The following is a 221,675-nucleotide window of genomic DNA, read 5'->3' on the forward strand; positions in this document are numbered from 1 at the left end:
ATTGTTTGAGATACATCTGGTCGAATTTCCATATTTGATCTGTCTATGCCTATTATGAATTGTATGGGGCCTGTTAATTCCAGTAGAGAACCTACCGCACCAGTATATGTATGTGCCTATGAAAAGATGTGAATTGGTATTATTTAATAAGCATGTAATTAGAAGACTGAGGTGAATTGGTACCTATTTAATAAGAATTAGGAACTTGAGAAAGCTATATTGAAGTTTTATATGGAGAAAATATAAAGCTACATTCACATCTATAAACATCAGGGCATACAGTACCCTTTGTCATGTTCATAAAATTAACGGAAAATTGAGTAAAAAGTATGAATAATTCTTACAAAGCTAATTTAAATAATATGGGATGAAAAAATGTAAACAAGGACCACTGGTATCAGCAGACAACAAAACATCGAACATTACGACAGCTGTTTGTCGTTAGCCCAGTTTGTCATTGGAGTGAAATGTTTTCGACCCAGTTTGTCATTGACCCACTTGTGGGCATCCCCTCTCTACTACAACAACTTCCCCTTCATCCCCACCACTATCGAGAAAGGCTCTCATCACTACCTCCGTAAACAAAGCCGTAATGCATTCGTGTGACGTCAGCACAGGTAGGGCTCCTACACCAATAAAAATTCGTTGATTTCAGCTGATCTATATCAGCTAGAGTTCCTATTGGTCTAGGAGCCCTACCTGTGCTGACGTCACACGAACGCACTACGGCTTTGTTTACGGAGGTAGTGCTCTCATACACAAAGATAATGGAAAGCACTAGACATCAGTTTGTTTATAATGTTTGCAAGGGGGGATGCTTTAAAAGTGGGTCGACGACAAACTGGGTCAATACACATTTTACACTAACGACAAATGCGGTAGCGACAGAGTGGGTCATTTTTTATCGATTTATCAAAATGTTTAATTTTCACTTCTTCATATCAATTTTAAAATGTTCTTAAATTCGGTTTTAGGATTGGCAGCGCTGTTTCTGATCTTTCCCTTTTATCTTCCCATGTTATTTGTTGTGAATAGCTTGTCAAATTATAAGAAATGTTATTATTTTATAAAACAGGAGTTATTACAATGATTTTGTTTGCTAGTGAGCTAAATTCGATATTGGCTAATTTATCTATTGAAAAATTATCAATAATTTGTAATTATAAATGTGTAACATTATGTGCTTGTCAATTCAAATGTATCAAAAACGTATTCAACTTCAGTGAGAGTTTTTAAATCATGGGTTATGAATTGGGTAGGTTGTTTGAAACACCAAATTTATTAATAAACAATAAATATTTTTTGTACTCTATTGATTTCGATGAATCTAGCCTATAACCTTCATGTTTGCTTAACATTTTTGTACAAACATGATTGTATATTGTTCAGTAATAGAATAGGCTAGATTCTAGATAGAATGAAGTTTGGTACCTAATATTATTGACTCAAGGTTTTTGTTAATTTTAGCTTAGCCTACTATGTTGCATTAATTTATTTGTGATAGTCCATCTTTGCTATGTTTTTCTTGTTTTAGTTGCTTGAGCTAAATTTGTTAGGATTGACAATGAATTGCTTTCATAGCAATTTAAGCTTACCCACACTCACCTTATTATACCTACCTATATAGGTAATCAATTGACACCTTAATTCTATGAAATATTCAGTAACTCAGTATATTCAGTCCATGACCGGCAGTTGCCAGACAGACTTCATCAAAATATAAAACAATCAAAACACAAATAATGAGAGATGGCCGCAGATAGGTTGTTTCATGTGGCTCTGTAGATGTACTGCTATAGTAACTCATGAAACAATCTCAAACTGGTCTACAAGTCCACTGGTCTCATCATCTCTCAATGAGTAGAGAGGGTAGTTGATGAGTTTTTCACATACCAGCCTACAAAACTTCCCATACTCCAGCTCACGAACACAAATTGGCAGTCTGTTAAAAATGTTTAGCATCCATAAGGGGTAGCATTCGTGTGCTTTCGATAGTCTGGAGTAGGGCAGGTCAATGTTGCCCCGTCTCCTGGTATTGTGGTGGTGCAGCTGGCCCCTCTCCTGGTAGGCACTCTCTCACTCCTTAGGAGCCGTAGGGAGCTATACATATACTGACTGTACACTGTCAGTATTTTCAGGCATTTGAATATTGGCCGGCAGTGCTCCAGGTAATGCGATGACATGATGACACAAAGAACTTTCTTCTGTAGAAGGAGAATCCTTTCACAGCTACCTGCATGGCCCCATAGTACTATTCTGTAGCTTATATGACTGGAACAGCCCATGGTAGGCTGTAATTTATTAGTTGGCAGGCACATGTTGCTTCAGCTTCCGCATCAAAAATGTCACCCTGGCCAGTCAATTGCACAGCATGCCAATATGTCGATCCCATGATAGAGTGGGGTCCATCACAAAACCCAAGAGTTTGACCTCTGCCTCACCATGAGCCTGACCACGCCTTAAGGTGCACAACAGGTTCTATGTTTTCCCCTCATTGAGACACAGTTTGTTTGATTTAAACCACTGGCAAGCCTCTTTCACAAGAAGATTAGACTGGGCAACAGCAGTTTGGGGTCCTAATCCTGGGCCAGCAGGGTGGTATCATCAGCAAACAATAAGGCTCTTCCATGCACACTGAAGTCCTTGATGAATACAAGGAACAACAGAGGACCAAGAGTCGATCCCTGCGGCACCCCATAGATCACCTCCCTTGACCGTGATTCCGCACCATTCACTGATGTGACCTGCATTCTATTGGAGAGGTAATCCTCCATGGTTTTCGGGGGAACTCCACTTATCCCATACCTCTTCATTTTACCCAATTGTATGTCATGCAAGACACAGCCGAATGCCTTGGTCAAATCACATAAAGCAACAGAGACCGACTGCCTGCCCTCCATTGCCCCAAGAACCGACTCCACCAAATACTGCACAGCTCCCATGGTTGATCTCCCCTAAATCCATACTGGTGAGGTTGGAAGATGGAATTACTCTCAAAATACTGTGAAAGCTGAACATACATCACCGATTCCATGAGTTTGCCAAATACAGGAATTATCGAGACTGGCCTGAAATTCAACAATTCATCAGCTTCATCTTTCTTGAAGATTGATGTCTTCAGCTCCTTGGGAAAAACTCCAGAATCCAAGCAGTCATTGATCAAATCACACACTTGTTTTTGTATGTGGCCATCTGCCCATTATTTTATTAATATTAAATCTCATCTTGTTGACTCATTTTGTCTTTTTTTGGCGTACTCACCACACTTCAAGCTATCAGTTTTTTATGCACAGAATTCAGAGATTTATTTGTAGGTATTAATACCAACTATCATTCTCAGTCCACTGCCCTGACTTTGGATTCTGTCATAAAAATGGTCCTCCGGCCCGTGCATTTTTGATTCAGTAGTTACCTAGGATAAATTGTTAATTTTTATTACCCATTTTCTTGGTCCGTTGAACCTTAGGGTTTCAGTGACCGTTTGCCTAATAGTCTAGCTTGATGCCAATGATTAGGTCCCACACTAGAGTATATTTTATTCCATTGTATTTTTGTATGTTTGTATTGTTTAATATTAAGCATTCACACACTTGTTTCAATTTTCAGTACTGGCTGCAACTCAAAGCACGCTGCGACATGTATGCACCAGCTATCAGCTATCTTGTACCCTGAGAGACTGAACTGCACTGAAGTGGTCACAGATGGCTATTACACATTGAGAAAACAACACACGGCACACTACACCGCCTTGCGAGCTCGCTACTTGACTCGCCGCACAGCAAGCTTGACTCAACTTGCCTCAAACGCACAGGCGTGCCTCTCTGCGTACTGGACCAGCACCCAAAGTTGCTTATTGGCGCAGCAATCGCATTGCTACAGTGCAGTATCATCTCATTAACTCAGGTTTTGCTGTTAATTTTTAAGCATGTCTGATCATGAGGAAGATTCGCTTCCTGAGCCTTCTGCTCTTTTCAATGCAAGAGACAATTTAAACCAGGAAATAGATTGGTTCATAACCAGCTATAACGATTATGTTGTGGACACTTATTATCAATTGTTGACTGTCAAAAACGAACTAGGTTCACTCAGAATTAAGTATGATAAAATTCACGAACAGTTATGGAATGCAGAGCTGCAAGCACAAGACACTTCAACTCATTTTGAAATACTTACTAAATTTATTTCTATTACCTCTAAGGCAAACGCTGCATTAACTGCTTTTGAAAGCAGACAATGCAACAATGAGGCCACAGCTGGTGCTTCCCAGTGGCTAACATCTCAAAACTCGCATTTGGCAAATTTTCAGTTGCCTCAGATTCTGCTTCCACGTTTCAATTGGGAGCCTTCAAAATGGCAAGCATTCTCAAGTACTTTTACCAATATTATTGGTAATCAGGATAATATTAATGACTCATTCAAATTTTTCTATCTTCGTCAATCACTCAGTGGTGAAGCTCTTGCTAGAGTGGAACACATTGAAGCTGACGAAAATGGTTTTCAGCTTGCATGGAACCTCTTAAGGGAGAGGTATGACAATAAGAGATTAATTGCTGCCAGGCACGTCACGGCAATTGAATCTCCTCCTACCATAAAACGTAACTGTCTGCAATCATTATGGGCATTCATTGACTTTTGCAAGTCCCACATTACCGTGCTCGAAGTGCTTCAACTTGGAGTCCAAATCAAGGACTTATTGTACATGCACAAAATGTTGTTGCAGTTGGATACTGCTACTGTTTGAGAATGGGAAAAAGAGTGTTGGTATACACGACATTCCCACCATTGATAAATTTTGGAATTTTTTGGAATCACAATGCAAAATCATGGAAGCTGTTGCTTCAAGCTCAGCTAACCACCATCAAGGAAATGTACAGCAAGGTACATCTAACTCGGTTGGTGCTCATAGCAAGCCGAAGTTCAATCAAAATCAATCAAATGTTCAATCTAGAATGCAGGTTACTACCTCTTCTATGCCACCTTGTAGTTCTTGTAATTCTGTTGGTCATTTTCCAAATCGTTGTAATGAATTATTGAAGTTGCAGGTTACAGATCGTTGGAATGCTGTCCATGACAAAAGGTTATGTTATAATTGCACACACAATTATGTTATAAAAGCCTTCCACACACAATCATATTTGTTCCGACAAATCTTGTACACTTTGTGGCAAGAGTCACCACACTGTTCTCCATAGGTCATATCCTCAATCGCGAGACACTCAGCCTACTTCTAAGGATAAGGTAACTTCCAATGTTATTCATTCTCAATCTTTTGCTCCTTCCAAGGGTAGGAATGCTGTTTTGAATTCCGTCAGGGTTCAGAATGCAGAAACAACTAAACAAGCTGTTTCTCATGCAGAACAGCCTCAGAAGAACTCTCATGTCACAATGAGCTCCACCTCGTCACTGTGTTTGCAACAGCAATCAACTGTCACTTTGTTACCTACTGCCGAAGTTTTGGTTCAATCTTCTAGTGGGGAATTTATTAAAGCAACCACACTTTTAGATTCTTGTTCTGATTGTAATTTGATGTCAACTAGGTTGGCTGAAAAATTGTCACTTGTTACTTTGTAATTGGACACTTTGATTCATAGTGTAGGTGAGAATAAGACCAAATCATCTATTTCTCATTCAGTTTGCTTGTCTTCATCTGATCGTTTGTGGTCGGTTGAAGAAAATTGTATTGTAGTTGATAGCATATCATCTAATGTTCCTAGTGTGAATATCGATCTTTCTAAAATTTCAATTCCTGTTGAACTCAAATTAGCGAATCCATTGTTTGATCAACCTAAACCTGTAGATTTGTTACTTGGTGCTGGCATATTCGCATCTGTACTTCAGCCTGGTAAATTGTATCTGTTGGATAATGTTATGTAATGATCAAGCAGGCAGTGTGAGCTGATCTAGTGTGTGTATGTGTTCAATGTATTGTCGTTGTTATGAGTTGACATTAAAGGTGAAAACATTATTTTCAATATGCAACTTATTTTTTTATTTGTATTACCAGTGTAACTATAAGTTAATTATTATAAAACAAATAATACAACATGGTGCAGTCATTAACGAACCGTGCATTCATCTGCTTGTGGGCTGCACTTAAGTGAGTTCTGAGTTGGAGTTGAACAGTGAACTTTCGAGGTTAATTTTGGCAGTTGGTCGTAGGGCTAGCTAGAACCTGGAAGAATGGTGTTTAAACCACCATCAGCATTGGCGATAACGGACAATGTTGCAAATGATTGGGTAAAGGTTCGAACCCACTAGAACGTATCAGACACGGACCGTGTCAGACCATGCCAGGCACGTAAAATAACAACTATGCCCACTACACCGGATCAACAGCGGTCTATGCCAGTACATTACGCGTATGGTACGCGTATGATACGGGTATGATACGCGTATGATACGCGTATGATGCCCGGTCAGAAGTTGTTGGGAACGCGTCAGTTAGCAAGAGAATGTAGCGGTGAACTGGTTACCAACGCGGTGCATACGCGGTTACAACGGGGTTTGCAGGCGTCACGTGCCATGCAAGGACCGTTCCGTCACAGACAAAATATACTGGCCGACAAATGTTGACCTGGACGTGCATGGCACGCTCCGTGCTTGGCCGGTGACGGAACGGTCTAATGGGTGCATTACATATCAAATGATGCAAAGAATATTTTTTTGCATGTGTCGGTACGGGCATGGTCATGGTATGATACGTTCTAGTGGGTTCGGACCTTAAATTTCAAAGACAGATTCTCGTTATTTCTAACAGCGACCAAAACAGAAAATAAATCAGACCAGATTAAAGTGGCTCAGTTTCTCAATGTAATAGGAGAGGAGGCATATGACATCTTCAAGACCTTCAAGTTCGGACTGTTGGACTCTAAATATTCGGCAGTAATCAAAGCATTTGATGACTATTTTCTACCTAAAAGAAACATTGTGTACCAGTGATTTTTATTCTTCAAACGTTCACAGAAACCGGGTGAAACATTCTCGAACTTTTTGACGGATTTGAAGAAATTGGCGCACACTTGTGAATTCGGCGACCAAGAAGAAAGCCTTATTCGTGATCGGTTAGTGCTGTCCTCAAATGATGAATTGCTACAAGAACGCTTGCTTCGAATACCAGATCTAAAGTTGGAAGATGCTGTAAAACATTGCACATTGTGGGAAACAAGCAGTCTACAGTTCAAGGAGTTATAGGACACAAACAAGGTCAGGAAACAATAAAAGGGGAACATGTACATGCAGTAAGGTATGGAAATATGCTTAACTCTAAGATTAAGCCTAATACCATTGAAGTTCCAAGTACCAGTAATCAATCAAGTTTGTATCTTTGTAAAAAATGCAATAAAACGCACAGCAGGGGTAAATGTTTAGCTTACAATAAACAGTGCCACAATTGTGGTGGAATGAATCATTTTGCTGTAGGGTGTACTAAGCCAAGAAAAAATACAAAAGTAGTTCAAGAAGTAGTGTTAAGAATGAAGAATTAAACATTGATGGCATCAGACAATTCAAAATTGATAACATGAAAACTGCCTGTAATTCCGTAAAAACTTCATGGTTTCAACCAATCAAAGTAGGCCTAAATGGTGAAATAATAAATTTCAAAATAGATACTGGTGCAGAAATAAATTTGGTACCTTTGCACATTTTGAGAAGTTGTAATGTTGATGAGCTAGGCTTGAAAAAGTGTAATATTTTGCTTGAGTCATATGGTGGTTTCAAAATTGTTGCTATCGGTAAAGTAAATTTATATTGTAGTGTAAATAATGCTGAATTGATTGAAGAGTTTGTTGTCATAGATAATGAGAAGTGTATTCCTATTCTAGGTCTTAAGTCTTCGATTGATCTTGGTTTGATTCATAGAGTTCATAACATACAATTAGAGTCTAAGGAAAAGTTTCTTGAAACAAACAAAGATGTATTCACAGGAATAGGTTGTTTTCCAACTGAATATAAAATAAAATTGAAAGATGGAGCAACACCTGTAGTGAGGCCTCCACGAAGGGTTCCTTTATCACTTATGCCGAAATTGAAAGAAACTCTAATTGATTTAGAACAACAAGGAATTATTTCAAAAAATGAAAAGCCCAGTAGCTATGTAAGTAATCTTGTGATTGTTGAAAAACCTGACAAATCTTTAAGATTATGTCTTGACCCTCAAAGTTTAAACAAAGATTTAATGTCAGAGCCATACTTAATTCCAACGCTAGAGGAGATAAAAACGAAATTGGCTGGAAAAAGTTGCTACTCAGTATTAGACTGTAGTGCAGGGTTCTACCATGTAAAATTGGATAAAGAGTCAGCCGAGATTTGCACATTCAGTTCTCCTTTAGGACGTTATTCTTTTAATAGGCTGCCATTTGGAATCTCAATAGCTCCTCAGTTGTTTCATAAATTAAATTTTGACATTTTTTTCAGATATTGAATGTGTAACTGTATATTTTGATGACCTGTTAATAGCAGCACCCGATCAAGACAAACATGATGAAATTCTTTCCAAAGTACTGGACAAAGCTAGGTTAAATAATGTAAAGTTCAACCCTAAAAAGCTACAGCTGAATCTTGAAAAAGTACCTTCATGGGTCACCTATTCTGCAGTAGTGGAGTTTGCATTGATAACAAACATATTGAATGTATCACTAATCTACGGGATCCCACAAATAAGAAAGACCTTCAAAAAGTAATGGGTTTGTTTAATTATTTTCGTGAATTTATCCCGGATATGTCACAACTAATAAGTCCATTGCGAGAATTACTTAAAGAATCTCATATGTGGCATTGGTTGCCAATCCACTCAGAGTGTATCAAAAAACTAAAAGTAGCTGTAACAACAGCCCCAGTGCTAGCGACTTTTGATTGCAACAAATCAATTGAAGTACATGCAGATAGTAGTAAAGATGCTGTTGGGTTTTGTTTAATTCAATGTGGTAAGCCTGTAAGTTTTGGATCTCGAGCTCTGACTCATACTGAGTCACAGTATGCACAGGTTGAGAAGAAAATGCTAAGTATCTGTATTGCTGTCAAAAAATTTCATCATTTGTTGTATGGCAGAAAATTTGTGGTATACAATGACAGTAAGCCACTGTCATCAATTATGGATAAGTCTATTTGCAAAATAATGTCTCCAAGGCTTCAGCATTTGAAATTGTTGAAATATGATTTAGAAATTGAGTATAGACCCGGTAAAACTATGGTAGTTGCAGACTTCTTATCACGTATGGAGCAACCAAAAAATGACAATGTGACTAATGATAGCACATTGATACATGCTCTTGATGTTGTGGTTCCTAATGTATTGGCTATATCTGAAGAGAAGAAACAATTGTTTTGAAAAGAAACTAAGTTGGATCCAGCATTAAGTCTAATTTGTAATTTTTATGAAAATGGCTGGCCTGTAAGTAAGAAACAAATTCCTGAAATGATTTGTATTTATTACAATAAGAGAAATGATATATATGTAAATGAAGGACTTGTATTTTTAAATGATAAGATTATTGTTCCATTCAGTTTAAGATCAGATATGTTGAAACTTCTTCATGAAAGTCATTTTGGTATTGAGAAAACAAGGGCTAGGGCTTGAGAGGTAATGTATTGGCCTGGTTTATCTGTTGATATAGAAAACTTAGTTTCATCTTGTAGCCTTCGTAATAAATACATGAATGCCAATGTCAAAGAATATTTAAAGTCTCATGAAATTCCAGATATACCCTTTTATAAAGTAGGCATGGATATTGCTGAGTATGGAGATAAAGTGTATTTACTAATTGTTGATTATTACAGTAAATGGGCTGAGTGCCTACGTCTGAAGTCAAAGACAACCTCTGAAGTGATCAGTGAGTTTAAAAAAAATTGTTCAGTTCATGGGATTCCTGCAAAAGTCATTGCTGATAACAACCCATTTGGGTCTTATGAATTTAAGCAGTTTGCTTCCAACTGGGATTTTGAAATTATTAATAGTAGTCCAAACTATGCAAAATCGAATGGTCAGATTGAACGTACAGCTCAGACAGTTAAAAAGTTAATTAAAAATCCATTGAAGACAAAAAGGATTTGGAGATTGCTCTTCTAGAGCTGCGCAATACACCAGTAATAGGTGATTATTCACCTGCTCAGTTGCTCATGTCTCGTAGGCTACGCAGTAAGATCCCAATGTCAACTCAATTATTGATTCCTAATGTCTGTGACAGGGTTAAGGTTGGTAATTCGATCAATGCTACACAAGATAAGGCTGCTAGAGATTATAATAAAAATGCTCGCCCCAAGTCTATGTTTGATGTAAATGACAAAGTTTATGTTTACAATACACATAAGAAAATCTGGGAGTCAGGAGTAATAGTAGGGGAAACAAATTACCCAAGGTCCTATATGGTGAAACTGAGTAAAGGGAGTATACTCAGGAGGAATAGTACACATTTAAGGAAAAGATCAGGTGATGATTTGAAATTTAATGATACTACTACGGTTGATAGTGGGGTGACAGATAGTTCAAATGATAGGCCTGGTAGTGGGGAGACAGATGTTAGTGGGGTGAGAGATGATGGTTCAGATGTTAGTGATTTGACAGACGTTCCTGTTGATAGTGGGCTAGAAGAAAATGGGCAGAGAGGAGTAGTTGAGTTGAGAGGTCAAGTTACTAGACTTGGGAGGCAAATTCGTAAGCCACAGAAATTGAATTTATAATTTGTAATCTGTATGGTAACTCTTGATTTGTAATTGAAAATTGTATTTTCAATTTATAATTGACTTGTATTTTATAATTTTTGCAATTTATCTTAAATATGTTATTGCCTTAATTTGAAAAATTGGTTTTGGGTTGTTCCTCATTACTAAAAGGGGGAAGTGTTGGATAATATTATGTAATGATCAAGCAGGCAGTGTGAGCTGATCTAGTGTGTGTATGTGTTCAATGTATTGTCGTTGTTATGAGTTGACATTAAAGGTGAAAACATTATTTTCAATATGCAACTTATTGTTTTATTTGTATTACCAGTGTAACTATAAGTTAATTATTATAAAACAAATATTACAACAGTATCTAGCTCAAAACACTCCCATTCTTCAGAAAACCAGTCTAGCCCGGGTCATATTTGGTTCTTGTAAAACTATTTGTCCTATTGCAGCACCTCGTTTGTGCCTCCCTGCTTCACCTGTGACCGCTCCCCATAGGGTCATGTCGAATTTTCTAACTTCAAATGATGTCTCTCATCAGTTAGAGAAATTTTGGAAGTTGGAAGAAATCTCTCCTCTGCTTCCTCCCTCACCTGAGGTTTTGAAACTTGAAAAACATTACACAACCACTACCACGCATCTTGAAGACAGATGGTTTATGGTCACTCTTCCCAAAAAGGATAGTTTCCACTCATTGGGTCATTCCTGATTTCAAGCATTGAACCGATTTCATTCATTAGAAAAACGGTTATCATCAAATATTGAATTAAAAAATCAATACACAGCTTTCATGGAAGAATATCAACAGTTGAATCACATGTCACCAGTGCCTCCAGCACAGGATAATGAAAAAAGACGAATTCCTCCACCATTCAAAAAAAGACCCATTCCTCCGAGTGGTCCTCCGAGTTCAGAAAAAAGGCAAATGGTTGAACAATTGTGAAAATTTGAAGGTCAGTACAGTTGTCATCTTAAAGGATCCTGGTTCCGCGCAGTCCACTTGGAAACTGGTGCGCATTACTGAAGTTCATCCCGGTAAGGACGACAAGGTTCGAGTTGTCACTGTTCTCACTCCCTCCGGCACTTTTAAGAGAGCTATTTCGAGTTTAGCACCTCTTCCCATTGATGAGGATTCTAGTTGATCCCCTTTTTCTTATGGTTCATTTCATATTTTCAGGTTTCATTGTTTTTCCCCCTGGTTCTCACATGGAGCCCAGTTTTTAATTTCCAATTGCTTTGCCAGATTTGACATATTTTTTTACCTTTTCTTATTGTGCCATACCCCCGTATGACACAAGGGGCCCAGTTTATGTAAAATCTGACAAAGCATTTATTGGAACGGTTCCACTTTGATACTCGTTCCATTACTACTTAGACATCATTTTGTCCGTCTGCACTGTACGGTGACGTCACAGTCACGGTTACACCTCACTGTCATACTCAAGATTGCTTTCTAATATTATTTGTCGTATTATTCGTCGTTTCAATTTTAATATTTGTATTATTCAATTTTTTGGAATTTATTTCGTCTTTTAGGCATCTCAATTTCTTGATATTTGCTACTTTTTCATCAAATGTTTGCGAACGTTTGCTTACATGTCTGGCATTTCTGGCCTCTTCTTTGTTAGTAGAGGTCTAGTCTCTTGTCTTTCAATCGTTTCTCGTTGGTGAGTGCACACCGCTTCGGTGTACTTTCTCTTCATCCAAATTCATCTGGTTTACTGGACGTTTTTAAATGTGAATTATTCCTTCAAATTAATTCTTTAAATTTATTCATCAACTGTGATTCAATTATTCATCAAATTCTTCGTGTATTTACGTTGATAAACTTTGTCAAAGTTCCATAGTATTGTGTTAGCGTCTATCGCCATTTCAACATGTTTTCAACATTTGAAATTCAAACTTTCAATTTCATCATCTCTACCATTTGGAAATCGTTCTGAAAATTCCACAACTTGAAATTCGGATTATTTGTTTGGAATTCTACATGTTCCTGCTCACATTTCCATTGTTGGAATTGCCTACTGTGTTGGATGCTTCCATTCTCGTCATCACGTGGCCATCATATCATCGCTTGCTGATGTCCTGTTCCTTGGGGTACCATGGATTCCTTGCCTGTCTGCCTGGCTGCATCTCTTCCTCAAAATTTAATTCAGGTTACGTAAATCGTTTTATTCAATTTTCATTTTACTCATGTATTGCATAATTGTTCATGAAAATACTAACAGTGTGTCGAAACTGGACCACGTTGTTCTCTATTTCTAATTCGAACATTTTAATGTGCATTCATATGATTTTTGTAGCTATCATTCAACTTTTACGGCAATTAAAAACATTTAATTGTCCATACTTATGGCAATCGAGCCTATGTACATGAATTCAATATGTTACAGTGTAGGTCTCATTCAGAGCACTGTCCTACATTATTTCAAAGCTATAATATGTATTCATTGTATTTGATAGCTACCCTTGGCTTGCAAGTGTATTCTCATATTTGAGTTGTTCTATTGATGTCTAACTTGACATTCAATTCATTGAAGGCCTATGTTGCCTGTATTAATGTATTCAACATTAACAATTATTTCATTGTATTTGATAGCTACCCTTGGCTTGCAAGTGTATTCTCATATTTTAGTTGTTCTATTGATGTCTAACTTGACATTCAATTCATTGAAGGCCTATGTCGCCTGTATTAATGTATTCAACATTAACAATTATTTCATTGTATTTGATAGCTACCCTTGGCTTACAAGTGTATTAATGTCGACCGAGACATTCAATTTTGTTGATAGCTACCCTTGGCTTGCAAGCATATTCTCATATTTGAGTTGTTCTATTGATGTCTAACTTGACATTCAATTCATTGAAGGCCTATGTCGCCTGTATTAATGTATTCAACATTAACAATTATTTCATTGTATTTGATAGCTACCCTTGGCTTGCAAGCATATTCTCATATTTGAGTTGTTCTATTGATGTCTAACTCGACATTCAATTCATTGAAGGCCTATGTCGCCTGTATTAATGTATTCAACATTGACAATTATTTCATTGTATTTGATAGCAACCCTTGGCTTGCAAGCGTTTTCTCATATCTGAGTTGTTCTATTGATGTTTAACTTGTTATTCAATTCATTGAAGGCATATGTTGCCTGTATTAATGTATTCAACATTAACAATTATTTCATTGTATTTGATAGCTACCCTTGGCTTGCAAGTGTATTCTCATATTTTAGTTGTTCTATTGATGTCTAACTTGACATTCAATTCATTGAAGGCCTATGTCGCCTGTATTAATGTATTCAACATTAACAATTATTTCATTGTATTTGATAGCTACCCTTGGCTTACAAGTGTATTAATGTCGACCGAGACATTCAATTTTGTTGATAGCTACCCTTGGCTTGCAAGCATATTCTCATATTTGAGTTGTTCTATTGATGTCTAACTTGACATTCAATTCATTGAAGGCCTATGTCGCCTGTATTAATGTATTCAACATTAACAATTATTTCATTGTATTTGATAGCTACCCTTGGCTTGCAAGCATATTCTCATATTTGAGTTGTTCTATTGATGTCTAACTTGACATTCAATTCATTGAAGGCCTATGTCGCCTGTATTAATGTATTCAACATTGACAATTATTTCATTGTATTTGATAGCAACCCTTGGCTTGCAAGCGTTTTCTCATATCTGAGTTGTTCTATTGATGTTTAACTTGTTATTCAATTCATTGAAGGCATATGTCGCCTATATTAATGTACTCAATATTAACAATTATTTCATTGTATTTGACATCTACCCTTAGCTCACAAGCGTTATTTTAAGGGCACTGACGCCTATTTCAATGTGTATGACATTGATTTTGGAACCTGCTTATGTTAATGTCAGCCAAGACATTCTCATTCTTGAACTTATTTGTACTAGTGTCAATCAAAACATCTAACCATTTCAATATATAGAGCATTATCTACATCTCATTGTCATTTGTTATTATTCTTTTTAAAATCATTAAGATTGAATTTTTCAGCAGTAACTTTATTATTGTATCATTTAAAATTTTCTATTCTCACTTCAGGTATTATTGACAGTACCTTATCAATGGTTGTCAGTCTTCAAGGGTCATTAGTGTCATTGACCTAAATTCATTTAAATTTTGTTATCGCTTATTTTCTAACGGTTTTATTACATGTTGTAATAAAATTCATCTAAAGATTTTATTTGATTTAATCTACTTACACTTCTTTTTGTATGTGGCCATCTGCCTATTATTTTATTAATATTAAATCTCATCTTGTTGACTCATTTTGTCTTTTTTTGGCGTACTCACCACACTTCAAGCTATCAGTTTTTTATGCACAGAATTCAGAGATTTATTTGTAGGTATTAATACCAACTATCATTCACAGTCCACTGCCCTGACTTTGGATTCTGTCAATAATTTAACATTTAATTCTCATATGAATATATTTTAAAAATAACTTCTCCTTTATAATATTACTTGCACAATTAAATCTAAATCTAGCTTGATTTTTAAATTATACCCTCGATAAGCTAGCTTTCACAAAATTTATATCAATTCGTAGCACTGAGGATCCTCATAAATAGTTATCAACTCACATGTAGATTTTTCAAAAATTTTTGATGTTGGCCAGGACTTGTCTCGTGTGTCCTAAGCCTTCTCTGGTGGGCTGCTGTTGTCTTCTCCAATGGGGGCATTTAATTTAATAACTCACATCATACAGTGACATCACTGAGTTAAATGAATATAATTTTCAAAATACATTGATCAAACTTAAACTTTTACAAAAATTAATTAATGTACAATAAGGGATTCAGTCTAATGCTCTCATAGTTGGTGGGTGTTCCTGGTGACCTCTGTCAAGCAAGTGGGTAGTTGGTCTTTTCCTATTTTCTCTCGACGATTCTTCCAACTTTTTGATTTGCATAAAGTTTAAATATCTCCTCTCATTGGCGGATTTTTAATACTCCGCGATGACGTAATTTAGTACTGTCAAATAGTCCATAAAATAACAGCATATTACTATAAACCTAAACTCTTATTCTGTCTTAACTACATTGTTTTGTGCCTCCTACAACAACTTACAAATTTTTAAAATTTTAATAAAGACCATGTGGAGATTTTGAATTAAATCATTTTTAGCACCGAGCAAATACTGTAATTTGATTGGTACATCCCCAAAACTGTAGTAGGTACGCTCTATAAATGTGAATCCCATTTCCTTTATCTTTTTGTTTTGTTTTAATAATTTTTGTTCATGCTATATGATACAATAAATATTTTTGTGTTTTCTTAATCATTTTTTGTGACATTTATTTGACATGCTTAGTTGACAAACCCTCCTGTCCTAGTCTTAATGAATGCTACCTAGATGCAATTATTTTTCTAGTGAGTGTCTAAATAAATATATTGTAGATGTTCAGCTTGGTCGTTATTGATATTGCCGACAAGCTCTGTTTGTATAGAACATAACCTCAAATTCACACAATATATTATCATTTTATTTAATAATTGAGAAATAGATTTTCATTTCAAGTTGTTAGCCATAATCTCGGCTTTCCTAGTCATTATTGACTCATCTATATCTACCCCTGATAACACCATTGGTGACAGATACTTTTGCTATTCTGTCTGAGACCTAGTAGTTTATTTCAGTTTATGAAATTTCTATTGGTATCAAAATGTACCGTAAGAATAGTGACTGGACTATATCAATAAGTTTACTAGACCTCATGTAAAATTTTGTTTCTGTTAGTGCAGATTATCTGTAGGCCTACCAGAAAATAATTAGTCTTAGTCTTAATAATTCAAGTTTTTAGATATAGAATTATGGTATTAGCTTCAAGGTTTTAAAAATATCTGCCCCTTACATATGTGAAGTTATAAGTTTTATAACTTAAAACTTCCTGTGCAATTTTTCCTTGTGTTATGTACAGAGTGGCCCAAAAACCTCGTATTTTCAGCTCATTTTCCAGTTTTTAGCTATTTCAGCCAAATCTCGTAATTGGACAGAAAAATTTGCTCTTGCATTTTTTTAGATTATAAAATTATGAATAAAATGAGATCATTTGGAACTCTCATGTGGAAAATTGTCCCCCTTTACCCACTCCAATAAATGATAATCTAATGTTTAGAAAATGGTCTGCATGGGCAAAAAATGCCTGTGTGCAAACCAGAGTTGTATATTATAAGTTTGATAGAGAGAAAGGAAACACAAATTTTGCTGCATTCAGAATCCTATTTAATATAATTATTATGTACAGAGGATTATTGGATAGCTCAAAAAAAGGTTAATCAGTGTAATGGTGCATACAGATATCAAGAACAGTAGACAGGTTGTCACCACCAGCGAATTTATCAATTAAGGTAGGCATAATTTGTTGTGATGATGTTTTCCGCATTATGTCCACTCCCAGCTGTATTAAAAATTTATTCAATTTCAATTTAAATAAGGATTTTGAGACATCCTGAAATACTATGTGATTTGGGAAGTGACGAGCCAAGTTACGATACAGAACATGTGAAATATAGAAGGAATTGGTTCGTGTAAGGGATCTCTGGAGGGGTATGGCTGTGATACCAATGTTAATAGCATACCGCGTTTGATGCATATGTGTAATGGGCCCAAGAATATTCAAGTTGGGAAATAAATGTATTAAAATGTTTTTAATGAAGAGCTGTCTTACCGTCAGGACCGCACTTTCCTCAAAGAGAATGTTAGTTGAGAAACGCGGATTTTTTTAGAGCTCCAGTAGTAAAAAAAGGAGGACTCTGGCACACAAGTGTGCCAGAGTCCCCCTTCACCACAAGGTCACCCAAGTTGACCAAACCTAACCTCAAGGTCACCCAAGTTGACCAAACCTAACCTCAAGGTCACCCAAGTCGACCAAACCTAACCTCAAGGTCACCCAAGTCAATCAAACCGAACCTCAAGGTCATCCAAGTCAAAAAAAAAACAAAAATTAAAAAAAATTGAAAAAAAATAAAAAAAATTCAAAAATTTAAAAAAAAAATTGAAAAAAAATTGAAAAAATTTTTTTTTAAAAAATCAAGAAAAATTAAAAGAAAAATAAATAAATAAATAAAAAAAAATTGAAAACACAAAATCGGGAATAATAAATGGAAAATAAAAAAAAATAAAAAAATGAACTCGGGGCTCTGAACTCTGAACTCAGGGCTCTGAACTCTGAACTCGGGGCTCTGAACTCTGAACTTGGGGCTCTGATTTCTGAACTTGTGGCTCTGAACTCGGGGCTCTGGACTCAGGCTCTGACCTCTGGACTTCTGGACTCGGGGCTCTGAACTCTGAACTACTGGACTCTGGACCCTAAACTCTGAACTCAAATGTCCTGCATCATTGAAAATGTCTGTCAACGAGATAATACCATGATTATGTAGTTCCTCCTCCTCAAGCTCAATCACTGCATCCCGCAGACATAGCTCACTGTTTGACAACATGTTGCAGTAGACTGAATACCTCTCAGTGCTGACAAGCCGTCTTATACCAAACAGAGAAAAGTGGTGGTGGTGGTGGGGATAACCTTCCTTGTCAACAGGTCTATGACAATGCCACCCCATCATGACTCACTTCTCAATTCTTCGTTATCATTAGTATGAAGAAGTATCATATTCTATATAATTTAAGTCTTTAAACATAAATCCTCTATGGTGTAGTGGTTAGCAAGTCAGCTTCCCAAGTTGGAGGTTCTAGGTTTGAATCCAAGGCGGTAAAGGTAAGTATTAAAGGTCAGTATCAACAGAACCAGAGGATATATTTTTTTGTATGTAGTGGGTAGAGAAAAGAAAACCATATTTTTATTCTTCCCATATACATTTATTTTCCATTATAAAACAGAATATATATATTAGTCATTGAAAATCCTCTTCTATATTTTGTGGTCTCCTGATAGACCTCTGCTGACCTTTCCTCTTGTTCTGAAATGCTGCACACTCCATCAGTTTGTACAGTATCCCGAAAAGCAGCACTGTAGTTAGATATTAGTAGAGCAGGGTCTCCTGAACAGCCCTCTGGTCGCCCCACCACTGCCAGTCACTCCGCCGCTGGTCGTTCGGCCGCTGCCAGTCGCCCCACCACTACCAGTCACCCTGCCACCAGTCGTCCGGCCACCACCGGTCGCCCCACCACTGCCAGTCACCCGCCGCCGGTTGTCCGGCCGCCGCCAGTCACCCCACCACTGCCAGTCACCCTGCCGCCGGTCGTCCGGTCGCCCCACCACTGCCAGTCACCCCGCCGCCGGTCGTCCGGCCGCCGCCAGTCGCCCCACCACTGCCAGTCACCCCGCCGCCAGTCGTCCGGCCGCCACCGGTCGCCCCACCACTGCCAGTCACCCCGCCGCCGGTCGTCCGGCCGCCGCCGGTCGCCCCACCGCCGCCAGTCATCTTGCCACCACTGCTGGTCGCCCCACCACCTCCGGTCGCCCCACCACCACCGGTCGCCCCACCGACGGCTGCCATCCCGCCACCAACAGTCGACCCGCTGCGGCTGGCAATCGTCCCACTGGCTGAGGCCAGGATTGCTTCAATTTGGCAGTGGCCCTTCATATATAGGGGACTCTGGCTCGGGATGGTCATGCAGGACCTGTCACTCTGCATGGTCATGGATACCTCTATCACACCAGATTAATGTGTCCATGGTGGACATGCTGGATCGGGATGTCCATGGGAGGCTCCGAATCAGCATGGCCGTGCTGCTCTGGATCAGGGTGGCATTGAAGAAGGATATTTTCAGTGACTCCCACTTTGCCTCCTCCATGTTAGGACATTTAGCATGGGCATTCTCAATGACCCTATCTCCTCCTGTCACATGGACCATGCTCACCAGTGTTCAGTGTGTCTGTGGCGGGATGGCAGGGTCATCCACTCAGTGGTCAGTCAGTCAGTTCAATTACTGATCAGTCAGTCAGTTCAATTACTGATCAGTCACTGTTCAGTCACTGTTCAATTACTGTTCAGTCACTGTTCAATTACTGATCAGTCACTGTTCAGTCACTGTTCAATTACTGATCAGTCACTGTTCAGTCACTGTTCAATTACTGATCAGTCACTGTTCAGTCACTGTTTAACTGTTCAGTCACTGTTCAGTCACTGTTCAGTCACTGTTTAGTCAGTGGCACTCGGCTCTTGGTATGGGTCCAAAATACTTCAAACCTCTAGCTGAGCCACTAGTCAACCTAGTCGAAACTCTCCAACAGATGCCAGTTCAACAACCACAACTACCTCCATCAAGAGCATCCAAGAAGCATCCCAGGTATCTGAAGCCTAGAATAAAAATGCACTCCAGGCATGTGAAGGGTAGGCAGAGACAATCCAAGCCAGAGTTGCCATCATCAGAACATCATCCTTTCTCAGCAGCATCAACACACCACACATATCCTACTCCACCAACAACACCATTTGTTAAACATGCCACATATACAAGGCGTGGACTTACTGGTGCAAGTAAAGCAAAACATAAGCTCCAACTCTCCAGCATTGATGAAGAGTCACCAACATTTGAATCATATGGAACTGGAGAAGTTTCAAGTCCAATGGCAGGCACCTCAGGAGTTAGACGGCAACTATGGAAAGCAGGAAAGCAGGCATTTGAAGGGGATGAGGGTGAGGAGTATAATATGAGTAGAGGATATGATGATAGCAGTGATGAGGAGCTGTCTGGAGATGGACAGGATGATGATAAGAATGTTGAACAATTATTGAATGAAAGTCATGGTACAACAGTTCAGAATATCCTTGATCAAACTGATCTAGCTGGAAAACAGGTAGCTGATTACATTAGAGGATCATTGAGCAAGGACAATGACAATTTTGATGACACTTTTGGGCCAAGAGTGAGAGACAATGCTTACTACCTGGGCAATAAGTATTTAACTTTTGGAGAGAATGGTGATGAAATTGTGCTGACTGACCCTGTAGATCAGGAAGAAAAGACCTTCACAGCTACATTGGGACTTTGTGAGTTGATTTTCAAGAAGAATCCAAATCGTGCATTAGTTGAATCCGCTGACAGACAGGCTTATGGAGAAATATTGAACTGGACCAGTGTGCACAGACAGAACAATGATCCAAGAGGTGAGATTGTTAACTACAACAAAGCCAAGTATAAGAATACAATCAAACGCCTTTTGGATGATAGCAGAGATGGTGGTCAAAGACATTCCAAGAGACAAGTGACTGGGAGAGGATCTATTGCTCCAAGGCATGATTTTCGTAAGGAGAAAAGTCAGAAGATCTATAGAGGAAGAGGTGTTCTGTCAGCTATCAAGGGAGCTGCTGGTACAATAGTTAATAAGGCAATCAACATTCTACCAGTTGAACTTCATATCCCTGGCTATCAATACTGTGGACCAGGAACAAAACTTCAGAAGCGATTAGCACAAGGTGATCCAGGAATCAACAAACTTGATCAGGCTTGCAAGGAGCATGATATTGCCTATTCCAAGAGTGGTGATACAGCAAGCAGAGCAGTAGCAGACAGCATCTTGGCAGAGAGAGCCTGGGACAGAGTGAGATCTGAAGATGCAGGGGTGTTGGAAAAAGCTGCAGCACTAGCAGTCACCAACATCATGAAGGCTAAGGCAAAATTTGGGGGAGGTATGAAAAGATCACTGAAGGAAGTCAGCAGGGTGGCTGAGAAGGGGAAGAAACAAAAGATTCAACCATCAAAGAAAAAATCAGTGAAAGGAGGTCGAGGTCTTTACTTGAGACATCAGAAACCAAAGGTTGGTACAGGTCTTTACTTGAGACAGCAGAGATCAAAGGTCGGTAAAGGTCTTTACTTGAGAAAGCAGAGAACAGCAACACCTTAGACACTAGGTAATATATTGAGGTACAATCAAAATCATAATGCTGTACAAATATGGCTATATATTGGATATATAGCAGATTAGATTCATTGTGCTGGAATCATCTGTGGAGAACAGACATTTTGTGGATTAACTATGTATCTGGAACAATAGAGAAGATGGTTCTCCTATTCTCGAAGTGGGGTGACTATGGTGAGACAAATTCACCATCAATCTCCCCATTTGATCTGATAAAAGGATGAGGATCATGTAGAACATGAGGAAGAGGAAACTGATATGGAGGAGAACAATGAGGTAGAGGTGGAAGAGGAAGAGGATGAGGAGGAGGAGGAAGAGAAAGAGGAGGTGGAGGATGATGTAGTGGTGAGAAATACTACTACACCTATACTTTTGACTCGAAGGAGCATCAATTACCTGAAGGGAAGAGGTTGTGAGGTGATTCAACAACAATGACAGGGTATTGTCTCTATCTGAAACAGTGTTCCAGAGGTATCACTGAATATCATCCGAAGACTATCAGACATCAACATAGAGGACTTGCCAAGGACTAGTGCTGGAAAAGGAGTCTACTACCTGGGACATCACCTGCTTGACATGGACCAAGGAGAAACATCATGGATACATCACTTTTCTGCACACTCAATATGATAAACAACTTGGATTTTGGAACAAAGATATACCTGCTTGTAGTAAACTTTTCAATGAAATGGATGTTGAATTGATCAATAAAGAGCTAATTGTATTCCAAACTGTTTACTTATTACCTACCATCTCCTTAGATATAGTTTAACTATAAGTACATTCTGAGTGCCACTGACTGAACAGTGACTGAACAGTGACTGAACAGTTGAACAGTGACTGATCAGTAATTGAACAGTGACTGAACAGTGACTGATCAGTAATTGAACAGTGACTGAACAGTGACTAAACAGTAACTGAACAGTGACTGAACAGTGACTGATCAGTAATTGAACTGACTGACTGACCACTGAGTGGATGACCCTGCCGACCCACCACAGACATGCTGAACACTGGTGAGCATGGTCCATGTGACAGGAGGAGCTAGGGTCATTGAGAATGCCCATGCTAAATGTCCTAACATGGAGAAGGCGAAGTGGAAGTCACTGAAAATATCCATCTTCAATGCCACCCTGATCCAGAGCAGCACAGCCATGCTGATCCAGAGCCGCCCATGGACATCCCAATCCAGCATGTCCACCATGGACACATTAATCTGGTGTGATAGAGGTCTCCATGACCATGCAGAGTGACAGGTCCTGCATGACCATCCCGAGCCAGAGTCCCCTATATATTAAGGCCACTGGCAAATTGAAGCCATCCTGGCCTCAGCCGGCGGGACGATTGCCAGCCGCAGCGGGTCAACTGTTGGTGGCGGGATGGCAGCCGTCGGTGGGGCGACCGGTGGTAGTGGGGCGACCGGCAGTGGTGGCCAGATGACTGGCGGCAGTGTGGGGCGACCGGCGGCGGCCAGACGACCGGCGGTGGGGTGACTGGCAGTGGTGGGGCGACCAGTGGCAGCCGGACGACTGGCAGTGGGGTGACTGGCAGTGGTGGGGCGACTGGCGGCGGCTGGACGACCGGCGGCGGGGTGACTGGCAGTGGTGGGGCCTACAACCTACAACCTCCAACTTGGGAAGCTGACTTGCTAACCACTACACCATAGAGGATTTATGTTTAAAGACTTAAATTATATAGAATATGATACTTCTTCATACTAATGATAACGAAGAATTGAGAAGTGAGTCATGATGGGGTGGCATTGTCATAGACCTGTTGACAAGGAAGGTTATCCCCACCACCACCACCACTTTTCTCTGTTTGGTATAAGACGGCTTGTCAGCACTGAGAGGTATTCCGTCAACTGCGACATTTTGTCAAACAGGGAGCTATGTCTGCGGGATGCAGTGATTGAGCTTGAGGAGGAGGAACTACATAATCATGGTATTATCTCGTTGACAGACATTTTCAACGATGCGGGACATTTGAGTTCAGAGTTTAGGGTCCAGAGTCCAGAAGTCCAGAGTTCAGAGCCCCGAGTCCAGAGTCCAGAAGTCCAGAGTTCAGAGCCTGAATCCAGAGTTTAGAGCCCCGAGTTCAGAGCCCCAAGTTCAGAGTTCAGAGCCCCGAGTTCAGAGCCCTGAGTTCAGAGTTCAGAGCCCCGAGTTCAGAGTTCAGAGCCCCAAGTTCAGAGTTCAGAGCCCCAAGTTCAGAGTTCAGAGCCCTGAGTTCATTTTTTTTAATTTTTTTTTAATTTAATTTTTTTTTTTTTTTGACTTGGATGACCTTGAGGTTAGGTTTGGTTGACTTGGGTGACCTTGAGGTTAGGTTTTGTCAACTTGGGTGACCTTGAGGTTAGGTTTGGTCAACTTGGGTGACCTTGAGGTGAAGGGGGACTCTGGCACACTTGTGTGCCAGAGTCCTCCTTTTGTTACTACTAGCTCCTTTCAGAATGGCTTTCTGGACGATAAAGAGTGGCTGAAGTACCGTCTTGCAAGCACCACCCCATGCAACTATACCAAACTCCAAAAGGGACTGGACATATGCAAAGTATGCCATTCTAATCTCTCTCTTATCCAGTACATCGCTCATCATTCTAATGCATATATATATTCTCTAAGTATTTTTTTATGTATTCAATGTGAGCAGACCACCTCACCCTATGGTCGAAAAAACGCCCAAATACTTGTAGGAAGTGACCATTTCATGGTCATGGAAAACTCGATTACAGTTCAGCGATGTTGGCCAAGCAGGAGGAGTTGATAAAGAATTAGCAGAAAATCATTGAATCATTACAGGCTGAAAATGGGACACTCAGGAAGAGGTTAAGTGTTGTGACAATGAAGCTGGAAGATTTAGAGCAGTATGGACGTCGTAATACTGTGAGCTTCACGGTATTCCTTCGGCTCCTGACGAAGATATAATTGGACTGGTGGTGAAAACATGTGAAGCCGTCGGCATGCATGTTACAGCTGATGCGATCGACGCCTGTCACCGGCTGCCAGTGAGGGGACCACGCAAAGCGACGCCACCCATCATTGCCAAATTTGTGAGGCGTACTGACACGCATGCAATATTACAGGGTTAGAAAGTGGTAAAGGGTCTTTCTACAAGACATATTGGACTGCAAGGTGAGCAATGACAAATTTATATAAATCTATCATTAACTGCTCAACGTAGAAAGTGCTTTGCTGAAGCTAGGAATCTCCAGAGACAATTTCAATACAAGTATGTTTGGGTGGATAAATCCGGTTCAATAAAAATCAGAGTAGTACCTGATGGACGTATTTTTTCTATTAATTCAGAAGAGGACCTCAAAGCTGTACCTATCACTGCTCAATGCTAGATTATTCTTACTGTGGTTGTTTCTCTCAAAATTTGTATTCACTTAATTTCTTACTTCATACTGATAAATGTTTGTTATTTTTTGCTCTTCTCTCTCTTTCTCAAACCACCATCATTGGTGACGGTTACTTTTATTACAATTGTTTATTTACTGTTGAAGCTTAAAATACAGTGTGAGATTACTTTTATTATTCAATCTTACTCATTTTAGAGTGATCTTATTTTAGATTAATGTTTGGATTCTTAATTTTTCTCACGGAATTTCATTATTCATTTTTTATTCTGAATTACTTTTTATAGCTATATCTAGGTTTGTTTTTTTTTCACATTGAGCTATGTATTTATTGTATTGAGCTATGATTTGTTTTGTTACATATTTTATATAAAGGGATATGATTAATGAGTTGGGTTAAATGTTTCTCTCTCAAGTGGAATCTCATTATATTGTTATATTATTATCTCTATCAGTACTCTTTTTTTTCTCAATACAATAAAGGATGCATAGAAAACATATTGTTGCTGAATGAGGTACGGTATCATAATAAACTTTATAATCCACCGGATGTGTTATCGGAAATGTGTAGATTCTTAATTCTTTTCCTTCGCTTTTTATTTGAGTAAATTTAATTATTTATTTTTTAAAATTACTTTTTATAGTTTTATCAATATTTCTGTTTTTTTACATAATCAGCTTTGATCATTTTGTACCGTGCCAGATTTTATTTATAGGGATGTGATTAATGAGTTGTGTTTTTTCTCTCTCGAGTAAAATCTATCTATATTGTTATTTGGATTATTACACTTTTTTTCAATACGAATAAGGATGTATAGAAAACATATTTTTGCTAAATGAGATTTTATATAGGCCTACTATGCTTATATGAGTATATTTCACTTTCTGAATAATCAACTCTCAAATACTTTTCTGTTTGATATTCCTTCTATCTTATGAGTTAGTTGTACAAAATTATTGTTATAGAAATGTACCATATTCCGATATTCTTATCGGCAGATAAGCTGCCGGTTGGATTGGAAGTAGTAAATCTTTCGTTTTCTGTGAATAGATAGAATCATGTTTTTCAAGTTAAATTTAACTTACATCCACGAACAATCAAAGAGTTTTTCAAATGTATGTTTTATTTTCTATCTAATATAATTTTTGCGGCTGAGGATGGCTGTAATAATATCATACTTATATATTTATATTTCATTTTTATCTTAGTCTTTTTCTGGGGTATCAATACCCATTTATTTATTTTTATTTATCCTATGTCATGCATTTCTTGTTTGTCTGTGTACTACCAGAATGTCAGGGGACTTCGTACAAAGACCTTAAATCTTTATGAATCTCTTTTGATTGCTAATTATGATTTGATAGTTTTGACTGAGACCTGGCTGCATAGCGGCATAGTCAGTTGTGAAATTCTTGATGATTGCTACACTGTCTATCGGAGTGATAGGGGAGGGTGTGATGGTCGTCAGAGGGGAGGTGGAGTGCTAATTGCAGTGAGAAAATCATTGCAGTCTGAGCTTTGTAGTGAGCTTTGCGAGAATAATAGAAATTGTTTTGATTCAGTAGGAATTAAACTGAAATTGAACTCAACGTTTTATCATATATCAGCTGTTTATTTGCCACCATCTACAACATCAAATAGTTTTCTTACTTACTGTGACTATATTTAATCTCTTAACGGATTACTTAGTAGTAATTTAATGATAATTGGAGATTTTAATTTGCCTGAAATTATCTCTAATACTCATAATCTGTTTTCTGGATCAACTAAAGCAAAAATCCTTAATAGCTTCATGTCATTTTATGATTTAATATCTTATAATTCTGTGCAAAATGAGCTTGATAGAACTTTGGATATTGTGTTGAGTAATTTCCCAGTTAAAGTTATGAAAAGCGATGATCCACTTCTCCCTGAAGATGTTCACCATCCTGCGTTGTGTGTGGAAGCCTCATACTCAGTGATGACGTCAGAGCTCGACTCTAACCGATCACCCGAGTTTAGTTATGACTTTTGCAAGGGGGACTTTCTCGGCCTCTATTGTGGTCTCCGTGACTGCAGTTGGGACTCTGTTTTGAGTTGTGATGATGTTGACTCTGCAGTTAATAGGTTTTATGAAATACTTGACCATAATTTTGAAAAATTTATTCCAAGGAGGAAAATGAAATTTCCAAATAATAAGTATCCTCCTTAGTTTACTTCTGATATTATATCTGATTTGAAAATTAAAAATAAATGCTCAAGAAAGAGAAGAACTTCACCTTATCACGATGATCTATTTAAATCATTAAAAGCATCTCTAAAAAATAGAATTGCATTGTCTTATCAGGCGTACCTCAATAGAATTCAGAATAGCTTGCAATATGACGTAAAAAACTTCTGGAAATATGTTAATTCGAAAAGGAAAACTTCTTTTGTAGAGTCGACCATGACACTGGACGGTGAGTCCTACTGTGGGGCTGATATTGTAAATGGGTTTTCCAGGTATTTTCAATCCGTTTATGGGGCTGACGCGCCTGATGCACGGATGGAGTTTCCGGAGATGTCTGGGTGCTCATTTCTAGATGGGGGCGTTGGCATGGTTTCTTGTGATGATATCCTATCTGCCATCAATGGGCTGAGGTCTGGCTGCTCTGAGGGTCCTGATGCAATCCCCACTTATATTGTAAAAGGCTGTGCTGCAGTGCTGCTGAAGCCATTAGAATACATTTCCAATTTAGCTCTAAGGTTGTGTAAATTTCCATCGAAATGGAAAATTGCGAGGGTTACTCCTGTTTTTAAAAGTGGAAATGGAAATAATATAAAAAACTACAGACTTATATCAATCTTAAATTGCTTTTCGAAAGTTTTTGAAAAAATTCTTCATTCCATAATTTATGAACAGAGTAAGAAGATTATATCATCAGAACAGCATGGATTTTTGCCTGGTCGCTCCACTGTATCCAATCTCATGATCTTCAGTAATGAAGTGTCACAGACTTTGGATCATGGGGGGCGTACTGATGTTATCTACACAGACTTATCTAAGGCATTTGATACCATAAATCACAGACTTCTGATTAGAAAACTCGAAGTACTGGGATTCAGTAAAATTTTAGTTCATCTTATTCAGAGTTATCTTGAGGCGAGGATTCAATATGTAAAGATTCATCATTTCAATTCAAAATATTTTCAGTGCCCATCAGGCGTACCTCAAGGCTCTAATCTGGGACCACTCCTCTTTATTTTATCCATTAATGACCTTCCATCTTTTATCAACAGCTCTTCCTGTCTCATGTATGGAGATGATGTAAAGTTGTTTAAAGAAATTAAGGATCTAATTGATTACTACAATTTGCAGAGAGATATTGATCATATGTCCAGATGGTGTGATTCAAATGGGTTAAAAATTAATATAGATAAATGCAAATTCATGAGTCTCACCTGGCAATCAGTTCCTCATAATAATATATATTCTATAAGTGGTATCCCTTTGGAAAGGGTGGAATTGTTCAAGGACCTGGGGGTGGTATTTAGCTATGACCTCTCTTTCAACTCTGATACAGGCTATTATTAAGTATTTTTGGTTGAGATGAATTTATCAATAGCTCTATCACTGAATCGAGTAGGCCTATGTCTATCAAGCTGGAAAGTATGGATAAATTATTGCATTTGTGGAATAAAGTGTTTTCATTTCAATAAAACTTATATTTAATAAAATACAAAAAATGTCTTTAATCTGGAATTTAGATAGTATTCCATCCAATACAGAATCGATACGGTAACAAAATTTAGAGAACATACATTGATAAGCTAGTAGAAACTACTATGATCTAGGAAGAATCAATCTACATGTTATGACGTCATTAATTATAGCTGTGGGGCCTGAAGTAATAGTAGGTATTGGGCCAGCCCACAAATCTTCTCCCAAAAGGATTACATGTAAACTTTGAAGGACAGTAGGAAAGAGTCCTGAAGTCGGATTATAAATTTGATAAGCCATAAACCTGGTCCTGAACATAACGAACACAGCTAAAAAAAATCATCGAATTCGGTGCACATATAAAAAAGTTATTAAACGTCAAAATTTGAGACTCTATTTTCATTCATATTGATAATTCTATAGTATGATTTTTACTCTAATATTGGCGTATGAAGGAGGCTCCTTTTTCCTTTTATATTATACTTGAAATGCAAAATTTCCAAAAACCTTGTATATACGTCGACGCGCAATTTAAAATGGAACATACCTGTCAAATCTCATGGAAATCTATTACCGCGTTTCGCCGTAAATGCGCAACATTTAAACATTAAGAGAAATGCCAAACCGTCGACTTGAATCTTAGACCTCACTTCGCTCGGTCAATTAATACCTTGATGTTAATTAAGCAGAAAATCATGGGAAAGTAGACAATTGAAATAAATCTAAGTATCTTGCACTACTCCACATTCAGAAAATGAAAGGAAATGGAAAAACATATAAAAACAATATTTTATTAAATATTCAACCTTTATTTAGTTTAGGATTTTCATCTCAGCAGAAATAACATTAAAATTAACAGCATATGTCATACAGTGTATACTCATTTAACACAAAGGTACGGTAAGCAGAGTGTATTATTGATTTTCGATTACATTAACTGATTGTAGAATGTCCTTGTTTTGTTTTTTATTGACTAGTGTACGTGAAAGAAATTACATAGTATCCTATAGGATGATAGTGTACAGTACTCGACTTGAATTTTGTTCCTTTCAAAGGCGTTTGTTACCTGAAGCCTCTTAGTGCTTATATTGTATTTAATGCGAGACCTCTACATATATCCTATCTACAGAAATTTTCTAATGTATTACAAACAGCTGGCATATAAACATTTTGGTATGAATTATTCTATCATTCCTCTTGTTAGACATGCTTCCTTCATAATATAAAGCTTTTCATTGACATCACTTTTTCAACTATTCATTATTGATAAAACTAATCTTCAAATAATGTACAAAAGATATAATTACACTTGTGATAATACTGCAAATTAAATTTCGACTCTACGTAAAAGTAAAACAATATACTTACTAGAATGGCATGTTAAAATATTCACTTTAGAATAAATATATAATATATATATGTTGCGATTTGGTTTAAAACTCTTAAACTGAAACTTGAAAATGGGATAATAGCCTCTTTTCATAAAAGTTGAATTTCTCACATAAGAAATTTAGTATTAATAAGATAAGACATTTGAAGCTAGGTAAAAATACTCATAAATCATTTTAATATGGATATATCATGTCACAAAATACTACAAAGGAATCTTATCATTTCGATAAATGAATCATGATTGTTCAAGTCATTAATTTCTATTTCTTTAGTCAAGAGGAACTAACCATTTAATTTGAAGTCTACAGATGTGAAAAATGTCAATTTTAAATTAGCAAGAAATGAATATAATAATAATAATCAACGGTGCTAATTATTCTGCAACAGTTAAACATAAATGATTAGGTCTAATTACTGATTGAGGGACCCTAAAAATAGCTTTGGTTCTGTCTGATCAGTTTCAATTGAATTATTAGGATGTAATAATACTGAAGCTATAGGAATTGGTGACCCTCAACAAAACTTGCTATTATTACTATATTTACCAACATGGATAACAAAGTCTGGCTAAAATACATACAAGCATAATTTACAAAATATCTTTGGTATGTGACAACAGACTAATTGAAAAAACAGCTCAATGCAAAGGGTCTACATTCCAATATGACTTCCAATATGAAACTTTCAAAATAATTGAAAAAAGCAAGAAAGTGCAAAAATCAAATCAGTTGTACAGATTTAACTAGAGCCCAGATACAATAAAAAGCCTACTAGCTGGGAAGAACAAACAGATTAAATTGTAACGGAATGCTTTGAAAATTTCAAGGTCACCAATAAAAACTCAAAAGGCGATGAAGATGGAGGGAATTGTGAAATGACAATAACAATGCTATTTACAAAAGACATTTTCTTCTAAAAATTTAAATAATAATAGAATAATATTTATATAATATATATATACGGTATATATTATATTATCAATAATAAATTAGGAACCAAGTATTTTAACATATTTACTATACAATTATAACGAATGGACTGGAAAAGAACACTGTATCCTTTTTTAAAGAACAAAAATAATTATATAGAGACTGCACAGTTTGTTCATTACTTTCATACATAAAGAGACCTTTCAACTTTATTATTGAAATCCGATGGAAATGTTTCAACCATAATTAGGTTTCTCAACTTTTATTATATCTACAGATTATTTACAACAATTTTAACTTGATTATTTCGATGATGACAGCTTTATTCGATGATTGGCGATTACTTTATCTAGACACGAAATTATTGATAATGGAGTGATTACAAAATCCTCCAAAAGCATCACATTGTATAGAATTATTTACGACGCTTCAATTTCTAACGATTTCCAGATTCTAACACTTGTGTCATCAGTAAAGGATCAGTTATACTACAGTGATACAATATACAAACCAACAATTAAACATTTTTGGAATGTCAAACCTCAATTTATAGAAACTAAATAATTTTGTTCAATGAGAACTAAACATAACTCTATTATACATACAAATAACACTCTATAATATTTTTGTTTTCAACTAGATTAAGCGTTTAATTTCAGAAACGTTTCAAAATCAGATGTGAATGTAATTTTTTAAATTTATTCAGGTTTTTTACTACAATTCTGGATACCAAAACGAATAAAATGCGACGAATAAAACAAATCCATCTACTGAAAACTATTAATTAGGTCATTACGACTTTAATTTAATTCATTCTGATTACAAAGTTATTTTGCGACATGAAAGTTGATCAAATTGTTTAATAATATGTGTGACACAATGTTGTCGTTAAATGACTGGGTGAGTAAATGGGTGTCAGTTGTTGAATTTGGCTTGTCAGTGTTAGTTGAGTGTGTGTCCAACACCATCAGTCGTTGCTTAGTTGAGTGGCTTAGTATAGTAACCACTGACCACTAGGTGCCACCAGGCATCGTATGCTGCGCTGCGCTGCGCACAATTCACTAGCATACATTTATAACAGTTTCTTTTGAACAGTCACTAAAGTGTTTTTCAGTCAGATGAAGCATGCGTACTAGGGTGGAGCGGCAGGGTGGGGGATAGGTGGTTCCCCCCTCCCTTCCCCTACATGATGGTGCATGTAGAGCGATGTCGTGGCGCACTCTGACGACGATTCCTGAAAACAATTATTACAAATATCAGCATAAAATGTTTTCAGTTTATTGTCAACATACAACTTTATAAATTCCTTATCAACATAAAATTGACATTTTCATGATAAAAAAATTATTTTATAATTTACAAAATCTGTTTCCTCCTTCTATTTCGTAAAGTTTTAGAGGATTGCTGTAGATGGGGAGCCGAGAGTAATTTTGCATCACATTTTTCAAATGAAAACTTAAATTAATTTTATTTCCAAGGACTATGAAGGATTATTGGAAATTCATTGATTTTGGAGCTAAGTCAAGCGATGACATGTCCCTTGATTATTCGCAGCTGATAATTCCCTAATAAGCTTCCACTTTATAGATATTATCAAACTTCTATCGTGAATACTAAACCAAAGTTGTGAAAGCCCAAAAACGAACGCACAAAGCAGCAAGCAGACGTATGCAGACAGACGGAGGAAAAATCCCTGCACGGTCATCGAATGTTGCAACGCAAACAGAGTCCATCTGTCTGTTGCTGTGTGCATTCGCCTTAACACAAATTTGTAGTTCCTATTTAGGTCCAGGCAATGAATGCTCAAAAAAGGGTATAGAGGGAAAAGTTTGGAAGACAATTTTTGACCCCGCAGTTCTGTTTAGGGTAGTGAGGAGGTAACCATATCAAAAGTCCCCACCACTACACCCTGTGCTAAGGGGGTGGGGGTGGTTCAAAGTTACCATTTTTTGGTTTCTCGCATATAACTCGGAAACTATGCATTTTACAGACATTACTATTCTATAAGGAATTAAAGCTTACATAATTTCCTTCAATATTGATCTCACAACTTTTTCTATATCTCTTTCACTTTTCGAAATATCCGCTCTAAAAGATGTGACATTTTTGAAAAAACACATTTTCTTTCAATTTTTTGCTATTATAACTTTTCGAATATCGATGGGAAAAATCCATGCTGATCATGAGGTTATAGAGCAGTGGTCTCCAAACAGTCGATCGCGAGCTACCGGTAGCTCGTGGAGTAGTCTTTGGTAGCTCACAGGAACGCTCGTGCAAAAGAATGTAGTCCAGTTTGAATATATACACTCTCCCAGTCTGAAAAAAATTAATGACGAGAAAAATCCTCCACAGCACCGCAGCAATAACCAAGAATACGTTACAATTCTTTCAGACTGTTTGATCAGTTTAACAGTTTGATCACTTTAACCAACGATTTCAAGATTTCAAAAGCATATCAATTATGGTACAATTCAATTGGTACTCTCTTTTGTAGAGATCTATGCAGAAGATTTTGCAGCTTGTGTTGTAAAACATTTTGGTGGATATCAGGCTTCAGTTGAGATGGAATTTGTGGATTTTCAAAATGATCTGTCTCTCAGATCACTTTCCACAACTGGAAATATTTGGCCTCAAGTCCCCAAAGAAAAATATCCAAATATTATTCAAGTTGCATTGAGGTTATAGCTATGTTCAGCTCTACCTACTTGTGTGAAGCATCTTTTTCAAGTATGGAACAGACTGACTGATGAACAATTGGACAACTGCATCAGAATGGCGGCTACAACGTACACTCCAAACATCAAAAAAATACTTGATTACCAAAAAGAGTTCCACTGCTCTCATTGAAGTGTACATTTCAACTTTTGTTATACTTTTTGCCATGAGATGAGTAGATTTCAACACTAGACATGTATCTTTTTAGGCAATAAAAGTGTGAAAATCTCATTCCGGGTATCGTACATTCTTCAGTGTAATATTCCTTGGTAGCTCACTAGAAGATTTATAAATGCTATTCTAGCTCACAGGCTCATAAGTTTGGCGACCGTTGTTATGGAGCATCAAATTCTCTTCAATTTGATGATTGTATAATTTCACAAGTTTACGCACATCCCCACGACTGTTGCAGCAGCTTCAGTGTTGAGTGTGAGATCTTCAGTTATGCAAAAATAGACCAATTGAAAAGGAATTTGGAGAGAATGTTTTGAACACAATTTTTGACTTTGCAGCTTTGTTGAAACCAGCTAGGGGGTGAACATATCAAAAGTCCCCTTTCCTACCCCTTGTGCTAAAAGGATGACAGTGGTTAAAAATTTGAATTTTTCAATGTTTTGCTTACACGCTCGTATCTGGAGAAAAATTCGTTCAACCTACAAGACTAACTATTCAGAAATGAAGCTTGACAAATTTTCTACAATATTTTTTCTGTGGTGATTTGTGATATCTCCAACAGTTTTCGAGATATACGCTCTTAAAAGTGTAAAATTGTTAAAATAACAGCTTTTAATCCTATTTGTTGATATGTAGAGCTTTGTAGAGCTATGTAGAGCTCACCGTAGATATGTAGAGCTTTGTTTTCTCTTCAATTTGATGCATTATTTCAGTACTTAATGTTTTCCTTCTATTGTTATAGCTGATTCAATGTGGGGGGTGAAATTTTTAACTCTGCAACAAGTGTCAACTTAGCAGTTCCACACCTTCAATAGACGGGCTAGAGATGCGTATTTCGGCTATGTTTACCTCCCAACTAGTCATCGTTAAGCTACAAAGTCAAAAATTGTGTACCAGATGTCCAGACTCAAATTTCATTGTCAAGTGATCAATTGTTACAAAATTGAAATTTCACCCCCCATATTGAATCAGCTATAACAATAGAAGGAAAACATTAAGTACTGAAATAATGCATCAAATTGAAGAGAAAACAAAGCTCTACATATCTACGGTGAGCATTCATTTTTACGATACATCGTTGGAGAGTTGTAGGCCCTGAAACATCAACAAATAGGATTAAAAGCTGTTATTTTAACAATTTTACACATTTAAGAGCGTATATCTCGAAAACTGTTGGAGATATCACAAATCACCACAGAACAAATATTGTAGGAAATTTATCAAGCTTCATTTCTGAATAGTTAGTCATGTCGGTTGAACGCATTTTTCTCAATATATGAGCGTGTAAGCAAAACATTGAAGAATTCAAATTTTTAACTACCCTCATCCCTTTAGCACAAGGGGTAGGAAAGGGGACTTTTGATATGTTCACCCCCTAACTGGTCTCAACAAAGCTGCAAAGTCAAAAATTGTGTTCAAAACATTCTCTCCAAATTCCTTTTCAATTGGTCTATTTTTGCATAACTGAAGATCTCACACTCAACACTGAAGCTGCTGCAACAGTCGTGGGGATGTGCGTAAAATTGTGAAATTATACATCAAATTGAAAAGAATTTGATGCTCTATAACCTCATGATCAGCATGGATTTTTCCCATCGATATTCGAAAAGTTATATGAGCAAAAATAGCAAAAAATTGAAGGAAAATGTGTTTTTTCAAAAATGTCACATCTTTTAGAGCGGATATCTCGAAAAGTGGAAGAGATATAGAAAAAGTTGTGAGATGAATATTGTATGAAATTATGTGAGCTTTAATTTCTTATAGAATAATCATATCTGTAAAATGCATAGTTTTCGAGTTATATGCGAGAAACCAAAAAATAGTACCTTTGAACCACACCCACCCCCTTAGCACAGGGGGTAGGGGTAGGGACTTTTGATTTGTTTACCTCCTCACTACCCTAAACAGAACTGCGGGGTCAAAAATTGTCTTCCAAATTTTTCCCTCTATAACACTTCGTTGACTGGGCTAATTGTGTTCCATAAAAATTTTATACATTTTTCTGAGCAGTAGAATATTGTATTGTGAAGTTATCTAGTAAGTATTGTGAAGTTATGACTCCAGTATTTACATTTTTATAAAAAAATTAGACTTACCGTTGTGACCCTACTTAGAGGTAACGCCGTTGGCCTGGGCCTTGAGAACGGATCCCTCCTCTCCAGGTCACCTCCACCATCCACACAACTGAAACAATCATTATTCATTCAAAATAAACCATGTAAACTATATTAAATCGAACATACTTATGTCACAGCTATTTTACACAACTAGAATTGAATAACAGGGAAATATCTTTCAATTTGGACTTTCTTTTGGATATCTAATCCACACTCTATATCTAATCTAAATTCTTAAAAAAACTAAAGCTCAGTTTTATTTTTGTCGAATCGAAATTTATTGCATTAACTAACAGAACTGCAATATCGGGCTTGGAACCAACACATCTCCAGCTGTTCAGCTGTGCACAGAGATATGTTTGTTCGAAAAAATGTTAAGTTACAGAAGATGTGTGGCGGAGAAGCTTCACAACACAACATCAGTGCATAATCTATAAACTTAATCTGTTACAAAGCAAAGCTGAATAAACTAACGAAGCAGTTCAATGTATCAATATTTTCCTCAAACTATATGATGCAGCAAATACAGATCAAGCTTTCTCCCCATCATTCATCAATTCATCGATATTATCATTTTCTTTCACACAGTCTATACTGTGTAATCACAGTATTGAATTCACTGATATTGTATTACAATTATCTAAATGGAAGAATTTTGCAATCAGAACAGATCTTTCTTAATTTTTATCAATAACAATACTATCAATTCAAAGTATAAATATAATAAAAATATATTTTTAGGTGATAAATACTACAAGTAGGACAAACTTAAAATCTGCTGAAATTTAAGATTCTTCAAATAACATTTGATTTTCAATCAGTGCCGAAAGGGCTGTGTACTGACTAATTCACGATATTATGATACCGACTTTGATTTACTTCATTTAAGAAGCGCAAATAATTATTCTCTTATATTTTGAACCAAGACCTATACTAAAAACAAAACAGGTGCAGGCTAGATATAATTCAAAGCCTCTCAATGATAAATGTTTGTAATACAGTGATTGTAAAAGTGAGTTGAGCATTGCAAATCTAGTTTTGAATGTGAAATACCTTGATTTAATGATTGGTGAAACGTGTATTCAATCAATCAATTAATCTTTTATCGTCAAGGAACATAAAAATGTTACAAACAACGTTATTCTCTACAATAGCTTATACAAAGACCCACAGTACAATTAGTAACAGTAAGAATGATACAATATAATAATAGCAGACACTTAGACGCCCAACACAATTAACAATACATCACAGTTAGCTTTGGTCAAACAAAAAACTCCCTCACAGAATACAGGCACCTTTCTATTAGCAAATCTCTCTATAGTGAGTCTTGAATTGTGAAACGTTCATCGTTAGAACGTCCACATCAAGTTCATTGAATAGCTTTACCGACATGTATTTCCAATTTTTTTGAGAGCTTGTATATTAATTTCTCTCAATTCTAACATTAAGACTGCTTTTTGTGGGGTAACTATGGATATCACCATTTACTCTAAAATTACTCAGGTGCTTTTTAACATATAAACAACATGAAAACACATAAAGTAAAGGCAGAATCAATAACCTTAATCAACGGAATAGCGCTCTACATGAAGCTTGCGGTGGTTCATTACAGATAATTCTAACAGCCCTCTTCTACTGTCTGGAAAGTGTGATAATTGTGGAACGGTTTCCCCTCAATTGTATGCCATAAGCCAGGTGACTAATGGCATGAGCGCAATACACACATACACAATATTTCTCAGCCTGCGCAATACAAATAATAAACCTTTACTCACAGCTTCCCAGCTGTGTATGTTATATGGCTCTTCCTATTTAAATTTGTTCAGCATAAAACCCAAGAACTTTAGAGACCCTATGTCGGTGGACCTCGTGTTGAAGCTGAACTGAAGATCGTTGGTTTTTTGTAGGTTCAAGCTTAAACTGTTTGATGCACACCAATCTCTTATAGCCAATGTGCTTGTTTCAACTACTTTATCTACACGTTGTTTATCAGAAACATTCACTATTGAACCTAGATCGTCAGCAAAAATGTAGGGCTGGTTGTCGACGTGACAATTGCTCATGAAACAAGGTAAGTCATTTATGTAGATGATAAATAAGAGTGGCCCAAGTATAGATCCTTGTGGCACACCAAACTTAACGACTTGGCCACTTGAAAATTTACCATCTCTACAAACAAACTGCTAATTGGTCAGGTATGATCGGATGAGGTTTACTGCCGCATTTTTAAGGCCATAGTAGGAGAGTTTGTTTGCTAAGATACTATATTCTACCATAGAGAAACAATAGCGTAAGTTTATGGCCATAGTAGAAGAGTTTCTTCGCTAAGATACTATATTCAAAGTGTGGTAGATATACAAGAAGTGATGGAATATGTATGTTTGTGGATAGAAATATTGAATTTCATATATCAGAAGATATTATAGGTTACTCAACTTCAATGTTTATTGATTTCAAGGTAGACAGTAAGAATTATACTCTAATATCCATCTATCGTTCTCCTTCTTTAAACGTTTTTGATTTTATTAATAGTTTAGATGCAGCATTGACCAATTTTGATACGGATAGAAATGTAATTATTGTTGGAGATATGAATTTAAACATATTGGAGGTTGGAAATGTGTCAAGTGAATATCTTAGCGTTATGCATCTAAATGGATTTAAATCTTTTGTAAATAAGCCTACGAGAGAGTTGGGTGAGAGTAGTACTTGTATTGACCACATATTTTTCAAAAATTGTAACACAAATACTGGTGATATAATTGGTACAGTCTTGAAAACTTCTATTACCGATCACTATTGTACATCCATACACATAGGGCATAATAAATTAGAAATAACAATAATAATGCATTTAATAAAACAAAATCAATAATAAATTATACAAATCTTTCTTCTTCTCTTGAAAATGAGACTAGGAGCAACATTCTTCTATCTAACTGTAATGATGTGAATATCTTAGCTGAAAATTTTATAAAAACATTGAATGGTCACATTACAAATAACACAAAAAAATTGATATAAGTCATAGGAAAACGCATTTGAAATCATGGATGACTGATGGAATCTTGAATTGTATAAGGAAACGAGATAAGATGCACTGTAAACTAATAAAAGAACCTTTCAATAACAGACTGGAAGAATAATACAAGAATTATAGGAACAAGTTAAATAAATTAATCAAACAGACAAAAATAAATTACTTTGATGGCAAGTTTGAGGAGGCCAAGGGAAATAATAAAAAAACATGGCATTACATTAGAGAAATAATTGGTGTTAAAAACGAACGTAGGGAACCAAACTTAGAGCCAGAAGTACTGAATTCACATTTCGCTAATGTGGGTCGTAAATATGCAGATGAAATATTGAATGAAAATGGCCCAAATGCTGCTATAATCATCCCTCCTCCGCTATCAGAACCCCCAAGAAACAGTTTTTTCATTCATCCAACAAATATAATTGAAATAGAACAAATAATATCTACTCTTGGTAATAACTCTTCACCCGGATATGACGAAATAACAGGAACTTGTCTTAAAAAAATCTCCAACTTCATTGTACATCCTCTAGAATTCATATTTAACAAATGCTTTATTAATGGTGTATTCCCCGAAATTTTCAAAATTGCTGTGATTAAACCAATTCCCAAATCTGGTGATCTGTCAAAACCTGAGAACTACCGACCTATCAGTCTTCTTACTAATATTTCAACTAATTCTAACATATTTCTTCTTACTAAAAATGAGGCTTTTAAACTTTCTAAATAAAAATAATTTCGTAGAAAAATTTCAGTATGGATTCCAGGCGGGAAAATCAACAAAAAATGCAATTCTTCACTTAACCGGAATTATAAGCAGTAATTTCAATGATAATAAAAAACAATATCAGTGTTTTTGGATCTTGCAAAAGCATTCGATACCATTCCACACATAATATTGTTGAATAAATTAGAAAATTGTGGTGTTAGAGGTGCAGCAAAAAACCTTTTCGCTTCATACCTCGCGAACAGGAAGCAGATCCTCACCCTTAACAAAAAAACTGACAGTAGACACACCTCAGAATTTGGACTTCCACAAGGAACGGTACTTTCACCTCTATTATTCTTGATTTATGTAAATGATTTATATAAGCTAAATATACCAAATTGCAATATAGTATCATTTGCAGATGATACAGCATTAATTTTCACAGGGGAAACATGGAACGAAGCTTATGATAATGCAAATAGAGGGCTGTCAATCACGAACTACTGGTTACAAACTCACATTCTCACTTTGAATGTAGACCTTTGAATGTAGACAAAACAAAATTTATTGCATTCTCACCAAATAATAGTGGACAACCTCCCAATAGATTACAGCTAAAAATGAATAACCATAATGAAGTCTCTGTGGACTGCTCTTGCAAAGTTATAGAAAAAGTTAAATACTTAGGTATAATTATAGATCAAAACTTGAAATGGAATGCACATATACTTCACCTTTGCTCAAAATTAAAACATCTGACTTATATTTTCTACAAAATCAATAAAATTAAACATCCAAGTATTATTAGAAACATTTATTTTGCTTATGCACACTCTTTATTTCAATATAGCATTGAGGCATGGGGGGCAGCTCAGGATACTCACTTCAATAAACTTTTTGTTCTACAGAAACATATTATCAGAGCAGCTCTGGGAAGACCGAGAATGTACCCTAGTAGACTACTATTTAAAGAAATTGATTTACCAACATTGAGACAAACATACGTAACAAACGCAATTCTGTACATTAATAAAAACAAAGACAAATTCACTACTCGTAATACACCATATCTAATACGTCCAAATGTATACCTACAATAACCTATTCACTAGACTTACATCTTGCAAACACCAATTGCCCTTCTATTGCCATAGAATAATAAATTGTCTACCTGAGAAATTCATTCTAAATAGAATTACTAAGTGTTTAATTTATGAAATAAGAGAGTGGGTATGTAGGAAAGTTTAGAGCTCAAGCATTAGCTTTTCTGGGAGAGCTCATTATTTCAATATTGAAATAAAAGAAAACATTCGTTGAATATGTTTTTTAATTAGTATAGATTATAATTAGTTATAACATTATAAGAATGTTTTTGTTTCACTTGTTTGTAAAAAAAAGAATGGCAATAAAAATAAATTGAATTGAATTGATTCTACCATAGAGAAACAATAGCGTAAGTTTATGGCCATAGTGAGAGAGTTTGACACGTCTATTTTGCTTCAACTTTTCAATAGCATCCTGAACAAGCTTCAAAACCGTTTCACAAGTACTCAAATTCTTACGAAAACCATATTGGTTTTCTGAGAGTATATTGTTTTTTTCAAAATATCCTACCAATTGTTTGTGGAGCAGCATATCAAATAATTCAGAAATTATTTCTATTATACAGATAGGTCGGTAGTTCTCTATGTCAGACTTATCGCCCTTCTTGAATACAGGGATCATCTTCACCCTTTTCAGTTTGTCAGGAAAAATCCACACGTCCTGACACTGGTTGAATGTTTTGTTTTACTTGTATCATGTGTTAAGAGATCAATTATGGGATATTATCCTTCTGCTCTCATATTTATCTCAAATAAATAAATATGTGAGCTAGAACTTCTGATATTTCGGAAGCAGCCGTTTTCAGTATTGAAGAATTAAAGCCATTTACATCCAGATAGTTGCTGTTATTCATTCTGTGAATTGTAACAAAAACTTCTTCCACGGTGAAATGCTCAAAGATGAACTTTGTTTCTGGCTTTGGCATTTCTGATAAGTAATAACTGGAGTCGAAAGTACTCTTAGGAATGTTTTTGTTCTGGGCTTCTATTCTATATAAGAATGAACCTGTTTATTTCAACACCGGACTATTAATTGAAAAACTATTTCTACCAAGATGCCAATTAACTACTTTCCATGCAGCTTTATTTTTATTTTTACTCTCTTGAATACATTTACTATCGTAATCTAGTTTAGCTAGCCTAATTTCTGATCTGCATTGTCTTCTATCCGAACTTGAAATCACAATTTATCTATCTCCATTCATACGCTATTTAGGTTTTGGTGAAAGGCAAAGGACCGATGGTCGGCTGGAAAAATTCCGCTCCGTATTCTCCCAAAAGTTCCGGCAGCGGAAAAGCTTAGAAGGCAACCGTTCAATGAAGCTCTTTCCAACAAATCCAAGAATTATAATACTATTTTAAAGAGAGTTTTGCGCGTGGTAAGAGACTTATCAAAAAATAAATTTATTGACTGCACAGTACCTATTGAGAAAGCTTGGGAAACATAAATGAAGCAGACTCCATCAAACGTAAGAAAATTATATTTTCTGATAATATACAGGGTATTGATAAACAAATAATAAAATCAGACAAAAAGAGGGAGATGGCTGATGAATTCAATAAATATTTTACTCCAATTGGTACAGAGATTACAAATAGGAATCTGAATAACTTGAATCAATATAAAAAGAGTATATTCACGAAATTTTAACTCCTTTTTTCACACCAGTATCAGAAGAAGAAGTAATTAGGACTATTCTGAGTCTGAATTGTATATTTTATAAAAGAAAATGTTTTTTTTTTTAATTACGGTAGTACAAGACGAATCATTCCTCGACGCAGGCCTAGCCTAATGAGAAGTGTACTTAATATTTTTATTTTTGTTTGTTTCAATAAAATTGTAAAATGAAGTGAATAAAGAAGATGAATGAATAAGATATTCTGATTTTATTGAACCTCATGAGGAAAACACTTGTTCCAAACTAGGAAGTTTATTATTTTTATTTAAGAACACTATCCCGAATGGAATAAAAACAAATACAAATTAATTTAATGTTGGAAAAAATTTATAGATGGTGGCTACTAATTTCTTTTTGAGTTTTTTTATGTTTTTCTCGTCATATTGTATGTATGACTTACCTACTGTACTTCTTTAATCAACGATTTGTATTGTAAAACAAGATTTATTTTAGTTCATAAGGAACTGGACTAACACGAATGAAGGCAGTGGTCGGGTGGAGAGTCATGTCAATATTGTCCAACACGCGGCGGCGCGGCGCGGCGCGCTCCCTGTGTGCTCCGTTCTTCAACTGACAAGGCGGCGCGGCGCGTCTCCAATGTGCTACGAGCTAAGTCTGTTGAACTTTACCTTAATACTATCGGTTCTAAGTGTCCTAAATTTATGAAATAGCTGCTCAGATTTATATTTCAAATTTCTCAATTTAGGTGTGTACCATTTATTTTTGGCTGCCCTTAAACATATCCCCTTCTGTAACAATGATACGCTGTGTCCACAGCCCTCAAGAAAAGACTGTAGAGCTTGTCAACTTTCCCTTCAATGTCTTCCAATTCATGAACGGCTATCCAATTTAAACGTCGAATTGATGCTACAAATAACCTTTAATTGGTATTAATTACCTTGTGGCTCGACTGAGCTTTAACCGTCGTTGATATCGTATGTAGAGTGAAGCACAGACAATGACTACTAGGAAAACAGCTATTGTCGCTCCTGACGCTATACTCGCTACACGCTGTCTTGACGCTAAAACAAACAAAAAACACACTATTTAACCAAATATTATTAACTAACACTTAAATATAAATATCATGTATGGAAGCCTACACTCTTATAAAGTATATTTGACTAAAGTTGAAAATTTCTCAATCGCGAAAATGACAAAAAATATCTAATAATGAAAATTCCATTGACATTAACTTCAAACTGTGAATAGAAAGCATTGGTTTCATTAATAATTGATGAGGATACTGACAGTTGAATTTCACTGTAGATTATAATATATTGTGGTTGAGTGGGCAGTAGGCCTATAAGGGATGCTAACAATTTCAAGTGAATTTCACTAGAGGACCAACCATTAAATTGGCCAATAGTATAAGTTAATGTAATTTTAAAATGAAGCAAACTATCTTGAAATACTATGTCCTACGTATTGTAGTGTTTCTTCGATAATAGTTTCAACCTATCAACTAACTAATAGTCATGTTCTCCAGAGTTCCAGAGATCACTTAATAGGCCTATGCTTCGAAGCATGTTGAGTTTTTCATCAAGTTCAATAACTTTAGAGATAAGAAATGTTATCTTTCGGTGCAAGGGTTTAATTCGACTGTGCTGTAATATACACAGGACAGTCAAATTAAACCCAAAACATATTAAAAACTATATTTACATTATTGCCTACTGAACCTAAAATATTTTATCATTATTCTGTAGAACAAATTCATATTTCATCAATAATGAATTCTTTTTACTTTTTCACTATGATCGTGATAAAACAAATATCCTGCAGCACTAGCCAGAATACTCTGATAAATAGTAATTTATTTACTCAATACTTATTGTTTTTACCATTATCAATTAATATTATTCAATCACATTAATATTCTCATCAATCGTTATAATTTGATTATATATTTTGTACCAAAATACACCAAAACAATGTTTCTCAACGTTCTATATTTAGAGGAAGGGAAACTTCAATTATTATGGAACGAATATTGTTATAGAATATTAATTCGCAATATTGAACTTATAATCAACTGATGGAAGTAGGCTACTTACGTAGATAAGACCCTTCTAAGTCTTTGAACTCGCACCTTTGACCCATGTATCCATTCGCACATCTGAAATAAAAAATACAACTTGGTAATCATCAAAATTAAGAGGTCAGTCAGTTGAAACATAGTAGCCTAATCTTGGAACATAATCAATAATAATCATCACTGTAGTATACGTATGACATTAGTTTCCTCACAGTAGTAGGTACATTATATTTTGTATATATGTATATTATAAAAACACTTCATTCACATGGGCTACTTTTTACTTAAATAGTATTTTTTTGGGCTAAATAGTTAAACTATTTTGAAGTTTTCTAAGAAATAAAGGGTGCTTTAAGATTTTTTATATTGTTTTATGTATATTATAATACATATTTTGTATATTATGTATATTTTGACTTTTCAACGTCATATGTTGGCCACAATTAATGTTGTAAGAGTCATTAAGTTTTTCACAGAGATGAATAAAAAACTTATTACTTTTAAATAGCTATAGAATTACTTTTCAATAAATTAGATACATATGTATTGAGAATTGATTGTCGTATAAGAGATATGACTATTATTTTCTAATCATTATGCATTCTGTGTTATAATTAGTTTGCGCAGGATTGTGTTATAATCGTATTACTTTAGTACAGTTCAACGCAAAATTGAAAAACACTACAGATGAGACATAAATTTGCACTTTTGTGTGATAATTATTATAATAAATCATTAATTTTTGAACCTGTCAGATGACTGCAGCTATCAGTCAAGGACACAACACTTGTTCCTGATTGCTGACTATTTGCTCAGCTGATAAGAGAGAGTGTGTCTTTTTATTGATGGAAAAATATTTGAGATCAGAACAGAGAGAAGATAAGACACAAGTCGGTGTGAGTTTCAAAGCTTGGGCCTGACTGACTACACATGCACCTATGTAGGGCTATTCTGCTGCATAGATATCCCAGGTTTCAGACAATAAAGGGATTGGTTAACGGTGATAAGATAAGGCGGCTCAATTGCGACTTGAAAATGCTCTTTCAGACAAATCAACTGTTACAGAAAACGCTAGTACTTTTCAGAACCATTGCGAAAAATAAGTTCTGCTATCTCCTCATTTTACAGTATAGTGAGATTCACTTTAAACAGTTAGCTTTCCTTAAAAGTAATATATTAATGCTTCCTCTTCTGATGCTGACAGATTACATTAATTCTTACTATAGAAACATGGAAACATATTAAAACGCATTTTAAATCTGCATATTAAATTGTCCCATTTTTTCTTGCATTATGTAATTTTGAGGTATTATAATTTTGTTCCATATTGATCCTATTTAATATTATACATTTTTCATAAAGATGTTTATAAAATTACCTAGATTAGATATATTAAGGGCTTTGCTCAAATACGAACTATCAATTATAATATCTGAAAGTTGGAATAAACTCTTTCTGAATATATTAACCTACCAGTATCCACCTACCAGTAGTTCACAAAAATGTCAACAATAAAATTCACAATGATTAAATGAATTTTTATTTAAATAATAATTTCACAAATACAGATTCAAAATATAAGAGGATAATATATTGAAGCATATTGAATATGACAAAGATTATTATTAAAAGTATATGAAGAAAATCTTCATGAAATTCAAACCACTGGTTGCTACTATTGTGATTTATTGTTAACGGTAACGATCTTTTAACAAAACACAGTGCACTGGGTAGTTTTCAAAGACTCGAATTATTGATAAATATACAGATCAACTACAAAAGTCCAAAAATAAAATGAATTTCCGAAATTAATTTTTTCAACCAGGAATCAATTCAAGGGATAGGCCACGAATTTTATTTTAGACGACTTCGGGAATGGATATCGATACAGTTACAGGTTATAGGAGGAACCAAGGAAGACAAGGAACAACAGTTTTGTAAGGACCAAATTCCTGAACGTGTCCTTGCAATTCAACAGGAGATTTCAAGCCATCATTTTGCCACCATTGTAAATGGTGCAGGACCAAGGTGATTTCACTAGGGAGGGGGAGTTTTCACAATGCAGTTTTGCACATTCCTAGCTAGCTTTTTCACAGTTTAAATCTTGTTAACTAATATATTTTGTGCCTAGAAAGCTATGAAAATAACAATTTTCATTAATGAAAAAGAAAATTTATTCTTGTTATCCTATAGTGAGATTCACTTAAACCTTTATAAGGATGCTGACAGTTTGCACTGAATCTCAAATTACTACTCTTGCAACTTCCAACAATAATTATAAACCCATATTTATTATCTCATGCGAGAATCCCAAATCTTTCAACACAGTCAATACAGTTACGTGCATATTATTGACAAAAGATGACAGCTTGTCACTATTTTACATGTAGTGGCACATCACAATCACAATGGTAGATAATGGAGAAAAACTTGGCCCGTTACACTCACACATAACGGGTAAATAATACATTATATTTAACGGGGAATGTGGACCCGTGAGAATGTGAGAGTTAGTTTTGTCTCATTCTCAATTCTCATCTCAGGACAGGACGAAGACAATCACTCATAATGCCCTCTTATTCCGTTCAGCACATTGTTATTGTTTCATTATTCTATTTTGGTGCAGACGACTGTGAATTTATTGACAAGTTTTGTAAGTTGTTGGAATATTCGATGCGTGTTTATATGTGAACACCTTCAGAAGAACGGCTAGCTTATTATCTTTGGAATTGATCTGGGAACAAGTGACGATCAGTAGGACATTAACTATTAATGTCCAATATTATTCTATTTATTACTCTTATTCTATATATTTTCTTCATCATCATCATTCTTAATTCTTCATTACATTCTTTTACAGCTTTAATTCTTCCTGCGATATTCCCGTTTATATAATTTTATTTTTCGGTCTCTAATCACTCATGCTTCTTCTTCTACTTGTACTCTAGGTTTTCCTTTAGGTATTTTATCTTATTCTTTCGCTTCTCCTCAGATTACTTTTACTTCTCTGTCTATATTTGCTACTCTTTCTTGTCCCTCTTCTTTTTCTTCTTCATATGTGACTTACTCCTCATATTATCCTACAGTCTTCTTTTTCATTTATATTTCCTACTCTTCGTCACCATCTTGAATTGTAAGAAAATTACTTTTAATTTTATGAATTCTACTTTTGTAACCATTATTTTTGAAGTTTCGCTTTTTGTTGAGATTAATATATCGAGTATCACCCTATGATTTTGATTTAGTTTTGTTATATGAAACCTAAGAAGATAAGAATTTCCTTTGATGAAATGTAAAGGATTGTGTGGCAGAGAGAATCTTGAGTCCTAACGCCACCCTAAATTACTGCAATATTAATCAAACAACCAATCCTAACATTCTTCTACCCTTTCATCTTCTTTTGTAAACAGATCAGTATAAGGTATAAAGTATTGAATATAATTATTAAGCACTAAGATAAAGTATGAACTATTTCATCATTGTCTTCCTATCCCTCTCTATTCTTATCTATCTCAATTCATTTTCTTCTTTCTCTACATTATCATAATCATCTTCTTTATATATATTTTTTGTATCCTCTTCTAATATTCTTTTGCTCAATGCCATTTCAATCACGTCATGTTACTTCCTAATTTTAACGGTAAATATTACAAATAGAATACTATACCTATAGAAATCTATGCAACACTGAGGTTGATAAAGGAACCTGCATAGTTGGTATTTCGCTCTTTCTCGCACACTTCCTCACCTCTCTCGGTCTGACATATATGAGCCAATGGTATCAGAATAATATCAGCATGAATGCATTCATTGTCTGATCACCAAACATGATATATATTGTGTCCTCTATTAATAAACGAGGAATGTTTGTATGTATCCACTCAGCTGATTCTATAGAAACGAAATTAGGAGAATTCCACAGGTAGGCTAATACACCATCATTCAATACCAAGAATGGAATACACCTCATGAGAGCATTCACGGTGTCTCACATTCAGTACCGAAAATATACACATGATTCATGAAAGTGGGTGTGCTATTATTCGCTGATCAGGGTCTTCAATTTATATTCAAGATGTTCTGCTTCTTCATTATAAGCCTACTCAAATTGAACAGTCAAATGGACTGTGTTATTATTTCTCTGACTACAGCAATGAATCAAAACATTTATTGAATAATGCAATTTTTCCGTGCAATCATAATCTTGCCAATTTTAAACCAATTCAAACAATATTTGTGTGAATTATATTTTTTATGAAAATTGAGAATAAATGCAGTATTTTTGTAATGTTTTACGAGTGAAGCGATTGGTGGTGTGTTGAGTTGCCGCTAGGGCTTCGGCTGTTGCCCATTGATAGAGTCCGTCACCTGTCCTAATCCGACCACCCGTTCGTTCGGCACGTCCGCCGCTTGTATTTCAAGCTCGCTTTGTATTTCAACTGTTTTCTCTGCTACGTTCTCATTACAAAATTCCCAGAACCAACGTGATTCTGACATTTTTTCGCTTGCTTTTTGTCAACAATGGAAGACGTGGTGTGGAGAGGGCTTTGAAGGAGTCGAAATATATTGGAAATGAGAGTATTTTGAAGAAGTGACAATTATCCTTGTGAAAAGGTGGCTGGCTGGGCCCTTTGAGTGCTGCCGAAAGAAACACTGCAACTTGTCAGTGTCACAAACAAAAACTTGCATCATGAATGGCGGCCAATAATTCAATTTCAAACCGAAAAGCCAACGAAATTTAGTGAGAACCAGCTCAAACTTGAGCGAAACTTCTGGTTTTCATCCAAGAATGTTATTTCAAAAGGTTCCTAGCAGGTTGAAAAAGCCCACTACTATCCTACTGAATTGGAAAATACACTTATAAATTCCACAAAATGTCTTCAATAAACCCATTTTTTAACTGAATCAACCATTATTTTCACAACCGCATTCTTTCCAGATCCAAATTCATTCAGTAGAAATTGACTAGTAATTGAGTTCGGCACCAGTAATACCAGTAGCGTTTGTCAGAAAATGACGATAATATATCTCACAACTTACAACTCAGGACAATCTTTGATTACCTATTTCAACAAATCAAAAAGTAAGTTTAAAAGAATCATTCAAAGGATAATAATTATTATTGAACGAAAATCCCAATTAAATGCTGCAAATCACCCCGAAGACTTCTGCTACTGCCATTTTGTGAATTTCCATGTAGCTGTCAACCCTGTTGTCAATATTTGCAGTAGCAGAATTAGTCGGGCTGATTTGCAACATTTGATTACATAGTATTTTCGTTTAATAATATTCATCATTGATTAGCATTTGGACAAATGCAATTTCTAATTTATTTTCATCTGTAAACATTCAAAGAATTGAACTCGTATTAGGCTATTCCGGTAATCATTGGTGATGAGTTCAAGTGAATAGAGCGTGAGGTTTTCTAACTCAAAATTAGTAGTCATTCAAAGTTTAAACTGTTTCAATTATTTGGACCTACTAAATTTTAGGAATTCAAAATAATTTAACTTTTTTAAATTCAAATTGAGTAAGTATAGTTTAATAGTTTATAATTGAGTGATATATTTTAGTACGTAGACGAGAATGAGTGGATACTGACTCGCAGTTGTAGAGCAGCGATTCGGCGATTTTGACGGTGAAACAGGTGGCACCGTTGAGGCAGTACCAGGTGGCGTACGCGGGTGGACACGCGTACGTGTGGAATGTGACGTTGGGCCGTGCGGTCGGCGCCGGCGGTCGCGGCTTCGGCGTCGACCTGCTCGAACATGCATCTGAAACATTCAATCAACTAATTAATAAAGTACTGTAATAGTAAAAAAATTAACAGAGACCATGAAAAGGAACATTTATGTGAGAATATTTTCATTTTCGATGAAAGTGACTCGGAATAGTTACAACCATAAATTTAAACATTTTGAGATGCTTTCTAGTTTACTGTGACTTTACTAGAGATTTATAATGGTGTCAAACCAACCAAAACTAGTTTTTCGAAATGTTGTACTGAATCAGTGGTTGTGACAATTTAAAGTCGTTTTTATTCAATATTGATATCTACCAAAACTCACTACCAGTCCACTTCACATTACAACACTGAAAGATAAGTTAATTTCACTGCAAAATATACAAATAACTCAAATACTCAAAACAAATACATTGGAAATTTACTTCGCACCAAATGACTGGGTGTAATTGATAGGATTTCAATCTTACACTCAACATAATTTGAAAATTCTATATAACACAGAAATAACGGCAATCCAATTTGCTCAATTAATCCACCTTCTCACATGGGAACTTCCGTCACTCAGTTTGTTACTCGACAGCAGTGTATCGAATCGGCCTTTGAATGATGAGAAAACACCATTTTTTATCCCAACACCTACTGACAATTTACAGGAAAAATAAAAGCAAACCCACTGAGTGAAGGATACTTCCACAGCCGGCAGTACTCGACTGATCGCACCGTTGCACAAACTACTTTTTAAAAAACTGAAAGAAATTAACTTTTTACACGCTGCATAGCTTGCCGGCCAGTTTCCGCAATAGTTTTATATTAAATGAATAAAACAGTCCCAGACGGTAAGAGGTATGTTGTACGTGCAATTTATTTTTCCATTTTTTCAACATTATTAATAACAGTCAAGCGTGACGCGACGGACTATCTATCCTCTATCGCCTTCTTCTGGAGATCAACCATGACTTTTACCCCAACTGCTTCAAGTTACTGCTGCTGCTTTTCAAAGCTGTGAAAACTTTGCTAATTGATCGGTCTTTCGGAGTCCCACAGATCTGTCTTTACATTCTGAGTCTACAAGAATTTACAATACCAGTGTCTTCAAGTTGCTTAGCAGTAAGTTTGGATGGAAAAGACACAATCAAAAATACAATACAACATAGTTCCCAAAAACAACAGAATAACTATCAATTAATAAAATAGCTTAGGCCTATATCCTAGAATATTATGAAACTTGTGCAGTTGGAAAAACTCCTCCCCTGTTCAACAACGCTCAATTGATGGAATAGGAGACACAAGTTCCTACTCCTACTATAACTCTCACCTCAGTTAATGAATCACCAACTAATTACCAACAAATCACTCTCCTCTAAATAATCTAGAGTCATTTTCAATAATTTGAAGCCAGCAAAAACAACCGAAAAGGCGCAGGTGAACCTCAATTTCACAGTCTTCAAAGACAACATAAACATTAAAATTATCGCTAGTTTCTCTCTCACTCTGTCACTCTTGCACACAACCCCTCAACCTGACCGATGTTTGGCGTGGTGGCATACCATACGGCTTGCGGGTATAATATTATCGAAACCATAGAACTGAACACCGATGACCCGAGACAGAGTGCATGATGGTAAAACCCACACCAGCCTCAGTTCAACTTTGCCGCGTACCATATGGTAGGGCCGACAGTCTTCCCATTAAATTGTGGCTGCTTACAAGCGCCTTTTCTACACAACTGCCGACCAAAATTTTTTAGCGATTTCGCCAAAAAGACAAACAATCAGCCTTCAGCAAACAAATAATTTGAGGGTCATTGAAAAATGAGTGAAAAACATAGGACGAATAGAATAGATAGTTTACAATAAGCACTAGATTAGATGGCAATGTTACACAAATTTCGAATAAACTTTCCACGAGGTATACATGCATTGCTCTAATCTTGAATTGATTTTGAGTCGGAAACATTCGAAGAAACTTAATTTCCATCACTCTAAAATATAAGTTTTATTTTTCAAATTTTAATAGGTCTTCGGCTACAGAGATTTTCACAAGAATCGCTTTTCATCACCGATTGATATACAAGTAGACAGAACACTGGTCAAACATGAAATTTACATCTATCTGTTAGCATTTAGTGTAAAAAAGTTGTTTCCCATTGAAGCAATGCTGAAAGTTTGAGGTGAATCTCACGATACTAACTGGAAACACTCCAATAAATAATAAGCTGAAGGGAATATTCTTCACTAGTGAGGAATTTTGTTGCTGAATTTGATGTATTATGAGGGAGAAGTGGCGGACAGTCAATAAAATCCAACTCATCCCTGCTATTTGATACATTATATTTACTGTTTCTACCCTCTCTTTTTGAGGACTCTCTTTCCAGAACTCTATAATAGATATAGACTCTAGAGGCACCCTCGCCACTCTACATTATCAGTTCGACTTGACAATCAGAGGTGGAGAACTGAGAGAGAAGAAGAAAAGGAAATAATAAGTGAAGGTTAACAAAGAAAGATTGAGCAGGTTGCCTTTTCTCAACTAAATTACGCTTTTACGCTGTTATTTCCAGCATAATCTCACCATTTTGAGTTTGAGAGGCATTAATAAAGCCAACCAAGTCGTAATCAGACCTCCGTGGAGTGCAGATCGTAGCGAATAATAAAATTAGTGTAAAGTAGTATTAGTAGTGGAAGTGGAACAAGTTGTGTCAACACCAACAACCAGCAGTCTACTCAGCAGTTTTTCACAGTGAAAACTACTCAACGTTTTTTCTGAGTGAAAAGTGTGTCACCAAATTTTTCGTTTGAACATTGCTGTCTTTAAAAAAACAACGCGGAAATGTTTGGAAAAATTCACACTCTGGAGCAAAGTGTGAATAAACTAGCAAGTGAAGTTGCAAAAAGCCACAACAAGCCGATCTCATTTGCTGAGGCCGTGCAACTGCCAAAGAAGAGGACCGCACCTTCTACATCGAGTTCCGCCTCCACTGCTGCAGCCAGGGAGTCTCCGCCCCGGACCAAGAAGCTGTCGCCCAAGGAAAGTGTGATCATCCTGAACCCAGCAAAAATGAATGTAACGGAGAAGAAACAAAGCGGAAAAATTCGAGAAACAATCAAGAAGAACATCACCCGTGAACGAAATTTGAACATTGAAAAAGCCGTTGATGTCCGAGGTGGGGGTGTGCTGTTTGTTAGTGCTCCACCCAAGGGCCAATAAAGAAAATGTTTTGGGTGATAAGGTCCTGCAACATCCAAACATAAAGGTAAGCGAGCCACAATCCAAATTGCCAAGGATAATTGTGTATCACGTCGCTGCAGATATAACTGCTGCTGAATTGGCAAACGATGTGTTTGAGAGAAATCTCGAGAATCTCGAGAAATTTCTAGAAAAACTTCAGGCCGATTTTTAAAATAGGACCGAAAAACAAAAACACCGTGCATTGGGACTTAGTGGAGTGCACTGGTGAATTGAGAAAAGAATTTATTAACAAATCGCGGATTGGTATTGATTGGAGGGTGTGCCGAGTTGGAGACTATGTTGCCGTCTCTCGTTGCTTCAAGTGCCAAAAAATTGGACATATCAGTAAGCATTGCACTCAAGCACAAAACACCTGTGCTCACTGTTCCACTACAGGACATGATGTTAAAGAGTGCCCTAATAGAGACAAAAAGCCCTCATGTTTAAATTGCCGCAATGATAAAAAAGCTTTCGATCACAAAGTAGGTGACAGAGAGTGCCCTTCCTATCAAAAAGCGTTGCAACAAATAATTGATAGAACTGATTATGGAATCTGAAAGAAAAATATTTAATATACTGAGGATAGATAAAAATAATAGTGATAGTAAAATCAAGCATTCAACCCAACACAAAATGATTACTCTGAATTCCATCCTTAACAAAATTGATAGTTTCTACGCAACAACTAATACTGATAAAAGTAAGATAAGTCTGGTTTATAATTTTGGTAAGAGGGTTGATGTTATGATATCTTTTACAAAAATGGGAAATAGTATTAGAACATCCAAAGGTCTCTCTCTGCTTAGAAATAGAAAATATTTCTCTCTTGAAGAATGAAATCGCCTGAGCATGTTACGGGATTCTGATTGTATGAGAGTTTTGTATTCTGATAAAAACATTCCTATTTTCATATTAAATGATGTTCGAAATGGAGTACTTATTGATCTTTTGAATAGAATAAATGATTGGAGTAAATTCAGTTACCCTTTGATCATAGAAATTGATTCTTTCAACAATCTGAGTGAAACTTATTTTGATATTCCTGCCACTGAACTCTTGAGTACTGTCATAGAAGCTAGAGATTTGAAGTTTATTTTTATTATCGAGGTTATTGTGAAATTAATTTTCTTAATATAACTAAGCTATCTGATAGTCCGGGAGTTCAGTACCCTGTAGGATTCTTTGAAGGTAATTATAAACGTGGAGCATTCATAAACCCTATGATTGAATTACGGACCCTACTTCAAAACACTGATAACGAAAATGCTAAAATATATAAAAATATTCTTCTTAGGATCACGCATAGAAACATGTCAATATCAGGTGATGAACTAACAAGCGTCCTGAATAACAATATGAACATCTATGATAATAATTTGAAAAGATTCCTATTCAAAACAAACTTTAAATACCGAATGTGATATTGCTTGGAGCAGGGTGGAAGTTACGTAGAATTTCAAGAGGATACTTTAAAATTCTCTACTAAAGAAGGATATGTTTTAGTCACACGTAATACTACACTTATGCTGAATAGTGATTTTGAGGTCATGACAATACGTCAATTATACATAAAAACCGTAATTGAGTACTTAATGAAATATAGATCGAATTTTCCTCTCACATTAAACTCTACACTTGATTATTATAATCTGAGGGCCACTGCTAACAAATATGTAACCTATAACACTAATATTGAATGTATAAGGAGGCAGTTAATTTACTTAGGTACTAAAATAATAGTCCTCATTCCAAATCACTTTCTCATGGACAATAAGATCAGCGGAAAAATTAAACTGGATATAAAAAACTGGACATACAGTAATTTCTTCTTCCATTTAATAATATATGACTCGAGATTTCTGCTCGAGCATTGTTTTTTCATTAGTTTTTTTCATTTTTCAGTGGACTCGCTTACCTTTATTTTGCGTACCTATTCCTCTGTTTTCTTCCTTCCCCCCATTTCTCCCTTCCCTTTTCTCCTCATCACTTCTCTCTTCTCTTCTTTGCCTGCCTATTACATGGGAAACCATAGTTGACTAGGTATCTTCCTCTCTTTTTTCTCTTCTCCAACACACCCAACCACAAAGCCCATGGTTTTTTATATTTGTAACATTTCATTGTATTTTATTTGTTTTGTAATTCTTTGTTATTTTGTTTTGTCTTGTTTTGTCTGTTTTTAATAAGAATAAATAAAAAAAAGTTCATAAACCGTTCAGCTCTACTTGCCTAACTCAGCTTTACAGTAAAAACTTGGAAAAAATGGCTTCGAATAGCTCAGCTATGTATCGAGATTGAATAGATGACTATTCTATCAAATCTAAAATTTGTATCGATACGACAAACTATTTGTGCTAAGGTAGATATAGCTTTAATATTGCATTTCATTAAATTTCTATATGTAGGTGGATGATTGTAGTTTTAGCTTCATCTCAAGTGAATATGTATTTTTCTTCTCAGTGAATAATTATTAACTAGTAGTTTTGTCAACAGTAGACCTAGCGTAGTTATAAACCGCAGCCTCCTCTTATAATGTCCATCAGAGTAAATCCTGTCTATATGTCGTGTCGGCGAGATATCGGTGTGAAAACGGCTAATGGCTGTTGGGGTTGGTGTATCAAAAATGCTTACATCAAAAGCTAATCTCCTTCAAGACATACTGACAACAGGACATCCCAAGTTCAAAGCAGAGAAAGCTCGAGAGACAAAACTATGCTATTTTAGTTATTAATTGCATGCGTTATTACACGCAATCAATTCTTCATTTATTTATTTATTCACAATCAAGACAACGGGTTTCCCCAAATATGTCTCCTCTACAATAAAAATTATACAGATATAAATGAAAAAAGAAAAATAATGATAAAAATAATACGAACTTATGCAATAATAAATAATACAAACAACAAAAATACCACCTAATTCAAAAATGAAAAATACAAAGATTTCAAATACTCATGAAGAAAGTAAAAATAAAACAATTCCAAAACTTATAAAATTGAAGAATATAATAACAAATAATGAACAAAAATTTTATCAATAGAATAAATAACATTCATAACTGAGCGAGGTCCCAAACCATATGCACATTCACACTGATACACCAACTATTCATTTGATCAGATCATGCTTACACAAGATTTAATTATCATATAACGCTTTCTGGAAATTAGCGCGAGAAAACCAGAAGACATCTAGGCGCCCAGACAAGCTGTTATAAGTTCTTTGCATCCTATTTAATAGTGCATAAAAATTGCATTCAATTAGGCATGCAATTTATAGTCTACACAGCTGCTGATTTTTTACCAAGTTATATTGAGATATATAGTGAGATATTACTTCAAGAGATATTGAATTGCATGCGTCATGGAATGCGATTTATAATCCACTCGACAGCTGATTTATGATGAATAATGCTATAGTCTGACTTTTACTCTAATATTTATGTATGAAGGAGGCTCCTTTTTCCTTTTATACTAGTAGTTCTGTGAACAGTAGACCTCACGCAGTATTCTCATCCACAAGTACCTGATTGAAACTATAGACCTTATGGAAATACAGCAATCCACACATCTGTGTAATCACTTGTCAGCTGATTTATGATGAATAATTCTATAGTCTGATTTTTACTCTCATTTTGGCGTATGGAGGAGGCTCCTTTTTCCTTTTATCCTTGAAATGCACAATTTCCAAAAACCTTGTATATACGTCGACGCGCAATTAAAAGAGGAACATACCTGTCAAATTTCATAAAAATCTATTACCGCGTTTCGCCGTAAATGCGCAACATATAAACATATAAACATCAAGAGAAACGCCAAACCGTCGACTTGATGGTGTATGAAGGAGGCTCCTTTTTCCTTTTATATTATCCGTGAAATGCAAAATTTCCAAAAACCTTGTATATACGTCGACGCGCAATTTAAAAAGGAACATACCTGTCAAATTTCATGAAAATCGGTAATAGCGTTTCGCCTTCAATGGACAACATTTAAACATTAAGAGAAATGCCAAACCGTCGACTTGAATCTTAGACCTCACTTCGCTCGGTCAATTAAACTGCATTGAAACGTTGGTAGATTTATAGAATGTATGGTACTTGGTACTTCAATTCAAATTGAAAACAACTTTTTCTTTACAGTTGAAAATTATTAATTGAACTGCAACCATAACATAACCTTCTCTAATCCTGTAAAAAGTTTTAGTTGAAAAAACTAATTTACTTTTTTCATTCAATTATAGCAAGATAAAAGAAAGGATGTGTTTGGATACGAGCTCTCCTCTGCATCAGTTGGTTGTTAACTGATTCAATCACCTACTGTATTTCTTCACCAATTAATTCAGCTCCAAATAAATACTATTCCAGAAGACAGAGGCTTTTAAAATATCAAAAAAAATTATCAATTTCAAGCCCAGTTGATTCTGTCAGCTGTGCTAATAGTGAAGTTGTGTTTCTTTTCTGGCTCAAAATTTTGCAAAATTACTCAAAAATTTCCAATTTGTAGAGATTTGAGTGAAATATTTTTGTTTTTAATCAGTTTTTAAATATCAAAATTCAAATTTTTTAGTTTAGTCATTGGGTTTGAAGTGGAAATTGGACTTTTTGAAGTGAAAGTGAAATCATAACCTTACTCTTTTTTGAAAAGTTTGTTTGTAAAAATTTGGGAAAAGACAGTTTTGGGCTATGCCTGTTGTCTTTTCCCAATCATATTATATTTATTATAATTATGATTTGTAATTGTCATTGAAATAAATAAATATTTTATAATTAACTTTTCAAACTTGTATGTAAATTTACTTTTGTACTTGTATATTCTAATCGATTTGTCAAGAAAAATTCAAGTAGTTTTTCATTGGTGTTTGGTAGACTATATTTGGTATTGGTAGGTTGCATTCTCCTGGGAAACAAGAGAACATGACGTGTGAATGTATCAGTGTTAGCACATTGACAAGAGCAACAACGTTTGAAACAGAAATGTTGTTCTGTTTACACAGAATAGACAGCCTCGAACTACTCAACTCAACTGCACGTGCAAGTTTCATATAGACACGTGGGCATCGTTCAACATGCGTACTACACACACTTGCCACAAGCATGTGTACTAGAGGAGCTTCGATATTCATGTTTCACTGATTGATTGAACAATTTGTCTTGTCAAAAAACCATTTGTAGATACTTGATCCTTATCAAACTAACTATTAACAAGATAGTTAGGCCATTAGATAGGCCATTTTTTGTGTATTGGAATATGGGCTTAAGTACACTCAACAATAAATCTTCCACTTTTCGACCGAATTTGACTTATGATGCATGATTTTGGACCGCCTTGACGAGCCGAGAAGAATGAAGTGTAGCACGATAAAAACTGAGAATTGTGTCGAAAGTTATAAGTGTTTGAAATTTTGATCCTTGAGGAGTCCTTAAGCGCGCCTCTCCACTAGGAAATACTGAAATGAAGTGCATCTAAGGGGTGATTCTCATAGAACATTATCTTATGAACTCATGTCATTGTGCAAAATATCAATGTGGAGACTATGTAGTTGGTGATGATGTTTGAAGCTGAAAATTAGGTGTTTTTCACGAAACAAAGAACATTGTTGTCAGGTGTACCTAGAAATCTATGAGATAGAGCGCTCTACCTGATCTCAGATTGTAGAGCACAAAAATACGCTCAGAGGGATTTTGAATTATACATCTAAATGGTAACAATCGGAAAATATTGTTGATATTTTCAAAACTTGTTGATACAAAAACTAAAATTCATCAAAATTGATTTTTTTCTTCAAATTTCACTCATTTTTGAAAAATTATAACTCAGTACTCATTGGAGATAGAGAGCTCCGAATGATCTCATTTTATTCAGAATTTCATATTCTAGAAAAAAGGCGGGAGCAAATTTTCCGTGCGATTACGAGATTTGGCAGAAATAGCTGAAAACTGGAAAATGAGCCGGAAATACGAGGTTTTTGGGCCATCCTGTATCTAGCACAAGGAAATTTTGCATGAAGAAATTGGTTCTGGACTTCTGTTATGTACCCAAATAATATATTAAAAAATCAGAACTACAAAATAAATTGCATTAACCAATGTATATAGTGACTGGACTATATATTTTTCCAATGCAACAAATCACATCAGCCGGGGACCAAAACACGCAAGTAAAGCATTACGAGTAGGAGAGAAATTATCAAATCTACTGTCTCCTTCCTTCTCTCAGCAACTCTCTAATTCTCACTCTCACACACTCTCTCTCTCTCTCTCTTTCTTACACACCCTCACTCTCTCACACACACACTCTCTGTCTTTCCTTAGCAAACAGGAGATAATGAACGTTGCACGTGAAAAGTCGAAGACTTGAGTTTATAGTTTGGAATGATATGCAATCAGTAGTGCTGATGAAAATAATTCAAGTGATGCTATGCTCAAGGTCACCACCAAGCATTATACACCTGATCGAGTATTACGAGCCAACAGGAGAGAACCGATAGCGATAAAAAGTCAATGCCATCTATTTATGGATGATTATTAACACAACTACATTCCGACCACATTACAGAGAAAGTTTGCTGTAGTTTAGCTGGTGAAAAACCAGGAATATATTATTTGTAATTTCTCAATAGGAATAGGATATTGATATATCACCTGCCTAAATCGGTTTTTTATACCGTCGAATTCTCTTTGCCAAGGCAATCAGTTCATTTGTCACTCAAACTCTACAAGAACCGGGCATCCGGCAACATAAATTCCATCACACTCACTATTTTCATTGGAAAGAAAGCTAGTCAAGGAGAATATTGTTTCAGGGAAGTTAATTTACAATCAGAACGACTCATGGATAATGATAAAAGTAAAAATAGAAGGATAATTTTCAAAATACTGATTCAATATAATCTTGAATTAGGTATTCCTGCGAGGGCATGCTCAAAGTTATTACAAAAGAAAATTGAAAAAGAATTGACTACGTCGGAGTTTGAGAGAAAATATTAAAATGGTTTAGAAGGGGATTGTTTTTTATTTCAATCGTTTAATGTTCAATACGTACTGATTAATAATATGATGAATATAATGTTTATGATAATATTTAAATCCCTGAAATGTGTGAATATGGATTAATACATTTAGACAATTTCTACACAGAGATTTACTTCAATTTGTCAGCATTCCTTTCACATTATACATTATATTATGTGTATATATATATATATATATATATATATATATATATATCCATCAGTCTGTACCGCGTAATCTGTGGTCTCTACTGCTACAATTGACTCTCCGTGCTCTGTGGTCGTAACCGTTGGATTTCAAACTGTACCACTCTCTGCTCGGTTGAGAGAAGGGGACTCAGTTCCCGAAATTTTCCGTTTATAATGTTAGTTTTCAAGTGTTTTCAATCTATTTATGTCTTGTGTCTCCTGTTTTAATTTATATTACAAAATTTTAAGTGTTTTCTGTTATATGTCTTATATATATAGAAAACACTTCAAAGTTTGTAATATAAATCGAACCATGAGACTCAAGACATAAATAGATTGAAAACACTTAAAAACTTACATAATAAACGGAAATTTTCGGGAACTGAGTCCCCTTTCTCAACCGAGCAGAGAGTGGTACAGTTTGAAATCCAACGGTTACTACTACAGAGCACAGAGAGTCAATTGTAGCAGTAGAGACTACAGATTACGCGGTACAGACGGATGGAGAGAAAAGGGGTACAGATTCAGGGGATATTATGGGGGTATTTAGGGAGCGGTTACAAACGGGAGATTCAAAATTTGAGTGGGTTATGAATAAGGAAAAGTGTAGCTTATGAATTGATAGAAAAGAGGAGACTTAAAATTAGAAATAAAAAAAGAATTAGACTAGAGAAAGGAATTATTGTGGAATTGAACTTGAATGAAATTTATTTTTTATTTTTATTGAAAATTTAATATATATTTGATAGCTGTGAAATTTATTATGATATGATGATATGATATACTATATATATACACATATGTTTTCCATTCAACTAATGTTGACAGTTGAAGTGAATGTCAAAGAAGTATGATCACGCTCATTCTATGTTTCAAGTCAATCGGCGTTTGTCTGTTTGTTTGTACCGCAATTACAGGCAAAAGTCCGAGCTCAAAAGTGTAGAGGACCTTTATACTTTAGCGCTCCAAGGTGGTCTTATTTCATATATCACATGTTCAACATTTCAAAAAAATTAGAATTCGAGAATTTTTTCCAAGTACCAAATTTTAATTTCCAGATATTTTATCTCTTCAACCATGCATCCTAGCTCAAAAGTATAAAGAACTTCTATTTCTTAGTGTCCTTCACCGATCCTATTGCATATATCATCATACTCTAAATCCAATTTGTATATGTGTTTGTGTGTGAATAGGCGGGCGTGTGTGAGTATTGATGTTAGTGAGTGTAGCGAGTTCTACTGTTCTACTAGTAAACATTGGGCTCAGCTTGATGCTTAGTACACAGTTTTCAACAATGCTTATAATGCAAAATTATTTGATGACAGTACACGGAGTGTACTATCTAGAACTATTAGGTCATCCAGAAATGGTGTATTGAAGCTTTTGGGATTATTTTGATAGTGGAGAGCTAAAAAGTACGCCAACAGTAAATCGATAGTGCTATCTGTTTTATCAGTGGCCATCATCATGATCGACAGCAGTTGGAGAGGGCGAAGGGAGGCCATTTGAAAGTAAAGATAGGGAAGTGACCACTCGAGGGAATGGAGAGGGGGTGAGCCGAGGAGTATGCTATGATATTGGATAGTGCTCGTTGCGTTGAGTCACTGGATACGGATAGTGCCAGCTCAGCAGCAGAGCAGAGCAGAGCAGAGGATCGATTTACACGGAAGCGGGTCTTGGGTGGCCTGCCGTCTTTTTGCAAGTGCTCTCCTCTCTTCTCAAAATAAGAAAAAGGGGTTGATCGCAAATCGATAGCCGACACAAACACTATTAACAGTGGCTGCCATCTATATCTTTTGCATTCACTTCACAATATCAGCATTGATTGAATGCTAAGTATTGATGCGATTTATAAGGAATGCTGACTGAATTATATCTCAATATAAATTAGTATACATGCAAATTATGGATTACATCCTAATTTAGCATAAATTCATGATGAAAATGAAGAACCCATAATCTACTAAAATGGATATAGAATTTATTTATGTATATATATAAATATATTATAGATTCATTCATACCTCGGAAAAGTAGAAGATGAAGAGTATAGTAGTACCAAAAGTGGGAGAGAAAATGGTTAGAAGATGTTAAAGATGTCGAGAAAATTGAATGCGAAGTTTATTATTAATTTTTTACCACGATTGAATGCATTTATGCTTGCAAAACTTGAGAGCAAACAAAGTTGTAACTTCCTAATAGGCAAGGACTTGGGATCCAATAAGATAATGAACAGGATCTCATACATACAGCATTCATATACATATTGTTTTTTATACAACAGATAACGTAACTTATATGATAAGAGACTGCACGTAGATTGATTCCATTTTTATAAATTTATCTCAACTTCTAAAAAATATCCTGATGACTCTTGAAGGAGTTTAAAGGACATTAAACTGTTTATGGAGTACTTATATTGACAAAGAACTTCCTCTCTGTGATAAGAAACATTTACGATGTCCTCTTTAGTAAACAGAGAATAATAACAAAATCACAGCTTCAGACAAGAAATGCGTCAATCGTCACTTAATCAGCAACGGAAGAAGTTTCTCGACGTGTCTGACTTTTATATATAGTGCAAAGGAATTTGGTACCATAAAGAAGGCCACAAATCAAGCAGTATTATAATGAGATTCACTTGAAACTGGCAGCATTCCTTCTAAAGAACATCAATGCTTTCCATTCAATCAATGCTGACGATATGACCATAGAGGAAGAGGATAGCTACTTCACAGGCTGATTCACATACAATCCTGGATTACCGGACAAAAGACAATCTACTTCAATTAGAAAGGGATTAGTTAACTACTTCTCCAATATGAATCACCTTATTTACGAGAAAAATTAAGAAGGTTCACATGATTGCTCGAGTACCGGATGGAAAATAACGTTTCACCTGAAAGTTTAGTGGTTAAAATTGAGAACATGGACAAGTCATCCATTAAATATAAGAGTGGCCAATTGTGACTTGTTTTACAGCAAGAAGCCTACTTTGAAATTTTTATGTTCACATTTCTCATAGAATGATGAGTTGGTGAGGAAACAATGAAAAATTAATTTAATTCAATCAAGGAAATTGAAAAAATGTAATATTAGTTGAAAATGCATACTTGCTCTCCATAACTATTGATGTGAGAAGTGATTTTGATTGATTGATCTAAGATAATTAAAGAAATAATTTCGAATTTTCTCGAAACATCTTTCCCGTATCTGCTAGCTCAATTCACTTCTGTTTTCAAATAAATTTACCGAAAATTCGATTTCTAGTAGGACCATACTAACAGTTGGTTTTTGACATCCTATATCATTGAAAATACTAATTTGCCACATATTTGAAACAAATGTTGGGTAATTTTGTAGTGAATCGAGTGTTTTTCCAAATTGGAATTTGGTTGAATTGAGTGAGTCATAAAGCAAGGATATTACCAAATTTGATTAAGAAGGTGAAATGTTCAACAGTAGTTGGAAATAAGATAATGGTTGGGAAAGAACAGCATCCCTCTAATGACCATTGATGTTGAAGAGTGTTCCAATGCCTTGAGCGACAAGAAATAGAGAAAGATACGAGTGACTCATGAATACATCAGCTGACATCACCTGGTTGACATCATTTATTTGACAACAGAGAAACGAGTGACATTTTGTTGACAAATGAGTGGACAAAGGCAACCGCTACCTCAATAGCCATTTGTGGGGGAGTGGGGGAGCACCAGGCAGCTCTCCCATCTCCCAAGTTGTTCAACTCGATATACCTCTAATTAATATTGACAAACCCTAAATGTCATTCTCATCCAAGCACACACATGACCAGAATAACCTAATTTTAACGTATCCTTTGAATAATATAAACTAAATAAAAACAAATTCTTGCACAGTCGAAGCTGGAACTGAATTTAATCAGGTGGTGGCTTAAACTCGAAATGAACCACATATACAAACGATACTTGATATGGATTTAATCCAGTTTAGAATAACTTTCCGAAACAGGGCGTAGTCGTAGTCCACGTTTAAATTAAATTTTGAAAAACTAGAAAATTAAACACAAAATAATATAAAGAGAGAATAGAGTTGAGTTTCAACTATTTTTAATTATTTAGAAATGCTTCATTTCGTTGAAGAAAAACGTTTCCAATTATAGAAATGAGAAAATATAGATTATTTCGCTGCGACTATTTACTGCGACTACTTTTCTAGTTTTTTGAAATTTAATAACGTGGACTGCGACTACGCCCCGTTTCGGAAAGACAATTTTCGGACTCCAGCTGTTTAAAGTCTAGAACTTAGCTAAATTCCGAGTCGGAGACCGGCCTTGAGTTTAAACTGTCACTGTGCTTTTAAAGGCACTTTATAGTCTTTCAACTATGATCATAGAATGCTATTTAGGGTTGAATTGTTTTTACTTTCCTTGCCCTATTATCATAAAAAATGAAGGAACCCTAATTTCTAAATTTCTATAAGTTTCAAGGTCCCCTGAGTCCAAAAAAGTGGGTTTTGGGTATTGGTCTGTGTGTGTGTGTGTGTGTGTGTGTGTGTGTGTGTGTGTGTGTGTGTGTGTGTGTGTGTGTGTGTGTGTGTGTGTTGTGTGTGTGTGTGTGTGTGTGTGTGTGTGTGGTGTTGTGTGTGTGTGTGTGTTGTGTGTGTGTGTGTGTGTGTGTGTGTGTGTGTGTGTGTGTGTGTGTGTGTGTGTGGTGGTGTGTGTGTGTGTGTGTGGTGGTGTGTGTGTGTTGTGTGTGTGTGTGGTGTGTGTGTGTGTGTGTGTGTGTGTGTGTGTGTGGTGTGTGTGTGTGTGTGTGTGTGTGTGTGTGTGTGTGTGTGTGTGTGTGTGGTGGTGTGTGTGTGTGTGTGTGTGTGTGTGTGTGTGGTGGTGTGTGTGTGTGTATGAGTGTATGTGCGTCTGTGTACACGATATCTCATCTCCCAATTAACGGAATGACTTGAAATTTGGAACTTGAGGTCCTTACACTATAAGGATCCGACACGAACAATTTCGATCAAATGCAATTCAATATGGCGGCGAAAATGTTGTCAAAAACAGGGTTTTTCGTGATTTTCTCGAAAACGGCTCCAACGATTTTGATCAAATTTATACCTGAAATAGTCATTGATAAGCTTTATCAACTTCCACAAATCCCATATCTGTAAAAATTCCAGGAGCTCCGCCCCATCAATGCAAAGTTTTATTTTAGATTCCCAATTATCATGCTTCAGATACAATTTGAATAGAAAATTTCAAGTGGAAAAAATTGATCATGAAAATCTCTACAATTAATGTTTAGTGACATTTTCACCTTAAATTGAAAATAAGCTCGAAATTCGATAAAATGGGATTATTTCAATTTAAAAGTGTTGGCAACAGTTGATTCTATGAAATCATTCACTATGAAGAGATAGCGAAACATAACGAACATTGTAAGAATGATGATTGAAGCTTAAACCAAAAAAATCTCAAAGAATTGAATTTATCATGTGAATTTGTCTATTCATGAGGAATAGTGTTGTGTAGACCAGCCGAACTGCCGACCTGCCAGTAGTGAGACTAATCCATCTCTGTCATGACACAATTAATAAAGTTGCCTTCAACGTTCAAGTTTTAATAAATCAAGATGTCATCCGTAATGAATGGTCGGCGCCTTCTCAAAAGAGCACATCTTCAAATGGGAGATTTTTCAAATCTAAGAAAATGATACTACTCAACTCATTCATCTTTTGGGCCTACCATACTGTAGTGAATTCGATTATCCAATTAATTACTTTATCGTCAAATTAACAAATTATCAAGCACGAAATCATCTTATCTGATGGAGTATAACATGATTTGATACATTAAATGGATCCAAATAATGAATATCTTATTACTGAACAAAAGTCATGAATATTGAAAAACAATTCATTGCAAATATGTTTATCCCTCTTGAGCTAAGCTTGTGCTATGATCATGGGTAGATAGTTCTTCGGTTCTTCCATTCTCACTATCTTCTGCGTAATCTTGAAATTGACCTAAAGTAATATATTAATCTACCACTTATTTGCTGATAAACGAATAGTTGAAATTGATGGCTTATTCAATCCAATAATAGAAAATAAAATAAATGAAAGATGGGATCAATAATATTATAATTATTATATTATGATTTGTTGGTTCAATCAATTTCAATTGCGAAGAGAATAAATGAAACCAGGGAAAATGGATATACTGTTCGTTGTTGAACGTTAATGTTCTCATCAATTCAAATGCCAAACAAGTTAATCAAAGATGAAAACTACTAATATGCTATAATTGGAAAATGACTTATGAAATCTGAAAAACAGAAATTTGTTGTTTATAGAAGAAAAAAGTTTAAATGCTACCAATAAAATTAATTAATTGATAAATTAATCTAAGATACAAGTAAAAATTGGCATGCTATGTGCTACTTGTTATTTCTTGGATGGGAAAACCAATATACCTTGACTTTTCCTCATTCGATTACAAAGAAACTACATTGATTTAAATTTACTCGAACAAGGGACAAAACAGTTGATAATATTGCTGAATGACCAACAACCTATCTTATTACGATCTTATTATTGTACGATCCATGTACAACTTAAACAACTGGGAGGAGAGTGAGGGAGGGCGATATGTAATTTAAGCCTCATCCATCGACGAAGCTAAAAAGAAGCCGGCATACTTAGTAACGGATAGCCTGTTTGAGAGCACCACACATATTTGTGTAGCCGGGTGTTTAGAGGAAGCACGCCAAAGACAAAAGATCTGATCACCCTCAAGATGATTATTGGGAAGGACCTACCACAGATCACTGAGACCCACTTAAAGGAACCGTGCCCTGTGATCCAGAATCGGCACTCATTTTCGCAATCACTTTCCTGCAACATTGCAGCAACCTGGGAGGGGGACCCTGACAACAACCCTCCTCTTCGGGTTGGGAAAATCAACAACCGATTAGCGCACTGTCGACGCGTTTCAAGCCCCTGTAATCATCGTCAGTCGCCGACAATGACGTCACAGATTGGCCAATGCCGACAGAGAAGTCACCGGCTCAAGCCACGCCCACAGCCCGAGTTCATTTGTCAGGTTAACTCATTCACTACATGCCGCTATACCTGGAAACCTGGTTAGCCGAAATTAGCTCATTATGAGTGGTCTAGATTGAGTGACTTCTACTTACAGCATCCGAAGATTCCAGATTCCACAAGGAGAGGGAAAACTATTTTAGACAATAGACACAAGATGTTCATGTCGATAATTGGACAATCACGACTGGTATAATATAGTAATTTGAACAGAAGAAAGAATTGTATTTCGGAATCATAATTTGAAGAATTAATGTATCTCCACATGTTGTTAAGGGAAAGTTCAAAGTGAAAAAAATATATAAAGGTAAGAACAGACTTATTCGCCACGAACACCGCATTTCACTTTTCATCAGTTGATGTTATGCTTATTATGTCTGTATTTGTACAGAAGATTCAGATAATTATAATAAGGTTACATCAGCTGATGGATATTTAAATATGTGTGTTCACGTATGCACCTATGCCTCTATTGTCTACATTGTAGGTAATAAATCATTCTATTGTCTATATTGTAGGTAATAAATCAATAGCTTTGATCGTAATGGTTTATGTATTTTTTGTAATCTACATCTTAGTAGACAGATACTACATTTCATATTCTTGCAATTGTTTCAGATTTCGAGAACAGGTTGATTAAATTGTTATTTGAGTTATTTCTTCAAGTCAATGTAGAGTGGATCAGCTAGTGGTTTAAGTTCGGAATGTAACGAACTTGAATTTATATTAGTTTAGCTTCGATTGACATCAGATGACAAAATTTGTCTTCTTATTAGAAGGTGAAACTTCTATTAAATTCATGCCACACCTTAATCAACTTGAGTTACACTTGAATGAAGCACACAGGCATAGAGGATTTTGGAATCTATAGCCTAATCTGGAAAATGATGTGATAACTTGTTAAATTTATAAACATTGCCATAAAATTTTTATTGATTGGAAACTGTTTTGGACTTGAGCCTATTGTTTCAATCAGCAAGTGTTATGATTGTACTCAATGTGATAAATATATTATTAAAAATTAATAATTGATATGTAAAAACGAACCATCTCCATCAGCGCAGACTCGAGGAGGTAACGGGACTGGTCTGTCATCGATCCAAACTTCAGCCTCGATGATTCGAGTCATGATCGACGCCATATTGTTGCTGTAGATTGGGGCCATCAGCACTTGCTGAGTGGCATCAAGCACAACCACCATCACCACTGCCACCGCCACTAACATCTGCACGCCGTTCTCGATAATTCAACACAAAACTGCCAACTCTCGTCGGCTGTTGTTCGCAGTGCACAACTGTCTTATCACTAACAGAATGCACTATGTTATCTTCTGGGAAATTCCAAAATAATGCAAACGGTGACACTTCGGAAAACACACAGATCGTTCGACGAAATTTCTGTTTTCCTTTTCGGTTAAGCACGAGAGAAATCGATTGTTAATATACATAACAGTTACTGAGCTAAGCTCAACTTGATCTCAACTAGCCTGCGAAATTACAACAAATATATGTAGGCTACTGATAATTATAATTGAACACAAAATGGTACACGGGACCATAGAAACAAAGATCAGTAGATAATAATCAACGATACTGGTCAGTTCTTGGTGGTTCATGAACTCGAAAATTATTTTACGCAGATTGAGAAAATTCGTCAAACAAACGCGTGATTTCACGAGGTTACCTGGTTGAAAATACACATACATTCACCAAGCCAGTCTTTTTGAAGCCCAAGTAACTAACGCCGACTCCTTTATAAGGCTGACTGCACAGTGTAACTGATCGGCGGAGTTACGACACGTGGGTGTAGTCTGCAGACAGTCGACAGACGCATCCAGTGCAGCATGCACATAATCCCGGCAGACGCCCACACACGGACACAACCTAACCGTCGACCTCCGCGACTCCGACTGACGGTGACTAGCTGACTAGCACAGCAACAGTCGTCCTTGTATTGTTTGCCACCTATAATACATACTACTACATAGATATTCTAGTCAGCACGATAGCTAGACACCTTCAGATACACTAGTTAGCACTGCTTGCTTGTCCTCACTCACTGACCACTACTATCATACTTCTATCGATATACTTCTATATCGATATCGATTTACGGACTATATCGTCCGACGGACGGGGCGATTGTTGAACACCTATACTACTAATAGCATCCTCTGTGCCATACAACTGACCAACAGCAACACTCCGTTATTAATCGTGCAGTGTTCACACTCAGACTAGTTGAGTTGAACAGCTTGTATGGTCTAAACTACCTAGCCACCCCACCCCACCATCAAGTTGTTGTTATTCGTCTAACACTTTCCAATACTAGTTATCTAAATATATAACAATTGTCTCTGTGCTACAATTCTGACGACTACTTGAGACAAAGCGCCACACCTGGCTCCAACCTTAATCTAGCTCTTCAATTATTACATTGTTGATTACAGTGTAATAGTACTATTACTGATAATAGGTATTAACTGATAGGAGTATACGTAAACACAAGTACTTTCGTCAGATTTAACGATCATTTAATGAAAAGCCCTCTAAAAACAAGCTTTCAGTCATCATCTAATATCGCTCTCCAATAACACTACACTATTGAAGAATGTTCATAAAGTTTGCTGGTGCTTCTCATTGATGGAAAAATAGTTTTTTTTCTGATTATTGGAACTTGAACTTATCATCGCGATAGATCTACCAATTTATTAGCTGTCTAGTCAGGTGATAGTGAAAGGCACTCGAAAATGGAGATTTATCAATTTGAATGAGTAAGAATAATAATTGATGGTATTGATGTTAAACTAAGATTTCTAGATGACAATATTGGATGAAAAATACTGAAATAACTGATCTTCAAAATTGTATCATGAACGAAGAAATTCTGTTGAACAAACTCACTGGATTAGAAATGTGTTAATTTGAAGGTGTTTTGAAATTATAAAAACAGCAAAGTAGGTAACGAAGCATTGATTATGAAGAGGCACGTGTTTCCCAAATAAAAACGAGCAGGAAACCCATGAATACCAAAATAAATAAGGGACAGGTAATAAAATCAGACAAAAAATAAAAGAAAAATTGGAAGGAAGAGAATTTTAATACAGTGTAAGAGTTTGAGTGAAAGAAGATTTTTGAGACGTTAAATGGGCGAGAGGAAAATAGAGAAAAAGTCGAGTGGAAAATGTATAGGGATTGGTGGAGTAGGAGATAATAGACAAAGAGAGTAGCAGTGAAAGAAGAACAGAAAAATCAGTGAAAGCCAATATGTCAATCTGACTGGTGAGTGTTTTGACTGGGAGGTTCGACCACATAGACAGACAAGAGGAGCGGCAACTGAAAAGGGAGAAATTATAAATTATATTGTGGAGTTCAGTTGGCAGAAGGCAGGAGTGGGGAGAGAGAGAGAGATTTTATAGGGCAAAAAGACCTACAAACAGATAAGATGGACAGGATACCGCCCTATCATTATATCAACTTCGTCGTGAAGGAGATAATGATAATCATCGTCATTAAATGTGCGTGCGAGCGTCAGTCATCGAAAAGCTGTGTGTGTATGTGTGAGAGAGTGTGCTGTGGAGGTGATGGAGCGGATGAGAAAGGTTGGGTGTTGTGGGGATGACTGTCGCGAGAGAGAGAGAGAGTGTGTGTGTGTGTGTAAGGGGAAAAGGTGGCGATCGCGGGTGGCCTCACTGTTCCCACACTGTCTTGATTATTTGTCGCCTTGTCTTGTCAGTTATCCACAGAAACAGATCACGCACTCAGCTACATTCTACATTAGCGGCTGCATGGCATTCGTTTTCTCAAACAAAACTCATTACTTTTATTAACTAAGTTTGTCGTCAAGGAAAGGCATTCTTCAATTGAAAAATACAAAAATGTAAATATTGTACTACTGCATGAAATGTAGCATACTACAAGTACGGTAGCTTTCTTTGTCCAGCCTAAACAACAATGTAATGTTAAGAACACGACTCATCATTTGTTGTTACAGTTTAACCATCAAAGTTTGTCGACAAGCAATTATTGAAGTTTACAAAAATGAATCTACTATACTGCTTGAAATGTAGCAAGTTACGAGTGCGGTAGCATGATTCCTTTGCCAAATAATATATCTTATTATATTAAGCGAGCAATTTCTGTATATATTTGGTTATTTGAAAAACACTTCATTGACATGGGCTACTTTTTAAATTAATAAAACAATATAAAATCTTATAGCACCCTTTATTAAGAAAACATTAAAATAGTATAACAACTAGTTTCGGTGATATCACACCATCGTCATGTTATAAAAAAAACCAATAAGAGAGTTTTATTTCGATATTATGGCGGCAGCAATGGGAGGTGAGAGTGAAATAAACCAATCAATAGTGTTAACCAATCAGAAGGTCGGAACGTCAATATAGCAGCAATCGCGACAGTTTATTAAAAATAGAGCAATCATGAAATAGACCATAGTTGACGCATCGTCAAAACTAATAACAATTTCTAATCTTGCAATCAGAAGACCTTATAAAACACGGTCTAGGAGTGGAACATGTTCAAATCCTGGTACTGGCACAAAGTATAGTATTAACAAGCCTAACATTTTTCTAATTATTCAAACCAATTCCACTATGAGGTAAATAACTGTCTACAATAATGGGAATACCCACTCATGCTCAAAACAGGAGTTGAACTATAATAGTGGTCAAATCGTTTCTTTGTTAAAATATATGACCTTGACAGAGACCTGGTTAGATAGAGACAGCAACCGATTGGACCGAGACAGCAATAGTGAGAGAAGAAGGAAATTAATTGAGAGACCGGTCACTGCCGATTTGTATAATTCGCTTCAGAGCAGCAGGGGGTCCATGTTGGGAGGAGGGTGAAGGGGATGTCCAAACAAAATAGTAAGATAGAGTGAGAGAGAGAGAGAGAGAGAGAGAGAGAGAGAAGATGAGAGGCCCGCCCAAGTGGCCAAGGACCGCAGATACTGACGAAAATCACCACCAACTTGGGAAAGAGACAGATTGAGATGGGGGAGTGAGAGAAACCACAAGAAGAGCGGAAAATTCATTTGGCTGGAACCTTTGGCATGGCCATTAGATCAACAGGCAGAACAGCAAGCAGCGAGCAGCGGACTTACCTTTGTTGACGTGACAGCTAAATCACACGCTGGTGCTTCAATCGTCTTATTTTTCTTTCTTCAATCATTACAATTTCACTGGCAAAAGCTGATTTCGGGGGACAGAGGTTTGTATGCTGCCGCCGCCGTCAAAAGCTTACCTGGTAAGTCACACTACTCCCCCCCCACATCATCCATCACGTCCTTCTCCCACTTTTCTATCATCCTGATCCTCTTACCGGTGCCTCAGTAAGCGATTAATAACTTTGAAATGTCTGCCTTAAAGGCCTCCCGGACTGTAAATACGACAGCATCTGTTACACGCCTGTTTAGCACAATCGATATCTAAAGAGACTACCCTCGCCCAGTCATCTTCGACTGCTCAGGTTGGATTGGACGACAGCTGTTGTAGGGCAAAAATGATAGTATAAAAATTGAATCCATTCAATTTGAGAGGTTGAATCTATAATTATGGTGTGGTTGATTCTGCAGTTATATCAAACTGTAATGGGAGGAAAATCTTTATAAGCATTTTGAATCACAGTCATAGTCAATTCATGCTAGAGAGAAAAAATCATTGAATATGATTCAAAAATTATTTTAAAACATACGGGTAGGTAATTGCCTTGCGAGATAATTGATTATTGACTGTTTTGCCTTCAGCATACATGAACAAGAATCAACAGAGATAGGAATCCCCTTCAGTAATGCGACTAAATGGGATTAGGTAGATTGTTAGCTATGCCACTGATATACTACAGTACAGCACACAATGCCGGCACTACGAAAAGGATTACACGATTACACACTAGGTGCGCGACTACATAAGAAGACGCGTTTTGTTTGAATAGAATTAAACCGTGAAACCGAAAAGAGCCGTGGACTGTCACGTTCGGCCAACCACGCTGTTGGTCTACCATTAGCCTTGACAGCTACTGACAGATTCCCACTTACCCCCTCGCTTCATCAACCCCCCCCCCCCCCCTACCAACACCAATACCAAAAATGGAGGCATTCTGAGCCGACAAAGGTCGTCATTTGGGAGTTGAGCAGTTGGTTGGCGGTTGGTTTGAGGACAGTGACGGACAGCCGGGGGAAAATTACCAAATAACACAAAAATATGACGGTACATTATTCGGTTGAATGGATGTGACAGGTTCATAACGATTGTGACTGACTTGGAAACTTCAGGAAATTTAATGGTTCGGTTGGGTGAGATGAATGTTTGTTTAGGAAACCGAGTAGTGATGATTTATTTACTTTAATGGAGTATGACCTCTAGGCATCAAATCTGCACATTAGCAGAAATATAACAAAATAATTATTTCCACATCAGATTAGGACCAATAACTTTATTCTAATAGGTACCTAGTCCAAAATAGCTATATAAATGTATTAATGTCAGGTATGACTTTAGTAATAATAAGTACACAATGTGGAGAAATTAAGTTAGAAGCTTCTAATCTTGAAAAAAATTGTTAAAGAAAATGTTCTTGCTACTTATGAAGAAAACTTTTGTCTAATTCAAGGACCATCAAGTCATAAATGAATGAAGACACAAGTTACATAATAATTTCTCATTTTAAACAATAAGTATTTTATTGTTAAATGACATTCTTGTAATATACTATTCAATTACTACTGTATGTACATTCCAAAGTATGGTAATGAAAAAAGCTAGTGGTTTTCGTAATATTATTCTCTTTCATGAAGGCAGCTTATGGAATTTGTACAGACAGCAATTAAAAAAAAAAACAATTTGAAGAAAATTGTACTTTGAAGTAAAGTCCTGCTTTGGTAGCACTTGCTCAGGCTGGAAACGAAAAGCATCTTGAATGGTTTCTTTTCAATGAATTCCATTTTCCCCCAGACACGCACGAATGTGAACAGGAGACAATGGCATTTCCCCCCTCTCTCACACTCTCTCTCTCTCTCTCACTTAAAAATGGATAAAAACTACAGTAGAATGTTTGAACGTTGGAGCATTCCTATGCAAATGGTCACAACATAATCTTTCTGACGAGTACCACCACATAAGAATATGCAGATTAATTTTGCTCGATGTGATAATAACGGCCCAAGCTTTAGGCTCGGCAAATTTCCCTAGAGAACGTTAAATAAGTCAGAGTGAAAATCATAAGATGGAGGAATTTCGAGAGCCAGATGAAAAATTCGCTTGATAAAAGTTTGTATATATAGCCGGGGATTCGTTAGCATTGATGCCTTGTAGCGTGCGTGGACATTCCTCATTAATATGAATTATAATGAATTCACTTCACTCAGTTAATCATACTAAGAGGGCTACTGAAGTAATTGAATAAATCTCACAATTTGAAGTGCAGCTAAACTTCCCCTACTGTTTGTTTCCCAGAGTTCTGAAGCAGGCGATTCACTATCCAATTTGTTGTCCAAATTTCAATGTTGGATTCCACATTGTACAATGAGGTTGTTACATGTTGGGTTAGATGTTGAAAGTGTTGATGTTGATTGAGTTTTACCGTAGTTAGTCCAACACGAGAATCCAAAATCCGACTAGCCTTTGTTTTCCAAGCTGGAGAACAAGTAAGCCTACTATAAATTTGGGAATCAGTGCCGTATTTATGAACAATTCATGAAATTTGAATCAGCAATCAGTAAAAATTCGACGGCAATCAATCAGTATGATTCTGTACTTCGTAGGTTGGATACTGAGAAACAAAATCATGCTCAACTAAGTTTCAATATGAAAGTCGTTCGAAAATATGGTTATTACTCCAACTCAAGTCTATTGAATTTAACGGGGGTCAAGAGACGTCACCGAACCGAACCAAATCCACGAGATCAAATGTACAATACGTTAACGTCATTGGTTAATGAGGGTTTGATCCGATGACAACTGTCATCATCATATATTTTATTTTTAAATCGCTATCAACTTCTCCCATTCATAATTCATGTGACCGTACCCACTGATCTACCATTCAAAATAGCCCCCCCCCCAAAACACCTACGGAAATAATTACCAGAATAATGAGAACCCGGATCTTGATTGGGAGACAGTAGCAGCCGTACATTGCCCTACATAATTATTTCGATCTCGTTTTCAGACGTCTGCCTCTACTCTTTTTCTCAGCCCTATAAATAGTGTTCACCCTCCCCCACCCTCTTCGTCTAGGAATTTCATCTCGGCGCTCCATTCATCTGTTCCCTCCGTCATCCCCTCCAACCTATCACACACTTTACTATCCACTTCCAGCCCCTTATTCCCTTCATATGCATTCATTTTTTTCGGATCTGTTTTTAACCGGCAATTGAAAATAGCTCCGTTGCAGTGACGACGTCCGGGAAGGTCAGGATGACTCCCTGCAACTGCAACTCGCACTCTCTCACTTTCTCTCTCTCACTCTCTCTTTTTTGGTAACATGTACATCCAATGTGTTCAATTAATCCCAGATACACAGAAATAAGATTCAATTCAACTGTCAACATTCCTTATAAATAACATCTAAGCTTCACATTCATTCAATGGTAACAGTTTTAGGTGAATCGCTCAACAGTTGCTGTGAATTGAGGTATTCAACTGCAAGTCGTGCAAGACCACACGAAATAATGAAGATGACATCTCCAAGTAGAGAGTCACTGCTGGTTTAATGTAAACTCAGAATGTGCAGTATTGTTTTATATGGAGCCTTGATTTAACTCGGCAACAGGTTATATTCGACGACCCTTTGAGCAGTACAGAGCGAGTACACAATCTGCTAACTTAGCAATCAAAAAATACTCGAATTCTGCTAACTATCCTAGAACAGTATAGAACTGGTGAAGAATATTGTAACTTGGTTTAAGCCATCAACAGGTTAAAATCGGACTGTTTTAACGCACTTCAAACAGTATAATAGGTGTTAAACTAAATAAAAAAAAAGACTATTCTGAAGTGGGCCAACACAAGATGTTTACCGTGAATTAAGTGTATAAGAGAAACGACCCCGTAATTACTTTACCTATTATTGGGTGGAGGAAGTGGATATAAACTGTTAAGTGGATTAAGAAATCGACCAGGTAGGTTAAGTAAGTACTCTACCTGATGAGGGGAGGTTGAAAAAACCAGATAACTAGACAAAAAAGGAGAAATAACTAGACACAGCCATAAATCGTGGGGAATAAAGAGAAGATGAATGATATGACAATAATAGTGAGTACATAGCGGTGCAGGATCAACCAGGCGCAGAACCGGAAGTCTGCAGGATCCAAGCCGGAAGGTAGCCTGAAGGAAGTGTGAGCAGCTGATCACACACGCACACACACACATTAAACACGTTTCATTCATCTCCAATGCATGCATGTCTCTCTCTACTCCACAATGTTGGGGTCATTCACAGTGGAAGGGATGTCCTATCACCATGTTTAACACACTGCCCCAACAACACCAGTCAGGTGTTGTACTGTTCACGTTTAATTTACTGTGTCTTGTAAACAAATGATGTGAAACAGTGATGTATTGTGAAACAGTGTAGATAGTACTTGAAGTAAGGTCTTGTAGAAGTAAGACTGTATCCAGGTTTTATTTACTACACATTGTAAACTGTACGCAGGTTAACTGTATTGTAAAACGTTGTTAATGGCATTTGAATCCTTGTAAAATTATTGAATTTTACAAGAAATCACATGATACGTTTGTTTCAATGCTTACTGTTAGTGGAGTTAATTTATTAATTGATATCCAGTTTCTATTCTGATAAATGTATGAGAGAGCTTACTTACAGTTTCAACTTGAGGGAAACGTTCTAAGGAATAGCAGTCAGTGTGTAATTTACCTATAACAAAGAGATGATATTGGATAATTTCCAGATTCTGGAAGAAATATTAGCTGCACACTGCATCTTCACAAATGGGAAATAGTTTTGAGATACGAAGAAAAAATTGGATGTGAAGATGTATTATTGATCACAATGATCAGGACACAACAGGCAATAGAGCACAACATTTTTCATTATGAAAATACAGGAAAAATTGTTGTGAAATTCAGAAAAATTAAAATCCATCAGATATTTGTTGAATCAAACGATCATTCAATTGGATTCTGTTTTTTGTCTATTTCAAAGAAAAATAATTCGCAGATTATACTTCTAAATTATTCCATTAATGTAATATTGAACTATATACAATAAGATATTGATGTTACGAAGATAAGATATCATGTCATAAGTAACTCATGGAATTATAATTTTAATCTGAATCTTTCATTTATAGACTACTATAAAAGATTTCATTTTCCCGTTGTGGGGATCTCTGTTCGAAATCTGATTCAATTTCAATCTCTTCAGGTATTCTTGAATAGAATTTCATAGACAGTAAGTGTGTGGCTCTTGTATTATCGTCGCAGGATCCAACCAATCGAACAAAACGTTGCGTAAAGTGTGGGTAAACCATGGGCGTTAGTCAAATAATTTTATGATGACTCACAGACTGAATGGAAGGAGAACAATGGAGGACAGGATGGTTCAATCGGAAGAAAGGCATCACAAGAAGAACAGAGATAGAATAAGGTGAAGATTTCAAGATAAATAAAGATGGAAGAAGTGTAGGAGACAGAGATTTGACCACGTGTTTAAAAAAGATGACATCCATGACGCCATTGTTTTGCGGTGATTCCCACTCAGGTGTAGGCACAATACTGGATTGATGAGATTAGATCAGCCTCTCGAAAACGACACGCTTCTCAATTACCAAAATGCAAAACAGAAAAAAATTAGGAGAGCAAAACAAAGGTTGATTTTGAAAAATTTACTGTATCCAAGTAGGTGCGTTGAGGGATAATTTTATATTTCATTCTCAACTGAATCTATACTAGTAGCTCTGTGAACAGTAGACCTCGCGCTCAGGAAGTTACATTGACCTGTTGTTGTTTTTTTCAAAAATTAAAAGATAATTTATTAATTTGAAATTTCTAGAAAAAATCCTAAATAAACATAGAGCTTTTTGTCCTATCGTACAGTGACGTGTCGTCCCGGAATGTGAGTGTGAGCGCTGTTATCAGGTCTGGCTGCAGTCGATACGCCAATCCAATCAACCCATCAGAGAACATTCTGTGTTGTCGTGTTGGTGAAAAATCGGGGTGTTGAAATTAACAAAATAAACTACCATAATGCTGATTTCATACAAACTTAATTTCTCACTTTTCATTATTTTAGAAATGAATTTCTTTTCAATAGCCTGATATGAGTTATAAAATCGTTATATACTAAAATAATTTATTGCGTGAAACACACCATCTAATTGCAGAGTTTGGTTTTTACCACACTCCGCAACCGAACGTCACTCCAGCAGAGCGATTGATGATCGACCGGGGAGCAAGAGTGGAACGCGAGAAGAGCTAACATCTCCCGTAACGTTCATGATCGGTGCGAGTGAAGTGCGGGGGCGGAGCGATTGCGGTGCGATGGCGGAACGAGGGCGGAGCGTGCGCGGAGCGGGTTGGAGGCGCGTAGATCAGCTTTAGGTCCTTACACTATAAGTATCCGACACGAACCATTTCAATGAAATGCAATTCAAGATGGCGGCTAAAATTGCGGAGATGAACCGTCGATTTGAATCTTAGACCTCACTTCGCTCGGCCAAAAAATATATCATTTGTGTAATCATAAATGAGAGAAAAAAAGAGAAGAGGTTCATCAAAAGTTGATGCAAAATGATCCAGTACGCTATTGAGATATGTGTTCCTATAAAAAGTGTTATGTCTGTTATGAGAAGTCTTATAAAAAATATAAAAGTTAAAGGAGTACTGTTTTGTTTGAAAAAGTTAATACTGTAATTGCTTTCGAGGATTACATTTATTTGGGAAATCCATAGTTTGATACTAATTAGTCGACACTGGTAAATTTTATGATGGTCAAACAAATACAGATACATACTAGAAATCAGAATAGGGATTTATGAACACTATTTACACTTGTTTAATATGAATGATACAAGTTATTACAAAGATTTATAAATTGGCTTGAAAATTCATCCATTTGAATTCATATTTCCAATCATCAGTCGTAATTTTAAATAATTTATTACTGGTCTCCTCGTTCAGATTCACTATGGACTGTCAGCATTCCGTATCATGTGGGATCAATGTTTTCTATTGAACCAATGCTGACAGTTCACTGCAGTTCAATTATGGTGATAGTTATCAGTGGTAATTGGGATCATGATGATGATTATATGGTGATAATTTTCACTGTACATGGTAAATAAATGGTGGGTGATAATCGTGAACATTTTCACGCTAAACCAGCCTCTCACAGATTGATACAGAGCACATCACAACACAACTTTCCATTCTACTCGCCTGCCATCAATAATTCCCATATATATCTCAGAACACGCTGACAAAATTCACCTGTTGTGACCACAACAGTATTTTTGATTGGGACCGTGAAGGGCAGTTGACGCTTAGGAAAGATAGTGTTCCTATGTCCGATAGTCATCTCATCTGGCAGTGCTGGCCAATAAATTAGTATGGTGTGTGGGAGGTTAGGGTTAGGTAGGGGGGGATCTGAGGGGAGCATCCCCAACACGTCTGCAATGAGACTGAAACTGGCAGCATTACTTGAATGGGAAGCATTGATGTTATTTACGTGGAATTCTGACAATATAAAGTGAATCTGACCATAGGCGCCGCTACTAACGGCCCCTGCCTGCTTTATTGCCTATTAATTGGAATGGCCGTATTAATTCGGTGAGCAATTTTGGAATAGAATAGTTTTCGGCGAAGCCTGTTATTCTTTCTCAATCATATTTATATGATTTGTAATTGTTGTATCCAAAAAATGGATAAATTAATAAAATGGGTACATTATAATTCAAATTTACTGTAATACACTAAAAATTTAATTGTGAAGTATATGGGTAATGAGCCACCACTAGATTCAATCGATAATTGATTTAATAATAATTCAATATAATTCATAATTCAATATTACTTCAATACATAATAGATTAATTATATGGAGAGGTACAGAAGCAAAGATTATGTTTTTAGATGCATTTCTCCAGTTTTAAAGTTTCCCCTACAATCAATTATACTTTCCAGTATCACAATTGATCATCATTGCCAAGCCTGACACTAAAGCGGGTGACCAATCCAAATTTTCTCGCATTCCACCTAATCAAATAAACCAAATTCATATCAAACAAAACATGAGGATCATGCAGTGGCTTGTAATGAATGCAATGTGATATCCATGAAGAACCTTCAACTGAAACTGTATCAACTTCTTCAAACTGTAAGATATCTATTATTTCTCCATTGTTTTCAAATAAATTTCAGACATACTATCATAGTCATACTTGCACCTGCTTTATCATTCCAATACTGTAATATTCTTGACTTAATAAATGAATATAAATATTTGATTTTTTTTATTTTTCAAATATATGAGTGTTGTGGGGTTGCTTTATTTAAATGCCTCACACAGGTATAAAATCCTACACTGAACCCTCGGTGTGGTAATCTCAAATTTATGAGTATATGTATGAATTCTACTGAACACCAGACTGAGAAATTCAATATAAGGTTTAATTTAATAGTCCAAATCGCGGGAGGCACAAACTCCTGCACACCCTTGATCTGTTCAATGACCATCTCTATGAGAATAATATTCTTTGCAAGCATACGTCGTAGTGTAGCAATTGCTAGACACCAGATTCAGAGACCTTAAATTATTACCTGTATTGTGGACAATGCACAAAATCAAACAGGTCGAGCAAGGAACTTGGTGCATATAATTTGCTGGATTGCGCCACTAATAAATTCCGACGGTCTAGGCTGGGTATGATATACCAAATGCCGCTCGGAAGATACTTCGCGGACAGAATCTTTCCAAGTTTCAGGCTCTATTGTATGATTCTTTACGCTGTAACTGTTTCTGCTCTGTGGTAGGAACTTTTATTCCTAAGTCGATGAAGGGCACAGATAGAAGCTGAGATATTAGCAGGTAAGGACAGAGAACGTATGATCTCGATCTGACCCCATTTAATACCTCCACTTAGATATGTTCCTTGAACCAAATTTGGATCAATTATTCCAATGATCGTTTTTTGATCGGTGCTTAACAAGAGTACAAACGTGACAAACACAAAATCTGAAGGGCTAAAGAAATAATCGAACTCAGGAAATAAAGTATTAAATTTGAAATAATTATAATGAGCAGTAATAATAATTAATAAACAGTACAATTTCATGATTTGATAACAGGTTTTGAATAATTTTCTGCTGACAGGCTTATCTGAATTAGTGCTATGATGCTGGGCTATCATGCAATGATTATATTACACGAAAATATTACAATGTGAAATTTAATCAGGGTCGTGGTTCAGGCAGATAAGGACAGTTAAACGACCACAAAACTTACAATTATAATTCGGATCTTATAATTAAGCACTTAAGCTATTTGCGCTTTCGACGTGGCCATTAATAATTAGCGAAGAAAAATTTGCAGTAATTTCTGTACTTTTCGAAGCGAAGGGGGGCCCCAAAAAATAAAAAGAAAACTCACGTGATCCTTCTTGGTACTGTAGTTTCTGTACTTTTCGAAGCGAAGGGTGGGGCCCCAAAAAATAAAAAGAAAACTCACGTGATCCTTCTTGGTATGGTAGTTTCTTTGAATTAATTTCGATTCGGTGGTTCGTCCAAACTTCAATCTTCAGCTTATGGGAGATTTTCTTTATAAATTAATTATTTCCTTCACTAATACAAAATGAATAATAAAATTTAGATTCGTGGAGGTAATCAATTGATAGAATAATTCTACAAATATAACGAATAATATTGCCTCAGATCTAGGCTAACATTAAAATTACATAAATTTAACAAATAAGAATCTCACTAGAAAAATGATAACTTTTGAGAACAAGGTCTTTACAGTGAAGGCGTTGAAAGGGAAGTAGTGTCTCTCTTCTCGAAAAAACTCTTGCGGAGCAGTTCCGTCTTACTTAATTTGCATAGAATTTTGCTATTGGTGGAAATAGTATGACGTATACATCATGTCAGAGATGAGTAAGAGAATAGTTCTTGCTTTACAATAAATAAACTTAAATTTTCTGCCTTTTATTAGTGATTAAATTCTCTTCATATTTCTCCTTATTCAACATACAATGTGTTACTGCATATGATAAGGTCATTTCTAGTTGCTGATAACAAAAATAGAATATCATGTTTGAATATCATCCCTTTTTGGTGTAATTTTTCTGACCTATGATTGGCATACAGAGATTTTTACATCAGTCCATGCGGTTGATTCTATAATAATTACTATACAATATTAATATTTCATACGAGAGATTCTTATTACATTAATAAATAAAATAAAATGAATATTATAATTCTTATCAATGTTAATGCTTGTATCATTACCATGCTCGCTTTTATAATATCTAACATGTTGTATATTTCCATTAATAAATTATTTTAACAATAATAAATATATTTTTATTTTGAAACTCTTATCCTTATTACAATGATAATTATTGGTTTTTAGAAGTAATTATATCATCGGTTTGAAATGTAAGTTCAGCAGTACAAATAATTCATTTTGACTAATTTCTAGACTGCATTCAAAACAGCTGTTCACTAACATAAACAAAGTTGTAACCTCTAAATCTGATGGTTGACTACAAACAATTTACAAATTATTTGCAATGAATCATAATTTTCAATAAATGACTCTTCCAAAATATGCCGTATAGAACGGTGCTTTTTTCTCGGTCACAGCTGTTGATAAGTATAATCTTCATTGCTATCAGAGCGAAAAGCTCTGTCGGCCCACAGATGTTTTTTGATGTGAATACAAACTCTGCGGACGCTCAGATATCTGTGCTCTGTTGCTCTGCCACTCTGCAGATCAAAATAGTTAGGTGTGAATAAAGCTTTGCTAAAGCCATTTGAATGAAGAATTAAGCCATTTGCTAATCATTGTCAGGAATATCACTATAATAACGTAAAAAGATTCACACTGTAATGTCAGCATTCCTCCTCTTGAAACAATCTCAACAGAATAGACTGAATGAATCAATAATTCACTGATTTCTATTCAGCCAATGTTTATACTTTGAAGTGAGTCTGACTGTATCAACTATAAAAAAATAACTAGTACCCTTGTAATATTTTCAAATTTGAATTTTGAAATCAATTTAAAAATATTACAAAGGTGATAATAATAATAATATTCATATGGCTTTTATTGGTGGGGAATCCCTGACTACCCTTGTCAGGGTACTAGGGTACTAGTTATATTCTGTTATTGAACATTCAAGTAGCCCTATTGGATCGAATATTGTGAGTTGTCAGAGAATGATGCCCATAGTGAGTTGTTGGCCTGAGTCTCCTCTTGCCAATTACAATTAGGAGTCACTATCACCATTGTGGGACGTAAAAAGGATCCTACTGGACTGAAATAGGAAAGTCACAATCAATTCAATGGTCAATCTTTGATAGACAGATTGATTGATTGATTGATTGATTGACTATTTAATTCGTGTGCAAGGTCTGAAGAGACCCATTGCACAATAGAACAACGAAAATACAAAGCATGTTATACAATTGATAAAACAAGAACAAAATACAAAGCAAGATAAATATAAGTATTACTTCATTAGATATAGTTCGACACCTGAATTAATTGAACTTTCTTACAACTTTCACTAAGATTAACAATAAAAAATAAAACTGCAAAAACTGAAAGGAAAAAAATGAAGAATAGATATGTTACATGATAAAATATTAAGACAAAAACTTATAGGAAAAAACAAATTATAAAGAAGATGAAGATGAGAGAATGAAGAAAGACAGAAGAGGGTTGAAAGTGAAGAGAACTTGTCAAGTTTTCCAAAAGCACCAGACACACTGCAAATTATTATATACCTGAAAAGAGAGTAATATTGCCATGTTCTGCCCATGAGCTTGGAAAAAAGTGCACACCTGAACTTGAATTCCACAGCTCGCCAAACTAACAGTTTGCACGCATCATTGATAACTATTCAAATGGTCATAGAGTCTCCTTATAAAAATGGATAGAGATGGAGAGAACACAATTCTTTCTGGTAGCCCATTCCACAGCCTTGAAGCCGTTACAACGAATGAGTTGTTGAAGATGGCGGTACGGTGCAGCGGTATTTGAAGTGTGAAGCAATGAGACCTTGTACGGCGTCCAGGATTTACGTCATTCAACAATGTGAATGATTCAGAGAGATACACTGGACACTCCTTCATGATCAGGATTATGGAGACTAAGCACAGTAAGAAAAATTTCCTATGTTCCTTCAACTTAAGCCAACCTAGATCCATGAAAAGTGGTGTAATATGTGCATCTCGTCTGGCATCATATTATATGTAACGTACTGCATAGTTGAACGATCGCTGCAACACATCCAATTCGTTTGTGAGATCGTTGTAGACCACACAACAATAGAAGAGGAATGATACGACCAGAGAATTTACCAGAGTCACTCTGACAGATCTAGGGAGGAATCTCTTGATCCTTTTCAATTGATGCATCCCACCAAACACTCTGTTGCAAACATGAGTTGTTTGCTCACGCCAACTCGATGATGAATCAATAAGTACTCCCAATATCCTAACGCATTCAGAAAAAGGAACAATATTACCGCTGATTACAACATTTGAGCCAACCATATCCAACTGATTCATGAGTCTTGGGTAACCAATCAATATACTTTTTGTCTTTATAAGATTTAATGCTAACCCATGTGCTTCAGACCATGATGCAAGCTCAGCAATGTCCAAACTGGCATTTTCAACAGACAAGTGGAAGCGATCAATAGGGAGATGCATGTACATAATAAGATCATCAGCAAACATGTGATAAGATGAGAATGAGAAAATCATGGGTACATTATTTACGTAAATAGAAAGCAGGAGAGGTCCCAGAACGGATCCTTGAGGTACCCCTCGGGTTACTGAACACCAAGAAGACATATTGTTTGAATGACCCATTACAGCCTGGCAACGACCTTTGAGGTGGGATGAGAGCCAGCGCACAGCTGAATCAGAAAAATTACATTGGTGTTTTAGTTTGTGCAGGAGAATTGAATGATCAACGTTATTGAACGCCTTGCTATAATCGAATTGAACAAGCAATGTACCCTGCTTCCTATCCATTGCAGCTCTTATATCGTTTGTTATTTTGATAAGAGCTGTGCTTGGCCTATAATGTGGACGGAAGCATGATTGGAATTTAGTAGAAAAGTTGAAGCTGGACAAGTGGCCAACAACTTGCTTGTGAACAATTCGCTCAAAAGCTTTGGAGATTGAACATAATGAGTGAATGCCTCTGAAATCAGAAGGAATAGCTGGATTTTTCTTTTTAGGTATAGGGATCACTAAAGAGTGCTTCCATAATTCCAGATAAACACTGGTCTGTGAAGAAAAATTAAAAATGTGTGTTATACAAGGCAATATTATAAGTAACTTCTTACTCCTATAAAAAGTGATTGGAATATTGTCTACTCCCATGGAATTTTTAGTGATCGACAGGATGATGTCTGCGATTTCAGTTGGATATACATAGGAGAAGAAAAAGGCCTTGTCTGGTAATACATGTTGGAACTGGTTTATCAGCTGATTACTGTCAATATAATCATTTGTGGCAGGATTTTGAGAGTTTAGAAAATGATTATTGAGCTCATCTGGGGAGGAATTCAACACCAAGCTACGCTGCTTTTCATTACAGCCACCAAGCTTACGAACATTATTCCATGAGGAAGTAACAGATTTACTGCTATTGTACTGATCATGAAAATAGCGCAACTTGGCATTCCGACTCAATGACTTTACCCTGACTTTCTTCTGGCTCTGTCTCTTTCCTTCCTAGCACCAAGTATTTCGGCATTGATTCATGGCACAGACTTCCGTTGAGGTTGGGCTGTACAAATAGGTGCATGTTTATCGAAAATATCGAACAACATCTGGTTGAAGACAGCAACCTTATCATTTATATCGAAAATATTACTGATATGATACCAAGGGAGGTTGATTGCATCCTCTAGAGCGCTGTTTACATCAAAACGTTCCAAAACAGAGATAGATCATTGGAGATAATCGTATTCTATTGATAACTATAGTGAAGAAACTGCCAGTATTAGTTGAATTAAAAGCATTGATTTTATCTGTAAGGAAGACTGACGGTTCGATGTATGACTATTCAAAGATCAGCCCTCAGACAGTCATAAATCGGTTGAATTACAGTAGTATAATAATCTCAATACCAACTCAGACTTCAAACTGTCAGCATGGGTTGAATGAGGAGTATTTCTGTTATTTGTAAGGAATTTTGACAATTTGAAGCTTAATATACATATATGTCACCTAATGAGATTCACTTTAAATTGTGAACATTCATTACAAATCACAGTAACATCTTTCATTCAACCGATGCTGAAATACCAAAGTGAATGTGGATTGGAAATTTAGTTTCAACAAATTCACTTTAAACTGCAAGCATTCAATACAAATAAGAACAAACATTCAAAACAAATAACACATTTTCATTCAACGAATATGCTGGAAATTCAAAGTGACTAAGGATTGGAAATTTAATTTCAGCAAATTCTATTGATTGACTGCTTTATTCATGTAGACTACAATATATATATATATATATATATATATATATATATAATATATATATATATATATTTGCATAATTTAAACTGAAATAATAATCATTGAACTGTACATGATAGATATGAAAAGAAATGCGTGCAAGAAGTAACTAAGAATAACTGTAGATAATATTGTTTTGCATCAACATAAATAGGCGGAGCTTTGAACACATCAATGCTGTCCATTCTTTGAAAAGAATACTCAGAATATCCTTCCCTATCCTTCTCTCTACCAAAACGTTAATTTAATTTATTCAAAAGTACTGAAGATTTGATTAGGCAGTACTACAGAGTAGAATTGCAGGTTGGTTAGAGATGTGTATGAACAGAGACAAACGAGTATCAGTTTTCCGTTTATCTATGGTATGAATGAGAGATAAGTCGTGCAACGACCTAGCCTGGAGGCAGGCGATCGTGATTAGACGTCTGTGATGCGCTGACCGGGCGCTTCCTGGCGTCGCGACACTTATTTTGGGAGAGGCGAGACAAGGACGACGCTCCCTCAACCCGCCACACCATCTCACTGGGTCACCCCCTCCCCGCCACATTGTAGTCTGGTGACATTGGTTTCGCTCATTCAATTGCGTCTAGGTGGCTAGAGGACGACATGTGACTCTAGACATCTGATGCAATTCGGATTAGCAGGTAATTTTTTTAATAAATCACTACTACTGCACACCCGATTTTGTCTTTTCACATTTTTTATAATAATAAAACATACATTAAATTAGAATGGATTCACCTAATTATAATATTAGATTGTGGGACTTCTGGTCTGACATAGTGAGACTCACTATTGTGCATATACATCTATGCTTCCCATTCAACCAATACTGTTATTCCACACCGAGCACTGATCGGTAGAAATAGATGATTGATAGATTGTAGATGAAATTTTTAATACGAATAACTGCATGTAATCTAGAACACTAAATTTCTCAGAACTCATTCATTTGGATACCGTACAGTATTCAGCAAAGCCAAGGACGATGTAGAACGGTTAGAACTGGACCACGTTACAATCTTGAAATGTTTCAATCTCTACAATACCGGTACTTAATACTGTTTATTATATCAGAGTTTAAAATTTAAAAATTTATATTTAATTTAAAATTAAACTCTATATTAAATTCAATTTATACATTTAATGTATACGTACTTTGTAAAATGGATGATGACATAAATGATTTTGCAAGTTCCCAAGTAAATCTATTTATATAAAATCTGGTGTGGTGCACTCACACAACTTTCCTTGCCGTTATGAAAATTGATCAACTGACGCTAGTGTTCCCGCGCATCTCAAGTCTACTTTTCTAAGATCTGAGCCAGCTGGTGACAGGACAATAGCGCTGCAGACACACGAAGTCTGCTATCTCTTTATAGTGAATGATTTAATAGAATCAACAGTTGCCAACAGTTTGCAATTGAATAATCTTATTTTCTCGAATTTCGAGCTTATTTTCAATTTCAGGTGGCATGGACAAACATTTGTGCGACGAGCACATGTGAGTCAACTTAAAATGGGAAATAATCCTTAAGTAGACTTTTCTCATAATGAGATTTTTATTATAATACACATATGTGGTGGACGCACCCATATGTTTGTGGTAGTGTTACTCTTGTAACTATTCTATTTGTGTAAAATTTTGTTGTGTTCTTTGGAAACTTGTGATTCTGCACAATTATTGTGTCACTTGATTTCTTGTAACATGGTATGATGAAGAATGTACTGTATATTTAAGAATTGTAATTATTATTGCTTCGTAACTAAGTAAGTTACAGTGTATCAATTTAGTTGTATATGTTATTTTGATAATGTGTTATTTGCTCACTAAACTCATTGCTCAGTTTTCTCTCGGTAACTCATGCTAACTCTTGCTTTTCTCTTGGTAATTTGGATTTTTGAAGTTTTGTCCAATGCTTGTAGATTTTATTTTCTTCTTTGAGCCTTGTCGACCTGATCAATTGACAATGATCTCTCTTCTTTCCCTTTCTCTTCCCTCTACTTTTCATTTTCTTTGGGCGGCCGACCAATTACTCTCCTTTTCTATTTATTTAACTTCTATCTTGAATAAATTTCTGGTACAATTTGGTTCCTAAATTAAATACCCCCAGTTGTGGAGGTTTGTACCAAAATTTATTAATTACTTAATTTTATTTTATTTATTTTATTTTCTCCTTATTTGGACATAACTTTGAATATCCATTTATTAAATTTCTAGTTAATAATTTTGATTTGTTGGATTGGTACAACTGGACGAAGCCTTGTCGGTTGACCAGCCAGCGATTTCCTCTTCTTCTTGTTCTAAAAGGCCTAGCTGTGGCATCTCAAAATGTAGCATGTGATTTGAATTATGAAATATCTAAATTTTTACTACAAAATTTTTCTTTTAAATTATGCTAAAGTAGCATAAATGTAAATCTACAATGCCTGATTGAATTTTATATTTGAATAACCCCAGTTGGGTAAGTTATACTTGTAACTGTCTCTATGTTGTAGGTTATTCTGCTATTCTATCGAAAATCTCATATTTGCCTAGTTTTTTCATTATTAATTCTTTATCATCTATAAATTCAATATAAATTTGATTACATCCTATTTTGAAATTTATCAAATAACGTAAAGAAGCTGTTAGAATTTGAATCAACTTTATCCCTCCATGTGTTACTGATTTAAGCCTTCTGATATTTTATAATTTCCTTTTGTTATTTTATTCATCTGAACTATTTTGCTTACTAATTTTACCGTATTCCTCTGAGATTTATTATTATTAAATTATTTGAGATTTGTCATAATAATATTTTATTACCGCTGTTCTTACGGTACCATGTTTCTACAGAATGTATCCTGTAATTAACCTGTCCAACATTGCATGTTAACCACTCTGGTTAACATCAACATGATGCTTGTATCTATTAGATTTTATTCTATTTCTTTTGTTCCAAACAGGTTTTTTTTATTTTACCATTAATTTTGAATGACCGGACAAATATAATACCAGGATAAATACAGGATGAAGGAGACTAAACATTTTCCATAAACTCAAGCAAATTCAACCAAAGTACAGTATGAAAGTTAAATTTCCATTTACAATTCGAAGTGGGGTAAGCAGAACACTTGTTTTACAATTCGGCTTCTAATTCAACCAAGTCCATCGAATTTTATGAGTTTCAAACTTCGTTAATCGTCGCTTATCTACGATTCCACATCACACTCACTGAAGCTTCAGTTGTAGGCCTACCGGGTTACTAACATAGATTTAATAATCAAAACTTGTAAACTGAATATTTTGTAACTTCAGAAATGAAATTGATTTTTAATGTTGAAAATATAAGATTCAATCGGACTTGGCTTAAATTGTATTTCAACCAGGATTGCCAAAATATTCACTGGCCCTCATGACCAGCATTGCTTCCTACTTGTTAGGCAGTCTTATTTGAGATTACTCAAATAGGGTTGGTTACAAAATGCTACAAAACATTAATCGTAGAGATTTTTATTCTCAATCTTTTCCACTTGAATTTTTTTGTTTAAATTGTATCTGAAGCCTGATAATTGAGAATCTAAAATCAAACTTTGCATAGATGGTGCAGTGCTCCTGAAATTTATACAGATATGAGACTTGTGGTAGTTGATAGAGCTTATCAATGACTTTTCTAGGTATGATATTGATCAAAATCGTTGGAGCCGTTTCCGAGAAAATCGCGAAAAACCCTGTTTTTGACAACATTTTCTACATTTTAGCCGCCATCTTGAATTGCATTTGATCGTAAATGTTCGTGTCGGATCCTTATAGTGTAAGGACCTTGAGTTCCAAATTTCAAGTCATTCCGTTAATTGGGAGATGAGATATCGTTTACACAGACGCACATACACTCATACACACACACACACACACACACACACACACACACACACACACACACACACACACACACACACACACACACACACACACACACACACACACATACATACACATACACACATACAGACCAATACCCAAAAACCACTTTTTTGGACTCAAGAGACCTTGAACCGTATAGAAATTTAGAAATTGGGGAAACCTTCATTTTTTTCGGAAAGCAAATTAAATTTCGCAAAGCTATTACCTATGGTAATAGGGCAAGGAAAGTAAAAAGCGAAATGGTACTCACTCACTCACTGACTCACTGACTGACTCACTCACTCACTCACTCGCAGAACTAAAAATCTACCGGACCAAAAACGTTCAATTTTGGTAGGTATGTTCAGTTGGTCCTTTAGAGACGCACTAAGAAATCTTTTGACAATATTTTAACTCTAAGGGTTGTTTTTAAGGGTTTAAAGTTCGTCTTTTAGCATGTATATTCTTCTTCTCCCAATCTCTTAATTATAATTGAAATTACCATATCATATCTTACTATAGAACTATAATCTAGATAGAGTACCTCTTCGAAACAGTTGTTAACTGGCAACTAAATTAATAATTTTGTCAGGTTGGCATTAAGTTGAGTTGACTTTGTTAGGTTGGAACCAAGTTGAAGATTTAAATGCATTTATCGCGGAAAAATTGATTGGGCACTGCTACTTCAATCCTGGGAATTACTAGCCGTCAGGCTCGCACCCCCGACTGGATTGTCCTAACATATGATAAAAATGCACAAATGAAAAATACAGGCGAGCGAAGCGATCTCATTCTTGGACGATCCAGTCGGGGGTCCAGGGGGCGGAGCCCCCTGGCTAGACGGATATGGCGAGCGAAGCGAGCCTGACGGCTAGTTAATCATATAAGAACAAGAATAACAATCAATAATCATTTGAAGAACAAGAATACGATTAGTACCATCAATCATTCTATTAGTGCAGTGGTATCTTTCAGTTCAGCTATCAACATTGTGTTGTCAATATTCGCAGTCGAAGATGATTGATAGATTCACTCTAAAATGTCATCATCGATTCTTCCCATTCTGACAGTTTCAAGTAAATCTCAAGTAATAGGCATTTTCGTTCATTGCTTATTAAATTAATTTGAAAAGGGACAGTTTCAGACAGCAGCCTGTTGTGCCTTTTCATACAAGCATAATGATTGTACATGATTGAGTGAATAAATCGATTCTGTATTACATGATGTATAGAAGCTGTATATGCTGTATTACATCTGACAAATAACTAAACATTCATATCCAAGGTAGTCTTGTTTTAGTAATAGCCTATTATTACCATTCATCATCAATTATTAAAAACTGCGAAGAAAATATTGGTTTGCGTTTCACTGAAAATAAGTGATTAAATATTTTCAAAAGAAAATTCATAGGTATTGCATCTAAACTGATTTTTTTTATTTTGAAATTTTTGTTGAATACAGCTTGGGTTCATGAAAAAGGGATTAGATGAAAATAAATGACAAATTGCATTTGCTAGCCAGAGATTGTCAATTTGATGTGATTAAAGCATGTCTGACTAGCAATAAGGAGGTACTGGGTTCGATCCAGGGCTGGCAAATAATTTTTGGATAGTAGCTCTCATCGAATTTCCGTCTAGCTGTTCACCTTGTGGTCAGTATTTGCAGTAGCTGAAGTCTTCGGGGTGGTTTACCGCATTCAAACATGTAATTTTTGTTTGATAATAATTTAAACGGGAATACATTGTTTAAAATAAAAAATTATGACCAAATTTGTTTTTAGTTAATTACGAAAATGAAATAGCAAAAATTTCACCATTCCAGTACAACCCAGAATACATTAAGGCTACAATTTACCCGAGTTCACTTGACACGTTAGCACACGACTCTGACCACTGATACCTATCACATAGCAGATAGCACGGTACCTTATACGTATCGAATAGCAAGACAAATAAATCAGATGCTTTTATAATTAGAGGTTCACAGCCAGTAACTAGGCCCAGCAAGCACTTTCAACGCTCTCATTTGCTCTTGTAGCAGGTAAGCAAGCAGAATTTCAGCACCTCGTAAATTCAGCTGTAAAATTGCTACAAAATCCGCCTGCTTTATGTGTCCTGTTTGCCTGGCTCGGTACATCTCTATATACCGCTAATATGCAAACATAGCATGCCTTCTCATGCATGAACAAGATTAGGCCAACGCATGGCCAGCAGTGAATTATATGCTCAAGTTTAGTCCAACAACTTATTGTATGGTAACTTCGTGAAGCTTTCTCTCACACATTATTCAGTTTACTTTAAGCTCTGAAGATTTCCATAGAGTTTTCCCATCTTTAAAATAATCTTCGTTATTGAATAGAAAGGAACATGGAATTGGCATAAACATTGATTAATAGTGAGCTAACTGGAAATAATGATTTTAGATGTTGATAATGATGAAACAACCGTTTCTCTTTTTCTATCTAGTAATATAACCGTTTCTCCTTATTTTAATAATTATACGAATTTTAATTGAAATAAATCAAAAGTGATGTGATATTCAATAAAAACAAAAATAACTTGTAAAAATACTTGTATTACTAGTAAAACTTATAATATTCACATTAATAGTTAAATGTGCTTCAATCTTATTATTAAACTTGTAAATCACTTTGACGGCTACTACTCTACAGAAATAGAATTGTAGGCTTTTTTCTTTATTAATAGGCAGAGATATGAGTAGTGTCTTAGTTTTTCAGGAATATAGTATCATGAGTTGGTCAAACTACTTTATGCGTTGTAGTGCTCAAGGTGGGGCAGCATAATACTACATTAATAACATGAACCTCCACTAATCAGAATACCTGAATCGCATCAAAGAAGAAGAACAACAACAACAAAAAGAAAAAATTATTATTTGCCAAATAATATTTAGTGTTTGACCAGAGATCGATACTCACTGTGAATCGAAGTGGATTGAGCAATTATTTTTTTAATTCGATTTGAAATGTCAAATCATGTTTTAACTAACAAATTTCTTGAATTTATCAATGTGTGGCTGATGATATTCGAATGTGAGAACGTCCTTGACCGCCAGACAAGCATTTCCCGCGGACGTCCTCTCATCAGCCGCCAACCGAATACTAATAACACAGTTCAAAATCGAATTATGCACCCAAAGAACTGAACGCACATTAAAAATAAATCCAGCTTCCTTCTTTTGTAGGTGCAGTGACTTCCATACTATTTTTTATTCTCTTTTTTCACTCACTTAGTCGTCATCCAATGTCCCGTTCCGACGGAAACCACCACAACCTCCTCCTATTCTTCCTCCTCTCACGGCCACAACCCTCCTACTCCTACTCCTCCTCTTCAAACTCCAAATTACACCATCGTCACACCAGTGTCAAGCAGTGCCGTCACACCAATAGTACACTTCTATTGCCGATATTTTCCGGCTTTACCTTGAGCCACCAAGTCTTAGAAGCGTGGCACGTGTTCACAAATGATATGCAACAAACAACATTGAAAGAGGCCCCAATTCTACGATTTTTTACTGCCGCTACTAGAGAAGACACGTATGATCGTTATTGAAAATTAATTACGTATTCAAGATTCGCATTATTGATTCTCTTCCAATCATATCAAGGATAAATGTTTGTAAAAATGTAGAAATAAATATAATTATCAAATAAATGAATTACAACTGGAGACCCCCTGTGTTGAAAAACTCGATCATAAACTGTTGAATTGATCTTTGAGATCCGCAACGCAACCAGCAATTATACAGAGTTGGTGAGAACATTATTATGGATACAGCTGAACATATATTTTTTACAAGTATGATATTACTGTAGTAGGTTCCGTGGGAATCCTATTCCAATTGGAAATAAAAACTTTCTGTCGCTTCAAAACTTATGTCCACCATCTTGGATCCGTCATATGGATCCAACTTCATTTCGAATCCTGTTTCATTTTGAATCAAACTTCATTTTTTCGAATGAGAAGGTAGTCATGTAATACATGATTACGATACAGAATTTCAAAAGAAAATTAATGGCGAAACCCGCACATGAATATCTCAAACCGTTTCAATGATCTCAAAATTCAAAGATACTAATGATACAAAAATGAAATAAATGAGTACGTAAAATCAAGTGTGAAATCAAGTGTTATTGAACACTATAGTAGCCTCTACTCGAAAATTTAACAATTTGAACAGAAACTATTTTTCATAGCAAATCATTGCCAACGTCATAGCAACTGCTATCACAATAATAGTATTATTAATTACGTATAGGACCAATGTTAGACAGACAGGATGACAGACGTTAACGGAATCGAGTTAATATAGAACCTATAAATTAATGTTGTGTATTATTCAGCTGAAATCATGTGTTGGCGCATAAAGTCTGCCTGTCTGACAGTCTGTGAGACAACTGCCAAATAATAGCATCAGTTTCTTCAAATGTTTCTTAAAATGGAAAAATTACAGAAATTGCATGCAAATAATTCCAGATGACTGATAAATGACAAATCAAAACGCATTTTTTTCTTATGCACTTTCAATGCTATTTTTAAATCCTGAAGAAGGACGAAAGAATGAGTGAATTTTGTTGTCCAACGAACTTGACTTGTAAAAAGGGTCGAAGAATTCGTGTTCAAAATTTGAAGCTGATTAATCAATATCTCTAAAGTTCTTGTCGAACATACGAACAGACAGAAAACGACTTTGGGATCTAGTAAGTCGAAAGTGAGAACTTCGCTAACGCTCGTTCAATTAAAATGTATTTTCTACTGGCGCACTGTATCCGATATCGTGTGGGAAAGTTTTAAAAATTCGTCAATGAAATTGAGGTTTTACAAACGTGGGCCTATACTTACACAAGAACATTTTTATGGAAGCAGGCTCATTCCTTAGTTGACCGAGCGAAGTGAGGTCTAAGATTCAAGCCGACGGTTTGGCATTTCTCTTAATGTTTAAATGTTTATATATATATATGTTGCGCATTTACGGCGAAACGCGGTAATAGATTTTCATGAAATTTGACAGGTATGTTCCTTTTTAAATTGCGCGTCGACGTATATACAAGGTTTTTGAAAATTTTGCATTTCAAGGATAATATAGAAAAAGGAGCCTCCTTCATACGCCAATATTACCGTAAAAATCAGACTATAGAATTATTCATCATAAATCAGCTGTCTAGTGGACTATAATACTACCCGTCCAAAAACATCGAACATCTTGAAAATGTATCTTTCCATCAACGTTAGTAGACAGTTGACTATTATTATAATACTACCCGTTCAAAAACATCGAACATCTTGAAAATGTATCTTTCCATCAACGTTGTAGACAGTTGCAGCCAGACCTGATAACAGCGCTCACACTCACATTCCGGGACGACACGTCACGGTACGATAGGACAGAAAGCTCTAAATTTATTTAGGATTTTTTCTAGACATTTTAAATTGATAAATTATTTATTAATTTTTGATAAAACTACAGATAAAATAAGTCCTATAAAACATAACAACAGGTCAATGTAACTTACTGAGGTCTACTGTTCACAGAACTACTACTGATAATTAGGGTATCTGAAAAAATCGAGGTATCTATACATCTTTGGTGATTAGATGTATGTTCTAAATAATATCATTAAAATGATTTTTTCCTAGAATAAGATGTGATTCTTGAAAATACTCGTAATTACTCGTATAATGCTACTCATTTCTTATTTCGTCCATCCTTCTATCTAGCTCATACCTATATACGTCAGTTGCAAACCCTCACACACATTGGAAGCATCTCGATATCCTGAATTGGAGTGAGGAGTGAGGGTGTCCCGTGTCGAGTTGCTGCTCTTGTGGTTAGCAACCAGCCACTTGTGTGGTTTCCAGCATGGGGAGAGCCATCAACCAAAAGACCACTCTTCCAATCAAAATCAACCCAACAAATAATTACAGTAAGTTACCAATAATATTCACGATCATAAGAAATGTGTTCAAGAATCATCTATTGCTCTATGTATATAACGTGAAGAATATAATTCTTTAGGGTTCGATTAAAATAACCAGCCCTCATAAGAATTGAATCTACTTATTCTTATATAACACCGCATCAGGTTTATTGTTTTCTCCCCTCAATTCTAACGGATAATCCTCTTCTTTTATGTAACTATCATGACTTTGGTAAATTCTCCGAATACAATTATTTCACTTCTTCTTCTACCTTCGATTGTTTTCAACGATTCACTCGCTTGATGGTTGTTGCAACACACTATTTACAGTGTTGTTAAAATTGATAACACAGTATAATTCGAACAAAACAGTAAGATAATATTGACCACTAATTATAACCACTGAAATTAGTTATATACAGGCTATTTTCTCAAGTAAATTTCAGGGAATAGTTGTGCTTTCTTCCCTCAATATTGTTCTTGTATGCCTATGCAATTGAATATCTCCCAATTATTGCGTAGTGACAAGTATTCTGCAATCATAAACGAAAATGGATACGCATCTAGAGTCATATCTTCATGCACGGGAAAAATAAAAGTCCTTTATCTAGGAAAAACGCTCGCACACACTATTCATTTGAAATTATTAAAGCGCGCTATAGTTAGATGTACTGCAGAAGTAGTACTACTTCAACTATATAAAGGAAATTTATACAATCATGATCATCAGGGGTAATATAATAATTGAATACAATAAACTTTATTAAAGTAAACATTGCAATTCAAATTTAATTCACAATATACCTAATATTCTAATCAGAAGTTGAGATTCGCTATACGGTACAATAACGGATACGACTTATTATTAATGAATCATAGTGGGGACATTCGGCACAATGGAATGGGTTGATATTTAGTTAGAATGCACATCATGATTTCATACAGCTGGTTATGCTTATAGTGTTGAATGAGAGGAGGTGGGTGACTCGTGGAGGTCACCCTCTCACCCTCTTTCCTTACCACCACTCAAAAAAGTAGGGGGACAAGGGAGGCTTTCGGACAGGTGTATGCAGATGAATTGAGCAGCAGTAGCGGATGTCCGAACCGACACACGCCTAGGAATTTCGAGCCAGCGGCAGACCCATTTGATCCCCCCCCCCACCAACGACAACAATGATCATGGTCACCAACAGCCAAGTTCACTGCTGCACTAAACAACACCGGTCATTCGGAACATCTGGCCCACCACAATCGATAAATAGTGCGAGTTTCCAAAGGTGAGTGAGATTCAAGCACAAACAGAAAGGATTCCTGAAGCCTTCTGGGTTCAGTCGAAGTCTTTCTGATCATCCTATCAAACGTAAGTTGTCTGCGCTGAACCTCGGATTAACAAAGTTTTTTGCTGCAGTATAGTGATCGACAGTCTGCTCCAAAGGCATACCATTATTATACTACTCTATTCTTTACTATTTTACTACTGTTGAAATTAATGAGAGTATTGCTCACTACTACTATTCACTAGTCCACAATATATTACAGTACTGTAGACTATATTTTATAACAGCCTGGATTTTAGACAGTTTCAGACATTCGAAATACTGTAATTATTTTCTATTTACGATAAAAAGTCATACTGTTTCATTCAATCACTTGATCCATTGATGATGTAGGCACAATGTACAAATTGCTCTACACGTTCATTCAGAAAGGTTCCGGTTTTCACAATTTCCATCAAATGATGTATTCGCACACACGCATAGGCCTACGTGAGCTCCGTTCATTTCCGGCTTCCATTGATCGTTTTCGTTATGATAACTGTGATCATTTTGAGAGGCTGCCTCTACCTTAAGCGAACTACCTTAATGAGAACTTTTTTATACAATCTGTTGGAGGAATTTTTTATTTGAAGTTGGCTATCTATTTCTTCAACTTCTCAAGTAAAGGCGGTTAATCGTTCTTGTTCTTCTATTAAATTTTGGTCTCCTATAAAAACATTGCCATTTTGTGTAAACAGTAAATCGGTAATGTAACACTTTTTCATAAGTCTTTTCTCAAGCCTGTTATAAAGCATAGACCTGTTAAAGAAATGGAATATATGCTCTAAACTTAAATGTTAGATTATACCTAAGCCTTCTTTATTTATAACCAGGTTAATAGGTTATATTATATAAAAGCCTTATTTATTCACAACCAGGTTCGGTCACATAGTTAGTATAGTTCAATAAAAGATGTACAAATTAATCGTTTAATCGTTTCGGATGGACACGTTAAGCCGTCGGTCCCGGCTGCCTAAAAAGCAGTCGTTAGGTCATGTCAGAGGCCCTGAAATTGATCAGTTACGACCTGAAAACTCTGACACCAGACCTGAGCCAGCCAGGTCACTCGATATTATTATTATTATGATAAAAGATAATAGATCGCTCATTTTCTGTAAATGTCGAGTGTAATCGCTACAGCAGCAGAGCTGATCGGGAAATGAAGTTGGCAAAAGCAGGTTGACCGTCTGTGGGAAACATTGGCCAACCAAGTTGTTCGTCTATAGGCCGCTTTATAGTGAAGTGAAGGCTAATACCGCCGCGAACATGTCTCAGCATGTTCAAGGACCAAGGACTTGTTGAGTTCCTTCAACAGAGACTCCATCCGCTTATAGTGAGCTCCATCCGCTTCTTTTTTTCTCAACAACATCCAATCCAATCTAAAGTAGTGCGATTCGTTTTGAACTGTCAGCATTCTTTGTGAAAAACATCAATGCTACACATTCAACCAGTTTAAAATAAATTCGAGGAAGGAAATTCTGAATTTTCAGATTAGTTTTAGTTTAGATTAGTTATTTGATCAAAGTTTTCAGTATTAGTGATAACTAGCGATTGAGCAAAATTTTCAAAACGTTAAAATAGCTGGAAACAAATCTCATACAATATGAATGGGCACTACTGAAGATTATCTCTCTATTTTTATATTATAACAGTATCGCCTTTGCGAACACTATTGCAATTCATTAATGAAAATAAGTAACTTAATTAGTGAAAACTGTAATGCTCCAATATGAAAAAAATTGAGGTTGCAAATGTTTTAAAGGGCTGCGAAAAATAATTATAAGAAGGAAATTGACAATGCAGAAAAATATAAAAACGATTGCACTGGTAATAGTGTTAATGGGAGAATGGGCAAAGTAAATTGAGTGACGCTTGGGGCTCATAAACATGATATTCTATGTGACGTGTGGAAGGTGGAAGCCTCATCAAAGTCATATTATTGAATATGAACTATTAATTTCAATCTTGAATCATATCAATAATTCACGATAAACTACAACATACATTTTAAACGGTATCTCGCAATTTCGGTGACACCACTATGCTCTTCCCGATTTGGTGGTCTGGTACAGAAAGGATTGGATGTCAATGAGAAGTCGGTGGGGTCTCGATCTCAGTCCACAGTCTGCAAATTCCCAACAAAGCAGTGCTGCTCTGGTCTGGCCGACGGCCAAGCTAGGCGTCGAGACGCCTCCCCACCCCCCACCAGATATCATTCACCCCCCGAGAGTCTATGAACCCCCAAACCTGACATCTTTGTCGTCTGACCACTTCAAGGATGGAAAGAACCCATCAGGCAACTCACTCACTAAACTTCAACTTCAACTCACTGTAGACAGATTCATGCCCAGTTGCAGAGTCGACAAATAACGTCGCCCATAGTTAACAGCGCGGACTTAACTATTTAACAGGCCAATTTCGTTGCAGAGACGTTCTGTAAGCTATTGCTCTGCCGATAGGTAATAACGCGCCAACAAACAGGTTTTTCCGTTGCAGAGACGAAAACCCTACAGGCAGATGACGTCATTTGAGGTTACCAATAACTAAATGTGCTCTTAATTTAAATGCTCAAAATCGTGCTTATAAATCCACTATACATTCGCGCCAAGTGTATTTTAAGGTTATGTTGACTTGTTTGCATGTTAAAAGACAGACGAAAATGATCATACTTAATAGTTGATTACATTATAATAACGTTAACTATTTGAAACAGTAGATAGAGTGTAAATAAACAGATTGGAATATCATTGACTTTTTGAGTAGCTTGGACGAAGATGTAATACAATTTTCAATAAATTGTATAATTTAATCAATTATTATTGATTTTAATAATAAGCACCGTATGCAGAATCATTAGAAATGTATCTTGTAAACTGGCTGCTTTGCTTCCAAGATAAATAAAAATGCCAGAAGGCAATAAAAAAATTCTGGTAAATTTTTTTGTTTTTGTTAATATTATTTTGGTTTTTTTTTTGTTAATATTATACAATAATAGATACACCAGTCACTCATTTTACTTCTACCTCTAATCTTATTTTGCTTAATTCATTCATTTAGCTATCAAAAATTCAAACTAACTTAACTTAAAATAATATTACAAATTAGTCTGCAGTTTACGATTTCGATTCGTAACCTCCAAACATCAACAACACAATAAGCAGCGCAGACAGCAGTGTTGTAATAAACAAGCACCATGTTGTGACGTCATCCGACTGGTGGTTTGGAAGAACTGTTCACAGTGATTCCCTCCCCGTTACCAATACATTAGTTGGATAGAAGCATACCACGCAAAAAGTGGTATGAGCAGCAGTGTGACTTAATAAGTGCCTTAGTTAAAAAGGGTCTGGCAAACGACTCTGCAACGAACATCTATTTATGGGCGAGTTGTTAACTAATGGCTCTGTTAACTATGGGTTAACTATAGGTTTCCCTCCCTATAGCGAAAACACCATTCAAACAACTCTGACAGTTCGCAGTGAATCTCAAATCTCACTGTAGATGATACAGATGTAGATGATGTGTTCATGACGACGATACTACTTCAAATTGAATATTCGGTATATGGATGTAGCTGATATAACCTATATGGCTTATTTGTCTGGGACGGATCATTTATTAGACTAGTTATTAGGAAATAATTCAAGATTAAAGATTCAAGATATAGAATAGTTTTGCAAAGCTGATTTTTTTCTCAAACGTACTACACCAGGGATTAAATAAATGAGATTGGAATTGACTAAACTTTGACTCTCAAAAACAAGTCATTCATCTCACAGACTAAACAGACAGTATTCATATTACTCTAGTCCATCTTTAACGAATTCGGCTAACTTCATTGTTCCAAATCCAACAAGAATATTTTGTGGCTAGAACTACTGTGTAAATGTTAAAATAAAATTAATTCGTATGCTTGAGCCATTCTTTAAAAAAAAAAATCAACTGAACAACACCTATACATATTTATTGTTTAGATGAATAGATTTAATTTGAATATAATAACAGTTTGTTACCTGTAATAGTTAGAAGCGAAGATAAGACTAGGAAGGTTGCAGGTAGCAATTGGAGAGCAGCGGGCATTCTGCAGGGGTGCCACCTCCTTACCAAACGTCTTCGCCCTGTACAAAAACAACGCACAAATTTAGAAATTAGGTAACACACAATGGCAATACACACAGTCAACTTCACATGATTGAAGAATCATCTTGACTAAATCTTGTTCACTACCGTGCTTCTATGGTCTAAAATAAAGCATTTCCGTCTCTTCTATAAGTATAAAAGCGAATAGAGACGGTAGTATTTGAACCCTATATTATATTATTATGGTTATGAGCTATTATTACTATATTGCCATAGCATAAAAACTATAGAGGGTACCGCCTTCTGTTATAGAACAATGTACTGGAGGTATTTTTTCCATCAAGCTTGACATGTTGTGCATTCTATATTTCAGAATTATTCAGAATGACGACCCCTCTATTTCTTCCAGTTAATTACTGTGAGAAAACATAATCCACACAAAGAACAACGTCATTGCGCATATGCAGTCTGTGTTCTTTCTTTTATCATGAATTGTCCCATCCAAAGTCAAACTTTTGAACGATGTAGATTTTAGAGCATCATACTGGCGATTTATAATCGAATTGACAGTTTTTGGATTATTGGTTAACAAGCCTAAAAAATAGATTTCTATCAAGAAAATAAAGTGAAATTTATCGAAGGATATATAATATTGTAAGTCATGCCACAGAGTTGTGTTCCTCCATTATGAATTGTCTCATATATGTCGGATAATTCCTGAAAGATTCATTCTAGCGATTCGTAATACGATCTATGTGGTTTGTTCAGTCATGTGAAGAGATTGCTAAATTGGAAAAAATATATAAACGAAGAAGATGAAAATAGTATCTCATGTGAAATTGGGATTGTTTGAGATTTGAGTTATACGAAACAAATTATTTATGAAGAATATTAGAAAAGTATTCAGAAGATAAGAGAAGTATATGGGAGTATAGAGTAGATTGTTGAGAATTCTCAAAAACAACAATCTTCGAGGTTTGAGTTCACACTTTGAGAAGAACAGAGTATCATCATCATTGAGGACTTTATATACAACATGGTTTTATAGAACAATGTTTGGAAACAGTTTGGTAAAAGATGATGAGCGAGAAAAGGATTCAATGAGCGGGAACAGAAAAAACCTTTGAGTTTCTGGCAAACTTTGGACCAATATCTTGATTACGTCATCACATCACTGCTAAGAGGACAAATAATGGAGGGAACTCGTGGGAGAATTTATCGATGCCAAGTTCATTTATTCAAGTAATAGTAATTCGAGCAGTAACAGTCTGCCAAACTTTGAACTGAAATTAGGTTTTAATATACAACGTTGCACTGAGTAGTGATTGGGGCTTCGTCAAGTGCTATACTGACATTTAGCAAGACTATTAGAGACAATTTGGTTTCAGAGTCGCCTGTAAAGTATTAAAAGATAAACAAGGGCGTGTGGTCTCTTTTGGCGATAAACACACAAACTGCACGAACTTATAAAATTCTCCCATGGGATAACGTCTACTCCAAGTTACCCACTTGAAAAATCATTTTGATCAGTCAGTTTAGAACCTATATTCAGGGAAGATGGAAAATATTACGAAACTACGTAAAAATGATCGAAAGAGGAAGATCATCGAATATTATTGAGGAAAAAACTATTAAAGAAAAAGTAGGTTGATAAAAGTATCATCAGGGTGAAGGAAGACAATATTAAAAACGACGAGGAAGACAAGACACGAGAAATCCTGCTAATCGAAAAGACAGGAAACAAGAGGTGGAAAACCGAACGATTCAGATTGAGGTAGAGTTCTACGTGCAGAAAAGTTAGGAAGAGGAGAAAGAAAACAAAAGCAAAAAGCAATGAAAAAAAAGGGATAACGAGATTAAATAAAGTACGGTAAAGGAAAAGGGAGATATAGCATATATAAGAGGTGGAGAAAAGATAGATAAAAAATATTATGAAGAATAAGAAATAAAGCAGAATAAGTCAGTCTTAGCACAAGAAGGAGAAGACAACGTATAAGAATAGTGTTGTAGAAAAATAAAGTCAAGATCAAGAAGGCCAAGCAGAGAAAAGAAAGAGAAGCATAAATGGGAGAAGAAACATTAGCCGAGCTAGCAAGTGACAGGGGCCATGACCCTCAAGGCAGCAGGCCTAGTTAGATTCAATTCACACAGTCAGCATAGTTGTAATGTGATGCACTGGTGTTATTTCGAAGGAATGCTGACAGTTTGAAGTGATCAGAGCACCGTGCCGTACCGTTGCAGTGAACAGCGATTAGATTCAGTTGAGTCCGACTGACTCTCCGTCTCCGGCTACGAATAGAAGTAGAAGGCAGAACAGTGCAAAACGAACGAGTAGACAAAGAGGACTATCACATAGCGTCTTGGCGCCTTCAGTACCTCACAAAGATTCGCTTCAAACTCAGCAACTCTTGTCAATGCTTCTCATTCCACCGATACTGGCAGTTTGAAGTGAAACTCAGATTTAAGAACTGCAACAGTGAGATTTTTCATTTACGTATTGCAGATGATGCCCACATTAGCTGTTTGATAGTGCTTGAGTAATGGATAGTGCGTTGGTGAATATTGATGAGTTGATCAAACGTCCATGCCATCAGCGGGATTCGAATCCACAAACTAGGTGGTGCTAGCAGACTGAAAATACAAGAGTAAATTAATAAATATACTCTGTTGCATATTCATACTTTTTCACTCTTAAAATTAAACTTGAAAAAAAAACTTTTTTGAAGTGAGAATGCACTTACTTTGGTAGTGACGATCGTTTCGACCTGTTGTTGGTCATAATCAGACTTTGGGAATTTACTCAGATGTCAAGGTTATGTGTGATTTTTTACAAGGTTTTTTTTTATTACAATCAAGAGCTCAACACGATCAAATTCATTGCTCAACAAAATGGATACTCATCCACTCTAGTCGACAACCTACTCCACAATATAAGAACAAAGTCATCAACCAAGAATAATATGGAAAATAACCAAAAATTCATCACACTCACATACTACAACAAAAAACAAAGAAAGTAGCATCATCTTTTAAAAAACTCAAATACAAGATTGCCTTTAAAACAACAAATTCACTGAGAAAAGATATCAAAATTACCAAACAAACAAACAGAGATTTGAACAAACAGGCATCTACAAATTGAAATGTAATAATTTTAATAAACTGTATATTGGACAAACAGGACGTGACTTTCAAACAAGATATAAAGAGCACATCAGAGCCATTAATAAACAACATAGCCACTCAAACTTTGATGACCATATTATATAAACAGACCACACATACACTGACATAGCCACCAATCTTGAGATCCTCCATATCTCACAAAAAAGCAGAAAACTCAATGTATTGGAACAATACGAAATTTACAACCACACAAAACAGTTTCCCAACAGTCTCCTAAATGATCAAATTAATTTCTCTTCCCACACACTCTTTGACAAAATAGTCCACATTTCAAAATAACCGCCTCACTAAGTATCTACCAACCCCCACCACAACCTATTCCTCCACCTTCACCCCATACCACACATAACCTTGACATATGAGTAGATTCCCACAGTCTGATGATTACCAACAACAGGTCGAAACGATCGTCACTACCAAAGTAAGCGCATTTTCACTTCAAAAGTGTTTTTTTTTTTTAATTCAAGTTTAATAAATATATTTCCGATATACAGCGATATCTCCCCGACACGACATACAGACAGGATTTACTCTGATGAACAATATAAGAGGAGGCTTTGAATTATAACTGTGCAAGGTCTACTGTTCACAGAACTACTAGTAAATTAATGTTGTTTATTATTCAGCATAAATCATGTGTTGGCGCATAAAATCTGTTTGTCTGACAGTCTGTGTGATATGACATCAAAACATTTTTTTTCCTACAGATACCTTGAAAAGTGACCATTCCTGCACTGATAACAGAACGCAAAGAATCACTTTTCCGCACTAGTGCGCAAAGTGAATACTTTGCGTACTCCAGATTTGCAACAAGGCAACACAAAATAGTTGGTGTGTTGTATGGAGGATAAGTGCACGGAAGCCAAAATTGAGTTGGTAACAATGACTGTGGTTAGATTTAGATATCATTTCAATGGCTACCCTACATATATGATAAAATCCAAATCTAGAAAACCAAAACAAGAATAAAGATCATCTAAATCATAATTAAATAATCATCATTTACGAATTCTCATCATTTAATAATAAATAATAGTTCTTTTCTATTGATAATTATTATTTCAACTGCAAGCAATGAGAAAAGTACCAAATATACATTATAAAATTCGAATTTTGAGGTTAAATGAATACCATTCGATATCCATATAAATAAAAATAATAAAAAACATAAGAATACTACAATAAATATTCTCTGTTGTCTATGTTATTTTTAAAAATATTTCTCAGTTAACTTTGAGCATTTTTCTCGGTGATTTAAGCAAAAGTCTAAATTTCTGAATCCTGTTTCAGTACTTTTTAGCTGGATAAAACAAACTTAGGTACAATTCTTCCCACTAGGTCGGTTCAGTCAGTTCAGCCATCTTGCAGTCATCATAATCAGCTGTTGGCATGTATTTTGAATGCAAATTTTTTACTCTATCTGTATTTTTTCTGATTCTTGAATGAATAAAAATGAGAACTTTGGCTGAGAATTTTCAACTTTAATTGGATTATTAATTTTTGATTGAATTAAGGTTGTTATTAATAACAGCATCACACACACACAAACATTTGATGGATTTCAGCCATCATTTTACCGGTAATTACCCACTTTTCATATTGAATGATAACTGTAGGAAAAATTTAATGTGAAATATGTGCGCAAAGTTCCTCTGCTGCACTCAAGAAACCATTCTGCACTCGCCTATGGCTCGTTCGTAAACGTTTCTTTTGGTGCAGCAAACTGTCACTTTGCGCACTAGTTGCACAAATAACTATTTCTTATGCACTTTCAATGTTATTTCTATATCCTGAAGGAGTGAGTCAATTTTGTTGTCCAACGAACTTGATCTGTGAAAAGGTTTTATAGAAATCATGTTCAAAATTTGAAGCTGATAAATCAATTTTCTCTGAAGTTCCTGTCGAACATAAATACAGAGAAAACGCCTTCAGTAAGTCAAAAGTGAGAACTTCGCTAACGCTCGTTCAATTATCATAAATTACAAGTAAATGTGGAAACTTAAGTTTCCACAAGCTATATATACTCAGCCTGAATTTTGAAACCTTGTCAAACTCGAATCGTAGAGGTAAGAAGAAGACGCGCGTTATTTCAGTGGGCTCCTTCTTCGTACCTCACTGATTTACCCTTCTGACAGCTTGACAGAACTTACAATATTTTTTCTGAGGATGATGCCTATGTCTACATAAGCACTAGTCTGATACTTAGGTGATGGATGATGAAGATTTGACCGCCTGTTTTAGGTGGGTTCTGAACCATCAGATTCAATAAGTTTATTGATAAAATATTTTTCAAGATTTGACAAATTGGAGCATATTCTAACTCCATCAATAATGTACCTCTTGGATGCTCCAGTATAAAACTAGATTAAAATTGAAGGAGAATAGAGTCTTGTTGCACTTGCTCACTCCTACTTTCTTGGTCAAACTAGTCTGGGTCACTGTCCTTTCTACTCACTTTCCTCAATCTTACAATTTCTCAATCAAGCAATCTAGAATCGGCATTCAGAGTACGGTAATAAACTCTGACTACAATATCATGGTTATACTGTATTTGCTCGTTTGATGATGATGAAATTATGAAATAATCAAATAATGAAAAGGTTCAGATCGACTTCAAAAAGTTTAAAAAGGTTTATTTAAAAAAACTCATATAACTATCAATAATGAGTTCTTTGCTTTAATATTTTCTTTGCTATAGACTGAATGCGGGCAGCAGTTTAATTGTTTCACATTTTTCAAAGTCAGTGTTTTTTCCCCGTTTCCTCCTAACATTTTTCAAAGTTAGTGAACAATATACGGCTACTCTAAGAGTATTTTTTAAATATGGTAGCTACATGATTTTTAAGATGGTAAACGAATAAATGAGATTTTTCAAGATTATGTATGAATAATCAAATGAAACTTCATACAAAAAATACATGATATTTCTCTCAAGAGGAAGACAAATCTCTCTATACAAAACTTCAAACTTGTTTGAAAAAAAAACTACTCCGTAAACCGACTTCATAATTCCTGAAATATCTCTCAGATGCGACATCTAGAAGGGGACCCATTATTACGAAGCATACCCAGTGTAGGTCTATACGCTGGCATGAACCTATTGCAACGTTTATTGAGGGGGGAAACGAAAAAGAGTGATGGGACAGAAGGTGGCTTCAAGAATGAGAATGAAAATAGAGTAATCAATTATTGAAGTACCCTTTAACATCCAACTGAACAGCCATCGCCAAGTACTTGCATTGTTCCGTGAATATAAATATTGGAAGTTCTTTTGAATAGTAGTGGATCTGTCCCTAGAACGTTCTTCAAGTGTTCAACTCATGTATCAAATAATATTTTGCAAACTTTTGTTGTATTTGCTGCATTTGGTTTCACTCAAACCTATCGCTACAAAATTATGCGGAGAAGTTTTTAATGAATGTATACATTCATTCTAACCTATCGCTACAACATTTTTCGGAGAAGTTTTAATGAATGTATGTATACATTCGTCTTGTGCTTACAACTGAAGGTTCATTGGACGAGTGATACTGAATGAACAATGAATGCACAGTGGATGGTCAATGTCCTTCTTATTAATATAATAATTAACAAACTCCAAACAATTGCACTGGCAAATGCAAAGAATACGTGAATGAATTAGATTTTCAAGTTCTACTTCACAAACGTGTCTCTGCTCTCTCTTTCTCTACTCTAGTATTTTTCTTTCGAACTCCTGTTTACTTTGCTGTTTATCCTTTCAACACCAATATCCCAATCCTCTCTCTCCTTACTCTCTTTCCTTCCTAATCTTCCCTCCTTAACCCCTCTACCCCTACTCCAGCGCACCTTCTCTAAAAAATAATCCACATTGAACTACTAATTCAAACGGTTCATTATAGCAGCTCCATTATTCCATTCTTGCAATAGTGTCGGCCATTCACAAATTCAAGCACACTTTTTCATTCTTCATTCTTTCGTTCCACTAATATTCTCTTCCATTTATATTCCCTCCCGATCGTGTGAGAATGTGATATCGGGGAATACAGTGTAGGCCCGAAAGAAAAAGGGCTTGGATACCGGTACCAGTTCATAATCCTCTTTCCAAAATTCCAACATTCCAAGTATGTTCTAAGGAAGATTGAATACAGTGGGTTCCCCACAAAGTGTCAGTTTTTTTTAATGGGAATCATGAAGTTAATCACAAGGAATGCTGACAGTTCAAAGAGTGACTCTCACTAGAGAATAGAATGACCATTTAATGGGCCGAATTTCAACAGAACATCATGGGGATGACCTCGTTTAGCATTTCAATTTACTGACTGCTTCAACAAGATTGACAATATACCTACAATGCACAGACAGACCACACATCACCTGTTTGCTGGTAATGAACGGCTCTAAACAATGGCCGATTCATGAGCAAATTAAAATTTTCCGCGTGCTAAAGCAATTTCATAATGATAACAATAATGATGATGTTCGCAGGTGACCACGGCTGAGTGATTCATCATAATAACTATACTAACATGCACTTTATAGTGTCAGCATTGACTGAATGGGGAGTATTGATGTTAGAAATGAGGAATACTGACAGTATCAAGTGAATTTCACTGTAGACTAGTCTGGGTTGGCGCTAGCTGTATTCAAACCAAAACAAGATTTTGCCAAATATTCAACCTAATAAGAGGTAGATGTGAAAGGAGCAATCTGAAAGCAATGGAATTTGAAACCTACATACGTATACACTAAGGTTTGTCAATATCAATCCCGGGTGGCTGTCAACTACAGAACGGTAAAACCATACAATTAGGTAAGAATCTGTTTGTCCATGGTAGGCTACCACCCACAAAATCGATTATTCCAAGAATTTGTATGGCCTCATAATCAGAATTCAAAATTTCTAAGAGAAGAAGCTCTGAACACATTCTGACAAGAAGAATGTCATGCTCAAACATCGGAACATGTTCAACCGAAATGACGTAAATCAAGATTTTACTTGTACATCTATTCTTCAATTTCAAGACAGATATGAATATTTGAGTAATCATTTCAGCAAGATGTAAAGCGAGTATCTTGAAATTACAATATAATATCAGAAGAATGTTACCGACTTCAAATTTTGAGAAATTGGTGGAAAAAGAAAACTAGTAAAAAGGTGATTTGTTCAGGGTTTCTTCTTATATCTATTCAAAGTCTAGTCGAAACTGTTCTGTGATGAGACAGAAATAACAAGAATACAAAGTAATTAGAGCACATTTCGGCTTTATCGCAATTACGAGATCTTTCCTTAATTCTTATTATGTTGTTAACATGCAAGGCAATCTCGCCTTCTCACCACTCCCTGATTCTCTCTCTTTCACATCACTGTTCAATCGGTGTCTCCAACTTACTCACCCGTTCATTCACACACTCTCTCACTCTCTCTCGCTCTATCTCTCTACTCATCACTCTCACCAAACTCTCTTTGGTTCACTTCGTCATTAAAGTAAAATAGACTATAATGCTTCTATGTCTTAAATTGACTGAAATTCATGGTTTATGAACTATCGATCTGCAGATTATTGAAACTCAATACTAAGAATAAATATTACTGGCAACAATGTAATCATAGATTATTGAATCATCAAAATTTATTATTAAACATTTTTATGAATGAAACACAGAATTCAATTTCGCATTCAATCCATTTGCACCAATATTACTATTGAGGCTATACAAGCAAGAAAGTAAGCAATTCTCCTCTCTCCAACAACTGCAAGCTCTCTAACTCTCGACAGTTTTCCATCAATTACAATATCGAGGGTGATAACCTAGGAAAATATTTTTTTCTATTATAACCTATTCTGAGGTTGACGGCAAATTTTCCATCAATATCATCAAGTCGAAGTACCATAGGGAAGGATTACATAAGAAAATTCAACAATTTTCCAGTATTTCCAATCAATTAATAGAGTGACAGCTTGGAATGAGAGACAGAGTGGGAGTAAATTAGTAAGTGAATTAATAAGAGAGATAGTGAGTAAGAGAGAGAGAGAGAGATAAAAGGCACACAGATGGAAACAACGTCAAATGGAGAATTTTAACGGCACAAGTAATGGGCCGTTTACCCGCTGATAGCTGCAAAGAGTGCACTAGTTTCTGCAATTATTCTAATTATTCAACGAAAACGACTGCAATCGCTAATAAACGAGGGGAATGAAACTATTGCTGGTGGCTGCAGACTGCAGCAAGCAACGACTCATGCAGCTGCTCAACATGCGCACGCGCGTCTGCACACGTATAAATAATAAAAATGAAATGGCAATAAAATTAGAATTAATCCGCCATTTTGCTCGCCGTGACCATCTCTCATAGACGTCCGCAACGCGTTTTATGTCTCAATTCCCGTTCCACGCCCAATAATTTTGCCCGGATATTGTGCTAAAAGTAGCCAATTACACACACAATTACACACGTGGCCAAACTAACGAGAAAATATTCCCTAAGGGAGATTCGAGCCAAATGTCAAATTTTACCAAGAACTGAAATTTGACTGGAAACGCGGTTGAAAATACGACAGAAACTGGTCGAGGATCTACTTTGTCATTATAATTTGATACAATACGAAATTATAATCATCATTATGAAAGGACCAGTTTTTGAAAGTAGAGCTTGAAACAAGAGTATAGGGTCATTCCGACATTGTTGAATGGGAGGCTTGGTGTTATCTATATAGGATGCTGACAGTTTATAGTAAACAATGAATCTCACTATAGCACCGATTCTATAGTGGTGCATTTTCCACGAGTGGAATAAAAGTTCGACATAGCATTAATCGGCACACCAGTAAAATTGGTTTTCCAAGTCAAATCAGAAATTAGAGATAGCAATCATTATTACAGTGGCCTAATTAATTTTAATATCAGAGAACAGATTAACTATCTTTAATTAACGGCGCTTGATCAAGAAATGCACATCAACTTCAACTATTCTTAATCCAAAATCAATCATTATTATTCGTAATTACGATAACTATCGTAATCATTATTTATTCATTTGTTTGTTTATTTATTCATTTATTTTTTTAGTGATCATTATTTATTCATCAGATTTATTTCTTTATTGTGCAAAACAGTAACCAAACATTGCATTGACATTACTCTTGACTTATCCACATCCTTTCTTTTAGGAATTGATTCTCTGAGCACTTTGGGTATCTTTATTCAATTTATGGAAGAGGGTTTTTCATAGTTTCAAAACAATGATACAGTTATTATTACTGTACGTAATCAAAAGTATAATTATAATGTTATCAATAATATTATATTGTAGAAACTGAAGAAATTATTTCCTAGTTTGTGTTGTAGTTTCTCCAATATGTGAGAGTTAATGGAGAGATAAGATACAAAAAACATGTAAATCTGGAAACTGAGTTGCGTGTTAACAACGTTTTTTACGACATTCCGTCGTGGCTAATTCTTTAAGAAGATGATTTACGTTGATAGGAGTGCGATTTCTAATGAAAGCTCACTTCAATCGGATAGTTGCTGTTCACAACTTAGAAGAGAAATCCCAGATGTCTTTCAGCTTCAATTCAGAGTGCAACAGACAGTAACAACAGTGCAGCCTGCCTGAAAAAGAGAAGGCATGACTTGGGCAGGAATCGACATGGGTTTCCATGAGACGCCGACTTGAATCCTTGAATCGGTGTCGCTTCTGCAGCGACTCTACTCTAGCTGGCTAGAAATTCAGCACTCGTTATTGCATTTTTCCACAATAATTAATTAGCGCAATACCGCCGCGTTCAATGCATGCAGCGAGCACTTGTTTTCTTTTTCTGCTCTGTTCCTGGCTAGTGAGAATGGTGAGTGGCCCAGGAGTCAGACACAGCTACACAAGGCGTCTTGCAGACTCTATCTCAGTGAAAGTGATTGTCAGGACTACTACCTTCATACAGGCTTAGACTGATAAAACATCTGGTGATTTTTAATTGGATGCTACAGAAATGTATTGCAGGAAAAAACAAAACAATACAGAAGAATACAATAAAAAAATTGATTATATTCCCAATAATGTTATCGTGATAACTTTTGATTAAGATAGCATTTGAACATTCAACATATCACAAATATTATTTGCAAATTTCGTTTGGATTATATATCAATAAATTGTAACACTGTATAAAACTATAAATAATATAATTTCAAACAAGCATTTTTTAAATTCTTTTTGACTTGTTCTCAGAGATTTTTGAATTATTTTTGATTTTTCTCAGAGATCACAACACTTTGATAATATAATGATGAATTATAATTCACGTTGAGTTTTGATCAACATGGTATAGAGCCTGTATAATACAGTCATGAATATAATATGTAGTTATGATTAGCGAACATATTAGGGAAACACAACTCTATACATCTTTACAACTAATATATTCAATCATATAAGCAAGTATATTAGTCCTTCAAAATTATTAAAACCTTCGAGCCAATTTTCATGTTATTGATTCACCTAAGGTATTCTATTCTTTAATCGGAAATGGAGTCTGACTATTGTTGTTGCATTGGGCTGCAAAGACAGTAGTGCATCAACGGATTGTTTCTTACACATTTTACATAAAACTTATCAAAGAAGATCAATACACTAGCACACAATGGGAAGTTCACATGCTGTACAACGAATCTTGCTACCATACCACTAAGCACGTTTTACAAAAAAATGGATTTTTTCAATACCAAAATCAGAAGAATATATCCTACAAACTCACACTTTTTGGAAGAACAATCAAATTGATCAAATATAATGAATTAATAAATTGCCCAATGGGCTATGTTGATTTGTTGATTTATTCCAAACGCATCACTAACAGAAAACACTTATTGATAGATCAATTACATTAATCAAATCTGATGCACAATTACAAACTAAGAGATAACTCTTAACAGTTTAGTAAATAAAATTAAATTGTTGGATTACAAAACCGTATTTGAATCACAATCACTGAATAAAATCACTTGTTGAGTAATTCAACTAAATTTATTTGTAATCAAATGTAATTGATGAATCAATATTACGAGATGCAAGGTTGTTCAGTGTTGGAGAGGCAACAGACGATTGATAACTAAGCCAGCATCCATTCGGTACGGAACTACATTCAACACTGGTCTTTAATCTAGTCAGCCTACATTGGCAGCTGTTATTCCATTTACGTCCTTCACAAAAACGTGTCTAGTGGTCCACAACATAACGCAATATTTTGACACAGCAGCAAGTTGCAAAAAAGCATCACACCAGATACCAGATGAGATCTCAAATTTGAAGACAGAAGGAGGAAGAGGAGAGTAGGAGGAGGAGGAGGAGGAGGAGGAAGAGGAGTGAAGGTGTAGTAGGAGGAGGAAGAGAAGCACAGTATTGGCACAAATTACGAACAAGTTCAATAGCCCCCTCCCCCACCACACTATCAGCCTTGAAGGTTGAAATAGAGTTGTGTAATATTGATGATAGTGGCAAGGAAGAGTATTGTATGTGGAATGTGGCTGTGGGGCCTCGCCAATGGTGCAACAATATGAAAGTTTTCAGACAGCTATAGCGAAAATCACTTCACACTGTCAGCATTGTTTAAATGAGAGGAAGTGACGTTTTTCATTGGGAATGCTGACAGTTTGGAGCGAATCTCACTGTTCTCACACATACATACGTATAGTATGTGCATCACAGCGTATAGTCGACAGGCTACGTCATCAGTCGGCCCACTTATCTACAGCTATAAAAAAAGAAATCACCTTTTCCAACTATACGTTCACCTATTTGGCTATTCAGTACGGAAACAATAACAATTTCAACTAAAAACTAGCAATTTCAAGATTCCTCGTTATTTTCGTTTCAAAATTATTGTAATTTTTGTCTCTCAATTTATTCTATGGTTGAGGGTATTGAAGTGAATTCGTATACTGTTTACATAAACTACATATACGATTACTTTCGGTATTGAAAGAGTAAAAGTAACACGACTTCTTCACTTTCTCAGAGTAAAAGTTCAATTAATTCCAATGAAGAAAATGTATAATCAAGCCAATTCCGTTAAAAACATATATTTAGTTGATTGATGAAATGGACTTGGAGCTGCCGGAAAATTTATGGAAAAAGCCTACGAGAGAGTGATTCAAGTGATTGATTCAGCCTCAGAAAAGATGGAGAAGTAGAATAAAGAGATTAACGATAATGGAGAGAAGGAGGAGAGCAGGAGTATGTTACTAACTAAACATGAATTCTAAAAAAAATTATTTTTGAAATTCTACAAACTTTTTGGTTAGGATTGAAAATTGGAATTCTAGAATTGTCTGATCCCTCAACACTAAAAAGGAGATAAAATATGTATAGGCCTAGTAAAATTTACTTTGAACAGTGAGCATTCCTTTCGAATAACTTCAATGCTTTCATTACCACCTATGCTGACAGATTGAGTGAATCTCACAATAATTGATATGACTCAGTTAACGAAGTAAAGGTGCATTTTCGTTTGTGCGTAAATTTCAGCAGTCGACGACGGCAAGCATTGTTGACATTCAGACTGTCTAAATTCCAAGGGTGCTAAAACAGCTGATCAAATAACTTTTCATTATTTGTGTTTATTATTCAAGAAAAAAACTATTTGTAATAATATCAACTTATTGCCATTTGAAAATATAAAAAGTATAAACTAGAAATCCCCCATTAAAACATAATTGAATATTATAATCTTTCAGGTTATTTAGACAAATTGAAAGGGTTAAAGAAAGGAGACGGGGCCGCGCTACCTGTACACTGGGCTATTGTTCTATAAAGGTTCATCCTCCAACTTTCGACTATCACACTCTATTGTCCTCTGAATCCGCTTCATTACCCTTATTAGTGGCCGGAGTGGCCCCGTCTGCTTTCTTGAAGGCAATTTTAGCTGGAAGGGACTCATATTACTTTCCACCTTACCTGTTACTTGTATTCTCACTTTATTATTGAATCTAGATCTAGAATCTAGTGTTCAAGTACTTGTTATTCAGTCATTCCTAATGGTTCATTTTGATGAAACTCATCTTGCTCACAAGCTGTATACAGACTAACTTGAGTTACATACAATTCGTGGTTACACACCAAGTGCGCTATTCATCAGCTGATGATATGTCTATGTAATGTATCTAGTATCATCATGCACACTGAATATAATAGGACGTAAGAATAAGAGTATAAAAGGACGTAATTTTTATTGAAAAGAAATAATACGTTCTTAGTTTGACTAAATTTGTATTAACTTACTAGTAGTTCTGTGAACAGTAGACCTTAAGCAGTATTCTCATACACAAGTACCAGAATGAAACTATAGACCTTATGGAAATACAGTAATAGACTGGCTTCTCCACACATCTCTGTAATCACTTGTCAGCTGATTTATGATGGATAATATTCTATTGTCTGATTTCTACTCCAATATTGGCATATGAAGGAGGCTCTTTTTTACTTTCCTTGCCCTATTATCATAGGTATGTAAAGTATTGCTTTTCGAAAAAAATTAAGGTACCCGAATTTCTAAATTTCTATACGTTTCAAGGTCCCTGAGTCCAAAAAAGAGGTTTTTGGGTATTGGTCTGTATGTGTGTGTGTGTGTGTGTGTGTGTGTGTGTGTGTGTGGTGTGTGTGTGTGTACACAATATTATCTCATCACCCAATTAACGGAATGACTTGAAATTTGGAACTTAAGGTCCTTCCCCTATAAGGATCCGACACGAACAATTTCGAAAAAATCCAATTCAAGATGGCGGTGAAAATGTTGTCAAAAACAGGGTTTTTCGCGATTTTTCTCGAAAACGGCTCCAACGATTTTGATCAAATTCATACCTAAAATAGTTATTGATAAGTTCTATCAACTGCCACAAGTCTAATATCTGTAAAAATTTCAGGAGCTCCGCCACATCAATGCAAAGTATGATTTTAGATTCCCGATTATCAGGCTTCAGATACAATTTAAACAAAAAAATTTAAGTGGAAAAGATTGAGCATAAAAATCTCTACAATTAATGTTCAGTGACATTTTCACCTAAAATTGAAAATAAGCTCGAAATTCGAGAAAATTTGTTTATCCAATAAAGCAAACTGTTGGAAACTGTTGATTCTATTAAATTTTTCACTATGAAGAGATAGCAGACTACGTCTGTCTCCAGCGTTATTGTCCTGTCACCAGCTGGCAGATCTTTGAATAGTAGACTTGGAATGCGCGTGTACACTTGCGTCAGGTGATAAATTTTTATAACGGCAAGGAAAGTTGTGTGAGTGCGCCACACCAGATTTTTCCTTTTATATTATCCTTGAAATGCAAAATTTCCAAAAACCTTGTATATACGTCGACGCGCAATTAAAAAAGGAACAAACCTGTCAAATTTCATAAAAATCTATTACCGCGTTTCGCCGTAAATGCGCAACATATAAACATTTAAACATTCATACATTTAAACATTAAGAGAAATGCCAAACCGTCAACTTGAATCTTAGACTTCACTTCGCTCGGTCAATAATCGATAGTAATGAGTGTGTTTATCCAATCAATGTAGGCTACCACTGTTTTACAGCTGAAAATGCCTTTAAGTAATCAGACTGGGCCACCAATTTATTCCTCGGAGTGGAATCCTTAACAATAGACCACGAAAATGTCGAAACTCATTAGCAGGCGACTACTGAAGGGTCACTACAACTTCTACCTGTTCATCCATTGCTTTCGGCGGCCCCGTCTCCTTTTTTTTACCCAATTGAAATCTACCCAATGTGAAATCCTCACCCTGTCGTGGTCAGCGACGGCAGTTACGCATAAACGAAAACCCTGCTTTAGAGGTAGCAAATGTACACAATTTGGAAGAAGGAACAAAAACTTCTAAACGAAGAATTCGAAAACTGATGAGTATGGTAATATTATTTGGAAAAACGTTATTGAGGGCTAGACTTGAATAAGAGCACATTCTTTTGAGGCTATAAGGCCCAGCAACACTATACAGGTACCCACGCAATATGCCCGCACTGCTCAGTGGAGGCGTCTGCCCAGGTATCAAGTAATGGCTATATGCAAATAAAGTACGCCCAGCATTCTTCTCACTCATACTCTCCTACTTTCTTCTCACTCTTTCTCTCATGCTTTCTTCTCAGTCATTGCCTCCTTGTCTGCGACTCTCATCTCACCGGTCGGAGACTTTCACAATGTTGCTTCACCGTGCTTGAGAGCGCAGACCAGAGCAACTTGGGCTGACTAGGTACTACTTTCCCTCAAGGCTATCTTCTGCATCAGTCCTGCAGACTGGTACGGTGAGATTCCCTGTCAGTATTCATTGTAAATAACATCAATGCTGACAGTTTGAAGTGAAACCCACTACAGCTGACTCCTAATCATCAGTGGATGCTGCAAATGAGTTAAGAACAACTTTGCCTACGCTGCTCCCGAATTCCAAGACACCTGGTGTTCGTAGATGGACACCAACGCCTAACTTATGATACTTAACAAATAACCAAAAATATCTACGATCATTTTCGAAGCTCTTTGTTAATAGGCTAAATGCCAAAGAGCATTTCTATTTGCAAAGGACCTTTGGGTGGAATCGGAAATGTTTAATGTGATTGGAATCTTCAATGAGGAATTATGTGTGTGTCCTTGTTTTTCTTGTTATCTTCAATGAGGAATTATGTGTGTGTCCTTGTTTTTCTTGTTATCTTCAATGAGGAATTATGTGTGTGTCCTTGTTTTCTTGTTATCTTCAATGAGGAGTTATGTGTGTGTCCTTGTTTTTCTTGTTTTGTTTCGCTTTGTCGCACATTATCACCCCATTGATTAAGGCTATTACACTGTATGATCGAGTGAACATTGATTGGGCAAGTAATATGACTTTTGGAGATCGGACTTTACATATGTTGCAATATATGTTGGGCAAGACCATCAACTAGATTTACTTTCATTAATACGCTTGAAAACTATAATCTGCCAAAGCCTGATGAGCCACTATTATGCACGCCTCTATAAAACAGTGATAATACGATACAAGTAATAATTGCAATTCAAATGACCCAGATAATCTGGCATTGCGCAATTACAAATTCAAATGTTGTATTTCATGGACCATCGACTGTCACGATTTGGAAAACTTCTATTGAAGATGTATCACTAACGACTTAAGATGAATGAGCTGTAATAATATCAAACAATTATTTCTATAAACTGTCTGATAAAATGATAAATCTACAATAATTATTTCTTTAAAAAAAGTTAAACAATGAAAAATTTTTAACAAATAATTTGAAATTTTAATAAGAAGGACAAGACCAGTCATTACTGGAATTTGAACTTTAACCCAGACATCAAACTTTCAGCAGAAAAGACTTAGCAATTTTAATTAATAGTAGACGATTAGTTTAAGAAACAAGAAGACCTAGAATATTCTACTGAACCATTCTAAATTATGTCACGAATGATAGAATGTCAAAATTCAGTGGATTTGATACTACTTAACTGCATACGGAAAATAGAAACAGGAATATAAATTTAGGAAATAGAAGAAGTTTTGGGCAATGTCCTGTTTTTTCCGACTATTGTATTGTTTGCTCCTTCCAATACATAAATAATAGTATTAGAATAGTTTCCGAGATTTATCTATATAATAAATTCAAATTTCAAATTTGCAAATTTCAAATTTTCAAATTCAAATTTGTATTGGAATAAGAGAGAGTAGGGTTGTGTTTGTTCGCATCAAAACATGTTAACTTGTGGATTGCATACCGGTAAAACGGGAATGATATAGATTTCCAAATTTTGCACATAGATTCTGAAAATATCAATCTCGTGTAACTCGGAGTCCAAATTTCAATTTTCTTTCTAGATTTTTCAGGATTAATGATCAAATTTCATTCATGCGACATGGAGTTTCTTTCATACGGCATACATTGTTGTAAGAAGTGTTTGTTTAAAAGGAGATTATAATAATATTGTTACAAGACATTCAACTTTGATTGGAGACGTGGCTTAGTGGTAGTACTGGTAGAGCACTCGACTTCGAAGTGAATGTTTCTCGGATCGAATCCCCGAATCTTCCAATTGTTTGTTCTTAATTTTTCCCTCGAAACGTATTATGAATTATTTTTTGAAGGAAGTTGTTTTCATTACGATTGAACTTGGATTTCATCAAATAATAATTATTTAATGTAAAATTTTGCAACCAGTACAAATGAAATTGACATGGGTTTCATGCTGTATCATTGGAATTCTTAAGAAAAACATGAATAGATCACAATAAAATTAGTTTCATGCTGTATCATTGGAATATTCTAAAGAAAAACATGAATACATCACAATAAAATTAGTAATAATTTATATTTTTCAGTTATAATGTACTATCAGACACAAATAATTCGGAGTGAAACGGAAATTGTAGGTATTTTGTTTGGAATTGGGAAACAAAAGGCTGCCTGATTCAAATTGAGGAGGATCTAATCGATACTAAATTGATGTATTGAAAAAAATCAATATGATACTGTTAGTTTTTCGAGTATTACGGTATATCTTCTTCAGTTATCTATCCTATCATATTAAGCGAACAATTTCTGTATTTTTATATCTGGTTATTATGTTCAACGGATCTCGAAAACGGCTCTCACGATTTCCACGAAATTTGGAACATAGTAGGTTTATGATACAAAAATTCGATTGAACTAAGTCTCATCCCTGGGAAAACTCGCTGAAGAACATTAAAAGAATAATTCATCCTTGGAAGAACAGATGTCTGTATAATTTCGTTGTCTGTCGATAACAGAAGATGCGTGTGCCTGTGTGGGAGATCAGCTGTGTAATCATTCAATCAGCTTACCGTATCAGGCTAGAAATATTATCAAAATATTCACTAACACAACCGAATTATTTCAGTTCAGACGGATAGGTGAGGCTTCTAACAGCAATTTTTCATCGAATATTGATAGAATTGAAACAAGGACTCAACAACAGTAGGTAGACCATTAGATCAAGTGTTTAAATATGAGGATAAGGAGGGAGAGGGGTAGGGATTAGTGAGAGTGGACATGGTGTGTTGGAGGAAGAAGATCGGAAGTAAAGGTGAAATGGAAGGGAGGAAGAAGAGCAGGAGGAAGAGGCGGAGGAGGAGGAGCAGGAGAAACAGAAGAAGGAGGAGGAGGACGAGTAAGATGAGGATAACAGATGGGTGTAGAGTAGCCTCCCGATCAGCGGAAGTACACAAGACAGAATACTTGGGTAGCAGCACATGGCAGTAACAAGGAAAGGTCGCGTGGCATGGGGATATACTGACCGGTATCGGATGACAGAAGCACACTAACACAAGCACACTAAAAAGCTTAAAAAAGTATAATGCCGCCCACCAAGTATAAGAGCCACTTTAGTCAGATAACTTTCTGCACTATCAGCACTCCCTATATAGAACATCAATGCATCCCATTCAAACAATGCTGACTGTCCAAGGTGATCCTACTTATCCCACTATCAAATCTACTACTAATGTGAATTGGGGTGAGTGAATTACTATACAGTTTTTTTGCATTGGATGCAATCAGAGATCATCCTTTATCTTCTTAAATTTGAATATACTGTATCACTGTATAAATAAAACTACTGAATTTGATTTCAATATATGAATTTTAATATGTTTTTTGTGCTATACAAACATATTATATTTTGAAATATTCAAAATAGGTTTTTATGGAGATATCTATCAATTGATCGAGTTGGAAGAAAAGCCGTATCTTGAGTTAATCATTCGTATATTTGAGACAACGATGTATTACTGCAGATGAATATTTTTTCTTAATCAGATCTAGTCATTACTTTTCTTTATCAGACCTAGTATTCTTATAACTGTATCTGGGATTGGTGAAATTTTGAAACAAGAGGCGAGGTTAGGTAAGAAGCAGATAACGGGTATTATATTCACTCAATAATGTATTATTTCAGGTCAATTATTATTGCAAAAATTTTGAAAAGAGAGGTGAGATTAAGTGAGAAGAGTAGGAAAGGGGACTTAATAAGCAAGTACTCGAGAAGGCATGCTATCGCAATGTTGCCTGCGTTACATGGCTGCGGTTGCCATATAAATAGCAGTAGATGGCCTCAGGTCTAACTTGCAGCTTAACCTACCCCAACTTCGTGTTCGCCAAGTCCGTTGGACTTTGCAAGTGCTGAATAATATTGCAAGGCCTACGACCCACAACCTCCTTGCAAAGTTGACACGCACGTCTCGATTACTTTTAAAAGCAATCAAAACGTTCGTCTACCAGGGGAAGTGAAATGTTATTCATGAGTTAAATAATAAAGTGAATTGGGTTGATGGAGGCTTACAACTTACAATAGTATTAAATCAAAAGCGAATGTAAAGAGCAGAATTTTATCTTGTAAGATCGGAATAAGTACTGATATTTTTTCTTTAAAAACGATAATGTACCTAATCATCTTTCCCTTGAAACTGAGATTTTACATTTTTTATACTAACAATAGCAAACTTGGTTCTAGTTATAGAGAAACGAAAACTTTAAATCTACAAGAAACAATTTTTAATCCTTCTGTAACCGAATGAAACTGTATCCAACTACAAATCAAAATCCTAACACCCCATCTTTGCAAAATTATAATATTTTGTTTGATTTTTGACTGTTTTAAATTACAAAACATAGAGCTCAATACTACGTAAATATTACAGTAAAAAATTATCTAGCTATCTGTCTAGCATTGCAGAAACCAAGAGTGTCGTGTCATGCTAGAGTTCACGTACTGTCATCTCCTATGAACAGAGTAACCCGTTCCCCCTACTAGCCCCCTCCAAAGACCACACCCCCCATCTTCATAGTTTTGTGGTGATTATTGTGGATGTTTTACCATGCATATCATGACACCACCTGCTAGTGTTGCTACTACCAACAGTCATAAGCTGCTCGGTACACTGTTTTTCTCTCTACTTCATCTTTCTCTCTCACTCCCTCTCTCTCTCCTCAAGTGAGGACCTTGACCCACCGGTTCGAGTCCCGTTGCTTGGTGACAATAATTTTCACTTCCACCTTTTATGATAATGAAATATACATAATCAAAGAATTTGAAATGATCAAGACGTAAGGAGAGATTAGTCATTTGAATAACTTACTACTCTAAGTAATTGCCCTAAGTCTTAAAAAGAAATAAAAGAGTTAGTTCATATTAGGTTACAAATTAAGAGAGGAAAAATAGACTTTCAATGAAAAACATGATTGGAACTAAAAGTCTCATGTTACTTAAATGTATGTGTAGATGGGGACTAGATGTATAGGAATAGCTGCCTCTTAAATTCACAATAGAAAGAAAATAATTCATTCTAAAAGGTTTTTTGCGTAAATATTTGTAATTTTATTCGAAAGAGGATAGCTTTGATGAAGCTGTATAGGAGAAGAGGTGAAAGCAATAACCCGGCCATCGAACCTTCAATGCAAGAACAATAGGTCATCTCGCTCATACATTCGCCACCAGAAACAACGTGAATTTCCCACAGACAAGGAACAAGTTGATGTGGCAAATACGAAGAGAAAGAGTAAAGGAAAGAATAGGGACAGAGAGACGTGAATTAAAACACAGAACACGTTCAAAATGTAATAAATTAATGATGAATGGGCGCATATTTATGACATTTCAACACGATCCGAGGTAGGCGACTGTGTGAGAATGATGATATGCCGGCAGAACAATATGCAGTGTCTGGGTTTTGAGCTCATAGTCCCCACACACGGGGCGCGATTGAATTAGTTTTCTTTTATTTAGATTGTTCGCGATCTGTGTGGGAAGATGCACAGAGCAGTGACACCCAAAGTCCCGTCAACTCTCGCACGCGCACTCACGCAGGCGCCCCTAAACGACCTTGCCCTCCCCCCAAATAACCCCAAACCACCAACACACAATAATATTGTATTGTCAGCCTCCATCTCTCTCGCACTATGAATCTAAAAGCCACACTCATGACAGTGTAGGAGGTTTAAATTTTGGCCAGACAATGTTTTTGTAGCCAGACAAACGCGTCATAGACGAACAGCTGTTTTGGAGGTCACTGCCGACCAGGGGGTCCTCAGGGATGCTCGAAAAAAACTGTTACAACTATCAGTTTTGATAGACAGTTCAGTCGAACATGCAAAAAGATGTTATCCTGAGGTGACATCAATATCCATTACATACTTATATTAATTATTATAAAGAAAAAATATAATAATGATCAGGCGTTTCGATTCGGAATATTCCTTCTCAGTATTTAAACTACAATATAATTATTGACCATCTTTGGTGATAAGTGATCACCAAAAATTTGTAACAGGAAATTGATTGAAACAGAGATGTTGTTGAACTTCTTCATGGATTAACAATCACAATTAATATTAACAATTACATGTGGAATAGACAATATCTGAATTATTCTTCCACCTGAATTAAAACTCTACAATCCACTTAGAAAACAGGTGAAACTTGAGACTGTTTCCATATCCAACATTTCTCAAATATAATTCCTCAATCTACAGTGAAATTTTAGAACAATTTCACTGCACACAAGACAGCATCTATGTATTAGAGCACCGCTAGAGTGAGATTCAACTGTCAGCATTAATTGAATGGGAAGCATTGATACTATGCAAGGGGAATGCTGACAGTATCAAGTGAGCCAGCAGCTGAGCCGTGGCCGCTCCATTCTATTTTAATCCAATTAACCAATAATTAATATTAATCACTATCTACGGATCGGCCGCCAGTAATCGTTCAAGAGCATTTTTCTGCTTCGTGGAGAAGGGACTGACCGAGCCGCGAAAGTAGTGCAATATTCCTGAAGAATTCCAATCATCTCCCCTCCATCAAAACAATTAATCCTCTTTTTATTCTAATTCCCCACTCGATCATCTTCTTCAATCTCCTTCTCCTCATTCCCCTACTCCTTTTCTTTTTCTTCTTCTTATCCTTCTACTACTTCTCATACCCTTTCTCATTTTTCTTATTCTTTTTTTTCTTCCCCTTCTCAGCCTTATTGCAACAATTAATTAAATTCGTTCCAGTTAGCAATGCGGCCACACCAATAAGGCTGCTTACCTCATTGGAAAATCGTTTATTATACCAAAAAGTGGAAGTTTTCAACAGAATGTTGTCATCTCAGTTTCATGGTAGTCTGTTTTCATCACAGTATTTTTGTAGAATGAGGTTCTGACGGTGGATCAAACAATATTTATCACTACTTCAAAAGCTATATTATTTTTCAAATATTATTAATATTGTTGCAATTGCGGTAAGGGGATAGTCAAATCTATTTTCAGTACTTATCATGCAATTGAATCTGAATCTATGAATAAAATATGATAATTGGAATAATTTCGTGAAAAATGATTCGAGGATGAGGAAGTCTCATGTTCAAAGTTCAACATGATTGTCAATTACAACTCCCAGAACAAAAATCTGAATATCTGCCATTGCAATAGGATATTTTCTTCTCGTGATCCACAAGCTCGGTTGAAGTCTTTTTCAGATAGATACAAACTGAATTATCACTTTCAACATTACTGTGGAAGCATTAGAAAAGTCGCAATATTCACTTTGAAGTGTCAGCATTCCCATGCTGACGGATGCTTCCCATTCAACCTAGACTAGCCTATGTTGACAGTTTGAAATAATGAATCTCAATAAAGTAACATTTATAAGGCGGAAGGAGAGGTCTATTCCAAATGACCAATGAAACGAGATGAAAAGTGGAAAACAGACATGAGCGGGACAAGGACAAAAGAAAACTGCACTAACGACGGAGCATCAAATTACCTTGCATTTCTTTCAAATTATAATTGAACGTTGCAACTCCATAATTTTCCGTCCGATAATACATTTCCTTCTCCAGCCATAATGCACTAGGTTCACGGCGAAGCAGCCATCACTGGGTTTGCAAATCAACGAGATAACAATGAGAACTACTCAACAATATATTCTCTTTCTAAAAAAATATAGATAATTCTTGAACATTCTGCGAGATACAGCTCTGAGCTCTCCACGTTAATTGTTTATATATTCTGATTCTTGAATAGTGATTTTGTAAAAATAAAACAAATAAAGTACTGTTTTAATTCGTCAATATAATAATAAAAATGTGGAGAAGGTGACTAGAAATTCACCTTTTATCGATTTTATATTGAGGAATTTGATTCTTTCAAAGATTTTTCGAATTCACAAGAGAAATATATTATTAATAAATAATAATCTTATTATTCTTCCCTTATTATTTTATCTTTCAATGTTATTACATTAGTGTTATTTGCATTGTAAATAAATAAATAAATCTATTATTTTAGTCCATGAACTCAGTAAAATAGTCATTCATGAGTAATCGTGTTCAATCCAATTGAATTGAGAATTCACTGATAAAGAAATTATTACAATAATATTATCACGGAGAGAGAAATTTTAGAAATTTGAAAAACACCAATATACATTATTTAATGAGAACTGCATGACTTGAAGACATGAAAATCAAATATGTAAAATTTAATAGATAATAGAAGGATCCCAGCACATAAAAATCTCAACAATAATTTACTGTATATCTGTAAAAAACTATAACCGAAGATAACAACTGTATTAGAAAAATAATAATAAAAGCAAATAATTTGAGGAATAGATTACTGTTGTGCATGCACTGTATGACATATGCCACTAACCTATGGATGAGCTATCATAAAAACTGCCCAGCATAGAACAATACAATCAAAAAAAAGATTATCCAGCTCAAGTTATTCAGAGAAAATTCGCCGTAGCTTACACACAATGGTACGAGGAGAGCAATTCGTGACTAACTGCAAAGCCAAAAAAGGCAGTACAGTCGTAAAATACTATTTTCATGACTTTACCGAAAAATATAAATACAGTAATAAATTAGGTAGGCCTGTAGAATGATTTTCAATCAAAAGACGATCATTTCAATCACTCAACTAGGACATATTCTGGACAATCATGGGAAAAGGACTAGAATGATTTCCAATTAGAATGAAAGGAACTATCACAAGCAAAATAATATAAGATTAAAAGCTATTTATCACAAAACACAGTAAGTTAATAGTAGAATAATGTTGAACTGAAGATGATCAAATTGCCAATAATATTTCATGTATTTCAATAATGAAGATGGGAATGATACCACATACCAGGTATGAATATGTTAGAATAGTCAATTATAAAAAATATAACAATTATTCTAAAAAAAATCTACAATCCGGCTGGTTACGTATACTACCATTATTTGAACATACAGTTTATGTATAATATTATGTTAAAGCCTACGGTACCGGTGTATTCTTCCAACTTGAAAAACCCCATCTTGTGAAGTTTCAGAAAGGGTATGGATTTGAGTAGACACTGGTATATTACTAAAGTGAGATAATCTTGTTTCTCGATCTCTTAGCATCAACACCCTCCACAATACACACACACACACACACACACACACACACACAACACACACACACACACACACACACACACCATCCCCCTCTTCCTATTCAACACAGGAACACAGAGATCTCGAGACGACGCAACTCTCCGCTCTTCATCTCTTCTCCACTCCTAGCTCGCACCTCATCCTCATCATCCTCCCCGAATTCCTGTTCCTCCCACACCGGATGGCGCCTACTTCCCGTGTACACACAACAACAACAACCAAAACCGGGAAATAACATACGAGAGACTCGAGTGCGCTCCACCAGCTGATTTTGAAAGACGTTTTCAATCTTCCATGGATAGAACTCGAACCAGTACCAGTACTAACGTGTACAGGAACTCGACACAAGAAAATAGGCGTGGTGAGATAATGAATTAGTTGAGTGTTGAGATATTATTGAGATACGAAGTATAAGAATGAAATACTGTATTATTATTTACAAACCATATCTGTTTCTGTTATATACGAATACAATAATTTAAGTAAACTCTAATTATTAAGATTATGTAAGATAGTCTATAGTTAACGTTTAAAAATAATATATCATTTTGTCAATATAGTACGTTTTAATATGGATTAATTTAATCTATTTCTGATCTACATGATTGGACTCCATTTCATATTATCTTCCATGTAATGTTCCTCTTCTATCTAATGTCAGAAACATAGTAGTAGGAAAATGGGATATTTTAAGATATGAAATATTATGATATCTCTATTAATTGGAGAGCGATCACGCACAATCTAACCAGTGTCTCGGGGCTCCGAAATCGAGAGAACACGGGATAATAATTGTGATTGATTACTCTATTTACTATTGAAGTACACTAACCATCTACTATCGAACGTGTCAGGTGAAGGACCTTCAAAGCCGACAAACATTGTCCTTGGAAAGACTACACAATGATTCAACCAAATTAGAATAATAAATAAATAGTCAAGTTTTACAGAAGTTAACCAACTTAATGGGAACTGGAGTGTCATGCTTGTAGTAGCCTACAAAATAAAATAATAATGATGATAGTACATAATATGATGTTATTTTCCTACAGTGGGATTCACTCAAAAATGTCAACATTGGCAGAAAGGGATTCATGAGGAATGCTGATATTTGCAAGTGAATCTGACCGCAGTGGTTTTGACGACACCAATGTCAACATGCGTTTCTTCAACGGCCTCATATCATCTTATGTGAGATTCACTTCAAACTGTCATCATTTCTTTAATATAATGTCAATGATTTCTATTCAACCAATGCTGACAGTTTCAAAAGAATGCCATCAAAGTCGACAATTAGTTCCATCACGATACAAAGAGACAGAGAGAAGTTGTGTTAAAAGCGAGATGAAAGAGAATTATTGATAAAGTAGTGGGGGGTGAAAAAGGGCAATGAAAAGAGTGCTGGTGGTTGTTCTCTGTCACGCATTTGTAATGGGAAATAATATAAGGATGAAAGGAAACCGAGCAGTCAGGAGAGCAGTAGCAACTAGCAAGCGGTATTGTTGTTTTGTCGGGAAGCAGCTAGGAAGTTCGGTGTCCTTGATATAATTTGAGCGACACTACGCTCTGGCTCTGCACAAGCACAGTTCATGTTCTTCATCAATCCTTCTCCTTCATTTGTACTCCTCCTTCTTCTCCATTTTTTACTACTATTTCTCCTTACCTTCTCCTTAATAAACTTCCTATTATATTTTTTCTCTTCCACTCCAACTCTCCAGCTACCTCAATTTCTATTATTTTCCTCCCTCTCTTCCACATTTTTTTTCTGTACTCTCCTCTCCTCCTTCATCTTGTTCTTTCACTCCACTTTCTTTTCCTTTGACTTCTTTTCCTTGACCACTTTCATTCACTCAATCTTCGTCTTCTTCTATCTCTTCCTATTCTTCTTCATCTTTTCCTCCTTACACTTCTCCTTCTTTCTAATTTATTTTAATCCTCTTCTCATCCTCTACCTTCTGCTCCACTCCTTCTACTTTTTCTATTCCTATTGTTTTCAAAGTCCTACTCTCCTGCATTTTTTTTTCTAATTATTATCCCTTTTCATTTTCTTGCCTTGCACTACTTTTTAGTTTCCTTGTCATCCAAACTCGAGTTATATTTCCTCCATATTTTTCACAATTACTACTCATTCTTTGTCATTTCTCCTCCAAATACTACTACTACTACTACTACAAACTACAGTAGGCCTACTACTGCTTCTTCTTCGAATTTTCTTCTTCTATCACTAGTACAATCCTTTTTTTCTTCTTCTTCTTCTTCTTCTTCATCTTCTTCTTCTTCTTTTCCTTTTTCTTCTTCTTCTTCTGCTAATTCCTCTTCTACTATTGCTACTACTACTTCTACGCTGCTGTACTCTTCTTTTTAGTCATTTACTTTTTTCTTCTCGTAATTGTCGCTGCCTTTCATCTGTGCTGTGCTGTGCAGTTGACACGAGGTTACACTGGTTACAAAAAGAAACCAAGAAAGTATGGGCCGATTGCTACAGTTGTATACGGACAAACAGGCAGCGACAGAGCAGCAACAGCAAACCAACAGTTGAGTTCGGTTTTTTAATTCCCAGCATCTCATTCTACAATAAAACATATAATCCAACTCTATTGGATTATATGAATCCAACTTTATTGGATTATATGTATCCAACTTTATTGGATTGTAATGTAGCCAGAAAAAATAATAGCATTGGCAGAGATTTCTAAACGATATTTAATGAATTGTGTGAATGAAATTCATTGCATGCGATATTCTTAAAAAGATTGACAAGTATTATATTGATTGAAAATATTTTTTTGAATTATTTATCCTCATTCAATAAAAGCAGTTGAGGTATTAGGAGATCTGAATAAATTGAAAATGTTCAATCGGTTTATCTCTCTAAAACAAATATAATCTCAGATTACTGACTGATTCATCTCGAGAAATGAATAACAGAGTAGTTTGTAGTAGGGAAAGTATTTCGGAATGTAATAAGTATCTTGGTATTATATTTAACTTACAGTAAATACAGTACAGTCTTAAATTCGATCAAATAAGATACTCATCTCAAGGGCAGTGAAGGGCAATACTGACAAATATTTTATTCCAATGGAATGAAACATAGAAACAGTATAGAGAGTTTCAAGATACATACTTTAGTATATACATGAATTTGGACTGGTGAAATACAAATAACTACTTTATAGTAAATTTGGGAGTGCAAAAAGATTTGTTCTATTCTTGGTCGTGATGGTGGGGAATTATGGTCTGATCTGATCGAAGTGGGGAATTATGAGCACTAATATGACAAGAGTAACCGTCATTACGTGAACATTTTTGTTGACATTGGGCGGAGATTATGAGATCCAATGATTTGGCAATTGCATGGTGTCATTATCATGATCTGGATGACTTAATAAGTTTTGGAAAGAATAATACAGTATTCTGCATACGACAATCCGAATACAGAATTGGATGGGTAAAACTCAAATAACTGTGACTTACAATGAATTCCCTACTTTCGCGAAAAATTAATGGTTTTAAGGTCTCAACACGAATATTGTTACGTGACAAAGTACTGGTAATGCTCAAGTAACTGAAAATACGAGGGTCATTTTTTTCAACCTCCGATTGACCATAATGAAAGACGAATTTATATAAAAGACGAATTTATATAAAAGAACAATTCTCTGGCTAAAAGTTTCTTACATTTATGATAAGTCTTCAAAATGATAGCTGTGAAGGTTGACATACCATGGACCAGCCTACTAAAACTTTCTCCATAAAATGCTGCCGTTAAATGAGTTCCAGTGCTATGACGTTTTTTTTTTTAGCTCCTCGCTAGTATGGAAGCTCTGCCCCAAAAGAGGCATGTCTTGAGTTTGACGAAAAGATTCAAGTTACTAGTGGCCAAGTAAGGTTCGTATGGTGGGTGATCAAAACGGTTTGCTGGGGAAGCAGTTTTACTGCACCAGAACTGTGAGGCCGAGTTGTCATCATGGATCACGATTCCGGAAGTCATTTCAACCGCGGTATTTAATTTTCCGAATTCGTCCACGCACAGTATCATCACTAATGAGATTTCCTGTGTAAACTTGAATCATTTTTCGGTAGATTTATGCTGAACTATTGGCTATTTCTTGCGAAAACGAATAACGCTTCGCAACTAGCACTTGACTATGCGAAGCTCAATTGAGGCGGCCATAATTCGGGGTCTATAACTCGACAACAATTATTATTGACGATCTTGATCATTCATTTTTTTCCAAATAGATGAAGCATTGGAAGATTCATCAAATTCACAAATATCAGAAGAGACATTTTGTCTTTCATTTCTAGAAGAGGTCAATTTGTAATTGAAGTAGATTATGGTTCATTGAACATCTGAGAAGGATTTGTTTGTATAATACAGGTTTCTGTTTTTAATTAAAATGTAAATAACTCTTAAAATCCTTAACATTGACAGGAGAAGAATGTGACTATAACGTACATGCATTTCAGAAACTAAAGCTTCTATAGAGAGATTCATTTCAACTTCCAGCATTCCTTGTAAATAACACCCATAATGAAAGTTGAAATTGAATTAAACTATAGCTACTTTTACAATTTGTTGCAGTTAGAGAACGATTTTTCTGAGCTGAATTACACGAAAATGTATTCCGATTTATTCAAAGGTTTCATTTTACTCGAACGAATATCCATTTTATTCAATGAAATGAATGTCAAGAGAACACTCCGATAATGTCGCATAGTCAGCTGCATAATGCAGAGAAATACTAGTTGGGAAAATTTGAATAATACTTGTCTTGCAGGTTTATAAATTTTGCATCTGACAAAACGTCCGTCATAGGAATCTGACAAGTACGAAACGCTTGTATTTGAATGAATTATGAATGAATGTAGAAGTGCTACACACGGGGGTAATTTAATCATATAAATAAATGTACATGACAATGGTGGAAATCATCAAAGACTCCCCCACTCAACCATCATGGTTTCTCTAGACTCTAGACATTCATGGTGAATGGGCAAGTAGCAGTGTAGCATTAATCATTAGTCTACGAATATTATAATACCCAACACGTCAGAGTACAAAGAGAAGAGAGAATATTTAAATACTGACATGCGAAACATGAGCAACTTTTTTCCTTCTTCCTTACACCCACACATCATCCCAATATCTGTCCCATCTCAAACTCTTATTCTCTCCCACTTCATTTAGGAAAAAAGCATATTTATTCACAAGGAAGTATTGCCGAAGTTACACTATAAAAAATCGTTTATTTATTTATATCGTGTATTTTTGGGTTCAAAATTTTATAAAATAACTTGATTAATTCAATATCAAGTGATAATTAAGAGTTATATTTAAATATAGTTTGGTGTTTTAATTTCTCTAAATTCAAAATGTTTAGCTTATATATATTTTTGGAAGAAAATTGAACTTGAACGTTTTACAGTAGAAACATAACCTATTTTTTGGACATTTTATTAATTTATCAAAATTTGGGAATAGAATAGATATGGGCCAATCCTGTTGTTTCTTCCCAATCATATTTATATGATTTGTGATTCTGTCCACGAATAAATAGATGAATAAATAAATAAATAACTCCCAAAATTAGAGATGTCAATCTTAACAAACATTTTCATGTTTCACAAGTTTCTTCATGATTCATTTCATAAATAAATAAATATTCTTAAGATTGAGAGAAAATGACGTGATTAGTATTTCACCATAGGGACCATTTTTTCAAGAGGGTGGATAAGAGAAAAACAAGAATATCAATAGCGTGACCCCTATGTATTAGCTAGTCTACACAACGCTATTTCTACAGTATGTGATAAAAGAAACACCCAGTCAATTCTTCTCCTGGGTAGTAAGTGCATGAATTTCTGCTCCTTAATAGAAGTCACAAATTTTGAATATAACTGTATCTTTTCCCTTCATAGTTAATTAGACCTCATTGGATGATTAAAAAATCAACATAACTGAGGGTTTATAATAATTTATCATTCATGATTTGGAAAAATTAGCATGTTAGAAGGAATGAATTATTTTTATTTTTTTCAAATACTTAAAAAATTTGAACGAACAAAAATGAAGTAGGGATTGAAAAAGCAATTATTCTTTCATGAAAAATAGGAATGGTTTGTCTCACTTCATCGAAATCAATTAGAGAATTGAATATACAGCATCTCAGAGATAGTCCTAATACTGTTGGAAACTACAGCTTCAAAATTACATAGAAATACTGTATTTAGAGAGCCAAACGATTATAAAAAAGCATACGCTTATTGTATAATAAATTATCTTTACTGTTCACAGATGAGAATTTAGCGCAGTTGAGAAATAAAGACCGAAATCTCCCATGCCACTCTCCGCCCTGCGACTAAAAAAAAATAGCTCTTCGCAAAGAGTACAAGTTCAAGTTTTTTTCTATTTGGTTGATGTAGACACAGAGAGTCCGGCTGACCCGGTTTCAAAATTGGGGATCGAGATGGCCTGATTAACGTTTTCATTTTTTCATTCTACTAGCAGCACTCGCAGTCTGCGGCAAGCCAAAGGAATAAAGAGAAGGACCCTCGAGCTGGAGGAGGAGAAGAGGGAGGCTGTCTGCAATCGGATCGCGATAGAAATAATAATCACACATAATGAGCGAAGCAGCAGCAGTATAAGCACCTTTTTCGGCAACTTGCTCGATTCTTTTTCGTTGTACAGTAGTAACTGCGAAAGCTACCCAGCAAAGAACAGCTGGTCTCCTCCTTTCAATCCTCCTCCTCCTCCTCCTGCTCCTCGAAGGGGAGGTCCGCCGCACAAAGACGTCGCCGTCGTCTGCCCAGACAAAAGTCGTGCGACCCTCGACGTCACTCATCGGTTTCCGTTCGCCACTCAACCACCTTCCTCAGCAGCCAAGGCGCAACTGGCTGACTGCCACTGTCAGCATTGCTTGATTGGGAAGCATCAATGTTCTACATGAGATATACTGACAATTTGTAGGAATCTCTCAAGTCACCCCACGGCTTTGTCATCTGCATCAATTTCGGCGAACTATCAATGCTAGATCAAGCTTCACTCAGATTTTAAACAATGGATCTTACCAACATTTCTGTAGTCATCAGAAATAATCGAGGCATAGACATAAACCAAGTAAATTGTTGTATTCGTTCAATAGTAATTATAAATACAGCTTCGCTATTTTGTCCTGAAATTGGAAAACGGATACAACCAATTTTTCAAGTGAAATCAGGGATGACCGAGAAGGCATGCTCTTAGTAAATTCGGTATCCCACTCAATTCTATACTTTAATTTATTATAATAATAAAATTCAATAGCCTACTATATTTTATATATTATTCTGATTGTATAGAAACGTTGTCCATTGAAACATTTCAAATTATGATCCAATTGAGGAACTAGTTATCCAATTCTCCTCGACATTGAGAAAATAGCAGTAATGTAAGAGGTTCAAGATGCCAGTACAGTCAGATTATACCCACTTACTAAACTTCTAGTATAGTAATGGAATATACTGACAAAGTAGTGGCAAATCAAATTAACAAGCGATGCCCAGAGAGGAGTGAATGCAAAGTAATGCTGATATGAAGAGGGTGATTTCGATACCAGCCATCAATCAGGCTGTACAGTTTGGCTCTAATTATCAAGGGCAAAGGCTGAAGGGAATGTGAAGGGTTGTTTCCCTTGTGCCGTCCCCTACGCTCGAGACGATATTAATGGGCCGGGGCCGCCATCAAAGGGTACGGAGAGGGGTAAGAGGGTAACCGAATAAATCACTGCTGCAATTCCAAGTCCCGCTGAGAAAAATTGCTCAGACAATGGTCGACGTGATGGCAAGAGCCATTGCCCCTTCCACACCAACTTCTGTCAGATCAACCATACTTCCAAATTCAAAGGCTGAGTCCTGAACTTTGTTCCTCAGGAATACTAACAGGCTAAGGATTAGCCAAGTAATGTAACACATTTCCAATTATTTCAAATTAATGGAATCATTTGACTGTTTGTCAAGGGTCATTGAAGAGGGTGATTCAAGTCACCATTTGAATCACCAAATGATTCAAATAATTTTGAATCGCTATTTAATATGAATTCCAACACCGCATAAATAGAATACAGTAAAATAAATTATAACGAGTCCATTTACAGTACTGTAATTCAATCTGGAAATTTCTCAATATAATCCACAAATTTCATCACAATACATTCTAGCTAGTAGCAGTGAAAATTATAAAATCTGTGATCTTCAATATGCAACTGCAGATAAAAAAGGAAAATAGAAAAAGACCTAATATGATGATTGGCGGGGGGGGAGGATCAGGACCACATTATAACAGCACATATTGTGAATAGCGTAGAGATAGAGATCGGCCTATATAATAACACAATCCATTCTGCGTTCTCCACCAACTACTACGGTTAGATTCACTCAAAACAGTCAGCAGTGGTTGAATGAATTGATGTTATTTATAAGGAATGCTTATAACAGTTTGAAGTGAATCTCACTACAGCGTAAAGTAAAACGCTCACTAGATCTTGTAGTTTCTTGCTCTGATTATCAACCAAGTGCAACAGAACTCGCATGCACGGGCACACGCGCAATTCATACTCTGAGAGAAAGAGAGAGAAACAAGAGGGAACGTCTCCGAACAAGTAACCAGATTACGGTCAGCAAGTGAAACACACTATAACTGTTAAAAGAGGCCCGCTTAAAATATATACTGGTCTATATTTTACTATTCACTCAAAATTTTTCCAGACTGCTTCCTTTTCCCCGCTAACATTTTTAACGATTAAACCACAACCACGGTTTGTAGTAAATGATAATGTAGGCCTATTGAAATACTGTAATGTATTTTATTCTTGTTGCGAAATTACATAATTTACATTGCCTAATTTTTAAATCATATTTTATAATATTATTTGATATTGAAATTAGTATGCTTTAAAATAAACATCAAACTCTCTAAATGTGTTTGTACTACGTGTTAAAAGTTTATAGGTGCGCTCAGAAGCAGAGCTTTCTGAAGCCTGAGGCATATATTTAGTGAATTACTGGAATATCAGAACGCAGAACTTGACCTTCCTACGCATCTAGGACAACATAACTCCAAACAAGCAAAGTCGACTCATACAACGATATTTTGACAATGTAATATGATCACGATATTTGATTATAACAGGATATTATAATTATAAGGCAGGATTGCAGAAAATTGCTTACAAGGGGATGCAAGAGTGCATTATTTCTTCAAAAATACTACAGAACGATCCTTGAAATTAAAAATGTTCGTAAGATGAATTCTACGACTAAACGAGTTCTAACTTCAAATTTTGTTTATTATCATTATATTATTAATGCTTCAAATCATTGTGTATTTTTCTAGTAAGAAGTGAACAGAATTAAGATACAGAGAAAACAAACGAACAATAAGCGATAGAAAATTATAAAATATACTGAAAAAGAAGCGATCCTCCTCTCTATTTTGGAATTCAACTCATTTCTCACTCCTCCCTCAATAACAGGGTTTACTCCACCTGGAAATATCATGCTTTCCCTCATTGTATGAAGAGTGGGGTCCGAAACACGCAACACTTCTGTATAGCCTACTAGTGGAGCTGAAGGGCTCAGACTTTTTCGCACCACCTAACTTCAAAAAGGGCGCAAGAGTGAGAGAGAGAGAGAGAGAGAGAGAGAGAGAGAGAGAGGAGAGAGAGAGAGAGAGAGAGAGAGAGAGAGAGGAATAGAAAGCGAGAGAGATAGACTGAATTGCCACGTGTATTATTTGTCTACAGTCGAGGTCAAGTTCATTAGAATTCGTCATAGTCTCCAAAAACTTCATCGATTTTTCAAATTTATGAGAAAAATGTCATCAATTAGTTTATAATAAAAGAAAAGAAATCATTTTATAAAAACTGCGGAATCCACATACAATATGTATGAACTATACAATAAACTAGTCTTCTATCTGATCTTTCTTGAAAAAAAAACAATTTGTAATCTTTCAGTCAACCTATCAAATGTAAGTCTGGGATCATTATGAGTTCACATTGATTACCTGAGGATTAGCAATAGGAGGTTACAGCATGCACGAAGAAGCAGAGAAGCAGGATTAATACAACAATATCAATGAATAAGTTCCAAAAATAAAAAAATGACGTAGCCTCTGGAAACGCCTTGATTAAGCCTCTATCAAGATCTATTTTCATTGGCATCAACCATATTATTTAGAAATCTACTATCGCACTTCAATCTCATCTATAACAATCATCTCACATTAAAAATAAAGACAGGGGAGCTTGAATCAGTGAAGATTCAGGAACGTAATTCCTAGTTATTTACTACAGATACACTGATTGATTATATCCATACAATGTTAATCAATTGAAAAATATATTCGTAACTATAAGGGAAATGAAGTACGATTGATTAATTGACCGAACTCGGATTTGCTTTCGACTGTCAGTATGTATGTAACGCATTTACGGCCAAACGCGTTGATAGAATTTTATGAGATTTGGCAGGAATATTCCTTTTTTAACTGCGCGTCGATATATACACAAGCTTTTTTTGCAATTTTGCATTTCAAGGATAATATGAAAGGAAAAAGAATTTCCTCCATACTCCGATATCACTATAATTATATATATCATCTACTCTGAAAATAGGATTAATCAGACTATAGAATTATTCATAATCAATCAGCTGACAAGTGGATTATTCATTACATGCATTACACAGATGTCTGGAGAAGCCAGTGAATAGGTGACACCAGATACTTATGGATGAGAAAACTGCGTGAGGTCTACTGTTCACAGAACTAATAGTATATTATGGCTGTAAGAGGAAATTTCAGAGGTAGAAATATACAATAATCAGATTTTAATTATTATTTTTTCCGTAGACACAAAGAAAAATTTTACGACTGATAACATTGAATCCAATTCTAGAAAATACATTTGTACAGTGCAACGAATTTTCTTTTTTGTGGAAGTAGAAGGCTAAATTTAAAAGAATGATGAGGAGTCTCCTGCAATGAAGGTGGATAACCGTGTAATGACTGGGGCACAATAACAAGGCCAATGACCAACGTAGAGCTAGTCAACTTTTGTGACTGAAATCTAGCGAAAATTAGGATCGTCTTTAAATCGTTCATTGCGTCACAATGAATTCCATTTCATGAATTCATAAGCTGTGACCAAATTAAGAAATACTAGCAATCCACTGTTTTTGAAATGACTCAATAATATTACTAAGATCATGCCAATGTAGTTCGAAGGCCTTTTGTTATGATGAGGTAGATTCAGACTATCAATATATTATTGTATTAATCAATTTTATTTTTGTTGCATTATTCAATTTTTCACATCGGAATAAGAGAATTTCCTATGACATCAATATGATATAGTAGGAGGTAATATTAAGTTATTACCGATTTTGATCTGCTCACTCAATAAAATGAAAATCAATTATTATAACATAGATTGTTGTATTTTGTCATGAAAATCTACTTGTAATAGAAACAAACTTGCCCATTCGATAATTCGAAGTCGAGTTATGGAATGGATTACAGACATTTCATAAACATTGATAACTCTTGTTCTTATCACTAGGTTCCTAGCCATAGATAACGTAATGCTACTATGATAATAAAACATCTGCTGTGAATGGAAATTGCATTGCCTTTCTTGGTTTCAATACTAGTACACACTCACTATCCGAGGAAATCTGGGATATCTATAGGAAAATTCAACCAAAAACTTCCTCTTGATTCTAATAACGCACTTTAATTTTCTAATGACTCACTATTCAAGGAAAACTATGAATATTTGAGGAAATTACTAAAACAGTACTCTCAATTCTAGAACTATAGAACGAATTTAAGGATGAGCAATAAACTCAATTCAGGAAGTATGGAAAATGGCCTTAAATAGGAAAATACTCTCCGCAGTTGGCAAAAGTATTCTGTAAATGGAAATTGGTTACTTTGGTGGAATGTTTTGATTTTGTTAAATTGATTTGTTTTTTGTTATTTGAAGATTATTAAACTATTGGAGTCTCAAAGTTAAAATCGTTCTTTTGATCCCGTAGTTTAATTTTGAACTCTCTATGATTATTATGGGAATTTGTTAGGGAGGAAGGGACAAATATAAAAGGAAATCACAAATAAATATTTCTCTTCTATTGAAATAATAGTATTTGATACGTTACCGGTATTAATCTATAATATTAAAAATATTATTTTATTAAAATTGTTTCTAGAGTTTAAAAATTATAATAATGAACAAATTAAGTAAATACTCATACAAGCCTTAATCTATTTTATAATCCATTACATGTGTAGTAGTGGAGAGATACTTTTATCTCATGATAAAAGTATATCTTTAGCTATATCCATATTGAATCTCTGATATTATTTACTGTAGCTTATCTACTGTCATTATAATTTTTCAAATCGTTACTACTGGTGCCTATTACATCATTGCTATGAATACTTGAACAATTTCCACGGTTGGTTGTGGATAATATGTGGCTGCAGATGGAGATGAACCAGAAGAATTCTATTGAGGAACATCCTAGTAAAGATATTATGGTAGATGCATTCCTGGTAAATTCATTTGGTAGAAATTCAGAAATCTTTCGACTTCATAACAAGATAAAAAATCTGGTGTGGCGCACTCACACAACTTCCTTGCCGTTATGAAAATTTATCACCCGACGCTAGTGTTCCCGCGCATCTCAAGTCTACTATTCAAAGATCCAAGCCAGCTGGTGACAGGACAATGAGGCTGGAGACACACGAAGTTTGCTATCTCTTCATAGTGAATGATTTAATAGAATCAACAGTTGCCAACAGTTTGTAATTGAAATAATAACATTTTCTCAAATTTCGAGCTTATTTTCAATTTTAGGTGAAAATGTTACTTAACATTAATTGAAGAGATTTTCATGCTCAATCTTTCCCACTTGGAATTTTTTTGTTTAAATTGTATCTAAAGCCTGATAATTGGGAATCTAAAATCACACTTTGCATTGATGTGGCGGAGCTCCTGAAATTTTTACAAATATGGGACTTGTGGCAGATGATAAAGCTTATCAATGACTATTTTAGGTATAAATTTGAACAAAATCGTTGGAGCCGTTTTCGAGAAAAACGCGAAAACCCTGTTTTTGACAACATTTTCACCATTTTATCCGCCATCTTGAATTGCATCAGATCGAAATTGTTCGTGTCGGATCCTTATATTGTAAGGACCTTAAGTTCCAAATTTCAAGTCATTCTGTTAATTGGAAGATGAGATATCGTGTACACAGACGCACATACACTCATACACACACACACACACACACACACACACACACACACACATACAGACCAATACCCAAAACCCACTTTTTTGGACTCAGGGGACCTTGAAACGTATAGAAATTTGGAAATTGGGGTACCTTAATTTTTTTCGGAAAGCAATACTTTCCTTACCTATGGTAATAGGGCAAGGAAAGTAAAACTATAACTTAAATTTGAGTAGTATTTAACATAAAAAATGTTAGAAACTCATATGAGTATAGAATGTAACACTAATATTACATTCCTATATTCACTGGAACCACATGCGGATAGTCAGCTATTTATTTTATCAATGTAAGGTATGAATACGATATTTATTTTTTATAAGGTACATGATACGTCAATGAAATTTGAATGTAAAATTAAATTGAATGACTAAATTTCAGAAAAATATACAAATTATTGAAAAGATTTATATTTTTTGAAATTTCAAGTAGAGACCGAGGTATTATCAAAAACCGACACTTTGAAAGAAGATTCTTCTATTCAACGATTGTAAATAAATATAGATCTAATAATATGGGAGTCGATATTACATTCCACAATGACAATCACTTCTAATTACAAAACTGCTTTACAACAGACGAACTTCGGATCACTAAACCTATGCACCGTCTACTAGTCTACAGAGGCACCTACAATAGAAAACAATGCGTCACTTATTATCAATAGAATTTACATACCAGACTGCTGTCTACAATGTAGTGATTGGAAAGCAAATTGAAAATTAGAATCTGTAAGTTAAACATTTTCTAGCAGAATGGTTTAATAAAAACAAGGTGTTGTTGCGTCAAGCAAGAAGAATAAAATAATGTTTACCGTACCTAGAGATGTTTTAGATATTTGGAAAAACTAGATTTCTCTATATATTATATTCATTTTTTACACCATTGACATTTCAATTTATAAGAAGCTTTCATATGTTGTTTTTGCAAATATAAAATCATTGAAAAAATATGTTTTGTTATTTAAGCTCATTATTAGGTTTATTTTGATTCAAAGCCCCGATACAATTTATATTATTATAAAAATTTTACAAATCATCAGTAATAGCCTTATATCATAGGATTCTTTAATCATTGGATTCCATTGTATAAAATTAAGTTATCTAGCATTGTCAATTTCTACATTAGTTGGGCCTACTGTACTGCCTTTACTAGTCATAAAAAACAATCTTGGTAGCAAGCTACTTTTGTAATTTTTACACTAAATACCTGTAAGTTACTAGTTTGAACTAAGACGGTGAAATAAATTACATAGTCAAGTAGAGAGGAAACTAAATTATTTTAGTCAAATTAAAACATTTTGAATATATAATAATGGGTTTAGTTGGCCTAGTTGTGAGGCAATAAATTACAGTATTTTATCCCACCTCAAAAAATTTGTTGGTTAGGTCTATAATATTTCACAATAGAAATGTATGCTACGCTTACATACAAGAACTGATAACGAATTTTTGACCTATATAATTTCCACAACCATGCAACATGCAATCACAGTACCCAAGCTTATATAGTGCAACAACATAGTCCTGGCTGAGTCAGTCATTTGTGCACACACCTGCGTCTCACGTTTTTTGTTTAAAATTCTTTTTTATAAAAACAACAACCTGATACACAACGTCTAATCACTGAACAAATAAACAACACAAACTCGTCGCACTGCCCGTTGAGGATGGACCGAGGACGGCGAACATAGCCGCAGACGTGGTCGCGACGTCTTCGGCATTAGTTACGACGCCGGGTTTCTGACGGCGTCCAATCATGTTTTCAACTTTTCATGAAATCGAATGAATTTTAGTAATATCTATTTTTGGTATTTGACCTGGCCTTTAACTTGACTTGTGATTATTGACTGTGATAAATCATTGAATGAATAATCACACGCACGAGTTTCGCGGATGACTGCGCGGTCGCAAACGTACGTGGTCAAAGGCGGCCATGGACGCCAGTCTGACAGAATCAACAGAGACTACTAAAGTTCACAAGTCCTCTTCAGTTTGTAGCTGTAGTTCAAGTCGAAGCGGTACGTCTGATTCGTAAGGAACAAACACGTTTATTGTTGGATGTGTCAAAGATTAATAACTACACCGTTGATCTGTTGTCTCAGTTATGATGAATGAAACAAACCGACACGTAAACTACGAAAACAGAAACAATACGTTGTTATCGCTTGACGGTCGGCGAAGCTCTGTGGCTTGTCTGCCGAACTGTAGGCTGGACGTACGAAGGGTCGTGGAAACAACCGAGAGCACCCGAACGTTGCCGAAGATAGCCGAGCCGACTACTGCTTTCCTCTTTCCTCTTACGTTTTCTTCACCACTTCTTCTCGTTACAACTGCTCTCTTTTTCTATCGTCTCATCATCCTGCTCCACCTATTTCACCTACAACGGACAACTGCAATCTGCCTCCATGCCACTACTACCATGTTTCTGAAACACACTCATCGACACGGGTGTTCCCACAAAGCAGTCGATCACTAGCCTAAATCACTAGAAAAAACGAATGAAAAACACGGCTAGGTACCACCGGTATAGTGCAAACGATAATAATCGATTATGTGCACGTACAGTACGATCCACTATACAACACTGCACTTGCCCCTAATCATATCAGTAAACAGTAATAATAGTATTGATGACAGACAACCGTAAAATGCACTACTGCACCTTCTATGCTACTGCCTTTCCATCCTCCAGACATGCATGAACTCAAACTCATGAAAGTTCAAAATAAATCGCCTAATAATTTCTTACAATAATAATTAATGGAGACCCCAAAAGAATTTCGAATGAAAGATTTAGCATTCAGGCCCAACTCACACTGAAATGACGTGCCGGTGACATGACGCTGACTTTTATAACTTCCATTTATGGTGCAATGCAAACGGAAGTGGTGTGGCGAAATACCACTCCAGTTTGCATTAGACCATATATTATATGTTTACATGAGAGTGGTGTGGAAGTGGTAAAAAGTCAGTGCCACGCCAGCGTCACGTCACATCAGTGAGAATTGGGCTTCAGAAAGCAAAATTATATGCATGTACATGCATTGATACAACTTCAAAAATCTCAAAAAGACAAAATTATAAAAACTTAGCATGAATAGCTGTACCTGCATGTTGTATCATACAACCACAGCCAAGCTTCTTTCGTTATTTCTTCCAATAGTTGTGTTTTTTGTGTGTATTTCATTTATTATTGTCCTGTTTAAAATTTTGCTGATTAATTATTCTTTTAACAGTTTTAGAGCTGCTTGTAACTTGTAACTTCTAAAACTGTAAATTACAGTGAGACTCACATGAAACTGTCAGCATTCCACATGAATGAAATCAATACTTCTCATTCAACACACTGACAGTTAAAAGTGAATTTTACAACAGCTAAGGCTAAACAACGAAAGAAACTTTTATTCCTCAATTATTGTATTTCTACTAGATTCAGATTGATTTCAGTTCCAAAACTTTCCCTCTCAATCTCTATTTCAAACAAGGAGATGAAGTCATAAAAGGCACGCCGGTCTCTATGACAACAAACAACTTAACGGGCGACAGGATGACAGTGAGGCCGCCTTTAGGACATAAAGAGAGGCATCATAAATTTAATGGAAATTGGCCTACATGGACGTCAAATGCTCGCATTCCACGCTCACAAAAAATACCTCCCTTACAAAAAAATCGGGAGAGACGAGCAAGTAGTAGGCCTATATGTCAAGTCGAAATGTCATTATTCAAAACCACAAAAGAAATTAGAGGTTTGAGTCGGGAGATGTCTGAATGAAATGCCGCCGACGGAATCGCCGCTCTGTGTGAACAAACTGTCGGCTGCTGCTGCTTCTTATCTCATTGAAAACGCGAAAATAGCATCACTCGTCACTGACATCGGACTATCGGAAACTGCAGGAAGCCCATGACGTCCCACCGTTCAAAAGTATCCGCGAAAGGAACACCTATGGCGAACATTCTACCGCACACTTCTTTCCAACTTTTCCTAGATATATTCATCTTTGTTGCATTGCAATTCACTCTTCCTCAGATGTACAATATTCAATACCATACACACACACTCAACGACTCACCGTTTAGTCAGTTCCTTTTTCATAGAAGTGGGAAGGAAGTTGAACTATTGTACTATAATTAATCATGTAGTTCTTTTTCCTTGTAAAGTCATATCAATGTTACTAACGATAGTTAATCAAGTAGTTCCATCAATTAATCAATTGATTGAAAATTCAATTAATCATGTAGTTCTTTTTCCTTGTAAAGTCATATCAATGTTACTAACGATAGTTAATACCATAGAATAAACATACAAGATGCTTTTACCGAAAAATGCAGAATAAGCATGTATGTTTTCTCTACGCTAAAACTTCCTAGATCAATTTGCATTTTTCAATTGCAGAATGTATCAAGAATACTAGCCAAATTGTAACAAGAATACTACTTACTGATTATGTGTATCTTACCAGAGAGAATAAAAGTTATTATGTTACTCAATGTCTGAATGATGTGTTACTCTGATGTTACTCAAGTTCAATGGATTACATTCAAGTCTTGATAGATTATGAAGTGTAATATAATACCCTATAAATTACTGTCCAATGAATCACTTCTGAAAAAAAGCTTCTGAAAAAAACAGCAGCTGGGCAGCTAGATTCACTTCGAACTGTCAGCAGTTGTTGAATGGGGTGAACTTGTGTTCATTACAAGGGATTCGACAGTAAACCTCACTATAGGAGGTTCCAAATTGGAGTCTGAGTTGATCATGATATAACCATAGGTAATGTCACACACCTAACCTTGAAAATGTGCAAAATGTTTACTTAGTCAATGTTTAGTTAGTGTTCTATTGAGTAGATCACAGCCGCGCAGTGTAGGCTACTTGCAGTACACATTCATGCCACTTGATTATATGTGAGTGGCTGATAGCCTACTCAGAAATATGCAGTCGCAGACAGGTAACCTGACTTGGGAACCGGTTACGCAATTCCACTTCCATTCATGACTGGCTGCTTGTCATTCATACATCCAATGTGTGTGGAGAAAGTAGGTACAGTATGTAGTTGCTGGACGATACTCAATTTTGACAAGTATCAGTCAGAAATTATTTAATGTACAAGAGAAAAGTTGGAGGCGTATCTTGACTTATAGTGAGTTCAAAGTTTGTAATAGGAGTTGAAGAAGATGACAGGGGTGTTATCTCACAAGCCCATGGACGCACCCCCTAAATTTGAAAAAGAATCGGCTTTTTTTGGACCCCCCAAGATTTGATTTTGAGGCGTCCCAAGAATTTCAAGGACGAAGTCTGGGTCCAACACCCTCCCTCGTCCTGTGGGCACCCCTGAAGATGTTTTAGAATTCCAGACAGTTTATTTGTTCTGGTTCACAGTCGGAATTGGGGAATACGAGTGAAAAACAGAGAGTTGGAAATTGAAGGGAAAATTATAACTTCTGAAGATGTCATGATTCTCCAATATTGGGGGATTGAAAAAGGACAGAGCAGCAATAATCTAATTGAAGATGAATTTGTTTCTTTTGCTCACTATTCGTTTCATCATTCATCACAGGAAATAGTATATTTGAAGCCTAGTGGAACGGAAGTAGCAATATTTATTTTCCAAATATTGAGGTCTGAAAAATATACTGTATGATCTGAACTCTGAGGGATCATTGTGGGAGTATTGGGCCTCCCGAAACCCAGATAATAAAATTTTCAATACTATTTCAGTTCAACTGCAGTAATAGTCCAGTCACTATTTATATTGGTGCATGCAATTTATATTGTAGTTCTGATTTTTTAATATATTATTTGGGTACATAAGAGAAGTCCACAACCAATTTATCATGCAAAATTTCATTGTGCTGGATACAGGTTGGCAAAAAACCTCGTATTTTCGGCTCATTTTCCAGTTTTCAGCTATTTCTGTCAAATATCGTAATCGGACAGAAAATTTGCACTCACTTTTTTAGATTATAAAATTCTGAATAAAATGAGATCATTCGGAACTCTCTATCTCCAATGAGTACTGAGTTATGATTTTTCAAAAATGAGTGAAATTTGAAGAAAAAATCAATTTTGATGAATTTTAGTTTCTGATCAACAATATCTTCCGATTGTTACCATTTAGATGTATAATTCAAATTCCCTCTGAGTGTATTTTTGTGCTCTACAATCTGAGATCAGGTAGAGCGCTCTATCTCATATTGATTTCCAGGTACACCAGACAACATTGCTCCTTGTATTGTGAAAAACACCTAATTTTCAGCTTCAACCATCATCACCAACTACATTGTCCTCACATTGATATTTCGCACAATGACATGATGAGATTATGTTCTACTTGAATCACCCGTTAGATGCACTTCATTTCAGTATTTCCTAGTGGAGAGGCTTGAGGACAACTCAAGGATCAAAATTTCAAACACTTATAACTTTTGATACAATGCTCAGATTTCATCGTACTACACTTCATTCTTCTCGGCTCGTCAAGGCGGTCCAAAATCATGCGTCATAAGTCAAATTCGTTTGAAAAATGGAAAATTTATTGTTGAGTGTAGTCTACTTAAGCCCGTTCCAATACACAAAAAATGGCCAATTTCTATATTCAAAGCTGCATGTCTTGTAAAATACTTTTGATAAAATTCCCAAATTTGGTAAGGATGTGAAAAATGTCCCCCTCTACCCACTCCAATAAATAATACTTTCGATTCCAATACAATTCGAAAGTTACAGAAGATTTTAAAAATGGCGATTTCAGTTTTTACATTTTTTTCGTGATTTTACTGGTGATCAAGAGTTTCTAAAACGACTCTTATACATCATAGAAACTTATGATTGATTCCAAATTGTAGATAAATTCATCGTCTACTAAATCAGGTGTCTAAAATTCATCTTGTATCACTTTTCTCTATCATAGAACTGCCAAAACCGTTGATATGAGAAAAATATATACAATCTCCGGATTTTTTTCAACAAACAAATATCACTTCACGAACAGCAGATGGAAGAGAAAATTCTATTGTACATTTCAAGATCATATAATGTTTTTTATGATAAGGGGTTACCTAGATACATAACATTGAATATAGAAATTGGCCATTTTTTGTGTATTGGAACGGGCTAGTAGACTACACTCAACAATAAATTTTCCATTTTTCAAACGAATTCGACTTATGACGCATGATTTTGGACCGCCTTGACGAGCCGAGAAGAATGAAGTGTAGTACGATGAAATCTGAGCATTGTATCAAAAGTTATAAGTGTTTGAAATTTTGATCCTTGAGTTGTCCTCAAGCCTCTCCACTAGGAAATACTGAAAAGAAGTGCATCTAACGGGTAATTCAAGTAGAACATAATCTCATCATGTCATTGTGCGAAATATCAATGTGAGGACAATATAGTTGGTGATGATGGTTGAAGCTGAAAATTAGGTGTTTTTCACAATACAAGGAGCATTGTAGTCAGGTGTACCTGGAAATCTATATGAGATAGAGCGCTCTACCTGATCTCAGATTGTAGAGCACATAAATACGACCAGAGGGATTTTGAATTATACATCTAAATGGTAACAATCGGAAGATACTGTTGATCAGAAACTAAAATACATCAAAATAGATTTTTTCTTCAAATTTCACTAATTTTGAAAAATCATAACTCAGTACTCATTGGAGATAGAGAGTTCCGAATGATCTCATTTTATTCAAAATTTTATAATCTAAAAAAAGCGACAGCAAATTTTTCTGTCCGATTACGATATATTTGGCAAAAATAGCTGAAAACTGGAAAATGAGCCGAAAATATGAGGTTTTTTGGCCACCGTGTATCTAGCACAAGGAAATTATGCATAAAGTAATTGGTCCTGGACTTCTCTTATGTACCCAAATAATATATTAAAAAATCAGAACTACAATATAAATTGCAAACACACCTCCTTTTTTATTTTTATATTGACTGGACTATAAGATTAATTAATGATTTGATTCCATTATCATTAACTCTCCAACTTTCTGGGTATAAATCTATCTCACTGACTGACTGACTGACTGACTCACTCACTCACTCGCAGAACTAAAAATCTACCAGACCAAAAACGTTCAAATTTGGTAGGTATGTTCAGTTGGCCCTTTAGAGGCGCACTAAGAAATCTTTTGGCGATATTTTAACTCTAAGGGTGGTTTTTAAGGGTTTAAAGTTCGTCTTTCAGCATGTATATTCTTCTTATTCCAATATCTTAATTATAATTGAATGTCCATACCATATGTTAATATAGAACTATAATCTAGAGAGAGTTGAAACAGTTGAAACCTCTTCGGAACAGTTGTTCTGGTAACTAAATTAATAATTTTGTCAAGTTGGCATTAAGTTGAGTTGACTTTGTTAGGTTGGCACCAAGTTGATGTTTGAAATGCATTTATCGCGGAAAAATTGATTTGGCACTGCTACTTCAATCATAGCTATTCCTGGGAATATTATATTACTAGCCGTCAGGCTCGCTTCGCTCGCCATATCCGTTTAGTCTGGACCCCCAACTGGATCGTCCTAACATATGATAAAAATATGACATAACATTTCAAATTTGGTAGGTGTGTTCAGTTGGCCCTTTAGAGGCGCAATAAGAACGGATTTGGAAAAATTTCCAAAGATACGCCCAAAATCTGCGTTTTTCCAGCATTTTTTTAGCGTTTTCTCAGCTTTATTGAGAACAAATAAACAGGAAATGTTCAAATTTACTACAGAAGCTCAGCTGGGGTGCAATAATGTTGTGTTAGAAGGAATTTTAAATAACGCCAAAGATACGCCCAAAATTAGCGTTTTCTCAGATTTTCTGCGTTTCCTCACCTTTTTCAATAATTGATGGAAATATATTTAAAAAAATTCAGTACACAGGTTTAGCTGAGGTGGAAGAGTTTTGTGCGCCAAAGATACGCCGATATAGTAACAGGTGTTTTTCGAGATCAAATTGACATAATACGTACAAATTCGGTACAGAGGTTCCGCTGAGGTCTACATCCAGGCGAGCGAAGCGAGCCCGCTGATCTCATTTTTGGACGATCCAGTCGGTGGTCCAGGGGGCGAAGCCCCCTGGCTAGACGGATATGGCGAGCGAAGCGAGCCTGACGGCTAGTATTATATATAAAGTAAAACAGTACAGTATGTATTGCTTATGTTATATATACAACCTACAAAACTTTTTTGTTTCATGACCTTGACATGAGCAATATCGTCCTAATATGGTTGTCTTGGAATCCTATGTAAACCCAAAAGTTCTATTGGCATACCATAACACTCTTAAATTAGAGCAATTTACCTTTCTCTTATACATAGCTACAAATAAAATATAGCTTGGTACAGCTATATACCACATCCAGACTTCGCCAAGTCATCAAATAAAAAGTAATTCTATTCTAAAAGACATAATCTAATTTTGAGTCAAGAACGTATGAAGTTGAAATTTGTCATGATAAATGTATCTGGTAATATGTATGTAATACATGAATTCAAAGAGATTTTCCAAGTCAAGAATAGTAACATTTAAAATATTATGAACATTACTTACTGTTTATGAAATCGTAGCTCGACATAGCACAACACAGAAACAACAAACGAAACTTGACTGAATGCGAACGAGGCGAACGTAACAAATAATATAGCTTTATCGGATGCCTTGTAAGGCCTGATAATAATGATGGTATGTCAAACTTAATGACATTTTATGTACAGCCAGCGGTGTTGACATCATTAGTTTCAAGGGGAAGTACCGTAATGTTGAATCATAATGTATGTATCTAAAAAATATTCACAGGTATTTGTATGATAACTATTCCTATTATGGTGTGATTATAATAGACTAAAATGGTGCAATCATCAGATTCAGCCAGCTATATCGTCCATCGATCTGAGTAATATGCTTCGTTGTTCAATAGTGAATGAAATAACTTCTACTTCAACTAAAAGCCGTAATAAGCTCTTTATATAATGGAACCAAACACTAATGGTAGATCACAAGGTCACTGGAAAATTGTCCATAAATAAACTTCTATTAAATTTCACACCCTCAAAATATAACTACACTATCCCACGATCCATACTTGAATGTGAGAATAAAATTCTTAGTTTATTCATTCTGAAACAAGTGTTTTTTTTTTGTCTTATTATGCATTAACTTTCATGGAGATACAAAGATCTAACCAGAAATTAGAAATCGCATTGTTATTTGCAGTCTAGTTGAACGTGTAGAACAATATCTTCACAAAGAAAGTAGATTCTTATTTCTACAATCATTATATTTATGGCAGGCTACATGAACTGTGATTTCTTTAAAACAATCCAACACCCATTCTAAAACCAACATAAACTAGCTGAAAATTTGACAAAAGAAAATTAGGCCTTATTCTTTCTTTTCTATTGATAACCAAGTCTTATTACAAAAGTGAGGAAATAGGAAATAAATTTCCACCGTTTTATTTCATCTATCGGTAGTCTTTTCAATAATAATTTAGGATATACAAGACAGCCTCCTTGATTATATAGGGTGTGAGTAATGATGAATAGACCACCGTTCAGTTGAGAATAATAATCGAGCAATGACTCGCTGAGACTGAGAAGTCAACTTGTGATTGGGTTGAACGTTTTCCTTTGAAGGCAAGCTGCAGTGGTATTCACTTATACTGTCAGCATTGCCCATACAAGAGCATCAGTACTTCTTGTTCAATCAGTGCTGTCAGTATGAAGAGAACCTGTCCATAGCCAGTGCTGAAGTGACGACAATAAGCTGCGCGCTATTTATGCGGCTCCACTGGATTGATTGTTTATAATGGCCGGGCTATATACGAATTACTGCAGCAGTCATAGTCATCATTCGCCTCCTTTGAAGGTAATTGATTGAGTCGACCATTTAAAAAAGCTCGGCTAGTGCTTTTATGGGACATAACGGTCACGACATTATGGAATGACATTGGCAAGGTTGTGCAGTGCACTACGTCCATATTCTCCATATTTTTCGGTTTTTGTGTGGCATATCACACGTCAAATGTCCATTATCGGACCGAATGATTGACTTGGATAGGGATACCACTCATTTCCAGCATATTCATGCATTTGGGCTACTTTGAATAATCACACTCTATCTTACATATTAGGTATTCCTTCTGCTCTGTCTCTCTCCAATACACTCAGAATCTCATTATCTTTTTTATCACTATATTTTTCTCTCTATCTCTCTTCAATAATTGAAAATTATTGTCTACGTTTCGTCTACTCTCTCCAACGCCATGATCATATCACCCCAGCCCACATTGCTAGTTCAACATTAAAGCTTCCCGATCAAATTGTTGTTTTTCGAATAGTCAAGCTTGTTAGAGATATCTTGAAATACGGTAATCCGAACTATTTTAAAGATGATTTCAAATTTGTCTCTGAAGGTAGGAGGATAGATGCTTCACATACTAGAACCGGAGAAAGTACTTTAAGGATACCCAATCATCGAACTACTATGTTCACAAAATCCTTCTTAGTGCCTTTCGTGCATGGAATACACTTCCTGTTTCTATCAGGTCCATCGAGCGAGAGCGAGCTTCATCCTGACTTTAAAAAAACATCTTTTGGAGCAAATGACTGAAACTGCCCGGCCCTAGAACGATCACATGACAACCATCCCTCACCCATCCCACCAATATAAACCTTTTAACCTGTTAAAGAATGAATTATATATATATATATATATATATATATATAATATATATATATTATATATATATATATAGTCTAAACTCATGTTATTTTAATTATCCACTGCATACTGCTGTATATTACTGAAAGTTGATAACCCTGATCTACTTCCAGCCTACTTCATTTTTTTATTAATCAATAATTTGATCTTATCTACCTATATAATTATTTTACTTTATCAATTTTCTGTTCTCTTAAACATTCATATTAATTAAAACTTTTACAATATTTCCATTAATAAATAAATCCTTAGTTTAATTAATGAAATTAACGTTTTGGTAGAGAGTTAGTGGGGAGGATATTTTTAATATTCTTTCCGAAGAATGGACATTGATAATGTCCAAAGCTCCGCCAATTTATGTAGATGCATAACAATATAATTATCTATAGTTATTATATTACAAATTGCTTTTTCATATCATATACAGTTCAATAATTATTTTCTTAAACTATATTATGTAAATTCATCTATAATTTTGCTGTATTGTAAGCTATTGTATATACGTGTATAAGCCAGTATATATTGTAATCTACATAAATAAAGTACTCAATCAATCAATCCCCCGCTACTTATAATTTCTGATGTAAAATATAATGATGTGCAATGGGTCTGTCTAGACCTAGCACAAAATAAAAACAATTAAATTGTAGGTTGGTTGTGAACAAGGTAAAAAGGATTTAAGACAGTTGGTATTATATATAACCGACTGATATACTATACAGAGTACTGAGTGATACAGTAATACTAAAAAGTAAGAGTTTAATAGTAAAATAATTGAAAAAATGTTTCATAATAATTGTGATGGCTGACGTCATGAAACGTACTACTTGTACGTAAACTTCGAAAAATCCTATCTTATTATTTCTTCTTCTTTATTCTTTATTCAAAAAATGAATTGCCGACAGTCAACAATGATTTGTTCAATTCGTATTTCTGAGCTCCTAATTTCTTCCATCATGAGAAAAGCTGCGAAATGGAGACTCCCAAACATTTGAAATGTTAAACTCCAATAAACAGTGACGTTATCTTCGGATATTTAAATTTTATGAACTCCTTCGATTCTTTTGAAACTCACAAATGCTTAACTTGAAGCATTGAACTTTTTATTTTTTAAAATTTCCACTAGTTCTCCCAAACTCGTTCCACTGACCCATTGTCGCTAGAATCACATGGCTTCATCAAAGCTTACTAAGTGAAGATTAGTATCTTGTGAATAGAGCGTATTAAAAGTTTTATTCTGGTCTATAAAGCTTCAAAGACGTATTCCATGATATCGAAATTTCAACCAAAATTTGGTAGTTTTACTACAATGCCTTTAATTGTTATTGGTGAATGTTTGTAGAACTTCCCAAGTTGGCTCCAAGCTTTGATTGGTGACCTAAAAATATGGTGATTATATAATTATGCTGTCCAATGTTATTAATGAGGTTGAGGTTCATGACTGCAACCTGAAATTAAAACCGACAATAATCAAAGAGTATAGAATTTTAATTTACATTGTATACTTTGAGACTACAATTCACTGCACTGGATTGATAACTGATACAACCGAACTGCAAAAGCGATGTGAATCGATTCGTTCAACGTGAATCGATAAGTGGAATGGAGTCGATTAAATATTTACCAAGGTTTCCGGAACGTTTGTATATGCAGCCGCGGTCGCCAGTCTATAATTTACAAATGACACACTACTTCACCCTCACCCATAAAAATGACACAACTACAAACTCACACTACACACAACATCATACTATAAAACTCCACAATCACATAGACACACACACACACACACACATATACACCAGCTCAACAATGAACGTTACGGATTTGGGATTTCATGTGTTTCCAGCCGAAATGAAAGACTAATAAAAGAGTTGAGACCGAATTACATAATCAAACCTTATGAATATCAATGCCCATAGCATAGCCATGCAAAGTATTTTTCCCGGACAAAAGGACCACCAAATGGTTTTGGTTGTTTTTACTAGACTAATATGAGAGGGGCGATAGATTAATGAAGTAGAGGTAATGAGGCAGATAAATAATGGAATTAGATGTTTGATGTGACAGTTTGTGTCTGAATGTAGTGAAATTACAAAATTGAAAAATCAATTCATTGGTTCATCCATGACATGAAATTTTGAGTACTGTAAATGAGAAAAAAATAAAGGAAAAGGCAAGAATAACATCTCAAAAATCATTGTGAGTACTACATTTTTTGAAATCGATTATTGATTTTCTACAATGTGAATTATAAACCAATCGGTATAATATACAAATTAGTACTACAATCTACAAATAAATTATGTGAGAAGCTTAATTTCTTCACTCACGTATCCTATCAGTACTAACACTGTGTAACACAGTACCATCTAGTGCTACTAGCTGGCACTTATCCTAACCCATATTTATTTATTGGATAGAGGAAAAGGAATCCACAATATTGAAAAAAGTAACAGACAATACTAGTCTGATAGTCAATGTTGTGAGGAAAATCCAAATGTTATTGTCATTGAATAAGAACAATTATTGTCTTTTCAAGTTGTATGGTGGTTGTACGGTGGAATTGTGGTATCACAAATCAACTAACATATTGCCGTGCTACCTAATATTCCAAAAAGGTTTGATAGTTCTCACCTATCACCTAAGGAAAGTTATCGGCTCCATTTAACAATATTTTGAGAAATCATGAATGGATTTAATGCTTATGAATAAGAACTCCAGTTTAGAACAAATCAAATTATAATTTTCACAAAGCTTAGACAATAATTGAAAACGCAAAAAACATTCAACAGAACAATTAGCTACATAAAACATAATCTTCTTACAAGCTAAATACTTATCTGTATATGTTAATTTAATTTATCTGGCTATAGGCTTTCAATATTAAACGAAATATTCAACACAAATTGAGAAAACAATAAAAACTACACTTCACAGATGATTTAGAACATCAATAATTTTATAAGAACATTCAGATGTCAATTAAAACATCTTAAACTTCGCTTATATAGAAAAGTTTCAAGAGGACAAAATACATCGACCAGCCAAGCCTTCAGCCATGTTTTGAGGAAAGAACCTAAAAGTTTTGGGAGACGCCCTAGACAAGTCATCATTGCCAACTCCAGGAATGCAAAATTACAAGTTTACAATTTATCACTTCTATTATTTTCAATAAAAATTTATTTTTATCTGTTTTGGATTTATTTAACCTTTATATGTTTATAATTATTTGTTAATTCAGAAAGATACTTTACTACAGTAAGTTTTCCAACATTACTAAACAGCTGATAAGAAATTTCAAGCAGATGTTAAGTCCACATATCGATTATACAGATATTGACTATCGAGTCTAATCAATATTTTGAATATCAAATTGAAGATTCGATTTTTTTATTGAGAAAATGTAATATCACAAATACCCCCCTCTCGACATAAAAAAATTTACTGTTTAAGAAGTGAAAAAAATACATTTCAATGGAAATTGTTAAAATTTGAAATTTGAGAACAGGAACAATTTCTTCTACAAATGCATTAAATGTTATCTCACAACTGGAAATTATTATAAAAATTCATCAATAGCATTTATTACATATTTCCAAACAATATTCCAAAATAATTGTGATGGCTGACGTCATGAAACGTCCTACTTGTACGTAAACTTCGAAAAATCCTATCTTATTATTTCTTCTTCTTTATTCTTTATTCAAAAAAAGAATTGCCGACAGTCAACAATGATTTGTTCAATTCGTATTTCTGAGCTCCTAATTTCTTCATCATGAGAAAAGCTGCGAAATGGAGACTCCCAAACATTTGAAATGTTAAACTCCAATAAACAGTGACGTTATCTTCGGATATTTAAATTTTATGAACTCCTTCGATTCTTTTGAAACTCACAAATGCTTAACTTGAAGCATTGAACTTTTTATTTTTTCAAATTTTCACTAGTTCTCCCAAACTCGTTCCACTGACCCATTGTCGCTAGAATCACATGGCTTCATCAAAGCTTACTAAGTGAAGATTAGTATCTTGTGAATAGAGCGTACCGTATTAAAAGTTTTATTCTGGTCTATAAAGCTTCAAAGACGTATTCCATGATATCGAAATTTCAACCAAAATTTGGTAGTTTTACTACAATGCCTTTAATTGTTATTGGTGAATGTTTGTAGAACTTCTCAAGTTGGCTCCAAGCTTTGATTGGTGACCTAAAAAATATGGTGATTATATAATTATGCTGTCCAATGTTATTAATGAGGTTGAGGTTCATGACTGCAACCTGAAATTAAAACCGACAATAATCAAAGAGTATAGAATTTTCATTTACATTGTATACTTTGAGACTACAATTCACTGCACTGAATTGATAACTGATACAACCGAACTGCAAAAGCGATGTGAATCGATTCGTTCAACGTGAATCGATAAGTGGAATGGAGTCGATTAAATATTTACCAAGGTTTCCGGAACGTTTGTATATGCAGCCGCGGTCGACAGTCTATAATTTACAAATGACACACTACTACACCCTCACCCATAAAAATGACACAACTACAAACTCACACTACACACAACATCAATACTATAAAACTCCACAATCACATAGACACACACACACACACACACACACACACACATATACACCAGCTCAACAATGAACGTTACGGATTTGGGATTTCATGTGTTTCCAGCCGAAATGAAAGACTAATAAAAGAGTTGAGACCGAATTACATAATCAAACCTTATGAATATCAATGCCCATAGCATAGCCATGCAAAGTATTTGTCCCGGACAAAAGGACCACCAAATGGTTTTGGTTGTTTTTACTAGACTAATATGAGAGGGGCGATAGATTAATGAAGTAGAGGTAATGAGGCAGATAAATAATGGAATTAGATGTTTGATGTGACAGTTTGTGTCTGAATGTAGTGAAATTACAAAATTGAAAAATCAATTCATTGGTTCATCCATGACATGAAATTTTGAGTACTGTAAATGAGGAAAAAAATAAAGGAAAAGGCAAGAATAACATCTCAAAAATCATTGTAATACATTTTTTGAAATCGATTATTGATTTTCTACGATGTGAAGTATAAACCAATCGATATAATATTAGTACTACAATCTACAAATAAATTATGTGAGAAACTTAATTTCTTCACTCACGTATCCTATCAGTACTAACACTGTGTAACACAGTACCATCTAGTGCTACTAGCTGGCACTTATCCTAACCAAGGCCGTACCCAGGGGGTGGGTCACAGGGGTTGGAACCCCCCCCGAAATTTTCCCAAAAATAAAAATTTTCATGTACATAGGAACTAAATTCCTCAAGTAGGCTATTATTGAATTATTTTCATAGGTAAATAAAGAAGAGTTCAAAATTAAAAAAAAATTCTAGTAAAAAGTACGTTACGCACACAATTTTGTGGTGCATTAAACGATGCTAAGTCTATTTGTATTGTCTATCTTTTTATTTTCATATTCACCACATACCACATAACGGGGAAAATTATATTAAAGTTCTCTTCCATATACAGCCCGTCAGGAATAGCATGAGCTCTAAGTTCAAGATGCGCCGTAGCCCGAGAGAGAATTTTAGTGGTGGGGGAAGCATTTGACTCAGTCTCAACTTGACCTCCGTACGGTGCACATCGCTCCGGTTTGCATAGGCCTAATAGCATAAGCAGTAGGAAAGGCGACAGTGAGCCTTTCCGTCTCAACAACAAGCTCCAGCCACCTCTCCTCTCTTAGTTTCGAGCGGCCTCCCCACTCTCACTCCATTATCTCTCCTCTCGCGCATCTCACAGCTCATGCTATTCCTGCCTACTAGTACGTAGTTTATTTAAGGCTGTTCCGTACACTTTTTTTCATTTTTTGAATAATGTTGTTAAATATAATTGTTAAGATCATTATGAGAGTGAGAAAAAGTGGCAACTGAAATTTTTAAGTGGTCTAATAAGCGAGTTATGGGTTGTTGAAGTGCTAAAATCCGTTTTCTTTCCAGATCATAAACGGTTTCGAATTTTCCATTGGAGTTTTTTCAATACATTCAGTATATCATTGGCTTTGTTTTAATATGCGTTTTTCGCGATGTATGCCAAAATAAACAAGTTATCAAATTTACAAAAAATGTTACTTTTTATTCATGAACGATATGGGGAATAAAATGTTTTAGTTGAAGCATTGAACTTTTTATTTTTTAAAATTTCCACTAGTTCTCCCAAACTCGTTCCACTGACCCATTGTCGCTAGAATCACATGGCTTCATCAAAGCTTACTAAGTGAAGATTAGTATCTTGTGAATAGAGCGTATTAAAAGTTTTATTCTGGTCTATAAAGCTTCAAAGACGTATTCCATGATATCGAAATTTCAACCAAAATTTGGTAGTTTTACTACAATGCCTTTAATTGTTATTGGTGAATGTTTGTAGAACTTCCCAAGTTGGCTCCAAGCTTTGATTGGTGACCTAAAAAATATGGTGATTATATAATTATGCTGTCCAATGTTATTAATGAGGTTGAGGTTCATGACTGCAACCTGAAATTAAAACCGACAATAATCAAAGAGTATAGAATTTTCATTTACATTGTATACTTTGAGACTACAATTCACTGCACTGAATTGATAACTGATACAACCGAACTGCAAAAGCGATGTGAATCGATTCGTTCAACGTGAATCGATAAGTGGAATGGAGTCGATTAAATATTTACCAAGGTTTCCGGAACGTTTGTATATGCAGCCGCGGTCGCCAGTCTATAATTTACAAATGACACACTACTACACCCTCACCCATAAAAATGACACAACTACAAACTCACACTACACACAACATCAATACTATAAAACTCCACAATCACATAGACACACACACACACACACATATACACCAGCTCAACAATGAACGTTACGGATTTGGGATTTCATGTGTTTCCAGCCGAAATGAAAGACTAATAAAAGAGTTGAGACCGAATTACATAATCAAACCTTATGAATATCAATGCCCATAGCATAGCCATGCAAAGTATTTGTCCCGGACAAAAGGACCACCAAATGGTTTTGGTTGTTTTTACTAGACTAATATGAGAGGGGCGATAGATTAATGAAGTAGAGGTAATGAGGCAGATAAATAATGGAATTAGATGTTTGATGTGACAGTTTGTGTCTGAATGTAGTGAAATTACAAAATTGAAAAATCAATTCATTGGTTCATCCATGACATGAAATTTTGAGTACTGTAAATGAGGAAAAAAATAAAGGAAAAGGCAAGAATAACATCTCAAAAATCATTGTGAGTACTACATTTTTTGAAATCGATTATTGATTTTCTACGATGTGAAGTATAAATCAATCGATACAATATACAAATTAGTACTACAATCTACAAATAAATTATGTGAGAAGCTTAATTTCTTCACTCACTTATCCTATCAGTACTAACACTGTGTAACACAGTACCATCTAGTGCTACTAGCTGGCACTTATCCTAACCCATATTTATTTATTGGATAGAGGAAAAGGAATCCACAATATTGAAAAAAGTAACAGACATACTAGTCTGATAGTCAATGTTGTGAGGAAAATCCAAATGTTATTGTCATTGAATAAGAACAATTATTGTCTTTTCAAGTTGTATGGTGGTTGTACGGTGGAATTGTGGTATCACAAATCAACTAACATATTGCCGTGCTACCAAATATTCCAAAAAGGTTTGATAGTTCTCACCTATCACCTAAGGAAAGTTATCGGCTCCATTTAACAATATTTTGAGAAATCATGAATGGATTTAATGCTTATGAATAAGAACTCCAGTTTAGAACAAATCAAATTATAATTTTCACAAAGCTTAGACAATAATTGAAAACGCAAAAAACATTCAACAGAACAATTAGCTACATAAAACATAATCTTCTTACAAGCTAAATACTTATCTGTATATGTTAATTTAATTTATCTGGCTATAGGCTTTCAATATTAAACGAAATATTCAACACAAATTGAGAAAACAATAAAAACTACACTTCACAGATGATTTAGAACATCAATAAATTTTATAAGAACATTCAGATGTCAATTAAAACATCTTAAACTTCGCTTATATAGAAAAGTTTCAAGAGGACAAAATACATCGACCAGCCAAGCCTTCAGCCATGTTTTGAGGAAAGAACCTAAAAGTTTTGGGAGACGCCCTAGACAAGTCATCATTGCCAACTCCAGGAATGCAAAATTACAAGTTTACAATTTATCACTTCTATTATTTTCAATAAAAATTTATTTTTATCTGTTTTGGATTTATTTAACCTTTATATTGTTTATAATTATTTGTTAATTCAGAAAGATAACTTTACTACAGTAAGTTTTCCAACATTACTAAACAGCTGATAAGAAATTTCAAGCAGATGTTAAGTCCACATATCGATTATACAGATATTGACTATCGAGTCTAATCAATATTTTGAATATCAAATTGAAGATTCGATTTTTTATTGAGAAAATGTAATATCACAAATACCCCCCTCTCGACATAAAAAATTTACTGTTTAAGAAGTAAAAAAAAATACATTTCAATGGAAATTGTTAAAATTTGAAATTTGAGAACAGGAACAATTTCTTCTACAAATGCATTAAATGTTATCTCACAACTGGAAATTATTATAAAAATTCATCAATAGCATTTATTACATATTTCCAAACAATATTCCAAAATATAGATGCAAAATTACAAGTTTACAATTTATCACTCCTATTATTTTCAATAAAACTTTATTTTTAATCTGTTTTGAATTTATTTAACCTTCATATTGTTTATAATTATTTGTTAATTCAGAAAGAGAACTTTACTACAGTAAGTTTTTCAACATTACTAAACAGCTGATAAAAAATTTCAAGCAGATGTTGAGTCCACATATTGATTATACAGATATTGACTATCAGGTCTTATCGATATTTTGAATATCGAATCAAAGATTCTATTTTTTTTTTATTGAGAAAAATGTAATATCACAATATTCAATTTTCTACTGAAATAATAATGAGATAATAGTTTTGATGTTATAAATCTCTTGAATACCTCACTACTGCAAAGGATGAATCGCTTCTTTATTTATTACCTAACAGGCATTTTCTCATAAGAGGAGACTCCAAGATATTTGATTTGAAATGTATTCATTGTGATATGTTTCCGTTTTTGGAGATTAGGTAATTCCAATTATAATTCCGATGTAAATTCCCAACCTATCAAAAGATAAATCAAATAATGAACAAGGAAAGGATGAGTGTTTCAGTTTTGGGCCCACAGCAAAGTTAGTGTGGAGGACTTGAAGTGCAGTGGAAGAGTCGACTATGTACCAGCATTGGGTAAATGTAACGTTCTGGTGCTATTTTATGAGAAATTCTGACAGTTTAAAGTGAATCTCACTGAAGTGGGTATTGATTAAGGTGAGCGTCCGGCAATGACCTTACTTCTTGACCGATTCTCAAGTCAGCCCTCCAACTTTACCTGCTTTGAATCAATTTTCAACCGCCTCCCATTGGCTACTGCCGACTTCCTGTCCCTTCGTCAACTTCACTACCACAAACGCATTTCCACCACTACGTTGTTGGATTGATTGAAGAGTAATTTCATCACTGACACGAAACTACTCGAAATAGTGACTATCACAAACTACGTCAACTTCTACAACTTTATACTCTTTCAACCGAAATAGATCACTGGCGGCTATAATCTGTTGCTACTTTACTATATAGGCCCTTGTACTATAATTCAGCCCTTCATTATATTTAAACTTGAGTAGGGTCGACCCTGAGCTCCTAGCATTGATTTATATTGCATTATATTATTAGAATCAATTGCATTTTTTATGAAGAATAATATATTTTCAATGGAGATTCAATAAAAAAGACTATAGTGGGATTCACTTATAACTTTTAAGTGCAGTGGAAGAGTCGTCTATGTACCAGCATTGGGTCGTCAAGAAGAAGAAGAAGAAGAAGAAGAAGAAGAAGAAGAAGAAGAAGAAGAAGAAAGAAGAAGAAGAAGCGCTAAGGCACAGTTTTGGTGAGCATATTTTCGATTATAACTAATCGTTATAACTATCTATCAGTTATCTATCAGATACCTTTCTTTGGAACATACCCATAATGCATCAATTCTGCACATGTGCTGTGGCCCAGTTTTGGTGACCATTGCAGTTCAGCATCACTGAATAGTTTGTTTACTGTTTGGAATTCGCAATTTTCGTTTTGTTTACTGACAATACTGCTTTATTTCCATTTTTTTGGAAAGCAATATTTTCCTTACCTATTGTAGTAGTAAGTAGGTAGGGCAAGGAAAGCCTTCAAATTTCATTGCATGTGCTAATAATAACAATGACTAGAAATTTCCACCTGACTTCCAGCATATTGCAAACAAGAGTAGGCTGCGATTGGACTGGACTGCAGCCAGGATTTCCTCCTAGTTATGACGTAATATTGTCAGTGTGGAAAAGTCAATCCAATATCGTCAAGGCTCCTCTCACTTTTCGCCTCCTACTCTATTTTCTTACATGCCTCTCCTTCTTGCCGTTTCCTATGCATTTCGTTGGCTACTTGCCTTCCTTGCATGCCTCTTCTACTTGCCTCTCTTTCTTGATTGTCTTTCTTGCAATTCATAGTTGCGTCTGCGTGTCTCCTTTGCTTGCATCTTCACTTGCCTCTCTAGCTTGCCTCTTTCCATTCTTGCTTACCATGCTTGCTTGCCTCTCCTGCTTGCCTCCTTCACTTGCCTATCTTGCTAGCCTCTTGCCTCTTATCTCACCTGCACAGCACTATCACTAATGAACTACACTTGGATTTGCTAGACTGCTCCTCACTAGACCGAAAGCCAGCCACCGTGAGGCATCAACTTCTGGTAGTTTTCCGGCCCAATTCTTGTGCCCAACATCGACGACAGATATTAGAGTACTGAGCAGTAGAAATAGAATAGGAAGAGCACGGTTGGATGACATGCGACATGTCATGGCTGTATCTCAGTAGGACATGCACTAATGATTGTTCAAAATGTTTATTTTATTCAACTTCTCCTGGAAAGTCCTTGATCATGATTACAATTATATTCTTATGCCAGTTGAGGATGTTCTCATTTATGATATTTATATTGCTGTTCAGTTTTGATCCGAGTCATTCGCAAATTGACAGGCAAATAACTGCCAACCGCCTTTGGCAGAAAATTTACCGATCTTGCTCCCAAATCTCAACAAAGTGACTAACCGGACAGGAATCACAAGATGATGAGGAAACAGAATTCTTTATCGGAAATTAATGACAAACGGATCATGAATCATCTTCGACTTGTCGAGAACAATCCAATAATGTACTATTCAAAGTATTCTCCATTTCATCACTATGATATTAAGGAATAATTTTTCAGAAAGTATTCGGCCAGAAGCATCAGACTTATAAGTTAATAGGCTACTTAGTTAAAACGAATGAGTAATATTTTAGATCAAGTTGTTCCTGGTACACTACTATGGATCTATTAAATAATGTTGTATTCTTATTAATAGTACATACTACGGATCATAAGCTTTCCAGTTTTCCGATAGGAAACTTTGACTCTGATGAAGCTTATCGTACCCTAATAAGAAATCTTGGATTGGATTTGCAAGTCTACTATAGTGCTAGTTTGGCGAAATTCTCGTTAGTTTTTGCCCAATTAGTCATGCTTCGGTTAAACATTCTCGAAGTGATCCTTACAATAATTTCATTTTTTATTAATTTTCCAACGTTGAGATTTATCACAGTAGAACCTCGATAATTCGAACTTATATAATTCGTAGTGGATCCTTTGTCTCTTGACAAAACCTCTATAATTTGTAGTAGAGCAATGTAATGTATTTCGGTCTCCTCGATAATTCATAGTGAAATCGAGCGCTGGCTTAACGTCAACCTCTATAATTCGTAGTTTTGTATGCAAGAACACTTTATAATTTTCTGGATTTTTCATATTGTTAATTCTCTATTCATTGGATTATCAACCGGGAACCACAAACGAAATTATTGATAAAGTAGCTACTGATAAAGTATTCGGTTCAAAATTAAGTACAGTATTGAACGTTAGTGTCTAGAATTCGTTAATCAGTTTGTTAATGTTAGATATAAGTGATGTTGAGCGTTAGTCTACCGGAAATGAATACCATGCGATCAAAAATTCGAAAACGAACAGAAAAATTTAGTACTTGAAAAATCTATCAATAATTCTGGACAGTTTTAATTTGAAATTTAAAAAATATGTCAATATGTTTTTAAGTTAAAATTTGAAGATAATAATTATTTTTAATTTTCATCCATAATATTATCAGTGATTGCTCATCAAATATTTAGCATTATATAATGCGAATGATCATTCCATCACCATTAATAATCAGCCTTCTATTACTCCTCTCCCTCCTCTCCTTCCTCTTCCTCCATAGTCTGGATCATTATTACTCTCCATAATTTGAAGTAAACGCTTGGTCCCGTCAACTACAAATTATTGACTTTTTGTGTAACTTAAAGTATGGATTGAAATATATTTTAGTGGAAACTTTTCTCAAGATTTTCAAGTAATAAGATAAAATGGCCAATTAAAATGGAGAACTGGAGTATTTGGAAGCTAATTTTGTATAGTGGCGTGCCATCAGCTCTTCAATCTTCAGGCGAGTCTTTACAAGACCTTTAAATTCGTTGTGCTCTATTTTTGCAGACCCTTCGACCGCAGACTGCATCAAATAATGATATCGGTATAGTCCACTTTTTTCTATTTTTGAGCCATCGTTGAACACCATTTTACTTTTGAGGACACTCTTCAAGCAAGGTTGAAGAGGTAGAGCAAGAATTTCAAACTTAATTCGTACTTTGTTCTGAGCTCTAAGCAATATCAAAACAAAGTACCAGAATGCAGTACCTAGAACCCATATATATATATATATATATATATATATATATATATATATATATATGTGGTGAAAGGTAAATTCAACAATACAGTGTAATGGAATTGGAAAAATATAGATTGTTTGGTTAGGATGTGTGAATAGAGGAATATTCATTTAATTTTTTGAATTTTAAATCATACTATAGTTAGAAACGATAGCAAATCTATAATGGGGTAATCACTTGGCTTGCGAGAGGTTAAAAAGATCAAGCTCTTAAACTCATATGAAAGGAAAGAATGTAATTTCATAAGGTGCGTACAGATAAACGCTAATCGTACAAATCTAACAATTAGAAACCGTGTATCTCTTGTCTTTTTTAAAATACATACTTCGCAATGGTATCAATCTCTCCGTAATGTAGAAAGAGAATAATTATCCGTGATGGCAATTTCAAAAATCTGGTGTAGCGCACTCACACAACATTCCTTGCCGTTATGAAAATTTCCATTATAATTTAAAATCAATCAGATGACGAGATTAACCATATCTCTTCCAGTGAATCTATATATATATAAAAGCGAAATGGCACTCACTCACTCACTGACTGACTGACTGACTCACTCACTCACTCACTCGCAGAACTAAAAATCTACCGGACCAAAAACGTTCAAATTTTGTAGGTATGTTCAGTTGGCCCTTTAGAGGCGCACTAAGAAATCTTTTGGCAATATTTTAACTCTAAGGGTTGTTTTTAAGGGTTTAAAGTTCGTCTTTTAGCATGTATATTCTTCTTCTCCCAATCTCTTAATTATAATTGAAATTGCCATATCTATAGAACTATAATCTGGATAGAGAACCTCTTCGAAACAGTTGTTAACTGGCAACTAAATTAATAATTTTGTCAGGTTGGCATTAAGTTGAGTTGACTTTGTTAGGTTGGCACCAAGTTGAAGATTTAAATGCATTTATCGCGGAAAAATTAATTGGGCACTGCTACTTCAATCCTGGGAATATTATATTACTAGCCGTCAGGCTCGCTTCGCTCGCCATATCCGTTTAGCCAGACTTTAGTCTGGACCCCCGACTGGATTGTCCTAACATATGATAAAAATGTTCAAATGAAAAATGCAGGCGAGCGAAGCGTGCCTGCTGATCTCATTCTTGGACGATCTAGTCGGGGGTCCAGGGTGGAGCGCCCTGGCTAGACGGATATGGCGAGCGAAGCGAGCCTGAAGCTAGTGATTTAATAGAATCAACCAAGCTACCTAGAATATATTCTAGGTACATTGGAATCTACAGTTTCCTCTCTCACTAAGTTTGCATTTGAATAATCACAATTTCTCGAATTTCGAGCTTATTATAATATTAGGTGAAAATATTACTGGACATTCATTGGTGAGATTTCCATGCTTAATCTTTTTCACTTGAAATTTTCCGTTCAAATTGTATCTGAAGCCTGGCAGTTGGAAATGAAAAATTAAGTTTTGCATAGATGGGGTGGAGCTCCTGAAACTTTTACAGATATGGGACTTGATAGATAGCAGTTGATAGAGCTTAGCAGATATGAAAGATAGCAGTTGATAGAGCTTATCGATGACTATTTATAGTATAAATTTGATCAAAATCGTTGGAGCCGTTTTAGAAGAGATCGCAAAAACCCCTGTTTTTGACATCATTTCCGTCATTTTAGCCGCCATCTTGAATTGCATTTGATAGAAATATTATTTCGTGTCGAATCCTTATATTGTAAGGACCTCAGGCAGATGAGATATCGTGCACACAGACATAAATACATCCAAACACACACACACACAACACACACACACACACACACACACACACACACACACACACATACATACCAATACCCAAAAAACAACTTTTTTGGACTCAGGGGACCTTGAAAAGTATAGAAATTTATAAATTGGGGTAACTTATTTTTTTTTGGAAAGCAATACTTTCCTTACCTATGGTAATATGGCAAGGAAAGTAAAAATATTTGACATCATGAAAAAACAAGATGAGACAAAAATGTTCATATGAGTATCAGTGAATGTGACCAGTGGGAATATTACTGCCATGAGTTTTGATAGAACTATTCATACTAGTTCGGTTGTACTGAATGGGAGTAATTCAAAGTTGATATTTGCCAGTGGAATAAGTGACCGGTACAGTGATACTATTATTCCCATGAATTGTAATGGATATCAATTCGACCGTGCTGAATGTGAATAATCCAAACAGAACTCATGGAAATGACATTTTCACTGTGCCGGTCACTTTCACTGAAATCGATTTTACTCATATCAGCAACGTTATCATCTTCACATTATAATATCTCAAAGATGTTATAAACACTAAATTGTAACGATTATTTATCCAGGGAATAGCAGATACACAATACATATGAAGCTTATGAGTCTCAAATGCCTACATAAATACACTGTATACTTCCAATATTTCCTTGATATGTGAAGTTTTGGTCAGGAGAACATAAGTTTGTCCAACCGCCATTATTTGCTAGTCCATTTAGCGTTAACCATTGTGCACCATTAAGGTGCGTTTACACAAAATTTATTATCAAAATGTTAACCTTTATAGATTCTATTAGAATAATTGGAACTTGACAAACACATTATGTTCATCATGTGTATGATAAGTTATGTTCAATCTAATAGAATCTATAAAGATTACGTAATGTTTTGCTAATAACTTTGGTGTAAACGCAGCTCAAGGAGGCGAACTAGCGTACACATATTTGAGGTTTACAGTATAAAGACTGATTCTGGAACAATTTTGTGGTTGAATCTTTCAATTTTCACAATAAAATTTCAAAATCATCTTTATCATTACAAACAGGGTTGCCACCTTTTTTTATGAAGAATAAAGTACATTGATAATCACAGGCCTAAAAAATAGAGTACATTAGGTTTAAATAAAGTGCATGTTATTTTTACCAGTATATTCAAAAAGGCCGCATAATTAAATGTGGCATTCTCATATACTCTCAAGAATATACATTATTGACTTGAATATCACTTAGGCCTGGTTGCACAACAACCGGTTATATTTTAACCGTGATTAATTCCACGAGAACCAATAAGAGAAGGCATTTTTGAAAAGACGGCTTCTCTGATTGGTTCTCGTGGAGTTAATCACGGTTAAAATTTAACCGGCTGTTCATTTCTTAAGAGATTCAAAGATGCTTTGTGCCTCTCATCTCTCCTCTCATCACCGAAAAATCCCTTCCCACAAATTCTGAAGTGGCAGCAATAGAGAGTAAAATATGAAACCCCTTCATACAAATTCTTGAAATCATCAGCAGTTCCGTTCCATTCGTCACCTGGTACCTGTTACTTTCTATCAGTAAAAATGTATACGGTATATATACGGTACAGTCTCCGCCACTCTAATAACCTAAAATGTTTTGATTTCCTCGTACTTTATCATATAGTACTTTATTGAGCAAAATAAAGTATTTTTGCGTACTTTATCTTGCTTACAAAGTATAAAGTACAAGACCTCCAAATAAAGTACAATACTTTATTATATAGTACGGGTGGCAACCCTAATTACAAAATGTTCAAAATTACTTCACATTGTAATTTATCACATAAAAACAATCCAAATATAGAATATCTGTGTGAAATTTGCACCCAAAAAACGTTTAGCTATGTTGCTATGGTGGTTACTATGATAAAATCATAATTTGTAACAATATTTCACCTTGTTATTGTCAGTGCGAGATCGACTACAGTATACTGTCAGGAATGTTCATGATTTTCTTAGTTCACTATCACAAGGTTGTGATATTCACTAGTGCTGAAGCCTAGTTGGTTGGCAGTGGCCAGAGGCCAGTGGTGTGTTGATTAGTTGATTGAGGTGATTGTGCAAGTTGACTTATGCGCGCCAAGATGACGCATCGCATCGCATACCCTGTGCAGGCCCTATTCACCTCAATCTGTCAGCATTCCTTGCAAATAGCCTTCATCACAATGCTTCATCACACTGAACCAATGCTGCCAGTTTCAAGTAGATTGCCATCTTCCTGCATCCTGCATCTCTTCTACTGACGTCTTTTTCCAGTCTTTTCCCCTACTTGGTCGCTGTTTCGGCATGCCGATCACGTACAATGGCGTGACTCACGTCAGCGACATCAGGACGACGCTTTTTCGGCTTCTATTCAGTAGTCATGCCGCCGAAAATGAGATGATGATGATGATGATGATGATGATGATGATTCAAACGCAGTTCTCCACCAACTCAACTTCAATGTCAACTTCAGTCATGTCATTTGCAAAAAAGTAATTGGTAAAGAGGGTTTCAAAACAGGATAGGATTACATTGAACTGGCTTAAGATATCAACAATAATTTTCACTGTTTTCCTTGTATTTGGACCGGAATTTCAAATCAAATTCATTTGCTCAAAAAAATATATATATCAGTATTTAAAATTATGCATTAATGATTGCAACTTTTCATTTGATATAGAACTCATAAACTTATAGTCAATTGATAGTCTTATGCTAGGCTTATGCTAATTGAAAACTGTACTTGCATAATAAAGGGGACCACTTTCACAGGCAACATATTGTCTGAGTATAAGCTCGATTTGAGGTTTCATTAATGGATGTTATTGAACATATAAAAAAGGAATCGAAGGTTTTAAATCTTAAGTATCACATTAATAAGAAGAAAGGATCAGAGAAAAAAATGAAGATAAGACTAATTAAAGAAACAATCATTTCAAAGAAGCGGCGATTTATTCACAATAGGCACACGAGGGCTCCGTCTGTTGACAGTCATTTATTCTGCTGAAGCGATTATTGTCGTGGTCGCGCTGATAAGCTATCGATAAGATAATGAATTTAAGCTTCATGCGCCTGCTACTCGTGTTGTAAGGGTGACCACTTCAACAGCCGAACTCCTCTAAATACCATTTATGAGTTGAAAATTTGCTTGCCGGTGGTTTAGAGCCCACAAAGTTAAAGGTCATCATTATTAGTCTCATTACTCACCCACAAGCCTAGATCTGATATGGGCATCATCCTTAACAGAATGAAATTAAATATAACATGTTTCCAGATATTTGGCCAACTTTCATCACAGATTTGATTCCTGTTAGACTTTTGACAGATTATTAAATATTTTTTATCAAAAATGGCTTCCTATTACACCAACAAAGATCGTTGATCAAGACTTTGCGAATATATGATATGATCATAAAATTATGTGGCTGTGTAATGGGAAACGTGATTAATTTAAATTTCTCTCCCACCACAACCAATTCTCATTGGCTGTCACCATGAAAGATAAATTGCTGCACTGTTATTGGTTGATTTGTGATTATTAAATAACTGGCATCGTAATATAACGCTGATTCTATGACTGATTGAATTGGAGAGACGATATACACACCAGAGTTGCATGCAGTAATCAAATGACAGAGCAATAATTTTAGCCACAGGCAATGTAAGTTGAGAGTGCTGGTAGATAAATTCAACCAATCAAAAGCTTTAACCAATAAAAGTGCAGCATTTTCTTTGTCATGGCAAAATCTATCAAAGAAGAAATAATGTGTCATCTCATGATATCATGATGTCAGCTATAAGTTTAGTAATGCAGGGAAAAGAGCGTCTCTTAGCATGCAAGTACTGCGAATCATCAGATAATTTTGTATTTCTATTGTGTTGAAGCATTAACATTATCTCTGAATAATGTGATTTCCCCATGAAGCAAATTCGAATTATTATCAGAAAATGATGATATTATTCATATTCAAATAACGACAGATGTAATTCGGATACAGTTCTGATGTTCCAAAATTATCATTTTATTACCTATTATTCAATAAAATTATTTTATTCATTTTATTCCAATTATTGGGTAATTGTAGTCTTTCGAATTCTATGTTAGTAATAAATCATGATTACAATTAAAATTTGTACTGGAGCAGCTTCCAGACAAATTTTAGGGATGAGTAGCCTAATGCTAGCATAAATTTATATTTCCAGCAGAAATATATTTCAGACAGACATCTCAGCTCGTATTTTGAATCCTACAATGAATGCGGCCGACAGCCGGTCACTTTTAACGAAATCAAGCATTCTTGAAGCTTTGAAGCAAAGTTAGGGAAACGACTGTCGATAGCCAGCTATGGAACAGATTTGGTGGGCGGTGAACGATTATTATTGTCCGGCTGAATGAAAGGGCTCTATGCAGTGGAAAAAGACTGCCAGATTATAGAGCAGACGTGGTCATGGTCTTCTAGCGCATATTACTATGGATTTCGGTGATGAGGGTGTCAGGGCTGAGTGCTGAGGCTGTGGGGCGAGGGGTGAGGGGTGCAGAGCTGCAGAGTGCAGACAACATTATTCAGCGGATTAGCCGATTAAGCGTTTCGTTGGAGCGTGCACATTTCTTTGAGCACCAATTCCATTTGGCCAAATTTAGTGACGCCTGTTTCAACCTCACTAGACTTCTGTAGTTGACCTTCACTTATTCTTCACCTTGCCCACCCTCTCCGTTCTTCTTCTTCTTCTTGATTTGAATCCTCATTCAAATTGGATTCCCACTGTGAAAAAGCAACCACTTATATGTAACACAAACTAAATGTGACTAATTATAACATGTATATCTAATAATGACATAAAAATGAGTTAGTATCTGAAAAGTACTTGAGGAATATCTAGAAATATGAATTTATGGAAAAAAGGAATTGTTGACAGACTAGTTGACTAGTATTTTCAATGAGATGTCTGTGGCAAACATCTCTCCTTCCTGTATAGTTCACCTTCATTGTGGAACGCTTAGGTAAAAACTCACATCCGCAGAAAAACCCTGAAGATACCAAATTGAGCGGAAGTCATTGTACAATTCAATAATGGAATTCGGTAGTATCGTGTTCTTTGCAGCCCACAGTCTGAACGTCCACATTTTATTCAATCAGAATTTTGTTCAACACCCGGCAGCAGATGAAAACCTCCGTTACAAAGTAAAAAACATCCATTTTCAATAATCCACTAAATTCAATTTTGTGTTGAGATTGTATCGTAGAGTGTCTCATTCCATATAGTGTTTATGTGTTGTATTACAAGGAAAGACATTGTTGAAATGAAAAGAATGTTCTTATCAAGAGTTCAGTCTTTGATTCAGAATATTGCGCAAGGACAAAGAAAGGTGAGCAACTATAACAACACCTCAAAATTAACACCTCATGGAAGAACGATAGGCTTGAACCATAAGTGATAGTTTTGATAGACACCATTGAATTTAGACAAAAATGATAATAACATTATACAAATCAATGAACTAAAGGGTTAGGATGAGGTGAAAATTTAGAAAAAAATGAAGAAGAAGATCAAACAAAAATAATAGGGAAGAAGGTACGATCGGATATGATTACAATGATTATAATTATAATATGCTATCTTCAGATCCTATTTTTCATCATATCGACAATTCATCAACAATATCACAAAAAATTCTATTAATTTTACAAAGTAACTCATAAGCTAAAGAATCATCAAACAATATAGTATTAAAATGAGAAGCAATTATACGTTTGTGAATAAAATTCGTCTGCAAACTAACACTTTAAGTTATGAACAGTTTAATTTTAACTCAAGGTAATAGCAGGTTATACTTTGAAGGGGCTTACTAGGAAACTATGTTTACTGGAAATGTCCACTTTTCACCTCTATTAAGGTGCATACAGACTTACGCACCACGGACACGTGCATTTCGATTTCCAGCAGCTGATTCTATGTTAGCTTTATATTACTGTTCCTGTACAAATACATATATAATAAGCTGATATCAGCTGATGGAAAGCGAAATGCGCGCGTTCTAGGTGCACACGTCTGTGCCTATAGAGACTTAGAGAGGTTCAATTACAGAAGAACAGAGCATTGAGTTATTGCACATTTTGCAAGATGTGTTCTTCTTCTTGAGCTTTCCTCATGCAAACTCATCACAACAGCATTTAACTCATTTGACTTGTTGACTTCATATTTCAGGCAATTCAATGACTGTATCATTTTGTGATGAGGGAGGATGGAGAGTAGAAATTTGAAGAAGGTAGAGCTCTGTTAAGAGACGGCTGTCTGTGCCACATGGCTGGAAGTGCATTTGAGATCACTGGTAGTCTGGACCTGGGGCCAGGGGCATGCCCTTCGGGAGCACCTGGGCGTTTTCCGCGGCCTGATGCACACGCCAACACCTGTCAGCTCGCTCACGGTCTGTTTGATGGATTGACGAACTCTATTCCTCCTCCTCTTCCTCCCCCTCCTCCTCCTTCTTTTCCTCCTCTTCCTACTCCTCCTCACTTTCTCATCGTCTTATCCACCTTTGATTTCACCACCTCCTCATCCTCCTCCACTTCTCATCCTGCTCATCACTCCAAAATCGACAGCCGATATCGTCTTTCATCATCATCATCATCATCATCATCATCATCATCATCATCATCATCATCATCATCATCATCATCATCATCATCATCATCATCATCATCTCATCATCATCATCATCATCATCATCATCATCATCATCATCATCATCATCATCATCATCATCACATCATCATCATCATCTTCATCTGGATTGCGGTATCAGCGTCTTCCGATCGAGCGATTCCTGAAGCACGCGTCCCAATCATCACAAGCTGTTGTTGGTTTCCTGGCTGCTCTTCAAAACATGACGAGTCGATCGTCTGGGTCTAACTAATTGTATGATTGCATCTTTGCGCCCAATCCAATGATCACGCTAAGTTAGTGGTGGTGGGTGGGATTAAACTACTATACTGTATAGTCCACGTTTTACAACTAATGGGCAGATAAACGAAACCATTTGTCTTACTCAACTTACTCAACAGTAGTTGTATTGATTTTCCGGCAGAAGAGTGGAAATTGATCGCACTGATAAGTCAGAGGTAATGAGGTGGATTGGATGGTGGACAATTGAGATGGTTTAAATAGTTTTGGTAGGTAAATATTTTGGATGATTGAAGAACTCGTCAGATCGAAACATTTGTCAGTAGTAATTATTTGGTGGAAAAGTGATTTATACAGGTATTTTGCTTAGTGAATTTGTAATTTTTTGATTTGAATTGATGAATTTGTACTTTGCTCTTAGTTTGGCTGATGAATGCGTAGCAACAGTATGAATAATGACGAGTAAATACAGTTCCCAATAGTTTTTTAATGATTTATATGTTCTATCCACTAGTAAAGCAAATTATTATGGCTTTTGTTGATGGGGAGTCCCTTGCGGGAAGGTCTCACCTCGCCTGAATATATCATTTAAGTCGTCAATGGACCTCACTACTGTCATACTTCAGCTGTGACCGACAGTTTTACGTGCCCATCCGATAACACGGGAATGACCTGGCCAAATTGGTGATGTAAGGGTTTGAACCCGGGTTCTCCAGGCAGCTATGCAAGCATTCTATCCATTTGACCACAGATCACTCATGAGCTTTTGATTCAACTGCTGAGTGAAGTAGATTTTATAGAAAGAATCCTCCTTGCTATTAACTCCCCCCCCCCTTACACAAGGATTGTCTTGGCATTAGAGTCGATGAATATATCTAACTTTGCCTTTGATTCATTCTTTTGAATGTGCAATTGTTTTATTATTCATATAGTTTAATACGCATACTTCACAATGTTTTATTCTTCCTCCTATATTGACTCAATCAAGATCGAACGATCTATATTCAAATCAATGGAGAACGAAATAGAAATAAATAAGAAATAGAATAAAATAAGTTAAAACCCGATGATTTATCATTTTATTTATAAATATTAATATTTTATCTATGATTCTACATCTCACTATATTTATTAATCCAAGGTTTAGCTCAAGGACGAACAGTATCAGTGAACAAAGCTATTTCCCGAGACTATTGAGTGGAAATTTGTTTTTGAGAGTGTGTCACGCGATGAGAGTACTCGTAGAATATTGAGACAGTTGATGAATGAGTTGGTCTACTGTCTTCATTATTCCCTTCTGAAGGACCTACTTCCGTTCAAAGAGTTGGAAATGTACAATACTCAGGGCTATTATTTGTAGCAGGCTTCACTGAGTGACCCAAATACTTTTTCCAGTGCATTGGCGGATGGTTTATTGTAGTACGAGATTTATGGGGCTGTAGTGTGAGGGATAGTTAATTTTATTAAAGAGGGTGGAGAAGGAGAGGAGGGGAATCTATTAATTAGAGAGAAAAAATGGAGAAAAAGGAGTGGAGAGACATGAAAGGGAAGAAGGTGAATGAAGGTGAAGAAGGAGGGTGTAGAGAATAGAATAAGAGGAATAGGAACTTATAGAAAAAGGAAAAAGAGGATGGGAATTAAATAAGAAAAAGAAGAGGGTTTGATGTGAATGGAGGAGGAGTTGAATGATTTGAAGAGTGTTGTGGAGGAGTATCTGAGGAGGAAAGAGGAGGATAAGAAGACGGTAGAGGAGGAGAGGGAAGGAAAAAAGAAAGGAGAGAAATGAGTAGAAGAAAAAGTGAATAATGAGGAGGTGGAGGTGAATGGTGAGGAGAAGAAGAAGAAGAAGAAGAAGAAGAAGAAGAAGAAGAAGAAGAAGAAGAAGAAGAAGAAGAAGAAGAAGAAGAAGAAGAAGAAGAAGAAGAAGAAGAGAAGAAGAAGAAGAGAAGAAGAAGAAGAAGACGAAGAAGAAGAAGAAGAAGAAGAAGAAGAAGAAGAGAAGAAGAAGAAGAAAGAAGAAGAAGAAGAAGAAGAAGAAGAAGAAGAAGAAGAAGAAGAAGAAGAGAAGAAGAAGAAGAAGAAGAAGAAGAGAGAAGAAGAAGAAGAAGAGAAGAAGAAGAAGAAGAAGAAGAAGAATAAGAAGAAGAAGAAGAAGAAGAAGAAGAAGAGAAGAAGAAGAAGGAGAAGAAGAAGAAGAGAAGACGAAAGCAATGAAGGAAGAAAAACTGTTGAAGTGTAAGGTTGAGAAAGCGAATAAGTTAGATGAAGAAGCCAGAGCAAAGCAAGTGGAATCAATCAAGAGAGAAGTCTGGCCTCGCGCACCGCACAGCCTAGTACCGTCATTCACTCGTCTATTGGTATATAGCTTGGATTATTGTATTCAGTGCAAGTAAGGGTGAAGGGCAGGCTGAGACGTAAGCTATACTCACTCACTCACATGGTAGTCGTAGTATAAAGTACCTGTCTGAATCTATCGAATCTGAAAGCTTCAGCCGAGTAGCCCTCTCAACCACCCCTCCCACACCCCTCAGCACCCAAACGGGGTCGCTCCCTATTTTCTTTAGCGTTGACTTTTCATTCGGAAAACTCAGTCAATATGTTGTCCCTGATGCCTGCACTTCACCTGACATGCTGACACTGTTACTCATGATATTGAAATGCACTCTGTAATTCAAATAAAAGTCCAAAACAATAATATATTCTATTCCTTTTCTGCCCTACTAGTTATAGAATGTAGGCTTTTTATGTTCTACCAGAGACAAACAAATATCCGTTTGTTGGAAAGTATTCCGTTTTTCTACAGTTTTCTTGAAGCTTCAATAAGTAGCTTCTATTATGTCAACAGTGATTCTACGTTTTATAGACATAAAAAAAGGGGTGTGCTTGCAATATATATTATTTATAGTTCTGATTTTTTAATATATTATTTGGATACATGAGAGGAGTCCAGAACCAATTTCTAAATGCAAAATTTCCTTGTGCTAGATACAGAGTGGCCCCAAAACCTCGTTTTTTCGGTTTAATCGTATAGTACATTACTATGTACTATACTCCCTGGGTTGGAAAACTCGCTCATGAGCTGTTGTATTGTAATATTTGAAAGCCACAACTTTTGATTATACAGAGTTGGTGGAAATTATGAAAACAGCTAAATATTTATTTTACAAGAATATATTTGACAGCAGATTTCATTGTGAATCCTGTTTGTGATGGGAAATTACCCTTCAAAAATGACTCTGTCGCTTCAACATCTTTGACCCTCATATGAATCCAAATTCATTTTTTCAAATGAGAAAGTGGTCAATATTTCAATAAAGAGCTCCAAGAAAAATCTGGTGTGGCGCACTCACAAAACTTTCCTTGCCGTTATGAAAATATTGATCACCTGACGCTAGTGTTCCCGCGCATCTCAAGTCTACTTATAAACCAAGATCTGAGCCAGCTGGTGACCGGAAAATAACGCTGGAGACATGCGAGGTCTGCTATCTCTTCATAGTGAATCATTTAATAGAATCAACAGTTGCCAGCAGTTTACAAATGGATATTCACATTTTCTCGAATTTTGATCTTATTTTCAAATTTTACTGAACATTAATTGTAGAGATTTTCATGCTCAATCTTTCCACTCAAAATTTTTTGTTCAAATTTCATTTGACGTCTGATAATTGGGAATCTAAAATCAAACTTTGCATAGATGGGGAGGAGCTCCTGAAATGTTTACAGATATGGGACTTGTGGCAGTTGATGGAGCTCAATCAACTGACTATATTAGGTATAAATTTAATCAAAATCGTTGGAGCCGTTTTTGAGAAAATCGCAAAAAACCCTGTTTTTGACAACATTTTCTCCATTTTAGGCGCCATCTTGAATCGCAATTGTCCGAAATTGTTCGTGTCGGATCCTTATATTGTAAGGACCTTAAGTTCCAAATTTCAAGTCATTACGTTAATATTGGGAGAAGAGATATCGTGTACACAGACGCACATACACTCACACACACACACACACACACACACACACACACACACACACACACACACACACACACACACACACACACACACACACACACACACACACACACACACACACACACACACACACACACACACACACACACACACACACACACACACACACACACACACACACACACACACATACATACAGACCAATACCAGAAATACACTTTTTTGGACTCAGGGGACCTTGAAACGTATAGAAATTTAGAAATTGGGGTACCTTAATTTTTTTGGAAAGCAATACTTTCCTTACCTATGGTAATAGGGCGAGGAAAGTAAAAAATGAATAACGAAAGCCACACATTGATATCTCAACACGTATCAGTTTTTTGATATAAAAGTTGTAAATTACTTTGCATATTAACCAGCTTAAATTATTTGTCAGCACATGAAGATCTGTCTGTGTGATAGCTTCCAAAAAAGCCTCAGCTGATGTAAAGAATGAATGAAAGGAAAAACTGTTGTAATTGCATTCAATGAATTCTTCAGCTAACTGAATGATGAATAAATCACAACAAATTTTTTCTGATGCACTTTCAATGTTATTTGTTATATCCTGAAAAAGGAAGAAAGATGTGAGTCAATTTTGTTGTACAACGAACTCGACCTGTATATTATAGGTTCGAAGAAAACATGTTCAACATTTCAAGCTGAACATTTTACATTAAACATTTTAATTATAGAATCATAATTAGCATGTAGTTCAGTGGTAATAAAAACTACTATCTTGGGAATAGAAACTACCAATAATTTGTATGACTGGTAAGCATTGTGATGCAGTGTGACGCAGGTCTGCGAAATGACAGATCAACTGGGATAAGTAGTGTGTGCGCCACAGCAGCCGTCATAAATTGGTGCGCGAGACAAGAAGAAAGAAAAAGTGGAAAGGGGTAGGACGGACACCATAAGGTTGGCGCAGAAGTGTGCCGTTTAGTGGTAGATGAAAGTGAAGATGATGTTATTCCGCAGGTGCCCCGTTGGGGTAGGGGCACTGCCGCTATGCTGGGGCTCGGGCATCTTTTGGGGGCTTCGCCCCGCGGCCCACCTGGCGTCCCCCGCCCCAGACCACCTCATCTCTCCGATTACTTTACTGTAAATAAGACACTCACCAGACACCCGGTCTCAGCAGTGCACCGGTACCTTCTTTTTCAACCTCCGCCACTATTTTCTCGCTCCTTTCAACTAAAATTCCTCCCAGCTTCCGTCAATGTTTATCGATTCCATCACCTGGCTACACTGAACAACCCTTCTGCCGAATTCAACAGTTCGATACATGGATCAATTCAAAGGAGCGTGAAAATACGAATTTATCACTATATTTTTGCACTTTTTTCGCTTCTGTAAGTATCTGAAGCTTCCAAAGTGCAACAAATCTATCATTCTTCTCCTCATGACCTACAGTATCCAACTATCCTTAAAATAGCAGAAAAAGTAATATCAAACACGAAAAACATGAGTCAAGACTGAAAATTATTGGTGATAAGTTTTTAGAAGCCTACAGTGATCGTAGAAATTGAGAATCCCGTGAATTCATGGGAGTTACAAGTTGGAGAAAATTATCCAACAAGACCAACATTCACAACACTGCATTTTACAGCAGGTCAAGTAAAAAGTCTGTGATTTATTTACTGATTTAGTCAAGTTTCAATTGAGATGTGGAGATTGAATTTTTTCGTGAATTAGTTGTAATTTGGATGCTGTAAACATATTTTCCGATAACAAATTGGACAATGACCATTCATTCATACATTGCTCGCATCTCTCGAAATCGTCAAGAAGAAATCAAGTGAACTCTGAAAGAATTCATCTCTCGGAGTGTTTCGAACGACATATTTATTCTGTTGGACGCAAAACCTTCAACATTGCATAGTTCGGTGGATCTGCTACTTACTTGAAAGGAAAACAAGTGGTCGTATCGACGCTGGCCAAGTATATCATTGAGAAAACTACTTAGGAAAAGTGGTTAAGAACGAGGACTACCTCCCTTGTTTACCCCATCTCTTATTCGTCTCTTATCTCTTCTGTCCTTCTTTCCGTTTGGAAGCTTCTTCTTATTCTGGAATCGTATCTTTCTATTTCCGACTTCTCTCTAATTTATTGGACCAGGAAGTCGGTGCAACCACAAAGGGCATTAGTATAGTTTTCCCTTCTTTCTCTTCAAATCACGCTCCTCTCTCTCTCCTTACTCTCTCACTCTTTTTTTCTCTCTCTCTCTCTCTCAAATAACTCTGATCTAATCTCCCTCTCAAACACCTTCTCACCCTCCTGCTCACCAATTTCATCCCTCTACTTCTGGTTTTCGGATAGAAAACTTTTTGTCGGTAATAGGAGTACCGTGCTACGCTCAATACCACTGTTTCAATTCACCACCCTTTTATAGAGCACTGACAAAACTTTCGCAGCCTACAAGGAGAAACTTTCAACACTAAACAGACTAGAAAGTGGAAGAACTAGGGTTTGCTTTTCATCTTCTACGTTAGCGCCCTTTTTTTGAACTCATTATTTTTCAAACTGTTCCCATTTTAAAAACGCTAACTCTGTAAGTAATTACGGGAAAAATACTTTTTTCAAATGTGCATTTATCTATATTTCCTTCTCTTCGATAATTTATTTTAGTTCGAACAGCAAAATTCAAATATCAGTCCGAATCAATTTTTTATCTTCATTAACTACATTGTAACCCAAATTGTGGGTATTCTTATTACATACTAGAAGTAACCCGTGCTTCGCAAGGGTCTATTTTAAAAATTAACAAATTGAAAGCTTGACGTAATGAAATCTAGAGGAATTGAAAATAGGCGCTATAAGAATCCTCGGTTGATTAAGAATTTATATTCAGCATTTCAAGTGAATCAGTCCAGTAGTTTAGACGTGATGATGCATCAAACATAATTCTCCCATCCTTTACACGTGTATACGTGTTTAAGCCAGTTCTTTCCTTTAGATAGATGGATATATCATCCATATAATCTTCTATACTATAATAAAGGAAATGAATGAGAATAAATTTTGAAAGGTTTGAGATATTGATGTGCGGTTTTCACCATACCTTTTCTCTGGAAATCCTGTATCGGAATCATGTATCATATGACCACCTTTCAATTAAAAAAAAGATGTTGGATTCAAAATGTCGGAAAAAATTTGGGTGGAAAATTATTTGTCGGAAAAAAAGGATCCCAAATCATACCTATCTTCTAATTTCCCTTTTAAGAGAAATGTTCTGCTGCTTCCATACAACAACTGGAAGCATGACAAATGATTGAAAACATGACAAACTGAAAACTTTATGTAATCATATCTTGAAGAATTTAAAATAGGTCTATAACCATCCTCGGTTAAGCAAGAATCTATATGCAAAATTTCAAGTTAATCAGTCCAGTAGTTCAGACGTGATGATGCGCCAAACAAAATTTTCCTATACTTTACACCTGTACAATCCAGTTCTTTCCTTTATTATAGTATAGAAGATGATAGATGGATGGATGATCATTGTTATTTTACTAAAAGATAGAATGAGTTGAGTAGTTTCCCTTTCAGAGGGGGTTTTGAAAAACCACAAAAGTCATTTTTCATAATATGAAGATATAACGAAAAGGTGCATATGACCTTATTTTTTGCTCAGCTAGCCAAAATACCCCTCATTCCAATATTAAAATTATCGACTGACTGTACAGTAAGTCAGTCATTCTATCAGGGCTTGAATAATTTTGGAATTTTAATTAAATAAAAATGCAAAGAATAATTATTTCTTTATGTAATAATATCAACACCTTTATTCAAAGATATATTGATGAAACAGCTGTAGACGATTATTTAGCACTGTTCTAGCTGAAAAATTAATAATCCATTCCACGTGTACGCCTGAACATTGCATCAGGAAAACGAAGTTTCAAAACTATGTTTTTACTAAAAAGATGTTTTTGAAATAATTTCTTTTATGCAGCTGTTTCACATTCACTGAATATTTATTTTCAATAAATAAATAAATAAATAAATAAATAAATAAATAAATAAATAAATAAATAAATAAATAAATAATAAATAAATAAATAATAAATAAATAAATAAATAAATAAATAAATAAATAAATAAATAAATAAATAAATAAATAAATAAATAATAAATAAATAATAAATAAATAAATAAATAATAAATAAATAAATAAATAAATAAATATAAATAAATAAATAAATAAATAAATAAATACAGAAACTGCTCGTTCAATATAATAGGATATTTATAACAGCTGAAAAGTTATTTTTAGAGCTGATGCTTCACATTGGCCCTGAGTGGGTATAATGTCATTAAATTCAATTTGATGATGAGTTACTTTGAGTGAGTTTTGGTTTTCCATGTGGAATTAAACAAAATTATTGAATCCAATGATTTCAATTTGAATAACATATGTGTAGAAGCTCAATACTGTACAGATTATAGAATTGCTACGGTTTCTTTTCTATAATCATAACACCAATATCAATCATAATCAGATAAGATAGATCATTTTTCAGGACTTTAAAGCTGAAAAGAGCGTCCAATCAACGTCAATAGTACAATGAATATCGACTAACTAATAAGCTCGTTATTAGAAACGCTAAAACAGGGCTCGCTCATCGACAAATCGATTCTAGTAGCCATGTTACGCTTGTTTTATTACACCTTCCTGATTATTGTTCAGCTTTTCATTTCAGCAACAGCGTTTTCCCGGCTAGTTGGTTCAAAACAAAAGCAACTTATGCCTCTCCCCCCCTGCCATTAACAGTCCCTGTGTTTACCTCCATAAACCCTCACAGTCGTTTGATGATAGGAGGGGGTGTCAGTTTTACGGCCTCTCTAATAAGATGAGAAAGAAAGGGTTGTGTTATAGAAGCACCCCCATTCTCCACCCCATGTAATGCCCCCCTATAGAGAGCAAGGTGCTTACTCATTCCCTTGGCTATTCAAAACCCCTCAGGGGAGTCCCTCCTCAACCCTCAGAGCACTTCGCCACGGATCAAAATCAAATTTCAATACACGTACAATCATAATAATCTGAAAGATAACATGAATCCCTAATTTAAAACGAAGTTTTAAACTCTAATGTGAACACACAATCTACGTATACCAGATATTCTATAAGAACAATACAATCAGAACAAAAGATTCATAGAAATATTTGCTTTCTCTTGCTTATCCTATAGAAAATGCTGTATGGGAGATAGTACTTGATAACACAGATGGGAGATGTGAATAAACAAATTAGATTAATAATTGTCAAATTGCAATAATTGCATTTCACTAAACCTTGTAACATGATGATTTCCGTATTCGGGTGTAGTACTTATGTTTCGAAATTCAAAATGGTATAAACTCCTTCAGAGCTTACAACTTTATCAAACTCATAATTAATCTTCAAGATGTTGAATTTAATACTCGTATCACTACACCTCTTAGGTATAGTGGTAAAAAAACCCCAACAACTACCCACCACTGTTGTAAGCCAATATAGCACAATTGGGGTGAGCTGAAGTCCCGAAGACGAAGAGCCAGAAAATAGAAAGCATCGTAGACGTCATGCCATGTTGAGACATAATAAAAAGGGGCGTACGATAATCGTATGAGCTCTGTATAAATAATGGAGAACAGAGCAACAAAAACTGGTTTATCGGTCTAACAAATCTCATCTTGCGATGACGAGGTTCATTCTGATTCTATCAAGCAGTGAGTGAGCGCCCTTCAGGCGAGACTCTACCTATATTTATGGCCTTATATGAACATATTAGCGCCCCCTTATACCTATATCTATGAATGAAGATAAACATGTGTTGGCTTTTACTTAGGATTTTGTCGCACCCTAGTTCCGTTTCCTCCCCGAAGAAGGAGACGCAATAAGAAATGAAATGGAGATGGACAGAAAGGTATGGCCAAGGAGAGGAGAATCTAGCGACACTCCCCCGTTCAAACCGGTGTTTTAGCCGGTTCAAAAATAGAACATTGCCCCCGATAAACTAGGCAATGGGCTCACTCTTGTCTGATATGTATAACGTAAGGCAGCCTGCTGTGTGAATCCACCCCTTGGCACACAGCTGAACTCAAATTTGGAGGACCCTGTCGCAAAAGCAACCAAAAAAATCCCAACAACTACCACAAGCCCATATGCATACAAACAAACTTTCAGTCAGGGTTTTCGCCAAGCTATAAAAATAAAATAATATTTGTCCACGCGGCTCCTGCTTGGTTAGGTCATAAATGTCAAAAACGTGGATGGTTTGTTACTAAGTGAGTTCTAATTGTTCCATTGAGATACAGTGGGGGTAACAACCCATTAAAGTACGGTAATAAAAATTAAAAGAATATTAATTTTAAGCCGCCACTTGGTGATCTACTAAAGGTTAGATGAATAGATGAGGATTTCACTCATTTCGTAGAAAGTTTTATGCGAAAAAGAGTAAGGATACAATAATAAAGTAGAAAATAGATATAGAATATGATATTCCATAAAAAATACTGTAACTGACTTCGATTATTAATAATACATTTCGATTGAATAAATAGAATTGGCACAGCTAGCAAAGCGAACTTGTGCGCTAGCTGTGAGTTCATTTTCGATATATATATTTTTTAAACTTTCTTACAAAATAATAAAACTACAAACAATAAGATTAGTATAAAGAAAAAAAATATGAAGGCAAAAACAAAATAAGATATCCCATCCGGCTACAAACCAAAACAACAAAATGAACTATCAATAAAACGACAATATTCTGACAATCATTGCTCAATACCACGTGATATTATCAATGCCATAACTGATTGACAACAGTATCGTAGGCTACATCTATGAGAATAATTGTTCCATATCTTTACATTATAAATTATTACATTAAATTATTAGAATTTGGGAAGTGTTGAATAAATATTTTTCTCAGCCCATTCAGATATTTTTTCGAGAAGATTTTTAGTTAATTTACTATTGATGAAATATATCGGAATTTTGTTAGAAAATATGTTACAAAAATAAAAAAAACTGATGTCTACATACTGCCAGTCTTACTAAATCTATATTAAACATATTTGAAACTGATGGGCGCGTCGGGTAGGGTGTATTTCTGGTTTCCAAATCACTCACATTTTTATTCAGATGCAAAATAATCTTCATTACATAAATTTGTCTGAGGGTGGGTACATCCAATTCTTCAAAAAGGGTCCGACTTGGGTATCTTCTTGGTCTACCCAACGCTGCCCTTAGAAGATGTTTTTGCAATTTGAAAACTTTATTAAAATGACAGTCAAATGCACCGCCCCATGCTTCAATTGCATACTGAAATAAAGTATGGGCATATGCAAAGTAAATTGTTCTTATTATATTAAGGCCTTTGAGTTGATTAATTCTGTAAAAGATGTGAATTAGAAATTTAAGTTTAGAGGACAGATAATTAATATGAGACTCCCACTTCAAATGTCTGTCCAACATTATTCCCAAATATTTTACAGAATCTATCTTCTCAATCTGTTGACACAAACATTTATCAATATCATTTGATATACAGTCAGTGTGCATCTTCAACTGTAATGCATCATCCGGTTGACCTTCTGTTGTTGGGGAAAAAGTGATTTATTTTGTTTTATTCAAGTTGACAGTTAAAACATGATCATTCATCCAATTTTTAATAATTCTTAAACCCTGATCAGCACTCTGATCGAGGATTCACCCAAAAATACTAGCGCTGTGTCATCAGCAAATGAAGTTAGTGTACAATTTGAAAGAGGTAATTTTAGGGTATCATTTATGTAAATCAAAAAAAGCACAGGGGAGAGAACTGTACCCTGAGGTAGACCAAAATCAGACAAATAATGTGTTGCAGATATTCCACCCAAAGTCAAAGTTTGCTTTCTATCTTGGAGATAGCTAGCTAGAAGATCATTACATACACCACGAATCCCACATTTTTCCAATTTATCTTTTTGCAAGGTCTAAAAAGACAGCCAGTGTCTTTTGTTTCGTATTGAAACTGTCATAAATTATCCTAGTTAGTTGTAAAATTGCATCAGTTGTAGATTATCCTTGTTGGAAGCCAAATTGATTTTTCTCCATAAAGTTATTATCATTAAGGTAATTTAAGATTCTTTTTTTGATATTTTTTCCCATAATTTTTGAAAAACTATTCAAAATACTTATCGGTCAATAATTTTCCGGTTTGGTTTCATCACCTGATTTATGTAATGCAATGATCTTTGCAGATTTGAAAGCCCTGGGGAAATAACCCTCCCTAAAGCATCTATTAATAATATGTTCCAATGGGCGAACGACAAAATCTCTTATTAGTTAAAGACAAAATTGGCTGATTTTATCCACACCTGGAGATGCATTATTTTTCAACTCACCAATAACTTCATAAATTTCTGTCACATTAGTTGGATTTAGAAACAAGCTATTTACTGGGGGTGTGTTCAGGGAATCTGGCATCTTTGAATGCCGATCAGAGTTCAACAATTTCTTTGCATGATCTACACCAACATTTACAAAATAATTATTTAAAATTTTAGGCTCAATTTTAGATTCCTCATATACTTTGCTTTTACCCAACAATTCAGCAATGCACTCCCACTTCTTCTTAGAATTATTTTTGTGCTCTAGAAATTTATAATTGTAGTAGTCACTTTTAGATTTTTTATTAAAGAGTTTAATGTATTTCTATAATTCAAGTAGTCTTGTTTAAGGTTTAAATTGAAAGGTTGTTTGGACAATTTGATGTGCATCCTATCCCTTTTGCGAATGGCTGCAACCAAACCAGGAGTGATCCATCTTTTAACGGTTTTTTTCTAAGTGGAAACTTGACAACTTCAGCGCATTTGATGATATTCTCGACAATCTTACTAGTAAATTTATCAACTAAGGTGTCAATATCGTCCGACGTATTATCACAAACATCATCCCATCTTTGAATCTCCATACATAGTTCAAGTTTATTATAATTTATTTTTGTTAGCTCATTGCATGTATTCTTATCAGGTAAATTATCATTTCGCTGTGAATTGTCAATATGGACAACAGTAGCGAAATGATCAGTGATATTCGATTGGAGGATCGCACTCAACACTTCCACCTCCCTCCCTGAAGAGCGCTTGAAAAATATATGGTCAATACAACTATTCACTTGCCCTCTGGTAGTATTGAAAGATCTAGTGCATTTATTAATATAGGATATGAAACCATGGAGCTGTAAAACACCGAGGTACTCATTAGTCAAATAATTGAGGCTATTTTGGTCCATTATATTTATATTCATATCTCCTATGACAATGACAGAAACGTTCTTTCTTATAGCCTGCAAATATGATTCCAAACTCAACAAGAAGCCATTTATTTCTAGTGAGGGAGACCTGTAGAGTGCGATCATCTCGTAAGATATGTTATTCAGTTTAAAATTTATTATAATTGAGTTTACATTATCTAGTTTCACATTAACTTCCTGAAAATCAATATCCTTGCTAATATATAAACATAATCCGTCATTTCTTGTAAACCTATTATTTCTGTTTACGGCATTGTACCCTTCAATATTAAAAACAAACTCTGAGTCATCACAAATCCATGTCTCAGACAATACAATAAGCTCAAATTTGGTTTTACAGTGATTTATAAAATAAACAAATTCATCAAAATTCTTCTTAATCGATCTTATATTCATGTGAATAGCATTTACATTAAAGAAGTTAGCAATCTCGTAGTTTAGAAAATTTTCTACCACTACCGTTTCATAAATGTCACAGTCAGTTTCATTATTAAGGTTTTCAAACGGCATAATTTTACTAACAAAACAGATAAAATACGTGAACTGAAGTCATGGACCGAGTTTAGAGAGAATTTAAATCTTCCTTGCGACGTATTACAATTGCCGGCTGGTTAGTGTCTTTACGGACAAGTATCTTCCCCTCTTTCGACCATACGAATTTATAACCTTTTTGGGAGGCAACAGTTCGTACCTGCTTGAGTTGTTCAAGTATTTGAGGGGACAAGTGTAGGTGAGCGTATACCTTGCCATCCGGGAGGCTCTTATTTATGGATTTTGTCGGTATTATAACCTGCTTTGTCCATGGTTGATACTTTCTTGAAGTTCGCTAACCAAGTCTCTTTGTCCTGCCTTCGGAGAAATTTCACCACTATTGGCTTAATACTATTTCTGTTTTTCGTGGGAAGTCGGTGTGCAGTACTTAGGTCTTTAGATGTTATTGGGCAACCGATCGTAGACGATACACAGTTGAAAATCTCGTATACCGATTCCTTAGTTGTTTCTGGAATTCCCGATATAATTGAATTATCTCGGCGAGAATATTCCTGAAGAAAGGCCAACTGTGATTTAAGTAGATCATTTTCACTTTTCAATGGATTATTGTCACTCCTAATACTCGTAATATTATTTTTCAAACCAGATAGTTCACACCTAAAACTTTCAAATTCCTTAGACATAAAATCAATCGATTCCCTTATTTCATTGAATTCCTGTTCGAATGGCGACAGTTCCTCTTGAATCAGGTCTCTCACAATACGGTCTACCGCATCAAGGTCAGCCTGAGTCAGAGATAGCGAAAGTTGAGCGCCGCTAATCTTACCGTCCGCAGCTCAATGCGATTTCGATTGTTTATCAGCGGGTGATAAACCAGCCGCCGTTGAAGTTGCACTAACTGACTTGCATTTCAGACAGCACCATTTCGATTTTGCTTCAGAAGACATTTCTCTAAAATTCGGTTCTTTAATAGATTGACAAACATAATGCTGATCAATCCTACATTGTGAACACACCAATACATCATGATCCGGCACTTCACAATTACACTTGCTGCAGATCATCTTACTTGGTTTGAGTTTCACAAGATAAGAACTGAGATAAGGGAGCTACAAAAACACTACTTGCCTCTTCGACTGTCTCAACTGAACTGAGATTAATTTAATTAATTTCACCCATTATCAAGAGAGCAAGTCACTATTATTATTCCTTACAGTAAATGCAACAAAAACTAAATTTTTAGCCTTTTCTCTGACGGAACGGACGAGACCACCGGATTCTTTAATAATTCTACATCTTTGTGCAAGCACCAACAACCCGTGTGATTGCCCTTCAATTCAACAAGTCAATGAAATGAAATATTTAGGAATAATAGTGGACAACAAATTTAAATGGGACAAGCACATTAATCTATCAATTACCCGGATCAGGAAGCTTCTCTACAAATTTTATCAACTCCGTAAAATCCTCAACTATGAGACATTAAAAACTGTTTTTTTTAGTGCGATCAATTCTAAGATACATCATAATTATCTGGGGAGCTATGAATTTTATAAATGTTCTCTCTATAAACTTCAAAAACGAATACTAAAAATAATAGGCTTCAAGGAGAATCAATTCCCCACGAACATTATTTTCAAGGACAGTGAAGAACTGAGTGTAAAGCTGTGTACAGATATACGCGCCTCCAACACGCTCCGCGCACGCTCCGCCCTCGTTCCGCCATCGCTCCGCCCCCGCTCTGTACTCGCACCGATCATGAACGTTACGGGAGATGTTAGCTCTTCTCGCGTTCCACTCGTGCTCCCCGGTCGATCATCGAGTAACGTTCGGTTGCGGAGCAGAGCGAAAGTCTGTACGCACCTTAAAGCTGCGTACACATATACGCGCTTCCAACCCGCACCGAGCACGCTCCGCCCTCGTACCGCACTTGTTCCTCCATCGTACCGCAGTCGCTCCGCCCCCGCTCTGCAGTCGCCCCCATCATGAACGTTACGGAAGATGTTAGATCTTCTCGCGTTCCCCGGTCGAACCACTCTTGCTCCCCGGTCGATCATCAATCGCTCTGCTGGAGTGACGTTCGGTTGCGGAGCAGAGCGAAAGTCTGTACGCACCTTAAGACAACTCTACATCCAGGCTATCATCACGCGAATGATGAGAAACAACGAACACATAAAGGTGCGTACAGATAGATATACGCGCCGCGAACATGAACAATTCACTTTTAATCAGCTGACTATATCTGTATTTTTACAGAACCGGTTAGATACAGATTTAAAAAGCTTGGCATCAGCTGTTTAAAAGTGAATTGCTCATGTTCGCGGCGCGTAAATCTGTACGCACCTTTAAGGTGCGTACAGACTTTCGCTCTGCTCTGCAACCGAACGTCACTCGAGCAGAGCGATTGATGATCGACCGGGGAGCAAAGAGTGGAACGCGAGAAGAGCTAACATCTCCCGTAACGTTCATGATCGGTGCGACTGCAGAGCGGGGGCGGAGCGACTGCGGAGCGATGGAGGAACGAGGGCGGAGCTTGCGCGGAGCGGGTTGGAGGCGCGTATGTACGCAGCTTTAGACTGGCAGATTATAACCATCAAACAAGGCAAAGAAACACGAATTTGATAGTACCAAGGATGAACACTACATTTGAGCAAAGAAACTACATATATTTGGGACCAAAAATTTACAATTCAATACCAAGTTACATTAGGGAAGGATTCAATAGACAATATAGATTCAAGAAAAGTTTATTTTCCTGGTTAGTTGATATTGGAGTAGAAAACTGTGAAAATTTAGTTAGACTGTAAATATTGAAACTATTTATTCTTCATTGTTTTCCTTTACTAGTTTTCCATTTTCCTTGATAGAACATTAATATTTATCCACTAGTTTCATAATTTCATTTGTATTATAAATTTTTACTAATTTCAATACAAACAACTTTAATTCCATATCAATTGTATTAACTGTAATGAAATTTTCAATGGCATGAGCGAGTACTCTCCATGGCAATTGTTTGGCACATTTGGCACAGCTGAGTGATTAGGAATCCACTCATAACTTAGGAAAGGAAATCATCATTATCATAAATTCCATTGGTCAGGCATTACAGTTTGGATGCAAACAGTGAATATTATGAAATGTACAACGTGGTAAATAAAAATATAAATCTCAGTACCCTTTCAAATTATTTTGTCAAAACATGTTTCGGACATTATTTTGTTGTGACAAAATAATTTAAAAGGGCACTGAGATTTATATTTTCATTTATATTAAAAGTAGCCCTAAAGAAAAAATACAAGAAAATGGAGTACAATGTGGTGTTTGACACATATTCCAAGTTATCTCAAATAACTCAAGATAGGTACTTATCAAGTGTAATTTTTCATCATATTGAATTGGCATTCAATCTGTATGAAATATCCAAGATCGCAAATGTTAAGGTAGCTTCCTACAAGATGCAGAATTCAATTCAAAAATCTACGGAATAAGAGCCCCACTAAAATCAAACCTTAAAAGACAGCAAGCTGTAGTTTCATTTGAAAATGTGTCACAACTAATCCCTCGCGTGCCTTTCCGGTGAATCTCACCCTTTCACGCTCTCTCTCTCTCTCTCACTATTCTCTTCTTCTTTCCCACCTCACGGTCTTGTCTTATTTCTTCTTCACTCTCTCTCTCTTCTCTTGATCTCTCACCTTCTTCTTTCTCCATTGTACAGCCTACATGAACAACTAACTTGAAGGCTACCACCCTTTTGAGGGCAAGTAAGAACTAACATCTTGTCTGAAAAATGAATGCGATAATGGTGGAGCGTGCAACTAGAGGAGGGTGATAGTACATCCGCCCAGGTTGGCACAAAAGGGTGGCCACCCCGCGAATTAGGATGTAGCACAGCGGATGACAATGCCTTGGAACGGTGACCTCCTGGAACCGGTTGCTCCTCGGTGATGAGAAGTACCTCTTTACAAATAATGAAAGAAGACGTTTGTGCTGTGTGGTGGGCTGGAAATCAGAGAGAAATCGACAGAGAGATGAAGAGAGAGGGATATAGAAAGGCAGTGAATAGCAGACGGCGAATTTCAAGAAGCTTGCAACCGGTTGCATGCGCTTCCTAATTGCGTGCATGCAATATCCGACGGAGAAAAAAAAATGAGGGAAAGAAATGAATTGATAGAGAGAGTAATTCAGTGAGTGAGGTTGGGAGGGGAATAGAAAGTGAGTGGGAGGTGATAACAAGAGAAATAAAGAGAGAATATAGATTTCAAGTTGGTTTCTAATCGCTTGTGATGTGGGTGAGCATGCATGGTCTCTCCAGCATTACAGCTGAAGAGATTATATTTGTAAATTCAATTTTATTTTGAGAGTTGCTTACTCTACATGCATGAAAAGGCCTATATTGAAAGCTTGAAGTTATTATTTGAGCTGCATTATATCATATATGCATTTTTTGTTACTGACAGATATTCTTAGTGATTGACGCAGTAAAAATCATATTGTCATGTAATGAATGTATCATTCCATTAATTTGTATTCCTTTATATCATATTTATAAATAATTGGAAGTTTCGATTACTAACAGCGTGATTGAAATAGATGATGAGAATTTAGACGTGGACTGTATCAAGATGTGCTGATATACAAAATATTGAACTCACAAGGATGCATTCAAGCATTCAAATCGAATATTAGAATTTGGATAATCTGTTACGCTCTCATAGAAACATATTTATAGCACAAATTAAAAGACACTCCCTAGATTTCTATTGAGAAGGCAATGAAATAAAAATAGATTGTGAATGTGGATTGCTAATGAAAACACAGTTTTCATCAACTGGATTGCCAATGGAAATTCATTCATTATTATTTATTGAGTCTTGAGTCTTATAGTGATAATACTCATTAAGAGAATAATAATAATAATAATAATAATATAATAATAATAATAACCTTTATTTGTTCAACACAGTACAGTCATTATGAATCACAACTATACAATTGAACATTGTCATGTACAAAGAAAATCTCTTCAATATTTAACATAATAAAAATATATATATAGCCTATATGATATTACACATAATTGTCACATAAAAATTCATTCACATTATAAAAACTTTTTTCAACAAGGAACTTATGAAGATCTTTTTTGAAAGTCATGCTCTTAAAATCTATATTACCAGGCAACTTGTTTAGAAATTTTGTCCCTATGTAGCTAGTTTTTTTCTCAAAAAGAGTTAGCCTGTGAGGCTGAACGATAAAGTTGTTCCTGTTTCTTGTGAAGTGTGAATGTACCTGTGCATTGGTCGTTAAACTGCCCATATTCTTAATCACATATAATAAAGTTTTAAAAATAAAAATACAAGGTACAGTGAGTATGCACAGCCTTTTAAAATAATCTCGACAAGGATGATTGAACCCCAATCCCACTAAACACCTAATAGCCCGCTTTTGCAGAATGAATATCTTATTTATGTTCTGCAGAGACGTGTTACCCCAGAGCTCAATTCCATATGCAATATGTGAATGAATGAGTGCGAAATATAACGTTTTTCCTGTCTCAGGGGGCACACACTTGACTATGTTTCGCAGAACAAATAAACTGCTACTGATTCTGTTCGCCAGTCTGTCAGTATGGGCATTCCATGAGAGATCCTTATCCACAATCAGTCCCAACAGACTCGCCTCTGTCACATTCTCCACAATAGAGTCACCAATGCTAATTACTGGTTCAAATACATAATGCTTGAAACCAAATTGAAGGCACTTACTTTTTTTAGGGTTCACTGACATTAATGATTCATTATAATATTGTACAACAGAATTTGTCTGTAGATTTGCTTCCACCTCCAGTTCATTGAGGCTGTTGTTGTTGAACATTATTGTTGTATCATCAGCGTATAATGTGATACCCACCTCTACTGGGACTGACGATTGCAAATCATTTGTATAAAGAATAAAAAGCAATGGACCCAGAATGGATCCTTGCGGCACACCTCTTGTAACACTCAGTCGCATTGATTCAGCTACCTGGGATTGAGAGTCAATAGCAACAAATTGAAATCGATTTGTCAAATAGGACTTGATTAAACTACAACCGATTCCTCTAATTCCTACCTCTGAGATCCTACTGATAAGTATATCAACATCAACACTGTCAAACGCTTTGGACAGTAAGAGAAGTAAACAGAGACACAGATAATTCTGAACCGTCTCACTTCCTTAGACGGCTGCATTGAGTGTTAATATGTACTCGCGTGCAAGCACCAGTGAACTCTAGACTTCAATGGCAAGCACATTCACTCCATTATGGAAATCTTCGGAAGAAGCGAGATAGAGGGAGTGAGTGTGTGTTCGAGAGAGGGAGTGAAGGAGTAGACCAGCAACCGACACCAACCACTCCACTTCAACAAGCAGATAGTAAAACGCTCCTTTTCACTGTTGACGATCCAAAAAACCCGAATATTATTGTTATTAAAATCGCGGAACTTCCTTTTTGATGAAATAAGATTGTAAGGGGAGAGTGAGTGCGCTTCTGAGAGGGGTGAGGTGGGTGGTAAAAAGAGGCAGAAAAGGAAGTGATGCTCAGAAGAGAATAAGATAAGAAAGCGGCTTCGAAAAACAGATCAGGTTGCAGGAGAGCAACTGGCACGCGCCCCGCCAGTTGGCTAGCCCGACAGAAACAGAAACTGAGAGAAAAGAAATGAGTGAAGAGAGAGAAAGGGAAGATTCTACCCTCGGTTTCAGCTGCTGCAGCACATGTCAATAATTTTGTTCACCAATCACGACAAGCTCCATCAGCACCTTCACTTTCCACCACTGGCATCTGAAGAACTTTCTGGAATATAATGACATACTTCTATTTCACAATATGAAATTTTGTTCATTTTCATCGTTTTTAAAAAATCTGTAGTTATAAGATTATCAAGCTTCTGATGTTGTTAAAAATCATATTCCATTTTGTATAATCATACTATTTTGGGAAAAATTGTGTAGTTAGAAGATGATTAAGAACCATGGGGTAATGAAACGATTGCTTAATCATCTTCAGGAATAGAAGCAAAGCTGAGAAGAATTACATCAAAATCTGTGCTTTTCTTCGTTACAATAATTGATTAAATATGTGAGATTATTAGAATTGCAACAACTATAATAGAATAAAAGGAACTTTCTTGAAAAGCTGAGAAAGATGGTGTTTCTTAAAAAAATGTTGCTATGCTGTTCCAATACTTAAAACTCATCAATTTACTTACTCAAGTATATCTTTGTTACAAAGACACGCCTTCATGGAAAACTCAAGCTGAGTGTTCTCACGACAAAAAGCCAAACTAGGGCGACGTGTTTTTTTAATGTTATCCAGGCTCCCAAAATGAAAACATGCTCAATAGGCTCGTAAAGGATTATCACCATGAATTATTGGGATATCTCCGGCTGGTTTTTGCTTCTTTCATATTTAAAAGGTGGGCTTCCAGCCGAAAACAGCCAATAAACTATTAAGTGCGATACTTTGAGGAGGTCTCCACGTTTTTCTATCGTTGTTTGTGTGTGTGTTCTATATTTATTTGTACAGCCGCGAGATATGTTTGAAGAGGTTGTTCTGCTGGTTGGAGACTGTCGTATTTCTTTCGCATTTGGTGAGTTTTTGAAAGAATAAAACTTGGGCCGAAGGACAATGAACGCCATATGCGATTTAGTTCTGCTTTGTAACCCCAATCTAAAACCGAAACAGTATTTCACCGGCCGTGCCTAAAATCCATAACAACAACACTCTACCTGAGCGGAGGCCACCCGCCTAATTTTGGGCATTTTAGAAGGCCTAGTAGCCCAAAGCAGCCGCTCGCTACCTTCTAACAATCGACATTTCTAATTGGAAAATTAGTCTGCGCCTCAACCCGTGATGGAGCTGCTCAACTTTCGATAGAATCCCATTTTGTAGTGAGTTTGCTGCTGCCTGAGCTGATAAAAAATGTTGAATCTCTTCTTGACAGAATTCTAATTCAGTAAGTAGTTGGGTGAAATAACACGTTAAATATGATTAGAAATTCTTATCATTGCTATTATAGATAGTGGGGCTATGCTAATGATGAGAGTTAAGAAATACCAATTACTCATATTGAAGTCAAGATATTCTGCGACATTATTGTAGTGTTCTTTTGTTATTGCAGTGAAATGCTAATCAGCCTCCATGGATACAAACATGTTATTTTCAATGTAATATTAAGTAAAGGAATTGGATTGATTTTCAACAAAGTTCGAAATAAAATCATAATAAGATTGGAAAAACATACCAAAAGCTTAATGAAAACTGTAAAATTTGAATTTTTCAGAGCTATTCAGCAAAGAAATAAATTGCATTATTGATCTACTGTAATAAAGTTCTACTTCCTCGATCTACAATATCAAATTTAGTTTCATCTTTCAAAGCTTGAGTGAACCCGGAGAATATGTGTGTGATGAATCAACTCTTAATCATTGTTGCCGAGGTAGAATAACCTGGACATTCCCAAATTTGTGTTGTTTGAGTATTCAAATAGACTATTTAGTCACTACGTATTAACTGATCAAATTATATAAGGCCTATAGCACTCTGGGCTACCATGGTAGCTCCACCAAGCGATATCATAGAATCAAATTGGAGCATGTAACACAACTTATTGGAAGTGCGAGCAAACGCACCAAGAAAAGTGTGGAGAGCCCAAAAATGAAGCTCATTGAATCATATAGTGCATATCCCATTGCGCTTCTATGTGTTTACTCTTATCCCCATTTTGCTTATCCGTGATTGGTTGAAATATATACATATATTTTCATTTTATGATCATAAAGCTCAACTTGGTGGCAATATTGTTGAAGTGTTTTAGCCACCAGAATCGTGAGCATGGTGGCCGAGTGTGCCGTTCTGAACTGAGTGAGTACATTCGCTGTCGACTCTTGTCTGGTGTCGATGATGGAGGCGCGTTCCGAAATACAATCCTATACCTGCCACCTGATATATTATACAACTAGCAGGTAACCCGTGCTTCGCAAGGGTCTATTTTAAAACTTTGCAAACTGAAAACTTGACGTAATAAAAAATTCGAAATTTGAAAAAAGGCCTATAACCATCCTCGGTTAATGAGGAATCTATATGCAAAATTTCAAATCAATTGAAATCAAATCAGTCCAGTAGTTCAGACGTGATGTTGCGTCAAACATAATTTCCCGTACGTGTATGAGCCAGCTCTTTTCATTATTATATGATGATGGATAGATGGATGATTTATCAGTATCTTTGAATGAGAATAACTTTTGAACGGTTTGGGAAATCGGTACGGTTTTCACCATTCATTTTCTCTTGAAATTCTGTATCAAAATCATGTATCATATGACCAACGTTAGTTTTCTATCTTCTAACTTTGACATATGACTACTTTCCAATTTAAAAAAATGAAGTTGAATGCAAAATGGCGGAACAAAATTTTGATGCAACAGAAAATCAGTTATTTTTATTCTAATAGGATCCCCAATTATCTAATGTCCATTTTAGAAGAAATGTTCAGCTGCTTCTATACAACAACTGGAAGCATGACTAATTGAAAACTTGTCGTAATGAAATCTTGAATATCTGAAAATAGGCATATAAGTATCATCGGTTAATTAAGAATCTATATGAAAAATTTCAAATTAATCAGGTGAGTAGTTCAGACGTAATGATGCGTCAAACATTATTCCCTATTCCTTATGTGTATAAGCCAGTTCTTTCATTTTTACTTTCCTTGCCCTACTACCATAGGTAAGGAAAGTATTGCTTTCCAAAAAAAATTAAGGTACCCAAATTTCAAGTTTTCTATACGTTTCAAGGTCCCCTGAGTCCAAAAACATGATTTTTGGGTGTTGGTCTGTGTGTGTGTGTGGTGTGTGTGTGTGTGTGTGGTGTGTGTGTGTGTGTGTGTGTGTGTGCATGTGTGTATGTGTGTATGTCTGTGAACACAATAACTCCATTCCTAATCAACCGATTGACTTGAAATTTTAAACTTAACGTCCTTATACCATGAGGACCCGACAATAAGAAATTCAATAAAATTCAATTCAAGATGGCGGAAAAAATGGCGGATAATTACTAAAAAACCATGTTTTTCACGGTTTTCTCGAAAACGGCTCTAACGATTTTCTTCAAATTTATACCATGGATAGGTATTTATAAGCCCTATAAACCGACATGAGTCTCATTTCTGGGAAAATTGCAGGAGCTCCTTAATATTTTTGTGAAAAATGGCGGATAATCACTAAAAAACCATGTTATTCACGGTTTTCTCGGAAACGGCTCTAACGATTTTCTTCAAATTTATACCCTAGATAGCTATTTATAAGCCCTATCAACTGACTTGAGTCTCATTTCTGGAAAAATTGCAGGAGCTCCGTAATATTCTTGAGAAAAATGACGAATAATCACTAAAAAACCATGTTTTTCACGGTTTTCTCGAAAACGGCTCTAACGATTTTCTTCAAATTTTTACCATGGATAGCTATTTATAAGCCCTATCAACTGACATAAGTCTCATTTCTTGGAAAATTGCAGGAGCTCCGTAATATTCTTGAGAAAAATGGCGGATAATCGCAAAATAAAAACATGTTTTTCACGATTTTCTAAAAAATGACTTGACCGATTTTTTTCAAATTCATACCCTGTATAGTTATATATCAGCTCTATAAACTAGCATGAGTTTCCTTCCTGAGAAACTAACAGGGGGTACACCCCATTCTTGAGAAATTTACTTTGTAACCTCCTTCTCGTGCTTGAGGTAGGCGGGTAGAGCAGTTTATTCAAAAGAACACACGTCGATATTTTATTTGTAGAACAGCTGTTTTGACAACTTTTAAAAAATCCTTAAATTTCATAATTCAAACAAAGGGAAATGTACTCTGAAAACAATAACAATAGTATAATCGTAGTTTTAATAAAATTATTAAGCCGCCAATCGGCATAATGTTGTTCCCCTAGATTATCCTCGTTTAAGAATGAGGCTTATAGATCAATGAGCAAGGAAAGTAGTGTGAGTGTACCACACCAGATTTTTATAGTATAGATAACTGAAGAAGACATAATACTTGAAAACCTCACAGAATCATATTGGTTTTTTTCAATACATCAATGAATTTTAGTATCGATTAAATCCTTCTCAATTTGAATCAGGCAGCCTTTTGTTTTCCCAATTCAAAAAAATACCTTAAATATTTGTTTCACTGGGAATTTGTGTCTGATAGTACATTATAACTGGAGAATATAAATTATTACTTATTTCATTGTGATCTATTCATGTTTTTCTTATGAAATTCAATGATACAGCATGAAGACTATGTCCATTTCATTCGTATTGGTGGCAAAATTCTACATTAAAGATAACTATTTGATAAAATCCAAGTTCAATTGTAATGAAAACAAATTCCTTCAAAAAATAATTGATAATAATACGTTTTGAGGGGAAAAATTAAGAACAACAAAATTGGGAAGAATCGAGATTCGAAATGAGAAACCATCGCTCCGAAAGCGAGTGTTTTACCATTACGCTACATTAACAGCATTATAACCTCCTCATAAAAAACACTCTTCTGGGCAGGGCTACAACAATGTAGCATATGACGTATGGAACTCGATGTACGGTAGCATGAATGAAATTTGTACATTAATTCTGAAAATTCTAGAAGGAGAATTGAAATTTGGGCTTCCAGGGGCACGACATTAGAATTTATGTGCAAAATTTGGAGATCTAAATCACTCCCGTTTTTCCGGTATGCAATCCACAAGTTGACATGTTTTGATGCGAACAAACACAACCCTACTCTCTCTTATTTTATTTATAGATGCTGTGATCCTGCCTAATCAACCACTTGCCAAAGGTGTATAAGGACCTTGAAAATTAAAAATTGCCGAATAACAGCATGCTAAACGACAATTTCCTCCACTATAGATTATGTTAATTATCGGAAACCATGTTTCACGAATTAGCAAATAACTAGAAACTAACGACACGGAAAGCAAGGAAGGAATGCTGCGAATGGTGAGTACAAAAGGGTTGTTGACCCTTGACTATTCGAAAACGAAAGCAAGCAATTAAACAGCGGAGCAGCAGCACATGCGAGCGAATATATATGATTTACAAATACCTGGAGAAATAAATTCAAACTACGTGTACAATTTCATTCAAAGCGAGATTGATCTGACGGGAGATTGATATCATACGCCCTATGTGCCTGTAATGCCCTCAACAAACGCTACAAAACAATAAACGGGGCTCTGTATAGACTAACTACTACATGCACTACAGGCCTGCTTACTAGCTACTGTGTTGAGTGGTTGAAACGTTCAGTACTGGAAACTGTAATTTCACTGTTTATGAATGCATTTTTCATGTAGTTCAACACATCAAGAGTTTCACAAAATGGGTATTTTGTGTGACAAGATTGCAAAATAACAGATTTCTGCATTAGGAGAAAACATGTTGTCAAGGGTCGAAAGCAAGTGAAAAATTTTTCTTGGTTGCTGCAAAAATACCTTGCGCATGAATCATTCGTTACATTTTCCCTAACCCATGTATGAGAAGTAAATAGAAGAATGCAATAGAGAACCTCACTACACTAACAACCTTTTTTGGACAATTTATTTGACAAAAGTAAAAAATTGAGTTTATATGTTACGTGGTGATGAAGAAATAAATAATTGATTTTTTTTCATCTTTCTTGATTGAATTTTTTGAACAATTATACATCTTCTTGTGAGTATTTAAAAAAATGTTAACCCCTTTGTTTGGAGCTCTTCTAGGTATATTTTCTAACTAAATCTAGTACTAACTATTAATTCATTGACTTTGGAAACACCACAACTGAAAAATATAGTTTTCTTACAAAAAAGTGAACAATTTATTAATAGTTTTGTTAGTTTATCTCGCGATTGAGTTTGTTTTCATTTTCTATCGATAACTATTAGGCCATAGTTTGAGAAGTGATTACCGTGAAACAACCTACATTTCCCGAAGAACCTTGCAGTGGGGTATTTTACGACCTCGGTGCCATCCATGGACAAAACTCCTAAACGGCTTACGAAGGGAGGATATTACTTTATTTACGACAAACCATAATTCATCTTCTGTGACTTACAAACGTGCTGTATCAAATTTTATTTGCCTTTCTATTAGTTCATGCACAGTGAAATGGGAAAATTGAACTATGACGCGAAATGTGAACTCCATTTTCAACATTATTTTCTCAGAGTAGTAGCCTACACAATTTAAAGGAGGAAAGTATTTCAAGATAAACGAGGTCAGTGTTATACTACATAATTTATGATTGTTGATTATGCCAACTAGTATCATGTAAGCTCTAAACGAATAAATGAATTTGTTAATGATCTTTGCCGTGATCCTGGGCTCAAACGACAAAATCGTTTGCTACCCGAAAACTCATGACTCAAAACTCATTTGACATTTATTTTAACTATCCAATCGTATGTTGCCAGGTCTCCTTACTCATGTCGCGAGCGACAAATGTTGTTCTGCAGCATGTTATGTAGTTGCAAACAAATATGCCACAAAGGTGACAGAGATTCGTAATTGTCGAGTATGCTATATGAGCTGAGAATGAATGGAAAAACATAGGTTATAATACGTTTATTGTTCACTGAGATTTGTAAGTTGCTTGTTGATTTTTTCTTTGCTGCTGCCCTGAGTCAAAGAACTTCAAGTATGAAAGGAAGAATGATAGTGCATCTATCACGAGATGAATGTGTTACTCGCTTATAATTGTCTAAAATAGTTGTAATAGTTCATAGTAGTGAAGAAAGCATTTCCAAAATACCGACAAGCCACGAATCCTGAATTCAAAAACAATGTTAAGTCAGCCATCTTTCATGGGACCTAATTGCATAGAGCAGCACCTCTCATTCCAAGCGCCAAACAGCTATATAATCAAGGGAAGCAGCCCACCTCATTCCTCTCATTCCAGCCCACCACCCCTCATACCTGCATAACCTCAGATCAGGTTGTGGCGAGACTTGTTTTGGGAACCCAAACTATAAATCCGTATCATAATTGCTGATTTTCAGTGCAGTTAAGAATGTGGTCTAGACAATAACGTTGGACAATCTGCTAAAAAGTATGCTACTTTTAGATCAATTTATGTATTTGTTGTAGCTGTATTTTTTATCTACATATTCTAGTTCTATAATCGGTCAATAAAAAATGACTAAATTAAAAAGTTATTTCAAGTCAGGAATGGGTGGCCACAATTTGTAACTAAAAAATTTACTCCTTCACCTGGGGAAGCAATAAAGGTCCATCAAATAAACCCATCAAACAATATGCGATTAATGAAATTCAAAGTTGAGGAACACTGATAGCATTGACACTCGATTCAAATCAATTCAAACTGCAATTCTGAAACTACAGTGCTCAAGTCGAATTAACAGTCCTATCAGATTTTTTTCAGTGTATTAAATAAATCTTTATTCAATGACAATTACATTACAAAATAACAATAATAATATAATTAATATGTATAAAATATACGTATATATTATATTAATGTATTAGTTCAGTGTTTCCTGTATTCTGTTCATCAAAATATCGCAAAAATCTACGAGACTCCACATATTGCTGATGTTTGCTAATGTTTTAGCTGTCCACAAAAATCGTATATTTTTACATCAATAATGCAAACTTATCTATCTATTGACCAATACAACAAATTATCACACATAATGTTACTTGAAGAAAGAAATGCATCAAGCCAAGGCTTATTTACATACCCTGCACTTCAATATATCTACTAAAAAGTATGTAGTAATAAAGTAGTATAATAATACAATTATTCATCATTTCAATAATACATAGTTTTATATTATAGTTTCTATAATGTTGTATTATGTCTTGATTCATGAAAGGATCTTCTATAACTCAATCAAAATCAAATCTCATTTTATAATGTATCTGGAATTGTATTTCTCACAGGTTCTGCGAAGTTTATACTTTGTACAGTATACGACATACTACAATATAAACTAAGTAACATCAGCATTAATAACATTATTCTGTAGACAGTAGAAGACAATAAATCAAGATAATTGGGTCACAGTGAACATCCTGGCGAAGGAATGAGCGTAACTTACTTCTTGGACAATTTATAGTGTATAAATCAAAATTCGGGGAAGAAACAGTCTTGGGCTGTGCCTTATAGTCCTTCCCCGATCATTTTAAAGAATTGTGTTTTGCTTATCAATAAATAAATAACGAGCGTAGCTCGGTTCCCCGATATTGATGAATTAAATACTCGATATTGAGAGTTGAAACTAAATCCTTTTCATTCAATAAGTAAATAAGTTACTGTTACAAATATACTCTTGAAAAACTGAAAAACCCATTATATTCATAAATTAAATTGAATACAATTCGATAACAAATTTAAAAACTTATGTGGGATACCATAGAGGCCGCAGGCCTCTTCAGCATGTACCAGAGTAGAATATTATCAATAATTTCAGTGAAGTGTCGTTATAGAGAGGGGAAATTCGTAGCTATAGTGATAACAGCAATGCTCCCAAACCCAACCCATACTGAGAGTATGAAGTGAATTTCACTAAAGAGGGGCGATATGGTGTGAAGCACATAGACTACACTGCACCGTCTAGTTTAGTTCTGTTGATCTACGCATGAGTGCGCTTCCAACAAAGCACCGGCATGACACAGATCATAATACAACGAAATATTGGAGCCAGTACCACCTGTTTCCCAATTTCCTACCGCCGAACAAACTCTGTTCCCTTGTCATTACTAGCCCTCTCCATCTTCCCCACCACTCAAAACTCCTGACCTCTTACACCGCCACACCAAACACGATAACATAATATCTGTCATAATAATTTTCGATTAATTTACAACAAAACTTTTAAGAGCTCTTGTCACTCTCTGAAACTTTTCCATCTTATTTGGGAGCCGTTTTAGTGATGGCGGAAAATCTTATTTTTTATCTTGTAATCTGATTTTATGAATAAGCTGTTAAGAGTTCTTACTTTACAGCCAAGCTTCCTTCTTAACTTCAGAACTACAAATTATTGTATTACCAAAATATTGAGAATTATATTTCTATGAAAACCTCCACCATGTAAAATTTCATACCAGTTTTATGTCCATGTCTCACTGATATTGCTTTGAAGATGAATTCTGCTTCCTCTAATCTTTCATGCATACAAGTATTGATTCAGAAATCATAGCAATAGAAAAAGCAAAATGTACTTTGTGCAAGTAGCAGCTTTTAACAATGCTTGATCCTCTCTATGAGAATTGCAATCCTACTCATAGGAACATTTTAATAATCATTTATATATTATTGAGCAAGAAATTATATTTTTCAATAATTTCATAATGAATTTTCATAAGAAAGATGAAATATTTTGTTAATTATTGATTCTACATTGTTAAAAGACGATATGGCAACACAGCAAAGTGAGAAAGAGATAGCGCTATCCGCTTTGTAGAATGATAGACAAGGATAGCAATACTATCGCTAATCAAACACTGCTATTATAACGTGAACCTCACTATAGGCAGTTTCGAGGGTATTCATCCAGTTTTGACAGTGGCTATGCGGCGGACGCACGACAGTGTCGAATGCCTCCTGCATGGTTGGCTCTCACATCACGAGTTGAGAGTTCCACACAAGTTGGCTTAGCTTGCTAAGCTCATATCTTTGCTCAAATACATTCTGCCGTCCTAAATGTATGGAAAAAGAAAATATGAAAAGCTTTCAACAATTTTATCATCAGTTTTATACAAACAACAGATTTGAAAAAATTCTAATCTATCTTCTAGATTTGCGAAAAACTACCAACTGCCATTGATGGTGTATGCGAAGATTCCTTACTTATCATTAAAATGATGTAATATTATGAACTATTTTCGGTTACTTCGATCAGAATATGGTAAACTTCTACTAGATCCCAAAAATTCCCAGTTCATCATCCATATTTGTGAACCACTTAACAAACGCATAAACAATCATAGGTCCACCCTTAAAGGTGATGTAGAAACACTACTTGGTTGATGGGGTAGCTGTCTCAGTTACGGAAGAATCCGAGAGAGAGTGAGAGAGAGAGAGAGAGAGAGAGAGAGAGAGAGAGAGAGAGAGAGAGAGAGAGTGAGAGAGAGTGAGAGGGAAGGAGTGAGAAAGGGAGAGAGAGAGAGTGAGTGAGTGAGTGAGAGATATGAATAAAGTGAGTGAGAGAATGAGAGGGAAAGAAGCTAGGCAGATGGTCGTACAGTCTGCTTCCTGCTAGACTATATACCTTACTATTCCACCATATTGCACCCCAATCTTATTTTGCTTCCTTACAAACGTCATCTTAATAATCATCATGACAATCAACCTCATCATCATCATCACATCATCATCATCATCGTCATCGTTATCCTGGTCGTCTGCGAGTCGTATCATCTCATCTTATAATCTGTAGTCAGAGAATAGCTCTACAATGATTGGAAACAGCCAGATTGTTTATTCTATGTAATAGTGACTTAGAAAATAAAATAAGGACATTAATATTATAGTCGAACTATCTCCGTTGGACAAATCATACGTTAGCAGCGTATATCAAATCATAAATGAATCAATGAGAGCTTTTGTATTGGACTAGCTGAAAAAGGTGTGATTCGCTGGTTTTTCTAGCTCAAATTTTCTTCTTTATTATGATTTGAGTAAACTACTTTTGTATTTATATCGTTTTTGAATCATTGAAACTGAAAATTCTCTGTTTAACCAATTTCTGAGTAGAAATTTTACTCACGTCAATGAAAATGGAAACATAACCTTATCTTTAGATAATGCAATTTATAAGAAACCAGGAAAGAGTCAGTTCTGTCTCCAGCCTGTTTTTCTCTCCCAATCATTATATATGATTAAATCAAATTAGAGACAAATTTTGTCTCTCTACTAGTGAATGATAAAAACAACCGAACTGTGTAAGAATCATCTGAATATTGACTGATCTAATGAGATCTGATCCAACCACTTCAGATCTACTGTTAACACCATTATTTACCATCGCAAGGTGTCTTCACAATGGTAGGAATTGTTATAATTCACCAGTTCAATGTGATGTGATAAATGACGATGAAGGAAAAACTTTTGTTTGAATTCTGGAATTGTAAATCACTGGAATTCTATTCGAATATTTAAAGTAGTAAATCGTTTGGAAAGCTATTCTGTTGTGTAGGCTAACAAAAGTGTATGGTTTGAATCCTAATGTATGAAATAGTATAGGAGAGGATATAAAATATATAAAATATATAAATATAAAAATATACTATAGGAAAGGATTAATCTGTTGCATCATACTTGACAACATGATGGAAAACAAGTGGAAAGAAGAGATTGAATGTGAAAGCAATATGATAAGAATGCCTGACAAATTGCTCAGTGTGAGGTTTGGGATGGTCGGATAATAACAGCTACCCCACAATAGTAACTGGTCGGGCAAATCAGAGCTCTAGCATCTAGCATCTAGCATCTAGCATCTAGCATCTAGCATCTAGTATCCAGTGAGTCTAGGCGTAGGAAGAAAACTCTACTCCAATCTACTACAAACACATCAAACCCTTCCACTAATCACAATCCTATTACTGCCAGCGAAGATAATTCACTGTTGGGAGCTACGTTGAAAAGCACTCCTGCTGTTACTCCAATGATGCTTCCCTGAAAGGAAGTAGTTATCCATATCCATGCACTACGGTAGTTCAATGCAGTAAGTGATCAAACTCACATGAAACGAACGATAGATACACATAAAAACATACAACGATAATAGTAAAAAATAGCAAGACATAAATTCAAAATTAAAATAGACCTCTAACATAAAATAGTTAGAAATGTAAATTACTCCTTCAATTCTTACAAAGTAACATTCACTCACACACTAACACGTTGTGCACCAAGCTGAAAGAGAGAGAGAGAGTGAGTGAGAGAGAGCAAGAATGAGAGGAAGAGAGAGAGAGGGAGAGAGTGTGAGAGAGCAAGAATGAGAGGAGAGAGAGAGAGAGAGAGAGGGAGAGAGTGAGAGAGAGCAAGAATGAGAGGAGAGAGAGAGAGAGTGAGTGAGAGAGAGCAAGAATGAGAGGAAGAGAGAGTAGAGAGTGTGTGTGTGTGTGTGAGAAATAGAGAGAGAGTGTTTGAGAGAGAAGCTAACAATTTATTATCTTGAAACTTACCACCCAACATAGATTTCAGTCCGCTATTCGTCTTCACAAGATAGTTTGACTGCGAGCAGTTTGGATTGAGGGGACGGGTAGGGGCCACCTGCCATAACAATAATTTTCGGATCATAAATGATGAACAAGGAGACCTTGGCTGTTGGCACGGGGCAAACGATCGCTTTATCGGCTTTATCTCAATGGTTGTACCCAAATCAGTCGAACTCGTTGACGCCTAAACAAGCTATTGTGTGTGTTATTATTCCGTGAAGTTTATACATTATCTTGTGTTATGGGAAATGTTGGGGGACTTCAAATTGGAATTATGAATCAGTCTTGAAATGTGTATTATATTAAATTTTATAAATCTCATTTCATTGACGAACCATACAAATATTAGCACAAGAAAGTCTCAGTACTGTGACATTCTGGATTTGTTGAAACCATGAAATGGAATAAATTGAAGAAATAGAAGATATAATTATTGTCAAAGGTTAGAAAGAATATCAAATGTACTGTTACCTGATAAGCAATAAAGCTTACTTATTAACAGCTGAGACTGAGATTCTATTTATGGCTTTTTTTTTAAAAATTATTTATTGAAAATTGTAATTTATTGCAAATAATTTGTGAATTGTTTGTAGTCAATCATCAAATTTAGAGGTTTCAACTTTGTTTACTTTATTGAACAGCTGTTTTGAATGCAGTCATAATAGTTATTTGTGCAACTAGTGCGCAAAGTGCCACTTTGCTGCACCGAAAGAAACGTTTACGCACGAGCCGTAGGCGAGTGCGGAATGATGGTTTCTTGAGTGCAGCAAAGAAACTTTGCGCATGTATTGCACATTAAATTTTTCCTACAGTTACCATAGAATGTGAAAAGTCAGTAATAGACGGTGAACTTGTCCTACACCAAATAAAATGTTTGTTTGTGCAAATCTTTAGTATTTTTAATGCTGATAATAAATATTGCAACCATTCCACAACAGAATTATTTCAAATTCAGTCTGAATGACAATAGAATGAATATTATAAAGTTATATGAGATTCAATTATAATAATACTTCCTCTATAAGAAGTCATCAGCAAGTGTAGAAATGGCACTTGTCTGGATAATGTATGTATTTTGAGCCATCAATGAGCCTCAAAAACATTATACTTCACCCGTGACTAACAGTTTAATATTCTCCTCTCCGAAAACACAAAAGTTAGGCAGCAAAACTTTGCTTATACTTAAACGGTGCCCAGTAATTTGGTTTATTGATTAATTTGTCTATGCGATCAAAGCTGTAAGCTTATATTTTAATTTGTCTATTAATGTAAATAAATAAATAAGTTAATAGGCCCAGCACTGATCAAGGATTAGGCTAGTGATCAGCCCTCAGGACAGACTTCTAACCTGACCATTCTATGAAATTTTCATGTGTACTTTTTATTCCAGTTCCAAATATCCTCAATTTTGAGTCTGAATGATATATTATACACAATTAGTGTAAAAATATAGTTTTAGCTTGTTTTTTTTTCTTGTAAATACATTAGTAAACGTGTCAATTTGGCCTTTCTGCTTTTCTGGCCAATCGCCCAGTAGCAGCATGAAACGTATAATTAAGGTTATAGGCTTACTGCATTATTTAAAACGTGTTTAAATTATATTATATGGACATTACATTTACCTGAAATTCTGAACGTCAATCATTCAGGTCACTGTTGAGTAAACAATATATTGTATTGTGTTTTTGATTACGGTATTCAATAAATCTATTCTGTATTCTGTTTCTAATTCATCAACGGCATTCATTGAAGTTGTTCTACGAAAATGTGAGTAGAGATGTTTCGGGGAGTTGAAGAACTGAATAACTTTTTTAAAGTGTAAATATTTATGTTTCAAACCTAATGGATTATTGTTTTGAAAATATAACCTTAGTGTCAGTGATAAGAGAAACCTAAACACAAAAGTAATTGAAGATCTAAAAATACTTGATTCCTTGATCATAAAAATGATCGATAAATGTTTCCAATGTCTTCCAGTTAAAAATATAGGCATCTCACACATAAAAAAATCGTTCATAATAACTTGAATAGAAATAAAATACTGATATTGAATACTATCAAAACTTCTTGTTTATTCACTGTTCGTTATTCAATATCCCACGGTAATAATCAGCTGTTTTACAAAAATTTCTAGCCAGCACATATTCAGGTTTACCAACATTTCTTTTACTTTGTCGCTCTCTACCGTCATAAAGCGTGTTAACTATTTTGTGTTGTTATGTTGCAAATTTGGAGTGCGACAAAGTCTTTGCCGCACTCAAATCTACATTCCTGCACTGGGTGTGGGAATAAGGTATTTTGCGTACTATAATTGATGCGGGAATGAGCACTTTTCCTGGTAACTGTAGGAAAAATTAGTTAAAATGATTCTGTTTACTACTGACTTAACGTTTGAGACAAAACGAAGATATAATTACTTCTAAAACTAATGATTATTGTAAAAAGGATAAGAGTGTCAAAAATAGAAATATTTATTATTGTTGAAATTATTTATTAATGGAATGTACAACATGCTAAATCTCTATGTGCCGGTTGCACAACAGCCGGTTAAATTTTAACCTTGATTAATTCCACAAGAACCAATCAGAGAAGCCGTATTTTCAAAAACGCCTTCTCTGATTGGTTCTCGTGAAATTAATCATGATTAAAACTTAACCGGCTGTTGTGCAACCGGGCCTTAATCTATAAAAGGCTAAGCCCCGACAGACTGAAATCACACCACAGCCCAAACTACTGAGCCTAAAAACTTGAAATTTTGCACAATTGTTTATGGTAGCCTGAAAATATTCACTAAGAAAGGATTTTCAGAAATTTGCCCCCCTGAGGGAGCTTAGGCCCCCAAAATTTTGTACTTTTTAACCGCTCATTGCACAGCAAAGCATGAGGAACTTTTTTGTTCAGCTACGAAAAAAATTAGATCTATGCAGAAAAATTTCGATCAGGAGCACAGGGGGGTTCAGAAGAGTGCATTTTTCGAAAATTTTAATGTAAAATCACACTACAGCTCAAACTAATTGTCCTACAGACTTAAAAATTTGCACAAATATTCTTCAAACATGCTAGACGCGCACTAAGAACGGATTTTGAGATATTTTGTCTCTAAGTGTTTCAAAGGATGAAAAAGGATCCTATTAAGAAAGCTTATGAACATTGCAAGGTGAACGCCATATGGAACTAAGATAATTTATTGATTGACATGAAATATTCTAACATATGGTTTAATAATTGGAAATAACAAAATCATATGATAGAAATTCAAAAAAGAGCATCCGTTCTATTATTGCTTTCTACCTGATTCCACTCAACCTCAACAATATTGTTCTGATTAGATATGTTATTATAATATTATTATTATTATTAATATAATAATAGTATTGTTTTGGTAATCAATAATATTTTTCACAAACTCTGTATAATAATATGGCGAATGTGAAACAGCTGCATGAAAGAAATTATCTCAAAAACATATGTTTAGGAAAACCATAGTTTTGAACTTCGTTTCCCGGTAAAGTTTCGTTTAGCTGAATATGGAGTCTCATACACTCCGATTATAACAGAGCACAGAGATTTTCTTTGGTTAGGAGTTTGTTGATAATTCTTTTTTCAAATTCGAATTTTATTGCAAACAAAAATAACATTGAAAAATTTCTTAATAGACAACAAGATTACAAAAACAAGATGTCAAACATAAACCTACATTTATTTGTAGCACGGCCAGAAAAAGACAAACTTGAGTACTAGCCGTGAGTTCATTCAATATAACTTATATTTTTGTGTTAATACTTTGTGAACAAAAGGTACGAGTTGATGAGAGATGTGAGTAATTTCTTATATTTGATCTAAATGGTTATTCATATTGTAGTGATTGGGGTCACTTCAATCAAAGTTTTTTATTTTGTAGCTAATAAATCTCATAGGTATTGATTGTCCATAATGTATCCAGTGTCCTTAATGAAAGTGATTGAACTACTCAAAATTCTGGTCCTTCATAGAATTAATAGTATTCCTGGTGATTGAGCCTGTCTTTTTTCAGCGTTGACTATTAATAATAAAGCTTTATTTACAACTAGATTACCTGGCGAACTTCGTACCGCTAAAAAGTCAATGTATCTCATGTCACACTTTACTTTATTTGGTGAATCATGAGATTTATCTGACAATCAATATTTTCATTTACATCTGAATACGGACTTCCTTCCATATATATATGGTCTTATCATATGCGGTAACACATTGTATGTTGTATAAGGGGAAATATGAAGAAAATTTATTTACTCATAATGGCCGATAATTGAAGTTTATTTATTGTAAAACAAGAACTATTTTCTTACTCATCTCTGACGTAATGTATACGTCATACTAATTCTACCAATAGCAGAATTTCTATGCAAATTAAGTAAGATGGAACTCTTTAGCCAAAAGTTTAGAGAAGCAAGACACACTTCCTTTTTGATGGCTTCACCGTAAAGACCTTTATTTTAAAAAATTACAATTCTAGTGAGATTCTTGTTCGTTCAAATGATGTATTTCAATTGTACACCAATACTCAAGGCGATATTATTATTTGTTGTTGATTTTAAACTATTTTTGTGAATTGATTACTTCTGTAGATTTGAATTCTAATTGTTCATTATTCAATTGGTGAAGGAAATAATTAATTCCAAAAATCCCCACATGCTGAAGATCGAAGTTTGGATGAGCCAAAAGAATCATATGAGTTCTCTTTTATGGGGCCCCACCCTTCGCTTCGAAAAAGTGCAGAAATTATTTCAAATTTTACTTTGTTAAAAAATTTGGCCACTTCGACAAGTACTTAGTATAAGCTATTTTTTAAGCTATTGTATAAGCTTATTATCTATAAGAATTCTGAAACTTTGTAAAAAACGTGCATGATAGCGAAGCATCATAGCACAAACTCAATTAAGTCTGTCGACATTAAATTATTCAAAACCTGTTTATCAAATTCTGAAACTGCACTGTTTGTTAATTATTATTATTGCTCATTATATTTCAAATTTAATATTCTGCATCCTGAGTTCGATTATTTCTTTAGCCCTTCAGACTTTGTGCCTGGCACGATCATCCTTGTTAGGAGCCGATCAAAGACGATCGTTGAAATAATTGATCCAAATCTGGATAAAGGAACAGATCTAAGTGGAAATATTGAGTGGGGTCAGATCGAAATCATATAATTCTCTGTCCTTACCTGTTAATATATCAGCTTTTATCTGTGCCCAACCTCAACTTAGAAGTAAATCTACCACTACAGAGCAGAAGCAGCTGCAGTAATAATTTCACACAGTACAGAGCATAAAGTTCGAAAAGATTCTGCTCTTAAAATATTTTCTGAACGGTATTTGGTCTATCGAACCTATCCTAGTCCTTCAGAATTTATTAGAATCACAGTCCCGCAAATTATATACATAGAGGTTTTTGCTCGACCTGTTTGATTTTATATACTGTTTTCAACACAGGTAATAGTTTAAGGTCACCGAATCTAGTGTCTAGCAATTGCTACTCTACAACCTACACTTGCAAAAGAACATTATTCCCATACAATCAGTCATTGGACGAATCAAGGGTGTGCAAGAGTTTATACCTCCTGCGTTTTGGATGATTCTATTAAATCTTGTACTGACTCACTCAATCTGGTGTTTTATAGAGTTTATTCACACACTTACAAATTTAAGGTTATAACACCGAGGACTCAGTATAAGATTTATTCATATGTGTGACGCCTCCATCTGGGGCATTGGTCAAATATTATCAGAACCCCCCAAGGAGCGTTACAGTACACACTATTTAGATACTATTATGAATAAACATGAAATGAGCTTTAGTATGAATAAATTATAATTTAATATTATAATATTAAATTAAATAATAATAATAATATTTAAATTAGAATATTATAAATTTAACATATTAAATTAGAATTTAATAAAAGCTAATGTAACCAGATTCAACCATCCAATCTACGAGCGGAAGAACCGAAAGCATAGCACTGATCTAATCTGTGCGGTAAGAGAAGGTTCTAACATTGAGGATAATCGTTTCTCTGTTGGTTTGTTACAACATGTTCATCACCAAAATTGTATTGCAATCTCGTCAAGGCGGTCCAAATTCAAATGGCCAATCAGCGGCCAATTTCTATATTCAAAGCTATGTATCTCGGTAGCCCGTTATTATAAAAAAACATTACTCAATCTTGAAATGTACAATGGAATCTTCTCTCTCATTTGCTGTAAACGTTTCATGCAAAAAAAATGGTGAAGTGAGATTCAATTGTTAAAAAGAATCCGGAAATAGTAGATATTTTTCTCATATCAACGGTTTTGGCATTTCTATGATAGGAAAAAGAGATCCAAGATCGATTTTAGGCAGCTGAGCTCGAAGAGGATTAATTTATCTACAATTTGAAATAAATCGTGAGTTTCTAAGACTCATCAGACTCGCTTTAGAAACTCTTGATCAACAGTAGAATTACAAAAAACTAAATTCGCCATTTTTGAAATCTACTGTAACTTTCGAATGGTATTGGAATCGAAAATATCATTCATTGGAAAGGATAGAGGGGGGAAAGTTCCACATTCTCACTAGATTTGGAAATTTTATCAGCAGTATTTTTCAAGATAATGCAGCTTTGAATATAGAAATTGGTTTAAGTACACTCAGCAATAAAACTTCCATTTTTCAACCGAATTTGACTTATGATGCATGATTTTTGACCGCCTTGAAGAGCCGAGAAGAATGAAGTGTAGTAAGATGAAATCTGAGCATTGTGGCAAAAGTTATAAGTTTTTGAAGTTTTGATCCTTGAAGTGTCCTTATAAGCGTGCCTCTCCACTAGGAAATACTGAAATGAAGTGCATCTAACAGGTGATTCTTATAGAACATAATCTCATGAACTTATATCATTGTGCGAAATATCAATGTGAGGGCAATGTAGTTGGTGATGAAGGTTGAAGCTGAAAATTAGATGTTTTTCACAATACAGCATTGTTGTCAGGTGTAACTGGGAATCTACTATGAGCTCTACTTGATCTCAGATTGTAGAGCCCAAAAATACGCTCAGAGGGATTTTCAATTCTACATCTAAATGGCAACATTCGGAAGATAGTGTTGATCAAAAACTAAAATTGATCCGAATTGATTTTTTCTTTAAATTTTACTCATAAATCATAACTCAGTACTCATTGGAGATAGAGAGTTACGAATAATCTCATCTTATTCAAAGTTTCATTATATAAAAAAAGGCAGGAGCAAATTTTCCTGTTCGATTACTGGATTTGGCAGAAGTAGCTGAAAACTGGAAAATGAGCCGAAAATACGAGGTTTTTGGGCCACTCTGTATATGGAACATGGAAATTTTGCATGAAGAAATTGGTTCTGGACTTCTCTCATGTATCCAAATGATATATTAAAAAGTCAGAACTACAATATGAATTGCAAGCACCAATGTATATAGTGACTGGACTATTACGTTGGAAGGAAGGTTTATGCAAACCATTTCAAGGCTAGTATAGAATGGAAAAGTTGATAGTGTGTATGTCTCTTTGGTCTAGAAAATTTAACAGTTTCTACAAAGTTTCAATTGTTTGTGATTGATTTATCTCATTTTAGGAAATTATATATTTCAAATTATTTTTAAATTGAAAAATGTTTTTGGTTGATTCGGAATGTAAATTCGAAAATGTGTAGCACTATTTGGGTTTACTACTGTTTCGGGTTTAAGCCTGTGATACTATTCTGAAATTTTTGTAATACTAAATAATTGAATAAATAAATGATTAGGAACTTTTAGCCAAGTATCAGAAGTCATCAAATTTGAGTATAATGTTTGAAGAAGCGAACCATTCAAAAACCATCATGGGCTACAAGGAAACAGAGTGAAATGATTAGGTTATTATGAAATGTTGCAAAAGTGTGAGCTGAAGTTGATGTGAAGTGAGTGATTGTGAGTGGGCTGCACCTTAAGAAGGAAACGGCTCTTTGCCACCACGCCACTAATTGATAAATTGATCGCTACGCTACCAACCGACGAGCATCGCTAACAACAAATGTATCTTTTTGCGCAAGTCGTCTCAGAATTTTTTCAGTGAAAAAAGACATAACTTTTCCAGGAGAACCACATTTGAACACTATCGAAGGACTGTGTATCAGTAGACTATAAATGTATGGAATGATTTCCTTTTATTACTATACAAAATATAACATACATAAGGATCCATTGCTTATTTGGTTTGTGGTCGTATTGACTCGTATTGATTAATACATATAACACAAGAGAAAACATGAACTTTCCAGGAGACCCACATTTATTTTGTCAAATTTATGTCCATTAACCCGATGAAAGAAAGTTATAAATAATTCATTATGGACTGGAAATTGTATGGAATTAGAATACCCAGAATACTTATTCTTGGTATTTTGGAGGTGATGATTGAACCTTGTTTAGGACTATTCAATCCAAATTCGGGAGAGAATTCAGGGAAGCAAAGTAGTGAAATCGTAGTCAGGTTGTGCATGAATGAGAAGAGTTGAAGTATTTTTACTCATAAATTTATCTGAAGTTCCAAAACAAATTGAATATATTATATATATAAATATAGTATTGCTTGAAGTTGAAGGTGCATATATATTTTGTCGATTATGATCTAAATTTCTAATTACAAAGAAATGAATGAACAAATTGAATGATACCAAGAAATAGAATACAAATATGAATATTTATAAGAAGTGAAATGCGTTCAGGGCTAGAACAGGACAGTTGAATCGTGAAGCTGCAGCTAAGTTGTGTGTGGATGAGATGGGTTATATCATCATAACCCATTCATAAATACTGTTCCAAAACAAGTTTAATAATACCAAAAAGTATAATACGAATAAGAATTTATAATGAGTAGAATGCGTTCAGGGCTAGGATGAGATGAGTTACAGATTGCAGTAGTATTGCACTAGATGTATTTCAAATTACAAAGAAAATTATTATATCAATAGCAAGAATAACTATACAAATTCATGAACAGTAAATAGTGATGTTGCAGCTGAGTATATGAGTGATATGAGTGCAATAAGTTTATTCTCAAATCGTTCACAGATTCTTTCAACTTCACCAGGAATGAACATAAGAATATTGATTTATGAGAAGTAAAATGTCTTGTAGAGCAGGTAGATTAGGACAAGAGAGTTGCAACAAAGCCGTTTATGATGAGAAAAGTTGAAGTATTTTTACTCGAAATCCATCTCAAATTTTAAAATTTACTAGCAGGGTACCCGTGCTACGCTACGGGAATTAAATGATCAGATTATTTTTGTAAAATATTTATAACCTGAATTCTACCAAAGCCGTTATAATCGTTTTTGAGATCCATCATACAAACAAAAATTGCTTGCTGAATATAACTTGAATAATAAATTAATAAAGTCTCATCACTGTCATAGAATTTTGTATCCGAAAAGGTGCTCTCCCTCGATGAAAATGTTATTATATATAGGACCGTTCCAAGTTTCATTCAAATACATTTCCATGATACTTAAGCTGGCCACTGACGAGCATTCCAAACGGCGTGGCGCGGCGCGATGTCACTCCAGCTGGAACGATCCAAATCCGTAAATATTTTGTGGGTCAATTCACGAGTTCATCACAGCGATATCACCGATGAGCCTCTCATCGAGTTGAGCTTCTTAGTAACTACATCTTTTGTAGCTGTGGGATCAACAGTTTTAAAAAAATCAAGGATCATCTCCAGAGCAGCGTTTCTTTTTACCTTGTCATGGTAACCAGGGTCTGTTATTTTCCACAAACAGGTATGATCCCTGTACATCTCGATCACAACACAAGAACAAAACAACAATCAAAACAAGAGCAAAACAGCAATCTATCCTTCCAAGTCAACGGTCTGACACGCACTGAGACGGGACAACCCACAGGTTTCCACATTCACGGTCGTTCCGTCGTTCCAGCATGCCATCGAGATTCCCCATTCACGAGGAGTTGGAGTGACGTAGGTTTGGCGTGGCGCGATGGATTTTCAACCAGTTGGAATTCCATCGAGCCTCGTCGCTCCACCAAAATACGAGCGCGATTCACCATTCACGTCGATCCAATGGCACGCTACCGTGCCATTTGGCTTGTTGGAACGCTCGTCAGTGGCCAGCTTTAGTTACCCAAAAATCGTTGTCACAACATCTGAATATCTAAACATCCAAACATCTGAACATATAAACATAAATTGCTTGTTCAATAGTATAGGATAAAAGGAAATAGGACCAGCTGATGGAATATTATGTTTTTTACGATATAGTTTTCAGCTGATTTTGAAACATGAAAATATCAGGTCCAGTAGCTCAACAGCCTGTTCAATTTCAATCGTGATTAAATTCCATGAGAACTAATCAGAGCAGGGGTTTCATCAATAGAAAGCTTCTCTGATTGGTTCTCGTGGTATTTATTCCGGATTAGGAATTAACAGACAGGGCAACTGGCTCTCTCAAGGCCATGGCTGCGTAGAAACATAGATCAACAGAGGAATCAATTCAACAGAAGCTGAAGAAATTAGTCGCATTTCTATCACCTCACAATAAACATCAATTCAACCACCATATGTTTGGAGAGATCGATTTTAAATTTATTTTGCTATCATCCGGTCACTTTCTGTACCTATTCTTCCAGATGTTCCATGAATACTGCAATATTTTAAAATAAGATCGCTAAATTTGGTAACTCAACTACAGCTATTATAATCTTTTTCACTTGCTCACACTTTCTTTCTCACGTTTTCAACAGAGTATGGAAAATTTTTTTGATCAGCTGCTACTTGAGGGACCAATAATCCTTTCTGAAAGAGCTTCAGCGATTTTTTCCAGACTTGACACCTGTTCAAAAATATTTTTTTTTCGCAAACGTACTATATTCCTGATTTAATAAAAAAATGTTAGAGGCGTTTTCGAGATCCGTCAGACATACATACATATCCGCAAACACACATATTTAAACAGAAATTGTTCGCTTAGTATAATTGACTTCAATGATTATGATTTCATTTAATGAGAGCTTATTTCACAAAATAATAACAATGGGTATAAAAAGCGAAAATGTCAATCATAATATTGAAATCGAAACTAATAACAGCTGGCATAAAAAGCAAAAATGGGCAATCATAATAAAATTTTGAAATCGAAACAGTAGCTATCATCTTATCTCCAAAGACCTTAGATGCATAGATGCATAGACTCACATGCAGCGCCAGTGACGTACTTGGAATTGAAATCGGCCATTGAGGGGTATCCTATAAGATTATTACATACCAATGCCTTTGTAATCTATCTATATAATAAGAGAGAGTAGGGTTGTGTTTGTTCGTTTGTTCGCATCAAAACATGTCAACTTGTGGATTGCATACCGGAAAAACGGGAATGATTTAGATCTCCAAATTTTGAACATAGATTCTAAAAATATCAATCTCGTGTACCTAGAAGCCCAAATTTCAATTTTCCTTCTAGATTTTTCAGAATTAATGTTCAAATTCATCTATGCTACCGTAGGCTACATGAAGTTTCATAGCCCAAAGTGTGTCTATTTATAATCAGGTTATAATAATACCATTCGCGAACGTCTATGTAGCGCAGCGGTTAAATGTCTGCTCACGGAGCGATGGTTCCTCGGTTCGAATCCCCCGAGGCTTCCCATTTTTTGTTCTTAATTTTTTCCCTCGAAACGTATTATTATCAATTATTTTTTGAAGGAATTTGTTTTCATTACTATTGAACTTGGATTTTATCAAATAATTATTTTTAATGTAAAATTTTGCCACCAGTACAAATGAATTGGACATAGTCTTCATGCTGTAGGCCTATAATTGAATTTCATAAGAAAAACATGAATAGATCACAATAAAATAAGAAATAACTTATATTCTTCAGTTATAATGTACTATCAGACACGAATTCCCAGTGAAACGAGTATTTTAGGTATTTTGTTTGGAATTGGGAAAACAAAAGGCTGCCTGATTCAAATTGAGGAGGATCTTAATCGAACTAAAATTTATTGATGTATTGGAAAAATCAATATGATTCTGTGAGGTTTCCAAGTATTATATATTCTTCAGTTTTCTATACTATAATAAAGGAAAGAACTGGCTTATACACGTAAGGAATAGGAAATTATGTTTGACGCATCATCACGTCTGAAATATACTCAACTGATTAATTTGAAATTTTGCATATAGACTCTTCATTACCCGAGGTTGGTTATAGGTCTATTTTCAAATTTCGATTTTCTATTACGTCAAGTTTTCATTTTGCAGTTTTAAAATGGACCCTTGCAGCGAAGTTGTGTGTGAATGAGATGAGATGCAGAACAGAACAGCGAGTAGAGCAGAGGCGCCGGAAGTCTGACCTAAACATCTATGATTGCACGTTTAGTGAAGGCCCGCCCGCCCACTCCACTCCTAATAACACCGTTGTTTTGCATTCATCATGGATAGTTTACTGGGTAGTTTACAGAAGACTTTCCCACTTCTCAACATCAACCATATCGCATTAATAATATTGTGCTATACTTCTTTTCTGATGTCGTATTTAGCCAAAATGCACTGCAAGTTTAATCGTTTGATAATGTAAGCTTGGGCTTCTTAACAGCGACCATATCTCATCATCAAGGATGTGTTATACTTTTTTCGTATATATAACAAATTGAAAAAAAAGACAATATCAATTTCAAAATTACTTCCTGATGGTTCGGAGTTCTGCGAGAACGGCAGGACCATTCCTCTCATCATTATCCCTTCAATAACTCATATCACAAGTCTATGGCTTGTTGAGGTATTCAGCATGAAGCTTCAGCTTCAGAATAAGAAATATTTACATATATTTTTAATGCTTCAAAAATCATGAGAAAGAATAAAATACTGTAAAATGAGCGAATAAAGGTGCTGTAAATGATATTATTTGATAGATACTTCATCAATTATTATACTTGATGGTTATTTCAAAAACTTTATATTCGACGCAAAGTAGGATCGACGCATCGCATTGTTATAGTCTACATTTGCAAGATTGAATTTATCATGACCTGCTCTGTCCTTTGAAAATCAACAATACTTTACTTTTTTCATACCTTTCATCAATAATTTTACATTTGAGTGGAAATTCACAGAAATGAAAATCTCTTTACATTTTACAATGCAATGAAGGGTGAAAGCTAATGTTGTGCCAAAATTTTTTTCCAATTATAACTTCTCCAAGATAATTTTCATTAGAGTGCTAGATTAACGTTGTGATTCTCACGGTATCGGAGTAGTTTCATGATGTAATTCAGCACATTACGTAATTAAATTCTAATATTTCCTCTATTGTTTTCCAACGTTTTCCTTGAGTACTTAGAATTGTTGTAGATGCAAAATCATCATAAAAAATGAGTTGAACATCCATTCTATTGCTGAGTCTTCTACTTCGATTGAGGGAATTTTGCTGTATTATACTTGTTAGTTGTATTCCTTTCTAGTTCTATTGAGGGAAATTATTGTCGTCCCCACCACGTCCTTTGTAATTTGGTATTTTTAATGTATTATTGCTCAGCCTGATACCTATTATTTGAGCCTGATTCGGTCGACTTGGAGG

At 35.4% G+C, this 221,675-nt stretch overlaps 2 protein-coding genes and 2 long non-coding RNA genes across 6 annotated transcripts; 2 read left to right on the forward strand and 2 right to left on the reverse strand.

The window, feature by feature from the left end:
• Positions 1–19,856: 19,856 nt before the first annotated feature.
• LOC120349636 lies at positions 19,857–22,784 on the forward strand. Its single transcript, XM_039420113.1, has 2 exons — positions 19,857–21,400; positions 22,570–22,784. Exons 1-2 carry the CDS (start codon positions 19,903–19,905, stop codon positions 22,782–22,784), a joined length of 1,713 nt encoding a protein of 570 aa, XP_039276047.1. The 5' UTR covers positions 19,857–19,902.
• A 6,573-nt stretch (positions 22,785–29,357) lies between these two features.
• On the reverse strand, positions 29,358–151,272 carry LOC111049499 (protransforming growth factor alpha-like). 3 transcript variants are annotated; one of them, XM_039421466.1, is made up of 7 exons: positions 151,224–151,272; positions 102,620–102,724; positions 50,068–50,239; positions 44,485–44,546; positions 43,326–43,449; positions 35,876–35,963; positions 29,358–32,124 (listed from the first exon to the last, which is right to left on the reverse strand). In XM_039421466.1, the coding sequence occupies exons 1-7, from the start codon at positions 151,246–151,248 to the stop codon at positions 32,023–32,025; spliced, it is 678 nt and encodes a 225-aa protein (XP_039277400.1). In that variant the 5' UTR covers positions 151,249–151,272; the 3' UTR covers positions 29,358–32,022. The 3 variants fall into 3 exon arrangements, with proteins under 3 accessions (XP_039277400.1, XP_039277399.1, XP_022191270.1); XM_039421465.1 differs by lacking the exon at positions 151,224–151,272 and adding an exon at positions 105,181–105,292; XM_022335578.2 differs by lacking the exons at positions 102,620–102,724; positions 151,224–151,272 and adding an exon at positions 68,761–70,001.
• LOC120349927 lies at positions 81,967–102,595 on the reverse strand. The gene is made up of 2 exons (XR_005570520.1): positions 100,614–102,595; positions 81,967–83,683 (listed from the first exon to the last, which is right to left on the reverse strand). It is a non-coding gene; the product is annotated as an uncharacterized LOC120349927 (long non-coding RNA).
• Positions 89,087–90,815, forward strand: LOC120349926. The gene is made up of 2 exons (XR_005570519.1): positions 89,087–89,934; positions 90,419–90,815. It is a non-coding gene; the product is annotated as an uncharacterized LOC120349926 (long non-coding RNA).
• Positions 151,273–221,675: the final 70,403 nt, after the last annotated feature.

This window comes from Nilaparvata lugens, chromosome 2, assembly GCF_014356525.2.
Source record: "Nilaparvata lugens isolate BPH chromosome 2, ASM1435652v1, whole genome shotgun sequence".
Classification (NCBI taxonomy): domain Eukaryota; kingdom Metazoa; phylum Arthropoda; class Insecta; order Hemiptera; family Delphacidae; genus Nilaparvata; species Nilaparvata lugens.

Bases quoted from the DNA above. Each gene is read 5' to 3' on its own strand.
- LOC120349636 (XM_039420113.1), top strand. From the start codon at position 19,903: ATGCCAGTTCAACAACCACAACTACCTCCATCAAGAGCATCCAAGAAG. The intron at 21,401-22,569 runs GTCTTTACTTGA...TCCATGTGACAG, and splicing joins ATCAGTGAAAGGAGGTCGAG to GAGGAGCTAGGGTCATTGAG.
- LOC111049499 (XM_039421465.1), bottom strand. From the start codon at position 105,277: ATGGCATGGACGTTTGATCAACTCATCAATATTCACCAACGCACTATC. The intron at 102,725-105,180 runs GTAAATGAAAAA...GTTTTTGTACAG, and splicing joins GTGGGCATCATCTGCAATAC to GGCGAAGACGTTTGGTAAGG. The intron at 43,450-44,484 runs GTAAGTAGCCTA...TGTTTGTTTTAG, and splicing joins CTTAGAAGGGTCTTATCTAC to CGTCAAGACAGCGTGTAGCG.